The sequence below is a fragment of the Lissotriton helveticus genome, chromosome 2_1 (genome assembly GCF_964261635.1).
Source record: "Lissotriton helveticus chromosome 2_1, aLisHel1.1, whole genome shotgun sequence".
NCBI classification, from domain to species: Eukaryota; Metazoa; Chordata; class Amphibia; order Caudata; family Salamandridae; genus Lissotriton; species Lissotriton helveticus.
In genome coordinates this window covers 985,813,422-986,046,032 of record NC_136059.1, presented here as the reverse complement: position 1 = coordinate 986,046,032, position 232,611 = coordinate 985,813,422, and the positions used below count along the sequence as shown (strand labels likewise).

Genomic DNA, 232,611 nt, shown 5'->3' with positions numbered 1-232,611 from the left:
GGAATGCGCAGGATTAAACTCTTGATCCTTTTCCTGACCTCCAAAGCAATTTTCTTGACAATAACCGGATTCCATTTTAATGGTTCTTGCACTCCAGTTAATCGTTGGATTATGTTCGGTAAGCCAGGGGAGTCCAAGTATCAGCTGGAATTGGGGGGCATCAATCAAATTAAAAACTGGATCTTCTCCTCATGCCCATCATTAGAGATCAAATGCATTAATTCCGTATGACTCACTATAGGGCCCGAGGATAAATTGGTTCCGTCCACGGCTCTAACAGGTTCACTTTTGGATTTTTTGATTGCTTGGATTCCCACCTTACTTGCAAATTTCAAATCACAAAAGTTTCCGGTAGCCCCTGAGTCTATCATCACTGAAACTTTCGCTAACGTTACATGTCTAAATTTTACTTCCATTGATAGAATTAAATGAGGTGCTGCAGACTGTAAGGTATTAGCCACTCTATGTTCTTCAGGAGTCTTCTCTTGTATCGCATCCACCTGTTCAACTCTATCAACAGGTGGTGCTGTTAGTTTTCCTTCGGCTTGAAGGTTATCTTGGGTTTCTTGGGACAATTCCTAACGAAATGGCCTCCAGATCCACAATACATACACAGATTGCTGTTTCTTCTTTTTTCCTTCTCTTCCTTAGAGAGGGGGCCACGTATAGTTCCTATTTGCATGGGTTCTGTACCCTGTTGACTTTCATAACTTCGTCCTCCTTCCGATCTAACCCGATCAAATCTGGGAACCACTGATTTGAATTCTTTTCTTTTTTTGCCTTTCCTTTCTCCTTGTCGGAAATCTATTTGCAACACTAAATCCACCAACGCGGAGATATCTGTGGGTCTATTTGGTATTCCAGCCAACACATCTTTTAGTTCATCCCTCAGACCGCGGTAAAACACCGCCGCTCTCTTGCTCTCTGGCCAGTTCGTTTCTACCACAAGCTTATTAAACTGGGCCAAATAAGAGACTACATCTCGATTTCCTTGTTTCAGGTCAAGTAATTTGTTGTCAACCGCTTGAGATATTCGTCGTCTGTCAAATATTCGAAGTAACTCTTCTTTGAAGCTTTCATAATTTCGTAATATTGGATCATCTTTTGTAATCAAAGGCAAAGACCAAGACGCTGCATCCCCACTCAAATACGACAACACAAAGGCGACTCTAGATTGCGCATCTGGGAAAATTGAAGGGCGGCACATGAAATGTAGTGAACTTTGCGTGATGAATATTTGCGCCTTTTGGGGGTCTCCACTAAATCGTTCTGGTGCCGCCAATGGAATAACTGGTGACAAGGAATGAATCACCGGAGTAGTCATTCTATTGGTACCTTCTGATAATGGGTTTTGAGCATCTTGCCCGAAACTAAAAGGTTGTCTAAATCTTTGTGCTAACTCTGCGATCTCTTTTCTTTAGTTTACCACTTCTAAACTAAGGTTTTGGTTCTCCTCTCTGACTGCACTTAACTCCTTTTGTATGGTGTCTAAAATTGTTCCTAACCCTTGTAAGTCTATTCCCTCCGCCATCTCTGTTCGGGTGTAAAATGCAACTTGGGCACTTCACTCTGTCAGACTTAAGAATATCTTTTGTTCTTTACTACACAGGAACAGAGATGCTTGATCCCGAATCCACCCAGACAGCAACCCAGAGCTTGGTAAAACAACACTCTCGATATGCTACCTTGGGGGTAAGGGGGAAATTGGATAAAATAACAAAAGAGAGAAGAGAATGTCCTGGTCGGTTCCTCTTGTAGTCCGTCTCGCAGACTTCTATCAGATGGCAACCTGAAGAGAAGATACAACGTTAACTACTGCTAACCCTACTCTTTTCTTAACTAAATTTTTAACTAAGTCTTACTTCCTTACCATAGCTTTCCAGAACTCTGCTTCTCTTCTATTTCCTTACTAGGTGGACGTGTAATATCTGGCTCCAGCTAGTTCTTTCTTTCTACAATTTACAAGACAAGTCGCAATGACTGTTATAACGTTTTTCTGTTCCTTTCTCTCTCTATTATATTCTACTCACTTTGCTATTTTTCTATTCTTAACTTCTGTGATTCTTTTTCTCTCGCAGTTTTCCTTCTCTGCCTGTATATCTCCTTTTCTCCTATAAACACATGTTATTTGGTTAGTCTTACTCTGAAACACTTCTTATCCCTTATGTTATTATGTGCGCCCTCTCTTCACTTACTTGTAAATCTGTATTTTATGTATCTTATTCCTTTTCCTATTTCGCTTCTTCTCATAAACTGTTTCTTATTCTTCTTTTGTTTATTTACAGGTTTAATGCTAGTAAGTGTATGATGAACTTCTTTAGTCAAGCGAATCAGCTTTCTATTTATGGGTAAGTGCTCTTTTCTTCATAAACTATTTTACAGTTAAATTAAAATTTGTGCTTTCACAAATAACCTTAAGGGATTTATTTGACACTTAGCTTTGTTGTCTTCTTCTTCTTTCAGGTGCACCTGTGCTGATTCCACGAATCTCGTATCTAAAACGGATGGCAGATACCGAAGAACTTTTCTGGCTTCCTACGCTGCCCACTTTGCAGAATACTCTCGGGTTTCACTTGACTGGCTATGAAATTCTCGAGCTCCTTCACAAAAAAATACTCGGTAACTTACGTCAGTTAATTTCTCTAATTACCTTCGAAAACGATTACGATATTATTCAGTTATTATTTTAAAGTATACTTGAAGCAAGTATTGCTCCGATATTATCACTAAACTAGGATTTCAATGACTCATTCAAGAAACGCTCTTCCTCCGGTTATGGCTCTGGTGAAGTACACAGTTTCTCTCACTCGCGCGCTTCACCTGGATTCCACAGTGACTGCCACAAATAAACTAGACCGCTAACCCTGCTTGGAATCAGCGGCCATTCTACGGTGCCATTTTCGAATTAACCTTGTCCATGACTCCCTCGTACAGCGCAGTGACTTCCTCCATTCAGTGCAATTACCCCAATTTGGAGTATTGGGGTTCTGACAATGTGAGCTGAAATTCATTTATCATTGCCAGTAATAACTTAATGTAGATGTTGAAAAGCCTGGGTGAGATGATAGAGCGCTGCTTTTGTGAAGTACAGTTTGGATGAGAAATGGGGAGTATGGATGACATTTGTTCTGTTTTGAAAGTAGGATGTGATCCAGTAGAGAGCAGTCTCCTCTATGCCGGCTTTGTACAGTCTTTGTATTAGAGTGTCATTGTCAACTGTGTCGAAGGCAGCCGAGGTGTCCAAGAGAGATAGTGCAGCAACCCCTTTCCGGTCTACTGTGTTTTTCAGGTCATCCCAGATGGCGATGAGAGCAGATTCTGTGCCTCTTTCTGGGCAGCATCCTGTTTGAATTGTGACATATGGGCAAATGCTGCTCCATCAGTTTGCCCAGGAAACGTCCATTTGTAATTGGTCTGCTATTGTTGGGATCATGCGGGTCCAGGTTTGTTTTCTTTAATAATGGGCTTATGGATGCCTTTTTTAGGTCTTCTGGAAAGATTCCTGTAGTTGAATAATTATAGATGATTCTTCTTACTGTTGTGGCAGCAGAGGTATTTGAAAGAATGTTCTTGAAGATTTGTGATGGACAAGGGTCAGAAGGGGAGCTGGCTGGCCTGCTTGCTTTGACTAGATCCGTGAATTCACTTTGTGATATTTGTTTGAAGGAATGCAAAGGCTGGGTTAGCATACTCTTGGAGGGGATTTTTGGAAATGGGTTGGTGCTGGTTGTTTTCCTTTGTTTTAAATAGGAGTCCGACATGCCTGCTTTGGTTGTGTAATGCATTGCCAGTTTGTCACTGAATTCTTGGGTAATGAGATGAGTTTCTTCTGTGCATGTAGGTTTACAAAATTCGGTGAGAATTTTATAACGTTTTTTTTTTTAAAACCTTTATTGTGCAGTAAGAAATATACAAATACGGGCCTACAACCATTCAGGCCGGCCACAACACAATATGAGCAGCAGATGACTCCGGAAGGATGGTCACCGGAATCAGCCAACAATACAAAAGCAACTAAGTCAGACTAGAAATGATAAGTACGGCCATCGAGCAGGAGCAAAGAAGGTTAATTTTTTAAATAAGGAGTATCGCAGGATCAATTGCAGTGTATGAATATCCGAGTTCCCAGAGTGGGCCACGAAGCAACAGCAAAACATAAGGGCATCAATGCGGATAATCAGCAGCAACAATGTACACCATACAAGAAATAGATGCCACATAGCAAAGCAGCGCCCACCGTGGCTCATCGCATGTCCACTTATCACCCAGTTACACTTTTAGACAGAACAGAGGAACCGGAATAGCGACAGTGAGTATAATCACCCGCCACACTACCTAAACGAAAAAGAGGGGAAAGGAGGAAGGAGAAAGGGAAGAAATAATGTAAACAAGAAAGAGAGAACGCCGCGCTGGAGCAAGCACCCCACAGTAATAAGCACGCAAAGAAGTAAGGATATCACCAGCAAGGTGGGCATGCGAATCGTAAACGAAACGCGCGAAGCGCAAGAAAGATAACAACGTGCCTCCAGTACCCACCCTCAAGCATACCAAGGGAGACAGGAACAGACGCGGCGCTCCGATAAAGGGATACAAAAGGGCCATAGGACTAAGGAAAAGAAAAAGAAAGAAGCCCCAACCCACCCAACCCACCCTGCACCCCTGCAGAAGGCTACGGCCTACCCCCCCTAGCAGCGTGCCTGTCGCCCTAAATCAGAACCCGAAATATAGAGAAGTCAGGAAGAAGAAAAGATTAAAGAGGCAAAAAAAGGGGGGGGGGGAAGAAATCAAGAGGGAGAGGGAGGGGACCATAAAACGAAACATTTGGCCCCAGCCCCCCGCCCAACCACGGAATTACACAGCGTCTAAACGAGATCGACACAGTCTCAGGTATCATAAACTCACAAGGGAATCGGCCATATTATCATGAGTGGGGGTCAACCACAGCACAATCCGGTCACCAGTAGGTCTCAGGGTTATGTTTGGCTCACCCCTGGCCCTTCTTAGACATCATTATCACATATGAGGTAGCAGTGGGTAGCAGACACCGCAAGATGGAGAGGTCATCCAATCGGAACAAAACAAAGCAAGGATACAGACCAGGGGGCCCCGGTAACCAGCAACAAAACAAGAATCGTTCTCTGCAGTCCGGGTCTCTCAACAATGACAACAAGAGCAACAAAAACCAGGAGTTCAGTCTAGCCGAATAGGAAAGCAGATGTTCCCCCGCAGAATAACAGGACGACCTCACCAAAGTAGATCGGAACAGCGGTCCACAACGCTCCTCGGACGTTCGGGCAGGAACAGGCCCCAACCTGGAAGCCACGTCCCCACACTCCACACTCAAATCTGTCAGAAGAGTCGGGCCGCAGACTTGCAGACTGGTTGATGGACAGCGGCAGCACTCCTCGCAGCAAGCGAGGGGGACAAAGCAGCGTCACCACGAAGCCGATCCACGCCCAAGAAGAACGGTCCATCAAAGATGGCGGCGGACCGCATACCTTTCACTGGGGCATTGGGGGCCAAGGCCGCATGCAGGGACTGCAGGGCGTCAAGAACATCACCAATCGTGGGCTCATGCTCATGCGACCAGGCCCCCACGCAATCCGGCCACACAAGTCCGCCGTCTCGAGGAAAGCCGTATCCCAAGTCGTCGGCCGCCATCTTGAGGGTTCAGCTGCGTCACCACCCTCCGCAACTCCCGGAGCGGGCCCCCAAGCGAGGACCCCCTTGGAGTTCACACAGGCCCCACTAATGGCAATCTTGGTGCAGAAAGATGTGCCACCAAATCGGGGGGTCCGCCTGCACCACCACTCGCGGGCATCGCAAGCCGATTCCGGGCGCAGGGCTTCAGGATGACCAGACGAGGCAGCAACAGGGGGGCACCCCTTGCACAGTCGATCCCCGTCCGCGGCGCACCGCACTCCACACGGGCCTCCCGGCCACCAGAACAGGCCCGGTCAGTATCCACCAGGACAATCGCACAACGGCTTCTCACCGTCGGCTCTCTCTTCCGTCAGGGGCCGCCGTCGACACCGCCACCCCGGCCGATCCAAGCAGGCGAGGTTCCGGTCTCCACACCTTGAAGGCCGGGCCGAGCAAGAGCACAGCCTCGGAACCACAGCACGCAGGAGCCCCCAGATCAGACGGTGAGTAAAAGCAACGCTTTACGTTTCCGTTTCTTCCCGAGTGTGTCGTCTCGGAGCAGGATATTTGACAGGATTTGCGTGTTGGGCAGGAAGGCTGACGGAGCCGAGCTACAGAGCGGCCATTGCGGTCGCGAGCTTGGCTCCTCCTATAAAGTTTTTTTTATTTGCACATTTGACATTTTGAATTCTATCTGAATAGTACATTTTTTTAGGTATTTTGATTGTTGACTTCTATATTCTGTTAAGTTTATGTAGGTGAAGTTTCACTTGATTGCTGTTTGTTTTGAGCCATGGGCATTGCAGCTTTGTAATTTGTTGTTTTATCTTTTTCAGTTCTGTATTTCTTCAAGGTACTAGTTTTCTTTTGAACTGTTTGGTTGTTCTTAGTGCTATTATGATATCAAAAGCTTTCTAAAGTCACTCAAAGGTTTTGAACATAAGTTATTGTGTCTAGATCTGTGTTGGATGTTAGTTGTGTTTCTAAGTATTCAAAATTGAATTTATTCCATGGTTGATAGCTGAGTGCATGTAAGGTGTTTTTAGGTGTGGTGATTTGTGGTGTTTTATGTTGGAAGGTTACCAAATGGTGGTCTGACCATGTGACTGGAGTTATCCTTTAAAAGTTAACTAGTTCTGGATTTGCACAAATTACATAAAGGGTGTGTCCAGTGTTATGTGTGGGTTTGTGTATGATTTGCTGTAGGTTCATTGTGACTAGGTCTGTGATGATAGTTTTTGGATGGGGCATATTGGGTTTGTCAATCCAAATGTTTAGGTCACCAAGAATGCATAGATTGGAGTGTAATGTTATAAGTTTATAAATTGTGTCTAGAAACGTGTCTGGGAATGTTGCATTGCTAGGTGGTGGTTGTAAACGAGGAAGAAGTTACAGGAGGAGGTTGGTGCAAGGTTGCATCTGGTGATGAGGGCTTCACAACCTTGTATGGAAAAGTCATCAGATTTTGTGAGATTTATTGTTTGCTTGATTATAACATTTAGTCTACCTTCGCTTTTGCCTATAGGATATTGTGTGATAGTTTGATAGCCTGGAGGAACGGCTTCATGCAACATTGGAGCCATGTCATCTCCCAACCATGATTCAGTTATGAAGAGTAAGTCAGGTTGTATGTCAGTGAGTAGATCGTAGACATGTTGCTTTTTTTTAGAGAGTGTTCGTGTATTTATTAATAGGCAGTTTAGAGACTGTGTTTTGGTGGTGGTTGTTTCCTAGAAGAGAGAGCACTTTTTTTCTACTTGTAGCAGGTATGTCATTCATGCTGGTATTAACTTTATGAGGGTCACAATAGTGTTGTTTTTCTATATCGTATTCCTTGTGCAGCAGGCTCAGAAGGGATTTTCTTGGGTCCGCGGGTGCAGGTGGTGAAGATGGTGGTTTATTTTAAAAAGGTTTTTATTGCGGATTCTGAACAAAAATCTCAAATCAGGACAGGCAGTACACTTAGATCATCATTGAGTAACCAATCCAACTACAATAACATACACAGCCATTCAGCCCACAACCCGGAGGTCAGGCGGCGTGGGGTGTCTCACAGATGTTGATACGCCAGTGTGCCCGCCCTGTATAAATAGTCAGATATCTACGATACACAGTTTCCGCTTTTAATCCCCCTAACAACAACTCCCCTTACAACCCATTCACAACGAGATAGTTCCAGGACCAGCCCTGGCGCCGGAACCAATGTGATGGCAACCTATCATATATGGTAATGGTGACCAGCTATAGGACACAGTTCGCGCGCCTCCCTGTCCTCTAGGGATAGTCTTCTAGGGACCCTAATCTGCAACCTACCACTAGATCCCAGCACCTAAACACCTTATGGCCCGCATGGTGATCCCAACTACCCCGAGGTGAGTGTGTCTTGCCCTCCCCCCCTTGCCCAGCTGCTGCTAGTGCGAGTGTACATAAATTACAGTAAAACCAGATCACGACATCGCCCGTGAAGATGGTGGTTGGGGGGGAGTTGGTGATCTGTCTTGTTTTTGTAGAGTAGCCTTGTTGTGTAATAGACATGGAGAAGCAAAGTTGTGAAGAGTGGCATGTTGTTTATTTTGTTTGCGCCTGTCTAGGGTGGATTGTATATGGGTTAGAAGTGGTGGTGGAGCAAGTGGGACATGTTTTAAGGTTCTAAATTGTGCAATGAATGAGAGGCAGGTGAATGAGAGTTGTTGTGTTGGATTATTTGTGGTAGGTGTTGGTGAAGATAGAACATTTGTGAGTCAAGATGGCTTAGGATGGGGGGGCGCTAGAGGGCGCACGGCAAGATGGCCGCACTTATGTGAGGCTCTGCCAGACTGAGCACACATCCTTTTAATATCCGCCACATCCTGCTTCTGTCACCTAATCTTTCGATGGCTGCTTGTACTTGACAACCTGCGGCATTGATTCGAGCCATTCCCGGTCGTCGGAGCCCTCTGGATGCGGACGCTGGTGCATCGTTCCCCTGCAGAGATCTCAGCCTCGTGACGTCCGGAGCTGGCCTGTGTCTGCCAAACCCGCCTGGCGTGGAAGGAGCGGCCCGGCGGCAAGTGGAGCTGTGCCCCGGAAGCATGCGGGTGCTGCCGTTATTGCTGGAGCGGAGCCGGAGGTGATCCTGACAGCGTGTGGCGGCTCTGCCTTCCGGAGCTGTGCCGGCTGGCTGTGACGGGCTGCGGCGTCCGCCTGGGCTGGTGGCGGTGAGTGGGGCAGCGGCCTAGGGGAGGCCGGTCTGCGGAGGCGGCGCTGGGCTGGTCTGGGCCGCGCAAGCTGCGTTCAGCGGGGGCGGAGGGTGGTCCGGAGCGGCTGGCCGGGGGCAGCTGGGAGATTGCAGCCCCCCTTGCGAGCGGGGCGCTCGCTATCGGCTGAGCCGACGGGACCCTCAAAGAGCTGCATTATTTGAACATTGCCTGTGAATGGGGGCCGGGCGGCTGGGAGCGGCGACGGGCATTGGGGCCTAGTCCCGGTCGACATAGGTTCACCTGTGAGAGTGCCCACTCGGCGTAGGGATTTTCGCTATTGAAGGGTACTAGGGGGGACAGCTACTTCTGGTTTCTAGTAACTAGCTTTGGAAGTGAGCCATTTCTCTCTTTACGATATACCATTCCTGCACGTGGCGCTCTGTATCTAGCTGCTTGGCATTGACATTCCACTGCCTGCTCTGTCGCCATTACAGGGGCCCGGTTACATTTGGCTTTAGTTTTACTTGACTGTTGGCGACATGGGCAGACCTGAGCAGAACCAACCGAAGATCAACTTTGACTCGCGCAAGACTGCAATGTCCTCTTCACAAGCTCTATCTGACGCTGAGACGGCGGGAGCATCGGGGGGAGCGCCGAATTTGGAGGCCACACTCATAGCTATGCAAAAAACATTGCAGTCCATTGAGGGAACCATGGAGGCAGTGAACCACAGACTGGATCACATGTCCACGCAATTTGACAGGCAGAACGAGAGGATGGGTAAAGTGGAGCAGAGGGTGTCAGCTGCGGAGGATGGTCTCACCACAGTGACTGATAAAGTATTCAATATGGAGCGGGTGTTGGCAGTTATCCAGGCTAAAAATGAGGAGTTGGAAGGGCGGTCCTGACGCAACAACATCCGCGTCACGGGGCTGCAGGAGTCCACGAATGTTGGCAGGATGGAAGACTTTATGGAGCGATTATTTGTGGAATTATTTGGGTCTGACCAACTGTCTCAAGTGTTCATTGTTGAACGTGCGCACCGCTCCTTAGCGAAAAGACCAGTGCCTGGTGCGCCGCCCCGCCCCATCATTGCTCGCATCCTAAATTACAAAGACAGAGATGTACTGCTACGCTTGGCACGAGAAAAGGGCACCATAGAATATCAAGGTAGCAAATTGGAGTTTTTCCCTGATTTTACTGTGGCTGTGCAAACAGCGCGGAAAGAATTCAATGGGGTGAAACAACTCCTTCGGGCAGAGGACATACCGTATGCCATGTTGTATCCTGCTCGGCTACGGATAGGAGCGCCATCGGATAATAACATTTTCACGTCACCGAAAGCTGCCATGGATTATGCTAAAAAACAGAAGAAGCGCAAGCGTGACTCTGCTATGGCGCAGGAGAGAGATGAGGAGCTGAAGGAAGAAAACTGATTGTAATCTTGAGCATACCGAATTACCTGACGATCTCCGGAGCCGTTTCAAGTTGGAACTGCTTTCTTTCACTGTACTACTCACCTTACTTGCACTGGAACATTACAAGGCGTATGCACTGTTGGGGTTTTGGCTTTGTAAGACTCAAAGTTTAAAATTTTGATATTATGTTTATGTGCACTTCTGATGGTATTGCGGACCTTCTGCACTGTTGGGGTTAGGGTCTTATGTGGCCCTCAGTTTGAGACTATGATATTATACTTACATGACGTTGTGATGGTATTGTAGAACGAGTGCACTGTTGGGTTAATGCCTTCTGAGAACCAAAGTTTGACATTGTGATATTATGCTTCTGTGAGATTACAATGGTGCTTTGTCGATGTATGCTTGGCGCCTAGCTCCTCCGTTTGTGAGGTTTAGAAGATGCTGCGGCGGCGGGACACAGATCTATGGTGGCAGAGGTGGGTTGTCCATACTTGTGGCTTGGTCACCTCCCGTTTTTCCATTAACTGGAGTTTAACGCCTCTTTGCCCCCACATATGGGAGTACCCCACAATCTATTTGAAGTTGGGTCGGGGATGGGGAGTTTGGGGGGTTGGAGACGGCTTTGGCAGGTTGGGGGAGCTGAAGTGGGTGGGAGTGGGTGGGGGAGGTTGTGGGATTTCAGGTTTGGTTCGGGTCTACAGCTGAAATGGGTAGGGGGTCAGGAGGGGTGGACGGTGGGATTGGGGCCTGTGTGCTGGCATACTTTTTGGACCCCGGGGGGGGTTACAGCATGCGCCTACTTGGTTTGTTGTTGTGAGCTCAGCGTTTGGTACTGGGAGGTGGGCTCGATAGCTATGTCTAAGGGTCTAACTACTGGAGGGTCATATGGATAAGGGAGGCAAGGTTACTTGGGTCACCTGGAATGTGCGGGGGCTGAACCGGCCACAAAAGACTAGGCAGGTATTGGCATACTTGAACAGGCATGGAGTGCAGGTGGTCTTCCTTCAAGAGACGCACCTTCGGGGACGGGCAGCGGAGACAGTGGCCAGACAGTGGGCGGGTACTAGATTGGCGACAACTTATTCCTCATATGCTCGTGGGGTCATGATACTGATTAAGAAGAACATACCATTTGTGACGCTTCACGAGGATATTGATAAAGAAGGTCGCTATATTATTTTGCATGGAAAACTGTGTGGTACGCTAATCACTATGGTCAATGTTTATGGTCCGAATATTGACGACCCTGAGTTTTATGTCGCCTTATCGAACAAAGTGTATGCTCTACCTCCCTCAGCAATAGTGTGTGGCGGGGATATGAATGTGACGTTAGATAGCGCACTGGATAGAAAGGATGACCGACACTACACAGCTAAGAGAGCGGTTGGAGCGGTGCGGGACGGTATGAGTGGACTTGGCTTGGTAGATGTGTGGCACCTGGGGCACCCGGGAGAGAGAGAGGGTACATGTTACACGTCAGCGCATGATACCTGGTCACGTTTGGATTATTGGCTTGTAACGAGGGATGTTAGCGGTTGGATGGTGAGGGTGGACCATTTGCCTCGCACGTTGTCGGATCATGCACCTGTGCTTATGGAGGTGTGGTTCCCATCGCATGCACCTGCGCCTTTTTTGTGGCACTTGCCACCTGGTGCTTTATCGGACCAGGTATTGCGTGAAAGCCTGAGGGAAATAATCGAAGACTATTTTGTCAGGAATGTTGGCTCTGTAGATGACATGGGTACTGTCTGGGAGGCCTTCAAGGTGGTGGTGCGCAGGGCGTGTATTGGTATGCATTCAGGTGTGCTCAAATCGTTGAGGGATTCCATGGACAAACTGGAGCGTGAGCTGTTATGTCTGGAACGGCAGAATGAGCTGCAACCGGCGGAATCTCTGTTGGCTGAAATACGGTTGAAGGTCACTGAGTATAATGAATTGGCTGAGCAGGAGGTCAAATTTTTATCCAAGCGTGCTAGGGCACGGTATTACAGTGAGGGAGGATGTCCGGGACGTGGGCTGGCAGATAGAATTAAGGAACCCTGGGCCAAGCACTGCAGAGTACAAGAAATTAAGGATGGGGATGCTACTGTGATGAGTGCGGATGGTATATTAAATTGCTTTGTGCAATATTACGAGCAAATGTATGGGCATAGGGAGACGGCTGGGGAGGACAAGATATTTGGAAGATATCGCGTTGGTCTGGCTGTCGAAGGGGCAACAAGATTTTTTAATGCATCACATAACAGAGGGGGAGCTCCGGGATGCGATTGCAGCTCTGCCGAACGGTAAAGCGGCAGGCACTTGATGTCTGAAATTTATAAGGAGTATGTGGACTTACTTCTGCCCCACCTGGCGATGGTACTGGAAGAGACCTTAGAACAGGGACAGCTTCCAGCAATGATGACAGAGGTCCTGCTGGTGGCCCTTCCAAAGCCAGGTAAGCCGCAGGATCAATGTGAGTCCTATCGTCCTCTGTCCCTGATGAACACGGATGTAAAGATCCTCGCCAAAGTGCTGGCAACGCGACTACGTCTGATATTGCCCATGATGGTGCTACCGGACCAGTCCGGTTTTGTCCCCCTCCGCTCCACGACACATAATTTGAGAGCTTTATTTGCGGTTCTCCATCTACTTAAGCCGGATCTTGCCGCGGTGGCGGTCCTGCTGGACGCTGCAAAAGCGTTTGATTCCGTTGCTTGGCGATATATGATAGCGGTGTTGCATCGCATGGGAGTGCCGTTCGTCTTCACGTCCTGGGTCACCCTACTTTACACAAAACCGATTGCACGGGTGAGGGTTAATGGTCGCGTGTCAGCACCCTTCTCTGTACAGAGAGGTACGAGGCAAGGTTGCCCACTCTCGCCCTTATTATTCGCCATTGTTTTAGAACCCCTAGCTTGTATATTGCAGCAGAGACACGCGGACACAGCGTTACGTTTTCCTCTCAGGTCACTTGCGGTTTCCATGTATGCCGACGACATGGTTTTGTATGTCCGGGAGCCTGCTAGGTATCTGGAAGGAGTAATTCGGGAATATATCCGGTTCGAACACTTTTCTGGTCTGTCCATTAATTGGGATAAATCCATACTGTTGCCTCTAACGGATGTCACGCAGCCGCTCCCATTGGAATTCCCATTGGCATGGGCCACGGAACCTGTTCGGTACCTGGGGATCTGGGTGCACAGAGATTCCCAAGAGATAATACGAGCTAATTATGGAGTGGCTATTTCGAAATTGGAAGATCAGGTGACTCGCTGGATTCGTCTGCCACTTTCGTTTGTTAATCGGGTTGCCCTGATAAAAATGGTGGTCCTCCCTAAGTTTCTGTATTACTTTGTTAATATTCCTCTTGCCCTGACCTCTCATTTTTTTGCACAGCTTCAGTCTTTGTTAGTCGTTTTGGTCTGGGGGGGGAAGAAGCCACGTGTGAAGTGAGACACTCTGACCAAGCCCTATGCACTGGGTGGAGTTGCCGTGCCGGATATGCGATTGTACTATCTGTGTGCCCAGGCTCGTTTTGCTTCCTACTGGATTTCGGCGCCACCATATACACCTCATGTGGCACTTGAAGCAGGCGCGGTATATCCACTACCCTTAAAGGCGATGATAGTAAACCCGCATTCGGTATATGAGAAGGGTGAAGTGGACATGGTGCAATGTACTTTTAAAGCCTGGAGGGAACTGGGCAAACGTTCAAACAGACTACCGCTGTATGCGCCGGACATGCCGTTACTACATCATGCGGATATCTCCGTGTCGAGCTAAGTGGGGGCTCTGCAGCTGTTGCAAGGTGCCGGGGTACACACTATGGGAGATACTTTTCCGACTGCTCAGTTTATTCCGTTACAAAACTTATTGGAACGGGTGACTAATGGAACCATGGCTACTTTCATTTATGTCAGGCTGCGAGCTGCGGTGCGCGCTTTATATTCTTCTTTCCCTGCAGAACCACCTGTGCTGGGCGCATTACAGTTGCTATATACGACGACCAGTTGTGTGAAATTAGTCTCACAATTATACCGTGCATCACAGGAAGATTAAGGAGGAGGTGGTGTGGCTGCAAGAGCCAGATGGGATGCATGTTTGCCTGAACCTTTGACGGATGATGAATGGTCTGAATGCTGTTCTTTGACTGGCAACTTTGCGGCTAATGGTAATTTCCGACTCATACACTATAAATTCTTGCAGCAATGGTATTATACGCCGGCACAGCTGGCCAAGTATGGTCTCCGTGATACGGCTGTCTGCATGCGCTGTGGGCTGGATGGAGCTGACTTTATGCACTTGGCTTGGGGGTGGGCACGTGTATTTGCGTTTTGGGCAGCTGTGACGGCAACGTTATCTGAAATGACGTCAGTGGAAATTGCTACTGACCCGCGCATATGTTTGCTTGGAATGGCCTCTGGTGTGCCGGCAGGAATGACACGATTGGTGGTATTGGCGTTGCAGATTGCCAAGCGCAGAGTGGCAGTTTGCTGGGGTGGGAGACGAGCGCCTGATGTTAAAATCTGGTTGCAAGACTTGGCATATTGCCAAGATCAGCTGACTTGCTATTATGAGGAACTCCCTTTTGCCTCACGCCCCGCGATGTTTGGGGCCCTTACACTGCCTATATGCTGTCTAAGCTCGCTGATGATTGATGGTCATCACTGCACATCTTTGTAATGCCTGGCTGGTACTCTCCTGCCATTATTGACTGGACCGTTGCCCTCTGCCTTGTTGTAGTTGTGGTACTGACACTGTCCATATTACCATGTGACGGATCACTGTAACACTGACCTCTGGCACCACTTGGTCCCACCTTCCGCTACCAGTAGTATGCTCTTTTTAATACAATAGGTATTCTGTAAGTGAGCAAGACGAGACTGATGCCAGAATCAAAAGTATACTGGAAATCAATGTCTTTCACACCCTTGTTGGCCTCTGGTTTTATTCAATATTGAACGATGACCTGTTCGGATCCCTGGTGTTGTTGGGGAGGGGGGGTGTTAAATTATACGGGTGTTTCTGACGTAGGTACAAAAATGAGACTGTTGGTATCTTCTACATTAGTAATGCAGGATATATGTATATCATTTTGGAATTGTTACGCCGCCGGACCTTTGGTTATTGGCTGAAAGGCTGTGTTAAGGTCATTGGATGTATATGCATTGGACTGTTTCGCGGCTGGCCCTCCTTGGGTTGTAGGCCTAATGCTGTGTTCTTGCATTAAGATACAATAAAGGTCTTTAAAAAAAAAAAAAAAAAGATGGCTTAGGATGTGTATTATTTGTATATTCATGAGGGTGAAGTGGGTGTATGTTTCTAATTTGTGACGGAATGTATTATGAAAATGTGTGTGCGAGATTTTGAGTTGCTCTGTGTGTGTGTTATGCTTTGTTTTTGTGGAGTAGTGAGAGGAGATATTGATGTAGTGGTTGTCTGAGAAGGATTTGAATATAAAGTACTGTAAGCGAGTGGAAGTTGAGTGGTAAAGGGGCTGATGTGTGTTGGAGAAGAGTTTATGTGGTATGTGGAAGGGCATTTACAAGAGGTATGAGTGTGTGTGTGTAAGATTTGATAGCCGGAAGAGGTCATATGTGTGGTGGAGTAGAGAATAAGAATTGTTTGGGTGTGTGCTCTTGGTAAAAAAAGGAGGAGGTTGGTGGTGGATGATAAGAGGGATGGTTGAGTATAGGTTTGGTGGTGACAGAAGGGAGTCTGTTAGGGGCAAGTAGAGGGTAGAGCTGGTGTTTTGTATGAACAGAGAGTGTGTGTCTGGAGGAATTAAAGCTATGTATAATGTGGTTTTGTGTTGTGCTGGGGATTTGTGGATTTGTTAGTGGTATAGGACAGAGTGGTATTTTGTGTGAAAGTGATGGTGCCATTGTGTTGTAGTTGGAGTACAAGGGTGTAAAGGTGTGGTTTGTGGGGCTTTGTAGTGGTTGCTGAGTCATTGAAATGTGGTTAGGGTTTGTTTGTAGTAGATGAGTTGAGTGCAATTGTTGTGAGTGTGTTAAGATGTTTGAGGGTATTGATGAGTTAAGGTGGTTTCTGGTAAATGGAAAAAAGGGCAGCACTTCTGGCCCAAGGCCCGGCCTGTCCTGAACAGGACCAAACAGGCAATTACCCTTGTCCTCTCCACCCTTAGCCTCGACGCCTGGGCTGAGATGCCCTGAGCACTGAGGTTAGATAGCCAAAGGTCAGGTGATCTTTGGCCAATGGGGACGCTAGCCCTAACCCCTAGAACCAATGGGAGACCATGCCCTAACAACCAATCCCAGCCCTTGCCCTACTAGCCAATCAAAACCCAAACCCTAAGTCCAATAGAAACCCTAGACCTAGGTACCAATCAGAGCACAGATGCAACAATAAGGGGCATGTGACCTTAAACACAAGCTGGTGGGCAAGTAGCTGCTCCTGAAGTCAGAATCTCCTTGAATGCAGACAGGCTCAGTCCACCCTTTGTAGTTCCAGTTTAACTGTGCAGGTAAGGCCCAAATCTAAAGCCACTTAAAAATACTGCTTTTGGCACACTTCAACAAATCACTTTTTCTAGCCAAAAACGAGTGCTACATAAACTTTCCAAACACAGTTTAAACCATAAAGCAGATTAAGCAGTCTCTTAAACACACCATGGTTAGCCTATGAATGCCTTCAAATAAACAGAACTAACAAGACGCAAGAGATTAACAGGCCCAGCAGTTGGAAAACGAAGTATCCTAAAAATTGAGCTTTAATCTGAAACTATTGCGATCATAGCCTAAAGTCCTGGAGTCTATAAGGGTGGAGAGTCGCCTTCAAAGCAACCATTCCTAGAATCATCCCAAAGAAAAGCAATATCTGGAGGTGTGATTTTCTCCCCTTAATCAAGTTCCATGGATTGAACAGTAGTGACACTGTGCTCAGCAAATGGTCTGACACAGCTGTGGCAAGCCTGTCGTCGGTTGTTAGTCGTTGAGGTGCAGAAATACATGCATCTACAACCAGGGAAGATGAACTGTGACCACCTAGGTGACATTCATAAAGATCTGAGTAAAAAGCATAGAACAACAATCTAATAGTTGGTGTGGCTCACTACAAAGCGGAGGCACTTCCTGGGCATAAGCAGGATAGGCACATTGAAGTACAAATCCCTTAAGCACACCATTCAGTTCTCTTGATCCAAGGCCAGCAGAACCCAAGCAAAGTATAGAATCTTTAATTTCTCCCTTCCCAGAGAAAGCAGTTCAAGACCCTGTGATACAGCATCATTTGTAGGAACAGTAGGAGTAACAGTCTTGTCCAATCTATCCTCCGGGCAGTAGTTCAACTGGGCAAGTTTTTCTTGTGTTGCTTGGGGATCCATGGGACTGCTGCTCCCTTCACCTTTCCACCACTTCCATCCCTAAAGCCCCGTAAGTTTTTCACAGGCTGTTGAATGGGCTGCAATGGCTGCCCTTGATGGAAGGTAAGGCCTCTAGTAGAGCTCCAGAACGTCAGTATTCTTGATGGCACTGCCATGTGGGTGAAGCAAGATCTGACAAGCATCCCAAACTGTTTAATTGGATCCGTCATTATTTTTAGGTCTGTCCTCGAGTTTTCTTAAAAAAATCCTAATAAAATACTTATATACGTGCATACGTAGAGGGAATGTCCAAGAGCTCTCTTCAACCATTAGTCTGTCAAGTGCCATTCACATGTTGCTTTCACCCTCCACAATGTTACAGCCTACTTCAGCCATTGGCTCTCTTATCCGTGGTCCTGCAAATACACACATCTGCCTAAAAGTAGTCCACTTCTGTGCCAGGCTCAGGAGGCAATCTCAGTTTTTTTATTTTTTATTTTTTTATAAGGGTTTTATTGAAGAAAACAAGAGAAATGTACATATATCGGGTGTCATACATAGAATACAATATTGCGATAGGTGTGCGAAGAAATCAATGTGAAGAATTCAATTCAGAGAAGTATGCAATGTCAACCTAGTTTGGTACATCAATAAGGAGAAGTACGATCAACAATCTAGCAAAGTAGCAGCCAGCAGGGCTCACCCACCCATAGTTCAGGATAATGAAGATCAAGTCAGACACCCCGATACATAGGAAATCAATACAGGATAAACAACCCGTCTCTCGTAAAAGAAAAAAGGAAAGAGAAAAAAAAAGGCCATAGAACTAAACTAAGGCAAAATAACAAACCCCTCCCCGATCCCCCCACCCTGCACCCCTGCAATGGCTACGGCCCATCCCCACTGGCAGTGTGCCTGTCGCCCCGGAACTAGACCTAAAAGAAGGAAAAAGAAAGAGTGGAGGAGGAAATATCAAACAGGCCCCCGGTCTCCCTTACTCCCCGCCAGTAGCAACCCGCCCCTACACGTATCCAGAATAATACAATGCAACGATAAAAGTCAGACGGGGGGGAGCTTGTAAGAACCACCCAACTCCCGCGCTAGTATAGGTTACAAATCCCGTATCAAATGAAGTCATTGTGCAAACCCATCCAGTCAAAGTCAACCCTGGCCACTGCGATTTTTCATGCAAGCCCTGTCCGCTCGATCCGCCCTCCCAATGAGAGTATCAAAATGTTGAGAAAGTTCAAAGTCAGTACGGAAGGATTGAGGCCAGGATAATAGTACACAAAGTCTAAAAGTCAAACGATGTCCGCTGTCCACCAGAGATAAAACGCTAGAGCGTATTTGAACCATCCAGGAGGAAAAGGGTGAGGTAACAATCCTACAGTCACTGGAGAACTCATTCTGAAATATAAGATCATCCATGTCCATCTGGGGCGGCATCGGCATAGGGCATGATGTGGATTCGATAGTCCGGGGCTTGCTAGCCGCCGTTCGGGGGTCGACAAAAGATACAAAGTCTGGCTTCAGCGCGGGGCCCTCCGTCTCAGACGCTTCCTGCTCCGCGGGTAAAGCAGCGTGTTCCAGAACCAACAAAGGGTCGGAGTCCAGTCTCCGGCAGATGATATAAGCCGCTACGACCATCCTCTGGATGATGGCGGTGACCTGTGAATGTAGCTCCCCAATAGCGGCCATTACAGTATGCAGCGACGGTATACATTCCACCCGCTCCATCGCCCCTCGCGAAGCAACCAAGCAGGTCTCCGATCCCCGGAGGTCGACTACTCCGGGGCACCAGGCACAAGCAAATCCGATGACAACTGTGGGCACTCTCAAAAGCGCGATCTCAACACCGTCGCCGCCAGCGAGGAACCAAGCCCGTCGACCCCGGGAGCCCAACGGGGCATCCGGGCAGCGGATCCCCGACCACAGCAACCGATGCGTCACGCCGCCTTAGCTGCGAGATAAAACTGCCACCGATCCACCATCCGAAACGGACAAGTAATACTCCACTTCGGGAGACCGGACACCACTCACGTCCCGCGGCCGATGTTATTCAACTCCAACCCGGCTGGGTTAGAAATCAAGGCCGCGGCTTCAACTCTGGGTTAGGCCGAGAATGGAAAATGGCATATCTTCATTATGCAAGCAGCTAGAAATTCCGGGATTGCACTTTTAGAGTCAGGAACACCTCAGCTGCACGAGAGTCCGGTGAGAAATCAGGATAATCGTCAGGCTTTGTGAGCAACTGGCGGAGGTCGGCGGAGCCGGGAGCTTATGCGGCCATCTTGGTTGCTAGCATGGCTCCTCCCCAGTTTTAATGTAATGTTTCTTTTTATTTTTGCGTTGAATCATTTATTGCTTAGATTTTCTTCTCTGCAAACCTATGAATGCCCTCTTTGAACAGTTTTACGTTTTATTACATTTACACCTTTTTTTTTAATTCCAAGAGTTTTTATTAAGAAAATTTCCATTACAGTACAGTAGTGATGCTAGGGCAGTACATTGATTATTGGCGCCTTCTTGGTTACATTAGGCTTACTGCTGCATAGGCTAGTTTCGGCTGTGGTTATGTAGAGCCCCAAGAAGAGGGTGGGTGGAGGAAAGGGGATGAAAAGAGAGGAAAGGGGGAAGAGCTGAGGATAAGAGGGACTGGGGGGGCATGCTTGATTGAGGTCCTTTCGTAGTTGTTGTTCGTGAGGCCTGGTGGACAGTGCGCCTAAGGAGGTTTGTGCGACCCCAATTGTGCATCTAGTGCGGCCCACATCTCAGTCCTAGCTGTGATTGGGCGAAACATTTTCTGTGATGTTGTCGGCTCCTCTGAGGAAGGTGACCCAGTTGACCCATCCTTTGAAGGTGGCTTTGGCCGTGTTTTTCCAATTCGCTAAGATGGTTTTTACCGCAGCAGTAAGTAGGAGGTCCAGTAGGTCTCTGTCTTCCTTACTTCCTAGGTCTGGTGCCATGAATGCTGTGGCTAGTCCTACAAACCCTGGCTGTATGCTCCTCCCCACTACTGTGTTAATGAGGTCTCTCACCTTCCCCCAGAATGTTTTGACCTTAGGGCACGTGAAAATGAGATGTTCTAGGTCCCCTTTGCTTTTGTGGCAGTTCCAGCATGTATCACTCTCGCGTATACCAACTTCTGCTAATCTTGCGGGGGTCCAGAATGCTTTGTGTAGGAGCCAGTATTTTGTTTGGGCTAGCTGCGGTGTGATTTTGTTTTTTGTGGCTGACTCCCACAGTTGTGTTTTTTCCACCTCACTGAAGTGTCTGCTATGCATTGTTTCCCAGAAGGATAATGTTTTTGAGTTTAGGTTGGACGTGTTGGGGCTTAGAAGCTTGTATATGTGAGCTGTCTGGTGTCCGACCTTGTTGAGGTTGGTCAAGTAGTGTAGAATGTGAGGTGTCATCTTAGTTAGGTTTGCTTTAGTTATGGCTGTCCTTATTTTGAGGAACGTGTAGAGTTCTATTTCCGGTAGATTATGTGTTAGTTTGAGGGTGTTAAAAGTAAGTGGGGTGTTATTCTTTTCTAGTTGTGATGGAGTTGTGATTCCCTTCGTGAGCCAGACCTCGTTGTTTAATGTTCGCCCTTTATATTGTATTCTTGTGTTGAACCATATTGACTCCCATTTGGTATTTCTGATACCTTGCTCCATCCGCTTGTCCACCCTTAGCAGGGCTGTTTTGGTGTTCCTGATGATGGGATTGTTGCTGCTGGGTGTTTGCTTGCTGTAAGCATCGCTATGGGGTGTAACCCGTCTAGGATGTTCTTTTCTAGTTCTAGCCACACTGGTGCGTAGTCTTGTGTTGGGGCGATCTAAAAAATACCCTGCTTTGCCAGGCATGCCATTTGGAAGGTTTTGAAGTTCGTGATGTTTAGTCCTCCCAACTTTTTATTGAGACGTAGTTTCTGTAGGCTGATCCTGGGTTTCTTTCCTTTCCATACAAACTTGTTTATCATGTTGTCAAGCTTCTTATGGAAATCATCCGTCATTGTCAGTGGTAGCATGCTTAGTGTGTAGTTGACCATTGGTGTTATCATCATCTTTATTGTTTCCACTCTGCCCCACCAGCTGATGTATTTAGGGGACCACAAGTCTAGTCTCTCCTTAACCTTCTTTAGGGTGGTCTCTTCGTTGTGGTCAAGGGTTGCTCTCAAGTCTCTGCCGAAGAGGAGGCCCAGGTATTTCAGGGGTTTGGTTTGCCAGGCTAGCCCCGAGGATCCTAAAACTGTTTTCGTTGTATGGACGTTCATGGGTTTGCATTCTGATTTGTCCCTGTTCAGTTTATAGCCTGACACCCGTGCATATTCTTCTATGGTATCCATTAGTGCCGCGATGTAGGTGGTTGGCTCTTTTGTCGTGATTAGTACGTCGTCAGCGTACGCTGCCAGTTTCACTGTGTTGTCTTTTATTTGGACTCCTCTTATGATTTGGTTATTTCTTATCATGACCAGCAGCGGTTCTAGTGCCAGCAGGAACAGGCCGGGAGATAGTGGGCATCCTTGCCTTTTCCCCCTTTCTAGTATAAATGGCTCCGATGAGCCCCCATTCACGACTACTCGGGCCTTGGGTTCTTTATACAGTGCCATAACCATGTTCCTGTATTTGGTACCTAAGCCGAATTTCTCCATGCATCGGTCAAGGAAGGGCCAGGAAACCCTGTCTAAGGCCTTTTCCGCGTCCAGCGCGATCATGACTGCCTGGTCAGTGCTCTGTGCCGTTTGGTTGATGAGGTGGCTGAGGAGTCTGGTGTTGTCTTGAGATAGCCTGTTCTTAAGGTAGCCTACCTGTGAGTTGTGGATAAGGTCGGGCAAGAGCCCGATGAGTCTGGTTGCGAGGATTTTGGCGTAGATTTTGCAGTCTACATTGATGAGAGAGATTGGCCAGTAGCTCTGCGGGTATTGAGGGTCTTTGCCTTCTTTGAAGATGACTATGATATTTGCCTCAGCCATAGAAGCAGTCATTCTTCTCTCGCGGATGCAGTGAGTGAAGACTTCTACTAGGGTGGATTTGAGCGGCTGTTGGAATTTCTTGTAGAAAGCTGCTGTGTAGCCATCAGGCCCCGGTGCTTTGTTTACCTTGAGTGCTGTTATTGCCATCTCTAGTGTTTCTCTTTGTTCCGCCGTTAGCGTGGGTAGGCTAATTTTGCTTAGTAGGTCTTCCCCCGTCTGCTACTAGGTTCTTGTCTGCCTTGTACAGTTCCTCATAGAACTGTTTAAAGGCTTCCAAGATCCCCTTGTTGGCCGTTTGTGATTTGTTTGCTTTGTCTGTTATTGCAGCAATTTAGTGTTGTCTCCGTTTTCAGGTATGAGGCTAACGCCTTCCCTGCTTTGTTGGCGGAGCAAAGGTTTATGGATTTGTACTTGTTCATCTATGTGCCAGCTCTTTCGCTCAGTATTTTGTTGAGCTCGTATTTTTTCCTTGTTAGGTCTGTCAGTGTGTTTTTGTCTGTGCGGTTTGCACAGTGTCCTTTTTCTAGGTCTCTGATCTGTTCCTCTAGCTCTGCTATTTTCTTGTTTCTTCCCTTGTTCATTCTGGCTTTGATGTTTATTAGTTTGCCTCTTAGTGTTGCTTTTAGGGCGTCCCAGAGGGTGCCTTTGTTAACTTCTGTGTTGTCATTGAAGGTTAGGGATTCCTTAATGGTTCCTTCAATTTCCGTTATATTCTCTGGGTGTTGCAGGATATCACTGTTGAGTCTCCATCTGCGGGTCTGCGTGTCGTTGTGTCTACCACTTATTGAAAGGGAGATGTGTGCGTGGTCTGAGATGGTGATTGGGGCTATTTCTGTTTGGTCAATCAGGTGTGTGTGTGAGGCTAACATTAGTATGTAATCTATTCTGCTGTATGAGTTGTGTGGGTGCGAGTAGAAGGTGTATTCCCTGGCAGCTGGATGTTGCAGCCTCCAAGGGTCTCTGAGTTGGAGTTTGGTGCATATGTTCCTGAGGATGTTTAGGCTCTGCGAGTCGTGGCTCGGTCTATATGGATGTCTGTCAGTGGCCTGATCTAGTACTTGGTTCATGTCTCCCGCCAGCTGAAGGAGGTCCTCCTGCGGAAAATCGCCTAGTCTGGTCTCTACACTGTTCCAGAATTCCTTATCATCTGAGTTAGGCCCATATATGTTGGCAACGTGAATCGTCTTTTCCCCTCTCTTTAAGCTTGTCACACGGAGTCTACCATCGTTGTCTGCATAGCTATCCTGTAGTGTCAGGTTCGCTCTTTTGCTTACTAGTGTGATGACCCCTCTTTTCTTCTGTATGGCAGGTGAGCAGAAGACCTCGCCTATCCACTTTGCCTTGAGCCGTTGTGCATCCTCCTCCGAGATTCTAGTCTCTTGGAGGACGTACACGTCTCCTTTCAGTTTCGCCAGGTATTCTAAAGTCTTCCTACGTTTTAGTGGGTGGTTGAGGCCTTTCACGTTAAGGGACGCCACCTTAAGGTTCGAGTTTAATTGATCTTTTGTTGGGGCTGTCATGGCTGTTTTTTGTTTTCGCTGTTTCGCTTGATGTGATCTAGTTCTTTTTTCTTTGTTGTCTGCCGCTCATCTGACCCCCATAGGATTGTGCCCAGATTTGTCGACTAAGAGGTTTAGGACTGAGTTCTTGGCCTGTGATATTGCCCCCTGGGTGAGAAGTGGGTGCGGATAGGAAAGTAAAGATAGAAAAGGAATGGAAACAAAGAAGTGCATATATCTGTACTGGAATCAACTCCCCCCCTCCCTTCCCCCCTCCCCCCTCCCCCCGCCCCCGCGTTTAGAACTGTAGACGTGTGACAGCAAGGGTCCTCCCTCCCCCCCCCCCCCCCGAGTTCAGTGCTTCCTTGGCCCATCTGTATCAGTTATGCAACGTGCGTTGCCGTGCATCGCCCTCCCACAATGGTGCCAGCATTCGCAGTGTACGTAACAATGCGGATAAAGGATATAGGTACGTCTTCTTGTGTCTTTCTGGGTGGTTCCTGCATCGAACGAGATAGTCTGTTGGTCATGAGGTAGTGTGGTTGATGCGTTCTGTGCATTCGGTTGGCCTTCTGTGAGAGTTGGCCTGAGGTAGATCTTGGTTGTGATTGCCTTGATCGTTCATCAGTCACGCAGGACAGTTCTTTGGTTGAGTCATCATTCCCCTCCTCCTGCTTCTGCTGCGTCTGACGAGGCTCTTCTTTTGTGTACTCCTGGACTTTGCGCTTCCATGTCTACTGGGTCTGGACCTCTTAGGTAACTCCTTAGTTCGCTGGGCTCGTCGAAAATCCGAGTGCCACGTCTGTCTGTGATCTTCATTCTCGCTGGTCCTGCGAAACTGAAGGTGATACTGTCTTTCCATAGTTTGTCCCTCAGGGCCAGGAACCCTTTCCTTGTTTCCACCGTGTGTCGAGAGAAGTCTTGCGTTATGACAATCTTCTGGCCATTCACTTTCACGTTTTGCGCTTTCCTGGCAAAGGCGAAGATAGCTTCTGTGTGGTTGGCACGGAGCGGCTTGCATATGATTGGCCTAGGTCCTCTACTCTGTGGGGTTTTTGTTGCAGGGACTCTATAGGCCTTGTCTACTTCTAATGGTCTGTCGAAGTTCAGACCTGTAGGCTTTGGCAGGAGGTCTTCTAGTAGGGCTACGCACGAGCCTAGGGTGTCTTCCTCTCCCTCTGGCACGCCCAAGAGCCTTATGTTCCCCTTCCTGCTCCGGTCGTCCTGTTCTGCCAACAGTTTCTGCATATTGTAGGTTGTATTGGCAGCTTGTCCCAGGTCTATTTGTGCTCTGTGGGTGGCTGGCGTCTTCTAGGTCGCTAACCCTTTTTTCCACAGCGTCTATTCTGCAGTTTGTCTTGGATTGGTCCGCTCTTATAGCTGCCAGCTCAAGTTGCATGTTATCAATTGTCTTTTTTGTGGCTTTGGCTAGTTCGTTCCCTTCGTTGATTTTCTTTAGGAGTGTATCTAGTGTCGTCTCGTTTTAGTTGTTGTTCTTAATCTTGGTTGGCGATTCCGAAAGGTCCTTCCTGATCTTTTTGATGTCGTTGGTGTTCTTATCATCTCGTCCTGTCATGGTGTCGAAACCTCTTCTGGCCAGATAGGTGTGCAACCTGTTGTCTCTTTGTTGTTTGGCTGGGTTGCTTTTTGTCGCTTTTTCTGTGGTTTCCTTGTGCGTGGGTGTTGTATCCACGTGGAATCTGCTTGGCCACCTGACTGTCCTGGTCCTAGTCTTCGCCCCCGCCAGCTCTGAGGACTTTTCCTGCCTTTGTCTGTGCGGATTAGGCCCCCTTCTTCTTAGCGTTCACCACTTGTTGTTACCGCTGTTTTGGCTAGTTGCATATGTGTGCTCGAGGCATGCGGGTTTGCAATTGACCTTTTTCTCTCGCGCCGCTGCTCGTCCGCCAGCTGTAGCACTGCCCACCGTTCCTCTTCTGCGTGCTTGGTTCTGCTCAGTGGGGAGGCTCGGCGCTTTCTTGCAACTTACCTCTTACTTGTGGCTCTGCCAGTTCCTGCCCTGCTAATGACCTTCTTGGTCTAGGTTCCGCTGCTGCACTCAATATGTTGCTTGCGGCGGACTTATGACCTCGACCTGTCTGGTATCGCTCTCCAGTGCCTGCCGTTGTTGTCTTCCGTGACTGTGGTAAAATGGCCTGTGGTGTTCGCGTCTGTTTTTAACATCCGGACATCTGAACTAAGATGGCCGCCCCTGTATAGTTCCGGTTCCGTTTCCGTTTCGGCGCCTGTAGGGTCTTGCTCGTGGCAGCGTGGTGGGTAATCTTTATGCGGAGTGCTGGGAGTTTCCCCTGTGACAGCTCTTTGTCTGCCTCTTTTTCCGCTGTACCTTTGATCCCTCGTTCGCCGCGTTTGCTGCAGGTTCGCCTGTCACAAAATGGCCGCTCCCTGTGTGGGTTTCGGTTTCGCCTGCTAGCTTCGGTTATTGTTCTGCTTTGGGGGGTGCTCGCCTTGTTAAGTGTGCTTGGCCTTCGGTGTTGTCTGGGTCGGAGGGTTTTATTCGGGGTCGCTTTTTGTGCTTTCCGAAGGTTAGCGGATTCTATGGTCAGCGTGCGCCCCTTTCGCTGCTTTGCCCGTCTGTAAATGGCTGCGCCTGGTGAGGCTTTCAGTTTCTTTAGCGCTTTCTTGTTCGGCTTAAGGGTGCACCCTAGCGCAGTGCTCAGCTCGGCTTCGCTTACCAGCTCGTTTGCTGTCTTCCGCTGCTGCCTGGTTACCGCTGGTCCTCTACTGGGCTGCCGGTGTGCTGCTCCCTACAGCTCCGTGTGCCGCCATATTGCACACCTCCTCTCGGTGCTCGCCCGAACCTTTTCTTTACTTTTTCGCTCGTTGCACCCTTCCGACCCGGAATGGTTCTTCCTTTATGTGCCTTGAAGCTTCAGACACCTTCCCTAGTCCTTTTTTTCTTGGGTTTTGGGCCAATTCGCCGCTATAATCGCCGTTAGTTACTCGGAGTGGTGGTGGCTCCAGACTTAGGCGTCTATCCTCCTCGCCATCCAAACCACGCCCCTGCAACTTACATTTACACTTTTGATGCCAAAAGGAATAAAAAAGGAATCCCAAGCTTGTCAAGCCGCACTCATTGGCTTTACCAGTGCTTGATTTAAACATGCTATTTGAAAACAGAAATGACAGCAAAGTAACAGGCATTTACCTGAACTGTAGCTATCTAAACAGTACCAGTGTATTAGGTCTCCACCAGACTGGCACAAGTTGGCAACTGCTGATAGGCAGACAGCTCTCTGGTGGTGCTCTACTGTTTCTTCCATCTGACAGTGCTCTAAGTTATATACCACCTGGATTTTCATGCACCCATTGAATTGCCCCAATCTTTCAACAAGGACCTCCTGAAGGCAGAAGCACTCCTCTCTGGACAGGAGCCCATTGTAAGCAGTAGCACTTCATGTGAAGGCGCTTTATGCAGAAAAATGGGCCAGGTTGTAGAGAAGGGCTCTAAGTCGGTGAAGGGCAAGTGTGATTAAAGAGGGTGGTACATGCACTTTCTCGTGTTTTAGTATTAGTTTCCTTCCCCGAGTTACATAGCTTCCAAGTGACCCAAATGTCACAGGGCACACCTTAAGCTAGACATCTAATTGCACTTATAATGATGATATCTAGGGATGCTCACATTTATACTGGGATCGTTTAAACTTCGTGTCCCAGAACGCAAAATGCTGCGGGCTAAAAACACAAGGCGAGCTCAAAGTGGCACACATGACATTGGGTCAACTGGCAACTATGCTGCAGTGCTTTCAATTGACAATGACCAGGGCCACTTTCGCATAATTATGGATTTGCAGCGTTAGCCACTTAATCCATCATCTATTGCATAATCTGCAGATGTTAACAAAAACTATTATTTTTAGCTCAAATGGATCAAAAGTTACTAAAAACGTGGCAACGCGTTTGCATGCATTGAAAGACCCTTAGCGAATGTTAACTGGTCATTTTTCAGTTGCCTATTTCCATATTGGGTTGTTAAACTGGTAGTAAATGAGGTGAAAACGTTACCCAGAGAGTTTTACCATGTGTTACAATGGCCAAATAATGAAGTAATACTATAAAAAAGTGCCGATATTATGCCGCATACTTTGCCTTTTCTTGCTGCATAATTTATTCAAACCTGCTGCATAATTTGGTGCTCCCCTGCCACAGAATTCCAGTGGCCCTGACAATGACAAGGATAACCATGGTATTTGTGCAGGATGGTGTACTTAGAACAGCCAGACAAAATAATGTCTAAAATGCCTCTATTTATTTTAGGTTTTGTATAGCGCCAGAATCGACTCCGAGGAGTATCTCTGCGCTTTGGATGTGTATCATTTACGTATGCGGAAACTGCAGAACTTAAAAACAAAGCAAAGTGGTTTTAAGTAACTTTCTAAAATGAAGATGGTTCGAGCATTCTCTTAATTGTAGGGTGTGACGTTCTAGTTGCTCGCCTGGCTAGGCGGGGTCCCGGAAGAACTATCACACTTTGTATCACCTTCTGGCCAGGCGTGGCCAGAAGGCTATAAATAAATGGGCCGGGTCGCTCGTGGCTTCCGGTCCCGACTAGTAATCTGTGTGGTGGTCTGTAATTTAGCGCTAGCTAACTGTGGGCCTTGCCCAGCGACCAGTAACCCTGTCCACGCGGCTATCGCTCTGCTAATGCCCAGCACCCACGTTACACTGGCGACGAGGGTGGGATTCAGGTCCGCGACCCAAAGATAAAGGACAAGACCTCCTACCTCGTGGTGACGCCGCCGACTCCAGGGGCGACACCGGCTCGAGGCAGGACGAGGCCTGAGTCCTGCATCACCGCGACAACAAGGCAGAAGACGGCCAACCAGAAGCCGCCGATCGTCTGGAACGCACCCCGCGGTAAGATTTAGAAGGCGGGTGTGCACGATCTGAGCGCAGCGCTCCCAGACCCGGCAGAACGACGACGCGCACCCAGGCAAGGGCGCGCGCATGCGCAGTGGACAGAAAGGCCTCGTCAACCCCCGCGAGCGAAGCGGAACGACAGAGAGTGCGCTGTAAGCCACGAGGGCAGCGGAGGGCCCAGTGAAACAACGTGAGCTGCGAGGGAGGGAATATCAAGAAGGAAAAAAAAAGCAACCCCGGCACAAGAGACGCTCAGCAACAAGCACAGGCTAATGCAAATGCCTTGCAGGGACCAGCTAAGTCCCAAGAAGAGCGCAAAGCGAGTGAGTTGAAGGCTAGGACGCCTCATTAAAACACAAGACAAACTGCTGTCAGGGAATCAGCAACCCACACGCAAACAAAGGACAATCAAACACTGGCAAGCCCAAGACTGCACGGGTGGTAACAAGGGAACGAGCATCCACACAGTATCAAGTCCCATTTCAAAAGGAAAGTGGCCATGTCGAATGTGCCAGGACCAGCGGCCGCAGCAGCCCAGCAGCCGGCCCCCGCACTAGTAGCTACACACCCGGTGCATCCTCAGATTTCAGCATCCCGCCATTTAGTGAGCTTGTAGATCCAGCCACTGCATCCCCAAGGTGGAAAGTTTGGGTCAGCCGCCTTAATAACTACTTCATAGCTACGCGAGAAACCGACGAAGCGGTCAAAAGTTCATTGCTATTACACTTCGCAGGTGACGAGATATATAAGTTGTTCGCGCACCTTCCGAACACCGGCGCCGCCAACGATTACGACGCCGCCATCACCACGCTCAATGCACATTTTGACCCTCAACTCAATCCTCACTATGAACGGTTGAAGCTCAGTCAAGCAAGACAACGCGAAGGGGAGTCGATGGATGCATATCACGCACGCCTTCGAGAGCTGGCAGCACGTGCACTGAGGATGACCAAACTAAAGAGGTGACGGCGCAACTAAACCAGGGGTGCCGAAACAAGACATTGCGTACGTTGATACTGCGCCAACCCCGAATAACCCTTGAAGAAATACTAATCCTTGCTCGCTCACATGAGCTCTCAGACGTTAGAGCAACAGCGATGGAAGCAGCGCTCACTTCACACCAGGATCAAGCCACCAACATCAAGGTGGAGAGAGCAGATGCTGTTCGGACCTCATCCCGCGAAAGCAGAGGAAAATGGCTGACAAGAACCACACGCCGGACGTCATGTGGATGGTGCGGGAAAGAAGAACATCCCCCGGACAGCTGCCCGGCCAGAGGCATGTCGTGCTCGAAATGCGGCATTCCAAATCATTTTGCAAGTGTGTGCCGGGGAGGCTCACGAGGAAGAGGTGCCGCCGGAAGAAGTCCACCAACAGGGGCAGTGAGAAACCTGACTCAAGAAGAATCTGCGACGCCACGGTCATCCAGGGGCCCCACTCGCAGTTCCCAACGTCCAGATGACTCATCTTCAGATGAAGAAGAAGAATGCTATTTCGTGTCTTTCGCTAGTGATCTCAAGAGGAAACAGCGACCGCAGCCAAAATGCAACATGGAAATTGATGGATCCAAGGTAACCGGCCTAATTGATTCAGGTGCAACCGTATACGTGATGGGGTCCCAGCACCACAAAAGACTGAACCGGAGGCCAACTCTCTCTCCATCAAAGATCAAGATCTTAACATATGGCAGCACAACACCACTCCCTTTGAAAGGGAAAATGACGGTGCAGGTGAAAGCGGAAGAGCACGAAGTGACAACAGTATTCCATGTCGTGGATCGAGAGGCGGACATACTAGTCAGAAGTCACACTGCAGAAGACCTCCACCTCATCGCATTTGCAAATGCAATCAAACTTCTACAAGCTGATGACATCTTAGAAATGTTCCCACAGCTGTTCAAGGGACTAGGCAGAATACGGAGACCACCCGTAAAGCTACACATTGACAAAGCCATACAACCGATAGCATTAAGGCACCGTCGGATTCCATTTCACCTACGGCCTTTGGTTGAGCAGGAACTCCAAGAGCTCGAACGGCAAGGGGCCATTGAAAAAGTGACAGGCCCTACCCCCTTGGTGTCACCCATGGTGATTGCCGAAAAGCCGAAACAACCAGGCAAGATCCGAATATGCATTGACATCAGGATGCCAAAACAGGCGATCAAGCGGGAGAGGCATCTAACCTCAACCGTAGACGACATCCTGGCTGATCTCAACGGTGCGCAATGGTTCTCAAAGCTGGATCTAAATGCGGGCTATCACCAACTCATACTGGCGGAGGAAAGCAGATATATAACGACCTTCTCCACACATCTAGGGCTCAGGCGTTACAAGAGGCTCAACTTTGGGATTTCCTCAGCTGCGGAAATATTTCAGAACACAGTGCGGGACATACTGTCTGGTCTTGGTGGAGTCTTGAATGTAAGTGACGATATCTTCATACATTCTAAGACAATTGAGGAGCATCACAGACGATTACGAGCCACCCTCTGACGTTTAGCTGAGCATGGAGTGACACTCCACAAAGACAAATACCAATTCTTCCAGCGAACCATCGATTTCTTTGGGTACGTCTTTAGTGCTGACGGGGTCAAGGTAGATCCCCGTAAGTCACAGGCAATACATCTTGCACCTGCGCCAAAGACTGTGTCAGAGGTGAGGAGTTTCTTGGAAATGGCGACGTACTGCGGCCGTTTTATCCCGAACCTGGCAACCATAGCTGAACCTCTAAGCAACTTAACGAAGAAGGAAAACCCCTGTAAGTGGGCCGCCGATGAAGATAAGGCACTCAACCAGATAAAGACAGCACTGCTGGACAGCACAACGATGGCGTACTTTGACACCTCCCGTCCAACGGAGCTAATTGTCGATGCTAGTCCGGTTGGTCTAGGGGCGCTGTTGACTCTAAGGTGCCCTCTGAGAGCATGGCTTAATACATCCGTCACTGGCATCAGTGTGAGTTTATCAAGACGAGGCATTTGGTACCAAACACCTTCGGGTACAGTGAAGCCATCAGGTAGCTGGAGAACTCGTAATCCAGAGTGTACAGCCAATGTACTCATCATGGCTTTACTGTGCACTTGTGATATCTAAAGTTTTGCTTAGATTTCACAGGGGCACATCCCCTCACGCAGATAAGCCCACACATGGGGTATAGTGCACCCTGCCTTAGACTGTAGGCCTGCTGTTGGGGTGACTTACCTATACCACATGCAGTGTTTGGCTGGCATGGCACATGGGGGTGTGCCATGCCAACTCGTCGTTTTTCTCTGCACCAAGACATACATGCTGCGAAAGCAGTTTGCATGAGCTTGGCGAGGGGCCTCTTAGGGTGGCACAATTCGTGCTGCTGCCCTTAGGGACCCTATTTAGTTTCAAGGCCCTAGGTGCCAGAGGTACCACTTACTAGGGACCTACAGGGATCCTAAAGGGGTGCCAATTGTGGAAAAGTGGTACAGTTTAGGGAAAGAACACTGGTACAAGGAACCAGGTTAGCAGGGACCCAGTATACTTTCAGTCAAAGTCGAACAAGATCCCAGGCAAAAAATGTGGGTTTAACCATGTCAAAAGAAGCACTTTCCTAGACCACTATTTTGTTGTAAATCCAGGGTATTGGAGTGCTTTACATCACACATACTCATTATACGTTGATAATAAATCATATGTGTGTAAATCAATGTACAGGATGTGTTACATAAGACAGTGAGGTTTACAAGGTGTAGGAGTAACATGCTTTATAGCTCACTGTGCAGTTTCAGAAAAAGTACAATTTATGAACTGCAAGTAACAAAAGGATATGTGTTAAAAGCATTAACCCACTTACCCATCTACATAAAATTAAAAATCTGTCATTTGTGTCACATAATGTACTTTGTAGACAATATATTAACCCTTTATGCTACTTTAACTCAAAACTGGGACTAGACTAAAATACAGATCTTTCAAGCATGTGCATTAACCTCCAGGGTTATTTTACCATTATTATTCCCTGAGATTTACTGGGCACACAAATATCTATGCAGCAGGTGCCTTAATCCCATAAGATATTTTAGAATGTAGACTTTGCAACCAATTAAACAGATTTACTACCACGTTTCTCCTTGTTGCCAATTTCTTTGTGGCAGGGGTTTGAAAAATAAATGTATAGTTGAGGCCCTGATTTTGCGTCTGGGTTATGCCACATTTTTAGCAAAACTCTGACTCAGAATCCCATTTGTTAAATATTCGAATGCACTCAAATGTACTCATGATAGACCTGCTAAACAGATGTGTAAGGCTTAAGATCTGAAGTCACTTCTTGTGATGTTACTTCCTGTGGGGTCATGGCTTGTGATGCCATTGCTGTGATGCCACGTTCAATATCACACTCTGATGTCACACGCTATATCACTTGCTTACTGCCTAACTTGGTTAGTTCACCCACTTCTCTTTTTAGGACTTGTGCCCTGTGAGAACACACTTCTCTCACCAACTATTTCTCCTTTTCTGACCTTGCCCGATCTTCAGTGGTTTCTGGGCTTGATTTTTTTCCTATTAAGTTGTACATTATCTTTGGGGTGTCACTTGCACTGGCACCACTTTCTAAGTTGCCTATAGACGAAAACAAGTAGGAAAGGTGTTTCTCCAAGTAGACTCTCATTAAATCTGTGTTGCTATTACCTGCTTTAATTACCTCAGTTGTAAGCTTGAAACATGGTTTAAAGAGCTGACTTCACTCAATTCTTTTTATCTAATTGTCCATGCTGTTACTCTCACAGAACAAGTCATTCTTGTGGCGTCGACTATACTTCTACTCACTTTTGTGTAATCAACACTGTAGTATAAACACAGTTCTCAGAAGTTTTCAAAAGGGTTTATTGCAAATAATATATCCCATGGAATGGCATGTGTGAAGGCAAGTCAGGTCTGCTGAATGTCTCTGGTTCTCGGAGGCTTCACGGAGTATGCTGATAAATGAGCAAAGCCTCCAGCCCAAAGACTGCTGTCCAAGGGAATCTTGGAACCATTCAGTCCACCGGTGCCTTCTGCTGCTTGGGCAGAAGTGGCTGCTGGCTCATTGATGTGCCAAACCCTGGTCATGGGATCAGTCTGACGCAGAACAGGAGCGCAATCCCCCTTAATCAAAGATCATCAGAGCAGTACGTGCCTTCGACAATAGGTGGAGCTTTTAAGTTGCTCACCCTGCCACTCCATCCAAAATCTCTCCACAGTCCTTGCAATGGAACAAACTTTCATGAGTTGTCAGTGGAACTCAAAGTGGGTTTCTTTGGTGGCCATGCAGATTGTTCTGCCCAGAAGATGGCAGCGAATCCGGATCTCCTCGTTTTTCTTGTGCCTGGCGACACATCTTGTGAGTTTATGAAGTAAGCTAACTTTTATAAGTCGAACAACACTACCGACCATATCATTATGTGTGCTCCCAGCACAATCGCCACTGCCTCTATATATGCGACCCCAGTTTCCCTGACGTTAATCCCCTGTCAAGCCCCTAACTCGGTTATTGCTTCAGTTAGGTTCAGCTGGTAGAACTCATGTAACAGTTGTGTGGCATAAACATGCTCAGTGGACTCTCAAGACCTGTCCTCTGGGTTGCATCCCTTCCAGTCCAAGAAATATTGGAGCGGACCATGGATTAAACGTGAGTCTAAGATTCTTCATACCTCATATTGATTTTCAACTTCAACCTGCAGTGATCCAGGAACCTGTTTGACTTGTGTTCCGGGTTGTATAGGCTTCACTAGAGATACATATTTATTTTTACTATGAATGAAAAGCAAACAGAGTTTATCTCCATGAGGCAGTCAATGGGAAAGGGTACTTGCTTTGGGGGCAAGAGAATTCTATGACCTATGAGACATGTTTGGTTGCTAGCCAGCTTTTATCTCCAACCTTACACTCAGGTGCTATGCTCCCTTCCTTGTCAGCTTGACATTTACACTGTAATTTTGATTCCTGGAGAGGACTCTTGGATTTCTCACCTATATCTTTAAGCAAAGACAGTCTTTTGCCTACTGTAGGATATGGTCAAACCAGGATTATTAGAGAGAAGACAGAAAGCAATAGAAAGCGAAAAAGCAAATAGAGCTGTGGTCATCATTATTGTAGCTAAACTCCAACAGCCAGAGATGTCTAAATAAATCTTCTATACCCAAATTGTGAAGGTACTTCTCTAGCTTGACGGGCCCTCTTGACTTGATCATCTGTTGGTGATAGGCTGCCGATAGGGTGACAGTGGTGCCAGGTGAAGAACAAAAGGCTCCTCAAAACATTATGCGAACTGAGGTTTACTTATATTTTCGCGGGTAGGCAATGGATATGAACTGAACTGCTTCTGTTGATAAACGAGCACTGCATCATGCCCCTCCTGACTGTGTGAGCCTGTATCACACACTTTTTTTCAGACACAGTCATCTTAACTTCAATGCCCCAAGGAGACCTGTTTTCAATGCTAAGTCCATTACCATTACCAGTTGTCGTCATTTTGAAACATTTATTTTAAAGATGGTTTCCCTGGGACCAGATATGGCACCCCTTGCCAAAGATAACCGGATCCCTGGTTTTCCAATCAACCTTGCACTGGAACTTTGTCTGTGGTACTAGTTTCTTTTGCCCACCAGAAATCTAGGTGTTTGTTACTCGTGTGGACATTTGGGCTCTTTTCTGAGCATACTGGCGTAATTCTCTGCAGCCTGGATAAATGTAGAGCTACTGAGAATTGACATATTATAACACAATACATTAGTAACATTTAGCCTAGAACATTAAGTTATTGAGAAACATATATATGAAAGAATGGGTGGTGAAAAGCCTCGCGAGAGTGCTGAGAACTGGTAGTCTCTGGCCAAAAGGATAGCACTGCACACAGACCACAATGTCAATTTGATTATAATTACTTAAGGTGCGAGCACTATGAAAGTGTTTGGGGTCATATATCAACTAGAGAAGGTTCTAGGGTGTTATATGCAAAAAAGAAGCAGAGGACTCTGGCGGTGCGTCCATTGGGGGCGTTGGGGCGTTGCCCCACTAGCCATGGACGACCGTCACGCTGAGGCAGGATTAAAAGTGTAAATATTAAAATGTGAGCGCGCACTTGCAAACTTCTCTGCGCCCGCAACGGTAGCTCAGCTTGCCGGGACAAGCCCGACTTTGTGGAAGGTGTGGGGGCGGGGCTGCGGAGGAAGTGATTGACAGCGCAGTACAGCAGTCTGCAGAAACAGCGCAGCTGCAGTGTGCGCATGTCAATGCTTGGATACTCATTTTTTGGCCTTGCCTGCGCATGCGAACACGGTACAGTACCTTTCCCTCTCTCCCCAACAGCGACTCGCAGTGCGAGGGACCAGGGCCCCGGGGTCTCTAAAGGGCAGGCACTAACCCTGCTCTCAGCCAATCCTGGCGCAGTGGTGCTGCTAATGCAGCGCCAGGATTGGCTGAGAGCAGTCACCGCGGCACGCAGCCAGCCTACTTCAGGTCATGGTGTCACGCGTGGGTGTAGTATAGACCTCGGCTCGTGCGTGTCTTGACTTCCTCTGTAACATAAACCAAACGTACGTTTTTTTAATTTCACATGGGGGGCTTGGGGGGTGTGCCGACCATCGGGAGGTCCCCCCCCGGGCTGTTTGGGAGGGTTCCGGGGGGGAGGGGGTTTACCTGTTCCAGAACTTTCAGGTGGTTTCTTTTGGGCTTTCTTTCAGTAGGGTTTTAGTTAGCCCAATCTACAAGCCTCCGTGACTCCTCTCCTCCGCCACCATTTTGGGTTTGGTGACCTGGTGGCTCGTGATTTTTGTGTCTGTGAGGCAATATTTTGTTAATATTTCACTTAGCTTTATAGTTATAATTAGTCTTTTTTGATAGTTATTTGTTCGTTATGGAGGATCACCGCGTTTTAGAGGCTCTTCGACTTCTGTCTGAGGCCGGCCGCATGGATTTGGTGATCGAAGGGCCCCCGGCGCGTCCTTCGCGCCAGGCCTCGGCTGGTGTGGCGGCGGTAGTGGCGGCTTGCTCGTCGCCCAAGAAGCGGCGTTCGCAGGGGGTAAGTGAGCGGGGCCGCTCCCGGACTCGGAAGGCGGCCCCGTCGTCGAAGGCGCGAGCAGGCACTGTGGTGGGAGCGGTTGAGGCGCGCAACCCCCGGGTTTCAGGATCGGGGGATTGCGTCATTGCCCCAGGCGCTTGGGAGCGCATATGCGGGCTCTGGGGTCGAGGCTGGTGTGGCTATGCGGGCAGTTTCCCCGGCGGCTGTTCGCGGCCGGGGAGGTCATAAGAGGAGCGCCAAGCGCTCGGCGTCACTGACGGAGGGGGAGCTGCGGGAGGGAGAGTGTGACGAGGCCCCCCTGCGCAGCGCACGCAGAGGCTCGTTTGCTTTCGGCGAGGGAGGGGAGAGTTTTGTGGTAGACGGGGAGAATGTTGCATCTCCGCGTTTGGGGCCTGATAGATCGCTTTTGGACCAGACGTTATTACACGCTATCAATGTGGCAGTCCATGATGCTCCTCGTGAGGTTTTAGGCCAGGTTCTTGGCAATATGGATGTTACCCATGAGGCAGGGGCATTAGAGGGGGCACGTTGGGCGCCTAGCCCCCTGCTGTTTTCTGGCCCTCCTTCAGAGCATGAGGAAGCGGTGTCTGTGTTGGGGAGCTCGAGAGGGGAGGGTGAGTGGGCTCAAGTTGGGGAAGGTGGTGTAAGTGCGGGGGATGTGGTTGAGGCGGGGATTTTTAGGTCGGTGGCTGGTGGGCAGGTTGTGGATTGCTATGAGGATGTGGCATTACGTGGCGTGGAGGGTAAGGTTTTACAGGGGGAGACGGGATCCGTTTCTCATGTTGATTGTAATGTGGGGCAAAGTGAGGCTTTTCAGGGTAGGGGTTTTGGTAGTGGTCAGGGGGTGAACGGTGGAGTTGTGGCGGGAGATAGGGGTTCTTTTAGGTCTGGTTTTTATGCAATGGATGTGAGACAGGTACCTGTTGGGGACTCCACAGCAGTAAATTTATCTGAGGCGTGGCATAATGTTTCTCATGTTGGTGTTCGGAAGGTGGTTCCTGATTCTTTTTCACAGCATGGTAGGGGTTCGGGGAGGGTGTCTTCGGAGGCTGTTTCTGGTTTGGCAAGGGGTAGGGTGGGCTCCCAATTTGATGGCCAGCCTTGTGGTGGGTAGCGTTTTGGAAGGGGGCACTTTCTTGGGAGGGGGATGCAGAAAAGGATTGGGGAGTGGGGTTTGTCTGGGAGTATAGCAGGTGGAGGGTTCTCTTCAGGGGTGGCACATACGGGAAGGGTTTCGAGTGATGATGAGGATGTGGTGCGGGATTCCCCGGTGAAGAGGGCACCTTTGAGGAGTGTGGGTAGGGTTTTGTCTCTTGATAGGTCGCAGGCTGGGTCGGTTGATCCGTTTTTGTTGCAGCAAACTAGGGCTGGCACGGGTTTTGTTATGAGGGGCCCCAGCACACCAGTCCAAACCTTTTCTTTTCAGGTAGTGGATCAATTCGGCGGTCCAGACTCGGTAGGGCGCGGTCCAGTCCAATTGCGCCGAGGTGAAGTGAGGAGGGAGCCTAGCGCGGCGATCTCTATTCCACCGAGGGAGCCCGTCGCGGTCAGCACACGAAGGGACTGCGCACCCTCGCTGGCCCCAACGAATAGCAGGTCTAGGTGGTCGGCCTTGCCGGCGGCTATGGAGCTACAGAGTCAACACGGGGGAAGGTACAGGCGTGTACAGTCTGCTCCCCCTCCAGGAAATAGTTTTATTCATTCTGAGGTTGCTGTTTCTAATGACGGGTTAGGTAAGACCCGAGGTGTTGTGGCACATGACAATTTGGGGCTTCTGGAGATGGAGCCGGTGGTATTGGATTATGAGGATGATACTCCCGAAGAAGGTGAACTGCGTGAAGGGGCGGAGGGGGAGTCCTCTCATGTGTCCCGTAGTGTTTTACAGGTGTCGTCATTTGCAGAGAAATCAAGGGAGAGACAAGAGCATGGAATATCCAGTAGGGTTCCTCGAGGAAGGACCAGGGTAGAATTTTCTGCGCCACGGAAGGAGGTGTCAACGGCGATTCATTTAGAGCCAGGTGAGAGAGCACTTACACAGGCCAAACCAAACATGGTGTCTGTGGAGACAGGAGTGGAGGGGGTCGGGGGGTGGGGAGGGGAGATTGTTGAAAGGGAGATATGTAAAAGATGCAGGTGTGGGTACAGAGGCCATTTCTGGTTCAGTGGAAAGTAAGACTGAAAGTGGTACCAATACGGATGTTATAGAGGGTGTTATAGACCCTCTGCACAGTAAGGAGTTGAAAATTAAAAAACTCCCATATATGGGAGTCACGAAGCCGTTGGGAGCTCATCTTATGTTGGCAACGAAAGAGCGTATTTGGAAGGGTGAGTATGTGGAGATTTTGAAGCTCCTCCACAGGGAAGTTAGGTCTAAAGAGGGCTCAAAGGAGGAAGAATATGAGCTGGCAAAACGTCCTAAAGTACCACTGACGATTGAGAATTGGACTGCGGCTTTTCTCATTTACGCAAGCGTTTATTGCGAGAAATTTCCTGAGCGCAGCGTATCTATATTTAAATACATGGATGTGATTCGGAAGGCGCAGCTGACTGGTGGGGGATATGCTTGGGCCCAGTATGATGAGGAATTCAGGGATAGGATGGCATGGGACTCGGAAGCGAAGTGGGGTGAACTAGATACTGATCTATGGCAACATACGATGGGGGCCGCCTCTGGGGGCAAGACCATTTTCACGGCCAGTGGTCTGCCTTTAATTTATCAGCCCTTTCAAGGGAAGCCCACCCGGGGAGGGGTGGGGAGTGGTTCAGGCTCACACTCAGGAAATGGGGCTTGCTGGGATTTTAATAAAGGATTGTGCACTAGAGAGTATTGCAAATATAAGCATTAGTGCTCGGGCTGTGGAAGGCGACACCCTTTGTCTAAGTGCTGGGGGCCCAGGCCGGGAGGGGCTCAACAGGGGAATCAAGCAGGTTCAAGTACAGCAGGGTCGTCACAACAGTTTAGAGGGGGACAGGGAGGTAGGGGCGCGCAGGGTTCTGGGCCAAAGGGCTCATACACCAGTTAGGCTTCCTCAGTTACAACAGGCCCTTCAGAAGTATGAGAACGCAGCAGTTAGGCAGAAGTTATTGGGGGGCTTTCAATTTGGTTTTCGTTTAGGTTATTTGGGGCCAAGGGAGAGGCGATGGGCGGACAACTTAAAGTCAGCTTTCGAACATAAGGCAGTGGTGCGAGAGAAATTGCTTAAAGAAGTGCGTGAAGGTCGGATGGCAGGCCCTTTTCATGACTGGCCGATCCAGAATTTGATTGTGTCACCAATTGGTGTGGTCCCTAAAAAGGAGCAGGGACAGTTTAGACTTATCCAGCATTTATCATGGCCGGAGGGCTCCTCTGTGAATGATTTCATTGATGAGGAAGCTGCTTCGGTGTCATATTCCTCAGTTGACGTGGCCATGTCACTTGTTGTGACCGCGGGCGCAGCTGCAGAGATGGCTAAGTGCGATATTAAGTCTGCTTTCCGGCTGCTTCCAGTCCATCCGGATGATTGGTGTCTTCTGGGTATCCATTTTGAAGGTAAATGGTACGTGGACAAAGCATTGCCGATGGGCTGTTCCATGTCTTGTGCTCTTTTTGAATGTTTCAGCACTTTTTTACAGTGGCATTTCTCACACCATTCCGGTCACTCCCTGGTTACACACTACCTAGATGATTTCTTTTTTGTGGGTTCCCCGGGCTCCGCGGAGTGCCAGGCTGCTCTGGACACGTTTCATGGGCTCATGGAGGAACTAGGTGTGCCCTTGGCCCCTGAGAAGACTGTGGGCCCTGCCACAATATTATCATTTCTAGGCATTGAAATAGATTCTGTAACAATGCAGGCTTGTCTGCCAGAAGATAAGAAGGCGAAAATGCTGGAACTGTTGAATGGTATGTTGTTGAAGCAGAAGGTACAGGTGAAAGAGATTCAAGTGTTGTTGGGGCACCTTAATTTTGCATGCAGAGTGGTGAGAGCGGGACAGACTTTTTGTCGGAGGTTGGGCAGGGCTCTAGCTGGCAGACACCTGCCTCACCATCGTATGCGGCTGTCGGCAGGGGTAAAAGAGGATCTGAGAATGTGGAAAGTTTTCCTTGCATCTTTTCATGGTGTGCCTTTGGTTAGAGACATGGATTTTCAGTGGGATGTCCAGATGTTTTCTGATGCTGCAGGCAGTGAAGGTTTTGGCCTTTATTGGAATGGGAGATGGTGTGCAGAGAGATGGCCTGAAGAATGGTTGAATGGTGGCAGGAGTATAACATTTCTGGAGCTTTTCCCTTTGCTGGTGGCTTTGTCTTTGTGGGGTGCGGATTTGGCACACAAGAAGGTACTTTTCCGTGTGGACAACATGGCAGTAGTAGACACTGCGAACCGGCAGTCAGCCAGAGATGAGCAGGTTCTGAAGCTCATGCGAGTCTTTGTGCTAGGTTGTTTGAAGCATGATATTGCATTTCGAGCCTTGCACATTCCTGGTGTGGACAATGACATAGCGGATGCTTTGTCTCGTTCACAGTGGGGGAGATTCCGTGGATTGGCCAGGGAGGCGGACAGATCACCGACCCCGATGCCGACTCATCTGTGGCAAGTAGGCAACAGCGGGTATTACAACTGGTGGTAGGTTCTTTATCTCTGTCTACGCGTTCGGCTTATTCATTGGCCTGGAAGGAATTCTTGGAGTCAGGGGCGTCTAGGCGTGAGGAGTTGTGGCGCCGTTCAGAAGATGTGATCCAATTTATTTTACAACTTATGGATAAAGGCTTGTCTAGAGTAACCATTGCAGGCAAGCTAGCAGGGATATCCTTCATGGGTAAACTTTTTTGGGGATATTCCCCGTCAGCTGGTGAAATTGGTAAAAGAATGCTGGAGGGTTGGGTCAGGGAACGGGGAGGTTCCATGATGTCTAGAGCTGCTTTGTCATGGCAGACATTGGCCCGGGTATTAACTGCTCTGCCTTCTGTTTGTAGCGAGGATTTTGAATCTTGTTTGTTTTCCATGTTGATGGCATTCATGTTTTTTGGAGCTTTTCGTGTTTCAGAATTGTTGGGGTCTAAGGATAAAGTGGGCATCTGTTGGAGGGATGTTTTTTGCTCGGAAGAGGGTGTTCATGGGTGGCTTTCGTCTTCCAAGACTGATCAACGAAAGGTGGGCAAAGGGGTGTGGTTGAAAGCTCGTTCTCCTAAGGTTACATGTCCGTTGCGATTGGCTCGGCGCTGGCGCGCTTTCTCAAGGGGTTCTGACGGTGATCTGGTTTTTCAGCACATTAACAAAGCTCCGGTTACGGCATATCAACTGCGCATGGTTTTGCGTAAAGCGCTGAAGCATATTGGTTTGGACGGGGACAGCTTTGGAACACATTCTTTTCGTATTGGTGCGGCAACAGAGGCGCATAATTGGGGATGGTCTGATGGGGACATCATGAAGTTGGGCCGTTGGTCATCTAAATGCTTCCAGCGTTATGTGCGGGGAACTGAGGGGGAGGCGCATGCGTCATCCTCTTTTCCTTGAGCATTCACTTTTTTCTCTTTTGCAGGTTCTGTGGCGGGGCCTCGATCCCAAGCGATGACGGTGTGGATTGTGGGCCATTCTTTCGTCAAGTGGGCCCGTGTTCAGGCTGCCCTAAGTTATTTCGGAGAAATGTTGGGATTTAACGATAAAATGTTCAATATTGTTTGGAAGGGGAAAGGGGGGATGCTGTGGAAGGAGTTACTTCCGTGCCTGAATAAGAGTTTGGTTGGGACTTGTTGCCCAGATATTTTAGTGATCCACTTAGGCAAAAATGATCTTTGTGCAACGAAGGGGGTTGTGCTGTTGTGGGCCATGAAGAAGGATTTACTTGCCATTAAGGAACTTTGGGCTGGTTGCCATGTTTTTTGGACCGAATTGATACCCCGCAGGATTTGGCGTGGAGCTGTGAATCCGAGAGCAGTGGATAGGGCTAGAAAGAAGATGAATACGGAGGTCTCTCGTTTTTGCCGCTAGCTGGGTTTTGGGAGGCTCTCACACAGAGAGATTCGTTTTGAGTCGGTGGAGTTTTTCAGGGGCGATGGAGTCCATCTTTCCAGAATAGGCATGGACTTGTATTTGTTAGAATTACGGGAGGTTTTGGCGAAGGCTTTGGCTATGCAGCGTTGAAGGTGTGGTGTATTCTTCTTTCACCTTTTTTCCTATTGGGGGGGCAGAAAGGGGGGAAGGGGGGAGCTGGTGTTGCCCCTCCCCCTCCCCTCCTTCCTGGGTGGCGGGGTCTAGTTGTTTTTGGGCAGTTGGTGTCAGAATTTGGTTAATTGCTGTTTAGGTTTGTGTTAGCACAGGGAAAGGATAAGTTGGTCATTGATTGGATGATCATAGGTTTTGAGGGTTTGACAGAGATGAAGGGGCAGGCAGGTGATTGGTTGAGGATGGGCCTGGTATGGGTAAGCTCGGGATTGATATGATGACGTTATGTTTATTAATGATGATGTAATTTTGTATAATGTTGATATAATGTTTTAAATGTTGTATTGCATGGGTGGGGGTGGGGCCAGAAAGATTTTAGGGGAGGGGGTGGCAGCGGGGGTCAGGTTTATTTATTTATTTAGTGAGGTCTAGTTTTGGAAGGCGTTGCCGAGGTTTATGATTTTGTAATGTGCACCTGTTCCTAATAAAGCGGCCTTTTCCACATCTCAGTTTCTGGTCTGCTTTACCCCCCCCCCCTCGACCTCCCTCCCAATTGACTCAGGTGTTAAATTTCTCTAACATGGCGCTTTGCTGGTCATCGCACGCTTCTTAGGCGTTAGGCAGCTGGCAGTGGCAGCGCCTCGCCTCGCCGCCGGCTCTTCTGCTTTGAAAAGTGATTGATTGTTTGTATCTGAGACGGTGGGACCTGGCTGTCTGTCACCTGGTCGTCGATATAAATTGGTGTATACCCTCTCGCCCAGAGGTTATTAAGGAAATGTATTTAGTTCCCTTTCCGCCTCTGATTGCTCACACGCATTTTAAGAGAGTGTGTGCGGCCGTATATCATGTTTGTTGTGGGTGTGTATGTTGTGTTTATATGTGTGCGTATGTGTATTGTGTATGTGTAAATGCATGTGTTCGCGTGCAAGAGCAGATGAATGTATTTGCGGCACTTCGATACGTCCTCATTAATTTCCAGTGCAAGGGCAGGACGGCGCTCGACTTCTGTCGCAGATCGGAAGAACAAATTATTTAATCAATATTCTGGGTTGGACCTGAGTCCCGGCCGCAATCATCAGCCTAATTGGATTTGGATGGAAATACTAGTGACGGCGCGGCGCGTGACTTCCTGCAAACTTTATAACACTGTAATAACGTGAGAACTTGCTGTGTTAAGTTGACCGTGCGCTGTCTGTAGACTGACTGGGCCGTGAGTTACTCCAACAGTACACATCACGCAGGCCAGAGAGGTATGCAACAAGTGGGCTGTGTCACTCACTGTGCGGGCAGTATGCGTGAGAGGGCATGCACCCACCCCACCCCTTCAGACAGAGCAGAGGGGGGCAGGCTGGACCCTGAGAACGCGACAACAGGAGGTAGGAAGAAAAAAACTGGGCAAGGAGAGGGATGCTAGTAACGGATGGGGGAAGGGGGGGGGCGCATGCTGGGTCTGGCATCGGAAAGGGGGAGAGCAAGATAGAGGATGGCGTGGAAGGGAGACGAGGCAGGGGAGGAGTGCTGCAAGAGAAGTATGGGAAGCAAAATGCGGAAAGTCACAAGTAGAGGCAGCAGATTTCACGTGCGCGTGCTTCTGTGTGTGACTTTTTAGTGCATTCTGGGGCTTACAGTTTCAGTTACAACCCGTGTAATGCACACAGACGCCAGAAGTGGTGAAAGGATTAACAGTTGACATGTAACCACTAGAATCGACCACAAGCTGCACTAATGCCAGCTCAGTTTCTATGACGTATTTCATTTAAAGTTAACACAAATGCAGGCCAGTGTTATACGTCGTCGTCACACTCGTCTTCTTGACTTTTCTAGAATGTGTTAAGGACATTTTCATTTATTGTACACAGCATCTCATAAGAACACCGTCTTATCAACTATTACAGCAAGCTGAGTTGTCTACGCAAAGTTTACAGAATCTGTGGAATACTGGATCTGTTTACTGCTTCATGTCAAGTTTAAATTAACATCCTAACTTCACCTGACTAATTTGTTGCTTACTGAAAATGGCATTTAGTTTGCCCGATGCCTCCTTCACACTCAACGCCAATGATTATTCGAGGGTTTCAAGAGCGCCCGAGGTTAAACTAGCTTTGTGTAGAAAGTGTTACATATGGCTTCTGTATGTCACCTGCTGCCATTTCTCAATACCTTGATTACAAAAACAAAAATTCCACTTAGTAGTTTGGTTTTCACGCATCGAAGTATTGGATTGGCATTTTCCTTTTCACACTTTGACACACTGAGAGCAGCCCGCTTTTTAGCTGGTAATCAGGATATTAAACATATCACCTACTCAGCGCCTCATACTTTGTTATAAAGGACAGCGCTATATCAGGAGTGCACGCACCTGGAGAGGCAGATTGACTGCGGTATTGTGTTTGTGTTTAACCACTTCCATGCTAATGACAAGGTCAGCTCGTCATGGAGTGCCCATTCATTTCAATGGAAATATACAGTAAATTGGTGTTCATGCATAGCATCCAAGTGGTTACAAAGACTTCTGAGATTTACTCTGCTTTATTTAATCCTGTCGGTGCTACTTGCGGCAGGCACTTTACAAACATAAATAGTTAAGAAATGTACATGGCTGGAAGTCATGAAGCACTGCAGCTGACTGCTGCATCATAGCTATGATCCAAGCAGGATATCTCTATTCGTTTTTATCATGTTGCACATGTAAATGAATTTGTCTGTTTTCTGTTTTACATGAGTTTATTTTTTTAATAATTATTTTCCATAAAACAAACATTGGAATGAGTGAATTTTTGCAGGAGCGAATCCGAATGCTATAAGGGTGTTATAATTTCCACTGTTTAATGCTTTGTCCGTATGGCACATTGTGGTCACCATGAGCAATGTAATTGAAGGAATTCTCTGTATTATTGTTAAAATGGATTATTTACATGTTTTAAAATAGTATCACAAATACCTAGACAGGCTGTATTTGTAATAAATTAAACCTATTGAGTGCAGTGTAGCGAAGGGTGAGTGATGTCTGTGTGAGTGCAGGTTGAGAAGTGTGCCTGTGTGAGTCCAGAGTCAGTGATGTGGATGGGTGAATGCAGGCTTACGGCGTTAGTGATGTGTCAGGGAAGGGTGAGTAATGGGTCTATGAGTGGAGGGTGAGTAGTGTGCCTTTGTGAATTCAGGGAGAGTGATGTATCTGTGCAAGTGCAAAGGGACTTGTCTGGCTACTCCCAGAGATGTGTTCGCCAAGCCACCTCTTTTTCAAATTTGCTTGAGAATGCACCATTTGCCCACTCTTTTAAAAAAAATTCTCGCGGAGAAGCCTCCCGAACCCCCCCGTAAGGGGGTCGGGCATGCTCACTACGCACACTCACCACAGTGCAGTATTTACGCCTCACCACTTTCAAATGTCACCAGCCGACACTGGTTCCCATGATTAGATGGAGAGGAGCTAATGTAAAGAGCACCCTACAACACTAGCGACACTCTGAATTTGAAATGGCAAAAGACTTTGCCCCTTTCTATCTCGGCGTGGATGGCAATGCGCTAATCCTATGCGTAAAAACTTTGATAATAAAGCAGACATTTGAGGTGAGCAAATTCAGAACGTCACTGATGTTGTAGAGTGCTCTATACATGAGCTGATCTTCATCTAAACTTGAACTACCCAGAGTTCTCTGCTTCTATTTTGAATAATTTATGCAGCACTCTAGGCATGAAAGGGTATACTTTTGATATATAAATCTACCATGCACTTCCTATATGTAAAGACACATTATTTTTAAAGTATGGCTCTGCCTTGACTGTATTTTTATTGAGAGTTATTATTATGGAATACTGTATCGGAGTCCAAAACATACTTCCACCTACCTGGATCAAGTAATGAGTGCTCGAACTATCCAGTGACTGAAAGGAGAACCTTGTTAATTAATTAGACCACAATATTGCGATTTAACCACTCTCTGCACCAGGGTCCAAAGATAAGAGCTCACAGGTAGTTCTTCTTTTAAGGCAACAATATCAATCCTACAATTCACAGTATATAAATAAATAATGGTGCATATGTGGTACAAGAAAAAAATACTTTATTAACAGAAAACTTTATTCAGCCTTCTTGTAACCACAACCCAAAAATTAGATAACAGTCATAGTTCAGAACCAAATCTTTTTAACATTATGGTACCACCAGGCAAGCAAACTTAACAGCTTAGGAAGGACGTCCATTGGTCTGCATCACAGACTTCCTAAAGATGAGCAATGTCACATGTCAAGGGAATTAAAAAGAAATCTTCAATAAGGTGTCTCTTCAAGTCGTCTCTTTACCCGAATAAACCAAAGATGACAGGTCTATATGGCATTTCAGAGCGGTTGATAGTTCTTCAGACAACAAGTCATGGAGGGGAACCCCATCGTGTGAATAGACCCAGCTGTTTCCAGTCCAGTCATAGCGCTTGGGTCCGCTAAAACAAAAATAGCACATGTAGAGTGTGAGCAACAAAGCACGTCTACTTATCACAGTCATATATTTCAGAGAACTTCAAATTCTGGATCTTGAAAACATTTGTTAAAGCTTCAAAAGTTTAAGAATAAGGACATCAGGCATCAGCAGTTCAGCTTTTACTACGGGTATCAAATAACTGAAAGACTCCACCATGCTACATGTGAGTTCTCAGTCACATTATAATCATTAACAGCGACATACAAACTGAATTAGCACACCAGGCAAGGGATGCTCAGCCAATCAGGGGTCACAAAAGGCAGTAATTACTTGAGTCAAGAAAGTAAGAGGTAGTGGCTGAGGTGAAATAAAGGGAGCGGGATGGGGGGCGGGGGGACAGCAGCCTGGGTAGGATGAGAGGTCTAGAAAGTTAGTGCAAGGTAGAGGAAAAAAGATGGAAGAAGAGAAGCAGAAGCATGTCCAGAGCAAAACTGGAGAGAGGGCAAGAAGCAAGGTGTAGAGCAGGACTTGGATGAACTGCTGGATGTGTATAGGGGTGTAAATGCCTAGTGTGGCAGGGAGTGCAGTACAGGGATGAAGAGAGGTGCACAAAAGTGTGTGGGTGCTTAGGAATAGTGGTCTACAAACTGCTTTACTGTCGTCCCGCTGCAATGCATTAATGGCTGCTGAGTGCCACTGACATCAGCATGTGCCCTTGCTTTCAGCTTGCATCTGTAATTCGGGGCAGGCAACTAATAGCCTCCAGCAGCAGGCAATAATGCATAGACAATTCCTAGCGTCAGCAGCAGTGGCTTCTCCACTAGGACGGAGGCTCATCGCTCCCTCCCCTGCTGAGAGCCAGCTGAGGGAAATGGGAAAAATAAAATGATAAATTCGTTTTATTGTCATTTTATTTTTCCCGTTTCCCTCTAGAGCCAGTCAAGTCTAGGTGGGGCAGGGCTTGGCTGTCGTCACAGCCAGCAGAGGAGGAGTAGTGCACACTGTAAGTGTGCATGCTGGTTTGGCTGGCCTAAGACAGCTGGCCAAACCGTCATGATCACTTAGGTACTCCAACCCAGCTTTGTTGCACAGCCGGGTTGCAGAAACAGCACAGACTCCGGGGGCACTGACTTAGCTGCAAACCAAGGGACTCAGACCTTCGCTCCTCTCATGCCATTGGGAGCAACAACGGGATGTGGTGGGAGCCAGTGCTGGTGTCCCAGAGACTGCTGGGACACCATCAGGAGAGAAGAGGAGCATTGATGCGGCCTGCAGCGTCGGAACAGGTACTTAAAAAAATATATAATTATTTCCCTAATCACCCGTCCTGTCCCCCACCCACCCACTTGAGTTTTGCGGCAGCCACCGCTGATCCTGAGGCACTAAAAAGACGAACTATAACTTTAGTTTTCAGAATGAGCTCCTTTGAAGCTTAGAGATGAATTGCATAGACACCAATAGTATGTCATAAGTACTATGAAGAGCAGTGTGATGATAAACAGTATTATTTAACCACGTGTTGATAAACTAGGGGATGGAAGATGAAAGCCATTTCAAATGAAATGCAATGGCTGCACCAACAAGTGTGAAAACTAAACATTGCCACTGAAGTGTTATCATACACTGCGTTGACCATAATGCATTGTGGCGAAATGAGTGCTGGGATGTAAGGCAGCGTGCTCCCTTCCTCCTTTTGCTTGAAGTGGGTAAAAGCCATGCAAGATTAAGTGCTATTCACAAAAGAAACATTGTTAAAAACGAATAGGTACCACTTTTGTGATCTACTGGCTTTGCCAATGTCTTTAGCCATGCTACACAGTATCTATAATAGCATATGGGAGTGACAATAAAGCCAACCAATGGTAAGCAATGGGTGGGCTAGGCGCCCACTGTAAGGCAACAATATGTCTCACAGTGGACAGCGCATGCGCTGCATATAGGCTTTGACCTTAAAAGGCTGTAGTAGGACCACTTTAAAATGCTTAAGTTTAATTTATAAGTTTTCCCATAGCCACAAAGCCCTTTATTCAGAATGTGTTGGAAAATGGCAAATCTGGCCCAAAGGGTGTTAGCCCCTAGTTTGACATTCCAAGTTATGCCATAATTCTGCACTGACCTGCGATTTTCCCCCATGTAAATTTCAACAAATAATACCAAGTGATATCTGCATGAAGAAAACAAGCTGGAAAGAAGAAAAACATTGTCTTTCTGTGTTAAAAGCAAAAACGCAAATATTTTCCTCATTCCAATGTGAAGAATTTAGGATTTGGAGGTAAAACGAAAAGTCTAGCAAGAGAATTTACTCGGGCAGCTCTACCTCCCATTATTATCAGTATGAGTCCACTTGGAATGAGCAACCAAGTAAGGTTGGCCTTCACCCACAAATAGCAACCTATGTGTTTAACTATCATAAATATAAGAACATTGATATGCAAAATAGATGCCTGTGACTACTATTCGCCATAAGCCTCCTCTTCAGCCAACCACGCATCCAGGCAGATTTCCCTCAAGCTACTCCACAGCTTCTTGTGGTGGGGTTTTGCCGTCTCAGTTCCAGAGTTCAGGCTTAAGCAAAGATGTTTCGCGATTAGCCTAAACGTTAGAGTTCTTATTACGAAATTCAACACATACATTTTGTCTGTAAGAACGCAATTTCAGAATTATTGCACACACAACAATACCATAAAATTATGTAAAACAAATGGTAGAACTGGTCATTTCTTGCAATTTGCATGGCTTATTCTCCAGAGGCAGTCCAATTTTTTGTTGTTGCAATTTCTCTGGAATTATAGCCAAAAAAAGATTAATAATCGGTAGTCTGCCACACAGCCCAGAGCATCAACTAACCCTGACAGTTAAGCTCGATAGGTACATTTCCAAAATCAAAACTGTTAGAAACTTAGTGGTTCTGATGGGGGACAGATTGATAGAGCGTGACGAAGATGCATTGCTGGCATCACACACTGTCAATGCACTCTGAGCACAGTCAGGGGCCTAGCTTGGTCAGCAAGACTGGATGGGGGGAGATAAAAGCGTGTGTGTGTTTTTGTCTGTGTGCATGTGAAAAATCCAGCACCTCACCATACCCGACTGAAAGCACTTGTACCCAACTATTTACAACAGAATACATTTTTTAGGGGGGTGTAACACCCCAAACATCCCCCCTCCGAAACTACGCCCCTCCTCACAGTTGTCTGAGTGCAACACAGCTCTGCAGCCCTTAAATGTTTATCGCGAATGAGACATGATATGTGATTAGCACTAGACATTCAGTCAGCATTTTAATGCATGCGTACATCAGCAAACACACGTTATTACCAGACTTCAGGGTATAATTAAGTTTCAGACAAGGGGCTGATGAGGAGCGGATGGAAAACAACAATAAGAGCGACAAATGATCACGTTGTGCTGTCAGCCCCACTGAACAATACATGATGAATCTACACTGAATCCTAACACTGTTACCCCCACAACCCTTACCTATCCTAAAGCGAAACTCCACGTAGTTGCAAGTGAAGATTTCGAGTCATCAGGTATAAATATATAACGTGAAATGATATATGTGGATAATAAAAAAATATGTTTTCCATGTGAATAGCGTTCACAAGACACTGTACCAAAAATTTACCAACAAAAGTTATTACTTTACATGAAATTCTTTTTGCGGCTTATTTAAAGCATATTTTAGCCAGATATTTTTAAGTTATAGAAAGAAGTTGGAGCATTTAAATATTTCTTCTTTTATACATCAACACCTCACTGGTGTGTCATAGCACTAATGAAGATGCCACCATTGGCCAATTCCATAACCATAATGGTGCTTGCACAGATATTTTTGTTAGGGAAGTATTATATATATTTTTATATTGTAGGTTAATATCTAATTTTAGTACGATACCATAATATCCATTTATCATAATTTTTTCAGTGAATATTTTGAGTATATATAAATCCACTCTAAAAACGTGTTCAAAGGATTTTATGGTTTGCCAATGAAAGCACACACTGACATTCATTACAAAAAGACCTTCATATTTTTCCTAAAAACCCTTCAGTTGGAAAATTATAATGGAACTGCAAAACACTGGAACCAGTAACATGACACATTGTGATAAACAACATATCTGGTGTTTTTGTGCACATTCACTCCTGAGAATGTCTCTTAGCACAAATGATAGTTAGTGGATATTTGTTGTTACTGAAGACAATTGTCCTCATCTTATTTAACCCCAGGAAGGGTGAACGCACAACTGACCTGTTGGATTCAAACCTGCGACTATAGGTATTATTATGAGTCTGGCGGCCCACGGACCGCCAGACTCATGGTGGCTGTCTCTCAACCACCCTATTACAACTAGGGCAGTCGGGTGACCCTGAGACCACTGCAACGGCCGTTCCCTGGCGGTTGCATGGCAGTCCTGAGCCTGCAATATGCTTGCAGGACCGCCGCGATTCCGCCAAGCATATTATGAGTTTCCTCACTGCCACACCGTTTATGGCAGTGTGACCGTCATGAATAGTGTGGCGGTGAGGAAACAAAGGAGGCCCTATAGGGCCCCTGGTGCCTCACGCCATGTGGATGCACACATGACGGCTCAACATGTGCCCTCCTGTGTGCATGCACACCAGTACCTGCATGGCATGGACTGCAGCAGTCCATGCCGTGCAGGTACTGATTTTGACGTCTCTATTGCGGTGCTTATTTCATAGGCACTGCCATGGTAATGCCAAAAAAGCCTGCCAGACAGGAGAAAACTCCTGATCTGGCGGGGAGTCCCTACACAGGTTTGGCGGTGCGTGAGCTGGGCAGTCCTGCTCCCGCATCACCAAATTCATAATAAGGCTCTATGTGTTTATATAAAGAACCTTGGAGTGGATGCATTAGTTCACTGAGCCACCAAACCCAGATATGCTATATCAATTGTTTCTTGTTAAGGGGTCTTTACTATTTACATATGTCTTGGGAATTGGCTGGATTTTAACTAAGGTTTATAAAACCTAGAGTGATTACCAAATGAGCAATGGATTTGAAGAGGAAAGGATGACATAATAAAAAGCTAAACCACCCAGATAATACCTCTGGAAGCAGGGGCTCTGAAAAGTACATGATCAGAAGATTAAAAGGCCCAATAACGATGGTTGTTAGTAAAAAAAGATGGTCGAACTCTGATTGCTTAGGTGTATCACATGCATCACTTTAGAAATCACTCCTAGAGCCAATTCTAACTAATGGAAAGATTTAATTAAGATGTAGTTATTTGTGAGCATCAAACTTTCACTTAACAGTTGAAGCTTGGACAGCAGAGAGTTGGCCCAGAAGATATCTTGATAGACCAGATAAAGCGAGTTGTCATGGTCCAAAATTCAGCCTGTAAAGGCAGTCACAGCTTCAACTGCACCAGAGTTAAACTAGGAGTATTTTTTGTAGCAGTCGCAGCTCAAAATAGTATGCTATCTACATTGCAGTGATTTGGCGTCCGAATGAAAGAATGCCATCCAACACAACTATGAGGCTCCTGGTGACACGCCTTGCCTCAGGCTGAGCTTCTAGATTATATAGGCAGACTGGAGGATCCCAGAGCGCCTCCCTGCTGTTGATAATCATAACTCCTCTCTGCTCTGTGTTAAGTTTTAATCAACAGCAGCACATTCACTCGTGATCTTCTCTCATGCACTCCAAAAAGTGGTTTTGTCACCATATTCAGATAACCATCAATTAGGAATATGATATGGGTGTTGTCAACAGACATGTAGCAGTGTAAGCCCAACGAGTGGAATAGGGAAGCTAGAGGCTGGCCACAAAATGACTTGGCCACGGAGAAGACCCTGGTGGAACCCATATTTCAACAACCTAGGTTTAGAATGAAAAGGAGGAAATTAAATTTTCTATTAACAATTTAAAAGAAAAGAATGAAACAAGTTAAATGATGTCTTAAGTATTCCAGTTGCCGTTAGATGTTTTAACAGGATGGCTTGACTAGCAATGTCAAATATCTGCTGACAATGCCTGCAATGGCAACCAACCAGATATAAAAAATAACGGCAAACAGCTCTGAAAATCTTCCCATAGGTGCCATGAAGCCACCTTATCCAGAATATTGGACTGTTACATATTATTTAGTAGATACTAATATATATACCCCTCCAGAACTTTATATTCTAACAACAGTAAGGAGATAGGCCTAACATTGGCAAGGTCCAGTGGGTGAGTCCAAACAAGGTTTCTTTAATAAGAGTCAGATAGTGGTACATTTAAAGACTGAATTTAAGTGAGCCAATGTTCTTTTTTTACCCCCATGAATTTGTTGACAGCTTGTGAAACTGCAGAGCTGAGAAAAGAGACATGGTTTCATAGACATTCCATGGGCAAAATCATTAGATTTATAAGGAAGTGGCTGGAAATTTTGTATGTAGAGGTATCTGTATAGATGAACAAGCGCGGAACAAGGATGATGGTCCAGAGGTTCGCCTAAGGTGGTTAGATTCTTGGACAGATAGGAAAGGGCATAGGGGTGATGTGATCAAACCTTTCCAGGCAATTGATGAAGTAAGCCACTGTGTGTATAATCCCTGTTACAGATTGTTGCACAGAGCATTCCCTACACAGAGATGTGATAGGACCAGGGCTTGCACTGTTGTTCCTAACTTGTCTTCCAAAAGAAAGGATTCACGTACTTCCGAAGGGAGAGCTGGTACCATGCTGCCTTCTTTTTTTTTTTTAGCAATGTGTTCCTTGATTGGTGTAAAGAGTGACTTTAATTGAGTTGACAATATTTGCGAGCTTGTGGATAAAACCAGAGAGAATAATGTTTGAGCCAGGCTTGCATCTGATGTTTGTCAGAGACATTAGTGAATGCAAGGAATTCAGTCTAAGACAGTTACTTAGAGTCTGACAGATGCAGGACACCCCCAATAATTTTTAGATGTAGATGCATCGACTCTAGAGTGGACAGATAATCCCCCATGTTTTGGAGCATGTCCGGCATCCCCCAAACTCTAAATAATCACCTGAGTCTGCTTCAGTTTAATAGGTAGGTATTTCTTTTAGCACAAGACAGGTTTTGATTCGAGGAATGTCATAGCGAGAGGAGATTTTGAGGTAGAGTCAGTGTTGTACATGTTTTGATGTAATTGGGGAGTATGGTTTTGTAGGGTTCTATGTAACGACTGAAAATAGAGCACTAGATACTCCACATAAGACAGTGAGTTTCTAGAACCTTGTAGTTCCTATCATTACTTGTTGATGGGGTTAGTGAGGATTTAAACCTTTGCATGAATGTGAAGCTCATGTGTGTTTCCGGGGTATGGATAGATCCTTGGTAGTTAACTGTGTCGAAGGCTGCTGTGAGGCTGATTTGGAGCAGGAGGCATGGGTTGTTTCTATTGCTTAAGAGGGTGCCATTAACTACTTGAAGATTAGATATCTATGTGCCGCAGCATGGTATGAAGCTTGATTAGGAGACCTGTAGTAGGTTGCGGGTGCTAATCTGTTCCTGTAGTAGGGCAGAGAGAGTGCGATGCAAACATAAGACAATGTGCACCCAACATGTTCAATTAGAATTTCATATCTGTACTTAAGGTGTGTAAGGGGTGGGAGGTTGTGGCCTAACGGCTACAGCGGTCGACCTCGAAGCTGGGGAACCAGATTAGAGTCTCAGCAGGGATGCTCAACATATTGTGATTCTGGGCAAATCACTTAATCTCCATGTGCCTAACAAAAAGAATGTGTCTGTCTGTATCTTAACCGGTGCTCATATAAAGTGCGCTGATACCGTCGGGTAAAGTTGCGCCATATAAAACTAAAAAAAACAAAAGAAGATTGAGATGTGTGTTCTAGTGGAGAGGCACTTTTGGGTTGTTTGTAACTTTACCTCAATGGCCAATCTGCACCATAAAGTTACATGTTTGCAAATTTAACACAAATGTTCATGGTAGAGCAGCTTTTAAACATTCACCAAACTGGACAAGGACATTGTCGTGAACACAGTGAAAAGTCTTCTTGAGACCTGGTGTATTCACATCATGTGTACACCTGCAGATTCTTTTATCTCTTTCAATTAGAAAGTATGAAGTTATAGTCAAGCACAAAAGTGTTAGCATCATGTCTGCCACACAACTAGGCTTACATATTTCTGTTGTTTCCTAGTCGCTGCTGTACGACTATGGACTCTTACAGTGAAATCTGACATGTTTCTATTGTTTTAGTGATAGGAGCAAATGTAAGATTGTGAGATTACACGTTTATCGTCATACGTATTGTGTCTTGGAACTTTCGTATCTTCAAACGTAAAAAAGGAGACAATTGGCGAACAGATACTATAAAACCTGGGGTATCAGACCATTAATTTGAGAGGCTTTGCAAAGGAACTATCAAGCCAGAGGTCACAGGGTGTTGCTGCGACAGTCACCCTCAGTTGGGGGCAGCTCCGGGAGTGGTGGCCTTCAGCCCGGTACTGCTTATCATTCCCAGGCAAGGGCAGTGATAAATAAATGAACAGTGTACTGTGCGATTCATCTTAAGAAACTCGATTTAAATGCTCAATAGTTCCCACTATCGCTAAGTTAGAGCATAGCGCTTAGAAGTAGAGATGGAGGTTAGGATGCTAGGTACTTGCTAACCATGTTCAGAATGTTCATATTGTTTTCGCTGGTCATGTCACACATTAATGCATTTTCTCATTCTGTGTGGTTACAGTTCATATATTATGTACTCTATATTGTATTTTAGAAATACATTTTCCTAAGTTTTATCCTATGGTTCTAGCGCTATTTTGAGGGTGTAATACAGTTTAGAGTTCCACAATGTCCATTAAATCATCTGGTAGGATTGTGAACATAAACACCATCTACAAAGTATTGCTCAATGGATTGTGGAAGAGGCGAAATCCAAATGGATTTCTAATTCTTGGTGCACAGAACTAAGTCCTTGCACTAGAGAGGTGGAAATCCGACCCTTGTTGCTCTAGGGGTGGGGGGGGAACTCCCAGATCATGACAACATGAAGCGCAGCTTTATTGCTTAACTTTAATTGGTTTGAGGCATTTTCGACTATCCATTTTGAGAAATGTTCACAAAAAAGGATGTTTAAAATGTATGGCTACCTGGTTCTCTAGCAACTTTGGACCAGTTTAATTTACACCAAACAATTCAAAAAGATATATCATCCACTTGAGGTCGAGTCTGAGTTTTATAAAGACTGCTCAAGGGAGGAAAATTATATAGGGAGGAGGCAAGTTCTACCCTTCCTCTACAAAATACCACAAGAGAGTTTTGGGTAGCGACAACATTGTGTTTGAAGGACTCAAACCAAAGTGGCACCACAAGTTCTGGGCACGGAAGTAGTGTCTGTACAACAGTGTGTGCTTAGTAGGAAGAGGACCAAGGATACTGGGCATAGGGTGTGGTCATGGAAAATGTTTTGCTCCCTGTACTTACACAGCTGCATCAAGAACAGGCATTGACAGCAAGAGTGCTTGGCACAGGCCACGTCTTATGGTCATAACCCTCGTAAAGTGCCTCCTGGGCACAAATGTGGGCCATTCCAAGCAGCAATCCGAGCAAGGGTATAGGGCACGGCTGAAGGTCACTTAAGCTAGAAACAGTCTGCATCCATACTAGGGCTACGGTATTCGGCAAAAACTGTAGCCAAAGGCAATGAATGAAAGCTGAGCATTGCCTCAGACCATGTATTCACTCTGATTTCAGATAATATTGGATTGAAAAACATGTCAAACAAAATTTAGAAAAGCCTGAAGAAGACAACTAGTACCATTTCATGTTATAAGTAAAACTACTGGATGGAATGAAGTGAAAAACCTGAAGAATTCAACTAGCACTATTTTTTTCTATTGCCATTACTGGGTGGATGGGAGAGGATGTACTGTGTGTAAATCAGTTTTGTGATAGGCTCTTTAGACCATGTAAAGATACATGATTTTGATGTATCCTTTTTTTTGGAGGGTTGGAGGCAGCATATGCCTTTTAAGTCAGGATTGCCACTACCTCTCCAGGGCATTCCTGCAGTACTATTTTGTATTTTATGGTTATTTTTGCTGGCCTCTGTGCTGTGTAAAAGGTCCATGATGTTGCACGGAAGCTTCTGGCGGTAGTCATACATACTATAAAATACATTCTGAAAATTCAAGATGTGTACTATATAAGGTAGCTATTTGGTTTGAAATAATGTGGTCAGTGGCGGTGCATCCTTTAGGGTGCTTGGGCGTTGCTCCACTATTGAGGCAGGCATTTAAAGAAGCAGTGTCGCGCACGCCGTCACTCACTTTTTAAATCTTTCCCGGGCCGGCCGGTCTCAGGGCCACGCCCGAGGCAGCTGGCTCTGAAGAGGGCGGGGCAGTAGGAGTTCTGTCAGTGAAGTCGTCGTGATGAATGAGTTGTTGACATCGATATTATCAGGTCAGTGGAGCGCACATCAAGAGTGCGCATGTTCTGTTTAGGGATGGTAATTTTTCCGACCAGCCCGAACATGCGCAATAGGCTGCACATTAGATGAGTGAGGGTTGTTCCATGCCGCAGCCCCCGGTCTCCTAATGAACGGCGACTACCACTGCTCAAGCAAATTCTGGCGCTGGTGGAGCAGCATCTGGATTGGCTGAGATGCACACGGCGGTTGCCAGGCGGCCCAGGCCACCCTCTCCACACAGTGGGCATTGTTTGTGAGGTGCCGCGCGTGGGAGGCACTAACAGGTGTATGACCAATCATGGCCATGGCTTATTGTGAAGCCATACAGTGATTGGCAAGTTCTACATTGCTGGGCTGTTCAGCCAGCAAGCTACTGCCTATCAGTCCCTCACTCCCACTCAGGGTGGGAGGGAGTGAGCGTGACGTTGGAGCTTCCTTGAGTCAGACGGTCACCGCACCTCGTGTTCAGTGCTACTGGCTGCTCGTGTATTTGTCCCTCGATCACAAACTGATTTGATCATCTGATCAAGTCGACCAGTAGTGCTGCATACTAGGATTTAGACAGTGAGTACTACTACTGACAGTGACAAACAAAGTAATACTTTATGAAAACAGGCCCAACACGCATTTTATTTAATGGCACATGCAGTTTCATAATGTAGCGCAAACTTTATCCAGCATAAAAGCAGTTAAATTAATGCAACTGGTTTTATGCTGGATAAAGTTCGCGTGAATCGCGGTACATTATAAAACTGTATGCGCCATTAAATAAAATGTGTGTTGGGCCTGTTATCATAATAATGCGTGTAAATTTATTTGCTTTTCCATTCACTTGTTTGTTATGTGCTCACTTTGCTGAGATGTGTAGAATTCAACATACTCCCTTGGAGCCATGCCCGCCCCCTCCGCCTTAAACTAAATTTGATTATCGACCCTTTACAGCTGTAATTCACTTGCTTACTCTATGTTTTTGTTTAAAGTCTGACCACTATTTAGTCCAATTCTCCCTCCAACTCCAACCAGGGCCAAAATATAGGGTCAACCCCGCACACAAAAAGGGAAAATATAAAAGACCATGGCACAAGCTGACGATGGACAACTTTGCCAAGCCTTTCATCGAACAATCCATTAAAACTGAATTAATGGATCAAGACCCCTCTGCCATGCTGGATAGCTTTAACTTAGCCCTAACGAAAGCACTGGACACAGTGATTCCTCAAAAAAAGGCGACCATGTCACCAAGGGGACCTTCAGCTCCCTGGTACTCGGGCGAACTTAAATCCTTAAAAACCACATGTAAAGCATTAGAGAGGAAATGGAGGAAGGGAAAACGACCGGAAGATAGGGAAACATACAAAATAGCGGGAAACATCCTTTACAACCCACCGGCATCAAGGGTACGTCTTAGTGAGTCAGTGACCGCCAGCGTTGCTGTTTCTGTGCTGAACCCCGGTCGAAAGCCTGACTGGGAAGGGTCTAGCATGTTGTTTGCTTCCAGGTATTGACTAAGTTGACTAAGTTGGGTGTTTATTTTTGATTCCAGTAGTTTCCCCAGTAGAGGTAACAAGGATATTGGCTCCTCAATCCTGATCCTCCTAGATCTCTCCGCGGCTTTTGATACGATATCTCATCAAAGGCTAGCGGAGAGACTAAGTGAGTGTGGCATCGGAGGCACTGCCCTACAGTGGCTGAGAGATTTCCTAAGGGACAGATGACAAACTATCATGCTTGGACCATTTGTCTCCAAGAAGAAATTCTTGTTGGATAAGGGGGTGCCACAGGGCTCCTGTCTTAGCCCCACCCTATTTAATATCTATCTAGCCCCCCTGGCTAAGCTGATCCAATCTTTCGGCTTCGAGATTATTTTGTACGCCGACGATACACAGCTACTGTTCCCAATTGGTAATAACATCACTGACGAGAAACAACGGCTGGCAATCGCAAATTGGATGAGGGAGCAATGCTTACAGCTCAATCTGGGAAAAACAGAGCTAATGCTCTTAGGGAAGTCCGCACACCTTTGGACCTCTGACTGGTGGCCCCCCAATTGGGTGAGGCACCAAAACCTTCCACCTCAGTAAAAAGCCTGGGAATCCAATTAGATGTCAAGCTGGATATGAAAGACAATGTGAAAAACATCGCAGGATCATGCTACTATAATCTGCGTCTACTGCGTAGAATGATCCCGTACCTACCTCTAGAGCACCGTAGAACCGTAGTGCAGGCAATGATAGGGAGCAGGCTGGATTACGGCAACGCCTTACTGGCAGAGGTAGGAGTTACGACTTTATCAAAACTACAAGTAATACAGAATACGGCGGCCAGAATGGTTTTGAATTGCGCTCCTGGAACTCCATCCCTCCCTCTGCTCAGACAACTGCATTGGTTGCCGATTCAAAAGCGCTCTATGTTCAAGATCTGCTGCCTGTCCTTCAAAGCTCTTAGAGTTGAGGGCCCAGTCTATCTTAGGGATAAACTTTCTAAGCATTCTAGTGAATGCAATCTAAGATCTAACGCCCTGGCCCTCCTGAACATCCATCGGATTCGGCTAACCCGCACAGGCGGCAGAGCTTTCTCATTTATAGCACCCAAATTCTGGAACTCACTTCCAGTGATGCTGCGAAAATCTACCACCTACTTGTCCTTTAGGAAACAATTAAAAACTTGGCTATTCCGATAACTTCCGACCTGCAGTATTCCCCCCTCCGGTAAGCGCTGAGATGCCCCTGGGTGATTTATGCGCGATACAAAAGCCATTAACATAACATAACAATAGATAAGGATGAGTAGTTGATTTCTGTTCTGTGTGCCAGCTGTTTATATTGGTACAATTTCTCAATCTTAACACCTGTTTCAGCCTGGTTAATGTCTTGGAAAGGAGTACATGTTGCAGGTATCTGGTTAACCAGTCAGTCTGTGCCAGTTGTTAGCCAAACTATAGGGAAAACGTTTCTTTCACTGTAATTCACCGTTAGTTGTTTTATTTTACAGAAAGTAAAGCTGTGACCCACAGGTAAAGGTTGTACAAAGGAATTTATAAGAACAGTGCACAGAAAAATTCTAATAAGGATGCATCCTTACGTGAAATGGAGCAGTATGTAACATTTTGCATACAATTTACAAAAATGTACATGGAGCATTTGCCTTAGAGTACAGAACTACACAGGGGACAATAACCCTAATAAACAGGAGACAAAGGTTAATGTAAGACAAAACTAAGACAATGGGGGCCAATAGGTTGTTTGAAAGGGAGTCAATCAGGAAGAGGGGGAGGAATGGAGTAGGGGAGAGTCTACATCTCCAATGGTGTCTCCCCCGCTAAGGCGTGTCGCACCACTGCTTCAGCTAAATACAACAATTGAAATGATAACTTTTGTTATTATCATTTTATTTTTTGTATTCAACTTGCAGCTGAAGCCAGGTGGGCGGGGCTGGGCTCCCTGCGTCACAGGGGGAGGAGTGGTGGCATCACCTAAAGTGCGCATGATGCTTTGGCGGGCTGTCCGGGGTGCCAAAGCGTCATGCGCACTCTGCATGTTCTCCACCCAGGCTAGGCTGTCTTACAGCCTTGGTGGAAAACATGCACAGCCTGCCAGTCCCTGTCTGAACGCCGAACCATGGCGCTAAGACCAATCACAGCGCTGCTAAGGCAGCATTGTGCTTGGAGAGGGAATTCTGGGAGACTGTGTGCTTGCTGAAGAGAGTAGGATTGAGAAAAAGAAGGCAGCAATTGGCGGTAAAGAGGTAAGCCCAATTTATTTTAAATTATTTATCCCCTTCCTTGTTCCCTCTCCCCCACCGCCCACCCTTGCTCAGTAGCAGCCGCTGTTGTTCAGCTCTTTCCAGAACTGAACGAGGGAGGGGCACTGGGAGGTAACTGAATGGAATTCTGTCTCAAGAGGGAGTCAGAGGATGTCGCTGAGGGTTGGGAAAATGAGATTTTATTTGCATTGCCCTGAAAATAGACATGCAGCACTGTGGAAAGTGAGTTTGAGGGCATCAATGGGAGGACAATGGCTTGCACAGTGGAGCAGAAGTATGAGAGTAGGAAAAGTTCAATCTTAACAACAGGTTGAACTTGTAGCTTAGGTTTTTTTTTAGTATGCGTTTCTTGAAGATGAGGCTGAAGTCATTTTGAAACTTTAGAAATTTGGCACTTGTGGCAAGAAGGGATCAAAATGCACAGAATTGCATGGCATGGCTTCAGTTCTCAATCTTGGGCTGAGAAGAAAGCAATAATGAGGACTAACTTGGTTTTAGTGGGGTTCGGTTTCAAGTACATTGCTCCATAGGGTACTGAAGTGGTTATTAGGCAATTTCTAAATTCTATGATGTTAGCTGTATAGGAAACCCTGACATACAACTCAGTAAGGCCAGCTAATGAGCAGCACATACAGATTGAATAGCATATCTATGACTATGGAGCCGTACCGGCACCTATGTTACAGGGAGTCGAAGGGATTTTGAGCAATCCATTTATTGTATTCCAATGTATGTGCTAAGATAGAGGAAAAACAGTAAGAGAAAGTTTTATAATTGCCGGTGCAAGTGAAAAGAGTCTGATGAAGAACTAGGTGATCGATAGTGTCAAAGTCTGCAGGTAGGTTGGCAAAGACATATCGGTGAGAGTTCCTTAGACTACAAACTTGAGAGCATTGTCTACCACCTTCAGGGTATCTGATTTGGTGCTTTAGCATGGGAGGAAACTGGAAATGGTTAGGCTATTAGAGACACTTAATTACTACAACAAGTAACAGCACACAAGAGATATATTTTACCTGGTTGGAGAAGACAGCCAAATTTGTTTGTTAGGTGTCTGTTTGTTGATGACGTAGGTTCCCATATCTCTACCTAGTTTTACGGTCAACACACCACTCTGTTGGGGGTATCAAAGAATTATTTTCTCAGGAAAATTAAAAATAGCATATCATTTTAAAGAGGCATTTTACCTACAGTCTTCACAAGAAAAAATGATCTGCAATTCCACCAATTTTGTACATGGCCTGATACCAAATCTTTTAGCATTGGATAGACACAATTTTAAAAAAATATGGTTATGAAGCCAAACCCTTCATTTTATTGTGTAGGAAAATGTAACTCTAAACAGCAGCATGGCCACAATTCTCGTAAAATTATGCCTGTCATTACTTTTCAGCTTACAATAATAGTGCATGTTTTCAGGCTACATTTCTTACTCTGGATCATTCACATTCACAAACAATACTGCAATATTGGAATAAAAAGTGATCATATTTCAGTCAGACTGTGTACAGTTACAATGCAAATATATATACATGTTTGTGGTTTATTCTCATTTGGATCATGTAGTCAACTGTGCAGATTGATTCCCATCATCTCCTTTGACTTAAATTTAAGAAGGGGAAGAGTTGGAGTACACTTGAGATAAAGTGCACACTGAAAGATGGGGATACCTCATAACGACACCATGCAGCCTTTTCAACAATTCATGTAGTTGGGATAGATAATAGGTTTGACCTTGGATAACCAATTACAAGCTTTCTTAGTGAGCTATATTACTGTTATGAAGCGGCTCAGGGAGGTTTATTTGGTAGCCTGCTCCAGGACTCTCTGGTGTGGTGGTATGGCTGGTTCTTTGCATTTTTGGGTTCATATCCCACACTTTTATTTCATTTTTGACTTTTAAATGCAGTGGTGGTTTTATTTTCAGCTGTATCAGAAAGGGGCTGCTCTGAGAGGCAGCAATGTGTCTGCTTCTCTCCCCGTCCTGCTGACTAAGTAAAAATTGCTCTCCCATTGAAGTTAGGCCATGGTACTTTCCACTAAAGCAACATGTCTAGATTTGTTCATAGGCTTTAAATAGGCGGGCTAGCATGCATTAATTTATGGGTCAGGATTGAATATGCCTCTTTATTCCGCTTGCCGTCACCCTGCATGTTGTTACAATGCGGTTGTTACAGTGACTGCGTTATAACAACGCATACCATTACCCCGCAAGTCATAACAATGACTTGCGGAGGGGGGCGCTGGATGTTGGAATAGTATAATTTACTATTCCAACTCCAGTCTGTGCGGACAGTAGGGAAGGTGTTGGATTTTAAATCCAACACCTTCTCCCCCCTCCACAAGTCGTTGTTATGACTTGTGGGGTAATGGTAGGTGTTGTTACAACGCAGTCGTTGTAACGACCGCGTTTAACAACATGCGGGTGAAGATTTCGTAGACAGGGCTGTTTATCATCAGGATTAAGGCCTTAAATGTAATCCTCATCAATAGCTTTGGCAACACCTATTTTGAAAGGGTGAGTGATATATGTTCCCATTTAGATATTTGCACATATAAGACAGAAAGATGACCGGCTATCCTGCAAAAATAAAAATGTTAACCTTACCATTAGAAACAAAGGGCCTGATTGCGATGTCTGCGTCGGACTGCTGACAGCCTGTCGGTGGCAGTCTGACCACTGACAGCTCTTGGGTCCAACCTCTGTATTATAATACTGGCAGTTGGACCCACAGCTGTCTGGCGCATCCTGATGGTGCGCCGGTTGGAGGAGCGTCCCAGAATGGCGGTTGTCCAGAGGAAGGCACCACCGTCAGGATTACGATATTCCTTTCAGACAGCCTTTTCAAGGTGGGAACCGTCAGAAAGGGATCAGAGGGCCCCAAACAGGCCCCCCGGCCGTTGTAGGCCATTGATAATTGTCCCTGGGGGCCCATGTAGTCCCCCCACTTACCCCCGTGCACCGTGTTTTCCAGTCTTGTCCCTTGACAGGAAAGTGATACAGTGGGCCTGTAGTCTGTGTTGCTTTTAACGTCGAATAGGGCAATGTACTCATAGATCATTCAAGTCACCAGAGAAAAGTGTGGTAGAGTAAGTCTCCACTGAGATAGTATTGTTGACCAGATGTTTGCAAAAGAAAATATTCTACAGATACTTGTTCTGGAAAACAAGACACAGTTTGTTTGAAGAAAAAAAAGGTGTGTGTTTGGAACATTACTTTATACCACCTGAAACAAATTCCCAAATTGACTGGCTGAATAGATTGGCTAAAGAGTTCATTTAATTGGCTGCAAATGAGAGTTGCCTTGGAGGCGAGCACTCCAATCTGTAACGGTTGCATGCCATTCTGTAATAGGCTGGACACCAGTTGGGCCTCTCATAATTGAAGATTACTGCTGCCTTATCGGCACCAAATTAGTCCTGATCAAATTGCCATAAGCTTTTAAAGAAGTCAACTAACTGATCCTGCCTCTTCTGAGACAGGTTCGAAGTGGTTCCTAATTGATATTCTTTTTGCATATTTTAATGGAATTTAGAACTTTACAATAAGGTAAACACAGTGATTATTATCAACAATTCACCATTCTTGGCTCCCTCCCAGGCAAAAGTCCAGCAAACACCAAAAGTGCGATGCAAATCATCGAAGTAAGGAGAAAGAAATCCTTCTTCTACTTGTGATTAATATGTGATAAAGAAACATACAGAAAACTGTGCGGCAACCATGCACACTTCACTTGTACTTTGGCTTTGTACTCTCATCTGCAGCAAAATATTTTTACATTTTGGAGACAATTGGAAGCAGCTTGGAAGCAACACATGCCACTGATGCTGTGCCCATCATTGATTTGTCAGTGTGGCATGCCAATCCCCATTATCCTGTGATGCTAGGGAGCTACATGGGCCATCTGCCTTCTTGTGCTGACCATAATTTGGAGCACAGAATTAACAGAATTTATTTTGTCGATTACAGTTAGATCATAGAAACCTGCAATGATGTGATAGCTTTTTCGGTGGCCTTAATATTTGTGTTGAGTTTGATACTGCTCTCAAGATACTTAAAATGGAACACGCTACATTTTAGAAGCAATTGTAGAATAGAAAAGTTTACAAGATCAATTTAGTCAACGCTGCTTAAGCTATGCATCAGCATTGGTTGATAATGATTGAGCGAGAACACATAAAAATATATTATTCCATTAATGATCTGATGAATTACCAAACATCTGTATGTTTCTTGTTAATTGTAAAATAATTCTATAATGTGCAAGCAAAACAATGCCTAATTTTACAAGTTAAATATTCTGATAAAGACATCAGGAAAAGCAGATTCTACTTTCCTGATCTGCAAAGTAAAGTGCAAAACCAGCTTTGACCAAACCATCATGTTGGTTGTTAAGTCTGCAAGCGTTTCAACACATGCAAGGAATGAATAATGTATATGGAATAGGTACCGAGTTGATACCATAAATGGTAAATATCACTTACCAGAGACACCTTCTCTACTGCAGCAGAACTCCATGTTAGAAAGTTGAAATCAACTCCAATGATAATTAAGTTTGGCATGTGGCTTAGTTCCCACCCTAGATCTTCCAATGAAGTGGCGTAGACCGTGATAGGGCCACAGAAAGCCATGGTCAGTAATAATGAACCAATATGCATAGGAACTATTACCCAGCGACCCAATGCAACATTGACGGGCTACCTGATTTTACCCAGATGCACTTACTAGCCAGTATCAACATCCTCCTGTGGGTTGCGGCTCAGGAAGAGAAACATTTATGAGTAAATCAAGGACATTGGAGTAAGGTAACTAAAGGACTCTATGATTTAAGCCATTCCAAGACCGTTTTGCATTTAGCAATTGAAAACGTGACCACTGGAGTCTAATTATGAGGACTATGGGGCATATGTAGTAAGGCGTTTGGGAATCGCAAACGGCCTTTTGGTTTGTAGGTGCCACATATTAAAATAAGGAATCGCAAAAATTGTGATTCCTTATTTTGCTCAAGCATTTAAGGAATCGCAATTTTGCGATTTCTTAAATGCTATGTAGGAGTGCCTTTGACATTGCGAATATGTCTTAAGGAATCGCAAAATAACACCTACTCCAAGTAGATGGTATTTTGTGATTTCCTTTCAAAATGAATTGTTTTTTAAAATTCAAAGTACCATGTGGCGCACAGACATGCCCTTAGGGCATGTCTGTGCGCCACATGTACTTACAGGCACATACCAGGGCTGCAACAGGTGTCCTTTGGACACCCTGGCACCCTTGGAATTGCGATTCTCAAATTGCGATTTTCTCATAGAAACTCGCAATTTGAGAATGTATCCCCATTCATTGCTGTGGGCCTCTTGGCCCATAGGAATGAATGGGACTCTCATTCCTTAATTGCGATTCGCAATTTGCTAATCGCAATTAAGGAATTTTAGAGATTTGCTAAAATATTGCAATTTTGTACCTACATTCCATTTTGCAAGTCTCAAATAGCGATTCCTTAAAAATCGCTATTTGAGAATCGCAAATTGTGAATAACCTACATATGCCCCATAGTTTGCAAGTTTGGTGGTAATAATAAAATTAACTGGTTTATGCCTCGAAAATTGCACATTCCTGCTTTTATGAGCCTGAAAGCCACCACCTAAATTCAACTCCCAGCCCAGGTAATCTGAGTTCCAACCCTGTATGGTTTGGTGACCATTTTGCAGCTTTAAGGTGCGCCTGGGATTACAACACGATGAGCACCACCAGCAATGATAGCTGGATTTTATGAAGACAAAAAAAAGAGAAAGGAGGCAGCTGCATTAACAATCTCAGCATCATTAAAGCTTTAATGAGTTAGTATCATATTCTGGCTGACAGGTGTAAAACGAAAATACTGTTGTATTTAATATCGTTGCAAAAAATATCATTTTAGGTGTTGTTTAAAATATCAATGTATTTAGGATCAAAATTGCTTATATATCGTTTGCAATAATAACATTTTTTAGTGGTAAATAGTGTTTTTTTATCTTATGTGTTTTTATTTATATTAAGGATTTTTAATTTTTGAATATGCGGTTATAAGAATGTTATTTTTCTACTTGAAATTGTTTAAATGTTTTTTTATATGTAGAAATATATTTTTATAGGAGTGGGACGTTTATAGGGGACATTGGGTGGGAAGTATTAAAAAAAATAATACATTAGTGCATATTTGTTTTTGTTTATTTTTTGTATTAAAAAACAAATATAGGAACAGGATTTGGGGTTTATAGGAGATAAGAGTGGGGAGATCTTTAAATATTATTTAATCCTATTTTATTTTTAAAACAAATTTCGTTTTAAAGTTTTGGTATATATTTCAAATATTGTAAAGTAAATTTGTAATATTTAAATTAAAGTTTCAATATGTAACAAAATAATATTAACAAATTAAAAACAACATAAGCTGTGAAAATATTGAACAGCAGTACAAAAAAATAAAAATATCATATTGTATAATATTTTGAATAAAATATATCTAATAATTTTTAAGATACATTTTATTGTAGTTAAGGATGTTTGTTTTAATTTGGAATAACTATGGGCCTCGTAACGATGGAGATTGGACGAGCGTCCGACCGCCATCGCTGTGGGATTAAGACCGCCCAAGTAGTCGGTGGTCCCACCCACCACATTTTGATAAGACCACCGTGTGGGCAGTCGAAAATTGAATTTTTCTACTGTGACAAGTACTGCCGTTAGGAAAAGAGCCACAGCACAAGCCACAGTAGACAAATGCAGGCTTACAAACATCCATGCTCTGTGTGCCAGGCACCATTTGGTGCCAGCCACACAGTGCATGGGTGTTTGAGAGGGGCACCACATGTGCCCCTCTGCCCACTTAGCAGTGGCACATGGGGGATGGAGGCCTTTTTTTTTCGCCCCCAAAGTCCCTTTCCGACAGTCTTCTCATGGTAGTGGAACATCATGAAAAGGCAGTGGGAAATGGGCATCCTAATCCTCGCTATGTTGCCTACGCGGGCACTGCCTCCATTATAAGGATTAGTGTCTGCCCGCCACCCTGCGGGCTCCTTGAACCTGTCAGAGGCGGCAGTCTGTCTCCCTGACCGCTGCTATCCGCCATCCACATCGTAATGTGGTGGTTGGACCAAAGGCCTGGCTGTTGGTGGCTCTGCCACCAATAAACTGTCGGTGGCGGTCCCACCGACATCAAAATGAGGCCCTACATGTTTTTGAAAATATTTTCATATATGTTTCTTAACCCCTTCTATGCTCATGACGGAATGGTTCCGTCATGAGCATAAGTGCATGCCAGTGTGCTCATGGTGGAATCATTTCGTCATGAGCACACTTTAAAAAAATCCCTCTGCTGTAAACAGTAGAGGGATTTCCCATTTATTTATTTTTCCTTTGGAAGGTGGGAAGGAGCTTCACCAACCTCCCAAAGAATGGTATGTGTTTTCATTGTAATGACGATCGCGCACATGGAGCGCTGTCGTCATTACAATGAAAACGAAACTGAAACTTAGTTTCAGTTTCACAGTTTCGGTGCTTGTGGGGCTATTACAGCCCCCCAAGCACTGAAAAACATGGAAGAGGTATCGTTGGAAAAGAGAGAATCTCCACTTTCCAAAAGGTACCCTTCCCAATTGGATCCCTGCTTGGGGATCGCCCAAGGAGGATCCCTGGCCCCTACAGGAGGCTGCTGGGGGCAGTAGCCCCTGATCTGCCCGCTGGGGGGGGGCAGAAAGCCCACACGGCACCAGGGATTTTTTTTTTTAAATACGGAGGGGTGGGGGCTGCCCAGAATGGGCATGCCAATGCCCCCACCCCAAAAGAAATAGCCACAGTCTTTCTGCCCCACCGGAGGTTGATAGGGGCAGAAAGCCCAATAGGCATCAAGGAATACTTTTCTTTTAATTTAGGGGTGTGGGCTGCCCAGAAGGGTCATTCCAATGCCCCCAACACCCCACAAAAAAATGCCACAGTCGTTCTGCCCCCCCAGGAGATAGATGGGGCAGTAGCCCCTGATCTGCCCCACAGGGAACGTTAGAGAGCCCACTAGGCGCCAGCGTTTACGCTGGCTTATTTTTATGTGTGGGGTTGGGGCTGCCCAGAATGGGCACACCAATGCCCCCACCCCCCCCCAAACAAACAGCCACAGTATTTCTGCCCCCAGGAGATAGATGGGGCAGTAGCCCCTGATCTGCCCCCCAGGGGACTTTAGAGAGCCCACTAGGCCCCAGCGTTTACGCTGGCTTATTTTTATGTGTGGGTTTGGGGGCTGCCCAGAATGGGCATACCAATGACCGCACCCCCCAAACAAATAGTGACAGTCTTTCTACCCCCATTCCCCCAGGACGGCAGAAAGCCCACTAGGCACGGACTTGTTTTTAGCAATTTGCCTACCTGTGGATTTTGGGCCCTATCGCTGACGGCACATAGGGAAACCTAGCAAACCTTCACGTTTTTGAAAACTAGACACCAAGGGGAATCCAGGATGGAGTGACTTGTGTGCCTCTCAACAGGTTCTGTTACCCAGAATCCCTTGCAAACCTCAAACTTTGTAAAACAAAACACATTTTCCTCACATTTCTGTGGTGGAAAGTTCTGGAATCTCCATGGATCCAAATAATTCCAACCACCCCGCATTCCTCAAAGTCTTCCAAGAAAATTGGTACCCGACTTGTGTGGGTAGGCATAGTGCCCACAACAGAAACGGTCCAAAACGCAACGTGGACACACCACATTTTCACAGTGATAGCTCACCCTTTTTTTGCAAAGTGCCTAGCTGTAGATTTTGAACCCTTGCTCTGCTGCCACCAAGGGAAACCTAGCAAACCAATATATTTTTGAAAACTAGACACCCAGTGGAAACCAGGCTGGGGTGAATTGTCTGACTCTCAACAAGTTTTGTTACCCAGAATCCCTTGCAAACCTCAAACTTTGTCCCAAAAAAACACAGAACCAGGAAGGTATTGTACTTGGAAATTAAATTCTTCTAACCCTTTGCTCCTGCGCTTAAGCCTGAGTGTCAGTATTTCACTTTCTATACACGAGATTACCTGAACCAAAGGGCAATGATCAGATCTCACCAAGAAAGGTATGCCCCATAAGTAAAATGTTAAATGCTTTATTGCCCACGCTATGGCCAAGGCCTCCCTTTCGATATATGAGTACTGTTGTTCAGGTTTCCTTAGTGCTCTAGAGGCAAATGCAACAACTTTCTCCTCATTTACATCAATCTGGGAAAGCACTGCTCCCAGGCCACACAGACTGACATCAGTTGTCAGAACAGTTTTCTTCTTGGTATCAAAATGGCCAAGCGTGGGCATCTTACCTATAGCGTGCTTGACAGACTTAAAGGCTGCATCACACTCTTGCGGCCAGGCAAACTGTATACCTTTCTGCAGAAGGGCTCTGATCGGTTCAACAGTGGTGGCGAAGCCTTGGACAAACTATGAATAAAACTCGGCAAGGCCAAGGAAAGACCTCACTTGCTCCTTATAAGCTGGAGCAGGGGCATCAAGAATACACTTTGCAAGTTTCAGTTGGATGCCCTCCCCAGAGATCACATGTCCTAAATATGTGACAGAGGATACACCAATCTTACACTTTAGCTTGTTTACAGTCAAACCTTTGTCAGCTAGTCTTTTCAGAACAGCTCTCAAAACACTATCATGCTCCAAGTCATTCTTCACGTAAACAAAGATATTGTCCTGGAAGAACAAGATATTAGACATGTCTCCCAAGATCATCTTCATGAGGCGCTGAAAACAGGCAGCTGGCGAGGCTAATCCGAACGGCATTCTGATGAACCGGAATGCCCCCAGTGGTGTCACAAAAAACGTTAAGTGCTTGGAATCTGGATTGAGGGTTACTGGTGATACGCTGAGGAGAAATCTAATACACAAAAAACCTTTGCACCATCAAGCATGTTAATTTACTCTGTGATATTAGGAAGGGGTTGGCGGTCTACCCATATGCATTTGTTTAGACTCCTCAAGTTAACACACATTCTGATGTTCTTCCCTCCATCATTGGTGGGCCAAAACCACTGGGGCCCACCATTCAGAGGATTCAAATTCCTCAGTAATGTTCAAGCTCACCAGTCTGTTGAGTTTATTCCTCAGAGGATCTAACATCATGTTGGGAACCTTTCTAACTTTGTGTACAACACGTATTGCATTCTGCTTAAGGACTATACAATGCTCAAAGTCTTTAAATTAACCAAGGTTGTCAGAAAAGACTTGGGGAAACTCCTCAAAGAACCTATTAGAGGTTGCAGAGTGATCAACTAACATGACTTGCTCGGAGGGATAACGAGCATTCGGGTTGAGGATTATCCCCAAGTCTCTTTGATGTTGCCACCCAAGGAAGTTATCACCACGTTTGGCAACATAAATCTTTCAAATAGTTTTCCTTCCCTAGAAGTGAATCTTCATGATGGCATATCCAATTACGTCTATGTGTGAGCCACCATAACTGACCAGGCTAATGTCAGGAGCAAGAAGCTGTAATTCAGGAAAAGTTTTGTCCCAAAGTTCATTGCCCAACAAGGTAAAAGGGGCACCAGAATCTGCCATAACCACAAATAATTTGTCCCCAATCACCACTTCACATTCAGGCATACTGATGATATCTGCATCCACCATGCCATCATCTCTCACACTCAATATAATGGTTCTTGAAGTGTCATAAGTGGTCTCAACCCTTTCCACTGTGCATACTCTGCCACCAGACTTGCATACTCTGTCATAGTGACAGCTGATTCCACACTTGTGGCAGGTTGTATTCCTAGCATAGCAGTTAGGGTAGTTGGAGGAGTGGTTAAGGATCCCACAGTTATAACATTTTATCTTTGGAAAATCAGTGGAAGGCTTAATCCTAGTCCCACGTGCCGCTTTGGAGATATTGTCAATAGAGTCTTGAGGTGTTTCCCTTTGAGTTAGCTCATGGATGCTACTTGGAGTAGGAATGTCATCAGTTGTTGGCTTATGAGCTTTCATCTCTTTAACCCAGCCAGAGGTTTTTTCCATCCCCTCTACGATCGCTATAGCTTCCTTGAGGGAAGGATTTCTAGACAAGAGCTTCTCCTACACTCTAGGACTGTTGGTGCACCTGACTAGTTGACCACATATCAACGAGTCCGTAAGTTCACCAAACTCACAGGTGCTGGTAAGTGTCTTTAACCCATTGACCTTGGCGCGAATTCCACCGCGGTGCGGGTGATTTAATGAGTGGGCGTGTTTCGGACGGCCCCTGGCTGTCCTCTGAACACGCCCACTGTGACGTCGGACAGCCAGGGGCCGTCCAACGCACCGAACGGGTTAATGAAGCAATGTAGTTCCCAATTTTTTCATTGGATTCATGGCCAAAAATAATTTTTCGAAATTTTTTATAGACATTTCGTATACACCAGCGGGGTTCACCATCACCTTCACCGACAAGGATTGTATCAATACTTTCATATATGTTGCGCCCTTCAATTCCAAGATTATGAAGGAGAATTGCTTGCCTTCTATGAGCTGAGAATTGTTTGCCTCCAATAGAGACTAAATACGAATCGAATAACAGTTTCCTTCTTTTCCAAGGTAACAGTGGCTCACCCTTTTCACATAGGAAGGGGGAGGCTGGCTCATTGATGTGGCTGACATGCTGGCAGAGTTATAGTAATTATTATCTTACTGAGAAAAAGGAGAAACTGGCACCAGTATCAGTCAACAAAAGGTAAATTGGTTGAGTGCCAACACTGTGGCAAATGCGGAATAGAGTGTATCAAAAGGAGTAATTTAACTGAGTGTGCCACATATCCAAAATACCTGATAGGGTCTTCACTATCGCAAATGCGGCATAAAATTAAATGTTTGCGCGTTAAACGTGTCAGTAGTCAATAGGAGAGAGACAATACCTGCAGGACGCTGAATGTAATGTACTTCGGATCTAATCATTAGTCCGAGATCCGATTGCAGGCTCTGTGTGGCTCCGTGCAGTGTTGTGAAGTAGATTGACAACAAAGATGGTGGCACGCAATGTGCACGTGACGTGATGATGTGCTGACGTGTGCTCGATGTCATGCACGTCACGCTAGCGTGTGCACGAGAAGGAGGGCGTCAGAGCTACCAAGAGCCATTAGGGAAACCAAAACAGAGAAAAATTGCTCAAATCCAGTTCCAAACCCACTTGAAAGCGGGAAAAGAAGCAGTAGACATCCTCGGGGAAAACAGGAAAAGTGTTTCATACTGGTCACCCGACTCAGGTCACCTTGGCGAAAAAACAAAGTCCTTGGGTTCAAGAAGGGGAGAGTTGGTGGTAAGCTTGTCCCCCGCAAGCGTCACTCGTTGCCAGTGTGAAGAAGCCACACACTGGTAAGTCTCAAGGAGTTTATTTCTCTTAAGTACAGCACCACCAACTCCTGCTGATTGCCTGTCAGCTCTCCTTGTTGTAACGGTCTCACACGAGACACTGCCATAGAGATAGGACTGCCACGCTCGAGCAGCACATTAAGTCATTACAACAGGAAACCTAGCAAACCTATGCATTTTTGAAAACTAGACACCCAGGGGAATCCAGAATGAGGTGACTTGTCTGGCTCTCACCAGGATCTGTTACCCAGAATCCCTTGCAAACATCAAACGTTGTCAAAAAAATTCCACATTTTCCTCACATTTTTGACTGAAAGTTCTGGAATCTGCATAGATCCACAAGATTTCACACACCCCTCATCCCCCAAAGTCTTCTGAGAAAAATGGTACCTCACTTGTGTGGGTAGGCCTAGTGTCCGCGACAGGAAAGGCCCAAAACGCAACATGGACACACCACATTTTCACAGTGAACACGGACACTTTTTTGGCAAAGTGCCTAGCTGTAGATTTTAAACCCGAGCTCTGCAGGCACCTAGGGAAACCTAGCAAACCTATACATTTTGGAAAACTAGTCACCCATGGGAATACAGGATGGGGTGACATGTCTGGCTCTAACTAGGTTCTGTTACCCCAAATCCCTTGTAAACATCAAATTTTGTCCCAAAAAACACATTTTCCTCACATTTCTGTTGTCTGCCCAATTCAACATAGAAGGACTATATAAAGAGATTACAGGCCTATGATTCTCAAATCTCTTCCAGTCAGTGGTCCACTTAATAGCAAATATCATCCTTCTGTGTTTGCTAATAATGTGTTGGCTTCACATGGTACTTTTGGAGCCAGCTAGATTACTACCCCCCCCCCCCGTCATGTGCCTATAGCCTGAGTGATATAGACCCAACATCTACACTTCCTTTGTAGCTTATCTGCTTCGCCAGGTAACACATAAGTCTCCTGTAGGCAAGCTATCTGCACTCCCCATTTGCATAAATATGTTCCTCGTGCAGGCAAGCTATCTGCACTACCTATATGGGCAAATATGTTCCTACATTGCTCTTTCGGTGTAGTTGTTTAAACCATAAACTGGGGATAAACTTAATGTATTTGATGCACTGGATCTTGGGCTGTCGAAATATCAATCACATTGTTTTTTTTCCCCATTTCATTAGCTAATTGATCTTGCCTGATTTGCCCAAGTAGAGTTTCAGGGAGAGACACATCAGTGTTACTGTGGCCACCATCAACTCATGTGTTTTCGGGATTAAGCTGCTTAGGCCCATGAAAAGTCTTAATTGGCTTCAAAAGTTTAATTTTCTTAACAATATAGAGCTTCAGCCAGATAATACAGGTGAATAGAAACAACAAACAATCAGATCAAAGATTCCCTTCAACGGTAGAGATTGAATGGCTTGCCCTGGCCTTTCATGTTGCAAACCTCGAGTCTCTGTGTTTGAATACAACAGAACCTGGCAAATCAAAGAGGCACAGTTTGAAGCTGCATGTTTGCTTCAGCTGCTACCACTTCTCTCCGAAAGGCACCCCCTGTTGAAGGGAATCACATCAAACTCACCTATCTCTAAGCTCCTAAGGGGATACAGGGTTGAGGAAAGAAGGCGACCCGCAGGATCCAGAACACATCAAAAATGTGGCAGAGAAAGGGATAGGCAGCACATCTCATTCGACGAGCACAGCAAAGCACTGTGGGTATGATCCGACTTCCGTTAAGGTGCTGTTATGGTAGGCAGATCAGATAAACTAATACACTGGGGGGTGGGGGAAAGAGACATCCTAGCCATCAATGCAGACTTGTGGACGTGGGCATAACCGGACTTCAGAAATGAGCTACGGTGCCAACACGCCTCGGGTTTACAGATTTTATGGGTCGCATATTTGCCAAAATCCCAGGCTGGCGCACCACGAGGCTGCTGTGCTCAGGTGCAGCGGCTACTGGGAATTCCCACCATTCACATTCTCGAATTCCCAGAGAGTACAATATTGTTTATTTTCTATTGAATAATTCTAAATAGCTTATAAATTGAAAGGTCGATCTGTACATTTAGAGATTTTTGTACTTTAGTCTTGGTGGTTAGATCTGGGATATCGATGACAAAACACCAATGCAGGTCTTTTAATAGCAATATGGTGTATGGGCCCACTTAAAGACAAGGCTTGATAACTTTGCCACGGGATAACCACAGTTTTTTTCATTTCTAATAAACTGCATATATTAACAAAAAATGCTTGAGTCTCTAGTTACAAATCATTTAACAGAGCAGTGGAACACAGGATGCCTAACAATTATGTCAGCTTAGCTACATATGTAGATTTCTAAGGAAGCATACAATGTATATAGCCACCACAGCAGTATCGGGAGGGTGATGTCTTGTCTTATAATGATGGTGATGAAAGGAAAATGTTGGCAGTGCTTTGTAAAAACATACCCCAAATGTTACATCATAATCATCTGGTGTGAACGGCTGATCAGCAAGGTCATCAAAGAACTCGGCCAAGGAATCCAGTGTTTCTTCTGCCAAATTTTCATAAGCTGTTTCGTCTAGAGAGCTGCAATACACAGTCAAAGATAAACACACAACCAATTAACATGTAATATGAAAAGCTATATTTGTCAATATCCATTGGGCACATCAGCCATGCAACATTTCAGGTAGAGGTTCTTTATATCAATCACCGAAGCATAAAGGTTAAGTACATACCGCCAGTTACATCTAAGGTGAGTGCAGTACAAGTCCCTTCCCCATTCTGACGCCAGATTAAAAATTGGTTCCCTATAAATATGTAGCAATCACATCGAAAACTATTCTTATTGGTTTGTGAAAACGTCATCAGGCTTAATGAATGAGAAAGTAGGTAGGAGTGGATATGGAAAATACTACCAGCTCATCTCCACCTCCTAAGAACATTCCTGGATCTGGGAAGACTCCAACTGTGGAAGAAGACCCTGCTGGAAGAAAGAAGACTCCTGACACCTGCTGGAAGAAGAGGACTTATGTAACCACGGACTAAAGGGCTCCAGACGCTTGCTGGCACCCAGGGTCTAGAACTGCTATCCAAGGATCAAGTGATTGGCCTCTATTTTGCATGCCCCACAGTCACAAAAAGCAGAAGGACTCTGGACTTCAAGAGACATGGCTGGAAAAAGAATTGGTGGATAGAAGTCTGCCTTGCAGAGTGAAGGGGTGAAATACTGACCAGAAAAAACGTTCCCAGCAGATTGAGAAAAGTGGGACTTTGCTATGGTTTTCACATCCAGAGGACCGGGACGGCAAGGTGTTGAGGCTTGTTCAGGACGATCACACCCGAAGCAGGCAGGAAAACCAGGTCATCCCACTTAGATCTTATGTTGTATTGAAAATGGTTTCAGAGGGAGCAGCAAAGGTATTGGCCTCATGGAGCCCGAATGGGCTACAGCTTCCAGCTCAAGGATTCAGAGAAACAAAGAAGCGACTACGTTTGAAGGTAAAACCTTGAAGTGGGTCGAGGTGGTGAATATATTCAACCCTCAACATGATATCAGCTGCAATGAAATCCGGTTGTGTCCCACTCTGAGCTGTTGGTGCCAAACCTAACAGCTTCAGCTAGAGCTCCACAATGACATATCTGACTTCAAGGGGCCTTTTCTGGCTCAGTCTTGGACCGTCCCCCATTGAAGGATTCCGTCTTACATTTCTTAGACTAAATCAGAAAGTTTTTTCAACTGAGCTTTACATGTTTTAGGCACTTTTATAGTTGCTGTTTGGCTTTAAAATTCATTCTCCAGTAAAATAAAGGGGGGGGGCAGGGGGGGTGTGGGAGTCTTTTTGCTCATTAACCTTAGCTTTATTTTTCTAAATTGGTTGGGAATTTCAGTGTATTGGTTTCTTTACTTTAGAATTTATGGTATTTCTTGAACTTAACACGCCTGCTCCTTGTACCTACCAAGGGTGAAATACAAATTCTCTAAGAAATGTGTTTTGGCCGAGCCAGACTGTGTTTATTAAGTTGGGAGGTTTCGCCCTCTTCCAGATTAATACCCCAATTTCTGATCTGCTCCATCATGTCATTGATGCTCAAAATATACCAGGAATTATCACCATATAACCAATTTGAGTATTATACCAGGGGTGGGCACTATAAATGGATACCCATAATACTCCTAAAACATGGCTTAGGCAAAAGTTGGTATTATACCTCGGGTAAGTCTCATCATGCCATGGGTGCCCACAATATACAAATCAGTATGCCGGGGTGATCAATATCATGCAACAGAAGCTCGCAACATGCCAGGAATTACCACCAGAATTCCAGAGACAGCATTATATCAGGGGTAGGCACCATCATGAAATGACTGACCAAAATATGCAAATAAATAACCATCATTCTGCCAGGGCCAGTGGTAAAACGGATGGGCATCATCATGTTATAGAAGTTAAACAAACTACATTTGAGCACCCACATTGGGTTAAAAAACTGCAAGTGAAAGTTCGTCCAGCCTATTCAAGGATGAGGAGAGAATTCAACAAGAGCTTTTACATTGACTGCTTGGCTGCCAATATACATTGTTTTAGGTTTACCTACAGTGCTCTGTACCCTTCCAGTAGTTAAGCGGGAGCCCTTCTTTAGTGGATGCTAAGGTCACCGGGTAATCAGAATAACAAGCATTTTATTTCTAAACCACTCATTATAAAAACCCTGCACCTTGTATTCCAACAGCAGTTATGGAAAGTAATTGACATAAAGGTAGAACATCATTTGGTTAATGTTGCACCCCTGTTTTAACACTGTTGAAGAGAACACCTTACTGCTGATTTTATTATGTTATATGGTTTTCTCCTATTTCCACCTACATGAACATGAGGATTAGTCCTTGGTACCAGACTGAATTTTTGTTGTCAATACATATTTTTGGATCAGACTTTAACAAGGTGATATGATCTTTGATAGGTGGTTGGGTAGCAGAATTTCCTCGCAACTACGTCAAATGTAACTTAGAATTATTTCGTTCATAAGTCTGTGGGACGTGTCCATTATGTTACTGTTCGCATAGAGTCCACTGAAGTCGAAGATCCTTCTTTAACGACAGCAGTGATGAACCCTTCCAACCATGCCTAGGAAGTGGCCAGACTCCAATCAGGATTATTTCGGAGAGTTTATTGAATTTTGAAGGAACTGTACTTGAGCATCATGTTTAGTATTTTATCTAAAGAATTTTTTACTTTTCGTTTTTGACTACTCCCTTTTAGTCCATCACTTTGGACTGGTTTATTTTCATTAACTTTAAAATCAATAACAGCGAGGACTCCCATAGATAAATTCAATTTGCATCAACATTAGAACTGTGTAACTATGAATGTGAGGGAAATGGTAACTAGGGTTAACACGTTAGACATAGGAGGGGAGACAACACAGTTTTCTACCAGCCAGGTTTGAGTGGGTTTTAAGTGAGTGTGTAAACAAATCTAATTACATCATCAGTATTTCATGGATTGTTACCTCATCCCCAGCGACTAGGGTTGCAGAAATAAGTATGCCAAAGAGTCTCCAGAGACTTCCTCACAGAGCAGTCACAGTTTATATGCACACGAATGTGGAGAAAGAGAAAGCCTGCTACCAACAAATAACCGTATTTTGTAAATATTAACTATATGGCATGGTACCCCCTCGTTGCTGTTACTTATCAGTTTGCAGAAGTGATGGAGCGCCTAGCTTTTTAAAATTCAGGTTCGAGACTGGGGGCTGTGGGCTTCACAGGTAGTGGACTCTGAGAGAGTAGGAAAGTAACCCAATAGTCACTAACAGTGTCCTGTCTACTTGGGACTGGCACAAACTTTCAAGGGTGCCCCAAGTCACTTGTGTTGCTGACGGCAACTGAGGCAGCAGCACCTCATAAAGCTTTCAAATATGTATTGCAAAGGGGAATTAAAAACATGGGCACAGTATTGGATGGCATAATTCAGAATACAGTTTCAGCATTTAAAGGTGTTTGGTCAGAAAGTGTTCTTAGGTGTTTTTTTTTTTACCGTTGGGCTTCACCAGGGATGCGGTCAGTATGACTTACTGTGACGTCAACCGTGAGCCCACAATGCCCCTATGTGGTCTTCCATTTTAGATTCTTCTTTTCCACTGTTGGGTTCTGACATGTGCGAGAAATACTTCCAGGACATTTAAGAAAACAATATTGAGAGGTTGGCTGCAAGGTCATTACATTCATAGGGAGGCTGCTGACATAGTCTTTACTTTTTCGTATATTTTATATATTCATTTGAGTCTACGTTGCAGTTACTTTTATTTGCACATGTACACAGTATAGCATTTGCTTTATTATAGTTTGACTTCTCAGCAGTAATTTATACATGTGTTTACATGATTTATAATGCCTTTATAGATTTAATTTAAGGTGCAGCAAGATTAATATGCTAATTCTTGGGAAAGGGACTTGGGCAGTAGGGCTTCTGAATAGCACATCAGAAGTAACTATTTTTCACAAGACTCTTAAAGACTATCTGGCAGTGACTCTAACTGAAGAATACAAACAAGTGGAAATGCTGAATGGACATGCAAACTCTCCTGGTAGAGTTTATGATGTAGAAACACCGTTTGAAGGTGAAATCGATATATACTTATATACATTTTAGGGCACATCAGTTGGGTATAGCTTGGGTCCAGTGGCACAGTAAGTAAGGGACCCACTTCGGAGCGTACCTTTGCACCTTAAGGTGTTTCAGCATACACATACAAGGTGATGGGAAGAATGCTTTGCGGCACGTAAGATTTTTGTGATGGCAGTCACTAATGGCACTACCTTGTGATATAATACATTTTCTTATTCCACTAATGGAGCAATGTTTCGTGGAAAAGAGACTTACTCAGATGCAATCCACTCGTTAACTCACTAACAAAGTTATTAACAAACGTTTCGTGAATAACTAATACGCACCGCATGAACACAAGGGTTAGCGAAGCTTGCTTATGTGTGTACTAATACGGATAACAATTAAGACGGACTAATACCGCTCTAAACGCGGAACTGTTGTGCGCATTTGTCAACTGCATCTATGTAGTATGACGTATTAATGCTTGGAGGGAAATTCTGGCGCATGAGGAGAAGACACTAAAATGGAGTCTTGAAGACTGCCGTGAATGGCATCTGCTTGTTTGAACTAAATCGAGTGGTTTTACTAATGCGAATGCGGGGAAAAGACATTAATAAATAAACCGAGATAGAGTAGAGGTGGGTGGTATACAGTGCGACCACTTCATTTGTGAAATTAATATTTGTCTTTCTGACTTTATCACTATTGCGTATTTGGGCCTCTCTGTATAACTGGATTAAGCTGAGTGATGCTAAGTCCACGTATGCCCACTGAGTGAAGCCATGAAGGCCATTCCATGACTGTGCTATTGAAAGGGAGCCAAGAACGAGTATTACACCATGGGAACGGATGGTGAAGAGTTCAACGAAGAAGACTCTTATTCAAAATGGTATTATATTGTTTCAAAGTGAAATGTGAAAGCGTATGAGAATCAAATTTATGAATACAAATTAAGGGGATGGGTTTGCGAACAATAGTTGAACTGATTTTAATGACATATAAGCATGGTGTGATAGAGCTTCCCCCCTTGCCTGACCAATCAGATTTCGTATTTTTACGATATTGAAACTTTAGTGGGTGGAATATTCAGAACGAAAGGTATAATTAAGATAGCCTTAGTTAGTTAGAAGATTTTTTTGGGGATGCTGCCTTTGTTGCGGGCGATGCTGCTGTCGGGAGAGATGCTTTGAGATGCTGATGGAGAGCTGAATGCAGAACCTGAAGCAGAAATATCTATCCTAATTTAATTAGGTTACATTTGAAGATCGTGGAAGAATCTCGAGGAGGAAGAGAGTGTCCGGGGGGGGGGGCAAATGTCGGTATTTTAGAGAGGTCATCTATCCTGTCCTGGAGCCTGTGTCTCCTGGCCTATAACCCTTTGGCCAGGGGGTTGGTCTTTCACACCATCCTTGGTAAATATTATTTTCTGTTATTTGCAAGTGTTCTGATCTTTTCTCTCTGTCCTCTCCCTTTCTGAGCCTTGATTATTGTATGAGTCCGAAGTATATACTTGATGTTTATGAATTGAATTTTCTCTCCTATGAATGATGTTGACTGCACTGTATTGAGACTGTTCACATGCATCCAAATTGTAGATAAAGATTTGAAAACCTCTTGAGTCTGTGGTGATTTTACTTAAAGTATAGAAAAATTAGCTTATTTTAATTATCACCATCAACTAGTTCAACTAATGGTCCATCGACCAGAGGAAAGAACCTGTACTTAATAAACTAATCCTAAACAGTTTTGTGAAAGTTTGATAAAAATTAAACCAACACCAGCAGTTTCAACCACTTGTGAGTTTATGGGCCCAGGTGAGTATATGGTAGTGGAGTATCTGTTGTTGGTGTACCGCTAGATCACCACCACAACATTTATTCATGTCACATTTGGTGTTAACCCTGTGTTTGGTCAACTTTGGTAACAACCACTCTGATGCTGTTGTTATATCTGTATTTCCATATCCAATTGTTCATTTTTTTACATTAGAATGGCCCCTGAAGAAGGGACCTTTGTCCCGAAATGCATTGGGCACCATTGTCTAAAGTCAACATGAAGATTCATGGAATATTATAATTTAAATTTGGTTTGTAAACGGAATGAGCATTATATGTTTGTTGTTATGACCTGCTTTTGAGGTGCATTCTGCATGTAAAATTGTTCTTTGTGGCAAAAAGTTAAAAAGATAAATGATCGTTGAAATATTACATTCATTGATAGTTGTTTGTTTGATTATCATTGGTATATTGCTGTATTGATTATATATTGTTTTGTAGTGTAGCTCCTATCATCCCAATAGGCTCTGCGCATTGGAATAATACCTACAGCAGTAAAGGCCTAGACCAGACGTTAACTAGGTCTACTACTGTCGATACTAGACTTAAAGTTTTGGGTTTGCCAGCTTAGCTCAGAGTTCACTAGAAACTTTCTCGAATGTTCAAGGAGGACTTAACTTCCCTGATTAGACAAGAAGGGATTTAGTTTCTGACAACCATAGAACATGACAACTTTGCTCTCCCCTAATCAAGAGTATATCTCGAGAGTCGTGTGAACAAAAGGCAAATTATTTTACTCAGTCAGTACGTGCATTCTTAGTCTCATCAGATTGTAGAGAAAAGGAAGAGACGGGCGTGTTCAATAAAAAGGTGTTATTTATTGATCAGTCTCTTTTCTCATACAAGAGAAATGGATCGATATTATTGCAATACTTATAGCTAAGTAAAGTGCATACATTAAAAGCAGAAGTATAAAATAATACTGTAAAAACATTGATATGGTTTCTAAGCCATAAGATGTTTTAAAATGAATAAAATATATTACATACACATATACATTTGACTAAACGTACTCAACTGGTGTTTCTAGATACGCCTACCCCGTGTACCTGACCTAAGTCTAATACGTGGGCGGGAATAGAAAGTTACAGTTTAAGTTAAGTTTGTTTTTGCCAAGTGAATAACTAAAGAATTCTCTGTGAGGGGTTATTCAGTTCTGTACCTGGAAGTTAGGATGAATGAGGAATGGTATCTCTCTCTCTGGTCTCGATATTCCAGGCGGCATGCGAGGGCTACCCAGAAGCGCCGGTGCTGGATTTCTCGGCAGGAGAAAGCAGCGCGTCTCTCAGCGCGACAGGAAGGCGGGGCTGCGCCAGCGGGGTCTGCTCTGCTCTTCGCTTCGGCAAGTATGGCTGCTCCGTCTCGTCACCATGCGTGTGTTTGCATAGGGCAAGATCGGTAATATTTATACCTTTAAGGTGCCGAGATTGACGTAAGGATGGACATAGATACGTCAATAAGGATGTCATACGACTTGCTCGTTACCACATTCTTTTACTGAAGTTCTCGGTGAAATCAAAACAATGGCCGCAGGGTTTTGCCCAGGTTGTCATAGGTTTGATTTGTTATGAGAACTCCGTATGCCTTATCAGGGGCTGGAGGAATATCGCTTGTCTAATTAGATCGCAAGCGTTATGACCTAATCAGATAACACGTTCCTGTGCCGTAGTGTGACTGCGTCAGATAACGGTATCTGCATCATGGGGATTTTCTGCCTCATGGGCTGATTACTAGTTAACTTGTTAGTTTGCTAACCAGAATAGGGTCAGGAATAGGGGGATCGATTCAGAACCTATAGGAATACATCACAGTTTATAGCTGTGCATGCCCTGTTCCAGCTATACCAAATAGCTTGGCCCTATTTTTTAGGTCAAACCTAGCGCAGCGCGCATGCACTGCTCTAGGAGATGGCCTTTAGAAATCGGTCTGCACTTTTCCTCACACTCGTGCTTGTGGTGGCACCACCTTGTGGGAGCGAGCAGCAGCGCGCAGGGGCCATCTGTTTGTAAAAAGCGTGGCCGTGCGCGATTGTTCTTCCACTGCCTGTCTCACCCTCGCCCTCCCTTGTCAACATGTTATCGCAATGATACGGCACGCTAGATAAGGTCTGGTACTAACGTGCTGTTCTGAGAAAAAAAAATCATAGAATTGTTGAAACAAAGCAGCAGTATCAGGATGATTTAGTTCCTGTTTAATGATAGGAAGCAAGGCGTACGCATTTGTTTCAAACGCTAGTTCTCCCGTCTCGCTCGATTTCTGTCTCAGTTTTGTTAACCCGTTCCATGCCGGGGCATTGTGCACACCAGCCCCATAGTCACATGGGCCGGGCCTCTTGAAGGTTGAGTTTGCCGAGGGATTGCATGAGTCTCCATAAATCCCCGCCTTAAGTGGGCGCTCATTGACTTTAAGCAAAGTAATTCATTAAATGGCCGAGCCTTGTCTGCAGGCAAACTGTGCGGGCCTTGTCATAACAGTGATTGGCGTTTTTGCCCTTGGTTAATTTAATCGGCCTGTTCTCTTGAGCCTGTATCCATTTAAGCTCTGTGCTCACAGATCAGTGGGGTCAGGATACATGAGCAAATACTGTTCCATGTGTGTTCAGCGTGATACCGATCATCGCACAGCACTGCAGCATTTATTTCTGAATCCTGCCCATAAAACCTTAGAAGTCAGGCTCTCTTGGAAACTGGGAAATAATGGTTCGGGTTTGTTTCCAAGATGTGTGTGTAAAAGAAGATACAATTGTTATGATAGTTACAAGTGAAAATGTGTTCTCCTTATTTAGGTATCTGCGTGAACTCAGCCTGTCGTCATTCAGCATGCAGTGACCAGACAATGCTCCCTCTCTGCCTGCACCTCTTACTCCGCTTCTATTTACCCAGTGCCAACGTAATAATTTTTGTGATCCAGAGCAAGACCGGTTTAATTTATTTTTCTGTGACCCGGTTACTGAACGTTTAACATATAATTCAGTGTGGGATTATACAGGCTTAAATTAGAAGGAAACGCATAATAAATGTCAATGGTGTTCTGAACATGTCGCAGCTTTTTAAATAACTCAACTGCTGCAGCAGCTCAACACTGCTTTCAGCGAGGAGGAAGCTGTTGGGGTGCGCTGCCAAGCTTGGAGTTGGGCATGGAGGGCAATGACTGGCACAGATGCGCAAGGCAAAGTGCATTTATTAACAGGTGTTGTTCATGTCTAAGTGAAAAGGGGAGTGCCATTCCCTGCACTAGGAGGAAGAAGGTGAAAATGTGTGAGTTCCCAAATAGCAGGCTTCCTGTGATTTTGGCAGAGTTGTTTTCGCAGAGGATGTCAACCACTCTGTTGTCTTCATGTGTTTGGCCTTGGAGTGCAAGAACACATACACAGGCCACGCTGCTTTCCGTGCCAATGTAAGCATGCTGATTTTGGAATGGACCCTGTGTTAACTGGCTGATGATTGATTCCATGCAGGTATCTCGTCCTCTGCCTTTACGAAAAGAACCCGTAACAAGCATTGGCATAGCCAATAGATCTCTCCTTTGGGACCTTCTAAGTGTTTAGTTATCCAGCACAATATCCTTGGTGCAACAACATCAACTGTTGCATGGCTAAACACTTATAAGGTCCCAAAGGCGAGACCTATTGGCTATGCCAAAGCTTGTTCAATGTTTACTTGATAGGCAGACACTTGATGGCGCAGCACACTAGTCTATAAGTGACATAATTCTTTGTAAAAAAAAATCGGATTAAAAAAGGTGTGCTCGCCGGGGGAGCTTCGCGGTCATCCATGATGGTCGCGTGAGCACAGAGCTCCAGAGACCCGCGCCGCCCTTCGCAAATATCCTGCTTATATCCTGCTTCTGAAGATGGGCTTTTGAAGGCGATCTTTGGCTGACCTCAATATTCCTTTCAAAATTGAAATCGGACGTCGGGCCACTTTTACATCGGCTCGTGCTTCTACGGCCTGCCCCGGCTCTGCTGATCTTCAGGCCGAGGAGTAGTTGAACAACAACGGCCAGAGGGGTCTTTCCCCAGGCGGCCTCACTTCAACTTTCAGTTTCACTTTCCTACTCCGGGCCCTGATTGACTGGCACTCTTTTTGATCTACTCCAGATCTGGCTGATTTCGCTCTACTGTTGTGTGCCTTCTTCCGTGAGGATCTGGCTTCCAGCCCTATTGGCATTTTCTTTCCTTTGGCCCCATTTCGTGTACTTTTGGCCTCATCGTGATCGGCCATTTTCACCAGGTCTCGAGGGCCCCTCCGGGGCTCTGTTTCCAAGATGGCCACCAAACCGGACACTGAGAAGCGCAAGACAAAAAGGCCTCTCCGTGGGCGACAAACTCAAACTAATGTGATGGATCGCTACACCCATCCTAAGGGATCCCCCAGCGGCACTGGCCGTACTCCTGAAGACCCCACGATGGACCTTGCTGCGCCCACAGAGGTATCGCTTCAAGACGTCATGAGCGCCATCACCAGTATGAAGGCCTCCATGGGACAGCAGTACGAGGCCCTCGCCTCCAAGATCCATACGGTGGCTGTCGATGTCACGCTGATTAGAGCGGACCTGGCGAAGACCAACGAAAGGGTCAAGGCGTTAGATCTGAAGACCTCCAGCCTGACTACTGATGTCACGGAGGTACAGACTGAGATCGGCAACTTGCGTTCGTCACAGGACTTGGTGGCCCGTCGGCTTGAGGAGTTTGAAAATAGGGCCCGGCGTAATAATGTACGCATTATAGGTGTTCCGGAAAATCCCGAAGACGCTGCCACCAACATCTTGGTGGAAGACCTGGTCCTGAATCACCTCGCCCCCGCCGGTCTCAGTAAATTCTTCGCTGTTGAAAGGGCCTATCGATTTCCGAGTGGGAAGCCGAAACCGGGTGCCCCCCCCGAGACCCATTATTGCCACACTCTTCCACTTTCGGGATAGGGACGCCATCCTTCGGGCTTCTCGAGAGAGCGGCCCTGTAAAATTCGACAACACCACTGTGAACTTCTATCCCGACTTTACTCCATTGGTCCAGCGGCAGAGAATGGGGTTTCGGGGAGTGAAGCGAAGGCTGCGCGATTTGGACCTTAAGTACGCCATGTTGTTTCCAGCCAGACTACGGATCGAATATGAGGAACAAACGTTTTTCTTTGATCGTCCGGACAATGTTAGTGACTGGCTTGATTCCCTGCCAAAAAGAGGTGATCCAACTGAGCACCCCTGTGGCGCCGACGGTGGCTCGCCGGAGCAAGAGTGACATTATGGTTCCCGACGTCTGAACTTTCCGCCTATTTGTCAGCTGAGTTTGAATAATTGTTCTTTTGTTCTATTCTGGATCGGGCCGAGGGTGGCGGGGGTGTAAGGGGTCTCTTCATCCTCCTGGGTTTCTTTGTGTAGATTAGTTTTATGATTGGGCGACAGGCACACTGCAAGTTGGGGAGGCTTCTGAGTCGTACGCAGGGGTGCAGGGTGGGGGGCGTTGTAACTGGTTCAAGTTGGGGGGTGGTGGGGGCGTGTTCGTGTGTTTATTTTTTGTTCACAAGGCATTGTATTGTTTTTCGCCCATTCCAATCATTGCGTCCTGTGAGCGGTGTGCTCTGTCTCCTCTACGGGGATGGGGGGGTAGTGAGTTGAGACTGCTGTCCTGGAATGTCAATGGTTTGGGAGACAGGATAAAACGTGGGGTTGTGCTGCAGTTTCTTAGACGTCATTCCCCCGATATTGTTCTTTTGCAAGAAACGCATTTAATTGGTAACGCATGCCAAGCTATGAATAGACGTGGGTACCGACTGGTCGCTCACTCTGGATTCACTTCCGGCTCCAGAGGAGTGGGTATTCTCATCCGGTCCTCCCTCCCCTTTGAAATGGATGCTGTGATACTCGACGACAGGGGGCGCTATGCTGCGCTCACCGGTAGATGGGAGGGTAAGGCGCTTTCCATACTCACACTGTACGTCCCTCCGGGCCTGCAGACGTCCACTTTTGCTGACCTTGGGCGGCTCCTATTGGGTCTTCCTGAGGGTCTTTTGATCCTAGGTGGAGACTTTAACTCCGTGGTCTCTGGCACTTTGGATCGCCACCCTCCTAGAGATTTGGCTAGGTCTCAATTGTGGCTGGCTGACCTGCTGGACACTTTTGGCCTTATAGATAGTTGGAGGTTGATGCATCCTACGCAGCTACAATATACCTATCACTCGGGGGCCCATGGTAGTCTTTCCAGGTTAGATTATTTCTTAATGCCAGCAGCGCAATTACCCTCTATCAAAGAGATCCGTCAGCTCCCAAGGGGCATTTCTGATCACTCCCCCCTGTGGCTTTGTGTTGAGGCTGGGGTGGGTGGTGAGGGTAGAGTGGCTCCTATAAATCCCTGGTATCTTCGCAATCCTAAAACCCGCTCTGCACTGCTGAAATCCATTGACCATTACTTCGATGAAAATGTGGGGTCTGTTTCTTCCTCTGTTTCACTGTTGGAGGCCTTCAAGATTGCTGCTTCCAAGAAGGCTAAATGTGAGGAACTTGTACGCATCGAAACTAAAATAACTGTGCTTGAAAATGCTCTTGAAGGTGCTGTTACTCGTTCTAAATTGCATTCCCTCAGTTTGAAGCAAGCTGATTATAGGGCCCTTGTGACTGACGCGACGAAAGTGATGAATAGAGAGCAACAGGGCAGGATGTATGACTTGGGCGACAAGGCTGGTAAACTCATTGCGTGGCTGGACAAGAAAGAGAGAGTGAATCGTGTCGTCCCTGTGATTGAAAGGCGGATGGTGAATGTGTTACTGACCCAGCTGGTATTGTTGAGTGCTTTGCTGATCATTTCAAAACCGTATACGCCTCGGTCAGTGATAGGGACGAGGAGAATTCCCAATTGTTGTTGCGAGACATAGCATTGCCTCGCCTTTCTGATGATGATAGAGCCCTACTGGATGCGTCTTTTACTATAGATGAAGTCGCTGTTGCCATACGTTCCCTTCGCTCTGGCAAGGCACTGGGTCCTAATGGTTTGCCCATTGAACTATATAAGCTACAACCCGACAAAATGGCGCCCTACTTAAGGAATATGTTTCTTGAGGCTTTCGATTCTGGTTCTCTCCACGTTGATCAGCGACTAGCTACCATCGTTGTAATCCACAAGGAGGGTAAGCCGCGTGATCGCTGCGCCTCGTATCGGCCCATTTCACTACTTAATGCCGAACCCAAGATACTGGCAAAATTGCTAGCTAATCGGTTGATTACGGTGATTAGTGACTTGATCCATCCGGATCAATCCGACTTCATTCCACACCGGAATACCGCCCTTAATCTTCGGAGACTTCACGGAGTTCTCGCGAGAGCTGGGACTCTAACCGAGCCGGCCATTTTGGCCTCCTTGGACGCCACTATGGCTTTCGACACTATAGAATGGCCTTATCTTTGGGCGGCTCTCTCCAAATTTGGGTTTGGACAGACATTCATCGCCTGGGTGAAGCTTCTTTATGAAAAGCCCCTCGCCCAGGTGGTTGTTAACGGTAAGGTCTCCGGTGTCTTTACACTTGGGCGTGGCACCCGGCAGGGTTGCCCGCTGTCCCCGTTGCTTTTTGCCCTTGCTTTGGAGCCGCTGGCGGAGGGGCTCCGTTGGGAGCCTTCCATGAAAGGCATTAGGTGGACTCCCGACTTTGAGGACCGAATCTCGCTATACGCGGATGACATCCTCTTATATCTTACATCCCCCCAGAAATCCCTTAATGTGCTTTTTAGGTCTCGGCCTATTACCATTCCGCAGGAATGGAATAGGACGAGTCTATAGCAGTGAAACCAAGACTTAAACTAAGGTCTACCAAAAAGAGGTTTTCCACAAGTGCATGTGCACATGCACGAGCCCGAGCCTTCTGCCTGCCTCCTAGGCAATCTGCTTCTCCGCCCCCCTGGTGTTTCTGGCTTGCTCTTCAAAGGCTCCCCATACCATTTGCTCCTGCCTCCCCGCCCACTGCTTCACACTTCACGGCCGCCAGGCCGTGAGCTCGCATTTCTGCCCAGCAGCTTCAAAGGGATCTTCTTTCCCGCCCACTGCTTCACACTTCACGGCCTGGCGGCCGTGACTCGCATTTCTCCTCCCCCCTCCCCACAGCAATGCCAAGAGCTTGTTTTACAGGTTCCTAGAGGCCTTTCAGATTCCCTATCATTCAGCAGCTTGACTTCAAAGGGATTTCATTTCGCGGCCGCGTTTTTTCTGCCCCTCTTAGGCTCGTTTTTTTTGTGCCTTTGCCATCTTCTTTCATCACATATTCACCATCCTGACAAAATGCATCCAAAGGCACAGACATTAATGGGTCACCCTCTTTTCAAACCTTTTATCTCCCTCTCAAAACTGTCCATTTGCTTTCAGCTTAAAGGGATCTCTCTCTCTTATACGCATGACTAACCCCCCTCCCCCCCCCCCCATCGGAAAGTCAACGGATTGTCAACTATGCTGATTGGTGGAGGGAGAGCTCATATTATACTGGCGTGTTTCTATTGCACGCTTTTCACTGTATTTCTTTCAACAAGTGTCCTGCCCATCCGCAAGCAGCAGACATCCACAAGCGTCAGACATCACCAAGCGTCAGACATCACCAAGCGTCAGACATCCGCAAGCATCAGACATCCACAAGCGTCAGACATCCACAAGTGTCAGACATCCACAAGCGTCACACATCCACAAGCGTCAGACATCCACAAGCGTCAGACATCCACAAGCGTCAGACATCCACAAGCGTCAGACATCCACAAGCGTCAGACATCCACAAGCGTCAGACATCCACAAGCATCAGGCATCCACAAGCGTCAGACATCCGCAAGCGTCAGACATCCGCAAGCGTCAGACATCCGCAAGCGTCAGACATCCGCAAACATCAGGCATCCACAAACATCCGACATCCACAAGCGTCAGACATCCACAAGCGTCAGACATCCACAAGCGTCAGGCATGCACAAGCGTCAGGCATCCAAAAGCATCAAGCATCCACAAGCAACAGACATCCACAAGCATCAGACATCCACAAGCATCAGACATCCACAAGCATCAGACATCCACAAGCGTCAGGCATCCAAAAGCATCAAGCATCCACATGCATCAAACATCCACAAGCAACAGACATCCACAAACATCAGGCATCAGACATCCACAAACGTCAGGCATCCACAAGCATCAGACATCCAAAGGCATCAGGCATGCACAAGCGTCAGGCATGCACAAACGTCAGACATCCACAAGCGTCAGACATCCACAAGTGTCACACATCCACAAGTGTCACACATCCACAAGCAACAGACATCCACAAGCATCAGGCATCCACAAGCGTCAGGCATCCACAAGCGTCAGGCATCCACAAGCGTCAGGCATCCACAAGCGTCAGGCATCCACAAGCGTCAGGCATCCACAAGCGTCAGGCATCCACAAGCGTCAGGCATCCACAAGCGTCAGACATCCACAAGCGTCAGACATCCACAAGCGTCAGACATCCACAAGCGTCAGACATCCCCAAGCGTCAGACATCCGCAAGCATCAGACATCCGCAAGCGTCAGACATCCGCAAGCGTCAGACATCCACAAGCGTCAGACATCCACAAGCGTCAGACATCACCAAGCGTCAGACATCACCAAGCGTCAGACATCCGCAAGCATCAGACATCCGCAAGCGTCAGACATCCGCAAGCGTCAGACATCCGCAAGCGTCAGACATCCGCAAGCGTCAGACATCCGCAAGCGTCAGACATCCGCAAGCATCAGACATCCGCAAGCATCAGACATCCGCAAGCATCAGACATCCGCAAGCGTCAGACATCCGCAAGCGTCAGACATCCGCAAGCGTCAGACATCCGCAAGCGTCAGACATCCGCAGGCGTCAGACATCCGCAGGCGTCAGACATCCGCAGGCATCAGACATCCGCAGGCGTCAGACATCCGCAAGCGTCAGACATCCGCAAGCGTCAGACATCCGCAAGCATCAGGTGTCAGACATCCACAAGGGTCAGGCATCCACAAGCGTCAGGCATCCACAAGTGTCAGACATCCACAAACATCAGGCATCAGACTTTTATTTAAGTATTAATTATTAAAAAAAATTAAAAACCATTGTTATTTGTAATATCAATACATGTAAGTCACGTAAATACAACACATATTGCATTACAAATGCTATAGGTGTCACATTTGGTTAAGTTATAACTATTGGCATGGTAAATGACAAAGCTATTAATTTCGCTATTTTCAAAAACAAAACCTAAATAAAAAATTTGTCATTTACAATACCAATAGCTCAAACTTTCCTAATACGAGACCTATTGCATTGCAAATGCTTGTTGATGTTCTGACCTCCTTCGGGAAGAACTCGGGTCTCATTATTAATTGGACTAAATCATGCGTCTATGTTCTGTCCGGTGAGCTTCCCCCACTACCTCGTAGATTCCCGATTCAAATTGCTGATACTGGCTTTAAATACTTGGGGATTTATATTTCCTTGGATCCCGCAGTTCGCTATGAACGCAATTTGCTACCCCCTCTTCACCGGCTCAAGCTTGACGCTGCACGGTGGCGGCAGTTGCCTTTGTCGCCACTGGGTCGCGCGGCTCTTTTCAAAATGATGTCTCTGCCCAGATTTTTGTATGCACTCCAAAACTTTTTTGACCCCATTCCACCCGGTTATTTTCGTGAAGAGCACCTGCAGAGGCGGCTTATCTGGGACGGGCGTTCGCGAATTGCTCTGTCTAAGCTCACGCTTCCGTGGTATGATGGAGGCATTGCCCTCCCGGATATCAAGCGCTACTATTGGGCTTCTCAGTTAAGTGCTGTTAACCATGCAACTTACGCTCCTGGTCCTGCCCCGGCCTTTGCCATGGACAAGTACCTCTTGCCCGGTGGGAATTTTAATAGAGCGCTATATTCCAAGGGGCTTCATAGGACGTTGACCGGGCCCACGAAAATCGCTGTAAGAGTGTGGCATGATGCGAATGCGGCCTTGGGATGGTGTGATAAGTTGACGCGCGCGACTCCATTGTATGCTTCCGAAGGTTTGGGCAATTTGTGGCGGACGAAAGGCTTTGATAAATGGGACATGATTGGTCTAAGTAAGGTAGGTGACCTCTGGACTAAAGGCAGTGTGAAGTCCTTCGAGGTGCTCAAGACGGAACATGAGCTTGGAGACGGGGAATTCTTTAGATATGCTCAGGTACGTCACGCTCTGCTGTCAGTTTTTGCTGTGGGAACTGCTATTCCCGAATCCTCGCCTCTCGAGGACCGCATCCTGGACGGCCACGTCCCTGATAGTACAATTTCGCTGATTTATAAAAACCTCATCAACACTAGAATTGACTTGCTTGCGCACCTCAGGGCTTTATGGATTGCCGACGGATTGGAACTGGACGACGAGGACTGGCAGTCTGCTTTGTCCTCGCCTAAAGAGGTTGCCATACCCGCCCGCCTTCGGTTTGTCCAATTTAAGATCCTTCACCGTGTGTATGTCACTGGTCCGAGTCTGGTTCGAATGGGTTATTCGTTGGATGGGTTGTGTAAGCGTGGCTGCGGCGTGATTGGCACCTTCCTTCACATTTTGTGGGAATGTCCCGAAGTGGCTGGTTTTTGGTCCCGAGTGCATGCGATTATGGAAAATGTCACGGGGGTTCCGCTTCTACCTGAGGCCCGGTGCTGCCTCTTGAATGTATGGGAACCTAACAATTATAATGCTTCTCAGATCTGCTGGGCAACCCTCGGCAACATGGTTGCGAAGAGGGATATTGCACAGCTATGGGGCTCCCACAGACCGCCCACTGTACTGGCGTGGAAGGAGAACATGGACTGGTGCATGTTTCGGGAAAAGACAGTATACTTGTCCCGGGGCAGGCCCAGAAAGTGGAACAGAATTTGGTCACAGTGGAATGCTTATCGTGGAAATATATGTACTCCCCCACATGACTCTACCCCTGATGTCTCCCTGTCCCCCTAATTGGCATTCCCAGTGTTTTGTATTGACTGTATATACTGCATTGTTTCCTTGCTGCCCCCCCCCCTCCCCACTATTGCTTTTAGCTATACTGTACGTTTTGAAATGTTCGGAGCTGCTCCCACATGGACTCAAGATTACCCTCACTGTATTTTTGCCTTGTGTTTTATGTTTCATTGTTTGTTGTTAATTTCAATAATTTTTTTTAAAAAAAAAGGTATGCTCACCCACACATTTGAAAGTATTTAATTTCACTGTGATGTTAGTCATAAGCCCTCAATGCCACCTATGTGATTTTCATTTTAAAGTCTTGTTTTCCGTTGCTTAGTTCAGAGGAAAGCTCCAGAGAACAAGGAAAATAACACAGAGAGGTTGACTGAGAGTTCAAGAAATTTGAAGGCAGGCCCGCTGCTGGAGGCTGATCATTAGTGGAACGCGGAGACAGGAATTTGCCCTATGCTCTTTAACTGGGGAGAATGTGTAGAGGGAGGGTGTTTGTTGTCTCAGAGGTTCCTCAGCAGCATTTTGCATTATGAGCACATTATTGAAGTTCTGTCAGAACTGCAATTGAAAGTTCGTTGTTAAAGACGAACACCTGGTGTGTATGTTAGCTCTGCCTGAGAAACCATAAGTCCGGAGCACTGTAATGCCTGCTTGCTTTTCAAACTGAAAATGTTAGTTCACAGAGAAAAGGTCACATTGACACACTGGGCCAAAATGGACATACACTACAGACAGACTGGTATCGACCCATTATCATTCTGATTGCTGGATGATTATCACATACATAATTATAATAGACCACAGTTACAGAATTTGCTGGGACTCTTCCTGCTCCAGACTAGAGCATGGCATTCTGCTTTAGTACAAGGGCTGGTGTCAGAACACCTCCGTACCATTCTAGACTCTGGCGGAACGGCAGCACTGATTTTACTTGATCTCAGTGCTGCCTTCGATACGGTGTCACACGAAGTTCTGCTGTTTAGGCTAAAGGAGGTTGGGATATCAGGAAATGCCCTTGGCTGGTTCAGAGACTTTCTATCAGGCAGATCATTCTGAGTCTCCACCCCCCCCTATCTCTCCAAAGAATGCCCCATTGAGCAGGGCGTGCCCCAGGGGTCAGCTCTTAGCCCCACCCTGTTCAATGTGTATATCCAACCCCTGGCAGAGGTAGCCAGGAGGCACAGAATGTTTCTCGTGTCCTACGCTGATGACACACAGCTAGTGGTGGCACTAAACGACGAGAATGGCCACGGCGCCCAAAAATTCCAACAAACACTCGTCGATATCACAGATTGGATGACGGCGAACTACCTCCAGCTCAACGCCGGAAAAACGGAGGTGCTGCTGGTGGGAAAAAAGACAGACACTTGGGGTAACAACTGGTGGCCAGACACCCTCGGCCAACCACCTGAACCAAAGGACTTTGTCAAAAACCTAGGAGTCTGGGTAGACTCTGCCCTAAGCTAAACCCAACATACCAAAAAAGTGGCGGCCACCTGCTTCGGCCTTCTACGGAACCTTAGGCCTATCCTAGGATTTTTCGACCATCAAACCCGTCAGATGATAGCCCAGGCAGCCATTCTCTCATGGCTGGACTACGCCAGCTCCCTCCTACTAGGAGCTAACGTGGCAGAAAAAAACAGACTCCAGCGAGTCCAGAATGCCGCCGCCAGGGCTCTGGTAGGACTCCCCCGCCATACGTCTGTGGCTAGCATCCTTACAAAACTCCACTGGCTTCCAATGGAGAAAAGGATTCACTTTAAAACGCTATGCTTAGCGTTTAAAATCCTAAAAATGGCATCTCCCCCCATGCTCTGCCCACTCCTGTCAGTCTACGTCCCCCGGCGTACTCTACGATTAGAGGGGGAGAATTTAGCAGCCGTACCTCGCATCAAACTAGCCAGGATGGTTGGCCGTTCTTTCAGATATCTGGCCGCCAAACTCTGGAATGACCTCCCAGACCAGATTCGAGGGATGCAGGATTTGCTATCCTTTAGAAAAGCAATCCAAACACTTCTTTTCTGTTAAACAGTATTTTCTCTTTTTCTCTCCCTCTGACCCCCGTCCAATGTCTCATACAGAAAGCGCCGGGACGCCCCTTCACTGGGGCAGCCGAGCGCTATACAAACACATATAACATATAACATAACCTCACCAGGGGCCAGGCTCTGTGGAGGGGGGTTGCATTTTGACACTTCTTACAGCGTTAAAGGCACAGACGTCCGCTCCCTTGTGTGCCAGCAATTTATAGGGTACAGAAGTCAGTTTAACTCAGGTGATTATGTATCGGGTTGAGAGATCTGAGTTTTGCCTTGTTTGAGTTTTGAATCATCATAAAGTAGCGCAGAGGGATAGTGTGCCTCCAGCGAAGCACAATGTGTATCATGCAGATAAAAGAATTGCTTTTTTTGTAGTCAGCTCATGGGTTACTGCTAAAGGGATCCTTTTGTTAATTGCAGTCGATAAGATACATTCCTAATATAGCACAATGAGGTATAAACCAAAAACAAATAGATACATGGAAACTTTAAGGCACAGGTTTACAGCTTTGTTGGTTTTCTCTAATCTTCCATTATTCTAAGGTTGATAAATAGAGTTCCTTTGGATAATAATTACTTATTAGTAAACACAATCCCAGCCATTATGTTATGTTTTAAATCCTGAGTCTGTGTTTCTCCAGACTAAACCGTCTTAACATATAATACCTACCAGTATGAATTACATGCGACTCCTACACATTGCAGTTTTCATTTTCTTAAGCAGGGCCACTGGAATTATGCATCCGGGGAGGGCCAAATTATGCAGCAGGGTTGAGTAAATTATGCAGCAACAAAAAGGCAAATGATGTGGGTTAATGCAGCACATTTTGTAATTGTATTACTTAATTAGTCATTTTTAGGTCACGCCTAGCGACACAGCGCATGCGCTGATCGCTTGCGAGCCTATTGTCGTCGGTTTTGCTTTGGAAGCAGGGTGGAAGCTCCACCCATGCTTTTCATTGGTGTGCTTTTAAAATCCTTGCTTTGATTGCAAGGGAGGCATGTTGATTACCTCCCTGTCTCCTGTTTGCCGTGCCTGCCCGGACAGGAGATGTGCACGCGCACAGCATCTCTTTCGCTCGTGGCGTTTCAGGCATTGTATCAGTTCAGTCATGATACAGTTTTAGTTGGTGTAGTACTGTGTGTGAGGCACAACGCGCGCATGGCGCGCTTTCACTTTCCTATTTTTTAGGTCTCGTCTATTCCATCCCGTAGGGATGGTAGGCGAGATTTATAGTAAGCGTTCCGAAAAGCGTCTACCCAGCTGCAGATCGCATACAGTTCATGTGAGCCAGGCGCGTGCACAGGAATTCACTCCCCCTAACCCTCCCACAAAGCAAGACAAGACAAGAACATCAAAGCGACCGCGGCCGCTCTGATTCCATTTGCCACCAGCCACTTCACGGGCTCCGCAGGTCATAAACGGGACCATCTGCTCGTGAATCGAAATGCTGGCATGGTTGCCCAGCCCCCCTCCCAGCGCCGCCTTTCCTCTGCCATTCTATGGTTTCCAATACGTCTTACTAAAAGTGCACTTTCCCTGCTCCCTAACACAGGCTTCTCCACTATAACCCTTTTTCGTTAATTTTACTCAGCTCGCATCTTTAACCAAGCCCACAGAGACAGACAGACAGACAGACAGACAGACAGACAGACACACACACACACACACACACACACACACACACACACACACACACCTACACCCAGCCCCCCCCGCTGTCGCGCAATGCCTAGAGCTTCTCTGACACTTTCCCTTTTAATTCAGTTCTGTAAACGCAAAATGCGTTCATTGACTGTAAGATGTCTAAAAGTATTTAAAGGTAAATTTCACACAGTTTTTATTTAAAGTGGAACAATGCATGTGCCTAAATAGTAGTACAACTTTTTCGTATGAAATTGGCGGCGAAAACTCTCCGTGAGAAAATTGGTCTCAAGAACCAAGAAAAGTTTCGGTGATGTCATTTTGCAGCACTCATTTTAAAAAAATCGTAAATCCTACTAGCTACAAATAAATATAACTTAATTTGAGCACCAATTGTGAAATGTTAAAAGTCACTCTGACAACAACAATGCTTTTGCTAGGTGGAAGTTCAATGTGTCACATCAAGGCACGCAAGAAATTTTTTTTTGGGGGGGGGGAGAGTTGTGCAAGCACGAGGTGCCTAATTGACAGCATGCTCTTACCGTGTGAGTGGAAACATAACATTTTGCAATCCCGAATGTGTAGGAATATACGGAGTGAGCGCACGGAGAACAGACGTCTCGCGGAATGACAGATGAGAACAGCATGGGGGAAATTCTCCTGTTAACTTTAAAACAGCTCTTTGGATGGCTTCACGGCGGAGGAATGCGCCTAGCCCGTATCATTTCATTCTATCTGACCTGAACCCGTGCTAAGTAAATGAAAACAACTGCTTTCAGAGACACCGTGGCCCAACCTCAATCACCCTCACACCCTCACCCACCCTCACTCACCCTAACCCTCACACCCTCACACACCCTCACCCTCACCCCCCTCACCCTCACACACCATCACACACCCTCATTCACCCTCACACCCTCACCCCCTAACCCTCACAATCTTCTCACCCTCACTCACCCTCACCCCCTCACAACCCTCTCACCCTCACACACCCTCACCCTCACACCCCACACACCCCCTCACCCTCACCCTCCCTCACACCCTCACCCTCTCACACCCTCACCCTCACACCACCTCACCCTCACACCCCCTCACCCACCCTCACCCTCACATCCCCTCACACTCACAACCCTCTCACCCTCACACACCCTCACCCTCACACCCTCACACACCCTCACCCTCACACACCCTCACCAGCATAGCATAACAAAACATAGCATAGCATAACAAATCACAGCATAGCCTAGCATAACAAAAAAAAGCATAGGATAGCAAAACATAGCATAGCATAACAAAAGAAAGCATAGGATAGCAAACCAAAACATAGCATAACAAAACATAGCATAGCAAAACACAACAAAACATAGCATAGCGTAACAAAACATAGCATAACAAAACGAAGCATAGCATAACATAACAAAGCATAGCACAACAAAACTTAGCATAGTATAACATAGCATAGCATAACAAAACACAACAAATCATTGCAGAACAAAACATAGCATAACATAAAACATAGCATAACATAACAAAACATAGCATAACATAACAAAACAAAGCATAGCATAACAAAACAAAGCATAGCATAACAAAACATAGCAAAACACAACAAAACATAGCATAACAAAACACAACAAAACAGCATAACAAAACACAACAAAACATAGCATACATAATAAAATATAGCAAAACATAGCAAAACATAGCATAGCATAACAAAACACAACAAAACATAGCATAGCAAAACACAACATAGCATAACAAAACAAAGCTTTGCATAGCATAGCATAACAAAACATAGCATAACAAAGGATAGCATAGCATAACAAAACATAGCATAGCAAAACAAAGCATAGCATAATAAAACACAACAAAACATAGCATAGCAAAACACAACAAAACCTAGCATAGCATAACAAAACACAACAAAACATAGCATAGCATAACAAAACAAAGCATAGGATAGCAAAACTAAACATAGTATAGCATAACAAAACAAAGCATGGGATAGCAAAACAAAACATAGCATAGCATAACAAAACATAACATAACAAAACATAGCATAACACATAGCATAACAAAACATAGCAAAACACAAAAAACATAGCATTGCTTAACAAAACGCAACAAAACATAGCATAGCATACCAAACATAACATAGCATAGCATAGCATAACAAAACATAGCATAGCAAAACAAAGCATAGCAAAACAAAACATCCCGTAGGGATGGTAGGCGAGATTTATAGTAAGCGTTCCGAAAAAGCTCTTTTGGTAGGGTTTCAAAAATGGACCTGGAAATTCCACACAGCTCGTGCATGTGCATTTCAAGGTCCATTTTGATTGGGCTTTGCGTGCGTGCTGTTTTTTAACCCCTTCAGTGCTGCGCGAATTTCGCTGCAGTGCTGAAGGGTTTAAAACCGTATTGGCTCATGACGGAAATGTTCCGTCATCAGCACTGGAGCACCGACGCTGATGACGGAACCGTTCCGTCATGAGCATGGAAGGGGTTAACAGAACACACAATAGGCCATAGGCTGTCGCGTAGCTCCGCCTATGGCCTATTGGTATCTGTTACGTGCACCAAAGCCCATATGTCTTCAATTATCGCAGCCAGGCACGGCCGCGATAATTGAAGACATATGCTTGCAGTGCACTCTCAAGCTTATTTTTTTGGATCCATTTCATGGCAAGGCTCTCCCTCTCAACGCCTCTTCTCTGTGTCTCCGCTTTCTCTGCCTGTCTTGTTTCTAATTACAAAGATATGTGTTATAGTACCAGTTAATTTCTTTCTCACTTTGCAGGCTCTGTAATTTATTTTATAACTCCAGTTTTAGAGTTTATATAGGTTTTTTTCGTTTAATGCAACGTAGTTTGTTTTTTATTACCATACTGCGGGAATTGCGGCCCACTTTTTGTTTGAAAGGCGATTTTTTTAGCGCCTAGAAGCTGGGTATGCCGGCATTGTATGCGCTAGACATAATAAACAGACATGTTCCCCTTAACTCCCTCTGGTGATGGGAGGCCGGCTCCAGGATTCTGCCTCCTGCACTTAACTCGATGAGGACAGCACGTTTACTTCAGTAGATCCGGGGTCTTGAGGGCACCCAGGTGTCACTCAAAAGGGCAAAGGAAGATACCAGTGGGAACCATCTGTCCCCAACTTTCAGGGCCACTGATTGAAATACAACCCTGGAAGTGCAAGTCTTTAAAGGATCCTGCGGGCCTAGGTCAGCAAACCAAAACCACCACCCCGAAGTCCAAGACGTTATTGTGTCCTGGTAAGATTCTAGGGTGCCCACTGGCCTCTGATCTCCTGTGCTTAAATTGTGCTGGTGTTTGCAGGTGGTGAGCACCAGTGCACGTTTTGGCGGGGCTGGGCTTAAATCTCATTGTCAGACTTCGAGCAAGAGGGAGAAAGGCAGAAAAGGGATGGAGGAACGAATAAGGACATTTATAAAGCGCCTGGCTATTCCGTAAGATTGCCCCGAGCTAGGAACTCAAGAAAGATAAGTAAACAGAGAAAAAGAGAGAAAGCAGCAACGAAACAGAACCCACAGGAGATCCACCCTTGGGCACTTCCATAGGTTCCGAGGACAACTGTCAGCACCACGGCCAGCTCCGGCGCTCTCATAGGATAACACTGGTCCTTGGTGCCCTGGTCTGGCCCGGCCAGGGCTGTGACCTAAAGGTCACCCCCTGCTGTCTCTAGAAAGCTTAGCCCCCAGAGCTCGACATTACTACCTCCCTCCCTCACTTTATCATCATTACTTTTAAGTAGTAACTGTGACTAAACATATTGTGTATAAAAGTGTACTTCACTGTACCTAGCCCAGCCTTCACTCCTTCTGTAAGGAGCCTGGGATTGTATGGTCACTCAAGCTCTCCCAGAGCCCAGGAGCTTTGGGGGTCAACATTCCAACTCGCACCACAGTAGGAAGGGGTGTGTAAGGAAAGGCACCCCTTCTTAACCGCATGCGTGCGGGCGGAATTCCGCTCGTACGCTGAGATTTTTAAAAGCGCATGTTACGTGACGAGCTGGGCTCGTCATCAGCGTGCGAGGAGGCTACGCCATGACGAGCCCAGCTCGTCATCAGCGTGGAAGGGGTTAACACCTCCTGGCGGAGGGTCAGACAGTGTGCACACGCCTCTCACTCGTGCAAGAGGAGGCTGGTATTAAAACATACTCCAAGAGAGGAGTACTCCTATTCCAGCCCTGTTCCGGGCAGCACTGCTCGTTTATGGGAGGAGCTTGGTACCCGGGCCCAGGTGCAGCTGGTGCAAGGAGATGGCTAGATTTATGAGTTCTCAGAGGTGTTTAACGGCTCCCGCATCTTAACACTGGCACATACTGCCCGAGTTCATTCTCACCAGCTCACTCGTGTCTCTCCCATAACTTCCCAACAAATTGGGTCAGGTGTTCCGGCTACATCTACATGCAAGGCCTGCATCTCTAAGAGGTCGGCAGGGCTGGGGCAGCCACTCGCCTGCCAGGCTATGACTGACTGTCCCCCGCCCCATCATCATTTCAGAGGCGGTGTGCAGTTGGTACATCTCTCCGCGTTCCATTGGCCAGTCCATTGTTACCACTCGCTTTATATTTCACTTTCTAGTCCGTGCAGAGAAGCCCTTGTGTTGCTAAGTCACACACACTGCACCCTCACACACACTGTACCCTCACATATTGCACCCTCACACACACCGCACCCTCACACACCGCACCCTCACACACCCTGCACCCTCACACACACTGCACCCTCACACACTGCACCCTCACACACCGCACCCTCACACCCACTGCACCCTCACACCCTCTGCACCCTCACACACTCTGCACCCTCACACACTCTGCACCCTCACACACTCTGCACCCTCACACACTCTGCAGCCTCACACACTCTGCACCCTCACACACTCTGCACCCTCACACACTCTGCACCCTCACACACTCTGCACCCTCACACACTCTGCACCCTCACACACTCTGCACCCTCACACACACTGCACCCACACCCACCGCACCCACACACAGTCTGCACCCTCACACACTGCACCCTCACACACTCTGCACCCTCACACACACTGCACCCTCACACACACTGCACCCTCTCACACTCTGCAGTGGAACATACACTCCAAATACCACTCAGTGCCACATAATTACACTGCACTCAATACCACATACACTCCAAATACCACTCAGTGCCACATAATTACACGCCACATAATTACACTGCACTCTGCACTCAATGCAACATACACTACAAATACCACCCAGTGCCACATAATTACACGCCACACAATTACACTCTACTGAATATAACATATACTCCACACAATACCACTCAGTGCCACATAATTATATGCTACATAATTACACTGCGCTCAACGCAACATACACTCCAAATACCACTCAGTGCCACATAATTACACGCCACATAATTACACAGCACTCAATGCAACATACACTCCAAATACCACTCAGTGCCACATAATTACACACCACATAATTACACTGCACTTAATGCAACATACATTCCAAATACCACTCAGTGCCACATAATTACACTCCACATAATTACACTGCACTCAATGCAACATATACTCCAAATACCACTCAGTGCCACATAATTACACTGCACTCAATGCAACATACACTCCAAATACCACTCAGTGCCACATAATTACACGCCACATAATTACACTGCACTCAATGCAACATACATTCCAAATACCACTCAGTGCCACATAATTACACGCCACATAATTACACTGCACTCAATGCAACATACACTCCAAATACCACTCAGTGCCACATAATTACACGCCACATAATTACACAGCACTCAATGCAACATACACTCCAAATACCACTCAGTGCCACATAATTACACGCCACATAATTACACTGCACTCAATGCAACATACACTCCAAATACCACTCAGTGCCACATAATTACACTCCACATAATTACACTGCACTCAATGAAACATACATTCCAAATACCACTCAGTGCCACATAATTACACTCCACATAATTACACTGCACTCAATGCAACATACATTCCAAATACCACTCAGTGCCACATAATTACACTGCACCCCTGCAAAGCCCTTTTGCAGGGGTTTTAAAAATGGACCTGGAAATTCCACACAGCTCGTGAGCGTTATTTCCTAGGTCCATTTTGATTGGGCTTTGAATGCGTGTTGTTTTTAAACAGAACAAGCAACAGGCCATAGGCGGTCGCGTAGCTTTGCCCATGGCCTATTGGTGTCTGTTACACGCACCAAAGCCCATAGGTCTTCAATTATTGTGCCGACACGGGCGCGATAATTGAAGACATATGCCTGCAGTGGCTTTTTTTTTTACTATCAGTGCTGTTTGGTTTTTACTGTTCCATTTCAAGCACTGTGTACAAACGCTGCACAAAAACACACTGAAAGGAAACCAGTGGGATCGGCAAAAGTTACCGTATTCAATCGCAAAAGCGGCCTAGGGCAGAGTGGGGCTCCACGGCGTGCACCAACATACCATTATGTCAGTGAAATATGTTAACACAACTTTTCCGACGGGTAATGCCACACTGTGATTTTTTTTAACAGCAGCGATGGCACCACAGAGACAGATGCCATGCCGAACTACAGAACAATAATAAATATATTTCCGTCATAAAAACAGCTGTGATGTTAATGTCACAATTATTTCAGCACTTCTTTGATGAACACACTATGTATCACTCTCTCAGCCTCATTATACGGCTGGCTACATACTCGCAGAGGACGGAGTAAGTAACGCAGCCCCTTCCTGCCCCCTCAAGCAGGCAGTGGCACCCTCACTCCCGTACTGCTTGCTATTGTTCGCTCCCATCCTGAAGATTTCATGCCCTCACCGACATCCCAAAGCGGAACAATCCCTTAACCCCTTCGACGCTCATGACGAGCTGGGCTCGTCATGAGGTAGCCTCCTCGCACGCTCATGACGAGCCCAGCTCGTCATGTAAAGTGCGCTTTTGAAAAAGTCAGCGCAGCAGCAGAATTTCAACCGCACGCATGCGGTTAAGAGATGCAAAAACAGCTCCCCACAACTTCCCACCGGCGGATTCATATTCGCGCAGCCAGGTCTGGAACTCGTAAAGGAAACGTAGGGTACATGTTGCTCCCAGCCCGGCTGCCCTGCTCGACTTCAATGCAACAATCAAGAGTCTTTCCTGAAACATTCAAAGAGATTTCCTCCGGCACCCGAGCTCCCTCTAGCTCCTCTGCCATTGGAAGCGCACTTTCTGTTTCCCTTCGGCATTACCGTAATAATCAAAGTGGGCTACCTCCCACAATTCTGCTCCGTACCAAAGGAACGTAGCTGGCAGGCACTCTATTTGTTTGCTATCCCCTTCATAATATATGATGTGATTGTGAGGGTGTACAATATAGATGTAGCTTGAAAACAAAAACCCAAAACAAATCCAAAGTCTCTGGGTAGAAGTCTTATTAAGTAACCTTCACAGATGCTACAAAGGCCATCGTCTGCATTGCCAAATTAGCTGCAATGTTTTTTTATTCCCACCAAGGCTGACATTAGCAAAGTTGGCATCTGATGTGGCAATTTTTGTTGGCGCCCAGAATGATGACCTTCTCTACAGATTTCCCTCACTACCACCTTCCAACTGTGCCCAAATAGTCCCTCTCTCACATGTATTTATTTGTTTTTATACTGGTACTTGGTGGGGTTGCGGTGGTGGGGTAATGCTGCAGCCAGGTAACCGCAACCCCGTGTGTTGCAGGTGGAGATTGCTGGCCCTATACGTGTGCCTATATAGGCCTAGCCGCCTAAGTACATGAATAGCGCACAGACACCTGGTGTTAGTCTTGGTGGGAGCCCCGAGCGACTCCACACCCATTTTTTGACTCTCGACCGCCCCCAGCGAAGAGCTGCGTGATGATGACATCACACCCCTCTTAGGTAGAGGCTGGGTGGTCCTCTACACTACTCATACCAGTGTAGGGTGTCAGAGCGGCTTACATGGCACACACATTATGCAGAGACGTGTGTAAATTAGTGTAAAGGAAAGGTTACATACAATAATGAGGACTACAAGGTGTAGGAGTCACGTCACCCATTCTGGAAGGTAATGTGTTTTAAGAGCCCTTGCACCGCCACTGGACGTTTTTGGGCAGTTACATAATGCGTGTACCTACAGGTTTTCTTCTATTAATTGATACAGGGTTATGGGCAGAGACCTGAAGCCCAGAAATGGGTATGTTACCACCTGTCCCTGTATCGTCCCCCTCGCCTGGAGTGTGGTGTGCGTCTAGAGTCGAGCGGGAGGGTTAATGCGCAGGGGTGGCCAGTCTGCCATTTCAACGGTTTGTACCCCCTTGGATATGTCATGGTTATTTACCTAGGTGTGTTTGGTGTTCGTGTTGTTTATTGCATTTTGTGTGTGCCAGAGTCTGCTCTTATTTTTTTTTGATAATCAACTTTATTGGGTATTTAAAATAGCAAAGAAAATTCATTGGTTGCAGCTCAATCAACACATACAGCAGAGTACAATCAGTAGTTTGTATAGGTCGGGTCATTCTTCTCCAGTCCATATATACATCTTGTATTATTAGATATAGAGGCATAATTCGTGCAGTACACCTCGAATCACGGTGGAAGTAGATTAAACCATTCCCCCCAAATACTATGGAACAGTTCCGGTGCCCCCCGGGCTTCAAATAGGGCCTCTTCCTGGGTCCCGCACCAATCAACCCCCCTCCTCCATCCCCCCACAGTAGGCGGCGCGGGACCAGTATCTTGCTATGTCCCTGTGAGGGATTCGCCGCGACCCAACCCAAGATGGCCGCCGGGCTGGACCCAACCGGACGTGGGGTTGGCGTTACAGACATCCGGGAACAACCAGGCCGAGCGTCATCCGGTTTGTGGACACAAATAGCCGAGTATGCAGAGACGAAGAGAGAGGAGCAGGAGCCGGAGACCGATGAGCGGGAGGAGAACAGCGAGGACGCCACGATGAGGAGTGACCAAGAAGAAGATGCCGAAAAGACCCCAGAGAACGCGAGCGAGACCGTCCCCCTGAGGGAACCAGAGGAGGCGGGACCTCACGATACCACGGTCACAGGGGACCGTGGCAACAGGCGAGTGACGGGGGAGACTGGGTATTCTTTCAAAGGGTGGTGGACAGGCTGCCTGAGCACCTCACTGCGCCGCTAACACAATATTCCCTCACGTAGACTCCCCACAGTTAGGGACCGGTGTATGGTGTGCACAAATCCCCTTCCCCAAATGTACATAGTGAACACAGAGACCCTGACGCCTGTCTTGTGTTTTTTTTTCTTCCCTTTTCTCCCCCCCCCCCCCCCCCCCTGGTTCTGGAGGCCGGTCCACATCTTCAACCCCGCGAAGCTACGCCCAGCCCGAAGAAGGGACCCAGAGTCAAGACCTTGTTTGGAAACCTGTTTCTTTTAAACCTGACACTCCGTTTAGTCAATAGACTATTTGTTTACTTTCTTTGGTTTAAAAAACTGATTCAGGGACTATACAACTGAACCCTTTATGCTTATCTGGGGGTTGTTACACTGTTCATGAACCAACCCGAGCACGTGAAACCAAAATGAAGCAATAAAGCTTGTAAACCCTACCCACAGACTTGCTCATATCTCCATTCAACTAGGGACCGGGACGAACTCCCCGACAGTGGTGTCAGAAGTGGGATCTCGACCGCGATCTTGCAGTCTGACCCCAACGAATTGGAGACCATAGTTAACCAATTGGCGGAAGGGCAACGCCACCTACAATTGATGGTGGAAGAGCAAAGGAAACAAGCCCAAAAGGACAGAGAGGAGCTTCACACAGCTCTCAGGGATCAGGCTGCCTTGCTGGTTAATAATCAACAAGTACAGGATACGGCCATACTACGTTTATCGGATGTCGTGGCCAATGCAAGGGTCCATCCCAACGTGCCCAGTGCCGTACTACAAAAGTATCAAGCAGGCGATGACCCAGATTTTTTTTGTAAACTTTGAAAGGGTGGCCACCACTGCTGCCTGGCCTCCCGAGCGATGGGGACTGTATGTCGCTCCCTTGTTATCCGGGGAATTGCAAGCGGCCTACAAGGCTGCTAATCCTGATGGAAGCACGATTTATTCGGATATTAAAAGAACAATCCTGGAAAGATTAGGATAGGACACCGAGTATTACAGAACACGCTTCCGGAAAGAAAAGTGGTCAACAGGCGACAACCCTAGAACTCTATACTATAGCATTTGCAATCTTGGGTGTCGTTGGCTTCAGCCCTCTACTGCATCTGTAGAGAACATAACAGAGAAAGTTGTATTGGAACAATATCTTGAGGCTCTGCCCGGCAACACCCGGGCCTGGATACAACAACATCCCAATCTATCAGTAGCTTTAGCAGTGGATCTAGCCTGTGCCTTCCATCGTTCCCCAAACTTACGTCCCTTGGGACAACGCACTACCATCACACCGATCCTCCCTCCTTTACGCCCAACCACCCCTCTACCCGATCCCCGAAGTACCCCTCTCTCAGTCAAACCAACCCTTAGGTTCCAGTCCCCCGCTTCACCACACCAGGGTCCCCAGTGCTTTCATTGCGCTGAGTGGGGCCACATTGCACGCAATTGTCCTGCTAGATCCCCTGCGCCCGAACCTATGGATGTGGGGTATACCAAGGGGAAGGTCTATAGTACAGGGAACGCCACTAATCCATACAACATGAGGATACATGTGAACGGGAAACCAGTGATAGCAGTACTAGACACAGGTTGGCAGCAAACCGTAGTGGCCGCTGACTTAGTGCCCAAGTCTCTTTTGATACCAGACACCCAGGTTAAGGTTACCTGTGTTCATGGGGACCAAAAGCTGTACCCTCTTGCAGAGGTGGCATTAGAAATCCAAAAAGAGGTCCAGCTGCGTAAAGTAGGGGTGATTCCTGAACTGCCAGAACGTGTCCTCCTAGGGACAGACCTACCTCGTTTTCCCGATTACCTACAGTCATTTACAGGGTCTCCCTCAACAACCGAGTGGTTGACGAATGCCCCTTTCGCCAACACTTCCATAGCACAACCCGCAGAGCGAAAGATAAAAAGCAAAAAGGAGAAAAGGGAGGAAAGGCTTCTTTATTCCCAACAGAGGTATAACCCCACAGTGCATGTTCTTTCCTCACCAGAATAGACTCCGAGCAACTATCGCAACTTTAGGGCAGACCAACGAGAAGATAGCTCACTACAGAATGCATGGACACAGACCGAGGACGAGCAAGAGGGAAAGGTAGGTCCCTATTTTGTGATAAAAAGGGGTTTGTTGTATTGTCTTACTCATACGGCTAGGGGAAAAAGGGAACAACTCTTAGTGCCCGGCCCGGCCCGTTCCGCCCTCAGGTCTTGTTACTGGCCTATAGCCAAGCAGGGGGTGATCATTGTGGAAAAGAAAAACCCCTAGATTATTTGTTGGAACGTTTTTATTGGCATGGGGTGTATCACGAGGTTGCCAAGTTTTGTGCTGCTTGTGTGCGCTGTCAACTCATCAATAACCCCACCCTACCCTACCTAGAGCCCCCCTTCAGCCCTTGCCCATTATTGATATTCCCTTTAGCCGAGTAGGCATGGACCTGGTGGGACCCCCGATTCCTTCTGCCCGAGGGCACCGCTTTATCCTGGTCATCGTGGACTATTCCACTCGCTATCCCGAAGCTTTCCCCCTTACCACCGCAACCTCTAAAGCAGTAGCTCAGGCCATGGTGACCCTGTTTTCGAGGGTGGGCTTCCCCAACGAAAACCTCAGCGACCAGGGGACTCCTTTTATGTCATGCCTCATGAAACAAGTCTGTGACATCCTCCAGATTAAACAGCTAAGGACATCTGTGTATCATCCCCAGACCGATGGTCTGGTGGAACGATACAATAAGACCATCAAAACTTTGTTGAGGAAGCACATTGATAAAACAGGTAGAGATTGGGATCGTCAACTACCCCTGGTCCTTTACGCAATTCGCACCCATGAACAGAGGTCGACGGGGTTCTCTCCCTTTGAGCTCGTGTTTGGTCGGAACCCCGTACTCTTCTGGACATGGCCGCGGAGCAGTGGGTGGAAGCGGAGGAGGAAGGAAAACCCCTCCTCCAATACAGTGAGAACCTCAGAGACACCCTAACTTCTGTGTGGGAAGAAGCCCACACGCACTTAGAAAACGCGCAAACACAGCAAAAACGTTTGTATGATAGGAATACCCGATTAAGGGAGCTGGAGGTAGGAGATAAGGTACTCATTCTGTTGCCGTCTTCAGAGAAAAAATTGTTGGCCACCTGGCAAGGGCCTTTTCCCGTGCTAGCCAAAATCACACCTGTCACTTATCGGGTGGCTGTCCCACATCACCATAAGACTTCCCAGATTTACCATATAAATCTTCTGAAGGCCTGGGAAGATCCACCCCCACTCCCTTCTGGTTCCAAGCAAAACACGATGTTGGTGGTTACAAACAAACTCCTAGAAGTGTCACATTACACCCACGAGAGCACTGAAAACCCCTCCTGGGGTTCCCCAACCACGAAGGAACAAAAGAATCAGCTAGAGACCCTCTGTGCTTCTTTTCCCACCGTGATCTCCGGAATACCGGGGAAAACAACGCTAGTAGAACACCCTATCATCACACACATGTCTCAACCAATTAAACAGGCACCTTACCGTATCCCAGCAGCCAGGCGAATAGCAATAGAAGAGGAAGTCAAAACGATGTTGGAGGCAGGGATAATCGAACCCTCAAAAAGCCCATGGTCCTCTCCCATCGTCTTAGTGCCAAAGCCGGATGGAAGCATCCGCTTCTGCATCGACATCCGGAAAGTAAACGCAGGATCCCATTTTGATGCATACCCGATGCCAAGGGTAGATGAATTGATTGAGGCACTAGGTCAAGCAAGGGTCATGTCCTGTATTGATCTAACCAAAGGATATTGGCAGATCCCACTACACCCTGAGAGTAGAGACAAGACGGCCTTTACGACACCCCTGGGTCTCTTCCAGTTTAAAGTAATGCCCTTCGGTCTCCATGGAGCACCAGCGACATTTCAGCGTCTAATGGACATTATTCTGGGGCCCCATAGAGAATACGCAAGGGCATATCTAGACGACATCGTAGTATATAGCTAGGCTGTCCTGTTTTCAGTTTCTATTTTTGGTAAATTCTGGTGGGGTTTTTTCAGTGGTTTCAATATTTTAAAAAACAGTTGTTATCAGTGGTTACACATTTTCACGCCTCTAAAAACAACAGAAAAAGTGTTTTTCCGGTGTTTATGGAACGTTTTGCTTTTATCATTGCTGCTTTCTGCACTGAAAGAACATGGTATATAGACAGTGGACGTATAGTGTAGATGAGGTCCAAAGAGATTTTTGCAAATTAATCTTATTGTAGTATACCATACAATACTTCTTCAGTGAGTCTTTGGTCATGTGCGCTCGCGCTTTCCTTCCCATGTAAACTTCTGTGAAAAGGCCCTCTCAGCATTCATAGCTTCTTGGGCTGAGAACCGTCAACTAAGAGGTACAGTTTGGATGACTCTTTCTTTGATGCCACATAAAGCACGAAATGATAAATATTTGCGTTTTAGTTCCTGGGCATAAGAAAACAGTGCACCAGAATGGACTAAAAAGTCAAGAGCATCCCTCATTAACTCTAAAGATTGTAAAGATGCTTTCAGCATACCATCTAACAAGTGGCAAGGATCTCCTACAGGGAATCACTTCAGCTCGGGTATCAATTGTGACAGGTCATCACACAATTTTTTTGTATATGTAGCTGAATCACTACAAATACAAACAATATCACTCCAATCTTTGTTGAGCTTGGAAAGAACCTTTTTTGAAGATCATAACAAGTGACAATGCGTTCCATGTTTTCCAAAAGTCTGGTGTCACGTTTTCACCACTATCCCAGATGCTTGGTGATATATATACTTGTCACTATACCTTAGATTTAATGTTTAAAGCCTGAGGTGTTGGCAATTCACCTACTATCAATACTGACTCACTAGAAACTATGGTCTGATGTATTAAGGGTGTTTACCCATTCTCTGTGTGCAAATGTGATGACACATATTAGGAAAGATTTTTATGAAACTAGCCATTTTACCTATCAGTGAAAGAATCAAATGCAGCCAAAATATCAAATGTGAGTTTGATATGTCCTGATTCTCTACAGTTTATAAAATAATTAAACTAAATCTAAAATGTGAAACTAAACCCTGCATCTTTAGACCAAAGGCCATAAAACTGAAACAAGTAAAAGGAAGAAGAAACAACATTTTAGTGGCATCCCTAAAGAACAAAACTCAAGCAGAATAATGTTAGCCAGTCTTTCTTACTGCTAGCTTGTATAACAATGTTACATTATATTGACCCCTTCAGTAAGAACAAAATGACTCTTTTACTTTCTTTTTCCGTTCTTTGAATGGCATTTAATTTGTGGTTGTGCAGGTGTTTTTTCAGTGTTTATATGTTTTCACTGGTGAGCGCTATTTTTCTTTCAGTGGGGTTTTATCAGTTATTATAGGTTTAAACCTAAATCCCCACAGCCTATATATAGCCCAGATTGGGGAACCCACATGCTACATTTAAATCAGGTCTTTAGAGCCCTTCAGGAAGCAGGATTAACCATCAATCCACGAAAAACTACACTAGGTGCTGATCGCATAGAATACCTGGGGTATGATATCCGTGATGGACAAATCCGGCCCCAGGGAAACAAAGTAGCCGCTATCTCTCCCATTCCTCGCCCCACAACCCGAAAAGAGGTCCGATCCTTTTTAGGCCTAGTGGGTTATTATCGGAGCTTTGTTCCCCATTTTTCATCTTTGGCCAGTCCTTTAACAGACCTACTTACTAAACCACTTGCAAGAGACAAAATGCCCTGGACCTCCACCCAAGAGCAGAGCTTCACTGACCTGAAAACAGCCCTTTGTACAGATCCCGTTTTGTCCTGTCCCGATTTCCACAAAACATTTGTACTTCAGACTGACGCCTCGGACAGGGGTTTAGATGCCATACTGTCCCAGCCCGGTGAGAAAGGAATGCTCCACCCGGTCTTGTATCTTGTATATCAGTCGTAAACTCTTCCCCAGGGAGGTTTCCTATGCAACGATTGAAAAAGAATGCCTTGCGATTAAATGGGCAGTCGAAGCGCTGCAATATTACCTCTTAGGCCGTCATTTCATATTGTTGACCGACCATGCACCTTTGACCCCGCTAGCCCTGCATAAGGATACTAACCCCAAAGTTTTGCGGTGGTTTCTTGCCCTCCAGCCTTTTTCCTACAGCACATTCCACTTGCCGGGGAGCATGCAGAACAACGTGGACTTCCTGTCCCGATGTCCTTTGTCTGAATGGCCCGATCGTCCATTCGCAGGGAAAAGGCAGTGTGAGGGATTCGCCGCGACCCAACCCAAGATGGCCACCGGGCTGGACCCAACCGGAAGTGGGGTTGGCGTTACAGACATCCGGGAACAACCAGGCCGAACGTCATCCGGTTTGTGGACACAAATGGCCGAGTATGCAGAGACGAAGAGAGAGGAGCAGGAGCCGGAGACCGAAGAGCGGGAGGAGAACAGCGAGGACGCCACGAGGAGGAGTGACCAAGAAGAAGATGCTGAAAAGACCCCAGAGAACGCGAGCGAGACCGGCCCCCTGAGGGAACCAGAGGAGGCGGGATCTCACGATACCACGGTCACAGGGGACCGTGGCAACAGGCGAGTGACGGGGGAGACTGGGTATTCTTTCAAAGGGTGGTGGACGGGCCGCCTGAGCACCTCACTGCGCCGCTAACACAATATTCCCTCACGTAGACACTCTACAGTTAGGGACCGGTGTAGGGTGTGCACAAATCCCCTTCCCCAAATGTACATAGTAAACACAGAGACCCTGATGCCTGTCTTGTGTTTTTTTTTCTTCCCTTTTCTTTTCCCCCTTTGGTTCTGGAGGCCGGTCCACATCTTCAACCCCGCGAAGCTACGCCCAGCCCGAAGAAGGGACCCAGAGTCAAGACCTTGTTTGGAAACCTGTTTCTTTTAAACCTGACACTCCCTTTAGTCAATAGACTATTTGTTTACTTTCTTTGGTTTAAAAAACTGATTCAGTGACTATACAACTGAACCCTTTATGCTTTTCTGGGGGTTGTTACACTGTTCATGAACCAACCCGAGCACGTGAAACCAAAAAGAAGCAATAAAGCTTGTAAACCCTACCCACAGACTCGCTCATATCTCCATTCAACTAGGGACCGGGACGAACTCCCCGACAGTCCCGTTTGGCCACTGCTATCGACGTCCCCAATAGGCGCTTGTCCGACCTGGATCCATCCAGTCCGTCAAAGACCCCCAGCAGCATCCGCATTGGCTCGTGGGGAACCTCCCATCCCAGGGCCCGCGTGAGCTCACGCTCCACTCCCGTCCAGAACGTCGCCAGTTCGGGGCAGAGCCACACCATGTGGTAGAAATCCGCGGGTGCCGTGCCGCACCTCGGGCAGTCCAGGGAGGGTCGCAGGCGGGTGCGGGAGAGTCAGAGTCTGCAATTGTTAAGCAGCGGGTTTGTGTATCATGCCTGCGTGTGTATGCGTGTTATGGTGCAGACGTGCACTGTAAGATGCTGCAGGCTGTTTAATGTGTAATCTGCGATGTCCATCAGTCCTTCAGCTGCTACAAACAATCTAATGGGTTTTGCAGTAACCCGGGTTTGAGCTATTTTTATTGTAAATGACATTGGCTTTTATTTATGTTTTGGTTTTTGAAACATAAATAAGAGACATTGTCATTTACAATGCCAATAGGTCAAACTCGTTTTTAGCTTATTCAGATAATAGTTTTTATTAAAACTAACAAATACTGTTTCACACGCAATACAATTCACTTTTGCATTTCCCTTTCATGTTTACCTAAAACTTTTACTCCTCCTTTGCAAACAGCCACACATTTCACACTATCTCTAGACATTCCAGGCCCCACATACCATGACCTTTTATTACTCCTACAAGATAACTATCTTTTATTGCCTTGTACTGTATTTAAACACAGAGGGGCAACATATCCGCACCTGTGGGAGCAAGGTCAGTAAGGGTTGGGGATACAGTTAAAAACAACTGTAAACGTAAGGTTAAGCACAAGCCCCTGTAGCAGATGCCTTAGCCCATGTAGCTACCAAACTATCTCTGTGTGTGTGTCTCTCTATATGCATTTGTCTCTGTAAGTACGTCTCTTCTCTGTTTGTGCATCTTTGTTTGTATGTGTGTCTCTGTCTGTGTGTGCGTCTCTATACGTGTCAGTCTCTGTGTGCGTGACTGTCTGTGCGCCTCTGTGTGTATGTTTCTATGTGCGTGTCTGTCTCTCTGTGTGTGTTTGTCTCTATGTGTGTATCGGTGCATGTGTTTCTCTGTATGTTTGTCTCTGTGTATATGTCTACTGTTAGCCCCACTTGCAATGTAAACATGGCATCGGAACGCTATAATACACATACTTACTCCACAGATACATACAAACCTGCCATTCCCTAACACACACAGTGCACAAATCAGCAAACATATCCAGCTAAATATAAACAATGCCAAATTCTCTAACTCTAACTAATGCGAGACCTCTTACATTGCAAATGCTTGTTTAAACTAAGCGAGTGCAAAACGTATTTCCGTTTTTTACCAATTAAAAAAAATGTATTGATACTTTGGATAGTTTTATTTCGTGTATAAATTTCCTTTGACTCTAATGCAAGGAATAACTGCATTCGTTGTTTATTGTGGGTGGTGTGGTGTTCGGCGTTTCTAACACCCATGGGGAGAGGATGTTTAACAAGATTAACACAACGTGTATTTGTAAAGTGGACGTTCACCCAGGTGTATCTTGGCGCTGAATAACAGATGTTTATTGTTACCCAACTCAATGGTACTCATTTTAGGTTTAAAGTATTTTATTACAGTTTCACCAACAAGGAAAACAATACATACAAGGAATACAGTTGTCGTGATAATGTACTGCAAAGACTCTCCTCAGAGGCGCCATCAGCATTGGGACATGACTATCTAAGCATTTGCAGAGCCCCAACATGGGCGTGAGTGACATGACCACCAATTCCAAAACCAAAAATCCCCCCCCAACTCCCTCACCCCCCCACCCGAACTCCCCCCCCCTTCCCTCCCCCCCTGTGCATGAGCAAATGTCCATCATCACCTACATGTTCTTAAAGGAACCCTATCTTACACCCCATCCTCCCCCCGCACCGATCAGGAAATCGGGGTGGTCAGCCGCATCAGCCTGAGATATCGTGGACAGGTGATCTCTTTGAGCTCCGATTGCAACAGGACATTAAAAGGCTGCCACAGGTCGTCAAATCTGTCCACCTCCCCCGCCACTGTGAGGGACATCTTTTCCATCCCCAGGACGTGCCACAACCTATGCAACCAGCCCGTGGTGGTAGGAAGGGTGGTGGTGCGCCAGTATATGAGTATATTCTGGATCGCCGATCCCAGAGCGATCGCTATTTGTCTACCCTTCCTAGATCTTAGTGGGTACATCAGGCCATTGGGTAGTCCTAGTAGAACATAGGCGGGAAGGCGTGGCAATTCGATGTCAAAGCACTGGTCCAGCTCATCAAAGACCTCCCTCCAGTACGGACCCAGCAACGGACAATCCCATAAAATGTGCGTGAGTGTACCTGTTTGTCCACATTCGCGCCAGCAGGTGTCTTGTATGTGATGGTTCATGTCGTGCAGCCTCTGAGGCGTGTAGTACCAGTACGTGGACACCTTAGTAAAGGTCTCCGTGAGCCCCGTGTGGTATGCGGAGTGCCGTGCGCGATAGGAGATGTCGTCCCATTCCTTGTGACTCAGTTCCCTCCCCAGCTCCCGCTCCCAGCGGGCCCTCCCGGGGTTATAGAAGTGGTGGGGGGGGGGGGTTGCAGGAGTCGGTAAATGTCCGAGATGAGCTTGGCGTCTGAAGAACGCGTCGCCAGCCACATCTCGTATGAGGTGAGTTTCCGATCGGCCAAGTCCCGTACCTGCGGCTGTAGCGCCCAGTGGCGGACTTGCATGTACCGCATAAGCTCAGTCTCGGGTAAGTGGTATTCCCTGCGCAGGTCAGCGAACGATACGGCGCCCTCCGGGCCATAAATATGGAACAATGCACAGCATCTGGCTGCTTGCCAGAGCGCGAACGCTCCAGGTTCCGTCCCGGGACGGAAGTCGGGATTCCCCACCAAGGGTGTAAGCGGCGACGGGAAGGTGGTAAGTGCATGTCGAGCATTCACAGCATCCCAAACACGGAGCGTGGCCTGCGTGACAAAGGACGCATAGAGATTGGGAGGCCGGTGGTGTCTGCGCAGGAAGGGTACCTCTTGTAAAGTCCTGCCCGCCACCGCCTGGTCCTGAAACAGCCAGTGTCTGTCAGATTCCCACTTACTCCATTCAACCAAGTACCGCAGCTGCGCCGCCTGGTAGTACTTGTGCAAGTCCGGAATACCGAGGCCACCGGACTCGGGTGCCAGTGTGGAGAGGGCTCTCTTGAGTCTGGGTTTACGACCTTGCCAAACAAACCGTGCGATATCGGTTTGGGCCTGTAGTATCCACCCCTTCGGCGGCTGTAGCGGCAGAGCCCGGAACAGGTACAGCACCTGCGGCAGGAGGGTCATTTTCACTGCGGCGATGCGTCCCAACAACGATAGCGTACCTTTGCCCCAACGGAGCAACTCCTCCTTCATTTTTTTGCCTAAGGCTGCATAATTAGCAGCAACCATGGTAGGCAGGGACGGCGCCAGCAGTACCCCCAGGTATGGGATCAGATCTCCAGACCACCGCATGGGGAATCGTTCTTGTAGCTCACGCCGTGTGGCAGAGGCGAGCGAGATGTCAAGGGCCGCAGACTTTCTCATATTCATTTTAAAACCTGCCACCGCCCCGAAAGCGTCCAACTCAGCAAGACACGCGGGGAGCGCTTCTTTCGGGTTGGCAAGCATAAAGATCACGTCATCCGCATATAGGCTGATGGTGTGAATGTAACCCCCCATCTTGACGCCAGTGACCTCCGGGTTACGCCTAATCCTCTGAGCAAAAGGCTCCATGTACAAAGCGAAGAGCAACGGGGACAGGGGGCACCCCTGTCTGGTTCCCCGTTCTATAGCGAATCGGTCAGAGTTGCAGCCATTGACCCTCACAGTCGCAGTAGGAGATTTGTAACAGTTGAATATGAGGGTGCGGAACTTCTCACCTATCCCTAGTTTGCAAAGTACCTTCTCAAGGTAGGGCCAGTGCACCCGATCGAACGCCTTCTCCGCATCCACCGAGAGCAACATGCGCTCCCCGGGGACCCGAGAGGCCTTCTCCAAAACGTGGACCACCCTTTTAGTGTTATCCACCGTCTGTCAGCCCGGGACAAACCCGGCCTGATCCGGGTCCACCAGTCCTGGTAGATGGGGTGCCAATCATGCCGCCAGAATTCCAGTGTAAAGCTTGAGGTCCACATTGAGCAGCGAGATCGGCCTATAGGATGCACATTCGGTTCGGGCCTTCCCTGGTTTAGGAATAACCGATACCGTTGCCCTCAGTAGATCCGGAGGAATAGCCCCAGGCTCGGCAAAGGAGTTAAAGAGTCGCGTCAGCATCGGAGCTAGCTCCGGGCAAAATGTTTTGTAGAAGAGTGGAGTATACCCGTCGGGCCCCGGGGCCTTCCCGTGTTTGAGTCGGGAGATAGCCCCGATCACCTCCTCCGGGCGGATATCCCGGTCTAGGTGTTCCGCTTGTTCCGGTGTGAGAACAGGAAGGTCGACCGATGCGAGGTAATCGGTTTCAGCCGAGGCCGAGGGAGGCTCACCCGCGTAGAGGTCCGCATAGTATCGACGGAAGCCGTCCGCTATCTGGTGGTCCTCCGTGGCCAACGCACCCCCGTGTGTGGACAGTTCCTTGACCCGTTGGATCTGGTGTCGCACCCGCAGTTTATTTGCCAGCAGGCGGCCGCATCGGTCACCGCCAGTGTAATATGCATGCTTCAGGCGTAGCGCTGCATATTCCGCCCTATCCATGTCCAACGCGGAGAGAAGCTTCCGAGCCGCCTTGAGTTGCCTCCAAACTCTGGGGGCCCCTGTCCTCTGATGCACCTGTTCTAGCTCCCGTACCGCACTAGTAAGCTCGTCCCTCTTCCGCTGTCTGTCCCTATTCTCCGCTGAGGAGATGGAGATAAACTCGCCCCGGAGCACCGCTTTCAGGGCTGCCCACTGCGTCGCCTGGGTGGTATCACCGTTCTCGTTGTGTTCCCGGAACCCAGCAATCGCGGCTCGAATCTGTTTCAGTACCTCTTGTCTATGTAACAGGGTATCCCGGAGGCGCCAGACTCCGCGCGACGGAGATACTGGCGGCAATTGGAAGCATCCCGACACCGGAGCATGGTCAGACAACGTGAGGACCCCTATGTCAGAAGCAGTCGCTAAGGCAGCCAGCGGTCCCGTCACTAGGAGGTAATCCAATCTGGCGTAAGTCCTATGTGCGTGGGAGTAGTAAGAGTAGGCCCTTGAAGTGGGGTGTAGGCGTCTCCATAGATCTAGCATGTCCAGGTCCCCCAAGTGTGAGGCACTAAGCTGTGAGAATTCCCCAGTGTGTGGATGGCGCTGCACGGATCTATCTAAGGATGAGTTAAAGACCATATTCAGGTCGCCCCCAATGAGTATGTGCCTGTCTGGGGTAGTTGCGATGTCTGCTAAAGCGGATTGCAAAAACAAGTCTTGGTGATCATTAGTGCTATATACGGAACCCACCGTGAACAGGAATCCCCCAATCTTAACCCTGTAGGCCAGGAGCCTCCCTTTTTGCTCCGCCACTTTGTGCAGTACCTCCCCTCTGAACTTCCCAGACACCAAGATAGCAACCCCTGCCGTTTTAGTAGTCCCTGAGGAAAAGAGCTGAACCGGGAACTTCGGAGACCGCATCCTGGGACAGTCTCGGGCCAGGAGATGAGTCTCCTGCAAGAGGCAGATATCTGCCTGGGTGCTCTCGAGGAGGGACAGTATCGCCCTGCGCTTGACCAGGTTATTCAACCCCTTCACATTAAGGGTAACAATCTTCAGGGCCATGAACAGACAATGGAAAAACAGCATTAATTGGACCTGGAGGTACGGGGAGTACATCACAAGGCGGGGATGCGGTTCGGTACAATAGCAATGGACAGTGGACACAACCTTCCGCAGTCCGTTCCTGCAAAGTAAGGACAAGGCAACAATAGCAGCATAACACAGTGAGAACAACTCCATGTGAGGTCCGGTTCCCCCCGTAAGCACTCCCCAACCAGCCCCAGAACATTGACAGGTGAGCGAAGAAGGCTTGGCAGCGAGCAATCACAGCACAGCAGAAACCCCAAATCCCTCCCTCCCGCAGCCCCCAAACAGTCCCGAAACTCCCCAACTCCCTGCTTCCCCGCCCCCTTCCCAGTGCCCTATCCTCCCCCCCCCCCCCCCCCGCCCCCTTCGTCCCCAACCCCAACCGTTCAGATAACACCATTGTCCCAGTCTGGTCCCTAATGGACGAGTCCGTGGAAAAGTATTCGAGTGGACGTCCAGCCACCACCTCTGCCCTCCCGGAACCCCCCCCCATACCCCACCGGAACCCTCGAACCTGCAATGTAGAAGATGCCAATTCGATCTCCCCCCGGAGGTTGCTCAGGCCGTCAAGGCCGTGGCAGGCGGCGACGTATCTCTGGATACCTCCCGAATGGCGCTGTCCATTCCAGCTCTAATCGTGGGAGAGTCCGGTCTCGGGGCCGGAAGTGTGGGTCTCCGCCGTCGAACCGTCTGCCATCCCTCTCTGGAGGTGCGGCGGCGAGGCGTTGGGACGTCGTCATCTGCCACAGTGATACCCAGCACCCCGCACGTGTCCTGGAGGGACCTCAACTGGTGCAGCGTCCCATTCCATCGGAAAATAAGGCGGAAGGGATGGCCCCACGAGTACTGTGTGTCGTGTTCCCGTAGAAAGTCCGTGGCAATCTTGAAGGATTTGCGTTTCTGCAAAGTGATTGTGGATAGATCCTGAAACAAGGCAATTTGATGACCTCGAAAGCTCACCGGTTGTTTCCGTCGTGCCTCTCGCAAGATTCGTTCCTTCAGAGGATAATCCGGTAGGAAGGCCAAGATGTCCGGGGGAGGCGCCGAGGCCCGGCGCGGGAGTCCCACTCTATGCGCCCTGTCGATTCTCACCGGGAAGTCTCCAGATTCACCCAATATGTCACGGAACAGGTCTCTCAAGTAGGCCGCTGCGTCTTCCCCCTCTTCCGTAGATGGAACACCTCGGACTCTGATGTTGTTGCGCCTGGACCTATTCTCGAGGTCCTCGGCGTGGGCCTGGAGGTCAATCTGTTGGTCCCTGAGCCGCAGTACCTCCTGCTGTAGGTGCGCAATTTCTTCGTCCCGGGACTGTGTGGCCTCTTCCATGGTGGAGACACGCTCCCCAAGCGAGTCAACTTCTCTCCTCACCTCTCGGACCTCCCCAGCCACCTCCTGCTTCAACGTCTGAAAGTCCTCCCTGAGGGTGCCAAACAGCGACTCCAAGAAAGACCTGGTAACCGGTGGCTCACCCCCTTCCGCGCCACGGGAGCTAGTAGGTGGGCTTGAAGCTGGCTGGGTCCTGTCGTTCCTCGGTGCGTTTATTCCCAGCATTTCGGGCAGGGTGCGCTCGTTCTTCTTGCCCCCTCTGTTGCCCGACATCACGAAGGTGGGGGAGACACGCAGGGGGAGGGAGGGCCGCCGGGACGGAGGTGGAACAGCGTAACCCCCCCAGCGAGGTCCCACTGCGGGTCAAAGCAGCAAGGCACCAGGACCCCAAAACAACAGTCCAGGAAGCTGCCGCTATCGTTGATTGCACACCCCTCCCTCAGGAAAGGTCCACCACTTCAAATCTGGGCTAGTACCCGGGGCGCAGCTCTCCCGCAAGGCCCACCGGGGCAAGCAGCGGAGGTCGGGCTCTCTCCAGGCCTCTCCCAGCCGGGTCGTGCCCCTGCAGCCAACCGAGGCCGCTGGAGCCCCAGGCGACTCCCAGGCTCGGCCAATTCCCCCTAAGTGTGGGTCCTCTGCGCAACTCAGGCACCAGTGGGAGGCAGGCCGGGGGAGCTAGGGCTTGATCTCAGTCCGGCCTACGCGGCAGCTGCGCCTCCCAGGCCCAATGCGGGTGCCGCAAAGTCCAGTCCCAAGGGCCCCCCCCCTGTGCGTGGGGCCGATGGGGCACCCCCACACCGTCCCGAGGCGTCGCTCGTCTCACCTCACAGTTCGAATCTCGGGGGGGGGGGGGGTCCGCCGGTCGCTCCAGCTAGCCAGGCCTCCAGGCCCTCCAAAGCCCCGGCGTTGCGTAAGAGCTCCCCGCCGGTCCTGTTCTTGGAGCGCTCCGGGCAGTGTGGCGCCTCCGCACTCGAACTCGCGGCCGCCAACAGCTCACCGACGGTCCGGGGGTGAAGGGACCGCGTCCCCGGTCCTCCGTCAGGGCACTCAGAAGCTCCGCGGCACCAGGACCTCGCGGGCCGACCGCGGCCTCTGTGTCGCACGCCCGCCTCCGACCTGCGGTCTCCGCCCGCTCCAGGGGCCGGTGCGGCGAGGCGCCGCGTCGTGCGTGCAGGGCCACCGAGGGCTCCGGGAAGCTACCCCCAGGTTCTCCGCCGTGCTGGGTCTCCTCACCGCTTGATCCGGGGGAGATCTGCGGCGTATATCGGCCTAAGGGCTCCGGGGTCTCGGGAGCCTACGGGAAGAGCGTCTCGCTAGCCCGCCATCTTGGCCACGCCCCCAATGGTACTCATTTTATCGACCTCAGAAGGATAAAAGGCTGAGTGGAATATCTGGAGCCAGCCCTGAGGAAAGCACCCTCAGAGCCATTCACTACGGGTGAAAAGACTTTAATCTGTATTTAGTGTGATAGATAGTACGCTCCGTGATGACGTGACTGACGTGTAAGTCCCTTGTCCAACAGCTGCATTTGTTCTGATTGCAGCTACATAGTCAATATATCTGAACGTAATTATTGTAACTATCATTTGCTGTACCCTTGTATAATGATACTGCTGTAAAGCGCCCTGATGCCATGCCCGCGCTATATATAATTGCAAAAAAAAAAAAGAACTTCAAGAGGGATGGTCATCCACTGCAGGGACAGAGCCAGAAACAGCATACACTGAGTCTGTGATTATTAATTGCAGCACTCCGAGCCCTGGGCCACAGCACCACAAAGTGGCTTTGAGGCAGGCGGCCTCACTCACACTCACAGTGCCTTGATAAGCTGGGTACTCTGATCATCACATGCCCCCGCCGTATTGCATGCTCTCCATGGGTGACTCTCTCATCTCCTCTTCCTGTCGGCTGTTCCTGCGGACAGCACCTGCCCCTAAGCAGTGAAGAGTGGAAGAAAGAGGGGGTTATAGCCCCTGTGTGCTTTATACTGGGGCATTGCCATGGTGATGGCAACTTAGGCCTACCCCACACTGACTGCCTGCAATGCATCCCAGCGCTTTGCAACAGACCCAACAAACGACAATACAGACCAGAGGCAGAACACAATGCACTTGTGTACCCAGTCTTGCACTCTCCTGGATGAAATCGCTAAAATCAGAGCCCAGTTCAAACAGGGTTCTGTGTCTGCAAAATTGAGAGAACAAATCCTGCAAACTCCGGAAGGTTGATTCAAGACATCCTTACGTTGGGACGCTTCAAGGAACTCTCTTAAGCCCAAGCAACCCACATGGAGAGAGAGCCCTCACAGCGGTCCTGACAATATTACAGTGGCCCATACTCCCACACAGGAAACTGACTGCCACGGGCAAGAAGTGCTCAGCATGTGGTGAACTGAATCACTACACCAAGGTATGCCGGTCAACCCCAGTGCCAAAACCAAACAGAAGAAAGCAGTTAACACCATAGAGGCACCACCAATTACCCAGTAAGATGACAACACGGAAAACAATCTGGAGGAAAGTACTCTACACGTCATTCAGGCAATGAAGTCACATTGTACCCTAAGGTGAAGATCACTTTAAAGGGCTGAGTGCAAGTGGCAGGACAAATCCTAAAGGCCGCTATTGACACAGGACATCCAACATTATGGCACAAAAGCTCTATGGGACTCTAGATACAAAACCCAAGGTTCGGGCAACCTGCGTTATAGTATATGAATGCAGCAGCACCAAACACCTCCCACTGGCCAGTATGTTTGCAACCGACATTGGCTACAAAGGACACGCCACGATATATGCTGCTTAGATGTCAGACTGCTGAAAAACTCCAACTAGTGTACTTTGTGATCAGTGTACGCACATTAAATCTGGCACAATTGCTGGAAGAATTCCAGATGGTGGTTGAAACAGAAGTTGGTGCAGCTCCACATTGACTGATGCATCCAGCCACTGACCCTGCACCACCGTCAGGTGGCTTTTCATCAAAGGCCTAAATTGGGGGAAGAGTTGAAAAAGTTGGAGGCAACAGTCATCATCGAAAGAGTGGAAGGCCTTAGCCAGGTCGGCATCCCCAGTCGTGGTAACCAGTAAGCTGAAAAAGCCAGGTGCAGTAAGGATATGCGTGGACATGTGTTTCCTTAACCTATCCATCAAGTGGAAGCAACACTTGATCCTAACAGTTGGCAACATAGTCAGTGAAGTAACAGAATCTTGTTGGTTCACGAATATGGAACTCAGGTTGGGGGACCCCCAACTCCTACATGCCCTCAATCATGTCACTGTAATCTCAACTCACCTAGCCCCCTGGTGGTACAAACCATTACATTTTGGCATATCCAGCACCACTGAGGTATTTCAGAATACCATACGAGAGCTGCTGGTGTGGTTCCCGGGACTTCAACATCAACAACAACATCATGGTGCATGTCCCAACTCTGGAAGAGCATCTCCAATGCTTGAGAGGTGTGTTTCACAGACTCCAAGAGAGTGGCCTCACACTCTACAAAGAAAAGTACCAGTTTCTAAAGAGTGAAATATGCTCCACTTCCCAGCTGCAGCAGTGGCACCTGATCCAGCTAAAGTGAAGGACAAACAATTTCCCCGACCTCAGCCACAGAAGGCTGTTGCTTTGGGCATGGTAAATTACTATGGATACTTTATACCTAATTTGACCGCTCTTACAGCGCATCTTCAAAAGTTCTCAAAAGCATCCATCCCCTGGTCATGGGGAACAGGCATGACCAGGATACCAAGATGGCCCTTTTGGTAGACATCACTCAGTCTATTTTGACCCTCGCAATGATGATTTAGGATTGGCAGTGGGTGCCAGTACTACTAGACATGGGGCAGTCCTGTCGCAGAAGCAGGAGTGTGATGAGAGGGCCTCTGTGGTGTATACCAGCCAGGCCCTCACTCCAACTGAACAATGATATTCCCAGATTGAGAAGGAAGCAATAGCTATCCACTGGGAGTTGTTGACACTTTCATCTGTATTTATAGGGACATCCCTTCAGAGTACACACAGACCACAAGCTCCTCCCCCACACTTCCAGGGTTCCACATCCAATACGCCACCTCGGATAGAGAATGGATTCTGCATCTTGTTTTTACTGTGGTGGCATGCCACATTTGAGCTTGCATGCACAGTTCTTTTCTTCTGCTGTAATGCACCGCAGGCTGAGGCTCGGGCATCCCCGCTTGGTAGTGTGTCCGGGCAGGCAACTGCTGACCACTTTCATGGTTCCAGCACGTCAGTGTTCCTATCTCAATGCCACAGACATCTAGCCAAAAGTTGCGCCAGAGAACACCGGCATCTTGCAAGGTATTGCTTTGTTTGTTTTGGCTTGTTGGCTGTGGGGGAGGGGAGAGGGGGCTGGGGCAGCTTTGATTGGTGGGTTACGGTTGCATCCAGATCTTCGCAATGAGTCGCGCATGCTGACCTTCTTTTCCGCCTAGCATGCCAAATAGCTTTATCAAATTCTGCTCAACCTTCCTCACATACATCTTCACTGGCACTTATGTGCCCGATTGGACTGGAGATTTAGCACACATGGGCTCACCCCAGCGCTTTTGCACGTGTTGGGTGGTTTGGTAACATTGACCGTAAAGGTGCAGTTTAAAACAACCTCCTTACTCCACGTTCCGCACCTGGGGGCATTTACAGAATTCGAAATTTATTACCCAAATGCGGAATAGATTCTGCTTGGATGTGGCCACACTGGCTTGGATACATGAATGTCCTAGTGCTCAACAAACCTCTTTTCCTGCGTTCTTCCCTGGTTAGCACGGGCTAGACAGCACTCGTCTTTCCTACTAGTGCCACTCTATATGATGTTTCAAGTGGCCATTTTGTGAAGCCCCTAGAAATTCGGCTTCACCGGCTACTATTGGTTGTTGCTGAATCCAGATAACTGAAATATACTATGATCGTTTTGGGATAAATTACCATATTTGTATAGCCAGGTCTTGCGACTCAGTGTTCCAGTGCATCCACTCCAGGTATCTGTGGTTGAGCCCATAGTAAAAGCTGTGAAACACAGTGGGTCCACTGAGGTTGATAAAATACATTTCTTCAAGTTGAGCAACAATAAGCATCTGTTAATAGTCAAACTGATAATTTCTACAATGGCGGTCTCTGAGTCTAGCCCAAGCTGTCATAACGGTGAAGTAAGCGGATACACATATGCATGACTGCTTGTCAAGTAGTGTAACTGTTTGTATACCTCTTGAGGCACTTTCATGCTTACCTCCTAGCCCCCAATGCACTTTGAGAATGTTTAACAAACAAAACAATGTGATTGAGGCAGACCTTTTGCAAAAAATCCTCGGAACTCAATAGCACTGTAACATTAAACAAGCATTGCCGTGCAATAGGTCTTTCATTACTGAAAGTTTGAGCTATTGGCATAGCAATATTATTTGCAAAGCCAATAGCCCAAACTTTCAGTAATGCAAGGCCTGTTGCATTGCAAATGCTTGTTTAAATTGTTAACACTGTCTGGGGATAGGTTGCACTTCATTAGTACAAGTTTAACACCCAAAATATATCAATAAGCAACGGAAAGGTGACCAGTCGCCCTTTGCAAAGGGCCGTCCACTACGCGGATACATGTGTAGCTACGTTTTTAGTTACTTTTGAAAAATTGGAGCTAAAATATGCACAATATGCAGCAGATAATAGATTATATGGCAAATCCAGCAAATCTAAAATTATGCGAAAATTGAAGCGGTCGGTCAATTGCATTATTCCAGTGGATCTGGTCTCAAGTAACAATTCCTTTACATTGGCATACACACTTACACAAGCCATTGTGTCTGTATAATAAGTGTGTGATATAATGGACACCATAGGGGTGTATCTATCATTCCTGCAGCCTGTGCAGTACCCCAGGCCCTGAGGTAAAAGCACTTCAGCAGCTGATTGTGGGGCAGCTGGTAAGAAGGCCTAGTCTACGAACAGAGGAATTCAATTTTATTGTAATCCGAGTTTTTGTAAAGTTTTTATTTCAACATTTCCAATGAACGGATCACGAGTAGAAATGCCTTCATAACATGACCGAGGTGCTCTAATCCCAGAATCTTTTAGTGCCACACTGTAACCTCTCAGGCAAATGCTCCAAGCTGGAACCTTGGATGAATTTCTCCCTCAGTCTTTCAAAAACGTTTTCTTTAACATACAGTGATTTTCTGCCTGTATGTATGTATATGTCATTTGAGTAGCGCAACCCTAGCCAAAAGGCAGCAGAGCTCTGTACAAGGTCCAAGACAAAATGTAAGCCTGGACACCTTGGCCAAATTTATGAGGGATATATTTACTAACATTTCACATCACACAGTGCAGTAAGTGAAGTCGCTGTGCTACATTGCGTGGTAGGAAAGAGTAGAGAAGCACCATATTTTCGAAGATATGGTGCACTGGAATTGGGATTGAAAGGTCTGACATGCAAGGTACAAAGTGAACCCTCACATATTCTCTCTGTTCATTCCCTATTCTTCATCTCTCGGGTTTCTTGTCTCTATCTGTTCACTCATTTCCCCCACCTAACCATTCGTCTCTGCCTCTCTCCATCTACATACTTTCTCTCAGTTACCCTTACCTCGCCTTTTATATGCCCCCCTACCTTTTTTTCTCTTTTCAAACTTCTCTCATCACCCTCAGCATCTTTCTGTGTCTGCTTTTGCTCTTTTCTCTGCTGCATCTTCTTCTGTTGTCTTATTTTCTCTTTTGATCATCTATTCTTTCTCTCAGATGGCAGGCTCTCGCTTGCTTTCCTCTCCTTTCACTGTTCACTCTCACTGTTCCAACCCTCTGTTCTCCCTCTCAGCATATAGCCGTCTCACGCCATCCTTTCCCTCTCTTTTTCATACTCTCTGGTAGTGCTCCTGCCTGTGAATTTTAAGTCTATCTTCAGCAACAGAGCACTGCTTCTGGCATTATCATTTATGGTACCGGAGTAGAATTGTGAAATCTGCCTCTTATGTCGGCTGTCAAATTCTGCTTGGAGTGTATATGTTTACTAGTTTTTTTATCTTTAAATCTGTCCAGCTATTTGTGAATGTTTGCTCAACACTCCACTGTTTAATACAAACTAAAGAACATAAACCTATTTTGGCTTGTACTTCTGTCAGCGGTCTATTTTATAATCGCACAACGTCCTCAGATGTGCCCCTAAATATGACGTTTGGTCTTGAATTTTTGTCCTGGGTTTTTAATGTCACTGTCCAAAATTTGCATTCTTGCCAGGTGGTCACCCTATTTCCAGGCAATACCGCAATATATCATAATGTAATTAAGAAAGCTGCAAGAGGATGATAGTTTCACACTTGGGACATAAAGTCATAAACACTGAAAACACCATTACATTCCTATCTTACCAAGCATAAACCAGCAAAGGAAAGAGGTGATTCAAAAACAAGTCACACCAAGGGCACGACCACCAAAAACTGAGAGCAAATGCAAGTCCTCAATGGAAGATGCTCAGTACATAACATTACACTACGAGGCAGGCTTGTTGATACCTGCTACTTCCAGGGAAAGTGAACTGTCAACAGCCAATCATGGCCCACCACATGAAAAGATAACAAACAATTACAGGTGGTAAGAAAAACAAGCATTTACAATGCAACGGTCTCGCCTTTGCAAAAGTTAGAGCTATTGGCATTGTAAATGACAACATTTTTATTTATGTGTTGGTTTTGAAAACAAATAAATAAATGGCATAGTCATTTACAATGCCAATAGCTTAATCACTCGCAAATGCCACACACAAACACACAGACCCACAGACAAACACATAGACCCACACACACACAGACCTCCACACTCACACAGAGCCCCACAAAGAGCCCCCCCACACACACAGAGCCCCACACACACAGAGCCCCCCCACACACATATAGAGCCCCCCCCCACACACACACACACATAGAACCCACCCACACACACAGCCACACACACACACAGACACACAGAGCCACACACAGAGCCACACACACACAGCCACACACACACAGCCACACACACACACACACAGCCATACACACACACACAGCCATGCACACACACACAGAGCCACACACACAGAGCCACACACACACACAGAGCCACACACACACAGCGCCACACACACACACACAGCCCCACACACAGAGCCACACACACACACAGAGAGGCACACGCACAGAGTCACACACACACAAACAGCCACACACACAGAGCCACACACATAAACACACAGCGCCACACACACACACACACACACACAGAGTCACATCTGCAGGCTGTAACTGGAAACAGGCAGCAAGCAGAAGAACCCCCTTAATGAATGTAAGTGGCTGCTACATCTGGGCACCCACAGGGGCTCTCTAAAGGAAACAGCCTGGACTACCTCATTAGGTAGCTCAGCGAGCTAAGCACTCGCCGACGAGAACCGCTGGTTACAGATTCAAATGTCTACAAAGAGGGCCATTTAATCTGTTGAATGTTGTTAAAATAAGTACAAACTTTACTTGGGTAAAAATAGCCGCATATAAAAAGTTATGTTAAAGCGCTGTATAGACAACCTTAGGAACAATTCAAGCCGTGCATTTCTATACCGGTTCCTTCACTGCCAACCTATTTTCCTGGTCTAAATAATAATTTTGTAGTATTTTACCCATTTGGAACTTCTAAATTAACAAATTAAAGTTTCAGCCATTAGTGCCTGGGTGAACCAGGTCACCTCTGAACCGGATTAAGCCCACGGGGGCAGATCAGACTGGCAGTGCTGCGAGCAAGGGGTGTTTGTTTTGTATGGTGGCTTCAAGGAGGCTCAAATGGACACAAAAAAATGCACGCCAAGGGGAAAAGGCGGAATGCAGGTTTCCTAAAGAACACAAACCAAGCAAATGTCTTATCGGACAAATCCCAGAATCCACGTTAACTGCCCTCTGAAGGTCACCGTCCCGGGCATGCCGCGGGGAGGGGCGGGGGTGCGTGTGTACAGCCCGTGGGCACCCTGCTTGAGTCCCGGGCGCTCTGCTCCCTGTAGAAGTAAGAGTTACCAGGGCGCATGGCTTTATATGGTAAATGAACCCCGCGCAGTAAAAGGAGCGCACGGGGCGAACAACTCCACCGAGCAGGAAAGCAGAAGAAAGAAAGGGGGCTGCTGCAAACCAAGACAGGCGGCAGTAAAGATTTGTCTTTTGTCATCAAAACAAACATGCTGGCCATGCTGTTCTCGTTAAGCTCCTCGTTATCACAAAAATAGCGCCGGGGAATGGGAGAACCCGCTGGGTAGTTTGCCTACAGCCTGCCACTGTAGTATGTGGAAGGAACAAAAGCATAAACACGAAAAACAAGGTATCGGATAGCAAGACGAAGGAGATAAGCCAGTCATGATATTGGTACTAGCAGTCCTGGGGTTTAAACTTGCATTCTGGTACTTGTAGTCCTGCTTTTTTAATAGTGCATGGATAACCACAGGAAGCAGAATGCAAAAGGTACACATGGGAACCAACGCACAGTGCTATTAGCACTTGGCACGGGGTAACTTCAATCTCTGAAATTCAACGCAACCTCAGTGGTATCTGAAACAGTGTGGGGCAGCCATCTATCGCCAGTTCTTTTGCTACATAAATTAGTACTGCTGCAAGTGACAGAAACCGTGCGATCTGTTAGCTACTTATACAAATAAGCACATTGAAGCATATTCAACGCACACGGAGCGCTAGCCACACAAAAAGTCAAACAGGTCGTTCTCTAAGTGGCTGAAGCCTACCTTGCGCCGTCTACGGGCCAGCGGCTTCCTAGGTCGGTAACTCCCGAGGGGGTCATGGGGAGGGGGCAGAGGGTCACGTTGCACGCGGACACCTTCATCTCTCCTCTGCCATGCCCGTGTGGGGCTGCTGAAGTCTGTCGGGCTGCTCGCCGGGCGCTGCTGCGACCTCTTACTTAGCAGCCCCGAGCACGCTGTACCACACTGTGTACTGGGAGAGGAGCAGGGGGCAGTGTCGAGCACACCCCTCCCCCTCCCAGGCAGGATTAACCCATGACGGGCTGGAGGGTGAGAGCGCCGCCTATGCTGCCAGCTGGGTGAGCAGTGCACCGGCACAGGAGAGGCAGACGTGCATAGGTTAGGTGACCCCTAAACTCCACTGCGGCCCAAAGACTCGGGACACGCTCTACGCACCGACCAGCCGAGCACGCCACAAAGAGGCCGCTGTGATCACACGTGTCCTGGGAGGAATTTTACACCAGCCAAATATACAAATATTAAAGACACACAAAGAAACCCCAGGGAAGCCAGCTATCCCTCCTCGATCTCTCCTGCACCATCAATGCCTTTGGGCCTCGGTCAGACCTCAGCCTGCTCCAGGGAGCACTTGGAGGGACTTCAGAAGATGACCAGGGGGGCAAAGGCCCCTCATATTGTCAGGAGGCTCCACGGCAAACTTTCTTTGCACCCTCGTATTTGTAGTTTTGCTGTCTCAGATATTCGTACAAACTGCAAGCGAGCAACTCACAATAAAGTTGGACAACACCTCCTTACACGCTCAAGTCAAATGAATGCAAGCGAGGACTTTGGGCCACAGAGGGACAACTCAAGGGGAAAGAAAGTAAAGTGCTTCCCAGGACGGTTTCCTAGACGACGAGCGGGTCTGTGGCCCTCAACACCCCCAGGGATAGTTAGTACCTGGCCGTCTGCATTAGCAGGCTTCAGCCGCAGTGGTGCCTGCTCTCCACGGCTGCCCCCTTGCGCAGGAGAAAGCGCACCAGGGGCTCCGAGCCCCTGGCAGCTGCCAGCTGCAGCGCCGTGTTGCTGTCCTAGTTGGTGCAGTCCACTGGCGGCAGCGGGAGGGAGCCTGACAAACCCTCCGGCTGGACCTCCCAGGCAAGACGCCTGCCGCACTGGGACGAGCCGCTGCCACCGCTGCCGCCCTCGGGCTCCAGCAGCCGCCGGGTGCCTTCGCAGTCCCCCCTGCTCGCAGGCGTACAGCAGCTGCTGGCAGCAGGCTGGGAGGCTGCACTCCATGGCGGTGCCAGTGAGGGCAACCTGCAGACCCGTTACCCAGAGGGGGATGGCTTTGGGCAAGGCTTGTTACCGGCTCTCCTCTGGCTGGGGCCAGGGGTCACCCGCTGCTTCGGCATGCATGCACTGGGAACGGCTCACAGTCTGGAGCCTGCCTGTATGATCTGTCCATGGAGCCGAAGCCGTGTGTGGAAAGTAGTAGGGTCAGTTCCATGTGAGGTTGGCACAGTTTTAAAGGATAAACGTAAAGCAACGTGCAGCACGACCAGACGGCGTGCCAGGCACCAAAATACTTTACAATGAAATCGTATCCACATCGACTTGCGGTCACCCTTTACTATCAAGCACTGCCCAAATAAAACAAGCGCTTGCCATAACACAGCCCCGTCCTTTTCAGACTGACTTCCTGCTGAAGTAAAAGGTTCCTTATCTTCTTTATGGGGCGAAACAGATGGCCCCATAAAGAAGATAAGAAACCTTTTACTTCCGCAGTAAGTCCAGTAAGTCAAGTAAGCCAGTCTGAAAAGGACGGGGATTAAAAAGAAAGAAGAACATCACTAGGACCTCTTCTCCAATGGCTGGCCACAGTTTAGCATGAACGGTGATGTCAGCCAATGGAGAAGAGGGGCAGGGCTTAACCTCGCTAGTGGAAAATACTGAATATCATTAAATCTCGCCAGCTCGACTGCGCATGTGCGCAGTCATTCGCAGGCCGAGACCTAATAACTGTAATGGCAGCTGCCGCTCATTGTATATAATTGTAAAACACAACAGATTGCCCCCTCTCAAAATATTTTGTATTGAGGACCAAATACACTCTTATTTTAATCCGGTCCGGTATATTTATTCATACCTTTTAATTATATTCTTTTTGTACAAACACTGTTTCAAATGGCAGAATATTTTGAGAGGGGGCAATCTGTTGTGTTTTACAATTATATAGGGCCCAGCCCTCCTCAAGCCCCACCAAGGGTCTACCTCCTTTTTGTGCTCATTGTATATAGGCAATTTGAATGCCTTATCAGTAACAGTGGGAAGAAGTGGGGGCGTTATTGACATCTTCTAGAATTGCTGAAAAAGCGAGGGAAATCTACTTTTGAAGAAGGAAAGAATATTGCTAATAAGTGTTTAAAATCAGTGCTAGACAAGCATATTTGCGCATTTCCAGCTATAAATCATAAATGCAGATTAATATTATTGATATGCCTTTTAATTGGGATAATTTGTTCGGAAGTAGAAAACTCATTAGAACAAATTAAAAAAACAAATGACAAAGCAAAAGCAATTGGGCTCTAAAATTTAGATGATACTTCAAACGAGGGGGGTCCCGCAGACTGCAGAGAAAAACAGAAGGCAACCCTGTATGTCTTTTGAAAGGCAGCACAAGACATTTACTTTCAATTAAACAGCACCAATCAACCCATCAAAAGCAAACCTTTTCGAAGTAGAGGCAAAAGTAGAGGCCAATGCCCAACATGCTCCATGCCAACCAGCAAATATGTTCAAACCTGCCCCTCACAGCAGCCAATAACAGTGGTCGGCAGAATAATACACTTTACAAAGAAATGGTGGTCTATAACACTAGAAAAATGAGTACTGAATCTAATTAAAGTACATCATTATACAGAGTTCATAAAGAAACCACAAGTAAAGACATGGCAACAGCAGATCCCACGAGACGTACAAGAACTACTCTGGAAGCAGGCAATTGAAAAGTGAAATTACAGGAACTGAACACATCAGTATACTCGGTATACCTCTTAATTCCAAGTATCAATAATCTCAAAGGCCTATACTGGACCTGTGCTCTGTAAACAGGTTTATCAAGAAGCAAAGTTTCGAGAGACCACTCTTCAAAAGGTGATTTCCTTACTGCTATAGAATGACTATTTAGCAACAATTAACCTCAAAGATGCATAGTTTCACATACCAATGCATCGAGCAGATTACAAAAGGCTTGTAATGATCAGAGTCCATTATCAATTCAAAATTCTACTCTTTGCTACAATTGAGGGAGGTGGCCCACTTTCAAAAGAAATTAAAATAAACAGCGGAGATAAGAACATACATGTCATCAGTCACAATAAACAAGCGTCTGGCAACAAGAGTAAGTTTCAAGACAAGGGATTCCTTGCCTGATAACGCCGGATACCGATTGAAGAGGGAGCCGAGGGAGCCTGCTGTCACCCGCTTGCCTGCCTGACTGTTTCTGCCGCTACTCCTCGCCGGACCCGCTTCGCGGGTCCCGCATCGCGGCTAGGAGCAGACTGCAGGACTTTGGGGTGTGTCTGCTCTTCTGACCGGCAGGGCTGCGAGCTAGAAGCGGCGGACTCCAAACTCCAGGAGTCCCCGCGCGCCCGTGGTCATCTGGGCTGCTCTCCCTGCCGGCTCCGCCCCTCACAACAGATCTCATAGTACAAAAGGGAAGTACCATCCCCGCTGCGCGGGAGCGCGCGGGAGGGCGCCGGGAGAAGCCCGGGACAAGGGCGGGACCGTCTGTGGCCGTCCGGGGCCGAAGGAGGCCGGGCTGGGCCACCACCCCTGGCCTCTGTGACATTTCTTCTTCCACAGTAAGTGACATAGCTTCCCTTGTACATTTTCGTTACCATTATGGCATCTGCTGCAAATACAAGTCCTGTAGCCAGCCATTTAACGTCTCTTCCTGCAGAGACTGGTCCTTTGGCCATTGGTCCTTTAGATAAATTCTTTTTTAATCGCTCACTCGTAATAGATAAAGAACTAACTTTGGCAGAGAAGCGTGCCGAGCGCAGGCTTTCTATTGAAATACTTAAGAACACTATGGACAAATTTCCAAACGTAGTCTATCCCACTTTGGTAACCCCTTTATCATCTGTGAGCATCCCGGTTACAAACAGAGACTCTGAGGCCCCGGGGGATAAATCAACTAAGTCTGTTGCCGCAGTTTTAAATAACACCAGTGATAGTACATTTGACCAGCTATCGCATACTGACGCGGGACCTCATGTTGTATCATTCAATTCTAAAGCTGGGGCTAAAAGGAAATGTCCAGTTTCTGTTAAAAGGAGTAAAAAAACGGTCCAACCACTACCAAAAATCAGGAAGTTACATAAACTTTTGATCAGTGGGAATTCAGCTAAAGAACCAGTGCCAACAGGATGTGTAACGTCAACTATTCCTATTTCCCAGGATAACCAAGATAAAGTGGACAATTCATGTTCTGTTCCAAAAGAATTAAGCAGTGGTTGCTCTGTACTATTGGCAAACGTGCTTCCGGAATTGGAAAAAATTTTTAGATTGGTACTTATTCCCATTGAGGATAGAATTGCAAAACTCATAGATAGGTTAAACCACTTTGAGCAATCAACATTAGACAATTTCTATTCTACTAAATCCCTGATTAAAAATAGTAGGTTGGAAACAAGCTCAAATTCTCAGATTGAAAATAACCCCCACACCCAGGATAAGGGTAGAAACACAAGAAATGGCTCACCTTTACCTTCCAAGAAAAATAAACCCCCAGCTAAAGTGACTACAAATCCACTAGTTAGGGCTGAGAAAGCTATTTCAGGTTCTGAACAATCGCGGTCCAATTTAACACATTCTGCCCAGTCTCCATTACCCCGGCCACAAAACCAACCAGCTGTCGTAGACGTTGTGGTCACTCCATGCCAACAAGTGGGTAAAGCTTCAGTTCTTGTGAGCACAATTTCCGATGCATGTATACCTCCCAATGCCACGAGGGTAGGAAATAGGGACTGTGTTAATAAGTTGGCTGCTAAAGCCATAACAGCTCCCCTTGTTAATAACAAACAGGGGCCGAAACCAGTCCCTCAACCTCCTCCACAAGTTCCCAAACCTATCCCAACGCCCTTGCAAAAGCCACCTTATAGAAAACCCCCGATTAATCTTACTCCAGACTCCTTCCCCTATGTGGCAGTTCTCATCAACGTACCACCACTACCCCCAGGCCAAAGGGAAAATTTCCAGATGCTTAAAAATAAGACCATGCACTGGTTAAAGGAAAACCGTCCTTTGCCGGGGGACATTGATGGGTTAATAATAGGGGCAAGGAGAATAGACTGGATGGGTTATACATCTAAAACCCTGGGGGGAGACTGTATAGTGGTCAATTTTCAAGATCCTAGGGTGGTGGGATGGATAACAAGGCAAGGATGGGGAATAAATAAGGGCGGCATTGGCATTGTGGACCTCACCTTTTTCTACCCCAGACCATCAAGTGTAACCACAAGCCTATTCAACGAGCCTATAGCCCCCGCAAAGGCCCAATGGCCAGGGACTTCTTTACCACCTCTCCATGTCAGTTTCAATTGTAGCCCACATACATATAATAATCCCTATGTAGGTTGGAAGGACCCAGGGTGGGGCTATTGACATATTGGTACTAACAACATAGGTGGAATTATAAAAGAAGCAGAGGAGCTAGGAAGCGTTTGTGGTAACGTTATTGCTACTGACACCAAGGAGAATAGTTATGATGCCGGGTGTGTGGTCGATGAATGTGGCTCTAGTTTAGTAACAATGATACCAAATGTCTTATACCCTGTAACAGATGATTTAGCCATGGTCACAGTTGATGACCCAGAAAGGCTGGTAAACCTAACGGGGTTATCGATGTCGTCTCATGAATCTCCAACTGCTAAATCTAGGGATGGGACAAATGTAGATATTGGTACTTTTTTGTCTTGGAATGTCGCCGGATTGGCTAGTAAGTTGGATTCCCAACTTTGGGTGGATTTTATAAGTGGTTTCGATATTTGTTGTTTTCAGGAAACCTGGGCTTGTGATCCATTATTTTGCTTAGGTTACTTGAATTACTATATACCTGCCACAAAAGGGGGGAGAGGGAGGCCAAAGGGTGGCCTAACTGTGTGGGTTAGACAGGGTTTGTTTATCGATATAAAAATCCTAGATAAGGGAAACAGCGATTTACAAGCTCTTAGAATCTCTGTTGTAAATGGTGCACCAATAGATTTATATAATGTCTATGTGAGAGGTGGTAAAGAAGTCAATCCATCTACAATTGAGTTGTTGTCCGACGCTATGGAGGTTAATTCACAGGGTAACCTAAAGATATTGGCTGGTGACCTAAATAGGACTTTTGAACCCTTGGCCTGCACAAATGCATTAATTGAGAGTGAAGAGGACAATCAATGGGGAGTACCTTCCTTAAATTTACAACCTGTGAAGCGATGGACTAAAGAGATTCTCCTATTAAATGGTATATGTTTGGAACACAGTCTAAGAGCCCTCAATGGTAGGACTCCCGGGGATAAGGAGGGTAGTTTTACCTTTGATAATGGTATTAATAGGAGCCGAATTGACTATATATTATGTAGTCTCCAGCTGTGGAATGGGGTTGTTGACATGGCAGTTATGCCCCGGGTTGAAAGTGATCACAACCCTTTATGTGTGTCACACAAGTGGTGGAATGTAGGTTCAGGAAATCTGAATGATACACATAACGAAGCTCCTCTGTTAAGTAACGATGAGCGAAGGTTAAAATGGCCCAAGGTAAATGCAAATGATGTCACTATGACATACATAATTCATATGGTAGACTGTGCTATTTCTGCGATTGAAGCAGTGGCTCTAGTAGTTCCTGGGGACAATGCCATCGCAGAAATCCACAATAAGTTATTCTCCGCCTTGAGACCATGTTTTTTTACAAAGCAAAGAAAAGGGAAGAAAACTAAAGAAGTGGGTAGGTGGTTCGATAACCATTGTAGAGTAGCACGTCTAGACCTGGGCCATGCGTTAAGGAATAGGGACCTTGCAGCAGTCAGATTGAACAGGAAACTGTATAAAGCAGCAATATATCGTGCAAAAAGGAAATGGGATGAAGACCATTGGGCCCAATTAAAAGAAGCCTCTGATAACAAAGACCCAATGTTATTTTGGAAAATTATTAAGTGGGGTAGTGGTGTGGGCCCTGCAAAACCCGACAATAATGTATCAGTGGAAGCCTGGGTTGACTATTTTGGGCCTCAGTACACGGAAAGTAACAAGTCTACGATAGTTGAAGAAATAACGCCGGTATATGCAACTGAAGATCTGTTTTCTCTTAGTGAAGTGGTAATTGCCATTAACTCTGCGAAAAGCGGGAGGGCGCCTGGCCCAGATGGTATCCCCCCTGATATTTTTAAACACGATGTGGCCAGATGGGCGAGATACATCCACCTTGTATCAAACGCATTAGCTAAGGGGGCAGTGGTTCCAGATATCTGGAAATGTGCTACCATTATCCCCGTCCATAAGAAGGGCGACCGCTCATTGCCTGCTAACTACAGGCCTATAAGTTTAATAGCCACCGTGCAGAAGATAGTCGGGAGAATGGTAACCAACCAGCTGATGGACTGGGTAGAAGACAATAGTGCCCTCTCCCCATACCAGGCGGGATTTAGGCGTGCTACTAGCACCATCGACCAGGTCTTTCGCTTTACAATATTGCGGTGGAAGACCGTTGAGCTGGGGAGGGGCAGCCTGTATGTCGCGTTCGTTGATCTACGGGCTGCGTTCGATCTAGTCCCCAGGCATAAACTATGGTCGGTGCTTCAAAAGCTGGGGATTCCAGCAGAATTGCTAACCTTAATTATGCAACTGCACGAATCCAACTATGCCAGAGTCCAATGGGGAGGAAGTAGCGAGTTAACGGTGGACTTTCCAGTCCAAAGAGGTGTTAGGCAGGGATGTTCCATGGCCCCTTTACTTTTCTCGTTATTCATTAATGGGATAGTCGAGAGAATGTTAAGGGTTAGTGTTGATGCCCCATCGTTAGCGAACATCAGGGTCCCTATCCTGATGTTCGCTGACGACACTCTTATTTTGTCAAAGACTCCTATGGGGCTTCAACGCGCATTAGGCATCTTCGATGCTTTTTGCCTGGAGCATGGGCTAGAGGTAAATGTTGGAAAAACCAAGCTAATGGCCTTTACTGCCGGACGCAGAAGCGATCCTAAAATTACCCTAAATAACAGTAGGCTTGATATAGTCAAGGAATTTACATACCTGGGAGTACAGATTGCGGAGGGAAAAGGCTGGACGCATCACGTCAATAAAGTTGTCCTAAAGCATCAGCAGTTATCGGGGGCCCTAAGGGGGGAACACCGTAAATCAAAAACAAAACCTATAAAACCCGCTTTGGCGGTGTACGACGCGAAGGTTTTGGGTGCCACCTTATACGGCGCAGAACTATGGGCTTGGAATTGCCTGACGGTTCTTCAGACATCCGAGAACAAGTTTATGCGTGGTATTACAGGACTCCCCCAGAGCACCCCCCTAATCCCATTGTTTCTGGAGCTTGGCAGACGTACGATTATTGACAGAGCTCGTCTGCGGCCAGTCCTTTATTGGAGGCGCCTTTGGACGACTCCGGAAATAAGGCAGTACGCTGAGAGCTTTCTTTGGATTATCGGGGAAGACACCTTCCACAAAATAAAATGGTTAAAACATCTGAAAACCATGTTGGAAAATCTAGGGTTTTCAAATCTTTGGAATAACCCTGAGGGAGAGACGTTCCCGAGTAAAGAAGCTCTTAAAAATCAATATTGGGATTGGGTAAGTGGCAAGACGCTGAATGACAATAGGGCAGATTCTATGTCTGGCCGTTTTCTGGAGACCAAAATCTTACCTGTCTTGGAAAATTATTGGGATAATGTTACGGTTCCAATGGACAGGAAACTTGTCTTCCAGTTGAGGTCAGGATCTATTCCACTCAAGAAATTGACATCCGGTTGGCACAGACCCACTAATAGCCTGTGTCCTGCCTGCGAAAATGCTGAGGAGAGCCTTGGCCACTTTCTTTTTTCATGCGAAGCCTATGCGAAACCAAGGAGGAAATGGCTGTCGCCGGTTTGTAAAAATCTGGGGACACGCGAAAGTACAGTGGCTCTAAGGATCCTATGCACAACACAGCAGGATTCGATAGTTATGGGTGTCGCCAAATACATGGGTTGGGCGTGGGCTATAAGAAGACGGTTCTTGGGGGGTTGTATGTAATTTGGTATTCCTTTTTAGTTTTCATGTATCAGGCATTTTATTGTTTTATTTGTGATCTTGTATGAGCTTATTGTGTTTAATGGATTTCTTATACTGTATCATGTATATTGTAAATATTTTGATTTTAAATGCTTTTATGAGAACTGTCTCGAATAAAGCTTATACAAACAAACAAATAAATCACAGTACGAAATGAGTATGCTATCACAGTGTACCCCAAGAAGTGGGTTCATTGTGAGGGGGTCAGTGTGGCATCCAAGGGGCATAGATTGTAGTGCTTAATCCACCTTCCGCATACCTTGAAAACTTTACTTGAGCATTGCCTACTTTTGTATGTGACCTTTTCAGCAGCCATATAGAGATCCATTCCCGATTTCCACTCGCCCATGGTAGGGACAACCGATACACCCCAGTGGCGCGCCACATCCCGTTTAGCCACCACCAGCCCCTAGTTACAGAAAAGAAGCTGCATTCTAGGAACATCCACGTCTCCTGGAACCCCCAGCAGAACGTACTCGGGGTCAAATGGGATATCCATGCCCAGCACTCGACTAAGTTCTTCACCACCCGTGTCCTAAATGCCTGAATTGCTGAGCAACTCCAAATCGTGTATATAAAGGTACCTGTGGCAACTCCAAATCGCGAGCATCCCGGGGAAGCCGCCCTCCCCATGTGATGTAGGTAGTCCCGTCATAATATACCCGTTGCAATATCTTCAGCTGGATCAGTTGCCATGCCTCAGTAGGAAGGGGGGATTTATTTTTTAAAGTGTTGCGGCCCACTCAAATTCTGTCTAAATACCATTGTTTCAGAAGACCTCTAGCTTCTAAAGAAGTAAATTCCCAGCATTGCTGCACCACGACAATAATTGCTATGAAAGTTTACTGTGCTTGTCTTATTCATTTTCTACAATATGGGTATGCGATTCTTACTAGAGAAAGGGGAAAAGTGAAAATCAAATACACAAAAAATAGATCTACTGATATTAAAGTGCTCATTTACCTTGAGATACTTGAGGTTCCTGCTTTCCTCGAACTTCTTAGACTATGCACGTGTGCCGCATTCTGATGGCGCTCCAAGTTCTGAATGTTAAAATTCAAATAAAAAACATTTCAGAATAATTTTTGTTGCAATACATACTCTATGAAGGACAAGACTGCAGTATCACAAGCTTTGGTGTTAGCCGTAGACCCTATTCCCAAACTGCAGTATCACAAACTTTGGTGTTAGCCGTAGACCCTGTTCCCAAACACATATACACCCAGAATTCTACAGTTTAGGAATTACTGTCTCAATGTAAAGCAGGCCTGGGGCTTTGGTCACTGTAAACAAACTGACAGACAGGCGACATGCAGCGAAGCATAAACCAAGGAGGCTAAGGCGAGTGTGGTCGCTGCTAATTTGCACATTTTGGCCTCGGTTATGAATGCCCTGGAATAATCTTTCTTATTTCTAATGGGCTTTAGCAGTGTATGGGAATCATTGTTTCCTTGCTGTTTGCTGCTGTTTAGCTACAACTGTTTATGATAAGGAAAAGAGTTAGGTGGGACCAGAATGAGCTAATACACTCTGCTTTGAAGGTGAAGAGGAGGGGGGAACCAGACGAATGGTCTGATATAGACAGTGGTTCCAGTGGAAGCGAAACTAAAAGATAAAGGCCTGATGTATTATTGGACAATATAGTGTATGTAAACTGCACACTGACCTTTTGCAACCTGCCCAGCATTTTGCAATGCCGCTGATGTACCAATTGGTTGCATCTTAAAATGTACATTCAAAGAGTCATAACACCTCTTCTCTCATTAATATTAATGAGGTAGGTCGCTTTTTGTGACCCTCTACGAATGGCTGCAAACATAGGGATGCAGGCCTTTGAAGGACATTAATCCTCCATTCCTGCATGTGCACTTTGCCAGGGCCGGTTGTGGTTCCCAGTCCGGCCCTGCTCTTACCCCACTCTTTTTTAGAAATGTATAAAGGATTTATGAGTCAGTATGATTTTTCTGACTTGTAAATGGCTTTATGAATCACAGGCTTTGTTACCGCAAAATCTCTTAGTACATCAGATCCATAATCTCAATGTAGGTTTTTCGTCACAGGCTGAGTGAAATAGGGAATTCTGAGACACTTTTGGAACTTCAGGAAACCTGACTAGAGTCTAAAGTGCTCATGGTGGTTGATCCAATGTGCAGAGTTTTTACATGGAGAGTGCGTGGCTAAAAACTTTTGTCTGAGTAATCCAGCAGCAGTGCTTAATTTGAGCTGGTGGTTTCCAGTGCTCGGCACAGGCGATTAAATGTCAACACCGGCGCTTGTGACAGACTTTAACAAAGAGGCGCTATCTCACTAATTTAGAGAGGACCATAACAACAGTTCATTATTAATGCGATGTACATTAAAAATGACTATTACCTGCCGCCCCCAAGCCACTCTTATAGCTTTGGAGGCCTGAAATAGCCTAAATTGTCCCACTAATAGGTTAGCAGTTGCATTGTTACTATCACTGGCAGCATAGCAGGAGAATATTGTGATGCAAGCTGTAGTGGCCTGACTGGAGCCCTGGCGCTTATGTTTCTTTAGAAATCAAGCACGGTCCAGGAGATAGGAGCTTTATACAGACTAACTGACTTGATTAAAGGCGTATGGCAGGGTGAAAGGACAGAACGAGGTGTCTAGAGACATGGCCATGTGATCAAGTCACAGTATTAAAATGCGGCTGCTCCTTGATAAGGAGTAAATGTATGTGGTGTGATCTGATCGTGGCACTGTAGTTCCAATGTTTATTCATGTTCTAACCGTGTACATAAGGCACTACACTTCTCTTAACTAGGAGGTGACAACCGTCCAGACCAGGGCAATTCTGAGGAGCATGTGCTCCAAAGAAAGGTTCTACAGCAGCAGGGATTGGAGCATGTGCTCCAAAGAAAGGTTCTACAGCAGCAGGGATTGGAGCATGTGCTCCAAAGAAAGGTTCTACAGCAGCAGGGATTGGAGCATGTGCTCCAAAGAAAGGTTCTACAGCAGCAGGGATTGGAGCATGTGCTCCAAAGAAAGGTTCTACAGCAGCAGGGATTGGAGCATGTGCTCCAAAGAAAGGTTCTACAGCAGCAGGGATTGGAGCATGTGCTCCAAAGAAGGGCTCTACATCAGCAGGGATTGGAGCATGTGCTCCAAAGAAAGGTTCTACAGCAGCAGGGATTGGAGCATGTGCTCCAAAGAAAGGCTCTACAGCAGCAGGATTGGAGCATGTGCTCCAAAGAAAGGTTCTACAGCAGCAGGGATTGGAGCATGTGCTCCAAAGAAAGGTTCTACAGCAGCAGGGATTGGAGCATGTGCTCCAAAGAAAGGTTCTACAGCAGCAGGGATTGGAGCATGTGCTCCAAAGAAAGGTTCTACAGCAGCAGGGATTGGAGCATGTGCTCCAAAGAAAGGTTCTACAGCAGCAGGGATTGGAGCATGTGCTCCAAAGAAAGGTTCTACAGCAGCAGGGATTGGAGCATGTGCTCCAAAGAAAGGTTCTACAGCAGCAGGTATTGGAGCATGTGCTCCAAAGAAAGGTTCTACAGCAGCAGGGATTGGAGCATGTGCTCCAAAGAAAGGTTCTACAGCAGCAGGGATTGGAGCATGTGCTCCAAAGAAAGGTTCTACAGCAGCAGGGATTGGAGCATGTGCTCCAAAGAAAGGTTCTACAGCAGCAGGGATTGGAGCATGTGCTCCAAAGAAAGGTTCTACAGCAGCAGGGATTGGAGCATGTGCTCCAAAGAAGGGCTCTACATCAGCAGGGATTGGAGCATGTGCTCCAAAGAAAGGTTCTACAGCAGCAGGATTGGAGCATGTGCTCCAAAGAAAGGTTCTACAGCAGCAGGGATTGGAGCATGTGCTCCAAAGAAAGGTTCTACAGCAGCAGGGATTGGAGCATGTGCTCCAGAGAAAGGTTCTACAGCAGCAGGGATTGGAGCATGTGCTCCAGAGAAAGGTTCTACAGCAGCAGGGATTGGAGCATGTGCTCCAAAGAAAGGTTCTATAGCAGCAGGGATTGGAGCATGTGCTCCAAAGAAAGGCTCTACAGCACCAGGGATTGGAGCATGTGCTCCAAAGAAAGGTTCTATAGCAGCAGGGATTGGAGCATGTGCTCCAGAGAAAGGTTCTACAGCAGCAGGGATTGGAGCATGTGCTCCAAAGAAAGGTGCTACAGCAGCAGGGATTGGAGCATGTGCTCCAAAGAAAGGTTCTACAGCAGCAGGGATTGGAGCATGTGCTCCAAAGAAAGGTTCTACAGCAGCAGGGATTGGAGCATGTGCTCCAAAGAAAGGTTCTACAGCAGCAGGGATTGGAGCATGTGCTCCAAAGAAAGGTTCTACAGCAGCAGGGATTGGAGCATGTGCTCCAAAGAAAGGTTCTACAGCAGCAGGGATTGGAGCATGTGCTCCAAAGAAAGGTTCTATAGCAGCAGGGATTGGAGCATGTGCTCCAAAGAAAGGTTCTACAGCACCAGGGATTGGAGCATGTGCTCCAAAGAAAGGTTCTATAGCAGCAGGGATTGGAGCATGTGCTCCAGAGAAAGGTTCTACAGCAGCAGGGATTGGAGCATGTGCTCCAAAGAAAGGTGCTATAGCAGCAGGGATTGGAGCATGTGCTCCAAAGAAAGGTTCTACAGCAGCAGGGATTGGCTCATGTGCTCCAAAGAAGGGCTCTACAGCAGTAGGGATTGGAGCATGTGCTCCGTAGAAAGGCTCTGCAGCGGTAGGGATTGGCGCAGGAACAAGTTATAAGAAGTTTCCAGATTTCTCTCTTTACAACACAGAGTGCCTCCGTTGCTCTGCATGGAAGCTAAGCAAGCTGATCTTATTTAGTACAATAATCTGTGAATTCCACATATATTGCTGTATATTGCTCTGACCTTCTAACCTTCTAGCAGCAGAAACATCTTTCAGGCAAAAGACTGGCAGCACACAGAGATCATTCTATCGAAACCTAAGAACGAGAGAGAATATTTACTACTGCCACTGGCAGAAGCCCAGAGTCTATTTACTGTTGCCTTCTAGCACAGCCATCTGTGTTTTGTCAGGGAGGCAATTCCCCTGAAACAGAATATGCTTTTTTTCCACTGCAGTGTTTAAATCATATACTTAAAATATGTAATATTTTGGAAACAGCAGTTTCAGTTATATGTGGTATCAGCACTTTCCACTGTTTGTCTAGGAGCACAGTGTTTGATGTTAAAGAGGTAACCCCTGAACAAAATTAAATTAAAGTATCTACCTTGCTTGCATGGTGGTTAATGCCCAAAATATTTAATGAGCTCTGAATTTATAAAAATGCCCGGCCAGAAGTACAGAGCGGTAATGTGATTTGTCATGACACACACAATGTGGTAAGAAGGGGGCACAAACACCATTCAGAAACCTGCTGGGCTTTGGGGAAAATTGTAGATTTAACAATGTGCGAATGCAGTTATTTCGAGAGGGAATGGTACCTGAACCCTGTTAGGGCACCCACTGCAGACATCCTGATGGAATATCATGCAACAGTGCAAACACGCCTGATTCTGTGAAACGTAGGCTGTGTGTGTTGCCCTAAAGTGGGTATCGAGATCATGTCAGATCGCATCCCACTGTGAAACCTGCTCCTTGAGCCACCACGGCAGAGGCGGCATCACTATTACATAGCTGTTCTGGTCATAAGTGCTTCTCTTTCTTTAGCTTTGCAGTGTACTAGGGAAGAGACAGATACCACCATAAAAAATGCTGTAAAACACTCATCCAACAACTACAGCCCCACCTTATCTGCTTGCTCATTACAATGGAAAGTTCCTTCTGTCTCAATCCTATGAGAACTAATTCAAATATTTTGGACAAGTACATAAGTAGATATAACCACATGAAAATACTCTAGTCTTAATACTGGATGAATCACTGAAGTGAAAAGGACCACATTCTCGTTTTGAAACATAGAGGGCGCCACTCAGAAAGTGCTGATGGATGATTTCAGTGTGAGTGCATATCTTCTCTGTCTGTCTCAGCTAGGAATGCCCTAATTACACAGAGCGCCTACCTGGCTGTATATCTAAAGACTATATCTGCAGGCACTGTACTGTATGGTGTAAAAAGAGAAATGTGCTCCTCATCACTTCTGTGACACGACTCTGTGGATTTCCAATTTGTAGTGGTATTATGAAGTTCAATCCCCTTTCGATCCAACCTCAAATGTTACTAGTAAAGTTGTATAGCAACAAGTAGGGGAAAGGATGGGACCAATTGCGATCCAGTCGGGCTGAAATTACCATTCACAAGGGAAGGAATGGAAGGTCCCGCCACAGTCTCAGCCCCAAATGTGGAGACAACAAGGAGGTGACTGGGCTGTTCCTAGAAGACGTGAGGGAGGGAGAGAACTAGTGATGTAGATGGAGGGAAGGGGAGGGAAGTGACGGTCACGAGGGAGGGGTCTGTGCTCAAGTGGACAAACACCCCTGGGTATCCAATGTGTTGGATTTAGTTGCCTCACACACCCTTGCGAGTGTCATGCTTCATCATCGGCGTTGCTCCTCGTCGGGCAGGCGGTGCAATGCCCAACGGGCTCACCTCTAGGAGGGGCTCTTTGTCGGAGATCTTCTATCCAACTGCCTTATAGTGAAGTGCGGGTGAGGGGCCAGTAATAAGTAGAAGGTGCGGGTGAAAGTAAAAAGTAGCTCAGGGTACCGGAGACAATTTTATTCTGGTGGTCCCCTGCCACTAGTAAAATCAGGGATAGCCGGTATTCATGGGAACAAAAGTTTCCCAGTGTGAATCAAGGCTAAAGGTGCAAAAATTGTGGTCACGAGGAGCAACGCCGATGATGAAGCATGACACTCGCAAGGGTGTGTGAGGCAACTAAATCCAACACATTGGATACCCAGGGGTGTTTGTCCACTTGAGCACAGACCCCTCCCTCGTGACCGTCACTTCCCTCCCCTTCCCTCTATCTACATCACTAGTTCTCTCCCTCCCTCACGTCTTCTAGGAACAGCCCAGTCACCTCCTTGTTGTCTCCACTAGTAAAGTTGTACCAAACTTTATGTCCTGATGAAATCCCATGTTGTTCTGTTCTGTATTATGGTTGTAACACGTCAACTTGTTGCGTAAGCATGGAATTAACCATATTTGCTCTTCTTTTGTGACACAATGTTGCATATCCAAATAAAAGTCATACTTGTTACCTACTGTGCCTTCTTTTTTCTTTTTTTTTTTTTAATGCCCAAAGCAATAGGATTTCAGGATGTATTTTTATAAATATTTTGGTGGGTTGATGAGACCTTTTGAACATTTCATTAACTGGTGTCATATTATTCCAGGTAGGGGTATCCTGATTCCCGGCCCTTGTGGAAAACATGCTGTGGTTCCTGCGGTACTGTTTATGTGCTGCTTCTACAACGGTACAGTGGAATAAAACTACAAATATATTTGAAAATGTAGGGATGGGTGTCTTGGAGGGGTTATGCAACTATGGGGTGTTGGCCAGCAACCAACTCTCCCCTCCCCCGCTGCGCCCAACTGAAGATAGCGCACGGTTGGAGGTTGGCTGCCACCAGGCGGTGGGTGCAGGGCCTGGCTCAGGTCTGGCCGTGCTCGGCAGGGGTTCTCTGCCCACAGTGGGTTGACCACCTGCAAGGCAGGGCGTGGCCCAGAGGTAGTTCGGAATGCCTTTGCTTGTCTGTAGGCTTTGACACTATATATCACTTTAAAACAGTAACCTTCCTAGACCTCTGCAGAAGCAGCCATGGGCTTCACTACCAGCATGTACATTGAAATTAGCAGCAGAGTGGCAGAAGTCACAGAAATGTGCCAAAACAGTCAGCACTACCTCGATGTCTAAAATCCTACGTATTATGATTCTTACATTAACCCATTTCAAATGCAGGTTTATTTTTGTCATCATATAACACACATTTTGCTGCAAATTTGCACAAACAAGAAATGCATAATTAAAAACAAAAATATACAATAACATGCGAGATCCTCTGATAAAAGGAAGCCTTCTATGTTACTTTAAGATGAATGATGGGAGAACCTAAACACAGAAGGCCTCTCTGAATGCGAACAACTTTGACAACCAACATTTATTTGTTAAACCAACATTTAAATGTAACATGTACATAAACTGAAATGTCCAGACTGTCATTATTCTCACTTTTACTTATATAACCTTAGAAAAAGCGGTCATGACATTTTTTTAACCCATCAAGACATGATTAATAATGCTGCATATGGTCCCAAAAGCGAGACCTATTGGCTATGCCAATGCTTGTTTTTATACTGCTTTCCTTCTTGCGTGTGTTCTTGTGTCTTATTATGACTTAAGTTCTGCTTCACTAAAAGATTGTTCTTGTATAGCGCACAGTGCTAACTAAATCTCAGCCAAACAAAAGAAACAAGGTGCTTTCATCACTCCATGCGACCAGTTTAGGAAGCGGAGATTCAGACGCAAGCTACGATACTGAAGTCTACAACCCAGCCAATGCACAATATCTCCTTCTCTGACTCTCCTCACATTCATTCAGCTTGTGCAATCAACAGGATGAACAAATAGTTACTTGTAGGCAGCACAGAAATGACCGGTTTGTAGAAAACAGAGTTCCATGTTCAACACTCTACAGGGTACTATTATTCCTACCAAAATGTTTATGTTTGTAACGTTGTTTTCAAAGGTAAAACTTATCATCCTACTGAGACACCAAGGAAGAGGAAGTCTGGTGTGTGACTGGTGATCCCATTGACTTCTGAGGGGATCGTTCGACAAGGTTGGAGGGTGGAAATGATTCCAAAGCGAGTGGCTTTCTCCAAATGAAGAGTTAAGAGGTAGTATAGACCTCTTTAGTTTTGGCAGATTCATATCTCTAATCTGGTCACCCAAACGTTCCTTTCCATCTTGTAAATATTCTTGCTAGTGTACATGAACAATTATTTGGGGTTCTTGCTAGATATACTGAGCTTTTAAAGGGAGTCTGGAGCGCCCTCTTTACAGCTCTATAAAACATACATTAATTCACCAAATAGTTGATAAATGTGGTGACATCTACATAGTGAACAGTCTGCCATCACTATGGCAGCATGGGGCTCGAGGCAACCTGGAAATGCTTGTTGTGTTTCTCTAAGATTTCTATCATGAAGCCCTGTTAGCTTCTTAATATTTACTTGGGTATGATTTTATGGTCGGTGGGGGCACGATTACTAATGGGTTTCCTTGGTCAAGTAGATGGATCCCTAGTCACCTGCGCCACTTCAGTAAACCAAGTGTCGGGAATATTTCAGACTGCCATTAGAGCACAGCATTCTCTCCTTTAGAGGAATTAGGAGTGATTTCTCCTGGTTCACCAGGAGTCCTGAGGCATCTTCGAAGAGTCGTAGTATTTCAAGTACACGCAAGCCTGATACGGAAGAATAAGCAAGAAACAGGAGGACATAATATGCATATAATAAGATGCTGTCCACCAGTGTCCCACTCTATATCCAACCGCACATTTGAGCATTGCAGAGGATATGAGCTTGGTGTTCCATAGTTAGTTCAAAGAAAAGCGGGGAAAGGGAGCAACCTTGTCTAGTTCCGCACCGGATTGGGAATTCGGGAGAGAGCACACCATTGACGAGTACTTGGGCGGAGGGTATTAGTTTAGGAGAGCCACCAGATTCTGGAAAGAACATATATTGCAACTCCGAATCAGGATAATTCAAATCCACGGTATCAAAGGCCTTTTCCAAATCTAGAAGTAGTAAGATCCTGATTCCTCAAATGTCAATGACATGCGCCATGGACATGCGGATCTAATGGATACAGTGTCTAGAGCTGTGTTTAGGCATAAAGCCATATTGATTCGGGTGAATCAAGGAATGAGGGACTAGTTGTAGCCTAGTCGCTAAGATTTTAGCGTAGATTTTAACATATGTATTAATCAGGAAAATAGGGCGGTAGGAGGCACAACTTGTTGCTAGGTGATCTGATTTAGTGTTGACTACAATGGTGGCAAGATCGAGCTCTGGAGGAAAGGACCCCTGATTCTCTTTCCTGCTTATAGGGTCGAAGAAGATGCAGGGCGATGATGTCTCAAAGTTTGGAGTAGTATTCAAGAGGAAGCAGTCCAGGTCAAAGGTTTTGCCAGGTTTCAATTGTCGGGTGGCTGCCGGGACCTCTTCAGGCCTGCAGCAAGGGTCCAGCACAAGCGGGGCAATTTACTGTTTGAGCCCGAGAGTATGCATGGTCCGCGGAAGTACCGGGCAGCAACAACGCTGGAAGCAAGACACTGGGCCGAGTCTCAGGGGCCTTCCCAGTCGCACTCTGTGCCACCGAGCATCTGCGGCAGCCCTGCAAGTAGGATCCACTGGAGGGAGTCCAGGCTGCAGCCCAGAAGCAATGCGTGGGCCACAGCCAGCTACCGTCCATTGTCGGCCCCAGGCCAGGACCTGTTTGAGGTCAAGGGAGAAGCTTCCGGGCTAGGCAGCGCTTTATGTGTCACTACTTCTTAGCCTCCATGGGCTTTCGTCCTTCCCCGCAGCTACACACCTCAGGGAGGTGGTCTGTTACATTCTTTCTTTTGGTGCCCACAAGATGGCGCCATCTGTAAATTGCGATTGGGTCCACATCCATTTTCATTGTCTCAAGGACCACAATAAGGCAAAATCCAGACCTCCCTTGGTGGTCAGATCTTGTGGGGAGTGCATGGCAGGGTTGGAGCAGTGCGCCGAGGACGCATATTCTTTCATATTCTCTATTTGAAGGGATAGCAGAGGAGGTTCGAGAGGCATCATTAAGATGCATCCACCATCTTGGCTACTTCAGCCACGCCCCCTAGCACTTGACTCTTAGGGTAGCTAGGTGGAGGAATCTAAGGTTGACTCAGGGTGGTACTGAGTGCTACAAACTCAGAATTCAGGAGCACGCCAAATGTCATCAATAAATTATTGCCAAGTCAGTTCTGTTGCCTTTGAAAATGGAAACATGCTTTAATACCCACAGCTAAATACTATGAACAAAATGTTCACCTAATGACAAATGGGAAGCAATTGGAACACCCCCTAATAAGACCTTGTATACGGTATGGAGTGTAAAAGATGTACTCTCGAAAACGGTGACAGTGGGCAACACCTCCTAAACCCAGACTACATCCCACAGTTCAAAGGATGCTTGAACCATCTGTGTGCTAGTAGAATCTAACTCATAAAAAGCACTGGCAATGCCAATAGGTCTGGCTTTGAAGGAAAGTTGTATGGTAATGTGAAGCATTACAAGTAAATAGCACGGGAATAGGCATGTATGTGTGTGGAAGCAAAGAACTGCAGAATAATGTTGGTGAAGGGTAAAAGGTCAAGTGACAGTTGTACTGTGAAGCCAGACCTAAAAATCAATGTAGGTTAATGACTACCCTCCTTCCATCTGTGCTGCTGCCAGAGAAAAACAACATAAATTATCTAGTTATCTAAGCCAATTTAATACCATGTGTGCCCTTGAACGTTCAGCCTCAGGCAGCTGGATAAATGAACCAGCTGAGAGGAGGATAAGCACTATTATTGTTAAAGAACTTCTGCCATATCAAAACATGTACTTCTGGCTCCTAAATGTGGGTGGAGCCAAAGCCCTTCTCTGGTGTTGCTCACATTACTGGCAACAGCTATGCTGTCAAGGCAGCTCGTAAAATACAATGCCACAATATGTGCCTATAGTAAACTATAGAAACGGATGCAATTATTGAAATTCAGGCCTATGGGCTTCATGAAGGGTGTTGATAATGTTAAGATGAGACCCACAGCCTTTAACAATAGGCGAAACAAGTTATAGCATAATCCTATTGACAAGCACGCACAACACAACATTGGCTATGTGGTTTCAAAAAGCCAGATGTGTTGGGTTTAACGTAGCTTCATTACTAACAAGCATTTCCAATGCAATAGGTCTCGCATTTACGCGAGTTTGAGCTATTGACATTGCAAATAATAATGCCTTTTATTCTTGTTTTTGTGCTAAAAACATAAATAAAAGGCATTGTTATCTACAATGCCAATAGCTGAAACTCTTGTAACTGCGAGACCTATTGTATTGGAAATGCTTGTTTATATGTGTAAATAGTCATGTGGAGATCAGCGAGGACCTATGAAGAAAGAGGCAACTTTCTGTGATGCACTAAAACGTGCTCCAGAGCACGAGGTCTATATTTCTGAAGTGGCCCCCTTACTGCATGTGTGTGTTACAAAATCAACTCATTAACATACTCTCACACCAATGTGACAAAAAACATGATTTGAGCTTTATTTTTTTGCAAAACCCGCCCTCGGTGTCAGTCATCGGTGCAGAGTTGGTGACACAAAAACGAGCGTTTCTAAACGTGGCGTGGGGCTTTGGCAGAATAATTTGTACGCCAGGCTCTACTTCAATCTGGAGCAGGGGGGGGAGGAGCCAAGATGAAATATAGAGAAGAAGAGAGAAAAAAGAAGAAAAAATGTTGGAGAAGGACCATCGACCCGGCCACCCGGCCCCCCCCCACACCGCGTGCAATAATCGTCAGACAGCAATGGTAGAAGGACTACGAAAAAAAGTAATCATGTATAGCACAATCAATTATATCCCCGCTGAGTGCCCCTTAAATCACCGTCAAACAACAATAAGTCCCACCTTGTCCCAAAAGATCTCACCCCTGGCCTCTTCTATCCATAGTACCAATGTATATCTCGCTCTCAATCGGCATACAAAATAGCATGAAGGGTTCAAATGGTCCAGGAGGATCGGGAAGTGTCGTTGCTCCATAGGACGGCAGCCACCAGTACCCCTCCGAAGACGCATGGCGGAAATCTGTTTGTATCAATATCAACACCGATAACAACCTCTAGTCCAAACACAGTTTCGCCAGCCATGGAAAAGGAATCACACGATGCGGCAAGCGCTGAAGCACCACCAGGGCAGTCCAAAACACGGATCGACGTCGTTCTGTCACTCGCCAAGCAGACAAGGGCTCCAATGAGTCAATCACACGTGCAACAGGTGTACCCACAGCAGTCTCATGAACCAAGGCTATCAGTGACTCTACGGACTTAAACGTAGCGGAGGCATTCGTCAGTGACACAGAGGGGGATAGATCGGCGCCTACACGAGAATGAACCAAGCCTACGTGGAACGGCGGAACAACAATGGCGGCCATCCTTCTTCCCAGTTCCCGGGCCTCCCGGATCAGAGTCATTCGCAGGGTTGTTAATGCAGCCAGTACATCTCTGGACGTGGGCCCTTTCTCATGATGCCAACCCCCGGGACTCTCTTGTACAGCGGTTTCTCTGCCCGGATGAAGGGTGCGGAAGAGGGTGCCATCCGCCATCTTAGCCGTTACGGCCTCCTCCTTCTCCATCTCACCTCAGGACCGGGCCCCACACTAGGATGCAACAGGATTCACAGGAGGGCCCCAAAAATGAGCTCGAGATGGCTGCATAAACGCTCGGCTCCGTGAGCCCTCTCACCCCGCACATATATCCTGGCAATTATCCGGTGCAATAATTGCATATCTACGTAGGCGAAGGACACCGTTCACTTACCGTCTACTCCTGAGGCTTTTCCATGCGGTAGATCCGAAGAAATGCCCCCGACTGTTTGGCGGCCTTCATTGTGCCGGGACCGGGATCTCGAGTGAGAGGAGTGTCCGGCCGCGACTGCAACAACAGCGGCCTCTGGCTGCGGAGGGGAGTCGGTCGGAGGGACCCTGAGATCTGCTGGCCAAAGGCGACAGTGCCGACCTCCTCCGAATAGCAGATTGCTCTGCGGGAAGTGCGATACAGCAGGACCGGAGGGAAACCATGATCCTCGGCCCCCCCTCGGTGTGCTGCCAGGGCATTAACAACTTCACCCGGGACTGACGGGTGCCTCCCGGGGAGCGGCAGAGAATTTCTTTAGCCCCTTGGTGACCCTCCGTTGAGATGCCTGCTTTGATTTTTGGGGCCCTCCTGTGAATCCTGTTGCATCCTAGTGTGGGGCCCGGTCCTGAGGTGAGATGGAGAAGGAGGAGGCCGTAACGGCTAAGATGGCGGATGGCACCCTCTTCCGCACCCTTCATCCGGGCAGAGAAACCGCTGTACAAGAGAGTCCCGGGGGTTGGCATCATGAGAAAGGGCCCACGTCCAGAGATGTACTGGCTGCATTAACAACCCTGCGAATGACTCTGATCCGGGAGGCCCGGGAACTGGGAAGAAGGATGGCCGCCATTGTTGTTCCGCCGTTCCACGTAGGCTTGGTTCATTCTCGTGTAGGCGCCGATCTATCCCCCTCTGTGTCACTGACGAATGCCTCCGCTACGTTTAAGTCCGTAGAGTCACTGATAGCCTTGGTTCATGAGACTGCTGTGGGTACACCTGTTGCACGTGTGATTGACTCATTGGAGCCCTTGTCTGCTTGGCGAGTGACAGAACGACGTCGATCCGTGTTTTGGACTGCCCCGGTGGTGCTTCAGCGCTTGCCGCATCGTGTGATTCCTTTTCCATGGCTGGCGAAACTGTGTTTGGACTGGAGGTTGTTATCGGTGTTGATATTGATACAAACAGATTTCCGCCATGCGTCTTCGGCGGGGTACTGGTGGCTGCCGTCCTATGGAGCAACGACACTTCCCGATCCTCCTGGACCATTTGAACCCTTCATGCTATTTTGTATGCCGATTGAGAGCGAGATATACATTGGTACTATGGATAGAAGAGGCCAGGGGTGAGATCTTTTGGGACAAGGTGGGACTTATTGTTGTTTGACGGTGATTTAAGGGGCACTCAGGCGGGATATAATTGATTGTGCTATACATGATTACTTTTTTTCGTAGTCCTTCTACCATTGCTGTCTGACGATTATTGCACGCGGTGTGGGGGGGGGGCCGGGTGGCCGGGTCGATGGTCCTTCTCCAACATTTTTTCTTCTTTTTTCTCTCTTCTTCTCTATATTTCGGGTTTCTTAATTAGGGCGACAGGCACGCTGCTGGGGGGGGGGGGGGTAGGCCGTAACCTTCTGCAGGGGTGCAGGGTGGGGGGTAGGGGGATGGGATTGTTAATTTGTCCTTTCTTTGTCTTTATGGCCCTTTGTCTTTCTCTTTTCGATGTCGTCGTCTTTTATGTTTCCAACAGTGTGTTTCGCTTTGAGGGATGGGGCATAGCTCGCACCGAACTGTATGTGTTTTTTATAACTATCCTGACCCAAAGGCCCTATCCCCCATTACTTTGAATGCATTTGCACTGCTGGCGGGTTTTCTGCTTTTTGTTCGCTATCGTAGGAGCGTGTATGACTGTACGGCATTGATTTTTAATTTTATTTTTCTTTTTGTTGTAAAATGGACCTTCTTGGATCCTTGTTCTCACATTGTAAGTTTACGCGTGTGTTCTATCCTGGACGCTCTTCAGACCTTGATTTCCGTGCCGCTGTCTTTTTCTATAATGTATTGCTTTATTTCTGACTTGATTAGCGGCCGGCCGGAATGGTTGTAGGCCCATGTTTGTCTTTCCTTGCTGAAACAATAAAGGTCCTTTAAAAAAAAAAAAAAATCTGGAGCAGGATCAGCTGCTTGGCGGAGTTTAGCCAGTGAACCTACCACCACAGCCCTTCCGGCCCGGCGTTCCTGTTGAAGAACAACACCTCGTCATGGGCAATTAGCGCTAAATAGAGTTTTTTTTCAGAAGTTTAGTTCCTGTGTGCCTTATAAGGCCGCGCCCAGGTGAGGTGTTGGGCCTGAGAACCCTTTCTTGCGCAAGCTCATCCCCACGGTTACATCACTTTCTTATCTCACGCTGCCTGCGGCCAAAATACAACTCCTACAGTCGCGCGTCCGCCTGCGGGAGGGGCAAGGGGCGGAGGCCCAGCCCCACGGACAAGCCAATGCAGAGATCCAACTTCCTGCCTACGGAAAGCTCCCTGCTCTTTCAGTTCCCTGAATCTCTATTGCTTCACCGGAGGCCCTGTACATATGACGCGACCTTCCCACAGTTCAGAAGTCCGCCTGTCAGCTATTCATAATCACGTAGTCCCTCCCGGTTTTATCTTTACATTCTGGTAATTGTATCCGCAGATAAGAGCCATCCCTTGTCAGGAGTACAGAAGCTCGCGCACTCCCGGTTTTCACTGTTCTCTTTGGGTGTTTTGAGCTGCGATTTGTAATGACAAAAGTAAAACGGAGGATTAAAAAACTAGCAGTGAGGGAAGTTGCTGGAGACGCCTGTACGAGCCGGACGAGCCCCCACCGGGAGGAGAGCCGCCAGACTGCCCCGGGAGCCCCGTCTACACTTGCCTCCTTGCCGCTGTGAGGCCCGAAGGTATGCCGGAAGCGTAGCAGTCCGCGGGTGCTCCCCGCACGCCGCATACGCCTGAAGCGTACCCCTTCGCACCAACCTGCAGCGTCCTGGAAAGTACGGCGCGCACGCCGCCCACTTCCTTTGGGCGGGACTTCCGTCTTCGGGAGTCCCGCGCACGCGCCCACGGAGTGCCGGGCTCCCATGCCCGAGGGAGAGCCCTGGCTACAGAAGTCCCGAATGGCGGTAAGTGGGGCTTAGTTGTAGGGGGGTGCGCTTGTGTGTGTGTATATGTGCGATGGCGGCGGCGGGAGGGGGGTCTCTGTATGTGTGCGTGCGTGCGTGTGTGTAGGTGCGCTGGTGTGTGTGTGGGGGGGTCTCTGTGTGTGTGTAGGTGCGCTAGTGTGTGTGTGTAGGTGCGGTGGCGAGGGGGGGTGCGTGTGTGTATGCAGTGTGTGTTTGCCTGTGTATGCGTGTGGCTGTGTATGTGCGCATGCGTGATGTAACTGTGTGAGTGCAGGAGAGGGGCACGGCGCCGTGCGCGCCCACGAGGTACAATCTCCGGCAGGAGAAGCGCGTGACAGTCTGCTGTTCACATTCCCCCAAAAGTGATAACATAAGTTGTCTCGCCCTAGACAGCAAAAGCTTAGCTTTTGCTTTCGTCTAGGCGAGACCTAAAAATGAACATTTCAACAATTCTTGTTTACATCATGTTGTCAAGCAACCAATCAGGGTGATAAGGTCACCCTGGAAATGCTACAAACTACACCCTGCTTCTCCCAGGGTCAGTTACTATCCTCCATGGGAGACTTCGGCTGCTGCTTTTCTTCCCTCACAGGGGTTAAATATTAGACTTCACTTTGACTCCATGTGGTCTGAAAAACATGTAGACACCTACAATTTACGGACTCTCGCTCTGGGAGAGCGCTGGCAGATATGCAAATTCTGTCTAGCCCCAGGGTCCTGTGAGGCGCTTCTTTGCCCGAGGCCCGTGGTGAGTAATCATTTCATTTATTTCCCTTTTTGAGGTACCTGGCTTGGCTGTAAACTATTAAACCCAAGTGCCCTTGCCCACATGGGCACCTGCACACACATTCACAGCAAGGTTCAGAAGCCATGTCATCTGGCAAACTCCTCCGTCTGCCAGACAACGGTACTTCCATTGTGTAAGACATTGAAGTCAGCTGGTCCTCTGTCCGAAACCCTTTTCTACCCCTTCCTGAAATGGCCCACTCTGGTCTCTTTCAAGCGAGAGGGGAGTTGGTGAGAGCCAGACATGCTTCTGGTGCTCATGCAGCCCTGCTTCTTCACAGGGCCAATGGCACAGAGGCTAGGGACTCCCAAATGGCAGGCCAATTTGGTATCCTGATTCCCCAAACTCCAAGTGGTATGTTTTAAAACTAGTGCAGATATGCTCCTGGTCCCCTGAGGATCAAACTGCTCAGGGCTGCTCAAGTGTAATAAGCTGATACCACCTGAGATTCTTTAACTCCTGTGTCCCCCGTCCCCCACCTCCCGTGCGCCGTAACCAAATCACCTGCAGCAATTATGAAAAAGACCACGCATGATCAACTAAGACTTTGTTGAATACCTCAGGCTGAGCGTGGCAAAATTTGCTACGGTTGGCTGCTTTATGCTCATGGTCGTGTGCTCCAGCCACCAAGGATATGCTTCTGGGGCGGATGTACGACATTACAACGCATGCTTTTACCACGCATGCTTTTACATCGCGGTTTTTACCACGCATACCATTACAACGCATAACGCTTTGGGGTGCTGGATAGTGAATAGTTTAATTTACTATTCCAACTCCAGTCCCCGTGGACACTAGGGAAGGTTATTGGATAGTAAATTAACCTATTCCCTATCCTAGAGCCCCCCCCAGCGCAATGCGTTGTAATGGTTTGCGTTGTAAAAGCTGCGATGTAAAAGCATTGCGTGGTAAAAGTTGCGTTGTAAGTGATGTTTCCCTTCTGGGGCTTGCTAAACCCTTCCACAATTGTGGATGAGGATTTCTGTTGTCTTTCAAACATGTAGAACTTGACCTGGAACTTGAACTTTTGGCTGATAATGTACATACAAGGCAGCAATACTGGCCTTTGAATCTCATTGCAATCAGGAATTAAAGTAATACACAATTTACACATATAGTGTATAGTAAAAACGTGTATCCTAAATGGGACGGATCAGTCCCTTTTGGTCCCCATTTAAATCAGATTAATTTAGGATGACCCAATCTGCCACAGTTCTAGCTTGTGAAGACACCAGAATGAATCTGAAAACCATCTTCCTCACTCAGCTTGCATGCACACATATGAGTCTGCACGCATGTTTTCCTTAAACGAGCGCAGAGCCTCTTATCCCAGCGGCCAATAGCTGACCTTATTTTAAACAGTGGCTTAACTTGAAAATAAGCTCCTGAGAGGACATAATTTTCCTTGCAAATATTATGAAAATGTAACTGTGTAATTCCAATTTAGGCTGCGTGTCATCTACATAGCAAATGTCGTAACAGAGTTGTTTAAAATAGAGCAGAGGGTTTGCTTGTATAAACTGAAGATGGTGGGTGAATGTATAAAGCCTTGCGGTGTGACTTTTTAGAGAGGTGGAGAGTTGGAGCAGGACTTGGTATTTGTATGGATTAGCATTGGTTGTCAATGTATGAGGAAAAGCTGAGTACCACCTCCTGGAATCCCATTCTCATCAGCGTCTTTAGCAGCACTGTGCAATAGTGGCTGAATAACCTCAACATCTGGACTGTCGTCTTTCCATAAAGGGACGTCGTACTGGATAAGAAACTCAAGCTTCAAGCCCCTTTACAAACAGGAGCACATTTCCAAATTATTGGTCTACATGGAAATTAACTTTTCCCTCCTGTTAAGATAATAAACATGTTATCCAGTCCCTAGCGGCAAAATCTTGCTCCCCCATGGCAACTCTACTCTACTCACTGCAGCTGGCTCAGCCTCAGGAACCAGGAAGTACTAACATATGTCACCAATCCTGACCACCCTAAACTGGCTTTCGATCGAAGCTAGAAGGACTCTTAAACTCACTTGCTCCTGCCTCGGATGTCTCCACCTAGAAGCTCCGAATTATCTATCCATGAAACTGGTTATTCCAGGTGGTCAGCAGCAAATATGTTAGGTCAGATATCCTATTGCTAAGAAACTGTGCAGAAAAAAAGCACCCTCAAACAATCCTTCTCTGGGAATGTACCCTAGCTGTGGTATTTCATGCTAGCCTATCAGAACACACCATTCAAGAGTGAAATGACATGGTTTCTATTCCAGCGACAGGTCCTAACCTAATCCTTCGGTTTGTAAAAACAAACTTCCAGGCAAGATACTCCGAGGGTCTACTCACTTAAGGTTTCCTATCAAAGTGTGGTGTTACACAGCTAGTGATGTTACTGAATTCTGCAGACGGCAAGGAGACCCCCTACCTCTCACCAAGTGATTGAACGTGGGCTTCGCTATGTAACCGTGACAATCCTGACCTCTGCTTAGTCCCTGGCTATACAGTCAGGCTCTAGGAAAAGGCACCAGTTAAATGTTGTCAGAAACTTCTACGACAAACTTTTTAGACATAAAGGTGGATAGTAAGGAAATGACTAATGATTTACGTTAATCTGACCCGTGATGGGTGGCACTTGGCAAGGTTGCCTCTCCTTCCTTGCCCCCTACCCTATCACCCACTTTGACTCCAACATCTACTTTCACTTCGACACTCTCTTCCACTCCATTTCCACTCTCACTCCCACCCCCATTTTCAATATACAGTCTTCCTCTCTGCTCTCTACTTTATCCTCTTTTCTTTGGTCTTCATTAATTATTAGTTCTTGTCAATCTAAAATGTTGACCCTCTGGTCCGTTTCTTGTATGACCTGCATGCTACTGCTGTTATTATGAAAAGCGCTCCAATGTTTCAAGGTAACCAGCACCATATAAAACTGTTTTATTAATAAATAAATATGTATTTTATTTTTAATGGAGTTGCATTTCAAGAGGAGAAATTTAGCAGTGGAGAGAGTGCTTTCAAGAGGAAATCCTGATAGGCTGGCACAAGATGTCTCTTTATGAGCTGAGTGGCAGTGGCGGCTTGTCCATTGGGGCGCCGGGGCAGCGCCCCGCAAACGAAACAGCTCACTGCAGTTACGGCCGGCAACAGGAATGTAAGCAGATGAATTGCTTTCAGAATTCGTCTGTTTACATTTCCAGGCCGGCCCGTGCTTCACTTGTGAAAGTGCGCCTTTCAACGCACAGCGCACGTAGGCAAGCAAGCCGCTAGAGCAGGAGTCCAGAAGATGGACCATCTGACTGCGCATGTGAGTGAGGAGCGTTGCCCCTCACTCACATTCACGACCCATTAGGTATGCTGCGCATGCCTACTTTAGTGCAGGCGTCTAAAGATAGGCTCATGTTGGGGCGGTGACGTGTTTTTCGTTATGTCGCCCCATGCCCTATCAAATGCCAGCCCCCTCCCTCTCCCCCCGTCGCATCCAATCTCCTGATTTGGCACTGCAGTTAGTTTCCTATTGAGCGGCAAAAGAAAAGAGCGGACTGCAGGACCGGAGGAGATGCATGGTAAATTCTATTCATTAAATTAACTCTCGCCCCTTCATGCCAGCCGTGACGGGTCAGGGGGTCATTTGCATATGCTTAGGGTGTGAAACGCGTGTGGGTACACACAAGGTACGATATGTGGCGAGTCGACATATAGTTATACTCCAAGATTAAACGTAAGTGCTGCCACCTTTTCCCGACTGCTGGGAATTAATAAACGTTGCATCCTAGACGCCACATTTTCACTGTAACAGTGATGCGGTTTTTATGGGTGACCACTGACCAGAGAGGTTTCAGAGGATTGGTTTCAAATTGGTTTCCGGGTTATTTAACAACATTAATATTTCTTGTAATGGCAAAAGTCGGCGCAGCGGCACCTATTCACTTTGTTTACTTACTTACTTTGTTACTCACAGCAAAAACGGTTTATGAACTTATTATTGGGGCTCTGCAAAAATCAGCATGAATGAATGATGGATGCAGGATGGATGCAGAATTGATGGATGGATGGGTGGATGCATGAATGAATGATGGATGCAGGATGGATGCAGAATTGATGGGTGGATGCATGAATGAATGATGGATGCAGGATGGATGCAGGATGGGTGGATGCATGAATGAATGATGGATGCAGGATGGATGCAGAATTGATGGATGGATGGGTGGATGCATGAATGAATGATGGATGCAGGATGGATGGGTGGGTGGATGCATGAATGATGGATGCAGGATGGATGGATGGGTGGATGCATGAATGAATGATGTATGGATGCAGGATGGGTGGGTGGATGGATGGGTGGATGCATGAATGATGTATGGATGGATGCAAGGTGGTTCGGGCTCGCTCGCTGCGGTGCAATATGCAAATTAGTTTACGCCTCACCACTTTCAAATGTCACCAGCCGCCCCTGCTGAGTGGGTTGATCTAAAAGAGCTCTTGGACAGACACTGTTGGTTCACAGTTGCTGCTTGGAGTCTTGAACCTTTACAATATTTGTAACCACTAGCACTCCCTCTTGCATCTCCTTTCAAAGTCGTAAGTCTAGCTGGGAACCGACAAATAGGGGTAAGGAGGTTGAAAGAGTGACTTCGGAAGGGAGTGGACAAAGAAGGGGCATATCAGTTACAGCGTTGTCAACAGATTGCGTTATAGAGTTAAGGCACCTGTTGCTGAGATGTATGTGTATCTGGCAAGCCTCGGGACAATGCAAATAAAACAGCTAATGCGGCCAATACATGTTCAACAGAAAGGTATATACATTTCGCAGGCCTGATAAAAACAAGACAGGAGCACCTATGAAACTTTGAAGCTCTAAGTTTGAATCAGTATAAAATAGATGGCAAGGGTGCTTGCTCTGGAGCATTGTTGTAACTTGCAGGTTACAAAGTTGTACCCTGGTAACAATTGTTCTCCGAGACTTCATGTGCTTTCCTGTGATGTCCATCGGGGACAAAGGGGGTGTGACATCATTTTCAGTCGTTTGATAGGTGTTAATAAGTGGTTTTCAAATAATACGTATTTTTGCTCACATAAATGTGGGCAAATACACCAATAAAGACTCTATAACCCCAGTAAACCTCAAATAAAATAAATACATTTGTTTGGCCAGGCTGGGCTCTCATCTATTATTTCTGGCATTTAAAACGACTAGCTGCCATAACGACAATTTTTGGTTTGTAGATCACTCTATCCATTATAATTAGGGGTTTTTCTTTCAAAAGAAATAGCCTCTGCCACGTCTACTAAAGCCTTGAGCAGATGTGTAACATTTGTAATATTAAAAGACATTCTCGTATCGCATGCAACTGTTTAGAATACAACGAATCTGTGTGACTGTTATAGAAAACTATCACCTCTATAATACAAAAAAGTACTTTCACAAACGATATGTCCCATCGTTAACAGTTTAACAGCATACTGCTACTTTTACGAAAATACCAAGCCACACTCCACTACAAGATGGCCGTCACATCTTCCTATCAGAGCGCCTTCCCAAATCACGTCCCTTCCGGGTTCCCGTCATGCACGATGATCGGGAAGTGATAACATTATGTACTGTCTCGCTGAACCTCTGCAGCGGCTGCACTAGTTAGATGGCGATCAAAGGCGCATTAGAGCTTCTCACCGTGTACTCCCTTCTCCCTGTCGTCTGCTCCCCTACTGTATTTCTGTTGGCTGCAGCTAGCCGGTGTGTACGGGCATTCCTAGTCGCGCAACGCAGAAAGATCAGGACTGTCCTCTGCATGGCTGTATTAGGCAGGTCACTGCCCCAGGCCAGGCAGCAGTTGCTTCTGCTCCTCCCTCTGACGGTTTCGAGATGCGCGAGTCTTTGGTGACCTCTACCGGGAACGAGGGAAATTAATCCTGGACTACGCACACACAACTTGTATTGCTGTGGTTTCAACAAACGTTTAATTAATTAAAATGCTTATGGCAGATTGTCCTAATTGGAAGATGTGTGCATATTTTACTTAAATAAAATTAAGAAAGTACTGACCATCTTTTTTGTTTATAAAACTGATAAGTCAATAAAATATGAACTAAGTGTGAGATAAAACCATGCATACATGCAAACATCTGATTCAGGAGCGAAAGTACTTTAAACATTTTTTCAAACCAAAATGTCTTCTTTCGCTTTTGCTGCCCTTCCTAAGATTTCCTCCGCATCAATGCAAATCTGGGGAAAATATATGTACCCGATTATTTTTCAAATCTCCCGGAATTCCTGTTTCCGAAGGTTTTCATAACTGCTCTGTGCAGTGATCAACGAGAAGAGTATATTATTTGCATTCAATATAATATAAGCATCTGGACTTAAAAGTGGAAAAGGGGCTCCAATTCGCACACTTTTTGCGCACCCAAGGTGTACCCAGAATCATGATCAGTAGTGTAGAGGGCCACCCGACCTCTACAGGACAATGTATCCGCATCTCACCCCTCGTGACCAGGCTCGGTCCGAGGGCATACATAAATGGGCTCGAGGTCGCACGTGACCTTCAGTCACAGCACAACCCTGAGTGTGCGTGCGTTGTGTAAAGCGCCGCGAGCAGGCCAAGACCGTATAGAAACCAGCCCCTTTACACTGGCGACGAAGCTGAGGAGACAGCCCCACATCTGCCACACAACGTGTGTGTTAAAACGGTAAATGATGCGTAGACCAGGTGAAGTAGGTAAAAAGATCTCTGCTTTATTCTTTAGATCTCTTCTTAGTTACAGGTGACCAGATGTAGTTAAATCCATAGGAATGCCCCACCAGGAGCAGGCTCTCCACTGCTCAGCCCATCCACACCAACTGACATACTCATACAAACCAACACAACCAACATTCCATCTGATGTCATCACTGGCTGAGCAGCAGGGAGAGAATCACAGTAGGAAGAGTGTATTAAGTAAAAGTACGTCACAACACATCCCCCGCTTTACAATGAAAGAAAACAAACAAGATGTGTGAAGATGATAAAACACACATTCCAACAAAAGAGAATGCAATAAAAAGAAAAATATACAACATCCCCAAGCTAAAGTGATCCGAACAACAAATGCATGAAAGTTGCCAAACATACAAATGAGGACAAACGAAAATGGATGAGAACTCAAATACAACACCCATTTCCCTTTCACAAAGATCACAAACAAAAAAAACCAAGTTAATTAAAACATACTTCAAGGCCAGTGGAAACTATCCTCAAAACTCACGTCCCAAACTACGGGTACAATAATGAGTAGCCAAATGCACCACACTAAGGTACAAAACAGTGGCAGAAGAGAGATCTACAACCCCTAACTGCACAAACCAAAACACCAAAATGGGTATCCTTTTAACCCAAAGCAACCATTATTATGGTAAACTTAAACCCCAAATAAATGAATCACCAAACTCAATGTGCACAACCAAATAGCACAGTCCAAACACCTACTAAAGGCATTAACCACATACAGGGTTTAAAACCAAATAGGAGAAGCTACACAAAAGGTAAACTTCCCACGTGTGCACCTGTAACACACAGTCCGAAAAACACACTAGGTGCGTAACAATGACGCACAGTCCAAACATAAATCAAACCAGGGTATCCCTTAACCCAAAATACAGACAATATTCCCATTGGGAACCATAAATCCAAAACCAACAAATTATAGGTATCCCATAACCCAAAGACAATCTAGGGTATCCTCAAACCCATGACAACCCCACAAATACATGACTCCGGGGCACATACTACCCAAAAATAAACTCATTTGGACTCCATGCACACCATGAAATAATAAATATGACCTCCCCAAAGATAAGCACTCAGCGTAACATACATGAGTCCAGACCTCACACACGAACTTGAACTTACTCACACACAAAATAACATTTCAATGACCAGCATAAATAATGTTATTAACAGTCACGTGGTCCGATGAGCGATCTCTCACCCGAAGTCTTGAATCTGAATCTATAGTCTGGTAGTATTAATATAAATCCATAGATGACCAAAAAATCTACTAAGAAGTCTGCTGAAAAACACCCCCTCCATTGGTAATTTGATAAACAGTACCTTTTCTTGTAATGCAGCATGAAGCATTATATACTTAAAAATCGTCACCCCACGTCTGCTCACACAGCTGATTGAGAGTGTTATGGCTTGCTTGCAGTCTGCCAGGAACGCGGTTGGAATTTCCATGGTAATGACTCCAGAAGCGCTCTCACACAACTGTTCGTGCCAAAAGATAACTGCGCCAAACCTTTAAAATGGCAGCACGCAGATTACGTTGTCCCGGGTGGCTACCGGCACGTTAAGGCATCCTCGCGTGCATAATCAGCACAATATCCTCGAACCACCTCACGTAGGATCAGACGTCACACTGAAGACACACAGGCAAGGTAAGATGTGAGCGTGTGAAAACCGAACTTTCACAAAAGTTCAAACCTCGCACACTTCAACGGCATCTATTTCAACTGTCCCCGGCATGGCCCGCCCAGCTCCGTGTTACATGCTCGAAAATAAACGAACAGGGAGTGAGCTGCCGAACCGCGCTAGTCTCTTGGGTCATAAGCAATAAAGCATGACATTGTTACCATGTGCATTAGTCGACGGTGATGTCCCCATGCGCAACACAAGACTTGTCCGTGTAAAGTGTGGCCAAATGCAACAGTGCAAACATTAACACACAAATTTTAAAATCCAAAGAGAGTGTTCCTTTCATAGCGCTCGATCAAAAATGAAAGAGAGTGTCAATTCTGCAATCATGTTTAGATCCGTGTAACAGCTTCCAAAATAAACAAGCACTAAGTGAATTGCCAACGCTGTGCTCTAATCTCTCTCTCCACGGGGTCAGAAGCAGTAGAGCACAACTTTTATATCGTGTGCCAGAGTAGAAACAAACTTCTCAATTCCTCACAAAGCTGTCGATTTAAAGGTCTTTAACGGTAGTTCAGAACATGTTACACAACGCAGTACACAGTTTTGTAAAGTTAAGCTTAATAGATTGTTGAAAGGCAATAAAAAGTAAAGTCCAACGTGTACTGCCATATAGAGATGTCACTTTGCACCTCCAGATAACGCTCTAGCACCCAAGGGCAGTATTCCACAAAACTGTTATATGAAAGAATATAACATGGACTGTCAGTCATTTTCCAAAACCAAGAAAGATACAGAAACTGGCACAATATAGATAAGGGCGACCGTTGGCAGGGTCACTGGTGGGGCAATTGTGTGCTTAGTTTCATCATATACTTAAGTCAATGTTCACTTACTTGGGTCTTTTAAGTCTCATAAATTTCCAAACAGAAGGAAACTTTTCTTAAAAATTCTTACTCCTTCAAAGCAGCTTCATTTACTTCAGTCTTTAAAAGTTAATCCATCAAGGTAGCTCCATGGGTTCTTTGAATCGTCGCCAGTGTTAAAACGGTAAAAGAAGCGTAGACCAGGTGAAGTAGGTAAAAAGATCTCTGCTTTATTCTTTAGATCTCTTCTTAGTTACAGGTGACCAGATGTAGTTAAATCCATGGGAATGCCCCACCAGGAGCAGGCTCTCCACTGCTCAGCCCATCCACACCAACTGACATACTCATACAAACCAACACAACCAACATTCCATCTGATGTCATCACTGGCTGAGCAGCAGGGAGAGAATCACAGTAGGAAGAGTGTATTAAGTAAAAGTACGTTACAACAGTGTGCCTGCTGCCCTGTAGCCCAGCGACTTTGTGACCTGCCTGAGGGGAAGTCTGCTTCCACGCGACTCACCAGAAGTAACTTGGTCCGATTGCAGCTGGCGCACAGCAGCCACAGGCGATGAGTACCCATCGCGCGTTCCAGAGCTCTGGCGGGAGCTGCACACGGAGACACCTGCCTCACCCAGGCCCGCTCAGCATTGGCGGAGTGGCCTGCCGCGTGCGCGCTGCAGTCACGCAGGCAGGCCTCCCTAGATCGAGCACGAGGTGGCTCCCAAGCGTGAGAGGGCTCTGGCAACGAAACGCAGGGCTGCACGGAGGAAGAGGAAGAGGAAGGCCCGGCCAGCAAAAGTAGGTGCCTGCAACTGCACCACGTGGCCTTAGTCTTCCTAGGGTCTCCAATTGCAAGGAAGCGCTGGAGGGAAGGCCCAGCAAGCGGGAGCAGGTGCTTGCAACTGCACCCACTTGACCCCGTTCATCTGAAGAGGCATAGATTGGCAAAGAGGGCTGAAAAGAAAAGAAAAAAAAACAAGTAAACAAGAAAACAAAAGTGAAAGCACAGAAGGCAGCATCAGGCACCAGAGGTCTGAGCAAAAGGGGCGCAGAGGCACCACATCCCGCACAGTGAGTAGCCAGAAAACCTTGATAAGGAAGACATCACAAGGGATCACCATGGGAGATCCATCACCACCCCAACAGCAAGCTCAAGCACCACTAGTGCCAAACACTCACGAGTCCTTGACACCGATACTGTTCCCTGCTCATGTACTTTGGGGAATACGAGCTATTCGAGCTCTTTTAGACATTGCCAGACACAGGGGCCGCTCTTGAGTATGACGCAGCGATTGCAGCCCTGAATAAGTACTTTGACCCGGAAAGGAACCCGTACTACGAGCTGTTCAAGTTGCTGCAGGCTCGACATACAGAAGCAGAAACAGTAGATATGTTCTACGCCCGACTCCGGAAACTCGCTATGATGTGCACGGGAATTGATCAGAATGAGGAGATCATGGCCCAGATCCTACAGGTGTGCAAGTCCGTTGCCCTGCGGCGCCAAATGCTTCAACAACCAGGGATTTCGCTGGATGAGATTCTAATACTCGCCTGCTCTCATGAGCTGTCGGACAAGCGTGCAAATGAGATGGAGGCGGTTTGAGTGTGGAACACACTGATCACATTGGCACCAGGATCTGTGCACGTGAAGGAAGAGACAGTTGACGCCGTACAAAGGCGACCTGCACCAAACCAAATGCAAGTCACAGGAAGCCGGCCTAGCGGCAGTGCGGACACTGTGGGTTTGATCAGCGAGAACAGGACAGGTGTCCTGCCAGAGCACAGACTTGCTCAAAGGGTGGCAAAGCTAACCACTATGCCAGCGTCTGCTGCAGTGGCGGAGGAAGGTCCGGCAAAGGAGCGACCAGATGGCAACAGGCGAACCTCAGGAATCACACGCTAGAAGATCGGGAAAGTACAGAGGCCACACCCGAACAAGGGGCTACTGCCTACTACGAGGACAACGATGACACGTTTGTCATCTCATTCGCTGGCAGATCGGGTTGCAAAGGACACCCTTCCCCACTATGCCACGTAAAAGTCAACAGGATTTCAGTACAAGCCCTCATCGACACTGGTGTGTCCGTCAATGTAATGGACTCCGACCAGTATGACAAGCTGTCGCCCAAACCGAAACTGACACCCACTGCTGCAAAAATCTACGCGGCACCAAGCACATACCACTGAGGGGGATGATGGAGGTCAAGATCTCCAAGAAAAATATGCAGTGAAAACCACATTTCACATCACCGAAGGAAAGAAAGGCAAGTTGCTGAGCTGCCACACGGTGGAAGACTTGGAGCCGGTATTCTTTGCCAAACAGGCCTATGAACACCATGCTGAAGACATGATGAAAGAGTTCCCACAACTCTTTAAAGGACTGGGCAAGCTCCAGGGGCGCCAAATAAATCTTCACATTGACCAGGGTGTCCAGCCACGTGCACTCCGACACCAGCATATACTGTTCCATCTTCGCCCCCTGGTGGAGCGACAACTGCAGAACCTAGAGGACCTAGGCGTAATAGAAAAGGTATCGAGACCCACTCCTTGGGTATCCCGGCTGGTGGTAGCACCTAAGCCGAAGCAACCAGGGGCGATCAGGTTATGTGTAGATATAAGGCTCCCTAACCAAGCCATTTGCAGGGAGCGGCACGTGACCCCGACGATGGATGACATCGTAGCAGACTTGAATGGCGCCCAGTGGTTCTCAAAACTCGACCTGAACTCCAGCTATCATCATTTGGAGTTGGCGCCAGAGAGCCGCTACATCACTACGTTCTCCACGCATGTGGGACTCCGATGGTACACTCGACTCAGCTTTGGAGTGTCATCCGCGGCGGAGGTCTCCTAAAACGCCATTAAGGACGCCCTCTCCGGCATTGTTGGGGTGATAAATCTGAGTGATGATATTCTGGTCTACTCACAGAGCTTGGAGGAACACCACGCCAGGCTGAGGGCCACATTACAGAGATTAGAGAACTGCGGACTCACCCTTCACGAAAATAAAATATGCCTTCTATCAAGGGTCGATAGACTTTTTCGGCTATGTGTTTTTTTGAGAGATGAGCTTCAGGTCGATCCTCGCAAGGCAGAATGTACTGCAAATAGACTGGTGGTATTGTTTATAGGGAAATGGCACCCTGGGGTCTCTCCACTGTATGTGTAGCTATGTTTCTTATATCTGTACCGTGCTAAAAAGTAGGGAGAACCCCCCGCCTCCCCAAATTCCGCGGCCTAAGCTGCGACTCTAATATTTCCACGATCCCTAGCACATGTAAAACGTTTTTTTCAAAGTACAATCAAATGACAGTAGGAACTTCGTTTGTCAACACCAAATTACACACATATATTTATCGGTCACATAGATTCTTTACTTTTTATTTTCAACGTAAAACTTTCTCAAGTGTGATTTCTTTAGACAGCTCTCGATCTGTCTAAATAAATCACACTTGAGAAAGTTCTATGTTGAGAATAAAAAGTGAAGAATCTTTGTGACTGACACATATATGTGTGTAATTTGGTGTTGACAAACCAAGTTACTACTGTCATTTGATTGTACTTCGAAAAAAAGTTTTACGTGTGCTAGGGATCATGTAAATCCTCGCAAGGAGAAGCTATCCGTAATGCCCCAGTGCCACAGAATTACACCGAAATAAGAAGCTTCCTAGGGATGGTGACATATTGTGGAAGGTTCCTCCCGAATCTTGCCACGATATCTGAGCCGCTACGACAACCGACCAAGACCGGGACACCCTGGACATGGACTGCTCGAGAGGAAGAGACGTTCCAAGGCATCAAAAAGCACTCTTGGATTAAACGACAATGGCCTACTTCCACCTCAAAAGGAAGACAGAGCTGGTTGTCGACGCCATCCCGTTGGGGCTAGGGGCAGTACTACTGCAAGAAGACACCAAAGGGACCTACGTCCCTGTAGCCTACGCCAGTCGTGCACTATCTCTGACGGAGACAGGCTACGCTTAATAAAGCGCGAGGCTCTCGCCATAATATGGGCCTGTCAGCCCTTTCATCTATACTTATGTGGCCATCCCTTCAAAGTAATAACGGACCATAAATCCCTCATACCACTGTTCAGTGGGTCCACCAGACTGGCGCGCCTGAGGATTGAAAGGTAGGCAGTACAACTGCAGGCATACTCATTCCAGCTGCTGTATTGACTGGGTGTGGATAAACCAGCCAATTTCCTGTCGAGACACCACACACCAAGGGAGGGGGACCAGGCCCCTGATGACAGTGCAAACACAGAGGCGTTGATATGCATGATCAAGGACAATGCCTGCCCTCTGGCCGTCACCAAGGACGACTTGTGCAACGCCATGGAAGCAGACGACACCCTGACCAGGGTTAGGGAAGCCCTTGAGAATGGACGGTTGCATTGATTACTGGATGGTCTTGCCGCACTCACGGTGGAAGAGCAGAGCTTCCGGTGATAAATATGGAGGGTAAGGCACAAGCTCAGCATCAGCAGGTCCGGGGTGGTCCTCAGAGGACAGAGAATTGTAGTCCCCAAAGGCCTACATAGACGGATGGTCACCCTAGCCCACCAGGGTGACCAAGGTACGGCCAAGACAAAGACCCGGCTCCGAGCAAAAGTGTGGTTCCCCGGCATGAACAGTTTGGTGGATGAAGAAGTAAGGAAATGCCAGCCCTGCACCATTATTGGCGCGGAATCTGCACCTGCGCCTGTGATCACCGAAGCACCCTGCGACATGCCTTGGGTCAAAGTCAGCGTAGACTTTGGAAGCTTCCCGGACGGGTGGGATACAATGATCGTCATGGATACCCTCTTCATATTTCCGGTGGTTGAGTTGGTACCCTCCACAGCACTTCGGACTGCCAGAAGAAGTAAAATCCGACAACAGACCGCTCTTCCAGGGTCAGGACTTCCACGTCTTCTTGGAACAGCGAGCCACCCGGCACCGCCGGATTACGCCCCAGTGGCCTCAAGCCAACAGGGAGGTCGAGCGATTCATGAAGACCCTGAACCGGGCACTGCGAATAGGAGTGGACTAGCAACAAGACCCGGAGACATGTCTCCACCAATTCCTGTTCACCTACCGGCAGACACCTCATTCTACCATGGGGGGAGGCCCAGCTACGCTCCTTTTGAAATGCTCCCCAAGGGATTTCATCCCGGAAGACCCCAACTGGGCACCGCCAAGTCTGGACATGGACCGGGCCCAACAGCTGCGCAGCAAGTAGTGCCAGCTGCACCATTTAGGCCTTTTACAGCTGCGCAGCAAGTAGTACCAGCTGCACCGTTTAGGCCTCTAACAGCTGAGCAGCAAGTAGTGCCAGCTGCACCGTTTAGGCAACTTTATCCGTGGGGACAGCTCTGATTGAGTTAGGACTCCCGCTGCATTGGCAGCACCATTGACACTATGGATTCGGGGCTTTGAGTCCCCCTCTGAGATGGCCAGTTGGCCAGGGAGACTGCGAGGTTTGTAGGGCGCCAGGCCCTTGTACGTATATGTGGTGCTAGGAAATGTTTTTCATTTTGTTTGATTTTCACACCCTGTTCTGAGTACCTCTAAAGGTGGTCTTATGATGACGAGGTTGTTGTGCATATTCAGATTTTTCTAGTCAGATTTTTCTCCACCCTATGCTCTTAATGCCCCTAATGTTAGTGACAAAATCATTTATCCTCCCGACCAGACTAAAGCTGCAGTAAAACGATTGAAGCATAACACTATTGAACGTTTCCCGGATTCCCTTTTTGTTGATCAATTTTACAATGGTCGTTTTGGGAGGCTCAAAACTGATTTAATTTTCTTTACTCACAACACCCCCTCCTGGTCCACCAGCTTATATAATTCCCTTAACGTCACCTCCTCCTCCTCTATCCTTCATGGGAAACAACAAAAAATGTCCCCCTCTGCGCGTTGCAACGGCTACCTCACTATCTCACTCTATAACAACGGTACTGTCATGATCCAAGGCAAAGACACCTGTCTCTCACTCTTTGACCACCTCTTCCCCTCCCTACTCCCCTCCTCTGCGACCGGGTTATCCCCTGACCCTTCTTCTAGCTCCACCCATTACTCCCTTTCTCCTCCCTTGACCTCCCCACACTCCAATAGGCTGCACCTTTGAGAAGCACAGGGCGGCCCTCTACCCTCCACCTCCCCTGTGCCCTCCTCTCCTATTCCTCCCCCCCTCACAGTATGCCCCCCCCGCATCACTTCAGCCTTACCTCTAGCTAATACGCTCCTTGTCCAATCTGCACCTTCCCGGTACTCCAATCTCTTCTCCTCCCCCATATTCCTACCCGCCACCCACCTTTTTAGTCCACCTCTCCTCCAACCTTCTCCCCCAGTTAACTTTTCCTACGCTCCCCTTATTCCTCCCTCCCCCTCTTCTCTACCCCCTCCTTCCCTCGTTATTCACCCCGATTTCTCCACAAACCCACTGCATCTCTCTCCTTCCTCCCACTCCTCCAGCAATGCTGTGCTACTCCCTTTCCCCCCTTGGTAACCCTTTCCATTTCCCTCCCTCGGGACCAGCAGAACCACTTCCTTTCTTCAACTTCCCTTTCTCCCAACCCCATCACTAAGCATGAGCGCAAAATCCGCTCCGATCGCGGATTTTGCGGATTTTCGGTAAATCTGCGATCCGCGAACTCTCGCGAATTTACCGAGAATCCGCAATCCGCGATCGGAGCGGATTTTGCGGTCAAAAATTCAAGCCTAATGCATAATTTACGATGGCGCCGGCAAGCTGCCAGCGCCATCCTCAAATGGTTACTTAATTAGCTTTGACAGGAAGCTCTAACAGATAAGACAAAGCAGGGGCTCGAGCGCCTGCTTTATTTTATCAGTTGGAGCTTCCTGTTGAAGCTAATTAAGTAACTTTTGCAGGATGGCGCTGGCAGCTTGCCGGCGCCATCGTAAATTATTTACATGGTGTCTTCTGGCAGGGTTCATTCTGGCACGACGGTCCTGGCACAAAAAATAAACCTCAACAGGAAACACTTGCAGATATCAATAACGCATGTGCCCTAGTTGAAGCTTAAATTCAGTGACTCATTCATCAGATGAACAATTAAGCTGTAAAGTAGCCAGAGAACAAGTTTTATTTCTGCAAGGTTGCTTTTAGCACTTAAGATGTAAGAATAGATCTGAAATGAATTTGAACATGTCAAGACATCTTGGGTGAAAATACATGTTCTCACTTCTTTCTAGTAAGACTTCACAGCTTGGTGGCAGTACACAGCAAGCAATCAGCCCTTTGGAAGTGTAATGGCGTAAGGTCACGGATGGTGTAGGAAGATGTTGACAGGTAACTGAGAAGTGTTGACTGCAACCTCTATGTGAATGCGATGGAACAATTATGCAGGAACCTTTTCAGATCTCGATGGCTTCCACCCTGGACAGCAATATTAAAGAATTGTCATGAACATATAATACGACTGGAATAATAACATCATTTTTCAACGATATATGCCATCACATGAATGACCCAATTCATTGCTTTAAATGATTTGAGGCCTAAAATATTGATACTGGGGTTAGCATATTGAGTACTGCTCAGTAATTCTATGCAGTACTGCACCTGTGTCCTGCCAGCAAACATCACGTCACATCTTCCTCATGTTCTATTTTAGACCCTTTCCCTAAAATCTGCAGTAAAAAGTAATTCAGTCAATGCGTTCTCATATTCATGTTTCCACATGAGTACTAATCACCCAATTAATGATAAACTACTTAAAATAATTTATCTATTAAAGCAAATTTAAACAAGTACTAAAGGAGAGAGTTCTGTTTGAAGAAAATATAAGGCCCGATTATAATAGTGGACAGACGAGCATCCGACCACCATTGCAGCATGATTGGGACTGACCGTCTTCCCGCCATTTACCCACTATGATGGACATTTCACTCAAGGGACCCCTGCGCACTTCGGCGCGATTGCATAGTAACACACACTTGGTCGCTGGAACTAGTTGAAGCGCAAATGCAGTGACTCATTCATCAGCCCAAAAAAAATCGTGAGCGTTGGGAGGCTGGGCAGATGTGCCTTCTTCCCAAATATACCATCGAAAATCCGCTGTGATGCTGGCCAGAGCAAGGCATTTGCATCTTTGACTTTTACGAGCGCAATCCCCGTGCTGTTCCTGTGACCAGGGGCTGCTGTCTCTTAATCTGCTGCTCTGATCGGTCTCTGACCTTTTAGACACACAAGAGGCATGTGCGCTCGCATGGAAGCCCCGTCCGTTTGGCCCCGCCCACACACTCGAGGAAGCCCCGCCCCCAAATCCGCAGATCCGCTAAATCCGCGGATTTTGCGGATCCACGATCCGTGAATCCGCAAATTCGTGAATCGTGGATCCGCAAAATCCGCCCATGCTTACCCATCACTCTGCCAAATGCCCGTTCCCTCACAGCCACCTCTCCTAGCTGACAGGACCTCTCCAACCACCTCCCCTCTTTTCCTCCCAAACCTCCTACAATCCCATGACTCCACACAGTCCTCCCCTCTCCTTCTACCCTACCGCCTTGATCCGCACCCATCTCCCCCTAAATATGTCCTTAATTCCTTTCCTTCTTGCAACACCAACAAAGACAACTCTCCCTTCACCTCCGATTCACCAACTCCCGCTCCCAACCCCCACCTTTCTCCACGGTTGAACCCTATACCCCAACTCACCTCCTGTCCCTCCACCTCTCCCTGCCTTCCACCACCAATTCCACCCCCTCCTGTTTCCATCGAGCCACCCAACCTTCCGTGCTCTGCCTTACTCTCTCTGGAAAATAAGCTAGGCTCTCTTATCACCTCCATCTCCCAGCTTGTAGCTGCCATTTCACTTTTAAGCTCCAAGATTTCCACCTTTCCATACACCTCTACTCCTTTGGAAAACCCTCAGCTTCCCACGAGATGCACCTTGCCCCCTCACCCCAATACAGCCAAGCTCAACCTGTCATCTGCAAACGTCGTTAACTCACACAAGCCTTTGAACGCCACCCTTCTTCAACCTGCATCTCCTAGTAACCCTACGATCTACACTATTCTGACCATCTCCTCTGTTAAAACCAAGCATCCACCTAAACCCTCCGAGCACCCCGTATAAGTACAATATCCCGATCACTCTTCAGAGCCCAAGTGCCCCCGTCACCAAAACAGTCTTGACAGAGCTGCGCTGTCTGCTCCACAACTGCAGATCTGCAGTAAAACACAAACTTGAAATCTCCGATACCATCCCCTTTCACAATATTGACATGCTCTTCCTCACAGAGACCTGGTTCAATGATACCTCTCACTCTTTGTTTGATCTCCTATTACCCACAGGCTATTCTATTTTTAGGAATGACAGAATTGACAACGTTTGGGGAGGTGTTGCAGTCATCTTTCGAAACTCCCTTCAACTTAAGGCTTCTCCTAGCAGCTCCTTCCACACCTTTGAATGCCTTTCTCTTGAGCTTCAATTGCACCACCGCTCACCCCTCAGATTCCATGTCATTTACGCCCGCTTTGTAGCGGCCCTTCGTTTATGGAGGAACTAACTGACTTCATCAGCGACTAATACTCGCAAAGTGACAATCAGACCTTCATGGGTGACTTCAATCTCCACTGGGGCTTACCGCAAGACTCTTCTGCGAACTCGCTGGCCACCATCCTCTCGGCAAACGATCTTATCCAACACTGCACAGAATCAACACACTCTAAGGGCTCAATCCTGGACCTTGTTATTTCTAAAGCAGGCATGCTTTCTATCGCTACCCCTATTCATGTAGGCTGGTCTGACCACCTCCTCATACCATTCTCTCTTCACCTATCACACTCTATAACTCTTGGCCAACCTAAGAGGGCTACCTCCTGGTTCCGTGATGCTAAAAATATTGATGTCGGTCCCCTCTGTGAATCAGCTTTGTTATCACTTCCAAGGTTAGACCCGTACCTAGATGTTGACAAACTCACCTCCCAATGCCTTGCAGTCCTTGCAGTCGAAATCAATAACGTCACTCCACTCAAAAGCAAAAAGATAAGGCCCACTCCCTCAGCACCTTGGTTCAACAATTCCCTCTATGAAGAAAGGAAGCAGCTAAGATTCCTGGAGAAACAATGGCGGTAAGTGCCCTCCACCTATAATTTGGCCACGCTTCGTTCAGCAAGATCCAAGTACCACAAGCACATCTTCCTTGGGAAAGCGTCGCACTTCAAACCCCTCCTTGACTCAGCCAAAAATAGACCCAAAAAACTATTAGATCTCATCAAGATTCCTAACTGCTCTCCCCCAACCTCCAAGTTGGAGGATTCTACAAAGAAAGCAGCGTATTTCGCTATATTCTTCGACGAAAAAGTGAAATCCCGTGTGGATCAGGTCGCTCATCCTACCCCTCCAGAGGAATGCAAATCCTTAGCCATTTGGCAGAACTTTGACCCCATCTCTGAAGATGCCCTTCTCAATTGCATCCTCGAAACAAAGCCCTCCAACCATTCTCTGGACCCCATCCCCAATGCCATTGCCATTGACTTCTATACCCATTCCCTTTCCTATTGGACCACTCTGGTCAACCTCTCCCTCTGTCAAGGCTCCCTCCCTGTCTCCTTCAAAACTGGGCAGGTCACCCCCCTGCTTAAAAAAACCACTGCTGATGCGAATGACCTCAACAACTTCCGCCCCATCACTCACCTACCCTTTCTTGCAAAGATCACAGAAAGATCTGTAGCGAAACAACTTTCTCGTCATATCACGGACAATGATCTTCTTGACAATTGTCAGTCCGGCTTCATCCAAAACTGCAGCACTGAAACAGCCCTACTGCAAGTGGTTGATGACGCGCTGAGGATACTCGATTCGGGGGGGTCCTGTCTTCTAATTCTCCTTGACCTTTCTGCAGCCTTTGACACTGTCAATCACAACACTCTCCTCAACACTCTGCAACAGAGAATGGGCATGGAGGGCACTGTGCTTAAATGGTTTGCTTCCTTCCTCTCTGGTAGATCCCAAATGATCAAAATAGCGAACAGTCTTTCGTCTCCTTTGGCGGTAGGTCAAGGTGTTCCTCAAGGCTCTATACTTGCACCCACATTGTTCAATCTCTATTTAGAACCACTGGGAATTCTCCTAAGTAAATCCGGGATCCACTATCATCTCTGTGCAGATGACACTGAAATCTACCTTAAGGTTGCCTCCACTCACGATCACGCCATCCTAAGCTCTACTCTCGACTCCATTCAAAACTGGATGTCAACTCATCAACTGATTCTGAATCCCTCCAAAACTGAATTCCTCCTCCTCTCCTCCTCACTTTCTCCTCCCCCGGTTCAATCATGGATGGATCAGATGAATCTACTTAACAATAAACCCATCATTGTCGACAGCGCAAAATCCCTTGGTGTCATACTCGACAAAATACTCAATCTAATCTTCCACATCAATTCCATTGTAAAGTCTGCTCGATACCAACTGCGCCTTATTTGGGGAATTCTACGCTTTTTCCGGGAGCAAGACCTTAAAACCCTGGTGCAATCGCTGGTCCTCTCCAGACTGGACTACTGAAATTCTCTTCTTACTGGCCTCCCCAAATCCCACCAGTCCCCCCTTAAATCTGTTCTCCATTCAGCAACTCGTTTCATTTATGGGGCCAAAAGAAGCGACCACATCACACCGATGTTATCCACCCTCCGCTGGCTTCCCATCGAGGCTAGAGCTATCTACAAGACTGCCTGTATCACCCACAAAGCCTTGCACTCCTCCTCTCCTCGCTACCTGGCGAATAAACTGAAACTCTCTGGAGGCTCTAGACCATCTCGTAATGCGGAAAATTTACTACTAGAACCTCCCACTTTCAAGAAGGAAAGATCGATGGCCCAATCCTTTTCAGGCAACGCAGTGAGAAGCTGGAACTCACTTCCGCCTCTGCTCCGCACCACCACCTCCTCCCAGGCCTTCAAAACGGACCTCAAAGTTCTCCTCCTCCAAAGACACCTCCAAATTTAATTCACGCTCTCTCTTTTTTCTGGAAGAAGACCCTCCATTACTGAAAATTCTATTCTCCATGACTATGGAAGTGCCTTCCCAGTGTGTTCTTGTGGTTGGCGTGTTTGCCATTTATTGCCGTATTATCCTTGTACCTGTGTTTGGTACTCTTTTGTAACTTGCACACGCCACTTTTCTCTTGTAACACGCTGTTTGCTACCTCTCACATTTTGGTTGCTTTTGATACTTGCCCAAGTGCCACCATTGCCTACGTAACGTTTGTTCTTGTGCTTGAGTGTCTGCCATATATTGCAATATTATACCTCTAATTGTACTTTGTTTTCTCTTGTAACCTGCACACATGTCACTTTTTCCTCCTGTAATGTACCGTTTGCTACCTCATGTATTTTGTTTGCTCACAAATGTCACTTTTGCCTCATGTAACTTAACGTTTGCTTTTGTAATTTGTTCACTTGTAATTTTCTCCTCATGTATCATTACTGTTCCTATTGTGAAGCACTCTGACGCCTTTGGGTAAAGTCCGCGCTATATAAAAACGCATAAATAAATAAATAAAAAGTGGCCACCACCATCAGAGGGGCCAAGGCTTCATCCGTGCATGTAGGATCCCGAGTGGTCCTCAAAGATCATCACCCGGCTGGAAGTTTCGCACATCTTACAAACCGCAGGTGTGGATGGTCATCAGGGTGGCTGGCACAATGGTCACTGCTCGACGAGGCGGACACATGGTGGTGCGAAATGTATCCTGGTTCAAGGAAGTCGTGTCCAACACCCCAACAGGGCATCATCGGAGGAAGAAGAGGACCCCATGGATGTGTCCATTAGACCTACTGCAAGTCCGAGGGCGACTCCGGCACCGTCCCCGTCACCTGGCCAGGATGCAATGATCACACCACAGGAAGGTCCTCAGGGCTCACCCGGGAGTAGAGACACTGAGAGGTCCCAGGGGAGCATCGCAACGTACCCGGGCGAAACTTCATCTCTCAGCCAACGATATCTGCTAAGACCCAACCCCGCACACAGCGAGAAGCTAAGAGATTATGCATGCTGAACCACTGGGTGGTGGCGAATTTGGCCACGACTATGTTGTTGAAAATATACTGAGTTAACACTTTTGTTCTAATGTTCCTATCTTCTTTCTTTTCACGTTTTCCGTTATTCTAAATCTAAAGGAAAGGAGGGATGTATAGGGCCACCCAGCCTCTACAGAACAATTCATCCGCACCTCGCCCCTCGTGACCGGGCTCGGTCCGAGGGCATAAATAAACGGCCTCGAGGTTGCACATGAACTTCAGCCGCAGCACAACCCCGAGTGTGCGTGTGATGTGTAAAGCGCTGCGAGGAGGCCAAGACTGTATAGAAACCAGCCCGTTTGCAAGTAGCATATTCCTCTCCTAAATTGCACTTCTGAATACAGAAAGTCTACAGCGGATTTGCCACATTGATAAATTATGTAGCACTTTTCCTCTTGTGAAATTAGAGCGCTTCTGACGGACTGGAAGCGGTTTTACTTTCTTTAGGATTTTTTTGCTCCTCTCTGGATCTGATCAATCATATAAATTCAATATCAAGAAACATTTCAGAATTAAAATGTAAAGCACATTAGGCTTCACTGTAAGGATTGACTAGTATTACAGTGAAAACCATGAAGGTGTATTAAAAGTTGGAAGCATCACAGAAAGCAAGATAAGTGGCAAGGAGTCAGTCATTCAGCTCAAGTTATATAAGTCAAAAAGAAGAGGTGAGACCGATAGTCACCATGTAAATATGAGGGTAGAGTGAGTTCTTTAAGTGAATCAGTGGAGCACTCAAAAATAATATCAAACGTGTCCAATAATAATCCTTCTAATCCTTAGTGTGCTACATCGGAAGGTATGATGTCCAGCATGCCTGACTAACAACTAAATCATACAATTGATACCAGTGCCAATGTGCATTATAGCAAATAGCAAATGCTGAAAATGTGTCTGTTTTTTCAAAGTTTTGTATGTAAATAAAGTTTTCTACACAAATCTTCAAACAACATACACTGTATTCATTGTTATTTCATACATGACATATGGGTTAAATACAATCCTTCGATCTGTTTCAATCACAGATTACATAACACAGCATAATACAATATTATAGTCATTTTTCCATAGGAAGTCCCAATGCATTTTGGGACATGGGTCCCTTCATCCGGGGCCAATCTACAAAAATAAAAACAATGTGCAGGGTGAACCTACATTTGACTCCTAAAAAAATCACATTTTACTATGTACAATTTATACACATAGGGCCAGTTGTCTCAAGCTAAATCGTGATCGCAAATGCTGAAATTCGCAGATCGCAATTTAGCTGTGTGCAATGTAGGTAGGCACAAAACCTACTCGCAAAATAAGAAATTGCAAAAATTGCGATTCCCTATTTTGCGCAAGCAGTTAGAGAATTGCCATTTGCGATTCCCTAAATGCTATGCTAGTGGGCATTGCAAATTGTGGTATTGCCTTAAGGAATCGCAAATTACCACCAACTTCAAGTTGGTGGTAATTTGAGATTTCCTGGAAAAAAACACTTTTTTGCTTTTTTCAAAGTGTCATGTGGCACACATACATGCCCTTAGGTCATGTATGTGCGCCACATGTGCACACATGCACATTTCAGGGGTGCAACAGGATGTCCTTTTGGAACCCTTGAAATTGCGTGCGCAATTTGCGAGTACCCATTGCGCAATTCCTATGGGCCTCTTGGTCCATAGGAATGAATGGGAAGCCATTCTGTAATTGCGACTCGCAATTTGAGAGTCACAATTAAGGAATGGAAATGAATTGCATAAAATTTGTTTCTCTTTATTTCATATCGTTTTGCGATTCTCAAATAGCGATTCTCTAAAAATTGCTATTTGGGAATCGTAAAACCATTCTTTGATACATATGCCCCATAAAGAGGGATGCAAAGATGTAATAGGTTGACTGTGTACAGACAAATCTAGGTTATATGTCACCCATATATTTGGTATGAATGTGCAGAGGTCTCAAAATCCCATCCAATCATATTAAAGGAAGAATGATACAGTTTGAAGTCACATTTGTCAGCACTATCCCATAGATTAATATAATGCTGTTCCCATCCCTGGTGCTTCGTAGGCACCTCAATTGTTAATAAAATGTTGCTACATAACATACAAGGACACCTTCTCATTAGTAATCATTGTGGTCCCAAAAGGTGTCGCCTTTAAACAATTCACTATGCTAGCACAGCATGAAAATGAAGCTTAAGAGCAAAGCATCATGTTGTACATGAGAGAATGACCTGTTTTAAAAAATTGTTTACAAATGATCTTGTGTGCTGAGTGCATGGTGTAAAAAAGACAGAGTGATGACTGCGTGCAGGAAAAAATGGCCGCATACAGCAACAACCATTTTAAAATTGAGGCCTACATTTTCAATGCTAAAATGAACACAGCTTCTCAAGAAAATATCTCAAAGTTGTTATGAGTTAATTACTTTGTGTTGATACAGTTCTGTATTCTATTAAAAAAACTCTATCATAAACAATAGGAGTAATCTTTGGAAGTCCCCTGGGCAGTCACGGTGTAGAAGGAAGGAGGGTCCGGAATATAAAGAACAGCTACTTGATTTTGTGAAAATGAAAACAAAGCAACATTTTGTTTTCTAATATCTCGTATTTTCCACCTATAAAAATTTAAATAATACATACTTTTCATATTTTGTAGAAAAAGATTTTCTGTGAGATGCTTTTACTTTTCCCACTTTGTGGTAATAGTGGGAAATTCCACTGCATGTTCGTATATTGTTTGTTTAATTTATTTGCTGGAAATGCTGGGGAGTGTGTCAAAGCATACAGCAACATCCCCATAATTCAAGGGGCTGTAGGCAAAGAGTAATCTTCACATTTATGTTTGTTATCTATGTTTGGTTTTACTATGTTTTGTCTGAGTTTTCGTTCTGCATTTACAAGTATAGTTAGTTGGCATTGCTGTGCATTATAACTAAAGAAAATGTTAACAAAAAAATAAAAAATGTCATGGGCCCTGATTACAAGTGGACCAATAAATTCAGATATATGTGACAACTACTGATACCCCTCTGTTTACTTCTATCCCTGCAGGTGCAACCTTGCAGGCCACATGTCTCAATCGAAGTAAAAAATAATGGGGTAACCCTGTGTCCCTCAGAACCTGGGTAATTATACACACAACAACAATGGTTCTGGTAGAGAGGGCAGTTATTCATTGATTTTGATCCAGAGTCTTGGTGTGTCTGGACCATGTGGAATCGTCGACGTTTCAACCCTAACAACGCACTGTTCAGTTGCCAAATGGGTCTTCATAAGGACATGAATAAGAGGCATCCCAATCTGGGTAGCAAAGGCGTCCTTCAGAACTGAGGGCAGCCTGAGTGTTTATGAATAATGGGAACACTCTCACCGGGCGATATGGGGTCGTCTTGGGAGGTCTTTATTACTCAGGGAAGCTCAGGGAAAACCAGGTAAGGTGATCTTTGAGGATCTCAGTTCTGTAAAGATGGCATTTGTCTAATCTGCTGTGTCAGGGAGGAATTATAGTATCCGTAGCGCCAGGCGGGAGTTCTGGCAATGTACAATTGAATCGCCCTATCTACCAGAGTCATTGCGTCCCTGTAGCTCTGACCACTTTCATTCATCCTCCGTTCTCTGTATAAATTGTACATATTTTCACTATATATATATATGTACTGCACGTCTTTCACTAAGCACCCAAATGTTACCTTGAAAAACACACCTTGCTACACTGCACATTGTTTTTGACAGCCGTGTTGACAAATTTGCTAATGTATATGAATGCTGGAATTCATATAAATATCAACTATTGCAAGCAACTTTAACTTTGTTCTCTTGTCTTGTGTTCCATTGCTTCCATGTTTGCATTTAAGGAATGACTTAAATCATCACATATAAAAGAAATGTTTGTCTGACAGAGTTCTTGTTTGCATAGAATAGTGTATTCCCAACAAAACCATTGTTGTTATGCACACGTCTCAATCCAGATACCAGTCATCAATGGTGTATACAACTACCAACAATTCTGTTATTTAAAAAAAAAATTTTTTTTTATTCCTTTATCAAAATCATGTTTTATAGTACACATTAATAACATTTCTCATGAGTTTATTATTATTAAGGTTTCCTTACATCATCATAGTTTTAGAGTTTTTCTACAATTTGTTACACACTGAAATTGTATAGAAAACTCATTAAAGTCATACCAATAATATTTAAAACAAGTTACACAAACATAGCAACATAAAGAAATATAATTAGTAATAATATAGCCTAAAAATCATATTGAACATCTTGGACATAGAAAATGTTACAGAAAGTGTGTTGGTGGGCTTGATGGTTAGCCCCACCTTCTTCAGGACATATGTATCATAGTATTTTAAAGAACTGTTTCGAAAAACAAACAAATATCATTGTAGTATACAGTAATGAACCCATGTTCCTTAGTTTTTACCTAACCTCTAATAATAATATATGAAATATCACCCCGCCCTTCTTTCTTTTACTCATTTCCATTATTCCAGTTACACTTTTTATCTAGCGGGGGGTCAATGTAGCACATCCATTAACACAATATTCTTCTGTGCCATTGTTATAAGTTACCTTAATCTGTCTTATTTTCAACCAGGGCTGCATGTATAAACACAAAGGGTAGCATTATATAGATTGACACAGTCCCTCCAGTATACTCTTCACATTAATATTTAGGTAACTTTGCTATGTATAAATATAATTCTTAGGTGTTTCAAGTCAATAAACAACACTTTAGTTACATTTTGGAAGGTCACATCAGTGTTAATGTTAATGTTATGTTAATGTTATATGGACTTATAACGCACACGGCTGCCCCAGCTAAGGGGCGTCCCGGCGCTAGCTGCATGAAGTGAGCGGACAAGAGGTGTTTGTGCTGTCATAGAAGAGATATTGCACACTAACAGAAGAGGTGAGTTTTTATGGCTTTCCTGAAGGGTAAAAGATCTTCTATTCCTCGGATTTGAATTGGAAGTTCATTCCAGAGTTTTGCAGCAAGGTATCTGAATGAACGACAGCCCATCCTGGCTAATTTGATACGGGGCACTACAGCTAAATTCTGTCCCTCTGAACGCAACGTGCGTCGGGGAACGCAGGATGAAAGAAGTGGACAGAGCATGGGGGGAGGCAGTTTAGAGGATTTTAAATGCAAGGCATAGGGTTTTATAGTGGATCCTTTTTTCCACGGGAAGCCATTGGAGTTTCGTGATGACAGAGGACACCGACTTATGATGCGGGAGGCCGGTCAGAGCTCTGGCGGCGGCGTTCTGGACTCGCTGGAGTCTAGATTTCTCTGCTACGTTTGCCCCTAACAAGAGGGAGCTAGCGTAGTCCAGCCTTGACAAGATTGGTGACTGCACCACTAGTTGGCGGGTTTGGTGGTCAAATTTTTTTAGAATCGGTCTGAGATTGCGTAGAATGCCAAAACAGGTGGCCGCCACTTTCTTGGTATGGTGGGTGAAGTTCAGGGCAGCGTCCACCCAGACTCCCAGGTTTTTTACATGGTCTTTATATTCGGGTGGCTGGCCGAGGATCTCTGGCCACCAGCTGTTCCCCCAGTCAGTTGTTTCCTTGCCCACTTGTAAAACCTCCGTTTTGCCGGCGTTTAGTTGGAGGTAATTCGCCGTCATCCAGTTGGTGATGTCAATGAGCGTCTGTTTGAAATTCTGTGCACTGAGACCGCTTTCGTTATCCAGTGCCACCACCAGCTGGGTGTCGTCGGCGTAAGTCACAAGTGAGAGTCCATGTCTACTGGCTACTTCTGCCAGGGGTTGGACGTAGACATTGAACAGGGTAGGGCTCAAAGCTGACCCCTGGGGCACACCCTGCTCAATGAGGTACTCTTTGGAAAGTAAAGGAGGTGTGGAGACTCTGAAAGATCTACCGGATAGGAAAGCTTTAAACCAATTGAGAGCCTACCCTGTGATCCCTATCTTCTCCAGCCTCGACAGCAAAATCTCGTGTGACACTGTATCGAAGGCAGCACTGAGATCTAAAAGGATCAGTGCTGCCGTCCCGCCAGAATCTAATATGGTGCGGAGATGTTCTGTCACATTTAAGAGAGCTGTCTCGGTGCTGTGACCAGCGCGGAAACCATGTTGGGACCTGTCCAGAATGGAATTGGACGTCAAATAGTTGGTCAAGATGGAATTAACATGGGCTTCTGCTACTTTTGCTGGCCAGGGGAGGAGTGATATAGGTCTGAAGCTTTCGGGTAGGGTAGGGTCTATCTTGGTCTTTTTTATGATGGGAGTCACCCAGGCTTGCTTCCATCTTGTGGGTATAATGGCCATGGAAAAGGACAGGTTTACCATGTCTCTAAGGGGGCCAAGAACAGTCCAGTCTAACTCTCTAAATAGTTCAGGTTTCAGGGGTCTGCAGGTGAACCTGACTTGATTTTATGGCAGAGTTTGAGTAACTCTTCTTGGTTGAGTGCTGGGATATTGGAAAGATTGGGCCTGTTCGGAACGACTGTAGAACTAAGGTGGGGAGTCGCTGGAAAGGTACAATAGATTTTCTTAATTTTGTTGATGAAAAAAGACGCCATGTTATTACAGAATGTGGAAGACGTATTGGAGTTGTCTATCGATCTCTTGGCACTAAGCTCTTTTAGTATTCTAAAAATGGTTTTGGAGGCATTATCACTATTCTTAATCTCAGTGGTGTAATACGCTGCTAGAGTCCTGCAAATATTGCGGTGGTAAGTTTTTTGTAGTTGGACATAGAGGGCCTTGAGTGTCGGATCATAGTCTCTCCTCCATCTTCGTTCGGCTTTTTTAAATTCTTTTTTTTGCAAGGAGAGCACTTCGTTGAACCAAGGGCTGGATTCGTGGGAGCGCGCCCTGATCCATTTGGCTGGTATCAGGGTGTCCAAAGCATTACTAATCCACTCGCAAAACTGGTCATAGTCTCGGTCAGGGTCCTCGCTCGGTTGAGGGGCGTTATTTGTGAGGAGTGCGTGGAAGTCTTCGAGACAAAGCTTCCTCCATGGTCTTTTCAGGACTTGCTGGGCAGGTTTTAAGTTGGAGTCAGTACTGAGAGGTATAGTCATAATCACCAAACAGTGGTCAGTCCAGACCATAGGGATAGGGGGTTCAACACTTACATTGCTCAGATTCTAAAAGATGGGGTCTAAGAGGTGCCCACCGCTGTGTGTAGGACCACTCACAAGTTGGCAGAGCTGAAGGGCAGCAAGATCGGCCAGCAAGGTATTGATCCTAGTGTCAGTGGTGAGATCAAAGTGAATGTTCAAGTCTCCTATGATGGTGAAGTTCGCAGTTTCGGCGATCAGAGAGCATGTATGCTCCAGGAGCGAGGTTGTAAAATTCATGCTTGCTCCCGGGGGCCTGTAGATCAAAAGACCCACGAGGCTAAGTTGAGAATTAATCTTAATATTGAAGCGTGCATATTCGCTTTCATTGATTTCTAATCTCAATAGATGGCAAGTAAAATAGGATTTAACCATTATTGCTATCCCCCCTCCCCTAGAGTGCCTATTCAGCGTATAGGCGGTATACCCCGTAGGGGTGGCGAGGTTGATGACTGAATTCATATCGTCTTGAAGCCAGGTCTCTGTCAGAAATAAAATATCTAGGGAGTAGTTGGAGAGTAACTCATGAATTTCCGAGTAGTGTTTCTGCATAGATCTGACATTCAGCTGGCCCACTCTAATTTGTTGGGGTTTGACTTTATTAAGGGACAGTAGTAGGGAGGGAATCGGCAGAGCGAAGCCACAAGGGCAAATGAAACGACTTCTACTACGTGAGAAATTATGTTTGACACATTCGCTATCTGAACCATTTAGAGATAGTATCTCTTGCCTAGAGTAGGATATCACGTCCTCCCTTGTGTCGCCCTGATTCCTGGCGAAGGGCGACGTGCTGGCGCGGACGGGCGCAGACGGGCAGGACTCTGGCACGACTCCGGCGCAGGTCCGGCGCGTCCGCTGCTCGCGTCCGCTGCACGGAGGCATGCCCAGCCCCTTATATGCGGGACTAGAGCGCGTCAGAGCACTAAAGCACACCCAATATGTCTGCCGTAGTTTAGTGGCCGGGACCGACTCGACAGTGTCAATGCTCGGCTGCGAGGGGCCCAGGCAGCAGGGAGGTGAGGGAAGGTAAAAGAAGCTTATTAAATCAAGCCCTTACAATTATGTATCTAAAAATCATTAAAATCACGATTATGGCAGGGACAAACACGACCTCCCGGCTTCCGCCTCAAGAGGGATACAAACTGTTAGACCTGACACCTTTTGGCGTGGTTCTTCCCCCATCTTTTTGCCTCTGACTCATGTGTTTTGATGCTGTGCTGGATTTCGGTTTTGCTGATTTAGATGCTTTGGACACTCTGCCACTGCTGATCAGTGTCAGAGTGTAAGTGCTCCCTCTGTAAATTGTGATATTGATTGAATATACCTGATTGGCATATTTGTATCACCACGAAGTCCCTAGTAAAGTGCACTGTGTGTGCCAGGGCTGGTGATGACAAATGCTACTAGTGGGCCTGCAGCGCAGATTGCGCCACCCACATGAGTAGCTTTAAAATGGTGACTCAGGCCTGCCAGCGCAGAGCCTGTGTGCAGTCAGTGACTGCCATGTCAGCCCGGCCAGTGTCCCCACTGGCTAGGCCTAATCCTTACCTGTCTGTGCACATCAGACACCCCTATAGAAGGCTCAAGGTACCCCCCTGGGCAGGGTGCAGTGTATGGATAAGGTAGAGCATGTGCTAGTGCAGGTACTATGCTCTGGTAGTGGGCTGCAGCCATTTTATGTGCTCACTGCTGTAAGGCTATCTTGCTCCATAGAGTAACATGGAGGAGGCTGGGCCCATGTGATACCAGCCTATCTCCCCATAGGAACAAGATGGGACATAAGTGAAAGATATCCCTGGAGAAAGAATTTAATGACACATCTTTTAGTGAAGGGTGTTTTTAAATCCTGTGTTGGAGAATAGCACTTTTAGAAAGTGGCTGTTCTCTTGTCTAAACCTTTCTGTGTGCCTGGGTTTGTGGAATGCCTGCCTGGTCTGGATGTGACAGGGGGGGGCTGCAGAGCCCCAGAGGAGAGGGTCGGAGCCATCCCGGGGATGAAAGGGCACATCTGCCTGCCTGGGAGGAGGGAGGAAGGAATGCCTGATAAGTGCTGAGCTGCGCCTGCCTACCTCCCCCACGTTAGCTCTCTCCTGGTGGCCAACTGACACCCCTGGCCCTGAAGCTGACAGGAAGAAGAAAACCAGAGACAAGTCAGTGCTCCGCAACCCCCAGAACTGGTTTAGACTGGACCAAGGGCCTACATGCACAAAGACTTCAAAGAACTTCAAAGACATTGAGGGGTATAAGGAAAGGACCCCTGACTACAGAAGATTAGATTCTGAAATTCTGCAACCAAGAAGGAACCTCGGCTGGAAGGAGGACGGCTAGAGAACTAAAGAAAGACTGCCTTGCTGTGTGCTCTAAGGGCTGACCTGTTCTACTGGCTACCTTGAAGCTGAGGAGAAGAAAGGGGCTTTGCTGTGTGCTGTGACCCTGCCTACTTGAAACTGCTAAGACTTTGCTGTGTGCTGTGTCTGCAACTTGAATCTCCAAGGGCCTGAGAAGAGCTGGCCCCCTGTCTGCAACCCAGGGACATAAAGGTTGCCCAAGGACTGCAGGAATCTGCCGTGCCCCCACCTGAAGCTGCTGTGTGGCAAGGAGATCGTGGAACTTTGCTGGTTGCCTGCTTAGCGCACGGGCTGCTCTCTAATCTGCTTGAGAGCGCCGTGCTGACCCAGCCTGCTGAGTGGCCAAGATCGGCGTGTTCATCGACACGCGGGTGTGGGGCTTGCCGGAGACTTGTGGGCCTTCACAGTGCGAGGCGCACTGAAAACCACTGCCAGCCGTGTCACCGCCGCGGCCCGGGGGCCAGGAATACCCCCCCCAAGATCGTCGATCGTTGGGGAGCTGAAGCGGCGAAGAACGAAGCCGCCGTGCTCCCATTGGTTGAGGGAGCCGAGCCCCCTCACTAACGCCGCGACGGGATTGGCCCGTGCGGCGCAGCGTCATCCGTGGTGGTAGGCCGTGATTGGCCGAAGGAGCGGAGCGTCATTGTTTGCCTGGCCCGGGAGCCGCTCTGCCATTGGCTGACTCCCGGGTGCTGCTGGAGGCTCGCCCCATTTGCCGCGACGGGATTGGTTGGTCCCGGCGAGGAGAGAAGGAAGAGAGGGGACGACCCCTCAGCGAGAGCCGACCCTGCCGAGGGACTCTGAAGCGTCCCGCACCCTCGGCCAGCCGTCCCCCACCAGGTGAGCAGCACCACCTCCCCCGCCGCTCGTTGGATTGTCGAGAGCGGGCGGGAGAGGACAGGGGACCGGCCGGGGTGGAGGCGCGGGAGATCTGCTGTGCGCGAGGCGCCCGACGCCTAAGAACACGTGAGTCTGTCCCGGGGGGAGAGAAAGAGTCCCCGGGCCTCGCGCAAGGAGCGCATTTGCAGCACATGAAGCCCACGCCTAAGAGCACGCGTGGGCAGAGGGTCCCTTGCTCGTTTTGAGAGCGGATTGCATAGAAATCAGGGGCAATATTTTTAGACCTGATTTGAGAGACTTGAGACTGTTTTGTTTTAATGCTGAGAACTGCCTATTTACAAGAACCATTAAGAATTAAGTGCAACATTTTTCTAAATGAAGTGTTTATCGTGCAACTGCTTGATTTACCTTGCTGAAACTAGATAAAGCTATATTTTATATATACTTACCTGTGTGGTCTCAGTTTGTGGTGGATTGGGGAATTATTGTTGTGTTAAGTGCAAATGTTATCCACATTGCCTCCGAGTTTAGCCTAGACTGCTCGCGCCATGCTACCTAGAGGGTGAGCAGGGGTTATCTCAGAGGGTTATTCCGTCGCCCTGACCGGAACCAGGGGTCCCTACTTGGGCTAAGGTACTTACCTCTGCCAACCAGAGACTCACGGTTCTAACACAAACAAACAGCTAATCAGGCACCGGGCTCAGGGAAGCCCCTTATATGCGCGACTAGAGCGCGTCAGAGCACAAAGCACACCCAATATGTCTGCCGTAGTTTAGTGGCCGGGACCGACTCGACAGCGTCAATGCTCGGCTGCGAGTGGCCCAGGCAGCAGGGAGGTGAGGGAAGGTAAAAGAAGCTTATTAAATAAAGCCCTTACAATTATGTATCTAAAAATCAATAAATTCACGATTATGGCAGGGACAAACACGACCTCCCGGCTTCCTCCTCAAGAGGGATACAAACAAACAGCTAATCAGGCACCGGGCTCAGGGAAGCCCCTTACATGCGCGACTAGAGCGCGTCAGAGCACTAAAGCACACCCAATATGTCTGCCATAGTTTAGTGGCCGGGACCGACTCGACAGCGTCAATGCTCGGCTGCGAGTGGCCCAGGCAGCAGGGAGGTGAGGGAAGGTAAAAGAAGCTTATTAAATCAAGCCCTTACAATTATGTATCTAAAAATCATTAAAATCACGATTATGGCAGGGACAAACATGACCTCCCGGCTTCCGCCTCAAGAGGGATACAAACAAACAGCAGTAGTGCTACTAAACACCCAGAACGTTCACTAGTTTATAAAGAGCCCTGACAGGGTTCTGCAATCATCCACGTAGTCCAACACACATGGAACCTACAGTTCAGCGTCTCTCTAACATACAATGTATTTGTAAATTGATACTGTATATATTCTGTCCCCAATTCTTATCTTGCGCTTACTCATCCAATAAGGTGAAACGCAGCAACCAGGTGGCTGCCACACTCAATTGTCCGTTTTTCTGAAAACTCTTTTACAGTTTTTGCATGGGATTGGTAGATTGAATTTGACAGCTTAATCCAGTTTAAGAAATTATAGCCATCATTTTGGTCTCAAAGTCCTGAAACATGAAGGCTCGACCCGCTGTATCAAAGGCTTTCTCAAAATCTATGCAAACCACAGCATAATTGCCAATGCTTTTCTCTAAGTACTACTATACAAGAATGAGAAGGCAAATATTGTTTATCGTATCTCATGTCAGGATGAATCCTGCATAATTGGAGAGCACAAACACCAAGCCCCCCTTGAATATGCACCCTACAAGGGCTTCAGTCAAAGTGTGCGTCTTTATAATTGTCATTAACAATGGGCAACAGGATTTAAAATCCTTCATGTCTCTCCCAGGTTTGGGAGCCATAACATGCGATTATTATTACTTTATGTTAGTGAGTTGTCTCCTATCTCAAAATTCATTGCAGACTTAGATTATGTTATCCATAAGTAATCTAGAATATTCACTATACTACTCCGCATGTAGTATATGAAGTTGTTTTTATAACTGTTTAAGTACTACCACTCCTTGCATTACTGCACATGAACATGTATGTTAAATGTACTGCCTTCTTGTAATGCAGTGTTGTACATTGCACATTTAGCCTGACTGCTTGAGTAAGCATATCCTCATTTTGATACTGACATCAAGAAGCAAGAATCTGTAAGTTTAGTGAAGTCTCCTTTCAGCCAGACCCCACGGTATCTATGTACCCAGGTCTCCTTACATTCTTCCCACAAGAAGAGCTAGATGCTTGCTCATTAGCAGCTATCTAGAGTTTCACATTGTAGCACATGTTCTATCCTCCACTTGCTGTATTACAGAAAATAGATAAAAGAAATTAAATATTGACGTGCATTTAGCATTGTATGGTAAAATGGCTCAGAGAGGGAAGCTGGTCTGTTGAAATTGGGAATTTTCAATTAGAACACTTAGGCTGCTTGATATCCTTTCGCTTTAAACATGTTTGAATTGAGTGCGTTTGTCAGGGAGTAGTTATTCATACTCAGACCTGGTGCATTGTGTGCTAGGAAGTGTTTTAACTTGGATACCTAGGGGACACCACAGGAGAACCCCAGGTGCCAAGTTAAGGGACAGATTTATCCATGGAGATTGGGATAGAGCACGTCGAAGCGCTGGACCCGGTAATCTGGCAGGACAGTGTAAGCATGCTGAATTAAATTACGATGAAGACTGATCTCATTTGCTTTGATTCTTTGTATGTGATTTGTTGAAGGGTCAGAGTGTCATCTAAGTAGGAAACGGTGGGATAATAAACTGGTTGGGTAGGTAGGAAAGGGAGGAGTACCACAGAAGAACGTTGATGTATATGCAATCTATAGTATAAAGTGAGAATGTTCTAGATAATAGAGCAGGTGTGGGGAAGGTAGGCAGGGGTGCTGGTATCTGATGCATAGATCCACGATGAATGAATGTTTGTTAGAAAAAGGCTCCTTGAACCAACCACACTGACTCCTTTGCCTGCTCATCCAAACTCACAAATGAAGACTGGACGAAAGCAAGAGTATCTTTGAATGTAAGTGAACAGTCCCTTTCCTCCCTCCCTTTACGAGATCAATTACATAAAATTATCTAAGGGACCCCTTATCATATTTTTCATTACCTTGCTGACCGCCGCAATGGGATGAGCTGCTGCATAAGGCCGGCAGACACATCTTGTTTTCCATGTATGCATGGAGAAGTTGTAATGAGCGCATAGAAATCTAACCATAATGAATCCCTTAACAACAAGCATTAGAAATGCAATAGGTCTCGGATTTATTTGAGGTAGAGCTAATGGCATTGTAAATGGCAATGTCTTTTAGCCATGTGTTATGGAGTGTATGCATGTGGTGTGTAATGGAATTATGTGGTTTGGATTGGAATTGTTCATCCTGCACGCTCACATACTGTTCACCCTGCACGCTCACACACTGTTCACCCTGCACGCTCACACACTGTTCACCCTGCACGCTCACACACTCACCACTCACCACTCTGCACTCACCACTCTGCACTCACCACTCTGCACTCACCACTCTGCACTCACCACTCACTACTCTGCACTCACTACTCTGCACTCACCACTCACTACTCTGCACTCACTACTCACTACTCTGCACTCACCACTCACTACTCTGCACTCACTACTCTGCACTCACTACTCTGCACTCACTACTACTACTCTGCACTCACCACTCTGCACTCACCACTCTGCACTCACCACTCTGCACTCACCACTCTGCACTCACCACTCTGCACTCACTACTCTGCACTCACTACTCACTACTCTGCACTCAGTACTCACTACCCTGCACTCACTACTCTGTACTCACTACTCACTACTCTGCACTCACTACTCACTACTCTGCACTCACTACTCACTACTCTGCACTCACTACTCTGCACTCACTACTCACTACTCTGCACTCACTACTCACTACTCTGCACTCACTACTCACTACTCTGCACTCACTACTCACTACTCTGCACTCACTACTCTGCACTCACTACTCTGCACTCACTACTCTGCACTCACTACTCACTACTCTGCACTCACTACTCACTACTCTGCACTCACTACTCACTACTCTGCACTTGTTAGACGGGGACCTGGAGGGTCGGCCGAGCACAAGGGGAGAGGCCTCCGGTGAGGGCCGTCTCCAGCGATCGTACAGACAAGTAACTTTCCCCCCACAGATGGACACCACACGAAGATCAGATTAACACCTTTTATAGGCAGTACTTGAAGTAAGGTAGTACGATACAAGGAGATCAGGACACGATGATCCTCTCAATTCTAGTCTCTAGTAGGGAAAAGGGGGTAGCGGGACAGTCTTGGTACCTACGGGTACTGAGGTGGAACGGCGGTAGCTCACAATCCTCGAGCTCGGCGGTCGGACGGGTCGGACCGCGGCAGCGCCAGCAGGTCCCGAAGAGATCGTAGATGGCAACGGGCCGCGGCAGCGCCAGCAGGTCCCAACGAGGATGACGGTTACAACGCGCCGCGGCAGCGCCAGCAGGTCCCACGAGGGTGGAAGTTACAACGGGCCGCGGCAGCGCCAGCAGGTCCCACGAGGATGAAGGTTGCAGAAGGCCGCGGCAGCGCCAGCAGGCAGGATGATAGTTCACAAGGCAGGGCTGCGGCAGCGCCAGCAGTCCGTCAAGGATGAGTTCTTCTCGGTGTCTCTCGACTCCAGGATACAACTGCCTTCCTGCTCTGGGGCTGCCTCGGTTATAGGTCTGGCGCCCTTTGATGTCCGGACCCTCGCACTGGGAGGTCGGGAGGTCCGGGATGAGGGAGTCCAGACACCCAGCAGGGGGGTGGAGCCAGCACCCGGGGAGGCTGGGGGCGATCGGCACCAGGCGGGGGAGAGCCATCGACACTTCTTTCTCCCATTAGCCTGCCAAGTGGTCCGTTCACCCCCGGGATGGATGGTGGTGCCGGGATGGCGGGGCCTGGCCGGGCCCAGGGTTGGGGTCGAGCTGAGGCCACGCGGCCGCGTGGTGCAGTGTCCAAGATGGCGGCTGGGCCGGGCAATGGGGCTGACGGGGGCCCGGGCCCGTGACACAGGGATATCCGGGAGCAGGCGTCCCGGAGGGGACGGGTTGCGGGTTGCTTCTGCGGGTAGCCCCCGGAGAGCCGGTGTCTGGGCCCTGCCATGCGGGGAGGGAGCGAGCCCTTCGTGGGGCCTGTCCAACATGCGTCCCCCCCAGCTGAAGGCGGGGAGAGTCACCCATCCTCTTGGGGACTCTCCTCGTAGAGGCGGAAAAAGCGGGACAGGCCATCCGCGTTGGCGTGGTCTTGGCCAGGGCGATGCTCCACAGTGAAGTCCATCCCCTGCAGGGAGATGGACCATCGCAATAGTTTGGGGTTCTCCCCCCGCATTTGCATTAGCCATTGCAGGGGCCGATGATCTGTTTGTACCCGGAAGTGGGTTCCGAAGAGGTAAGGCCGGAGCTTCTTGAGGGCCCATACTACTGCGAAGGCCTCTCGCTCAATGGTGCTCCAGCGCTGTTCTCGGGGCAGGAGGCGTCTGCTGATGAAGGCCACTGGTTGGTCGACTCCCTCGGGGTTCAGTTGGGAGAGGACGGCCCCGATGCCATGGTCTGAGGCATCAGTCTGGACGATGAACTCACGGCTGTAGTCGGGGGCCTGGAGCACAGGAGCGGTGCACATGGCGGCCTTCAGCCTCTCGAAGGCCGCTTGACAGTCGGGAGTCCAGTTGACTGTTTTTGGGTTGGTCTTGGATGTGAGTTCCGTGAGGGGCCCCACAATGCTGCCATAGTCCTTTACGAACCGCCGATAGTATCCAGTGAGCCCCAAGAAGGCTCGGACCTCGGTTTGGGTTACGGGGGGGCGCCAGGACTGGATGGCAGCGATCTTGAGCTGGAGGGGGGCCACCAGACCGCTCCCTACTTGGTGTCCGAGGTAGGTCACGGACCCCTGGCCGATTTGGCACTTGCTGGCCTTGATTGTGAGGCCGGCCCGTTGGAGGGCCTGCAGGACCCCTCGGAGGTGGCGGAGGTGGTCTGACCAGTGGCGGCTATACACCGCGATGTCGTCCAGGTATGCAGCGCTGAACTCTTCGAGGCCCGCCAATACCTGGTTCACAAGTCGTTGAAACGTGGCTGGAGCGTTTTTCATGCCGAATGGCATCACTCTGAAATGGTAGTGTCCATCCGGGGTGGAGAAAGCGGATCGTTCTTGTGCCCTGGGGGTGAGGCCGATCTGCCAGTAGCCCGCCGTCAGGTCGAAGATGCTTAGGTAGCGGGCCGCCCCCATGCGGTCAACTAGTTCGTCGGCTCGGGGGATGGGGTGAGCGTCGGTTCGGGTGACAGCGTTCAGACCCCGATAGTCGACGCAGAACCGGAGCTCGGGTGTGGTGCCCGGGGCCGCAGCTTTGGGGACCAGTACAACCGGGCTGGCCCAGGGGCTGTCCGAGGGTTCGATGACTCCGAGTGCGAGCATCTTGGAGACTTCTTCTTGGATGCAGGTGCGTACCCGATCTGGTACTCGGTACGGCCGGTGTCGGATAGGCGGACTGTCGCCAGTGTCCACGTCATGCAGGCACCAGGGGGTGACCCCGGGTGCGAGGGGGAATAGGTTTGCAAATTGCAGCAGGAGAGCCCGACAGTCTTGGCGCTGCTCCGGGGTCAGAGCCTCGGAGAGTTGGACCCCGTCCACCGAACCATCTTTTTCCCCGGCCCCCAGTAGGTCAGGGAGGGACTCGGAGTCCTCTTCCGCCCCACTGTCTGTAGCCATCAGCAGGCTGAGCTCCGAGCGCACGAAGTGGGGTTTGAGTCTGTTGGCGTGGAGGACCCGGAGGGGGTTCCGGGGGGATTCCATGTCGATGAGGTAGGTGACGGGGCTCTTACGCTCGATCACCTTGAAGGGCCCCGTCCATTTGTCCTGTAAGGCACAAGGTTCGATGGGGGACATCACCCATACCTGCTGGCCAGGCTCGAATTCGATGGAGGAGGCATGTTGATCGTACCACTTCTTCATGTCCTCCTGACTGGCTTCAAGATTGGCTTTGGCGAGCTCTCTGAATCGCCTGGTCTGATTACGGAGGGTCAGGAGGTACTTGTAGACGTCTGGAGGGGTCTTCAGGGGGGCCATTTCCCACTCTTCTTTAACTAGGCTGAGAGGCCCGCGAACAGGGTGTCCGTACAGGAGTTCGAAAGGGCTGAAGCCGAGGGACTTCTGGGGGACTTCTCGGTAGGCGAAGAGGAGGCACGGTAGTAGCACGTCCCACTGGCGGCGTAGGGGTTCTTCCAGCCCCATGATCATCCCCTTGAGAGTGCGGTTGAATCGCTCGACAAGTCCGTTTCCTTGCGGGTGATAGGGGGTTGTGAATTGGTAGGTGACTCCGCACTGTTGCCATAGGGATTTCATATATTTTGAAATAAAGTTCGTGCCCCTGTCGCTGACGACTTCCCTGGGGAAGCCCACTCGAGAGAAGATCCCCATTAAGGCTCGACCTACCACTGGTGCTGTTACAGTTCGAAGGGGAACCGCCTCAGGATAGCGGGTGGCGTGGTCCACCAGGACCAGGATGAATCGATGCCCTTGTGCTGTTCGGGGTTCCAGGGGCCCCACAATGTCTATTCCCACCCTTTCGAACGGGGTGGTCACCACGGGGAATGGTTGCAGAGATGCCTTGAGTTTGCGGCCGCTCTTCCCGCTGGCCTGGCAGGTCGGGCAGGACCGCAGTGGGTGGAGACGTCATTTCTCATTTTCGGCCAGTAAAAGTGAGTCACCAGGCGGTTGTATGTTTTGTCTTGCCCCAAGTGTCCAGCCAGGGGGACATCATGGGCCAAGTTCAGAAGGAAGTCTCTGAAACGGAGGGGCACCACCAGCACTCGACTGGCCCCCAGCTCCGCTATTCTTTGTTCGCTGTACAGTAGGTCATTGTCCCAGTAGATCCAGTGGGCCCCTGCGGTGTCTCCTGCGCCCTGGGCGAGCGCTTGCTGTCGCAGTCCCTCGAGGGAGGGACATGTCTTTTGCTCTTGCCGGAATTGTTCTTGGGTGGGCCCCCCTTCCTGACGCCACTGAGCCAGGTCCGGAAGGTCTTGGGGCTGAGCGGGCTCTTCGTGGGTTTGTTCCGGGGTGTCGGTAGGGATGGAGTCTCCCTCTGGAGTGATCGGGGGAGGAGGTGCTGGCCATTCGGGTTCTTTAGATCTAGGGATGGTGTCGGCGGCCATGGACCGGGTTGTTACGCACGCCCAGCCCGGGAGGCCTAACATCCCCAGGTGCTCTCTTCTTTCAACGGCTGCCCACGGGGAACTCTCGAGATCGTTCCCCAGGAGGCAGTCCACGGGGGCATCGTCGCGGACAGTCACTTTTAACATACCGGAGACTCCTCCCCATTCGAAGGGGACGCAGGCCATCCGACACAGGCTCTCCGAATTGTCGGCCGATCGGACGGGGCAAAGAACGTTTGGCAGAATTTGTTCTGGGGTCACCAGGTGACAACGGACGGCCGTCACACTGGCCCCTGTGTCACGCAGGGCTTCGGCCTTACGCCCATTTATGTTCACCCACTGGCTGTATTTCCTGGTGTTGGCTGGTAGGGGAGCCCGCGGGATCAGGTCCCGTCCCCCTAGGCAGGCCAGGGTCATGGCGGCAGGTTCCCACTCGGGCTGCTCCTGCTCGTACTCTTCAGGCTCTTCGGAGACTTGCTCTTCTCCTAGGGCGGCGGCAGCCACCTGGCGGGGCCCGGGGGTCTGGTTCTTTGGGCAGGTCGGGTCACTGGCATAGTGGCCGACTCGCTGGCATCGATGACACGTAATGTTGGCTCGGAACCCCGGGCGCATCGGGGGGTTGCCCCGGCCGGCCAGGGGCGGGGTGTTGTTGGCGGGAGCGGCCGGGACGGCGTCTCTGCCCCGGCCCTGTCCTCCTCCTCCTCCTCGGGGACGATGATGACCTTGGTTGGTTCTGTTCGGCTCGTTTGGCCCACTCCGGGTCACTCGGGTGCTCTCCCATCGGTCAGCCTCGGCGGCGAGCTGCCGTGGGTCAGTCAATTTACTGTCAAGGAGGTGCTGCCTGAGCTCGACGAAGCAGTTGTTGGAGAGGTGCTCCCACACAATGAGGTTGAAGAGCTGTTCGTAGGTTGTTACGTTGCTACCCTTGATCCATCCCTCGAAGGCTCGGCTGAAATAGTTCACATATTCTATCCAGGTTGTACCCGGGATCCGGGTGCAGTTGCGGAACCTCTGGCGGTACATCTCGGGCGTCAGCCCATATCGACTGAGGAGGGCGGCCTTCATGTGGTCATAGGACGTCATTTGATGGTCCGGAAGCTGCAGCAGGGCATCCCGGCCTTCATTGACGAATCTCCCCCATAGACCGGCTCCCCAGTCACTTCGAGCGATCCGGTGGGCAGTCATGGCGATCTCGTAGGCCTTGAACCACTGCTGTATGTCGTCGTTCCGATAGTATTCACGGACCACATCCTTGGGGATGGACCTTCTGTTCGGTAGTACCTGGGGGGCGCGGTTGCTCGGGCACCCCTAGGTCTTTGTTCTGTTTGCGCATTTCTATCTCCGCTAGCTTGCACTCGTGTTCGTATGCCAGTCTTTTTTCTTCGAGTTCTCTCTGTCTCTGCTTTTCCTCTCGCTCTTCTTGGAGCCGTAAGTGTTCTAAGTTCATCTTTTGTTCTGCCAGTTTCAATTCTCCGTCTAATTTGAGCCGTGCCAACTCTAACTCGTGTAGTCTATTTTTCTCTCGTTCTTGGATCTCTTCCCGGGAGAGATCCGTTCTCCTTTCTTCCGTCAGAGTGGTGTTTGTCTCCGGGGCTTCGGGGTCCCGGAGTCCGGCGATATTTGTCTCTGCCCAGGATTCTAGGGCGTGTTTGAAGTCCTCTTTCGTGCTCAGACCGGTAGTAGCAATGCCTAGTTCTATGCAAAATTGTTTTAGCTCTCGGTGGTTGTACTCTTCCAGTTTTTCCCTCTGGAATTTCTCTGAAGATCCGCTCTCTCTGGTCGTCATTGTGGATTAGTCATAGGGTGAGTTACTCTCTGTACGGTTACGCGTTGGTTCGGATCGCGCCGCTGGCCACCAATGTTAGACGGGGACCTGGAGGGTCGGCCGAGCACAAGGGAAGAGGCCTCCGGTGAGGGCCGTCTCCAGCGATCTTACAGACAAGTAACTTCCCCCCCACAGATGGACACCACACGAAGATCAGATTAACACCTTTTATAGGCAGTACTTGAAGTAAGGTAGTACGATACAAGGAGATCAGGACACGATGATCCTCTCAATTCTAGTCTCTAGTAGGGAAAAGGGGGTAGCGGGACAGTCTTGGTACCTACGGGTACTGAGGTGGAACGGCGGTAGCTCACAATCCTCGAGCTCGGCGGTCGGACGGGTCGGACCGCGGCAGCGCCAGCAGGTCCCGAAGAGATCGTAGATGGCAACGGGCCGCGGCAGCACCAGCAGGTCCCAACGAGGATGACGGTTACAACGGGCCGCGGCAGCGCCAGCAGGTCCCACGAGGGTGGAAGTTACAACGGGCCGCGGCAGCGCCAGCAGGTCCCACGAGGATGAAGGTTGCAGAAGGCCGCGGCAGCGCCAGCAGGCAGGATGATAGTTCACAAGGCAGGGCTGCGGCAGCGCCAGCAGTCCGTCAAGGATGAGTTCTTCTCGGTGTCTCTCGACTCCAGGATACAACTGCCTTCCTGCTCTGGGGCTGCCTCGGTTATAGGTCTGGCGCCCTTTGATGTCCGGACCCTCGCACTGGGAGGTCGGGAGGTCCGGGATGAGGGAGTCCAGACACCCAGCAGGGGGGTGGAGCCAGCACCCGGGGAGGCTGGGGGCGATCGGCACCAGGCGGGGGAGAGCCATCGACACTTCTTTCTCCCATTAGCCTGCCAAGTGGTCCGTTCACCCCCGGGATGGATGGTGGTGCCGGGATGGCGGGGCCTGGCCGGGCCCAGGGTTGGGGTCGAGCTGAGGCCACGCGGCCGCGTGGTGCAGTGTCCAAGATGGCGGCTGGGCCGGGCAATGGGGCTGACGGGGGCCCGGGCCCGTGACACAGGGATATCCGGGAGCAGGCGTCCCGGAGGGGACGGGTTGCGGGTTGCTTCTGCGGGTAGCCCCCGGAGAGCCGGTGTCTGGGCCCTGCCATGCGGGGAGGGAGCGAGCCCTTCGTGGGGCCTGTCCAACATGCGTCCCCCCCAGCTGAAGGCGGGGAGAGTCACCCATCCTCTTGGGGACTCTCCTCGTCGAGGCGGAAAAAGCGGGACAGGCCATCCGCGTTGGCGTGGTCTTGGCCAGGGCGATGCTCCACAGTGAAGTCCATCCCCTGCAGGGAGATGGACCATCGCAATAGTTTGGGGTTCTCCCCCCGCATTTGCATTAGCCATTGCAGGGGCCGATGATCTGTTTGTACCCGGAAGTGGGTTCCGAAGAGGTAAGGCCGGAGCTTCTTGAGGGCCCATACTACTGCGAAGGCCTCTCGCTCAATGGTGCTCCAGCGCTGTTCTCGGGGCAGGAGGCGTCTGCTGATGAAGGCCACTGGTTGGTCGACTCCCTCGGGGTTCAGTTGGGAGAGGACGGCCCCGATGCCATGGTCTGAGGCATCAGTCTGGACGATGAACTCACGGCTGTAGTCGGGGGCCTGGAGCACAGGAGCGGTGCACATGGCGGCCTTCAGCCTCTCGAAGGCCGCTTGACAGTCGGGAGTCCAGTTGACTGTTTTTGGGTTGGTCTTGGATGTGAGTTCCGTGAGGGGCCCCACAATGCTGCCATAGTCCTTTACGAACCGCCGATAGTATCCAGTGAGCCCCAAGAAGGCTCGGACCTCGGTTTGGGTTACGGGGGGGCGCCAGGACTGGATGGCAGCGATCTTGAGCTGGAGGGGGGCCACCAGACCGCTCCCTACTTGGTGTCCGAGGTAGGTCACGGACCCCTGGCCGATTTGGCACTTGCTGGCCTTGATTGTGAGGCCGGCCCGTTGGAGGGCCTGCAGGACCCCTCGGAGGTGGCGGAGGTGGTCTGACCAGTGGCGGCTATACACCGCGATGTCGTCCAGGTATGCAGCGCTGAACTCTTCGAGGCCCGCCAATACCTGGTTCACAAGTCGTTGAAACGTGGCTGGAGCGTTTTTCATGCCGAATGGCATCACTCTGAAATGGTAGTGTCCATCCGGGGTGGAGAAAGCGGATCGTTCTTGTGCCCTGGGGGTGAGGCCGATCTGCCAGTAGCCCGCCGTCAGGTCGAAGATGCTTAGGTAGCGGGCCGCCCCCATGCGGTCAACTAGTTCGTCGGCTCGGGGGATGGGGTGAGCGTCGGTTCGGGTGACAGCGTTCAGACCCCGATAGTCGACGCAGAACCGGAGCTCGGGTGTGGTGCCCGGGGCCGCAGCTTTGGGGACCAGTACAACCGGGCTGGCCCAGGGGCTGTCCGAGGGTTCGATGACTCCGAGTGCGAGCATCTTGGAGACTTCTTCTTGGATGCAGGTGCGTACCCGATCTGGTACTCGGTACGGCCGGTGTCGGATAGGCGGACTGTCGCCAGTGTCCACGTCATGCAGGCACCAGGGGGTGACCCCGGGTGCGAGGGAGAATAGGTTTGCAAATTGCAGCAGGAGAGCCCGACAGTCTTGGCGCTGCTCCGGGGTCAGAGCCTCGGAGAGTTGGACCCCGTCCACCGAACCATCTTTTTCCCCGGCCCCCAGTAGGTCAGGGAGGGGCTCGGAGTCCTCTTCCGCCCCACTGTCTGTAGCCATCAGCAGGCTGAGCTCCGAGCGCACGAAGTGGGGTTTGAGTCTGTTGGCGTGGAGGACCCGGAGGGGGTTCCGTGGGGATTCCATGTCGATGAAGTAGGTGACGGGGCTCTTACGCTCGATCACCTTGAAGGGCCCCGTCCATTTGTCCTGTAAGGCACAAGGTTCGATGGGGGACATCACCCATACCTGCTGGCCAGGCTCGAATTCGATGGAGGAGGCATGTTGATCGTACCACTTCTTCATGTCCTCCTGACTGGCTTCAAGATTGGCTTTGGCGAGCTCTCTGAATCGCCTGGTCTGATTACGGAGGGTCAGGAGGTACTTGTAGACGTCTGGAGGGGTCTTCAGGGGGGCCATTTCCCACTCTTCTTTAACTAGGCTGAGAGGCCCGCGAACAGGGTGTCCGTACAGGAGTTCGAAAGGGCTGAAGCCGAGGGACTTCTGGGGGACTTCTCGGTAGGCGAAGAGGAGGCACGGTAGTAGCACGTCCCACTGGCGGCGTAGGGGTTCTTCCAGCCCCATGATCATCCCCTTGAGAGTGCGGTTGAATCGCTCGACAAGTCCGTTTCCTTGCGGGTGATAGGGGGTTGTGAATTGGTAGGTGACTCCGCACTGTTGCCATAGGGATTTCATATATTTTGAAATAAAGTTTGTGTCCCTGTCGCTGACGACTTCCCTGGGGAAGCCCACTCGAGAGAAGATCCCCATTAAGGCTCGACCTACCACTGGTGCTGTTACAGTTCGAAGGGGAACCGCCTCAGGATAGCGGGTGGCGTGGTCCACCAGGACCAGGATGAATCGATGCCCTTGTGCTGTTCGGGGTTCCAGGGGCCCCACAATGTCTATTCCCACCCTTTCGAACGGGGTGGTCACCACGGGGAATGGTTGCAGAGATGCCTTGAGTTTGCGGCCGCTCTTCCCGCTAGCCTGGCAGGTCGGGCAGGACCGCAGTGGGTGGAGACGTCATTTCTCATTTTCGGCCAGTAAAAGTGAGTCACCAGGCGGTTGTATGTTTTGTCTTGCCCCAAGTGTCCAGCCAGGGGGACATCATGGGCCAAGTTCAGAAGGAAGTCTCTGAAACGGAGGGGCACCACCAGCACTCGACTGGCCCCCAGCTCCGCTATTCTTTGTTCGCTGTACAGTAGGTCATTGTCCCAGTAGATCCAGTGGGCCCCTGCGGTGTCTCCTGCGCCCTGGGCGAGCGCTTGCTGTCGCAGTCCCTCGAGGGAGGGACATGTCTTTTGCTCTTGCCGGAATTGTTCTTGGGTGGGCCCCCCTTCCTGACGCCACTGAGCCAGGTCCGGAAGGTCTTGGGGCTGAGCGGGCTCTTCGTGGGTTTGTTCCGGGGTGTCGGTAGGGATGGAGTCTCCCTCTGGAGTGATCGGGGGAGGAGGTGCTGGCCATTCGGGTTCTTCAGATCTAGGGATGGTGTCGGCGGCCATGGACCGGGTTGTTACGCACGCCCAGCCCGGGAGGCCTAACATCCCCAGGTGCTCTCTTCTTTCAACGGCTGCCCACGGGGAACTCTCGAGATCGTTCCCCAGGAGGCAGTCCACGGGGGCATCGTCGCGGACAGTCACTTTTAACATACCGGAGACTCCTCCCCATTCAAAGGGGACGCAGGCCATCCGACACAGGCTCTCCGAATTGTCAGCCGATCGGACGGGGCAAAGAACGTTTGGCAGAATTTGTTCTGGGGTCACCAGGTGACAACGGACGGCCGTCACACTGGCCCCTGTGTCACGCAGGGCTTCGGCCTTACGCCCATTTATGTTCACCCACTGGCTGTATTTCCTGGTGTTGGCTGGTAGGGGAGCCCGCGGGATCAGGTCCCGTCCCCCTAAGCAGGCCAGGGTCATGGCGGCAGGTTCCCACTCGGGCTGCTCCTGCTCGTACTCTTCAGGCTCTTCGGAGACTTGCTCTTCTCCTAGGGCGGCGGCAGCCACCTGGCGGGGCCCGGGGGTCTGGTTCTTTGGGCAGGTCGGGTCACTGGCATAGTGGCCGACTCGCTGGCATCGATGACACGTAATGTTGGCTCGGAACCCCGGGCGCATCGGGGGGTTGCCCCGGCCGGCCAGGGGCAGGGTGTTGTTGGCGGGAGCGGCCGGGACGGCGTCTCTGCCCCGGCCCTGTCCTCCTCCTCCTCCTCGGGGACGATGATGACCTTGGTTGGTTCTGTTCGGCTCGTTTGGCCCACTCCGGGTCACTCGGGTGCTCTCCCATCGGTCAGCCTCGGCGGCGAGCTGCCGTGGGTCAGTCAATTTACTGTCAAGGAGGTGCTGCCTGAGCTCGACGAAGCAGTTGTTGGAGAGGTGCTCCCACACAATGAGGTTGAAGAGTTGTTCGTAGGTTGTTACGTTGCTACCCTTGATCCATCCCTCGAAGGCTCGGCTGAAATAGTTCACATATTCTATCCAGGTTGTACCCGGGATCCGGGTGCAGTTGCGGAACCTCTGGCGGTACATCTCGGGCGTCAGCCCATATCGACTGAGGAGGGCGGCCTTCATGTGGTCATAGGACGTCATTTGATGGTCCGGAAGCTGCAGCAGGGCATCCCGGCCTTCATTGACGAATCTCCCCCATAGACCGGCTCCCCAGTCACTTCGAGCGATCCGGTGGGCAGTCATGGCGATCTCGTAGGCCTTGAACCACTGCTGTATGTCGTCGTTCCGATAGTATTCACGGACCACATCCTTGGGGATGGACCTTCTGTTCGGTAGTACCTGGGGGGCGCGGTTGCTCGGGCACCCCTAGGTCTTTGTTCTGTTTGCGCATTTCTATCTCCGCTAGCTTGCACTCGTGTTCGTATGCCAGTCTTTTTTCTTCGAGTTCTCTCTGTCTCTGCTTTTCCTCTTGCTCTTCTTGGAGCCGTAAGTGTTCTAAGTTCATCTTTTGTTCTGCCAGTTTCAATTCTCCGTCTAATTTGAGCCGTGCCAACTCTAACTCGTGTAGTCTATTTTTCTCTCGTTCTCGGATCTCTTCCCGGGAGAGATCCGTTCTCCTTTCTTCCGTCAGAGTGGTGTTTGTCTCCGGGGCTTCGGGGTCCCGGAGTCCGGCGATATTTGTCTCTGCCCAGGATTCTAGGGCGTGTTTGAAGTCCTCTTTCGTGCTCAGACCGGTAGTAGCAATGCCTAGTTCTATGCAAAATTGTTTTAGCTCTCGGTGGTTGTACTCTTCCAGTTTTTCCCTCTGGAATTTCTCTGAAGATCCGCTCTCTCTGGTCGTCATTGTGGATTAGTCATAGGGTGAGTTACTCTCTGTACGGTTACGCGTTGGTTCGGATCGCGCCGCTGGCCACCAATGTTAGACGGGGACCTGGAGGGTCGGCCGAGCACAAGGGGAGAGGCCTCCGGTGAGGGCCGTCTCCAGCGATCTTACAGACAAGTAACTTCCCCCCCACAGATGGACACCACACGAAGATCAGATTAACACCTTTTATAGGCAGTACTTGAAGTAAGGTAGTACGATACAAGGAGATCAGGACACGATGATCCTCTCAATTCTAGTCTCTAGTAGCAAAAAGGGGGTAGCGGGACAGTCTTGGTACCTACGGGTACTGAGGTGGAACGGCGGTAGCTCACAATCCTCGAGCTCGGCGGTCGGACGGGTCGGACCGCGGCAGCGCCAGCAGGTCCCGAAGAGATCGTAGATGGCAACGGGCTGCGGCAGCGCCAGCAGGTCCCAACGACGATGACAGTTACAACGGGCCGCGGCAGCGCCAGCAGGTCCCACGAGGGTGGAAGTTACAACGGGCCGCGGCAGCGCCAGCAGGTCCCACGAGGATGAAGGTTGCAGAAGGCCGCGGCAGCGCCAGCAGGCAGGATGATAGTTCACAAGGCAGGGCTGCGGCAGCGCCAGCAGTCCGTCAAGGATGAGTTCTTCTCGGTGTCTCTCGACTCCAGGATACAACTGCCTTCCTGCTCTGGGGCTGCCTCGGTTATAGGTCTGGCGCCCTTTGATGTCCGGACCCTCGCACTGGGAGGTCGGGAGGTCCGGGATGAGGGAGTCCAGACACCCAGCAGGGGGGTGGAGCCAGCACCCGGGGAGGCTGGGGGCGATCGGCACCTGGCGGGGGAGAGCCATCGACACTTCTTTCTCCCATTAGCCTGCCAAGTGGTCCGTTCACCTCCGGGATGGATGGTGGTGCCGGGATGGCGGGGCCTGGCCGGGCCCAGGGTTGGGGTCGAGCTGAGGCCACGCGGCCGCGTGGTGCAGTGTCCAAGATGGCGGCTGGGCCGGGCAATGGGGCTGACGGGGGCCCGGGCCCGTGACACAGAGATATCCGGGAGCAGGCGTCCCGGAGGGGACAGGTTGCGGGTTGCTTCTGCGGGTAGCCCCCGGAGAGCCGGTGTCTGGGCCCTGCCATGCGGGGAGGGAGCGAGCCCTTCGTGGGGCCTGTCCAACAGCACTCACTACTCACTACTCTGCACTCAAATCAAATCAAATCAAAAGTAACTTTATTCGGTTGAATTTACAACCATAAAAGTACAGGTGAAAATCATACAGTACATATACAATTATTTGCAACATTTTGTTTTTCATATAAAAATTAGTTGCTATGTGCAATAATGCATCAGTTTAAGCATATAATCAGTTTGCTCTGTATTGATACCCAAAATAACAGCAGTATAAGAATAGATATTTACTGCGCAGGGGCCGCAAGTTGAGAACGGATTTTTATACAAGCTTTTAAATAATAAGCAACTGTTTTTGCAACAAAAGGAGAATCTAGACATTGTAATGCCAGAAGGGCAGGTCTGCATCTTCTCAGTCTTAATGATCTAAGCAGAGGAACCAACCAACGTTTACGAGGATTTTCATAAAAGGTACAAAATAAAGTTACATGTAATGTTGACTGAGGAGTACAATCGTCACAGGGACATTTGATCATTTCACGTGACCAGTCAGAGGGCATAGGAAATGAAACAAGACGATAAAAGGAATTAAATCTAAATCGGGTTAAAACATATCTATCATAATTAGACAAATAAAAGGACAGATAAGGTTGCAGGCCATATGAGGATTGAATCATCGTTAGATGGATAGTTGACTGTTTGCCGATTTCAGAGCACAGACGTAAGTCACTCAGGTGCGAAACACATAAGTTCTTTAGAGACCTTCTTGATATGGTAGTGAGTGACGTAGGGTTTATGAAAAACTCTACGCAGATCAAGTCATTCAGAAATTTAAAAACGTACCATAGCCAAGGAATCTTCTTCCAATGGGTCAGAGTCAGACAGTCTGTTATTAGCGACCGGGTTAGGAGACATTGCTCCTTGGTCCATATACGGTGCCAAAGAAGAATCGGTTGGTACCTTATGATGTCAGATAGGTAATCCCAACCGAGCTCTATATGGCTACCGTAGTTGGAGGCACTTCTGGGGAGAGCTAATATGTACTTCAAAAAATCATTTTCAACTACTTGGAGCTCCTGGACAGGCACATAGCCCCATACACCTGCTCCGTAGGTAGCCACACTCGTGCACTTAGCTTGATAAATTTGCAATATTACTGCAGGAGCGGGCTTGCCCAGCTTCCTTGAGAATGAGGTCAGTGCTGATGTTGTGCGCTGGAGCTGCAATTTCCTGCTAGATATAGCAGGTTTCCATGACAGTTGGTAGTCAATGAGGATTCCTAAATACGGATAGTTCCTAGCACTATCTAGCCTAGTATTCTCAATGTAGATAGGTTTACATTTCTGGGCTTTCTTGCCAACATACATGACAAAAGTCTTGGATTTGTTGACTTTAAGACCAAGAGAGAGCATGTATTGGCAATACTTATCAAGTTGCAACTGGAGCTGATTAGGTGTCCTTGCTAAAATTACCGAGTCATTGGCATAAAGCAATGCTGGAATCGGGCGGTCTTTTATGCAGGGGAGGTCCTTATTCCCTATCAGCATCGCTTGCTCCAAACCATTAGTATAGATGTTAAATAGGAATGGAGCAAGGACGCACCCCTGTCTTACTCCTTTTGTAATTCGAAATGAATCCGTTAGCTCTCCGTTGATGCCATACCTCACACAGGCTTTGGCATCCGAGTAAAGCTCTCGGAGAAACTTCAGGATTGGGGGGTCTACACCCAATTTATTTAAAATCTCCCATAGCTTGGAGTGGATTACGCAATCGAATGCGGAACTTAAATCCACATAAACCAGGTAGAGATTACCACCTTTAGCCCAAGCGTATTTCCCCATAAGTAAGGTGAGGTTAAGAGCCTGCTCCACCGTACCCAAACCCTCTTGGAACCCAAACTGGAGGTCTGTAATGATCTTGTTCTCTTTTGCCCAATCCTGGAGGCGTTCCAGGAGGAGTCTACCAGCGACCTTACCCAGCGAGTCCAAGAGGGAAATTGGTCGGTAGCAAGCTGGATTGTCTCGGTCTCCCTTTTTAAAAATGGGGAGAAGCACAGAGGTGGACCAAGAATCGATTAAACCGACCTGAGAGACTGCGGACATGACTTGGGTGACTATTGGGGACCATAGTTCAAGGTTATTCACAAAAATGTCTAATGGAACCCCGTCAGGTCCAGGGGCTTTCCCAGTCTTAGAAGACGTTAGTGCTGTATTCACGTCTCCAAGGTCAAAGTAAATGTCAATTGGGTAGATGTTATCACTGTTGGTACTGGCCTCCCCAGATGTAATATCGTCGGTGAATGGGGTTGGATCCCCAAATATCTGAGAGAAATGGGTCACCCATTTTTCAGCGGGAACCGCCACATCTAAATGGGAAGCAGCGGCGTCATCTGCCAAAAATGGAGATTTGACTGTTCGCCAAAATAGCGTGCTGTCCTTTGATTTTATACTCTCATGGAGTTGGGCCCAAAGGTTGTTTTTTATTTCCCGTTTGCGGGCTTTTAGGGTCAATTTATATTGATTTCTTAAAAGTGAGATTAGGGCTCCATCCCTGTCTTGACTATGAAGGGCTCGTTTGAGTGCACTGTGTGCCCTCACTACTCTGCACTCACTACTCTGCACTCACTACTCACTACTCTGCACTCACTACTCTGCACTCACTACTCTGCACTCACTACTCTGCACTCACTACTCACTACTCTGCACTCACTACCCACTACTCTGCACTCACTACTCTGCACTCACTACTCTGCACTCACTACTCACTACTCTGCACTCACTACTCACTACTCTGCACTCACTACTCTGCACTCACTACTCTGCACTCACTACTCACTACTCTGCACTCACTACTCACTACTCTGCACTCACTACTCTGCACTCACTACTCTGCACTCACTACTCTGCACTCACTACTCACTACTCTGCACTCACTACTCACTACTCTGCATTCACTACTCTGCACTCACTACTCACTACTCTGTACTCACTACTCACTACTCTGTACTCACTACTCACTACTCTGCACTCACTACTCTGCACTCACTACTCACTACTCTGCACTCACTACTCTGCACTCACTACTCACTACTCTGCACTCACTACTCTGCACTCACTACTCACTACTCTGCACTCACTATTCACTACTCTGCACTCACTACTCTGCACTCACTACTCTGCACTCACTACTCAATACTCTGCACTCACTACTCTGCACTCACTACTCTGCACTCACTACTTTGCACTCACTACTCACTACTCTGCACTCACTACTCACTACTCTGCACTCACTACTCACTACTCTGCACTCACTACTCACTACTCTGCACTCACTACTCACTACTCTGCACTCACTACTCACTACTCTGCACTCACTACTCTGCACTCACTACTCACTACTCTGCACTCACTACTCACTACTCTGCACTCACTACTCACTACTCTGCACTCACTACTCACTACTCTGCACTCACCACTCACTACTCTGCACTCACTACTCACTACTCTGCACTCACTACTCACTACTCTGCACTCACTACTCTGCACTCACTACTCTGCACTCACTACTCTGCACTCACTACTCACTACTCTGCTCTCACTACTCACTACTCTGCACTCACTACTCTGCACTCACTACTCTGCACTCACTACTCACTACTCTGCACTCACTACTCACTACTCTGCACTCACTACTCTGCACTTACTACTCACTACTCTGCACTCACTACTCACTACTCTGCACTCACTACTCACTACTCTGCACTCACCACTCTGCTATCACTACTCTGCACTCACTACTCTGCACTCAGTACTCTGCACTCAGTACTCACTACTCTGCACTCACTACTCACTACTCTGCACTCAGTACTCACTACTCTGCACTCACTACTCACTACTCTGCACTCACTACTCACTACTCTGCACTCACTACTCACTACCCTGCACTCACTACTCACTACTCTGCACTCACTACTCACTACCCTGCACTCACTACTCACTACTCTGCACTCACTACTCACTACTCTGCACTCACTACTCACTACTCTGCACTCACTACTCTGCACTCACTACTCTGCACTCACTACTCTGCACTCACTACTCTGCACTCACTACTCACTACTCTGCACTCACTACTCTGCACTCACTACTCTGCAATCACTACTCTGCACTCACTACTCACTACTCTGCACTCACTACTCTGCACTCACTACTCACTACTCTGCACTCACTACTCTGCACTCACTACTCTGCACTCACTACTCTGCACTCACTACTCACTACTCTGCACTCACTACTCTGCACTCACTGCTCTGCACTCACTACTCTGCACTTACTACTCACTACTCTGCACTCACTACTCACTACTCTGCACTCACTACTCACTACTCTGCACTCACTACTCACTACTCTGCACTCACTACTCTGCACTCACTACTCTGCACTTACTACTCACTACTCTGCACTCACTACCCACTACTCTGCACTCACTACTCACTACTCTGCACTCACTACTCACTACTCTGCACTCACTACTCTGCACTCACTACTCTGCACTCACTACTCTGCACTCACTACTCACTACTCTGCACTCACTACTCTGCACTCACTACTCACTACTCTGCACTCACTACTCTGCACTCACTACTCACTACTCTGCACTCACTACTCACTACTCTGCATTCACTATTCTGCACTCACTACTCTGCACTCACTACTCTGTACTCACTACTCTGTACTCACTACTCACTACTCTGCACTCACTACTCACTACTCTGCACTCACTACTCACTACTCTGTACTCACTACTCACTACTCTGTACTCACTACTCACTACTCTGCACTCACTACTCTGCACTCACTACTCACTACTCTGCACTCACTACTCTGCACTCACTACTCACTACTCTGCACTTACTACTCACTACTCTGCACTCACTACTCTGCACTCACTACTCACTACTCTGCACTCACTACTCACTACTCTGCACTCACTACTCTGCACTCACTACTCTGCACTCACTACTCACTACTCTGCACTCACTACTCTGCACTCACTACTCTGCACTCACTACTCTGCACTCACTACAGACTCACTACTCTGCACTCACTACTCTGCACTCACTACAGACTCACTACTCTGCACTCACTACTCACTACTCACTACTTTGCACTCACTACTCTGCACTCACTACTCTGCACTCACTACTCTGCACTCACTACTCACTACTCTGCACTCACTACTCTGCACTCACTACTCTGCACTCACTACTCTGCACTCACTACTCTGCACTCACTACTCACTACTCTGCACTCACTACTCACTACTCTACACTCACTACTCTGCACTCACTACTCACTACTCTGCACTCACTACTCACTACTCTGCACTCACTACTCTGCACTCACTACTCTGCACGCACTACTCTGCACTCACTACTCTGCACTCACTACTCTGCAATCACTACTCTGCACTCACTACTCACTACTCTGCACTCACTACTCTGCACTCACTACTCACTACTCTGCACTCACTACTCACTACTCTGCACTCACTACTCACTACTCTGCACTCACTACTCTGCACTCACTACTCACTACTCTGCACTCACTACTCACTACTCTGCACTCACTACTCACTACTCTGCACTCACTACTTTGCACTCACTACTCACTACTCTGCACTCACTACTCTGCACTCACTACTTACTACTCTGCACTCACTACTCTGCACTCACTACTCACTACTCTGCAGTCACTACTCACTACTCTGCACTCACTACTCACTACTCTGCACTCACTACTCACTACTCTGCACTCACTACTTTGCACTCACTACTCACTACTCTGCACTCACTACTCTGCACTCACTACTTACTACTCTGCACTCACTACTCTGCACTCACTACTCACTACTCTGCACTCACTACTCTGCACTCACTACTCACTACTCTGCACTCACTACTCTGCACTCACTACTCTGCACTCACTACTCACTACTCTGCACTCACTACTCACTACTCTGCACTCACTACTCACTACTCTGCAGTCACTACTCTGCAGTCACTACTTGTTAGACGGGGACCTGGAGGGTCGGCCGAGCACAGTGATCGCACAGACAGGTAACTTCCCCCCCACAGATGGACACCACACAAAGTTCAGGGTAACACCTTTTATAGGCACTTCTGGGAGTAGAGTGGTACGATACAAGGCAATCAGGACACGATGATCCTCTCAATTCTAGTCTCTAGTAGGGGAAGGGGGTAGCGGGACAGTCTGGGTACCCACGGGTACGGGGGTGTAACGGTGATGGCTCACAATCCTCGAGCTCGGTGTTCGGAGGGGTCAGACCGCGGCAGCGCCGGCAGGTCCCGAAGAGGTCGTAGGTGGCAACGGGCCGCGGCAGCGCCAGCAGGTCCCAACGAGGATGAAGGTTACAACGGGCCGCGGCAGCGCCAGCAGGTCCCAACGAGGATGAAGGTTACAACGGGCCGCGGCAGCGCCAGCAGGTCCCACGAGGATGAAGGTTACAACGGGCCGCGGCAGCGCCAGCAGGTCCCACGAGGATGAAGGTTACAACGGGCCGCGGCAGCGCCAGCAGGTCCCACGAGGATGAAGGTTACAACGGGCCGCGGCAGCGCCAGCAGGTCCCAACGAGGATGAAGGTTGCAGAGGGCCGCGGCAGCGCCAGCAGGCAGGACAATAGTTCACAAGGCAGGGCTGTGGCAGCGCCAGCAGTCCGTCAAGGATGAGTTCGTCGCGGTGTCTCTCGACTCCAGGATACAACTGCCTTCCTGTCCTGGGGCTGCCTCAGTTATAGGTCTGGCGCCCTTTGATGTCCGGACCCTCGCCCTTGGAGGTCGGGAGGTCTGGGATGAGGGAGTCCAGACACCCAGCAGGGGGGTGGAGCCAGCGCCTGAGGAGGCTGGGGGTGCTCGGCACCTGGCGGGGGAGAGCCATCGACACTTCGTACTCCCATTGACCTGCCAAGTGGGCCGTTCACCTCCTGGGTGGAGGGTGGTGCCGGGATGTCGGGGCCTGGCCAGGCCCAGGGTTGGGGTCGGGCTGAGGCCGCACGGCCGCGTGGTGCCGTGTCCAAGATGGCGGCTGGGCCGGGCAATGGTGCTGACGGTGGCCCGGGCCCTGTCCTGCGGGGAGGGAACGAGCCCTTCATGTGGCCTGTCCAACATGCTTCCCCCCCAGCTGAAGGCGGGGAGAGTCACCCATCTTCTTGGGGACTTTCCTCGTCGAGGCGGAAAAAGCGGGACAGGCCATCCGCGTTGGCGTGGTCTTGGCCGGGTCGATGTTCCACAGTGAAGTCCATCCCCTGCAGGGAGATGGACCAACGTAGTAGTTTCGGGTTTTCCCCCCGCATCTGCATGAGCCATTGCAGGGGTCGATGATCGGTCTGGACCCGGAAGTGGGTGCCGAAGAGATAAGGCCGGAGCTTTTTGAGGGCCCACACCACGGCGAAGGCCTCCCTCTCGATGGTGCTCCAGCGTCGTTCTCGGGCCAGGAGCCGTCTGCTGATGAAAGCCACTGGCTGGTCAAGTCCTTCGGGGTTCAGCTGGGAAAGGACTGCCCCAACGCCATGGTCGGAGGCATCTGTTTGGACGATAAATTCCCGGCTGTAGTCGGGGGCCTGGAGCACCGGGGCGGAGCACATGGCGGCCTTCAGCTTCTCGAAGGCCGCTTGACAGTCTGGGGTCCAGTTGACCTCCTTTGGTTGGTTTTTGGAGGTGAGTTCCGTGAGGGGCCCTACGATGCTGCCATAGTCCCTCACGAACCGTCGGTATATAGCCTGTGAGTCCCAAGAAGGCGCGGACCTCGGTCTGGATGATGGGGGACTGCCACGACTGGATGGCAGCGATCTTGAGTTGCAGAGGGGCCACCAGACCGCTCCCCACCTGGTGCCCGAGATAGGTCACAGACCCCTGGCCAATTTGGCATTTGCTGGCCTTGATCGTGAGGCCAGCTCGTTGGAGGGCCTGTAGCACCTCTCGGAGGTGGTGGAGGTGGTCGGACCAGTGGTGGCTGTACACAGCGATATCGTCCAGGTAGGCGGCGCTGAATCCTTCGAGTCCTGCCAGGACCTGGTTTACTAGCCGCTGAAATGTTGCTGGCGCATTCTTCATGCCGAATGGCATGACCTTGAAGTGATAGTGGCCATCAGGGGTAGAGAATGCCGATCGTTCTTGGGCCCGGGGTGTGAGACCGATCTGCCAGTAGCCCGCTGTCAGGTCGAAGATGCTGAGGTAGCGGGCAGCTCCCATGCGGTCGATTAGTTCATCTGCTCGGGGGATGGGGTGTGCGTCTGTTCTGGTGACCGCATTCAAGCCCCGGTAGTCGACGCAGAACCGGAGCTCCGGCGTGGCGCCGGGGGCGGCCGCTTTGGGGACCAGTACCACTGGGCTGGCCCAGGGGCTGTCTGAGGGCTCGATGATCCCGAGTGTGAGCATCTTGGCCACCTCCTCTTGGATGCAGGCCCGTACCCGATCTGGTACGCGGTAGGCCCGATGGCGGATAGGGGGACTGTCTCCAGTGTCCACGTCGTGTAAGCACCAGGGGGTGACCCCTGGGGTGAGGGAGAACAGGGTGGAGAACTGGAGCAGGAGGACTCGGCAGTCTTGGCGCTGTTCCAGGGTGAGGGCCTCCGAGAGTCGGACCCCGTCCACGGAGCCGTCCTTCTCCCGTGACCGTAGGAGGTCAGGAAGGGGTTCGGAGTTCTCCTCGGTTCCATTGTCGGTTGCCATCAGGAGACTGAGTTCGGAGCGTACAAAGTGGGGTTTCAGTCTATTAGCGTGGAGGACCCGGAGAGGGTTTCGGGAAGATTCCATATCGATGAGATAGGTGACAGGGCTCTTGCGCTCGATTACTTTGAAGGGCCCCGTCCATTTGTCTTGCAGGGCGCATGGTTCGGTGGGAGACATTACCCACACTTGTTGGCCGGGTTCAAATTCGATGGAGGATGCATTTTGATCGTACCACCTTTTCATGTCCTCCTGACTGGCCTCCAGGTTTGCTTTTGCCATCTCTCTGAACCTTCTGGTCTGGTTGCGGAGGGTTAGGAGGTACTTGAAAACATCTGGAGTGTTCTTTAGAGGGGGCATTTCCCAGCCTTCTTTGACTAGGCTGAGCGGGCCTCGCACCGGGTGTCCATACAAGAGTTCGAAAGGGCTGAAGCCGAGGGACTTCTGGGGGACTTCTCGGTAGGCAAAGAGAAGGCACGGTAGTAGCACATCCCACTGGCGACGGAGGGGCTCTTCCAACCCCCCAATCATCCCTTTGAGCGTGCGGTTGAACCGCTCAACCAGTCCGTTCCCTTGAGGGTGATAGGGGGTCGTGAATCGGTAGGTGACCCCACACTGTTGCCAGAGGGACTTCATGTATTTTGAGATAAAGTTCGTACCCCTGTCGCTGACGACTTCCCGGGGGAAGCCCACTCGAGAGAAGATCCCCATCAAGGCTCGACCCACTACTGGGGCTGTTATCGTACGAAGGGGGACCGCCTCAGGATAGCGGGTAGCGTGATCCACCAGGACCAGGATGAAGCGATGTCCCTGTGCTGTTCGGGGGTCCAGGGGCCCCACAATGTCTATTCCCACCCTTTCGAACGGGGGGGTCACCACGGGGAATGGTTGTAGGGGTGCCTTGAGTTTGCGGCCGCTCTTCCCACTGGCCTGGCAGGTCGGGCAGGACCGGCAATGGTTGGATACGTCATTTCTCATTTTGGGCCAAAAAAAGTGAGTCACCAGGCGGTGGTAGGTCTTGTCTTGGCCCAGGTGCCCGGCCAGGGGGACATCATGGGCTAGGTTCAACAGGAAGTCTCTGAAGTGGAGGGGCACCACCAGCACTCGCCCGGCCCCCAGTTCTGCGATTTTCTGTTCGCTGTACAAGAGATCATTGTCCCAATAAACCCAGTGGGCCCCGGTGGTGTCTCCTTGGCTCTGGGCGAGCGCTTGCTGTCGCAATCCCTCGAGGGAGGGGCAGGTCTTTTGCTCCTGCCGGAATTGTTCCTGGGTGGGCCCCCCTTCTTGACGCCACTGAGCCAGGTCGGGAAGCTCGGGGGGCTGTGTGGACCCCTCTGGGGTGGGGTCCGGGTGGTCGGTCTGGAGGAAGTCTTCTTCTGGAGTGATCGAGGGCGGAGGTGCTGCCCATTCTGGTTCTTCTGGTCTAGGGATGGTGCGGGTGGCCATGGACCGGGTGGTTACGCACGCCCAGTCCGGGAGACCCAACATCCCCAGATGCTCTCTTCTTTCCACAGCGGCCCACGGGGAGCTCTCGAGATCGTTCCCGAGGAGGCAGTCTACGGGGGCATCGTCACGGACAGTTACTTTCAGCATGCCGGACACTCCTCCCCATTCGAAGGGGACGCAGGCCATCCGACACAGGCTCTCCGAGTTATCTGCCGATCGGACGGGGCAAAGTACGTTTGGTAGGATTTGTTCTGGGGTCACCAGGTGACAGCGGACGGCCGTCACACTGGCCCCGGTGTCACGCAGGGCCTCGGCCTTGCGCCCATTGATGCTCACCCATTGGCTGTACTTCCGAGTGTTGGCGGGCAGGGGAGTCCGCGGGACCATGTCTCTTCCTCCTAGGCATGCCAGGGTCATGGCGGCGGGTTCCCACTCGAACTGCTCCGACTCATAGGTCTCCGTGTCTTCGGGGACTTGTTCTTCTCCCAGGGCGGCGGCCGCCATCTGGCGGGGCCCGGGGCCTGGTTCTTCGGGCAGGTCGGGTCACTGGCATAGTGGCCGACTCGCTGGCATCGATGACACGTCACGTTAGCTCGGAACCCCGGGCGCATCGGGGGGTTTCCCCGGCCTGCTGGGGCCGGGGTGGCGTTAGTGGGTGCGGCCGGGGCGGCGTCTCTGCCCCGGCCCGGGCCTCCTCCTCCTCCTCGGGGACGATGGTGACCTTGGTTGGTTCTGTTCTGCTCGTTCGGCCCACTCCGGGCCACTCGGGTGCTCTCCCACCGGTCAGCCTCGGTGGCGAGCTGCCGGGGTTCAGTCAATTTACTGTCGAGGAGGTGCTGCCTGAGCTCGACAAAGCAGTTGTTGGAGAGGTGCTCCCACACAATGAGATTGAAGAGTTGTTCGTAAGTGGTTACGTTGTTACCCTTGATCCACCCCTCGAAGGCTCGGCTGAAATAGTTCACGTATTCCAACCACGTCGTACCTGGGATCCTGGTGCAGTTGCGGAACCTCTGGCGGTACATTTCGGGTGTAAGTCCATATCGACTGAGGAGGGCGGCCTTCATGTGGTCATAGGACGTCATTTGATGGTCCGGAAGCTGCAGCAGGGCATCACGACCCTCGTTGACGAATCTCCCCCATAGACCGGCTCCCCAGTCACTTCGAGCGACCCGGTGGGCGGTCATGGCAATCTCATAGGCCTTGAACCACTGCTGTATGTCGTCGTTCCGGTGATATTCTCGGACCACATCCTTGGGGATGTGGACCTTCTGCTCGGTAGGACCCGGGGAGTGCGGTTGCTCGGGCACCCCTAGGTTTTTGTTCAGTTTGCGCATTTCTATCTCCGCTAGTTTGCACTCGTGCTCGTATGCCAGTCTTTTTTCTTCGAGGTCTCTCTGTCTCTGTTTTTCCTCTCGCTCTTCTCTGAGCCGTAAGTGTTCTAAGTTTATTTTTTGTTCCGCCAGTTTCAATTCTCCGTCTAATCTGAGTCGTGCCAAGTCTAACTCGTGTAATCTATTTTTTTCCCGCTCTTGGATCTCTTCATGGGAGGGGCCTGTTCTCCGTTCCTCCGTCCGGGTGGTGTTGACTTCCGGGGCTGCGGGGTCCCGGGGGGTTGCGGTATTTGTCTCTGTCCAGGCCTCTAGGGCGTTTTTGAAGTCTTCTTTTGTGCTTAGCCCGGTGGTAGCAATGCCTAAGTCCATGCAAAATTGTTTGAGCTCTCGGTGGTTGTATTCTTCCAGCTTTTCCATCTGGAACTTCTCCGCCGATCCGCTCTCTTTGGTCGTCATTGTGGTTTTAGTCGTAGGGTGAGTTACTGTCTGTACGGTACGCGTTGGTTCGGATCGCGCCGCTAGCCACCAATGTTAGACGGGGACCTGGAGGGTCGGCCGAGCACAGTGATCGCACAGACAGGTAACTTCCCCCCCACAGATGGACACCACACAAAGTTCAGGGTAACACCTTTTATAGGCACTTCTGGGAGTAGAGTGGTACGATACAAGGCAATCAGGACACGATGATCCTCTCAATTCTAGTCTCTAGTAGGGGAAGGGGGTAGCGGGACAGTCTGGGTACCCACGGGTACGGGGGTGTAACGGTGATGGCTCACAATCCTCGAGCTCGGTGTTCGGAGGGGTCAGACCGCGGCAGCGCCGGCAGGTCCCGAAGAGGTCGTAGGTGGCAACGGGCCGCGGCAGCGCCAGCAGGTCCCAACGAGGATGAAGGTTACAACGGGCCGCGGCAGCGCCAGCAGGTCCCAACGAGGATGAAGGTTACAACGGGCCGCGGCAGCGCCAGCAGGTCCCACGAGGATGAAGGTTACAACGGGCCGCGGCAGCGCCAGCAAGTCCCACGAGGATGAAGGTTACAACGGGCCGCGGCAGCGCCAGCAGGTCCCACGAGGATGAAGGTTACAACGGGCCGCGGCAGCGCCAGCAGGTCCCAACGAGGATGAAGGTTGCAGAGGGCCGCGGCAGCGCCAGCAGGCAGGACAATAGTTCACAAGGCAGGGCTGTGGCAGCGCCAGCAGTCCGTCAAGGATGAGTTCGTCGCGGTGTCTCTCGACTCCAGGATACAACTGCCTTCCTGTCCTGGGGCTGCCTCAGTTATAGGTCTGGCGCCCTTTGATGTCCGGACCCTCGCCCTTGGAGGTCGGGAGGTCTGGGATGAGGGAGTCCAGACACCCAGCAGGGGGGTGGAGCCAGCGCCCGAGGAGGCTGGGGGTGCTCGGCACCTGGCGGGGGAGAGCCATCGACACTTCGTACTCCCATTGACCTGCCAAGTGGGCCGTTCACCTCCTGGGTGGAGGGTGGTGCCGGGATGTCGGGGCCTGGCCAGGCCCAGGGTTGGGGTCGGGCTGAGGCCGCACGGCCGCGTGGTGCCGTGTCCAAGATGGCGGCTGGGCCGGGCAATGGTGCTGACGGTGGCCCGGGCCCTGTCCTGCGGGGAGGGAGCGAGCCCTTCATGTGGCCTGTCCAACACTACTCTGCACTCACTACTCACTACTCTGCACTCACTACTCTGCACTCACTACTCACTACTCTGCACTCACTACTCACTACTCTGCAGTCACTACTCTGCACTCACTACTCACTACTCTGCACTCACTACTCTGCGCTCACTACTCTGCGCTCACTACTCTGCGCTCACTACTCTGCGCTCACTACTCTGCACTCACTACTCACTACTCTGCACTCACTACTCACTACTCTGCACTCACTACTCTGCACTCACTACTCACTACTCTGCACTCACTACTCTGCACATACTACTCTGCACTCACTACTCTGCACTCACTACTCTGCACTCACTACTCACTACTCACTACTCTGCACTCACTACTCTGCACTCACTACTCTGCACTCACTACTCACTTCACTACTCACCACTCTGCACTCACTACTCTGCACTCACTACTCTGCACTCACCACTCTGCACTCACCACTCTGCACTCACCACTCTGCACTCACCACTCTGCACTCACCACTCACCACTCTGCACTCACTACTCTGCACTCACCACTCACCACTCTGCACTCACTACTCTGCACTCTGCATTCACTACTCTGCACTCTGCACTCACCACTCTGCACTCTGCACTCACCACTCTGCACTCACCACTCTGCACTCACCACTCTGCTCTCACCACTCACTACTCACCACTCACTACTCTGCACTCACTACTCTGCCCTCACTACTCTGCACTCACTACTCTGCATTCACTACTCTGCACTCTGCACTCACCACTCTGCACTCACCACTCTGCACTCACCACTCTGCACTCACCACTCACTACTCACCACTCACTACTCACTACTCTGAAAGCAGGCAAGGCTACCGACTAATTTTACACTGGTCACGGTTAACACTCTTTTCTAGAAGAGAATAGACACGTTTATCTTGGTGGGTTGAATTTAAAAAAACACATGGCGCACCCTGGTGTCCAATAAAGAATAGGCGCTCAGTAACGTGCACGCTCAGAGAGCAGACTGTACTGAATGTTCTGTGTACATTCGCAGAATCCTTCAAAGCACATCCGACATCATTCTTTGCTCCCGCCATTCCGGTACTTTACACTGCAAACACTCCCGCAAGTCCATGCAATTAGAGGACATAACATTCTAAACAAGCACCTACCTCTCAGTGCCCTCACTGCGTGAAACTTCTCGATGCCGGCCAGGAAGAGAGCAGTGATCGGCACGCGCGGGGACGCTGGCGCCGTGAGCGTGCGCGCGACCGAATCCGCGCGTGGCCAGCTCTTGTCGCACCTCTCCCATTGAGAATGCAGGGCACGTGCCCAGCTCTTGTCTCCTTTTGTCGGCTTTGGAGACTGAAACGATTGCAATACTTCTCTGCCGAGAACGCGCTTTCAGCGCGTCTCTAGGCCGAGACCTAAAAAGGGACTCCTGCCCCGCTATGTAACACCAGTACAGTAAAGGCAAATGCAGATTTCTGAAACAGTAGGTGCGACACATTAACAAGAATGAGAAGAAATCCTTTCCTGATAGCAGTACCTTTGGCTCACATCAGATGAATGATTTGAAAAAGAAGTCTCAGGAGTGAGTGGAATACCAAATAAGCCATCTCAGGGACAGAGTTAAGGCTTGTGCTCAGACTGCCATGCCCCTTCCCTATCCATTTCCCCAGATCACTGACAACAAGAAAAGAAGAAGGAGAGCGAGGATAACCGGGAATGATTTACTGGAAGTTTTAAAGTTACTCATGCTGGCAGACGTTGCTGAGGGTGCACCAATGGATGCATCCGTAAATTAAGCTGCACCATTGGGGCCACTGGCAGAAAGAGCCCATGGATTTAACGTGCAAGCAAACACTGTGATTTAATGTGAGCAAATGGCTAATGAATGCTAGTTGATAGAGGCGATTAGTAAGAAGAGACGCAGACTCCACGATTATTGACCAATCCAGACAGAAATATCATTTTGTCCAAGATGGGCTAAGGGATCCCTGTGAGCGCAACCCTACTATGATCCAAAATAGTTTTAGACTGAGAGGCTAGAGACTGGTTAGGTGTAGGGTCCTAAATAAGAGAGAAGATGGTGGCTCAAATGATGAAAGTCCCTCTTTGGCTGCCCTGTCTCTCTTCTACTATTGTGTCTGGGGGTAGATTTGGTGTTCATGTTTCTTGTGTCACTTCTTATTTGAATAAGTATCAAGACGCAATTCTCCAATATGCGAGAAAAATCTAATCAATTTCCTGAGGAATTACAAAGTGTGTCCGAAGTGCAGACATCTAACTCAGTGGATGTGATTAAATTGTTGTGTTTGGTTGTGACAAGTGAAGAAAGAGGTCATGTGAATTAGAAGGGATGCTGGCTCAGACAGGACTCTGTGAACAACAGGGCCCTGAGTACCATGAAGAATGCTTTATTGAATGCAGTTGCAGAGGTGTGACCAGTGAAAACAGATTGGATTAAGATTTTGAATTGTAAGCAGAGCAAAGGAGAGTCACAAGAAGAAGATTTAAATAGTCTTAAGGATGTGTTTGAAATGTTTTGGGTATCGCCCACCCATTGGAGATGGGTCAGGAAGCTGTAGGTGCTGCTTTTGTGGAGGTATTGTAACTAAATGTGCAAAACCAATTGATGAATATCTGTATTGGATGGCAAACTAAAAAGTTGTCTGAACTAGCGCCATGGTCAGATCTTTGAGTAGCATCACAGGAATGCAAGAAACAATCTAAGCTGGTTTCTTTACAATGACAAAATATGCCACAGAACTTAAAGGGGAAGCAAGGAGCTCCTTCATGAGGGGAACAAGAAAGAGGACAACTGCGAGGGTGAGCAGGGAATGGGACTGAGAGAGGCAGAGGAGAAGCCACATGGATGGAAGGGTCATGTTTCCTTGTGGACAACTGGGAAATTGGAAAAGAATTGTACTAACAGTATTTCCAATCTACCTCCTTCTCTTGACCCACAGGAATTTCCAAAGATTAAAAAAAATCCATACCTGAATTCTAGGGTAGCCCAAGAGTTGCTGACTGTACCTTGAACACTTTGATTCATGTTGATCAAATTGGGTCTTACGTTGATTGTATGATAAATAGAAAACCCACTACCTGTCTTATTGATATTGTTTTTCCAAATCTATTTATGATGGAAGTCACTTTCTGATTTGTTTTCTAATTCGACCTATCCCGACTTGGATGGAGAATGCCTTCTCAAGGCTTTAGAGAATCTCCTTCAGTCTTTTCCCAAGCTTTAAAGAAGGATCTAAACACTTTTATTTCTCATGAAAACTTCACTTTGGTTTAATATGTTGATGATATTCTTGCCTCTGTTACTTTAGACCAATGCAAAAGTGGATCTATTTTGCTCCTCACCAAATTGGCTAAGAAAGAGCATAAGGCTTAGAAAGAAAAATTGCAATATTGCCTTCTTGTGTACAGTATCTAGATCAAGAGATTGATGCAAGACAGTGCTATCTATCAACAGAATGGAATGCAACTATTTGTAAGTTACTCACCCAGTAATGAACTTTCGTGGGTATGACTGGGTTTGTAGAAAGTAGATCCTTGTGCATCCTGCTATGGAAAAACCTTTACAAATGTATGCTAAAAAACACCCCTGAACCCTTGCAATGGTCCAAAGAAGTTGATCGTCCATTTGTACAAATTAAACAAGCCCTTACCTTTGAACCTGCCTAATTGCACCATGATCACACAAAACCATTTAATTTGTATTGACATGAACGATATGGATGTACCCTTGGAGTACTGGTGCAAGGTCAAAGGGATCAGAATAAGCCCACAGCATATTATTCCTCCACTTCAGACCCAGTAGCAGCCGGGCTTCCTCCATGCCTCCGCTCTGTAGCCCCATCTGCCCATCTTGTGTTGAGTTCTACCTCAATTGTGGCTGTTTTTTATTCTGTTGTTCCACCCATCTTCACAACCAATATCCAGCACCTTTCCACTGCCAGACTGTCTTGATTTGAGATCCTATTGGTATCCACCTTTCATGTTACCTTGATTTGCTGCCCTAACTTAAACCCTGTATCTCTAATTCCTACTAGCAAGGAGGGAGAAGCCCTTGGTAGTTGTATGACATTCAAATATGTGACAAACCCCGCATTGATTGTACAGACACTCTTATACCGAATTAGTCTATTTTGAGGATTGGTTATGTCACCATAGCCAAATACACTGTATATAGGGTACAAGTTGTAGAGAGCCACTATTCATCCAATTTGATGTCTGCCCAGGTTGATAAGCTTTTTGCTCTTACCAGAGCTTATATTGTTGCAGAGAAAAAGATTGTAACTATATTCATGGACTTAAAGTATGCATTTAGAGTCACACATGACTTTGGGTTCTCTGAATGCAAATGGTTTTCTAACTTTTGTCTGCACCATAATAAAAAAAAAAGGCATCTTTGTAAAAAAAAAAAAAAAAGAACTGCTGCGCACCTTGCTTTTGCTCCTTACGCTTGTACTCATTACATGAACTGCCCACCAAAATTCTCATGATGAAGTTTTTCAGGGAAATGCCTTTGCTGAGTCTGCAGTTGAAGGAATGGACTTCATCCTTGCATAATGAAGCTGCTGTGCAGAATAATTTGTTTCCTGTTCTCTCTAAAAGCTCTGTCATTGTTACAAGAGCAAGCCTCAGAAGTTAAAACTAAATACAGGACAAAGTAGAATTATAAAAGAGACCAATAAGGAGTAAGTAGAGACAGCTTAGGGCATGTGGTCGCACCGACATTTCTGCCCCTCAACCTCACACAGTCGTGCCATTGAGTTGTCCATGTTGATGGAATGGTATGATGTATGCTGCAGCAAACCATTGGTATGTGCCATTAATTTTCTTCTACCACTCTAAGCTATTGTCACTCCTGAGTCATCTTCCAGTCTCAGAACATTGGTAAGGGAATCAAGACCAACCCCCCCCCCCCCACCCCCAAATGCCCGTCTACCTCCTTGGGGCACCTTCATCCATCAATAGATGGACTTCATGCAAATACCAAAATGTGCTTGCTATTCATACTGTTATGACCCTGTACAGCAGTCTGGGTCTTTTGTGGGGTTACACACGCAGGAGTGCAATGCGCCAACCCGATATTATCACCGTTTGACTCGTCTGAGAATGAAAAACGGGTGCATATATGGGGCCAACACAGCTCAGTTCTCAATGTCCCAGAATCCCTTTGGGCAGGCGAGAACCAACAGACCTCGATATTTCCGCCGGTGGCCATGATGTATTAAGGTGGTATAAAGGCCACACCCCCAGGAGGACTCTGAAGACTGATCTTTGAATCAGCATTCTCTGTGTTTCATTGCCTGCACTCAGCCTTTGTTGGGCTATTGCCTATTTACTTCCTGGAAGGAGGTGTAACTGTGACACCCGTAGTGGGTGGTTCCCCGGAGGCATTCCATTTCGGCTCCTTCTAGGCTGTTGGCATCTTTCTTGCCTAGTTGACTGTTCTGCACAGGAAGTCGTCCTTGCCGACAGGGTTTTAACAATTGTCCGAGTACCGTCGCAGACGTATGCGACGCTTGGATGGAGGCATGTTTGGATTAAGAGTGCATTCCTATTTGACTCTTTGGATGTTCCAGCTTCTGTGGCATTGGGAGGAAGGGGTGCAGTCAAGCACTTATCACTTTTGTGTGTGAAAAAATCCGCTTTATTGAAACAGGTACACATCACAAGATTTCCTGCCCAAATACCTTATAAATCAAAAACCTCGCTATACATCCAGAGAATTAGCCTCTATCCCACCCCCACACTTACGATCCCCCCAAACATGCCCACCCTGCAGCTAACTCATTAACTGTATTGCATTTCAACTTTTACAACATTCAGTTCCCCCTGCATCCTATGAGTATCCATATGAACTTGTAAGTGACCAGTGGCCAGATGTACGGCCATTGGAAATTGCTTCCCACAAATTACACCAAATTGCGAGTCGCAATTTCCAATACAACAGTGTCTGAGACACTGTTTGCGATTCCCAATGAGGTTGCAAATTGCATGCCTCATGAATATTAATGAGGGAGCCGCAATTTGTGACCCCATTGGGAATGGCGGGCACTCCCAGGGATGGTGGCCTGCTGGGGTCAGCGAACCTCCATGTCTGGGACTGCTTTAAAATAAAGGACAACAAGATGCATTAAAAAAAATGTAACTTTTCATTTTCATTTTTTAAGGGCAGGCAGTGGTCCCTGGGACCACTGCTTGCCCTTAACAAATGTTTGTGCATGCATTCCTAAAGGGGTAGCAGTCCCTTGGAGACCCCTTCCCATTTGCGAATGTTTACCACCCTTCTGAGAAGGGTAGTAAACTGTTGGTGTGGCTATTAGAAAGGGTGCACCCCTTTCTAATAGCGAGATGCTAAACACTATTTTGCAAGTTACAAATTATTTGCGACTCGCAAAATAGGTTTAGTACATGGCCCACAGGATATTTGCATGCGCAAAACGGGTCTAAAACCCATTTGCGCATGCAAAAATATGTCGTACATTTGGCCCCAAATGTCCTAAAGTGAACCTTTAACTACCTGCCTACCCTCCACTGGCAATGCCAAGCAACTTCTGCAAACTCCTATCAAACCTTTAATGCCTCTGCCACTCAGACAAGGTGGGGGGTTGAGAAACTACCCCCTTTTTTGCCTACCCCGAGGTGTCAACTCCCCTGTCTGGTCAACTCTCTAACGTTTCACTTTCAAAACTTTACCTAACACCTCCCTCATCTCCAATAAGTACAAATCCATGCCTATGCAAGACAAATGTACTCTGTCTGCTCTAAAAAAACTCCATGGCCTCAATTTTAATGTCAGAGTGACATATCCTGCCAACTCCGATCTCCCTGCAAAAACACACCATCTCCCTGTTGATTTCCCTTCTTGTCCCGCCTATTGCTACCCATTTAGAAGCCGCTCTCCAAAAATGCTGCAGCACAAAATTGGTCCATAATACAAACACGTCAGACCACTGGGTCTTAATCTCCAAAAAATCTCTCTTCATGGTTCTCGTCAATACGACTTCTTTTTCCCTAACCAAATCATTCTCCCCCAAATGAATGAGCAATACATCCGGGCACCGGGACCCGACCATCATCCCGTTTAATATGTGCAGCAAGTCCCTCCAGAGCATAGCCCCTTTTCCTTTCCATGTAACTTGAAACAGGCATTCTTAAAACCCAAATTAGTCCTTACCCCCCTCTGTACTGCTTGAATGGCTGCCCATTTTACAAACAATTGGCCCACTAACCAAATCAACACCTCCTCAGACGCAGACCCCGATTGGCCTCCAGCATTTACTGAATGTTACTCATAAAATTTCACAAGAAAATGCACTAAAAATAAACTACAATAAAAAAAAATATGGAAGTTAATTACCGTAAGAAGAAACACCGTAACTGGTTTCTCGACGGTCACCATTTGGAACAAGGAGCAAGCTACAAATACCTAGGGGTAATACTGGACCAAAATAACTCATAAAAAACGCAAATAGAATCCTTGAGGAGAAAGGGTGTAACAACCTACTTAGCCATAAAGCCCCCAAAGAAGCTCTTACCAGACTTGATGTTTGAGCCTTTGTTAAGGGTTTCGCAGGCTAAACTTCAGCCAACAATTACCTACGGGAGTGAAGCATTGAAGGGAAAAGATGGAGCAACCTTTGACAGTATAATATCCAACTCATTCCGAGCAATCTTTCAACTCTCCAGAATGGTGCCCCCGGCCCAAACACATTTGGAATTTGGGCTACAAAAACAGTCACTTGAACGCATGGGAGCATATGCGAAATGTTGGCACAAGATTAAAGGTGATGAAAAAGGAACCCTGAACGACCAACTCTGGACGGAACTTTCCCACCCAGGAAAATCACCAGCAAGTCTCTATCTCCAGGAATCTATTACACACCTAGGTTTAACAGAATTGTGGGACGTCCCGGCGAATCATCTTACATTAAAAAAAAACGTAACAAAGGTAACTCGTTTACTATCCTCAATAGAGGACAAAAAAACATTAGTCAAACGATCGCACGGCTGGATGGCCCTACACACATACAAAGTGCTAAAACCCCAGCTCTACCTGAAAATGGGACTAAAAATCAATATCAAGGAAAAATTCCTAAGACTTCGACTGGGGGTTGGCCCCTTCAATCAATTTATGCTGCCTTGAGAGAGAAAAGGAAGAGTCCAGCTTTGTCGTTTATGTGGCAGCGGCGTTGAAGACGCAATTCACGTCATATGCACCTGCAATATGTTAAAAGACTTAAGGATCACTCTGCTAAAGCCAGCCTTCAAACAGTACGGAGTCAGATCATGCAGACAAGCGGTAATGCTGTGCTTTAATCCTGAACTGGTCCAGTTAAATTGTTGGCTAATTAAATTCCTTGACATAACTGCAAAAAAAATGAAGCACCTGTCCGAGCGGCCAAACGACTACTCACTACAAGAACCAATTTGAACTTTATAAGAACGGCCACAGTCGAAATAACATTTATAGACAACATGGCTAATGTGCAGAATGTTTTAATAATTTGGACACTTTCTTTTTTTCTTTTCTTTTTTTAACGTGATGCAAAATCTTACAAGTCATTCTAACTATCGTTGCTGACAAAAAGTTGGGAATTTTTATAATGATTTTATTGAAAACTGTAAGATATTTTATCTTTTTGTATGCAATGGTTTTAATTAATCAAGCATAATAAATAAACTTCAAACTTCAAACTTCTCGCCAAAGGAATCCGGTTAAAGTCCGGCAAGAAAACGTTCCACATCCTCAAATCCTCTTTAACCCCTGCTGAGATCCGCATGTGATGATGATGAAGAGCATTCCCTGACAATGACCTCCCCAACAGCCTACAGAAGGACATCCCTGCCCGTATGACCCTGCACACGAAATTGAGACGACCTAACAACACCTGAATTTCTCTCACATTCACCTTCTCCTTCCTCAGCATGCACATTATCAAAGCCAGCATTTTCTCCCTCTCGTCCTTTGGTAGTCTGGCTTCCATTTGCACCAAATCAATTTCAGTGCCTAAAAACGACAGCACTGTGTCAGGCCCACAGTTTATTCTGGTGCCAATGGCGCCCCTATGTCACCTGTGAGCTCTTGGAACCTAGCAAATAGCCTCTGGCAGTCTGTTGACCTAGGTGCCCCCACCAGAAATAAATTGTTTAAGTAGTGTGTCACCAGCTGATGACCCATCTGCCTTGTGAACACCCATTGCAAGAATGTGCTGAAGCACTCAAACAATGAGCAGGATATTGCGCAGCCCATCAGTTATGCTTTGTTCATATGCCATTTGCCTTTGAAATACATACCCAGTAGCTGAAAACCATATGGGTGTACCAGAGCAGCCGGAAAGCTGACTTCAAGTCACATTTTACCAACAATGTTCCTGAGCCTGCCGTCACTACCAAGGCCTCAACTATCAAAGAATAGGACACCAACATCAATCGTCCATGATAAAATCATTCACCGACTGACCTGCCGGCCACAACAAATGCTGGATCAAACAAAATTGCCCTATTTCCTTCATGGGAACCACCCAGTTTGGAGACACCATCAGGTTCTCCATAGGCCAATCAAAGAAGGGTTCTGCCATTCTGCCCTCACGATCCTCCTTCACCAATTTGCTTGTGCTCCGCTGCCGAACGCATATTGTCAGCCTAATGATGGATCCTAAAACTCTCGTTTTCCCAACCGAAAACCCCAGCGAAACCCGTCCGGCAACAACTCTGCATCCTCTGTTCGCCCTTGAAATCCCAACCAGAACTCCAACCTCTTGAGGTAAATCGGAGTATGAGCTCTTTCCACCAGGACCTTCGCCTCCTCTACCCCCTCTACCCCCTCTTGGGCCTGTGAATTACTGCCGGTGTCTGCGCTGGCCTCCCCATTCTGCTGCCACTGACTCCTGCCCTGATTGTTGTACGGACCCAGGGTTCCGTAACAGTTAATATGGGGGTGTCTACATGCACATTTTGAACATTTGTGGTGGAATTTGCAATACTCTGGTGTGCACATCTCCTTTTTAAAATCACAACACATCCCTCATGACCCCGGCAAAGATTTTGAGAGTCCACCCACCACTCCGTGGGTGGGACACCCTTGAAAGGGACGATACACAATCGAAAAATCACTTGTCGTAAATATAGTATTCCCCATTCGCAGACCCCATAGTATGCTGCCATAAATCTGAATCCAATTCACCCCATTTTACTTCCATGTTCCACACCAAGCGTGCCCAAAACTCCTCGTCATACTGTGCCCATGATTAACCCCCCTTGATCTGGGCCTTCCAAATCACGTCCATGTACTTAAAAATACCCATGCAGCGGTCAGGATATTTCTCGCAATAAACGCTGGCATATATATGTATTGCTTCGCACTCGCAAATAATTAAAAATACCGCACCCCCACATGGAGGCACACACAAGGCAAAACAATGAAAACACCAGAAAAGGGATTTCACTCTCATAAAATGAGGCACATTAAAAGACAGTTTTCAAAATAAAGCATGGAGTTTTATTTGTGCAACACTCTCTAACAGAAAGGCTTTCCCAGATGCCAAATGGACAACATTCAAATGTATGTATATATATATGTATATTTATTTTCACTGAAAAAACCATAGGTTTCAGGCACGTTATAGTTAGAAATTAGCATTTAAAAAACCTTAGAAATTCACTGAAAAAACTATAGGTTTCAGGGGTGTTATAGTTAGTTGGACATTTCACTCGTACAAAACCAGCGAAATTCCCCCGTTATAGTTAGTTCAGCTAATTATAACTTGCGGGACACTGCAGGAGCTGGCCCTTGGGGGTGACGGTCCCCAGGGCCATGACAGAGCTCCAGGAGGGGGTCCACGCAGCCCCCCTCCCACCATTTACAGAGCCATGGGGGTGGTGATCCCCGGGGTTTGGGGGTCCATCCCCAATTTTAATATTTAGAGCCCCGGGGAGGTGGCGGTCCCTGGGGCGTGTGGGGGGTTCAAGTCCCTCCACACAGGTTTTTAATTTTTTTTTAAAACAAGCTCCGGGGGTGGCAGTCCCCAGGGCTGCGGGGGGTTCATGAGCCCCCCACAAATATTTTAGGTAAGCCCCGGGTGTGGCCGTCCGCGGGGCCTGGGGGGGGTCTTTGAGCCCCCTACACATATAATTCATAAGCCCTGGGGGGTGGCGGTCCCTGGGGCTTAGGGGGGCTGTGAGCCCCCTGCAAATATGTATTAAAACCCCTAGGGGGTGGCGGTCCCTTTGGGCCCCCCATTACAATACAAATATTGCCCTCGAGATTTGGCCCACCCGAGGGCTAAATAGTAACATAGCGCGGGAGCCTACGCTTTTTTTTTGCGGCCGGATCCGCGGATCCTCCGCGCACCCCGCAATTTAAAAACAAAAAAAATTGGGGGGGGGGGCTAGGGGGGTCCTTGTGGGACCCCCTGAGCAGGCCTAGGGGTCAGAGTGTTTCTACCCTGCCGCCTTTTCATGTTTTGCGTGTTTGGTTTTCTCTTTTCTTGTGCCTCGGTTCTACCGAGGGACAAGATGGCTGCCAACACTTCCTGGTTTGGAGTGTTGACAGCCAATTAGCATAAAGCTTGTGATCGGGAGGGTCCGCGGATCCACCGCGGCCATAGATATCACAATTTTTCATTTGATTTTCTCAGCAACTACTGAACGGATTTATACCATTTCTTTCTGAACCCACGGCTACCCTTTTGCTAAATTTGGTGTAATTCCGTTCAGCAGTTCGGGCTGTAGCCGCGGCTAAAGATTGGAAAATTGCATGGGGAAACACGTTTTGGGACCCCCTTTTTTCTCAACCCCCTCTTGCTGAATCACCTTGAAACTTTCAAGATAGGAGCAGACCGGAGCGGGTCATGAGTTTTGAAAATTTCGCTAAGATTTGTCAATCGACGACAAAGTTATTGGGAATTGAATGTTGCAATTTTCCTATGGTAACAAGGTCCTAACTATAACTACATA

The 232,611-nt window shown here is 47.9% G+C and overlaps 1 protein-coding gene across 1 annotated transcript; it reads right to left on the bottom strand.

Annotated features, from left to right (window-relative positions):
• Positions 1-47,098: 47,098 nt before the first annotated feature.
• FXN (frataxin) lies at positions 47,099-163,651 on the bottom strand. The gene is made up of 5 exons (XM_078675736.1): positions 163,461-163,651; positions 141,510-141,589; positions 76,443-76,563; positions 62,667-62,764; positions 47,099-47,490 (listed from the first exon to the last, which is right to left on the bottom strand). The coding sequence occupies exons 1-5, from the start codon at positions 163,578-163,580 to the stop codon at positions 47,337-47,339; spliced, it is 573 nt and encodes a 190-aa protein (XP_078531862.1). The 5' UTR covers positions 163,581-163,651; the 3' UTR covers positions 47,099-47,336.
• Positions 163,652-232,611: the final 68,960 nt, after the last annotated feature.

Bases quoted from the DNA above. Each gene is read 5' to 3' on its own strand.
- FXN (XM_078675736.1), bottom strand. From the start codon at position 163,580: ATGCAGAGGACAGTCCTGATCTTTCTGCGTTGCGCGACTAGGAATGCC. The intron at 76,564-141,509 runs GTAAATGAGCAC...TGTGTATTGCAG, and splicing joins GGAACCTCAAGTATCTCAAG to CTCTCTAGACGAAACAGCTT. The intron at 47,491-62,666 runs GTAAAATATATC...TTTTTGTTTTAG, and splicing joins TGGCTGTCTTCTCCAACCAG to CGGACCCAAGCGCTATGACT.